We start from the raw sequence: 288,358 nt of genomic DNA, 5'->3' as shown, positions 1-288,358 counted from the left end.
CGGGAACTAGTCAAACATTTTCGCATTTAAAGACTTTCCGGACAGTCAGGTTTGGCGCGCCGCGCGGCCTATATGGCGCGCCGCGCCAGGTGGCAGTTCAGCAAATTTTTTTATTTTATTTTGTATTTTCACGTGGTTTGTTCGCGGGTTGGTTTGGGTTGTTACAACTAGTGACCAATACAAGCCCAAACACAAAACTAATGGGGTGGGATGGGGGTTCACGGCCGATTGGGCCCACTAGGGGTATCCCGGGATCTCCTTGTCCAATACCTTATACTCGTTGTCCGTTTCAAGTGTCGTTTAAATGTACCGAAGGCCGGAACGCTAAACCGATCGTTAAAACGCAACTAATTGTTTAATTTATTAAAATTCCAAATAAATTAAATATTTTTATAAGTTAATAATTATTAAAATAAACCCGAGCGTTTCGTTACTTGAAAGGTAGTTTTTGCAGTTATTCAAACCGTATCATTTTTATCGTATTTCATTATCCGAAATATATTTATCGATTAATATTAACCCATATTAATTCAAATAACCCACCAAGGATCACGTATGCATTTAATACACTTAAACACATAAAAAGTCAAATAATTGTCGTTAAAACAACTAACAGACAGTTAACGAAAGTGACGGAATAAGCAGGGTTGTTACATTACCTACTTGTTATTAAAAATTTCATCCCAAAATTTTAGTGAATGTCCGCTGAAGTATTTCCTTCCGGAAACAGTTGTGGATACTTTTGCTTCATTTGATCTTCATGTTCCCACTTGAACTCTGGTCATCTTCTTGCATTCCACCGAACCTTAATGATAGGAATGTTACTTTGCTTTCAGCGTTTGACCTCACGGTCCATGATCTAGACAGGTTCCTCAATGAAATGAAGCTTTTCATCGATACGCAGTTCCTCTAAAGGAATCACCAAGTTCTCGTCGGCTAGGCACTTCTTCAGGTTGGACGCATGGAAAGTGTCATGTATTCCACTGAGTGCTTGTGGAAACTTCAATCTGTAAGCCACTGGTCCAATTCTTTCAGTTATCTCGAATGGTCCAACATATCTAGGACTCAATTTACCTCATTTTCCAAACCGTACCACACCCTTCCAGGGTGATACTTTAAGCATGACTTTATCGCCAACTTGAAATTCTAAATCTCGTCTTCTAACACCAGCATAACTCTTTTGATGACTCCGAGCCGTTTTCAATCATTCTTGAATATGTACGATCTTTTCTGTTATCTCCTGAATAATCTCAGGACCTGTCAACTGACTATCCCCCAATTCGCTCCAACACATGGGAGATCTACATTAATTCCGTACAACGCTTCGAAAGGTGCAGCTCTAATGCTCGTATGGTAACTATTGTTGTATGAGAATTCAGCTAATGGTAAATACTTATCCCATCTGTTTCCGGAATCAATGACACATGCTCGCAACATGTCCTCAAGAGTTTTGTGACGACCCGGGAATTTCCGACCAAATTTAAACTTGATCTTTATTTGAATTCGACACGATAAGCAAAGTTTGTAATGTCGAGTCACAAAAATTTTGAACTGTTTAATATATTCGTTTGACTTTCGACCATTCCCAACGATTCACGAACAACTATTCGTAAATAGATAACATATATATATTTAAATAAGTGTTTATAATTTGAATTTGAAATATAATTTAGAATATTATATAATATGATTATTAGGATTTATATTGTAAAATAAATAAAAATAAAATGCGATGTAATTGAAACTATATTTAAGGATATATGGGTATATATAAATATGTATATAAATATTACTCGTAAGTATATAAAGTTATAATAAATCTATTTGTTTAAAAATATATAATATATTTTAGTAATTAAATTTGTTATTTTAAAACTGTTTATATATAGAAAGGGAATATAAATGATTTCGAGCTTAATTAGTAAACATCAGTAATACTCGGTTGACATTTCAATAGCGTTCATATAGATTTAATATAAGTTTATGAAGGATTAAAATAAAAGTTGAAATGTAAATCGATTACGAAGATTTTAGATTTGTTAAAAGTATTTTTACCTTTTTAAGTCTAAATATTAGTACTCTGTACATATAAATCGGAACAGAAAATAAATAATTTTCAAACCTTTTTGATCAGGTTTCAAACAGGTAATGAGTGAAATAATTAAATATGTGTAATCTAAAAATTTGGAATTTTTTTAGGGATACTTTTATACATTAACTGTTTAGCAATGGACACGATAACACTCCGGGAGAAAACTGTCTCTAGAATTATCCGGTTGATGAGCTGTATATTACTAACTCCCTTTTCTATTCTACATGTGATTTCAAAAAGTAGATTTATTATTATTAATTAGTTATTATTAATATTATGTAAGTTTACATATATATATGCATTTTACATATGTAGAGGGAGACACCATTACACTAACACTTCGACCACCATCACCCGCCATCAACCTCCACCACCTCTGCAACTGACCACCACAGCTCAACCACCGGAGAAACACCAAGAACCATCATCACTTTTCTCTATCTCTTCCTCTCTCACCTATTCTAAATCATGGACCACATGATTGTGAAATACCATGAATCGCCTCCTTCATTCGAACCACGATACCATCATGAGCACCAAGAACAACCTCTCCTTAACACTTGTCGATTATTTCTGTCTTAGCTACAAACTCTCTACAATCCATCACTCTAAACCGTCACTATTTTCATTTTAACTCATGATCGTAACCGACATAACCATGAACAAATCACCATATTTCATCTCTCTTTCACTCTCTCTCTCTCTAACTAGCTCTCTCTCTCTCTCACCTATCCTTAACCGTAGAGCACCACCATAACAACCGCCACCATTTCTATCTCTATCTCTCTCTCATCCTCTCTTTTAAATTTTGTCTCGGTCAGGAAAATCAACAACCATCATCACCAAGTAAACACTTAAATCACCATAACTACCCACCTTCGATCATCAACATAACCCCTCACTGCTACGCCACTGTTATCCTTTTGTTTATATTCTGTTTAATCGAAAAACCACCTCAATCACCACATAAAATCCCATTGAAGACCTGCTACTGCTGCTACACGTTTAGTTCCTGTGTCGCTGTTGTTATCGTGTAGAAACCACCACCACACTCGACCTCTACTATCATCAAAGCCTAACCGAATCAAACCCATTTATGTTATGTCGCGACTGTTTGCATTTGAGAACATGCAAATGATGAACAACAATATGCAGAAGTTAATCGAAGTCATCCAACCCAAATTTCGGTTATCGATCATGAAAATTTCCTGTTAAACATGTTGGGCTTCACTTTTATAAATTAATGGACATAATGATAAGTGGGATTACACGTAACAATACATCTTGATTCCTTCACTTACCTGGCTCCTTTTATTTTATGTTATTTCTTTTTGGTTACTTCGATGGTGACAGCCAATCAAAAGGAAAATATGGAATGGCTCGTACTAGATTTATTTGACAACCAACCACTTATGCATTTTTTTTATACACGTGGAAAGGTAAACTTTTGAATTAAGATAATCATAAACATTTTTTTTATGATATCCGAACATATATTTATTTTACGTTGCTGTTAAACAAAAGGATGAAATAATAACGATACTCGATGATGGATAAAGATGATGATGGAAAGATGATTTGAGTTTTTGGTTTAAGAAGAAAAGAAAACAGCTTCTTACATATTAAGTTATTAAGCGTACGAGTTATTTCAAGGATGTAGTGATCAGTTCATTGGTTGGGTATGTGTTTGTGCAACGAGAGGTCACGGGTTCGAATCTGGGCTGTGGCATATTTATTATTTTTTAAGGTTCGTGAATTCGAGGTCAACCCTGCATTGTTCAGTTGTTAAATATCGTCATATGTATTTTTACTACAAAATACAGTATGGTGAGTTTCATTTGCTCCCTTTTTAATTGCTTTTGCAATATATATTTTTGGGCTGAGAATAAATGCGCTTTTTTATAAATATTTTATGAAATAGGCACAAGTACTAAAACTAATTCTACGTGGGTTTAAACTAGAAATATACCCTTAGCTTGGTAACATTAAACTACTTGTCTATGTACGGTAGGCGCGAATCCTAAAGATAGATCTATTGGGCCTGACATGTAGTGACCCGAACTTTTCCATGTTTATATATATTAATTGAGATTGATATTTACATGATTAAATGTTTCCAACATGATTAAGCAATCAAACTTGTTAAGACTTGATTAATTGAAATAGGTTTCATATAGACAATTGACCACCCAAGTTGACCGGTGATTCACGAACGTTAAAACTTGTAAAAACTATATGATGACATATATATGGTTATATATATAGTTAACATGATATTATGATAAGTAAACATATCATTAAGTATATTAACAATGAACTACATATGTAAAAACAAGACTACTAACTTAATGATTTTGAAACGAGACATATATGTAACGATTATTGTTGTAACGACATTTAATGTATATATATATCATATTAAGAGATATTCGTACATCATAATATCATGATAATATAATAATTTAACATCTCATTAGATATAATAAACATTGGGTTAACAACATTTAACAAGTTCGTTAACTTAAAGGTTTCAAATCAACATTTACATGTAACGACTAACGATGACTTAACGACTCAGTTAAAATGTATATGCATGTAGTGTTTTAATATGTATTCATACACTTTTGAAAGACTTCAAGACACTTATCAAAATACTTTTACTTAACAAAAATGCTTACAATTACATCCTCGTTCAGTTTCATCAACAATTCTACTCGTATGCACCCGTATTCGTACTCGTACAATACACAGCTTTTAGATGTATGTACTATTGGTATATACACTCCAATGATCAGCTCTTAGTAGACCATGTGAGTCACCTAACACATGTGGGAACCATCATTTGGCAACTAGCATGAAATATCTCATAAAATTACAAAAATATGAGTAATCATTCATGACTTATTTACACGAAAACAAAATTACATATCCTTTATATCTAATCCATACACCAACGACCAAAAACACCTACAAACACTTTCATTCTTCAATTTTCTTCATCTAATTGATCTCTCTCAAGTTCTATCTTCAAGTTCTAAGTGTTCTTCATAAATTCCAAAAGTTCTAGTTTCATAAAATCAAGAATACTTTCAAGTTTGCTAGCTCACTTCCAATCTTGTAAGGTGATCATCCAACCTCAAGAAATCTTTGTTTCTTACAGTAGGTTATCATTCTAATACAAGGTAATAATCATATTCAAACTTTGGTTCAATTTCTATAACTATAACAATCTTATTTCAAGTGATGATCTTACTTGAACTTGTTTTCGTGTCATGATTCTGCTTCAAGAACTTCGAGCCATCCAAGGATCCGTTGAAGCTAGATCCATTTTTCTCTTTTCCAGTAGGTTTATCCAAGGAACTTAAGGTAGTAATGATGTTCATAACATCATTCAATTCATACATATAATGCTATCTTATTCGAAGGTTTAAACTTGTAATCACTAGAACATAGTTTAGTTAATTCTAAACTTGTTCGCAAACAAAAGCTAATCCTTCTAACTTGACTTTTAAAATCAACTAAACACATTTTCTCTATCTATATGATATGCTAACTTAATGATTTAAAACCTGGAAACACGAAAAACACCGTAAAATCGGATTTACGCCGTCGTAGTAACACCGCGGGCTGTTTTGGGTTAGTTAATTAAAAACTATGATAAACTTTGATTTAAAAGTTGTTATTCTGAGAAAATGATTTTTATTATGAACATGAAACTATATCCAAAAATTATGGTTAATCTCAAAGTGGAAGTATGTTTTCTAAAATGGTCATCTAGACGTCGTTCTTTCGACTAAAATGACTACCTTTACAAAAACGACTTGTAACTTATTTTTACGACTATAAACCTATACTTTTCTGTTTAGATTCATAAAATAGAGTTCAATATGAAACCATAACAATTTGATTCACTCAAAACGGATTTAAAATGAAGAAGTTATGGGTAAAACAAGATTGGATAATTTTTCTCATTTTAGCTACGTGAAAATTGGTAACAAATCTATTCCAACCATAACTTAATCAACTTGTATTGTATATTATGTAATCTTGAGATACCATAGACATGTATACAATGTTTCGACCTATCATGTCGACACATCTATATATATTTCGGAACAACCATAGACACTCTATATGTGAATGTTGGAGTTAGCTATACAGGGTTGAGGTTGATTCCAAAATATATATAGTTTGAGTTGTGATCAATACTGAGATACGTATACACTGGGTCGTGGATTGATTCAAGATAATATTTATCGATTTATTTCTGTACATCTAACTGTGGACAACTAGTTGTAGGTTACTAACGAGGACAGCTGACTTAATAAACTTAAAACATCAAAATATATTAAAAGTGTTGTAAATATATTTTGAACATACTTTGATATATATGTATATATTGTTATAGGTTCGTGAATCAACCAGTGGCCAAGTCTTACTTCCCGACGAAGTAAAAATCTGTGAAAGTGAGTTATAGTCCCACTTTTAAAATCTAATATTTTTGGGATGAGAATACATGCAGGTTTTATAAATGATTTACAAAATAGACACAAGTACGTGAAACTACATTCTATGGTTGAATTATCAAAATCGAATATGCCCCTTTTTATTAAGTCTGGTAATCTAAGAATTAGGGAACAGACACCCTAATTGACGCGAATCCTAAAGATAGATCTATCGGGCCCAACAAGCCCCATCCAAAGTACCGGATGCTTTAGTACTTCGAAATTTATATCATATCCGAAGGGTGTCCCGGAATGATGGGGATATTCTTATATATGCATCTTGTTAATGTCGGTTAACAGGTGTTCACCATATGAATGATTTTTATCTCTATGTATGGGATGTGTATTGAAATATGAAATCTTGTGGTCTATTATTATGATTTGATATATATAGGTTAAACCTATAACTCACCAACATTTTTGTTGACGTTTTAAGCATGTTTATTCTCAGGTGATTATTAAGAGCTTCCGCTGTCGCATACTTAAATAAGGATGAGATTTGGAGTCCATGCTTGTATGATATTGTGTAAAAACTGCATTCAAGAAACTTATTTTGTTGTAACATATTTGTATTGTAAACCATTATGTAATGGTCGTGTGTAAACAGGATATTTTAGATTATCATTATTTGATAATCTACGTAAAGCTTTTTAAACCTTTATTGATGAAATAAAGGTTATGGTTTGTTTTAAAATGAATGCAGTCTTTGAAAAACGTCTCATATAGAGGTCAAAACCTCGCAACGAAATCAATTAATATGGAATGTTTTTAATCAATAAGAACGGGACATTTCATGACAAACCCCATCCTGACTATGGGATGCTTTAGTACTTCGAGGTTATTTTAAACACACCTGATCTGGTGTACTTCAGAGGGTAAAACATGAACGTTAAGGCTTGTTACTGGGTGCCTACAACTACTAGAATACTTTTATACACTTGCGAGTGTACATATATTTATAAACGGAAATCTTGTGGTCTATTAATATATTGAAATGATTATTATGATAAACCTATGAACTCACCAACCTTCTAGTTGACAATTTTAAGCACGTTTATTCTTAGGTACGAAAGAAATCTTCCGCTGTGCATTTTGCTCATTTTAAAGATATTACTTGGAGTCGTACATGGCATATTTAAGTCAGTACCTCGCAATGGGACCAGATGTTGATGACTTCGTCCAGGTGGATAAGGACGGGTCTCTACAGTTGGTATCAGAGCAATGGTCTTAGCAAACCATATCAGGCATTAGTGTGTCTAACTGATAGTTGTTTAGATGCATTAGTGAGTCTGGACTTCGCCCGTGTCTGCATGTCAAAAGTTTTGCTTATCATTTCTAGTCGGAAATCATCTGCTTATCATCCTTAGGAAATTACCTGCTTATCATTCTTAGTCTAGACACATCTTACTGCAATGATTGCATGAATAGTGTATAGACAAAATTCATATCTTAGCGTATCTGCTAATTCATATCTTAGCATATCTGTTACTGTAGACTTTGCCTGATAACTTCCTTAGATTCCTCCGTAACTTATGGGTTTTTTTTTACTATTATATATGCATATGTAAATTATGTATTGCATGATACTAATCTACATCCTATAATCTATTTCTTATCGAAAACCCTTCATCTGATCGTACGAGATGAATCCCTCAACCAGTTCGAGTCCCTCAGATTCCGATAGTTATTCCGATAGTTATTTCGACAGCTATTCCGATAAGGATTTCCACTCGAACTCCGAAAGCAGTATAACCAGAATGAATTAACCAATCATTTATCCCCAATTCATCAGATGAGTTCATAGTCAACTTAAACAATGGAGACGCGAAGAAGGTGACCCTTTCCATCCACCAAATTGCCCTCTTGGCGAAGAACTTGAAGCACTTACCGGCGAATCTATTCGAAACACCATTTTCAGCCTCATTCCCAGAGTAGTTTGACACGATTATATTCTATCCACAATTCTAAACCTTATTCATTCGCTCGTTCTGACCGAAAATCATCCCGGAATAATAGAAGAAGTTAGCGAACTTCGCGCTCGAGTAATCAATTTGGAGAATATGGTGCAAAATCTACCAGCTTCAGCAACATCACCGGCACCAACAGTACCATCAATAACAGCACCAGTACCATCAACAATCCATGCCTCATTATCACCATCTGTACTTCGAGTATGATCTTCGTTCTACCTATCGTTCTACCTCATTTATCTTCGTTCGACATGGCAAATATGTAATCTCTAAAGTTTTAGAGATTATTTATTCTAGTTCCAACCAAAAACTAAATGAGTTTAATATTATGGTAACTCATTAAATCCATGATTACATCTGAAGAAAATATATATGTATATATGTTTTCATAAAGATTATAAATAAAAATTCTTTGGTACAAACTGTTAATGGTGAAAATATTTTAACGGGTAGGTAATACCCGAGGAATATTTAGATTTTACATTAATAAGTTACATTGTACGTTCTTCGAATCTGATTCAACAGTCATTTACTATCCTACTTACATCTACAAATATACGTATCTGTTCACTGCAGAATAACCATTTTCATTCAATTTCATATTTGAATTTTGACCTATCAGAATCCAACAAGTGGCATAATGAAGAAAACATTTGACAAAATAAAATTTGTTAGAAACAAACAATTTAACTATGAGAAGAATTTTGTTAAGAATTTACGCTAACGAAATACATGTTAACTGTTCCTAGCTAACTGTTAATTCCGTATTACATTTTAATTATCGCAATTTATTTTATCGCAATTTTAATTCTCGCAATTTTATTTATCGTCATTTAATTTCTATTATTTACTTTACGCATTTTATTTATCGTCATTTAATTTCTGTATTTATTTTACGCACTTTAAATATCAGGACACGTATACAAGGTTTTGACATATCATATCGACGCATATATATATATATATATATATATATATATATATATATATATATATATATATATATATATATATTATTTAGAATAACCATAGACACTCTATATGCAGTAATGATCGAGTTCTCTATACAGGGTTGAGGTTGATTCTATAATAATATATATACTTTGAGTTGTGATCCAGTATGAGACATGTACACGGGTCACGATACGTATTAATTAATTCGAATATTATAATTATAAATTAAACTATATATGAATTATTGGACTGTTAACTTTGGACTATCGACTGTGGACTATCAAGATTGGACAATTAAAAATGAATTAAAATATTGATTATAACATATAAAACTAAACAATTCTTCAAGTTTGCCACTTGATTTCATCTTAAACCTCATTGTATCTCGACGATTACAATCTGCGTTCAAACCTTTCATGATTCTTGAAAACACCACAATCGAGATTATGAACCAACTGCATTTCATCTACGGAAGAAAAGATTGATGCATATTGTTATGCATCTGAAAAACTCTTGAAACCTGAGTAAACGTTTAACACGTATCTGTGCTAATTCCTTTAGTGTTATTATTTGTAACGACCCTGGATTTTCCAACGTTTAATTAATAATAATTATTATTATTAATACTTGTGTTTTAATGAATGTATTGTTTACATACATTTACTTGTTACTGCGATTAACTTTGAATGCCCGAAACGTCTTTGTGACACGTACATAACACGAATAATATTTTTAAGAATATTATTTACATTCATGATTAAGTTTTATTAATCATTTTTAATTAACTAAGGTTATTAGTTAATTACTTGGGCTTTTATTGGATTAACTTGTTAAGTACTTGAACTTGGGCCTTCATTAGTGTTAATGGACTTAAGGAGCCCACCCTACTTCTTTAATGGACTAGTTAGCTCATTTCTTTATCCAAGTAATACTTTCAAACATAACTAGATGACTTAAGTTAGTTTTGTGCACAAAGAATCTAGTTACACACCATTCCCATAAACAACCACCTTGTAACCAACTTTTAAGGATTTAACATGCATGATCTAGTGGTTCTTTCCCTTCCTCCCTTTCCCTTGATGGCTGTTGGCCATAAGCATCATGGGAGTGTTTTTTGTTTCATTTTTTGTATCACTTCTTACTTACATTTCTCTCATTCCAAAACACACACACAAATTACTTACATTTTCTCTCTACTTTTCCTCTCTTTTTCTCTCAAATACTTGTAAGTATTATGAACATTTTCTTCTCTTCTTCTCCTTGCAAAACCGTAACATATACCCTTCATCATCATCATTATTTGTTTGTATAAATTACTTGTTCTTATTGTTGATTAGTTACTTGAACTTTGTTGTTGCTAATTACTTACATGTTTCAAGAATCAAACTTGTTAGTTTGATTCTTCATATCATCTTGTTCTTACAAGACATACAAGACATAAAATTTCTAGTTTATGATCTACACTTAATACTTGTTTCAAAAGATTGTAAGTTCATGTGTTGAAAAGCATACTTGTGATTCATGTTGTAAACTTCAAGTTTACTTTCTTAAAGATCAAACTTTGGTTTGAATCTTTAAAGTATGAACAACCCATGAACTAGTTACTTATTTACTTAGTTTATTACTTCATATTATGCACTTTAAATTCATTTTTGTTGGTTAATATAGGTCAAATGTTACTAGTTAACTTTGATCTCATTAATCTTGAACTAAAGTTAACTTTAAGAGTTCAAGAACATGTAAGTAAGCTTTCTTTAATTATAACTTTGTACACTTATGTTAGATCTAGACTTTTGAGTCTTGAATCTTCAAGATCAAACTAAGAACTATGGTCTACATCTTAAGATATTGATTAGTTAGTTTATTTTCAAGTTTGAAGTTTTACATTTCTTTTATATTCATGTATGTGTTAAATCTAAGACTTTGATGTAACTTTGGTTCATCAAAACACTTGCAACACTTGATTGAGTTGTGCTTCATGTCTTAGACTTGCACTTGGGTTATGATGGTCAAAACTTGGTAAAGATGATGTAAACCCATCAACGAGTTGTACACTTGAAGCTATATGCATCAAGGATGAGAACCGTGATGAACATCAAGCACCAAAACCCACCGGAACCTACTGTTTTTCTGTTTCTAGGTCTGATCAGTAAGACCTGGGCTACTGTAACTATTATTTTCAGATAGTTCTGTTCGAGTAAATAACTTTTCATATAGGACTCATCTTAATCCGAGTTACGGTTTAGGATTTATGGCCCTCCGATCGTCACTATGTCCTTTTAACGTTGTGCAGAAATTTCTGACCTACTCGCACTTAGACTGTTGCCACGGTCAAACGAAGACGCGTTTGCTTCTGTAAATTTTACCACACTTAAAGGACTCATAGATGGAGCCATGGCCACTGGTCTCACCTCTGTTCAGAGTGTGTAGAGACCGTGGTGACTGACCGAATTCAGCCCTTGTTTTAAACTCTTTCCTTGAACAAAACTTACTTTATACCTTTCGTTTGATGATGAATGATGATGACCTTTAAGACCTTATTTACATACTTACAAACCTATTGGGATGATTTACTGACTTAGTGATATTTGACTTAGGTTGAGGACCCGTTTGGACAACCTACATACTTGCTTATTTTCCCGAGTCATACTTTACCGCTACTTTACTGACTTAGCATTCCCTTTTTACTTTAACTTATTTTGGGAACTGAGAATACATGCGGATTTTATGTTTTACATACTAGGCACGAGTACTTAAACTTATATATGTGTGGGTTATACAACGGCATAAACATTCCCTTTAGCTCGGTAACGTTTAATCATTGGTTTTTGAACCGTGAACGCGAATCTTAGATATGGATCCATAGGGTTTGACATCCCCACTCGGGCTAGTCACGCTAACATTTAATGAGTGTTTAATACTTCGTAAACATACGCAGTTGCCAAGTGTACTTTCAGGGGGTGATATATTGTTAAACGTTAAGTTAGTTACCGAGTGCCCACGGTTGAGCATAAACTTAAACATACGGATTTGGATTACTGTTTTGAAACGCTCTTTGTAGCACTGAAATCTCGTGGCCTACCTTACATTACTGTTATACTTAAACTATAGCTCACCAACCTTTATGTTGACGTTTTGAAGCATGTTTTTCTCAGGTGTTTAAGGTTGCTTCCGCTGTTGTACTAGTCTTGCTGTAGACACCCGCTGCTTTAGAGATGTCACTGCATGAACGTTTACTTGCATTTAAACATTATTACCTTTGGAACTATGATTTGTAACAACCTGTGGGTCACATACTATTATCCTTGCTTCTGTTCATTGAAGCATACTTTTGGTTGTAAAACATTCGATGTTGGTTAAAACATCACTTTTATTATGAATGCAAACTCTTTTTGAAATCGCATATAGTACTTAACCTTGTAATGATCCTGTTGTTGATGGTCTGTACATGATGATTTAGTACGGGGCCTCACATTTGGTATCAGAGCATTGGTTGTAGGGAATTAGGTTGCATTAGTGAGTCTAAGACCGACCCGAGTAGGATTCAGTAATAGGACTAATCTACAACTTGCTAGTTTACTTGTTTCTGCGGAACCTGTTACATGCTACTGTGTTATATTACTGCATGATACTGCTTACTACTACTGCATGCCACTGCTCACTTCTACTGCTGTATGAACATACTACATCCTACCGTTTCCTTTTACTGCTATGTAAACTCGCTGTATGCATTTGCTTATTTTCGCTACTGCATGCTACTATCTGCTTCTAGTATGTTACTTCGGTATGATACTGTTACTATTGCCATGCTACGTGCTGTTGTAAACGATCTCGGCTGCTGTAGTTGTTATGCCTGATTTCACTCTTGCTACATGCCTACTATTCGCTATACCGACGTGGAGAAATTATCCTTCCCGGTTCGGATGTTTTCCTGAACCACTTACCCGCTCGTCTAACCCTAAGAACTAGTAGTGTAATCCACCTGTTACTACTGCTCCACCGTTCCAGAGATCGAAACGTTACTTCACGCAATCTAGAAGACTGTTCAGTTGAAACATATCCGGTACGTGAAATGTCCCGTTCTTATTGATTAAAAACGTTCCATATTAATTGATTTCGTCGCGAGGTTTTGACCTCTATATGAGACGTTTTTCAATGACTGCATTCATTTTAAAACAAACCATAACCTTTATTTCATAAATAAAGGTTTAAAAAGCTTTATGTAGATTATCAAATAATGATAATCTAAAATATCCTGTTTACACACGACCATTACATAATGGTTTACAATACAAATATGTTACATCGAAATCAGTTTCTTGAATGCAGTTTTTACACAATATCATACAAACATGGACTCCAAATCTTGTCCTTATTTTAGTATGCAATAGCGGAAGCTCTTAGTATTCACCTGAGAATAAACATGCTTTAAACGTCAACAAAAATGTTGGTGAGTTATACGTTTAACCTATATATATCAAATCGTAACAATAGACCACAAGATTTCATATTTCAATACACATCCCATACATAGAGATAAAAATCATTCATATGGTGAACACCTGGTAACCGACATTAACAAGATGCATATATAAGAATATCCCCATCATTCCGGGACACCCTTCGGATATGATATAAATTTCAAAGTACTAAAGCATCCGGTACTTTGGATGGGGCTTGTTGGGCCCAATAGATCTATCTTTAGGATTCGCGTCAATTAGGGTGTCTGTTCCCTAATTCTTAGATTACCAGACTTAATAAAAAGGGGCATATTCGATTTCGATAATTCAACCATAGAATGTAGTTTCACGTACTTGTGTCTATTTTGTAAATCATTTATAAAACCTGCATGTATTCTCATCCCAAAAATATTAGATTTTAAAAGTGGGACTATAACTCACTTTCACATATTTTTACTTCGTCGGGAAGTAAGACTTGGCCACTGGTTGATTCACGAACCTATAACAATATATACATATATATCAAAGTATGTTCAAAATATATTTACAATACTTTTAATACATTTTGATGTTTTAAGTTTATTAAGTCAGCTGTCCTCGTTAGTAACCTACAACTAGTTGTCCACAGTTAGATGTACAGAAATAAATCGATAAATATTATCTTGAATCAATCCACGACCCAGTGTATACGTATCTCAGTGTTGATCGCAACTCAAACTATATATATATTTTGGAATCAACCTCAACCCTGTATAGCTAACTCCAACATTCACATATAAAGTGTCTATGGTTGTTTCGCAATATATATATAGATGGGTCGACATGATAGGTCGAAACATTGTATACGTGTCTATGGTATCTCAAGATTACATAATATACAATATAAGTTGATTAGGTTATGGTTGGAATAGATTTATTACTAACTTTCACGTAGGTAAAATGAGTAGTTTTTATCAATCTTGTTTTACTCGCAATTTCTTCGTTTCTAATCCGTTTTGAGTGATTCTAGTGGCCACGGTTTCGTATTTAACTTAAATTTATGAATCTAAATAGAAAAATTATAAGTTCATAGTCGGAAATACAAGTTACAAGTCATTTTTGAAAGAGGTAGTCATTTCCGTCGAAAGAAACGACATCTTGATGACCATTTTGAAAAACATACTTTCACTTTGAGTTTAACCATGATTTTTGGATATAGTTTCATGTTCATAAGAAAAATCATTTTTATAGAAGTATAGATTTTAAATCAAATTTCTTCTTAGCTTTTAATTATCCCAACCAAAACAGCCCCCGGTTTTACTACGACGGCGTATATCCAGTTTTATGGTGTTTATCGTGTTTTCGGGTTTTAAATCATTAAGTTAGCATATCATATAGATATAGAACATGTGTTTAGTTTATTTTAAAAGTCTAGTTAGAAGGATTAACTTTTATTTGCGAACAAGTTTAGAATTAACTAAACTATGTTCTAGTGATTACAAGTTTAAACCTTCGAATAAGATAGCTTTATATATATGAATCGAATGATGTTATGAACATCATTACTACCTCAAGTTCCTTGGATAAACCTACTGGAAATGAGAAAAATAGATCTAGCTTCAAAGGATCCTTGGATGGCTTGAAAGTTCTTGAAGCAGAATCATGACACGAAAACAATTTCAAGTAAGATTTCCACTCGAAATAAGATTGTTATAGTTATAGAAATTGAATTAAATTTGAATATGATTATTACCTTGTATTAGAAAGATAACCTACTGTAATTAACAAAGGTTTCTTGATCTTGGATGATTACTTGGAATGGATTTAGAAAACTTGGAAGTAAACTTGCAATCTTGGAAGTATTCTTGATTTTATGAAACTAGAACTTTTGGAATTTATGAAGAACACTTAGAACTTGAAGATAGAACTTGAGAGAGATCAATTAGATGAATAAAATTGAAGAATGAAAGTGTTTGTAGGTGTTTTTAGTCGTTGGTGTATGGATTAGATATAAAGGATATGTAATTTTGTTTTCATGTAAATAAGTAATGAATGATTACTCATATTTTTGTAATTTTATGAGATATTTCATGCTAGTTTCTAAATGATGGTTCCCACATGTGTTAGGTGACTCATATGGGCTGCTAAGATCTGATCATTGGAGTGTATATACTAATAGTACATATATCTAAAAGCTGTGTATTGTACGAGTACGAATACGGGTGCATACGAGTAGAATTGTTGATGAAACTGAACGAGGATGTAATTGTAAGCATTTTTGTTAAGTAGAAGTATTTTGATAAGTGTCTTTAAGTCTTTCAAAAGTGTATGAATACATATTAAAACACTACATGTATATACATTTTAACTGAGTCGTTAAGTCATCGTTAGTCGTTACATGTAAATGTTGTTTTGAAACCTTTAGGTTAACGATCTTGTTGAATGTTGTTAACCCATTGTTTATTATAACAAATGAGATGTTAAATTGTTATATTATCATGATATTATGATATATAATATATCTTAGTATGATATTTATACAGTTAAATGTCGTTACAACGATAATCGTTACATATATGTCTCGTTTCGAAATCATTAAGTTAGTAGTCTTATTTTTACATATGTATTTCATTGTTAATACACTTAATAATATATTTACTTATCATTTAACATAATTAACCAAGTGTATCAATATCTTAATATGATTCATATGTACCTAGTAAGACGTTGTTATAACGATAATCGTTATATATATCGTTTTCGAGTTTCTTAAATTAATAGTCTCATTTTTATGTATATAACTCATTGTTAAAATACCTAATGAGATACATACTTATAATAAAATCATGTTAACTATATATATAACCATATATATGTCATCGTATAGTTTTTACAAGTTTTAACGTTCGTGAATCACCGGTCAACTTGGGTGGTCAATTGTCTATATGAAACCTATTTCAATTAATCAAGTCTTAACAAGTTTGATTGCTTAACATGTTGGAAACACTTAATCATGTAAATAACAATTTCATTTAATATATATATAAACATGGAAAAGTTCGGGTCACTACAGTACCTACCCGTTAAATAAATTTCGTCCCGAAATTTTAAGCAGTTGGAGGTGTTGACGTATCTTCTGGAAATAAATGCGGGTATTTCTTCTTCATTTGATCTTCACGCTCCCAGGTGAACTCGGGTCCTCTACGAGCATTCCATCGAACCTTAACAATCGGTATCTTGTTTTGTTTAAGTATCTTAACCTCACGATCCATTATTTCGACGGGTTCTTCAATGAATTGAAGTTTTTCATTGATTTGGATTTCGTCAAACGGAATAGTGAGATCTTCTTTAGCAAAACATTTCTTCAAATTTGAGACGTAGAAAGTGTTATGTACAGCCGCGAGTTGTTGAGGTAGCTCCAGTTGGTAAGCTACTGGTCCGACACGATCTATAATCTTGAATGGTCCAATGTACCTTGGATTTAGTTTCCCCCGTTTACCAAATCGAACAACGCCTTTCCAAGGTGAAACCTTAAGCATGTCCATTTCTCCAATTTCAAACTCTATATCTTTTCTTTTACTGTCCGCGTAGCTCTTTTGTCGACTCTGGGCGGTTTTCAATCTTTGTTGAATTTGGATGATTTTCTCGGTAGTTTCTTGTATTATCTCCGGACCCGTAATCTGTCTATCCCCCACTTCACTCCAAAAAATCGGAGACCTGCACTTTCTACCATAAAGTGCTTCAAACGGCGCCATCTCAATGCTTGAATGGTAGCTGTTGTTGTAGGAAAATTCTGCTAACGGTAGATGTCGATCCCAACTGTTTCCGAAATCAATAACACAAGCTCGTAGCATGTCTTCAAGCGTTTGTATCGTCCTTTCGCTCTGCCCATCAGTTTGTGGACGATAGGCAGTACTCATGTCTAGACGAGTTCCCAATGCTTGCTGTAATGTCTGCCAGAATCTTGAAATAAATCTGTCATCCCTATCAGAGATAATAGAGATTGGTATTCCATGTCTGGAGACGACTTCCTTCAAATACAGTCGTGCTAACTTCTCCATCTTGTCATCTTCTCTTATTGGCAGGAAGTGTGCTGACTTGATGAGACGATCAACTATTACCCAAATAGTATCATAACCACTTGCAGTCCTTGGCAATTTAGTAATGAAATCCATGGTAATGTTTTCCCATTTCCATTCCGGGATTTCAGGTTGTTGTAGTAGACCTGATGGTTTCTGATGTTCAGCTTTGACCTTAGAACACGTCAAACATTCTCCTACATATTTAGCAATATCGGCTTTCATACCTGGCCACCAAAAATGTTTCTTAAGAACCTTGTACATCTTCCCCGTTCCAGGATGTATTGAGTATCTGATTTTATGAGCTTCTCTAAGTACCATTTCTCTCATATCTCCAAATTTTGGTACCCAAATTCTTTCAGCCCTATACCGGGTTCCGTCTTCCCGAATATTAAGATGCTTCTCCAATCCTTTGGGTATTTCATCCTTTAAATTTCCCTCTTTTAAAACTCCTTGTTGCGCCTCCTTTATTTGAGTAGTAAGGTTAGTGTGAATCATTATATTCATAGATTTTACTCGAATGGGTTCTCTGTCCTTCCTGCTCAAGGCGTCGGCTACCACATTTGCCTTTCCCGGGTGGTAACGAATCTTAAAGTCGTAATCATTCAACAATTCAATCCACCTACGCTGCCTCATATTCAGTTGTTTCTGATTAAATATGTGCTGAAGACTTTTGTGGTCGGTATATATAATACTTTTGACCCCATATAAGTAGTGCCTCTAAGTCTTTAATGCAAAAACAACCGTGCCTAATTCCAAATCATGCGTCGTATAATTTTGTTCGTGAATCTTCAATTGTCTAGACGGATAAGCAATCACCTTCGTTCATTGCATTAATACACAACCGAGACCTTGCTTTGATGCGTAACAATAAATCACAAAATCATCATTCCCTTTAGGCAATGACAATATAGGTGCCGTAGTTAGCTTTTTCTTCAATAACTGAAACGCTTTCTCTTGTTCATCCTTCCATTCAAATTTGTTCCCTTTATGCGTTAATGCAGTCAAGGGTTTTGCTATTCTGGAAAAGTCTTGGATGAACCTTCTGTAGTAACCAGCTAGTCCTAAAAACTGGCGTATGTGTTTCGGAGTTTTCGGGGTTTCCCACTTTTCAACAGTTTCTATCTTTGCCGGATCCACCTTAATACCTTCTTTGTTCACTATGTGACCGAGGAATTGAACTTCTTCCAACCAAAATGCACACTTTGAAAATTTAGCGTACAATTCTTCCTTCCTCAATACTTCTAACACCTTTCTCAAATGTTCACCGTGTTCTTGGTCATTCTTTGAGTAAATAAGTATGTCATCAATGAAAACAATGACAAACTTGTCAAGGTATGGTCCACACACTCGGTTCATAAGGTCCATGAACATAGCTGGTGCATTAGTTAAACCAAACGGCATGACCATAAACTCGTAATGACCGTAACGTGTTCTGAAAGCAGTCTTTGGAATATCATCTTCTTTCACCCGCATTTGATGATACCCGGAACGTAAGTCAATCTTTGAATAAACAGACGAGCCTTGTAGTTGATTAAATAAGTCGTCGATTCTCGGTAGTGGGTAGCGGTTCTTGATGGTAAGTTTGTTCAACTCTCGATAGTCGATACACAACCTGAATGTACCATCTTTCTTCTTGACAAACAAAACAGGAGCTCCCCACGGTGATGTGCTTGGTCGAATGAAACCACGCTCTAAAAGTTCTTGTAATTGGCTTTGTAGTTCTTTCATCTCGCTGGGTGCGAGTCTGTAAGGAGCACGAGCTATTGGTGCAGCTCCTGGTACAAGATCTATTTGAAATTCAATGGATCGATGTGGGGGTAATCCCGGTAATTCTTTCGGAAATACATCGGGAAATTCTTTTGCGACGGGAACATCATTGATGCTCTTTTCTTCAGTTTGTACTTTCTCGACGTGTGCTAGAACAGCATAGCAACCTTTTCTTATTAGTTTTTGTGCCTTCAAATTACTAATAAGATGTAGCTTCGTGTTGCCCTTTTCTCCGTACACCATTAAGGGTTCTCCTTCTTCTCGTACAATGCGAATTGCATTTTTATAACATACGATCTCTGCTTTCACCTTCTTCAGCCAGTCCATGCCAACTATTACATCAAAACTCCCTAACTCTACTGGTATCAAAATAATCTTAAATATTTCGCTACCCAGTTTAATTTTCAATTCCGGCATATATTATCTGCTGAAATTAATTTACCGTTTGCTAATTCAAGTAAAAATTTACTATCCAATGGCGTCAATGGACAACTTAATTTAGCACAAAAATCTCTACTCATATAGCTTCTATCCACACCCGAATCAAATAAACGTAAGCAGATTTATTGTCAATAAGAAACGTACCCGTAACAAGCTCCGGGTCTTCCTGTGCCTCTGCCGCATTAATATTGAAAACTCTTCCGCGGCCTTATCCATTCGTGTTCTCCTGGTTCGGGCAATTTCTAATAATGTGGCCCGATTTTCCACATTTATAACAAACTACATTGGCATAAATTTCTCCCACACTACTTGCTCCGCCATTACTCGTTCCGACACCATTTATTCCTTTCGTTCTGTTAACCCCTGATCCGTAGACCTCACACTTTGCCGCGCTATGACCATTTCTTTTACACTTGTTGCAAAATTTGGTGCAGAACCTCGAGTGATACTTTTCACACCTTTGGCATAGCTGCTTCTGATTGTTGTTGTTGTTGCGGTTGTTATTGTTGTTGGGATGATTGTTGTTGTTGCTGTTGTTGTTGTTGTTGTTGTTGTTGTTGTTGTTATTGTTGGGCCGTTTGTTGTAGTTGCGATTGATGTTGCGATTGTTGGGATAATTGTTGCGATTATTATTGTAATTGCTGTTGTTGTTGTATTGGTGATTCTTATCACCGTTTTCCTCCCACTTTCTTTTGACTTGCTTCACATTGGCCTCTTCAGCCGTCTGTTCTTTAATTCTTTCCTCAATCTGGTTCACTAGTTTGTGAGCCATTCTACATGCCTGTTGTATGGAGGCGGGCTCGTGTGAACTTATATCTTCTTGGATTCTTTCCGGTAATCCTTTCACAAACGCGTCGATCTTCTCTTCCTCATCTTCGAACTCTCCCAGACACAATAGGCACAATTCTGTGAATCGTCTTTCGTACGTGGTAATATCAAATCCTTGGGTTCGTAACCCTCTAAGTTCTGTCTTGAGCTTATTGACCTCGGTTCTGGGACGGTACTTCTCGTTCATCAAGTGCTTGAATGCTGACCACGGTAGTGCGTAAGCATCATCTTGTCCCACTTGCTCTAGATAGGTATTCCACCATGTTAACGCAGAACCCGTGAAGGTATGCGTAGCGTACTTCACTTTTTCCTCTTCAGAACACTTACTTATGGCAAACACCGATTCAACCATCTCGGTCCACCGTTTCAATCCGATCGGTCCTTCGGTTCCATAAAATTCCAAAGGTTTGCAGGCAGTGAATTCTTTGTAGGTGCAACCTACACGATTTCCTGTACTGCTAGATCCAAGGTTATTGTTGGTATGTAGCGCAGCCTGTACTGCGGCTATGCTTGAAGCTAGAAAAGTACGGAATTCCTCTTCATTCATATTCACGGTGTGTCGAGTAGTCGGTGCCATTTCCTTCAAAATAGTCAAATGGAACAAGTTAATCATACAGAATATTAAGAGTAGTTAATAGTATTTCGTAGCATAATATGAACTCATTTATAAAAGCTTTTTCTTCATATTAGCATTTTATAAGTTTAAATTAGGGTAGTACCTACCCGTTAAGTTCATACTTAGTAGCTAATATACAATTCAACTACTACAATTCTATATGAAAAACTGATTATAATAATATTTCGCATTCAAACTTTTATACAATATTTTACAAACTTACAATACCGTTTATTTTACATAAAGCATGAAATATAGCACACAATAACTTTGATACAAGATAGTTGTCAAGATAATTCTAGCTAGTACACAAGTCGTTCAACAAAGGTAATAAAGAAACGTAATTCATACGTCCAGAAACAAGTCATGCATTCTGGTTTTACTAGGACTGCTTCCCATCCTTGGTCTTGTGGAACATAACCGTTATGGCCGTTGATAAGACAGCGTGTTGTAACTTCGTCAAAGGGACGAGGGTTACGTAATGACCAACAGTCTCGTAATAACCTAAAAACCTCATTTCTTACCCCTATTACCGACTCCGTCACTTGTGGGAACGTTTTGTTTAATAGTTGTAGCCCGATGTTCTTTTTCTCACTTTAGTGAGAAGCGAACATTACTAACCCGTAAGCATAGCATGCTTCTTTATGTTGCATGTTAGCCGCTTTTTCTAAATCATGAAGTCATATATTCGGATACATTGAGTCAAAATAATTTCTTAACCCGTTGCGTAAAATAGCATTTGGGTTCCCCGCAATATATGCGTCAAAGTAAACACATCGTAACTTATGGGTTTCCCAATGTGATATCCCCCATCTTTCAAACGAAAGTCTCTTATAAACCAAGACATTCTTGGAACGTTCTTCGAATGTCTTACAAACTGATTTCACCGTAAATAGTTGTGCCGAAGAATTCTGACCGACTCTAGACAACATTTCATCAATCATGTCTCCGGGTAGGTCTCTTAAAATATTGGGTTGTCTATCCATTTTGTGTTTTTATACTGTAAAATAGACAAGAGTTAGATTCATTAAAAAAAAATACTTATTAATACAAGCAATTTTTACATATATCATAAAGCATAAGCACACTATATTACATATATTACACCACACGAATACAACTATCTTATTCTGACTCACTCGTTTCTTCTTCTTCGGTTTTGGTTCATTTTGCCAAGTTTCTAGGGATATATGATGTTCCCCTAATACGAGCTGTAGTTTTCCACAACGGTTTAGAAAAACCTGGTGGTTTAGAGGTTCCCGGGTCATTGTTAGAACTTAAGGGCTTCGGGGGTTGACGATACATATAAAGTTCATCGGGGTTGGAATTAGATTTCTCTATTTTTATGCCCTTTCCCTTATTATTTTCTTTTGCCTTTTTAAATTCAGTTGGGGTAATTTCTATAACATCATCGGAATTCTCGTCGGAATCCGATTCATCGGAGAATTGGTAATCCTCCCAATATTTTGCTTCCTTGGCAGAAACACCATTGACCATAATTAACCTTGGTCGGTTGGTTGAGGATTTTATTTTACTTAACCGTTTTATTATTTCCCCCACCGGTTCTATTTCCTCCTCCGGTTCCTCCTCTTCCGGTTCTGATTCTTCTTCCGGTTCTGATTCTTCTTCCGGTTCTTCTACTGGAACTTGTGAATCAGTCCAATATATATTCGAATCTTCGTTATTATTAGGTGAGTCAATGGGATTTGTGCTAGAGGTAGACATCTATCACACAATATCAAACATGTTAAGAGATTAATATATCACATAATATATACATGTTAATAATATATAGTTTCCAACAAAAATGTTAAGCAATCATTTTTAAAGAAAACACGGTCGAAGTCCAGACTCACTAATGCATCCTAACAAACTCGATAAGACACACTAATGCAAATTTTTTGGTTCTCAAAGACCAACGCTTGGATACCAACTGAAATGTCCCGTTCTTATTGATTAAAAACGTTCCATATTAATTGATTTCGTTGCGAGGTTTTGACCTCTATATGAGACGTTTTTCAAAGACTGCATTCATTTTAAAACAAACCATAACCTTATTTCATAAATAAAGGTTTAAAAAGCTTTACGTAGATTATCAAATAATGATAATCTAAAATATCCTGTTTACACATGACCATTACATAATGGTTTACAATACAAATATGTTACATCGAAATCAGTTTCTTGAATGAAGTTTTTACACAATATCATACAAACATGGACTCCAAATCTTGTCCTTATTTTAGTATGCAACAGTGGAAGCTCTTAGTATTCACCTGAGAATAAACATGCTTTAAACGTCAACAAAAATGTTGGTGAGTTATAGGTTTAACCTATATATATCAAATCGTAACAATAGACCACAAGATTTCATATTTCAATACACATCCCATACATAGAGATAAAAATCATTTATATGGTGAACACCTGGTAACCGACATTAACAAGATGCATATATAAGAATATCCCCATCATTCCGGGACACCCTTCGGATATGATATAAATTTCGAAGTACTAAAGCATCCGGTACTTTGGATGGGGCTTGTTAGGCCCAATAGATCTATCTTTAGGATTCGCGTCAATTAGGTTGCCTGTTCCCTAATTCTTAGATTACCAGACTAAATAAAAAGGGGCATATTCGATTTCGATAATTCAACCATAGAATGTAGTTTCACGTACTTGTGTCTATTTTGTAAATCATTTATAAAACCTGCATGTATTCTCATCCCAAAAATATTAGATTATAAAAGTGGGACTATAACTCACTTTCACAGATTTTTACTTCGTCGGGAAGTAAGACTTGGCCACTGGTTGATTCACGAACCTATAACAATATATACATATATATCAAAGTATGTTCAAAATATATTTACAATACTTTTAATACATTTTGATGTTTTAAGTTTATTAAGTCAGCTGTCCTCGTTAGTAACCTACAACTAGTTGTCCACAGTTAGATGTACAGAAATAAATCGATAAATATTATCTTGAATCAATCCACGACCCAGTGTATACGTATCTCAGTATTGATCACAACTCAAACTATATATATATTTTGGAATCAACCTCAACCCTGTATAGCTAACTCCAACATTCACATATAGAGTGTCTATGGTTGTTCCGCAATATATATATAGATGGGTCGACATGATAGGTCGAAACATTGTATACGTGTCTATGGTATCTCAAGATTACATAATATACAATATAAGTTGATTATGATATGGTTGGAATAGATTTATTACTAACTTTCACGTAGGTAAAATGAGTAGTTTTTATCAATCTTGTTTTACTCGCCATTTCTTCGTTTCTAATCCGTTTTGAGTGATTCCAGTGGCCACGGTTTCGTATTTAACTTAAATTTATGAATCTAAATAGAAAAAGTATAAGTTTATAGTCGAAAATACAAGTTACAAGTCATTTTTGAAAGAGGTAGTCATTTTCGTCGAAAGAAAGACATCTTGATGACCATTTTGAAAAACATACTTTCACTTTGAGTTTAACCATGATTTTTGGATATAGTTTCATGTTCATAAGAAAAATCATTTTTCTAGAAGTATAGATTTTAAATCAAAGTTCTTCTTAGCTTTTAATTATCCCAACCAAAACAGCCCCCGGTTTTACTACGACGACGTATATCCTGTTTTATGGTGTTTATCGTGTTTTCGGGTTTTAAATCATTAAGTTAGCATATCATATAGATATAGAATATGTGTTTAGTTGATTTTAAAAGTCTAGTTAGAAGGATTAACTTTTATTTGGTAACAAGTTTAGAATTAACTAAACTATGTTCTAGTGATTACAAGTTTAAACCTTCGAATAAGATAGCTTTATATGTATGAATCGAATGATGTTATGAACATCATTACTACCTCAAGTTCCTTGGATAAACCTACTGGAAATGAGAAAAATAGATCTAGCTTCAAAGGATCCTTGGATGGCTTGAAAGTTCTTGAAGCAGAATCATGACACGAAAACAATTTCAAGTAAGATTTCCACTCGAAATAAGATTGTTATAGTTATAGAAATTGAATTAAAGTTTGAATATGATTATTACCTTGTATTAGAAATATAACCTACTGTAAGTAACAAAGGTTTCTTGATCTTGGATGATTACTTGGAATGGATTTAGAAAACTTGGAAGTAAACTTGCAATCTTGGAAGTATTCTTGATTTTATGAAACTAGAACTTTTGGAATTTATGAAGAACACTTAGAACTTGAACATAGAACTTGAGAGAGATCAATTAGATGAAGAAAATTGAAGAATGAAAGTGTTTGTAGGTGTTTTTGGTCGTTGGTGTATGGATTAGATATAAAGGATATGTAATTTTGTTTTCATGTAAATAAGTCATGAATGATTACTCATATTTTTGTAATTTTATGAGATATTTCATGCTAGTTGCCAAATGATGGTTCCCACATGTGTTAGGTGACTCACATGGGCTGCTAAGATCTAATCATTGGAGTGTATATACCAATAGTACATACATCTAAAAGATGTGTATTGTACGAGTACTTATACGGGTGCATACGAGTAGATTTGTTGATGAAACTGAACGAGGATATAATTGTAAGCATTTTTGTTAAGTAGAAGTATTTTGATAAGTGTCTTGAAGTCTTTAAAAAGTGTATGAATACATATTAAAACACTACATGTATATACATTTTATCTGAGTCGTTAAGTCATCGTTAGTCGTTACATGTAAATGTTGTTTTGAAACTTTTAGGTTAACGATCTTGTTGAATGTTGTTAACCCATTGTTTATTATAACAAATGAAATATTAAATTGTTATATTATCATGATATTATGATATATAATATATCTTAGTATGATATATATACAGTTAAATGTCGTAACAACGATAATCGTTACATATATGTCTCGTTTCGAAATCATTAAGTTAGTAGTCTTATTTTTACATATGTATTTCATTGTTAATACACTTAATAATATATTTACTTATAATTTAACATAATTAACCAAGTGTATCAATATCTTAATATGATTCATATGTACCTAGTAAGACGTTGTTATAACGATAATCGTTATATATATCGTTTTCGAGTTTCTTAAATTAATAGTCTCATTTTTATGTATATAACTCATTGTTAAAATACCTAATGAGATACATACTTATAATAAAATCATGTTAACTATATATATAACCATATATATGTCATCGTATAGTTTTTACAAGTTTTAACGTTCGTGAATCACCGGTCAACTTGGGTGGTCAATTGTCTATATGAAACCTATTTCAATTAATCAAGTCTTAACAAGTTTGATTGCTTAACATGTTGGAAACACTTAATCATGTAAATAACAATTTCATTTAATATATATATAAATATGGAAAAGTTCGGGTCACTACAGTACGCTTGCATGACCGTCACTTATCTCTTTCATTCTTCACCACTACTCGACGATCTGATGACACTTTTGGACTTAAGTCCCTAACACTCCTAGACATTGGGTAAGTCGGGAGGACATCTCCTTTCACAAGGTCATAGTATCTTCTACTGATGCTCAAACACATCGTATTACTACTTGCTACACGTACAACCCGACGCGAGACCCGGATTGAATATCTAGAAGGAACCCAACAACGTTACCTGAATTCGAACCTTTGAAGAAACTCCGGAACATTTAGGCATTAATGCATGATCTACGGAACCTACGCACCCACATCGAGAAACTGTGAGATTAGTTATGTAGATTCTGGTTTGAGATGGCATAGATGAAGCACCGTTAGATGAAATTGTGTACAATTGGAAGTGATCACATTGCATTGACCATATGGAATGATATTGGAATGAACGTACGATTTAGTACAATATAATGAGGCCAGGCCAGCGTGATTATATTGAAGTAAATCATGCAGAAGTTCCAATGTTACTACATGAGGAATATGAGGTGATCCAGGGAAAATTTTGGCAGGGATCACTTGAGCATACGCATTATAGTCTGTTAAAGGTAGGGTAGGAATAACCATGTAGCCCAACTACTATACAAGAAGGGCTTTGACTGCAGGATTGATAACTCAAAATTGCTATATATATCGACACCCTGGACATTTAAGGAAAAAGTTCCCATATAGGAAAAACTTTAAACTTAGCTGCGGTAAAGAAATCATTATGGAAACTTGCATGGATCCTGATTCTTGTTAGGGTACGTTTTGGCACAACGTTTTATTGTTTCGGAGTTGTTTAATACTAGAATGATAGAAACCTTACATCTAAGAACCTTAGCATTACCATGAATAATAAACCATCAACAACCATGGGAATTAAGTATTCTATAGGACACAAGCAAATGGTAAACTGAGGAAGATAGAGGAATAATTTAAGGTAGTACTTTAAGATTAACAAGTGGGTCATTTGGAGATGACCTCATATTAACCAAACTTGGGAGTTTTAATGTAGTAGTTGAAGAGGATTAGTTACCTACGTACAGGCATATGTTATTTGAGAAGATTGATAAAATTTTCACAGTAGTACAGTAAGATTTAATTTGGGATGAACTTTAAGATTAACCTAATACTCATCGAGCTAGGAAGCTTTGATGAAATAGTTGGAATGAACTGACTTTCAAGGATGAAAGCAGAATTTATTTATAATGGGAAAAATTTATTTGTATACCTCGCATGAATGGTGAAACTATTATGGGGAGAGATGTAGCCCGAAAACTGAACCTTATTAGTTACATGACAACAACCTGAAATCCCACAATGGAAATGGGAAGAAATTCATCATTAACTAGCAGAGACGATAGGCGGTTAGGACATCATCTGGGTTATTATTGACCATCTCGCCAAAACTGCTCACTTTATAGCCATGAAAGAAACCGATACAATGGACAAACTTGCACAACGATACTTAAAGGAAATTGTATCCCGTCACTTCAGCAATTCAAATTCTATATTGAGGATTACCCAAGAATCTCATTTGATACTCATTCTTACGCAACTCTAAATCCTAACATATTACGAGGAATTTCTTATTCGATGATAACCACACCACTATCTTTTTTTTTTACTTCGATATTAGTCATAACAGTTCGAAATTTTCCAAAAATTAATGGGTGGTTCATTCTCATCCTCATACTCTCCCATTCGTATCTCACTTATAAGCAACAACTTCACACTTAAGCGTTTTTGGTCAAAGGACTTATGTCCTACTATAGTCGTCAATCACATTTAAATTCAATGGTTTTTATTAGCTCAAATATCACTCAAAATTTTCAAAAGTTTTTTACTCGATTCTCATCAATCTTTTCCAACTTGTAACCTCCGAAATATGAAAATTTTGTTTGCCAAAATCTTACACACATTATTTTACTGTGCTATCCTCTCAAAGCTTTATAAAAATAAATATATTTTGTTCGCCATTCGCCCAAATTTTGAAATCATATACGTTATATAAAATAAAGTAAAAGATTACTTATCTTTGACAAATACATGTAAAATTTTACTTTCACTTTTACAAATCAAATTTTTCATTCAAAAGATATTATACTTTGAACGGTACGTGTTGTACATAACCCTAATTTACTAAGAACTTCGTTTCTTTTCTTACATTGTCACCATAAACAATTTCTATAAAACTTTCGTTGCTTATTATATAAAACTTTTCGTGTTATTCGTATCCAAGTCATCGTGAAGACTTTACAACCGTTGAAATCGAGAGATTCATGTGTATGTGTCGAAGACACTTCTGCCACGTCATTCAGAGCCTTTGGGCATTCACTGACACTTAAACCATTTAAAAATCATTGCGTTACCCCCAAGAACCTTATTTGCCACGCCTGTTGGAACAATGCTCTTTCTTACATAACTCTATGTCCTGACTTATTTCAAGGGATCCTCATTTAATGGTATTAATACCATCATTATTCTGACTTTAATACTAGTCATAACCTATTTGGCACTTTGCAAATTCAAGAAGCAATTAACTTCTCATCCTCGTGCCTTATCCTTCGTACCACACTTTTAGCAACGGCTTCGCACGTAAATATTTTTGGCCCAAAGACTTGTGTCCCGATAATTACCAAAACTGCATTTATGTCATTAGTTTTCATTACCTATAAACTGGTCACCCAAGGATTCCAAGCTTTTTCACTCAATATTTTCAACTCGTAACCTTTGAAATACGAAAAACTATGTTTATCAAAAAATTTTACACGTTGTTTATTTGTGCAGTCCTCACAAGATTTACAGACAATGAAAGTCCTAGAAACTTTTCGGTCACTTAAACGATTTATAAAATCATATATGTATAAATTTATACTTACTTATTTTGATACTAAGTTATATCTTCAAATTATTTAAAAACCGCTCCTTTACCGAGTTATTCAACTTAAGTCAAATAGTTTTAAGCAAAATGGTACACGTTGTACCTACTTCTAAAGTTACTAGGAACTTCGTTCCGTTTACGTTGTCACAACAAGCGTTCAAAGGTTTGATTTTCAACACTCCCTTGGTTGATTTTATTAAAGGTTTTCGTATTAGACTACACCATGTATGGATCACACTTTTCTCGCTCCCTGTTAGAGATGAAACTTACTATTAAGATCTTTGTTAAAAAATCTTGAGCCACTTTGGATGGAGGTTTTATAAAAATTGTTAGAAAAATCTCTGCACCCATAAAATGTTCTTTTTAAAGTTAGACATGATAAAAACGCGGGCCGATAAATCAGTTTTCCAGGGTACACTCAGTAGTCACCCCATCGTAGGACAGGTACTAGGTGAGTTCCTACTCTCAAAATTTCACGTCTAAACGCAACACCCTCGTAAACATCATCTCTATAAATCAGTATGTTGAGATACAAGAATCATTTTGGAGATTCTTTTCACTCGGAATAAACCATTCTTTAGGACCAAGAGTTCACGTATCTTCTCATCCGCTCATCCCCTTAAGTACACGGATAAATTCAGAACGAACCGCTCGAAGAGTTCACTCTCGTTCAAAGACCACACCTTTCGTGCGACTCTCTTTCGGAAATGTAATATAACATACTTTGAAAACCTATGAAAACTTATTATCCTCTTGGAAGGGGACTGCTTAAAACATCTACGACACTGATGTAGTTACTCTACACATTCCTTTCATGTTGCTCTAGCTAACGTCAACCCTAACTTCAACATGTAACTGAAAGGATGAAGTTACATTACATAACTGTGCTTTCATTTCATCTAAGGATAAGTTCACCTACAGTGTGGTAAGATGGGTGATACCTTTCATTTTTCATTCAGAACGTCCTAAAGACACTATAAATAGTTATGGCTCGCAATTCCGATTGGTCACTTTCAGCTAAAATTTCAACTCATTTGTTCAAATGAAACGTTCTTAAATATCAGGTTCCTTATGCCTATGGCCTCCTTCCGAAATCAAGGGGTTTTTTAAGATCCGTGGCTAACACTATCCAGACATCAAAGCGCATGGTTGTGATCACCATGTTTTCCATTCTACCTGTCAGCTTTATATTACGACATAAACGCTCGATGTGTTAAATGAGTTAGGAAACATTCATGATGCATTTCATGCATCCAGCTCACTGAAGATGCCTGTAAGGTTAAACACACCATCTTTCCTTTGTGGATTTACATTCAGATGACATACTCATGTTAATCAGAAACTAAATCAATTTGTTGACCTCTTAGGACAAGAGGCTTAATTAACGGCATATACCTATTCTCACTTTCATACGCCGAAGTACCTTTCAAGGTAGATAACTTACTTCTGAGCCCATGAGTCTTACGGAACTTTGATACGCCCTTCTTATTCGAATACAGTACCATTGTTTGGTCACTCCTTAAAATTTCGGGATGAAATTTTCTTTAACAGGTGGGTAATGTAACGACCCTGGATTTTCTAACGTTTAATTAATAATTATTATTATTATTACTTGTGTTTTAATGAATGTATTGTTTACATACATTTACTTGTTACCGCGATTAACTTTGAATGCCCGAAACGTCTTTGTGACACGTACATAACACGAATAATATTTTTAAGAATATTATTTACATTCATGATTAAGTTTTATTAATCATTTTTAATTAACTAAGGTTATTAGTTAATTACTTGGGTTTTATTGGATTAACTTGTTAAGTACTTGAACTTGGGCCTTTATTAGTGTTAATGGACTTAAGGAGCCCACCCTACTTCTTTAATGGACTAGTTAGCTCATTTCTTTATGTAAGTAATACTTTCAAACATAACTAGATGACTTAAGTTAGTTTTGTGCACAAACAATCTAGTTACACACCATTCCCATAAACAACCACCTTGTAACCAACTTTTAAGGCTTTAACATGCATGATCTAGTGGTTCTTTCCCTTCCTCACTTTCCCTTGATGGCCGTTGGCCATAAGCATCATGGGAGTGTTTTTGGTTTCATTTTTTGTATCACTTCTTACTTACATTTCTCTCATTCCAAAACACACACACACAAATTACTTACATTTTCTCTCTACTTTTCCTCTCTTTTTCTCTCAACTACTTGTAAGTATTATGAACATTTTCTTCTCTTCTTCTCCTTACAAAACCGTAACATATACCCTTCATCATCATCATTCTTTGTTTGTTTAAATTACTTGTTCTTATTGTTGATTAGTTACTTGAACTTTGTTGTTGCTAATTACTTACATGTTTCAAGAATCAAACTTGTTAGTTTGATTCTTCATATCATCTTGTTCTTACAAGACATACAATACATAAACTTTCTAGTTTATGATCTACACTTAATACTTGTTTTAAAAGATTGTAAGTTCATATGTTGAAAAGCATACTTGTGATTCATGTTGTAAACTTCAAGTTTACTTTCTTAAAGATCAAACTTTGGTTTGAATCTTTAAAGTATGAACAACCCATGAACTAGTTACTTGTTTACTTAGTTTATTACTTCATATTATGCACTTTAAATTCATTTTTGTTGGTTAATATTGGTCAAATGTTACTAGTTAACTTTGATCTCATTAATCTTGAACTAAAGTTAACTTTAAGAGTTCAAGAACATGTAAGTAAACTTTCTTTAATTATAACTTTGTACACTTATGTTAGATCTAGACTTTTGAGTCTTGGATCTTCAAGATCAAACTAAGAACTATGTTCTATATCTTAAGATCTTGATTAGTTAGTTTATTTTCAAGTTTGAAGTTTTACATTTCTTTTATATTCATGTATGTGTTAAATCTAAGACTTTGATGTAACTTTGGTTCATCAAAACACTTGCAACACTTGATTGAGTTGTGCTTCATGTCTTAGACTTGCACTTGGGTTATGATGGTCAAAACTTGGTAAAGATGATGTAAACCCATCAACGAGTTGTACACTTGAAGCTATATGCATCAAGGATGAGAACCGTGATGAACATCAAGCACCAAAACCCACTGGAACCTACTATTTTGCAGTTTCTGGGTCTGATCAGTAAGACATGGGCTACTGTAACTATGATTTTCAGATATCTCTGTTCGATTAAATAACTTTTCATATAGGACTCATCTTAATCCGAGTTACGGTTTAGAATTTATGGCCCTCCGATCGTCAATATGTCCTTTTAACGTTGTGCAGAAATTTCTGACCTACTCGCACTTAAACCGTTGCCACGGTCAAACAAAGACGAGTTTGCTTCTATAAATTTTACCACACTTAAAGGACTCATAGACGGAGCCATGTCCACTGGTCTCACCTCTGTTCAGTGTGTGTAGAGACCATGGTGACTGACCGAAGTCAGCCCTTGTTTTAAACTCTTTCCTTGAACAAAACTTACTTTATACCTTTCGTTTGATGATGAATGATGATGACCTTTAAGACCTTATTTACATACTTACAAACCTATTGGGATGATTTACTGACTTAGTGATATTTGACTTAGGTTGAGGACCCGTTTGGACATGTTTGCTTATTTTCCCGAGTCATACTTTACCGCTACTTGATCATTGTGAGTTATAGCATTCCCTTTTTACTTTAACTTATTTTGGGAACTGAGAATACATGCGGATTTTATGTTTTACATACTAGGCACGAGTACTTAAACTTATATATGTGTGGGTTATACAACGGCATAAACATTCCCTTTAGCTCGGTAACGTTTAATCATTGGTTTTTGAACCGTGAACGCTAATCTTAGATATGGATCCATAGGGTTTGACATCCCCACTCGGGCTAGTCGCGCTAGCATTTAACGAGTGTTTAATACTTCGTAAACATACGCACTTGCCAAGTGTACTTTCAGGGGGTGATATATTATTAAACGTTAAGTTAGTTACCGAGTGCCCACGGTTGAGCATAAACTTAAACATACGGATTTGGATTACTGTTTTGAAACGCTCTTTGTAGCACTGAAATCTCGTGGCCTACCTTACATTACTGTTATACTTAAACTATAGTTCACCAACCTTTGTGTTGACGTTTTTAAGCATGTTTTTCTCATGTGTTTAAGGTTGCTTCCGCTGTTGTACTAGTCTTTCTGTTGACACCCGCTGCTTTAGAGATGTCACTGCATGAACGTTTACTTGCATTCAAACATTATTACCTTTGGAACTATGATTTGTAATGACCTGTGGGTCACATACTATTATCTTTGCTTCTGTTCATTGAAGCATACTTTTGGTTGTAAAATATTCGATGTTGGTTAAAACATCACTTTTATTATGAATGCAAACTCTTTTTGAAATCGCATATAGTACATAACCTTTTAATGATCCTGTTGTTGATGGTCCGTACATGATGATTTAGTACGGGGCCTCACATTATTACCCAAAATAACTTAGTAATTTCTTTCAAAGTAGCAAATTTTGTCACAGCTCCAGCAAGATAACTTCGATTTTTCATTCAAAACAACCTTATTATAACCTTATATGCGTGCTCATTTATTGTTACCAGAAAACCTTTCATATTCCACCATATTACCATCAGCGTTTAATCATCTAAAAACACAAATCTCCTGAAACCACCTCGGATTGATAACCGACGATTCAGATATGATTACATTAAAGGCAGAGGAAACAGAAAAATCGTAGATAGTCTAAACGGTCAAAAGTTTGATAATAAAGAATGGAATGTTGGAAACACTCAATAGAAAATTTAGTATCGAAAAGCGGATTATGCGAAACTATGAAAGAAGCCGTGGACAAATCACAAAGAAAAAGTTTGACTTCAGAGAATCCAGGTAATTCTGTATTCGATGAAATCTTTAGAGAATATCTTGCTCCAAAGTCATGTTAAAATCTTGCGGAAAATTTTCTTTATCAACCTTCGAACTTAGAAATTCCAAAATATCATCATAAAATATCTTCGATATTTCTGAGGATATTTTCATAAATATTCTTGTCCGAAATTATCTACCTCTTCGTGTTTTCTGTATTCCATTATATTGGAAACTTCTGTAAAATCTAAGTATGAATTATGAATGAATTGTGGAGAAGTGTTGGGAATTGAAGCATGAGTTAGTATAATATAATGACACTTGGCCAACGTGATTATATTACAGTAAGTCATGCTGAGTTTCTAATGGAACATGATGATGGTTCACAGATCTTACCGTCATTATGTACCATGTTACATAACTCTTCCATTCTTCTTAACCTCCGAACTTATCAAGAAAATATATTCTTGATAGTTCTATCATCGGTGATTCTGGTAATTTACCAAATCAAATTGTGCTATCACGTTCCTTCCTGCTTAGAACATTATAATCATTCAAAACTCTATATCTACAAATTCTGGACCATTATTCACTTGACTTGAAGTCGGGAAGAGAAAACAAAAACATAGAGCTTCGAAATATAAGGGAGAATATAAAGCCCGATAACAACACATAAATTACAAAACGTGTATATCAATGTTTATCGCAACATAAAGACACGGAAAGATTAAAAACACTATAACCCCACGGGCGAAATAAAAGAAAATAGATTCCTCTGGTGGAAGTTGGAAAAGGAGGATGATTGTTGCGATAGTAAGGATGAGGACAAGGATCAGAACTGGATTAAGCATTTTCAAAATCTTTTAGATGTATGAACTAAGGAAGAAAGTATAGGAATGGTGAGAATAATGGAACGGAAGAGCTTAATTTATAATGGACATATCAGACAGAGTAATCGAGGCAGATCACCGTATTTAAATATAGAGATCTTAATTTCCTAATTAGCCGAAGAATCAAATCTTTTAGATTTCGAAGATTTTCTTTAAATCCCTTGAACTCCGGAATTCAACCCATCTACGTCAAGAGATATGACGAAACTTATTTTTCTCATTTCATTCATTTGTGATAGCTTCACTCGTACCCTTCGAGTAATCAAATTATCTTACCCATATTACTCAACAGTAATAAAACTCTATTTATTAGCTCATATTCGTCACGAAAACATTTTTATCGTTAACCATGACCACCTCACTCAAATTTCGGGACGAAATTTCTTTAACGGGTAGGTACTGTGACGACCCGGAAATTTCTGACCAAATTTAAACTTGATCTTTATTTGAATTCGACACGATAAGCAAAGTCTGTAATGTCGAGTCACAAAAATTTTGAACTGTTTAATATATTCGTTTAACTTTCGACCATTCCCAACGATTCACGAACAACTATTCGTAAATAGATAACATATATATTTAAATAAGTGTTTATAATTTGAATTTGAAATATAAATTAGGATACTATATAATATGATTATTAGGATTTATATTGTAAAATAAATAAAATTAAAATGCGATGTAATTGAAACTATATTTAAGGATATATGGATATATATAAATATTACTCGTAAGTATATAAAGTTATAATAAATCTATTTGTTTAAAAATATATAATATATTTTAGTAATTAAATTTGTTATTTTAAAACTGTTTATATATAGAAAGGGAATATAAATGATTTCGAGCTTAATTAGTAAACATCAGTAATACTCGGTTGACATTTCGATAGCATTCATATAGATTTAATATAAGTTTATGAAGGATTAAAATAAAAGTTGAAATGTAAATCGATTACGAAGATTTTAGATTTTTTAAAAGTATTTTTACCTTTTTAAGTCTAAATTTTAGTACTCCGTACATATAAATCGGAACAGAAAATAAATAATTTTCGAACCTTTTTAATCAGGTTTCAAACAGGTAATGAGTGAAATAATTAAATATGTGTAATCTAAAAATTTGGGATTTTTTTAGGGACACTTTTATACATTAACTGTTTAGCAATGGACACGATAACACTCCGGGAGAAAACTGTCTCTAGAATTATCCGGTTGATGAGCTGTATATTACTAACTCCCTTTTCTATTCTACATGTGATTTCAAAAAGTAGATTTATTATTATTAATTAGTTATTATTAATATTATGTAAGTTTACATATATATATGCATTTTACATATGTAGAGGGAGACACCATTACGCTAACACTTCGGCCACCATCACCCGCCATCAACCTCCACCACCTCTGCCGCTGACCACCACAGCTCAACCACCGGAGAAACACCAAGAACCATCATCACTTTTCTCTATCTCTTCCTGTCTCACCTATTCTAAATCATGGACCACACGATTGTGAAATACCATGAATTGCCTCCTTCATTCGAACCACGATACCATCATGATCACCAAGAACAACCTCTCCTTAACACTTGTTGATTCTTTCTGTCTCAGCTACAAACTCTCGACAATCCATCACTCTAAACCGTCACTTTTTTCGTTTTAACTCATGATCGTAACCCACATAACCATGAACAAATCACCATATTTCATCTCTCTTTCACTCTCTCTCTCTAACTATCTCTCTCTCTCACCTATCCTTAACCGTAGAGCACCACCATAACAACCGCCACCATTTCTATCTCTATCTCTCTCTCATCCTCTCTTTTAAATTTTGTCTCGGTCAGGAAAATCAACAACCATCATCACCAAGTAAACACTTAAATCACCATAACTACCCACCTTCGATCATCAACATAACCCCTCACTGCTACGCCACTGTTATCATTTTGTTTATATTCTGTTTAATCGAAAAACCACCTCAATCACCACATAAAATCCCATTGAAGACCTGCTACTGCTGCTACACGTTTAGTTCCTGTGTCGCTATTTTATCGTGTAGAAACCACCACCACACTCGACCTCTACTATCATCAAAGCCTCACCGAATCAAACCCATTTATGTTATGTCGCGACTTTTTTCATTTGAGAACATGCAAATGTTGAACAACGATATGCAGAAGTCAATCGAAGTCATCCAACCCAAATTTCGGTTATCGATCATGAAAATTTCCTGTTAAACATGTTGGGCTTCACTTTTATATATTAATGGACATAATGATAAGTGGGATTACACGTAACAATACATCTTGATTCCTTCACTTACCTGGCTCCTTTTATTTTATGTTATTTCTTTTTTGTTACTTCGATGGTGACAGCCAATCAAAAGGAAAATATGGAATGGCTCGTACTAGATTTATTTGACAACCAACCACTTATGCATTTTTTTTATACACGTGGAAAGGCAAACTTTTGAATTAAGATAATCATAAACATTTTTTTTATGATATCCGAACATATATTTATTTTACATTGCTGTTAAACAAAAGGATGAAATATTAACGATACTCGATGATGGATAAAGATGATGATGGAAAGATGATTTGAGTTTTTGGTTTAAGAAGAAAAGAAAACAGCTTCTTACATATTAGGTTATTAAGCGTACGAGTTATTTCAAGGATGTAGTGATCGGTTCATTGGTTGGGTATGTGTTTGTGCAACGAGAGGTCACGGGTTCGAATCTGGGCTGTGGCATATTTATTATTTTTGTAAGGTTCGTGAACCCGAGGTCAACCCTGCATTGTTCAGTTGTTAAATATCGTCATATGTATTTTTACTACAAAATACAGTATGGTGAGTTTCATTTGCTCCCTTTTTAATTGCTTTTGCAATATATATTTTTGGGCTGAGAATAAATGCGCTGTTTTATAAATGTTTTACGAAATAGGCACAAGTACTAAAACTAATTCTACGTGGGTTTAAACCAGAAATATACCCTTAGCTTGGTAACATTAAACTACTTGTCTATGTACGGTAGGCGCGAATCCTAAAGATATATCTATTGGGCCTGACAAACCCCATCCTGACTATGGGATGCTTTAGTACTTCGAGGTTATTTTAAACACACCTGATCTGGTGTACTTCAGAGGGTAAAACATGAACGTTAAGGCTTGTTACCGGGTGCCTACAACTCCTAGAATACTTTTATACACTTGCGAGTGTACATATATTTATAAACGGAAATCTTGTGGTCTATTAATATATTGAAATGATTATTATGATAAACCTATGAACTCACCAACCTTTTGGTTGACACTTTTAAGCATGTTTATTCTCAGGTACGAAAGAAATCTTCCGCTGTGCATTTTGCTCATTTTAAAAATATTACTTGGAGTCCTACATGGCATATTTAAGTCAGTACCTTGCAATGGGACCAGATGTTGATGACTTCATCCAGGTGGATAAGGACGGGTCTCTACAAGTTTGAGTAGCTCGTTCACTTTGGCCGTATGTATGGGGGTGATATGTTGTACTCATATCTAGACGAGTCCCCATTACTTTCTGTAATGTCTGCCAGAATCTAGAAGTGAACCTGCTGTCACGATCAGATACAATACATATAGCCACTCCATGCCTAGAAATGACTTCCTTAATGTAAACATGAGCCAACTTTTCCATCTTGTCAGTTTCTATTATCGGTAAGAAGTATGCAGACTTGGTGAGACGATCCACGAAAACCCAATTGGTATCGTAACCTCCCACGGTTTTTGGCAGTTTCGTGATGAAGTCTATTGTGATACATTCACATTTCCACTGGGGAATCTCTGGTTGAGTCAGTAGCCTTGATGGTTTCTGGTGTTCAGCCTTGACCTTAGCGCAATCAAACATTTTCCGAGATAGGTAGCAATGTTAGCTTTCAGATTTGGCCACCAATAAATGCCTTCAGATCTTGGTACATTTTATCTGATCCAGGATGAATTGATTACCTTGTCTTGTGTGCTTCTTCCTACACTAGTTCTCTCAACCCTCCAAACTTCGGTACCCAGATTCGGTTAGCAAAATACCGTGTTCTGTCCTATTTTTTGTCGAATATCTTATCCAACCCTTTGATAAGTTCAACGTCAACATTCTCTTGTTTCACGGCCTCCAGTTGTGCTTCGCGGATCTGTGATGTGAGGTTCGTACGGACAATTACGTTAAGAGCTTTAACCCTGAGAGGTTTCTCCCTCTCTTTTCTGCTTAAAGCATCTGCTACAACATTCCCCTTACCAGGATGGTATTGAAGTTCACAATCATAATCGTTAAGTAATTCCAGCCAATGTTGTTGTCTCATGTTGAGCTGTTTCTGATCAAATATATGCTGTAAACTCTTATGGTCGGTGAATAGAGTAAATTTGGTTTCGTACAGGTAGTGTCTCCACATTTTAAGTGCAAAGACTACAGCTCCTAGTTCAAGGTCGTGCGTCGTGTAGTTCTGCTCGTGGATCTTTAACTGTCACGATCCATAAGCAATAACCTTGTTTCATTGCATAAGCACGCAACCCATTCCTTGACGAGAGGCATCACAATAAATAACAAAGTCTTTATTTCCCCCGGGTAGAGATAATATCGGTGCAGTTGTTAGCTTCTCCTTCAACAACTGGAATGCATTTTCTTGCGGTTCTGACCACTCACACTTCTTGCCTTTATGAGTCAAAGCGGTTAATGGTCGGCTAATCTTAGAGAATCCTTCAATGAATCTCCTGTAGTAACCAGGTAGACCCAGAAATTGTCGGATCTGAGTTGGTGTCTTTGGGGATTCCCAATTCTTAACTGTTTCAATCTTTGCTGGATCAAGTTGTATTCCGTTGGCCCCTACCACATGACCAAGGAATTTTAGCTCCTGTAACCAAAATTCACACTTAGAGAACTTTGCATACAATTTCTCTTCTCTAAGCATAGTCAATATCAAACGTAAATGCTGCTTGTGCTCTTCTTTGTTCTTGGAGTACACCAATATATCATCAATAAACACAATGACAAATTTATCTAGGTATGGCTTACACACACGGTTCATGAGATCCATGAACACTGCCAGTGCGTTCGTCAAACCAACAGCATCACTGTAAACTCATAATGTCCATAGCTTGTTCTAAATGCTGTCTTAGGAACATCAGCTTCTTTGACCCTTAACTGGTGATATCCAGATCTCAGATCAATCTTCGAGTAGCAACTAGATCCCTGTAATTGGTCTAATAAGTCACCAATTCTAGGTAGTAGATACCGATTCTTGATTGTCAACTTGTTCAATTCTCTTTAGTCGATAAATAACCTCATCAAGCCATCCTTCTTCTTAATGAACAAGACCTGAGCTCGGACTATGATCTCCTTGGTTATAAAGTCCATCTGGTTGTGCCAGACACGGATCAAAGTGTTACAACCCTGATGTTCTTCACCATGGGAAGTTCCTATTTGATGTGAGCACCTTGCTCCTCAGTTTGGCATTCATAGCCAACAACTCGTATAGCTTTAGGGGTAAAGTCTAAACGGTGCGCGTGCCACTAGGGTTGCTCCTGGTATTAGATTAATCTAAAATTTGTCTTCTCAATGGGGTGGAACACTAGGTACTCCTTCGGAAGGACCTTAAGGAAAGTTTCTAACGGTTAGGACATCTTTGGGTCCCTTAAATGTTGATTCAACTCTACTCACATGTGCCAGAATTGCGAGACATTCTCATCTCATTTACTTCTAGACCCTTTAGTAATTAATGTAAGATGACAGTGTACTGATCTTTTCTCCATACAAAATCATTGATACGCTGTTGGTGAAAGGAGTTCGAATAGTCTTCTGGTCTCAGCTTCCTCGGTTGTGTCGTCAGATAACTAGTTTGTTCCAACCACGAGGTTAAAACTTCCCAGTTTAATAGTTCTATAGAGTACACGTTGTCTAAGGAAGGTACACGATTATAAACGTTTTAACTAAATTCTCTAGCGTTAAAGCTTCTATCAGCACCGGTGTTGACAGTACATATAAACATTAAGATTGATGAATAAGAACAAACTCATGCCAAATTTCATAGGGAACGATGCTGAACAAGGTGTAATGGCAACTCAAATAAAAATCTAATATTTAATCAAAAAGAGTTGGTGCAAACTTCCAAACGTATGTGTCTCGCGGGAACCAGATGAAGTGTAGTTCACGTTAATGTGTTCAAAGTCGGTCGGCAATGTCTTTAGGTATAAGAGAATTGATTGCTCTTAGGAAAAGTACATTAGAACAGAATGGGGAGAGATATGGTAACAAGTGGTAATTAATAGTAGCAATGGGTGGTGGTAGTGATAATTAGTGATAAGGGGATAAGTAGTGATAAGTTGTGATAAGCAGTGTTGATAGTGGTGATGTGTAAGTTATTAGATAGCATACTCGCATCATAAGTATATACACATGTAAGTTAATGCACCCAATGATGCATAATAGTTATCAGTCGGTAGACTCGTATTCGAAAGTAAAATCGTGAAACTGCGGGTGGCTGAGTGATATGTAAGTTGGAAGTCAAATAGACAATATCTACTACGTATTATGTGGGTTGTTACCAGGAATTCCTCCTCTAAAGATGTATCATAAATGAGTTGTAGTGCACAGTAGCAAGTAGTAAATCGTGGAGGTGCTAGTAGTGTCGAGTAGTACTTAGTAGTGGTAAGTAGTAATGAGTAGTATTTAGTAGTAGCAAGTAGCAAGGGGTAGCATTGAGTAGTAACTAGTAATGACAAGCAGTGACAAGTAGTGATCAGTCGTGACTAGCAGTGGGAGGCGGCGTTGAGTAGTACTTAGCAGCGATAAGCAGTAAGGAGTAATGGTATGAGATGACGAGTATGTCCAAGTAGTATCTTTGTAGTGCCGAGTAGTGATCGGTGGTGACGGACAGTGTCGAGGAGTGACAAGTTTTGACGTGATTACATGTTTCTTATAGGTTATAATAACAATTAATTCACACAGTGTAAATTTCTACTCGTATTTGAGCTTATACGATTTATGTTCTAAATGGTGTTTATCCAAGTATCTTACTTGACTCGCTCCCAATTCCTTATTTTGTGATGTCGGAACTTCCATATGAGTTATCGTAATGTAATCCCGGTCATTACATTACGCTCTCTCATATTTCCATTTGACATTACTCCATAAGTTCAAGATAGCGTAATTAACTCAATTCAATTAAGTGTCACGTGGCGTGTACGTATGCAATTTGAGATATAGTATTTAGTCCAAGTCCATATCGTATGGGTATAAGGTGCATATGTATTGATGTAATGTGTAGCCCTACATGTAGCATTGTGAAGTAAACAGTGCAAGTATGGTGTATAAAAGTCATCCAAGGCACACGGCTATAGACTAGACTCACTAATGCGCCCTACTGTTAGACACACTAATGCATCCTAGTTCCCTATAGCCAAAGCTCTGATACCAACTATAACACCCCGTCAAAATCCATTAACGGAATGTTAACTCTAGTCCCAGTGCTTGGCTTGACTTCTACGTAACAGCAATGTTTTACAGCGGAAGCAATTAATACCTGAGAATAAAACACGCAAAACGGGTCAACAATAATGTTGAGTGAATCTACAGGTTTTAGGTAAACAATACAGTATATTTAAGAAACGATTTTCAGAAAACGTTTATTAGTGAAAGACCACCAAGGTTTAATATTAAAAGTTTACAGACAACGTTTGTGAAGTTTAGTCTGTTTGTGTACATCAATGTCAAGTTCAGTGTCAAGTTCAGTTGTGTATGACATTTCGTGTTTGCAAAACACAAGTTTAAGTGACCAATTACAATGCATGAGACCACAATGGTTTCATGTTTAAAGTTTGTAGACAACACTGTGTCCTAATTTCAAATGTTTATGGACAATATTATGTCAAGTTTTACCTCTCTTGTTTATAATCCATGGTTTTTGAGTAGTGCAAAATAGTATCTAAAAACACTATTCGGAAAAATAGTTCTTTTGCATTTGACCACGAGATTTCAATAAGCACAACCCAAAGTTGCAAAATGCTACATAATCCATGAGCACCTGAATACTAGCATAATGACATCCTTTACCCCATAAAAATGTATACACTTGTTCGAGTGTACAAATAGTTCAAAGTAAATGCACCACAGTTATAGTAGGGTGAGGTTTGTTTAACCTAACGGATCCGTCCATCTAAATTGTACTTACCCGAAGGTAATAAAAGTATTCAAGCTAGGGGCTTTGTGAACAAAAATCAATATTTATAATAAGTACTCGTGTCAAACATAAAAGCATTTGAAAAAAAAAAATATGTGTGAGTAACAGCGTGTATTCTCATCCCTGAAAATGAGTAAAAAGCAGGACTGTAGACTCACCTTAGAAAAGCTCTTAGAGTAAGTTAAACAAAAACAGCTTGTCGGTTTACTGTTGAGTAATGCAACCTAAGTATACGTATATAGGTCGGTCAATATTTGTATCTTATACAATAGTGGTTTCATAGAGTAAGTTATCCAATTGCTCAGACTGATGCGTTTCAAAGTGAAAGTCAACACATAGTTAACTAGTTTATGCAGGTCAAACAAAGTCAACAAAAGTCAAACTTGGTCAAAGTGGTCATCTAAAGTTAACACCTCAGTAGGTTCATGTCAAATGTTGGTCAAATAGTCAAACTTGGTTCATAACGTTCATTACCAATTTCAGTTTCAAGTTTCAACAATTTCTGGCTTTGTCGTCATAAAGCATGTTAAGTAGTGTACAACTAAGGCATGTATGAGAATATGACCATTAGGTATCACTTAAGACATGCAAATGGTCATTATGTATTCTAAATTCAACCAAAAGTTCAAAGTTAAGTCTCAAATACAAAGTATGTACTCGCATTTACAAAACACATTGCACCAATTCAGTTTTCAAAACGCGCATCAGTTTTATTTTGGCCATAACCGGAGCTAGGAACATGCAATTAATGCAAGGTCAGTGGCCATGGTTCAAGGACAAGTCAAATTATCACATATCCAAAAATGATACATTTTTTTAGCCAATTGGTACAGTTTATTCATGCAAGTTGGTCTTTTTGTTTCAGCTCAATTCAGTACTTAGCAAATCTTTGGCCCTATTGAGCATAATACATCAGGTTTCAAGGTTGGATATAAACTAGACTTTTATCACTTAATATACAAAGTTCAATTATCAAGAAGGCCAAGTCTAAAAAACGTCCACAACTCATCCTATAGAGCTATAGGTGCATACGTTACATATTCGGACAGAATACAGGTCATCATTTTGATTTGCATATTACTCAAGCTTCACAAAACCAAATCACACAAGGCCTAGATGAAAAGTTATCTAAAACATATGATCTTTCCAGATATGCAAAGACTTGGTTCATTAACTCATTTCAAATAGCCTTTAACATTTATTTTAAGGTACCGAGCAATTCAGTTTTGTAATGTACGTTCGATTAGGCATAACGGAAGCATTACAACTTCAAATGACATGATATCCTAGTCTAACCTGAGTGTTTTTAAGTTCTCTACCCAATTATGATCAGTGTGTAACACCATTCCATGTCCATTTTTCCAGAATTCGTTTTATTCACAGATTCATCACAAAAACATCATTTAATCATATCTTAAGCATACGGTAACGAAAATACGTGAATCCAAAGCTGAAAATTATTAATTTTTCAAGAGGATTTAAAATATACAATAATATCTAACATTTAGAAAATTTAAGTTTATGTAATCATACAAAACAAATTCGGGATTAACCCTAATCACATCAAACGATCAAATTAACGCTTGCAATCAACGACAACGCATATAGACATGAGCAATTGACAACGTACACTATCAAACTTCATAAAAATCAGATTTTAAAAGTTAGGGTTTATGCAAATATACCTTTGATCAACAAATTATTAATCAACAAATTGTTAACACCAACGCGTAGAGGACGATGTGAATTACAATCTTTGTGTTGAAAGCTTAATCAAAAAATTAATTTTTGATGTGGTTGTGTGTGGGTGAGTAGTCGAAGAAGAGAGGCAGGAGAGGGAGGGATCTGAAATGTCCCGTTCTTATTGATTAAAAACGTTCCATATTAATTGATTTCGTTGCGAGGTTTTGACCTCTATATGAGACCTTTTTTTTTTTAAAGACTGCATTCATTTTTAAAACAAACCATAACCTTTATTTCATAGATAAAGGTTTTAAAAAAAACTTTACGTAGATTATCAAATAATGATAATCTAAAATATCCTGTTTACACACGACCATTACATAATGGTTTACAATACAAATATGTTACAACAAAATAAGTTTCTTGAATGCAGTTTTTACACAATATCATACAAGCATGGACTCCAAATCTCGTCCTTATTTAAGTATGCAACAGCGGAAGCTCTTAATAATCACCTGAGAATAAACATGCTTAAAACGTCAACAAAAATGTTGGTGAGTTATAGGTTTAACCTATATATATCAAATCATAATAATAGACCACAAGATTTCATATTTCAATACACATCCCATACATAGAGATAAAAATCATTCATATGGTGAACACCTGGTAACCGACATTAACAAGATGCATATATAAGAATATCCCCATCATTCCGGGACACCCTTCGGTTATCATATAAATTTCGAAGTACTAAAGCATCCGGTACTTTGGATGGGGCTTGTTGGTCCCGATAGATCTATCTTTAGGATTCGCGTCAATTAGGGTGTCTGTTCCCTAATTCTTAGATTACCAGACTTAATAAAAAGGGGCATATTCGATTTCGATAATTCAACCATAGAATGTAGTTTCACATACTTGTGTCTATTTTGTAAATCATTTATAAAACCTGCATGTATTCTCATCCCAAAAATATTAGATTTTAAAAGTGGGACTATAACTCACTTTCACAGATTTTTATTTCGTCGGGAAGTAAGACTTGGCCACTGGTTGATTCACGAACCTATAACAATATATACATATATATCAAAGTATGTTCAAAATATATTTACAACACTTTTAATATATTTTGATGTTTTAAGTTTATTAAGTCAGCTGTCCTCGTTAGTAACCTACAACTAGTTGTCCACAGTTAGATGTACAGAAATAAATCGATAAATATTATCTTGAATCAATCCACGACCCAGTGTATACGTATCTCAGTATTGATCACAACTCAAACTATATATATTTTGGAATCAACCTCAACCCTGTATAGCTAACTCCAACATTCACATATAGAGTGTCTATGGTTGTTCCGAAATATATATAGATGTGTCGACATGATAGGTCGAAACATTGTATACGTGTCTATGGTATCTCAAGATTACATAATATACAATACAAGTTGATTAAGTTATGGTTGGAATAGATTTGTTACCAATTTTCACGTAGCCTAAATGAGAAAAATTATCCAATCTTGTTTTACCCATAACTTCTTCATTTTAAATCCGTTTTGAGTGAATCAAATTGCTATGGTTTCATATTGAACTCTATTTTATGAATCTAAACAGAAAAAGTATAGGTTTATAGTCGGAAAAATAAGTTACAAGTCATTTTTGTAAAGGTAGTCATTTCAGTCGAAAGAACGACGTCTAGATGACCATTTTAGAAAACATACTTCCACTTTGAGTTTAACCATAATTTTTGGATATAGTTTCATGTTCATAATAAAAATCATTTTCTCAGAATAACAACTTTTAAATCAAAGTTTATCATAGTTTTTAATTAACTAACCCAAAACAGCCTGCGGTGTTACTACGACAGCGTAAATCCGGTTTTACGGCGTTTTTCGTGTTTCCAGGTTTTAAATCATTAAGTTAGCATATCATATAGATATAGAACATGTGTTTAGTTGATTTTAAAAGTCAAGTTAGAAGGATTAACTTTTGTTTGCAAACAAGTTTAGAATTAACTAAACTATGTTCTAGTGATTACAAGTTTAAACCTTCGAATAAGATAGCTTTATATGTATGAATCGAATGATGTTATGAACATCATTACTACCTTAAGTTCCTTAGATAAACCTGCTGGAAAAGAGAAAAATGGATCTAGCTTCAACGGATCCTTGGATGGCTCGAAGTTCTTGAAGCAGAATCATGACACGAAAACAAGTTCAAGTAAGATCATCACTTGAAATAAGATTGTTATAGTTATAGAAATTGAACCAAAGTTTGAATATGATTATTACCTTGTATTAGAATGATAACCTAATGTAAGAAACAAAGATTTCTTGAGGTTGGATGATCACCTTACAAGATTGGAAGTGAGCTAGCAAACTTGAAAGTATTCTTGATTTTATGTAACTAGAACTTGTAAAATATATGAAGAACACTTAGAACTTGAAGATAGAACTTGAGAGAGATCAATTAGATGAAGAAAATTGAAGAATGAAAGTGTTTGTAGGTGTTTTTGGTCATTGGTGTATGGATTAGATATAAAGGATATGTAATTTTGTTTTCATGTAAATAAGTCATGAATGATTACTCATATTTTTATAATTTTATGAGATATTTCATGCTAGTTGCCAAATGATGGTTCCCACATGTGTTAGGTGACTCACATGGGCTGCTAAGAGCTGATCATTGGAGTGTATATACCAATAGTACATACATCTAAAAGCTGTGTATTGTACGAGTACGAATACGGGTGCATACGAGTAGAATTGTTGATGAAACTGAACGAGGATGTAATTGTAAGCATTTTTGTTAAGTAGAAGTATTTTGATAAGTGTCTTGAAGTCTTTCAAAAGTGTATGAATACATATTAAAATACTACATGTATATACATTTTAACTGAGTCGTTAAGTCATCGTTAGTCGTTACATGTAAATGTTGTTTTGAAACCTTTAGGTTAACGATCTTGTTGAATGTTGTTAACCCATTGTTTATTATAACAAATGAGATGTTAAATTATTATATTATCATGATATTATGATATATAATATATCTTAGTATGATGTATATACAGTTAAATGTCGTTACAACGATAATCGTTACATATATGTCTCGTTTCGAAATCATTAAGTTAGTAGTCTTATTTTTACATATGTATTTCATTGTTAATATACTTAATAATATATTTACTTATCATTTAACATAATTAACCAAGTGTATCAATATCTTAATATGATTCATATGTACCTAGTAAGACGTTGTTATAACGATAATCGTTATATATATCGTTTTCGAGTTTCTTAAATTAATAGTCTCATTTTTATGTATATAACTCATTGTTAAAATACCTAATGAGATACATACTTATAATAAAAACATGTTAACTATATATATAACCATATATATGTCATCGTATAGTTTTTACAAGTTTTAACGTTCGTGAATCACCGGTCAACTTGGGTGGTCAATTGTCTATATGAAACATATTTCAATTAATCATGTCTTAACAAGTTTGATTGATTAACATGTTGGAAACATTTAATCATGTAAATATCAATCTCAATTAATATATATAAACATGGAAAAGTTCGGGTCACTACAGTACCTACCCGTTAAATAAATTTCGTCCCGAAATTTTAAGCTGTTGAAGGTGTTGACGAATCTTCTGGAAATAGATGCGGGTATTTCTTCTTCATCTGATCTTTACGCTCCCAGGTGAACTCGGGTCCTCTACGAGCATTCCATCGAACCTTAACAATTGGTATCTTGTTTTGCTTAAGTCTTTTAACCTCACTATCCATTATTTCGACGGGTTCTTCGATGAATTGAAGTTTTTCGTTGATTTGGATTTCATCTAACGGAATAGTGAGATCTTCTTTAGCAAAACATTTCTTCAAATTCGAGACGTGGAAAGTGTTATGTACAGCCGCGAGTTGTTGAGGTAACTCAAGTCGGTAAGCTACTGGTCCGACACGATCAATAATCTTGAATGGTCCAATATACCTTGGATTTAATTTCCCTCGTTTACCAAATCGAACAACGCCTTTCCAAGGTGCAACTTTAAGCATGACCATCTCTCCAATTTCAAATTCTATATCTTTTCTTTTAATGTCAGCGTAGCTCTTTTGTCGACTTTGGGCGGTTTTCAACCGTTGTTGAATTTGGATGATCTTCTCGGTAGTTTCTTGTATAATCTCCGGACCCGTAATCTTTCTATCCCCCACTTCACTCCAACAAATCGGAGACCTGCACTTTCTACCATAAAGTGCTTCAAACGGCACCATCTCAATGCTTGAATGGTAGCTGTTGTTGTAGGAAAATTCTGCTAACGGTAGATGTCGATCCCAACTGTTTCCGAAATCAATAACACATGCTCGTAGCATGTCTTCAAGCGTTTGTATCGTCCTTTCGCTCTGCCCATCAGTTTGTGGATGATAGGCAGTACTCATGTCTAGACGAGTTCCTAATGCTTGCTGTAATGTCTGCCAGAATCTTGAAATTAATCTGCCATCCCTATCAGAGATAATAGAGATTGGTATTCCATGTCTGGAGATGACTTCCTTCAAATACAGTCGTGCTAACTTCTCCATCTTGTCATCTTCTCTTATTGGCAGGAAGTGTGCTGATTTGGTGAGACGATCAACTATTACCCAAATAGTATCAAAACCACTTGCAGTCCTTGGCAATTTAGTGATGAAATCCATGGTAATGTTTTCCCATTTCCATTCCGGGATTTCGGGTTGTTGAAGTAGACCTGATGGATTCTGATGCTCAGCTTTGACCTTAGAACACGTCAAACATTCTCCTACGTATTTAGCAACATCGGCTTTCATACCCGGCCACCAAAAATGTTTCTTGAGATCCTTGTACATCTTCCCCGTTCCAGGATGTATTGAGTATCTGGTTTTATGAGCTTCTCTAAGTACCATTTCTCTCATATCTCCAAATTTTGGTACCCAAATCCTTTCAGCCCTATACCGGGTTCCGTCTTCCCGAATATTAAGATGCTTCTCCGATCCTTTGGGTATTTCATCCTTTAAATTTCCCTCTTTTAAAACTCCTTGTTGCGCCTCCTTTATTTGAGTAGTAAGGTTATTATGAATCATTATATTCATAGATTTTACTCGAATGGGTTCTCTGTCCTTCCTGCTCAAGGCATCGGCTACCACATTTGCCTTCCCCGGGTGGTAACGAATCTCAAAGTCGTAATCATTCAACAATTCAATCCACCTACGCTGCCTCATATTCAGTTGTTTCTGATTAAATATGTGTTGAAGACTTTTGTGGTCGGTATATATAATACTTTTGACCCCATATAAGTAGTGCCTCCAAGTCTTTAATGCAAAAACAACCGCGCCTAATTCCAAATCATGCGTCGTATAATTTTGCTCGTGAATCTTCAATTGTCTAGAGGCATAAGCAATCACCTTCGTTCGTTGCATTAATACACAACCGAGACCTTGCTTTGATGCGTCACAATAAATCACAAAATCATCATTCCCTTCAGGCAATGACAATATAGGTGCCGTAGTTAGCTTTTTCTTCAATAACTGAAACGCCTTCTCTTGTTCATCCTTCCATTCAAATTTCTTCCCTTTATGCGTTAATGCAGTCAAGGGTTTTGCTATTCTGGAAAAGTCTTGGATGAACCTTCTGTAGTAACCAGCTAGTCCTAAAAACTGGCGTATGTGTTTCGGAGTTTTCGGGGTTTCCCACTTTTCAACAGTTTCTATCTTTGCCAGATCCACCTTAATACCTTCTTTGTTCACTATGTGACCGAGGAATTGAACTTCTTCCAACCAAAATGCACACTTTGAAAACTTAGCGTACAATTCTTCCTTCCTCAATACTTCTAACACCTTTCTCAAATGTTCACCGTGTTCTTGGTCATTCTTTGAGTAAATAAGTATGTCATCAATGAAAACAATGACAAACTTGTCAAGGTATGGTCCACACACTCGGTTCATAAGGTCCATGAACACAGCTGGTGCATTAGTTAAACCAAACGGCATGACCATAAACTCGTAATGACCGTAACGTGTTCTGAAAGCAGTCTTTGGAATATCATCTTCTTTCACCCGCATTTGATGATACCCAGAACGTAAGTCAATCTTTGAATAAACAGACGAGCCTTGTAGTTGATCAAATAAGTCGTCGATTCTCGGTATTGGGTAGCGGTTCTTGATGGTAAGTTTGTTCAACTCTCGGTAGTCGATACACAACCTGAATGTACCATCTTTCTTCTTGACAAACAAAACAGGAGCTCCCCACGGTGATGTGCTTGGTCGAATGAAACCACGCTCTAAAAGTTCTTGTAATTGGCTTTGCAGTTCTTTCATCTCGCTGGGTGCGAGTCTGTAAGGAGCACGAGCTATTGGTGCAGCTCCTGGTACAAGATCTATTTGAAATTCAACGGATCGATGTGGGGGTAATCCCGGTAATTCTTTCGGAAATACATCGGGAAATTCTTTTGCGACGGGAACATCATTGATGCTCTTTTCTTCAGTTTGTACTTTCTCGACGTGTGCTAAAACAGCATAGCAACCTTTTCTTATTAGTTTTTGTGCCTTCAAATTACTAATAAGATGTAGCTTCGTGTTGCCCTTTTCTCCGTACACCATTAAGGGTTTTCCTTTTTCTCGTATAATGCGAATTGCATTTTTGTAACAAACGATCTCTGCTTTCACTTCTTTCAACCAGTCCATCCCGATTATCACATCAAAACTCCCTAACTCTACTGGTATCAAATCAATCTTAAATGTTTCGCTAACCAGTTTAATTTCTCGATTCCGACATATATTATCTGCTGAAATTAATTTACCATTTGCTAATTCGAGTAAAAATTTACTATCCAAAGGCGTCAATGGACAACTTAATTTAGCACAAAAATCTCTACTCATATAGCTTCTATCCGCACCCGAATCAAATAAAACGTAAGCAGATTTATTGTCAATAAGAAACGTACCCGTAACAAGCTCCGGGTCTTCTTGTGCCTCTGCCGCATTAATATTGAAAACTCTTCCGCGGCCTTGTCCATTCGTGTTCTCCTGGTTCGGGCAACTTCTAATAATGTGGCTCGGTTTTCCACATTTATAACAAACTACATTGGCATAATTTGCTCCGACACTACTTGCTCCGCCATTACTCGTTCCGGCACCATTTGTTCCTTTCGTTCTATTAACCCCTGGTCCGTAGACCTCACACTTCACCGCGCTATGACCATTTCTTTTACACTTGTTGCAAAATTTGGTGCAGAACCCCGAGTGATACTTTTCACACCTTTGGCATAGCTGCTTCTGATTGTTGTTGTTATTGCGGTTATTATTGTTGTTGGGATGATTGTTGTAGTTGCTGCTGTTGTTGTTGTTGTTGTTGTTGTTGGGCCGTTTGTTGTAGTTGCGATTGATATTGCGATTGTTGGGATAATTGTTGCGATTATTGTTGTAATTGCTGTTGTTGTTCTATTGGTGATTCTTATCACCGTTTTCCTCCCACTTTCTTTTGACTTGCTTCACATTGGCCTCTTCAGCAGTCTGTTCTTTAATTCTTTCTTCAATCTGGTTCACTAGTTTGTGAGCCATTCTACATGCCTGTTGTATGGAGGCGGGCTCGTGTGAACTTATATCTTCTTGGATTCTTTCCGGTAATCCTTTCACAAACGCGTCGATCTTCTCTTCCTCATCTTCGAATGCTCCCGGACACAATAGGCACAATTCTGTGAATCATCTTTCGTACGTGGTAATATCAAATCCTTGGGTTCGTAACCCTCTAAGTTCTGTCTTGAGCTTATTGACCTCGGTTCTGGGACGGTACTTCTCGTTCATCAAGTGCTTGAATGCTGACCACGGTAGTGCGTACGCATCGTCTTGTCCCACTTGCTCTAGATAGGTATTCCACCATGTTAACGCAGAACCTGTGAAGTATGCGTAGCGTACTTCACTTTGTCCTCTTCAGTACACTTACTTATGGCAAACACCGATTCGACCTTCTCGGTCCACCGTTTCAATCCGATCGGTCCTTCGGTTCCATCAAATTCCAAAGGTTTGCAGGCAGTGAATTCTTTGTAGGTGCATCCTACACGATTTCCTGTACTGCTAGATCCAAGGTTATTATTGGTATGTAGCGCAGCCTGTACTGCGGCTATGTTTGAAGCTAGAAAATTACGGAATTCCTCTTCATTCATATTCACCGTGTGTCGAGTAGTCGGTGCCATTTCCTTCAAAATAGTCAAATGGAACAAGTTAATCATACAGAATATTAAGAGTAGTTAATAGTATTTCATAGCATAATATGAACTCATTTATAAAAGCTTTTTCTTCATATTAGCATTTTATAAGTTTAAATTCGGGTAGTACCTACCCGTTAAGTTCATACTTAGTAGCTAATATACAATTCAACTACTACAATTCTATATGAAAAACTGATTATAATAATATTTCGCGTTCAAACTTTTACACAATATTTTACAAACTTACAATACCGCTTATTTTACATATAGCATGAAATATAGCACACAATAAATTTGATGCAAGATGGTTGTGAAGATAATTCTAGCTAGTACACAAGTCGTTCAGCAAAGGCAATAAAGACACGTAATTCATACGTCCAGAAACAAGTCATGCATTCTGGTTTTACTAGGATTACTTCACATCCTTGGTCTTGTGGAACATAACCGTTATGGCCGTTGATAAGACAGCGTGTTGTAACGTTGTCAAAGGGACGAGGGTTACGTAATGTCCAACAGTCCCGTAACAATCTAAAAACCTCATTTTTTACCCCAATTACCGACTCCGTCACTTGTGGGAACGTTTTGTTTAATAGTTGTAGCCCGATGTTGTTGTTCTCACTTTGGTGAGAAGCGAACATTACTAATCCGTAAGCATAACATGCTTCTTTATGTTGCATGTTAGCCGCTTTTTCTAAATCACGAAGTCCAATATTCGGATATATTGAGTCAAAATAATTTCTTAACCCATTGCGTAAAATAGCATTTGGGTTCCCCGCAATATATGCGTCAAAGTAAACACATCGTAACTTATTGGTTCCCCAATGTGATATCCCCCATCTTTCAAACGAAAGTCTCTTATAAACCAAGACATTCTTGGAACGTTCTTCGAATGTCTTACAAACTGATCTCGCCTTAAATAGTTGTGCCGAAGAATTCTGACCGACTCTAGACAAGATTTCATCAATCATGTCTCCGGGTAGGTCTCTTAAAATATTGGGTTGTCTATCCATTTTGTGTTTTTATACTGTAAAATAGACAAGAGTTAGATTCATAAAATAAAAAAAATACTTATTAATACAAGCAATTTTTACATATATCATAAAGCATAAGCACACTATATTACATATATTACACCACACGAATACAACTATCTTATTCCGACTCGCTTGTTTCTTCTTCTTCGGTTTTGGGTCGTTTTGCCAAGTTTCTAGGGATATATGATGTTCCCCTAATACGAGCCGTCGTTATCCACATTGGTTTAGAAAAACCTGGTGGTTTAGAGGTTCCCGGGTCATTGTTACAACTTAAGGACTTCGGGGGTTGAGGATACATATAAAGTTCATCGGGGTTGGAATTAGATTTCTCTATTTTTATGCCCTTTCCCTTATTATTTTCTTTTGTCTTTTTAAATTCAGTTGGGGTAATTTCTATAACATCATCGGAATTCTCGTCGGAATCCGATTCATCGGAGAATTGGTAATCCTCCCAATATTTTGCTTCCTTGGCGGAAACACCATTGACCATAATTAACCTTGGTCGGTTGATTGAGGATTTTCTTTTACTTAACCGTTTTATTATTTCCCCCACCGGTTCTATTTCTTCATCCGGTTCCGATTCTTCTTCCGGTTCCGATTCTTCTTCCGGTTCCGACTCTTCTTCCGGTTCCTCTTCGGGAACTTGTGAATCAGTCCACGAATCATTCCAATTTACATTTGACTCTTCATTATTATTAGGTGAGTCAATGGGACTTGTTCTAGAGGTAGACATCTATCACATAATACCAAACGCGTTAAGAGATTAATATATCACATAATATTCACATGTTAAAAATATATAGTATCCAACAAAATTTGTTAAGCAATCATTTTTCAAGTAAACACGGTCGAAGTCCAGACTCACTAATGCATCCTAACAAACTCGATAAGACACACTAATGCAAAATTCTGGTTCTCTAAGACCAACGCTCGGATACCAACTGAAATGTCCCGTTCTTATTGATTAAAAACGTTCCATATTAATTGATTTCGTTGCGAGGTTTTGACCTCTATATGAGACGTTTTTTTTTTTTAAAGACTGCATTCATTTTTAAAACAAACCATAACCTTTATTTCATAGATAAAGGTTTTAAAAAAAACTTTACGTAGATTATCAAATAATGATAATCTAAAATATCCTGTTTACACACGACCATTACATAATGGTTTACAATACAAATATGTTACAACAAAATAAGTTTCTTGAATGCAGTTTTTACAAAATATCATACAAGCATGGACTCCAAATCTCGTCCTTATTTAAGTATGCGATAGCGGAAGCTCTTAATAATCACCTGAGAATAAACATGCTTAAAACGTCAACAAAAATGTTGGTGAGTTATAGGTTTAACCTATATATATCAAATCATAATAATAGACCACAAGATTTCATATTTCAATACACATCCCATACATAGAGATAAAAATCATTCATATGGTGAACACCTGGTAACCGACATTAACAAGATGCATATATAAGAATATCCCCATCATTCCGGGACACCCTTCGGTTATCATATAAATTTCGAAGTACTAAAGCATCCGGTACTTTGGATGGGGCTTGTTGGTCCCGATAGATCTATCTTTAGGATTCGCGTCAATTAGGGTGTCTGTTCCCTAATTCTTAGATTACCAGACTTAATAAAAAGGGGCATATTCGATTTCGATAATTCAACCATAGAATGTAGTTTCACATACTTGTGTCTATTTTGTAAATCATTTATAAAACCTGCATGTATTCTCATCCCAAAAATATTAGATTTTAAAAGTGGGACTATAACTCACTTTCACAGATTTTTACTTCGTCGGGAAGTAAGACTTGGCCACTGGTTGATTCACGAACCTATAACAATATATACATATATATCAAAGTATGTTCAAAATATATTTACAACACTTTTAATATATTTTGATGTTTTAAGTTTATTAAGTCAGCTGTCCTCGTTAGTAACCTACAACTAGTTGTCCACAGTTAGATGTACAGAAATAAATCGATGAATATTATCTTGAATCAATCCACGACCCAGTGTATACGTATCTCAGTATTGATCACAACTCAAACTATATATATTTTGGAATCAACCTCAACCCTGTATAGCTAACTCCAACATTCACATATAGAGTGTCTATGGTTGTTCCGAAATATATATAGATGTGTCGACATGATAGGTCGAAACATTGTATACGTGTCTATGGTATCTCAAGATTACATAATATACAATACAAGTTGATTAAGTTATGGTTGGAATAGATTTGTTACCAATTTTCACGTAGCCTAAATGAGAAAAATTATCCAATCTTGTTTTACCCATAACTTCTTCATTTTAAATCCGTTTTGAGTGAATCAAATTGCTATGGTTTCATATTGAACTCTATTTTATGAATCTAAACAGAAAAAGTATAGGTTTATAGTCGGAAAAATAAGTTACAAGTCATTTTTGTAAAGGTAGTCATTTCAGTCGAAAGAACGACGTCTAGATGACCATTTTAGAAAACATACTTCCACTTTGAGTTTAACCATAATTTTTGGATATAGTTTCATGTTCATAATAAAAATCATTTTCTCAGAATAACAACTTTTAAATCAAAGTTTATCATAGTTTTTAATTAACTAACCCAAAACAGCCCGCGGTGTTACTACGACGGCGTAAATCAGGTTTTACGGTATTTTTCGTGTTTCCAGGTTTTAAATCATTAAGTTAGCATATCATATAGATATAGAACATGTGTTTAGTTGATTTTAAAAGTCAAGTTAGAAGGATTAACTTTTGTTTGCGAACAAGTTTAGAATTAACTAAACTATGTTCTAGTGATTACAAGTTTAAACCTTCGAATAAGATAGCTTTATATGTATGAATCGAATGATGTTATGAACATCATTACTACCTTAAGTTCCTTGGATAAACCTGCTGGAAAAGAGAAAAATGGATCTAGCTTCAACGGATCCTTGGATGGCTCGAAGTCCTTGAAGCAGAATCATGACACGAAAACAAGTTCAAGTAAGATCATCACTTGAAATAAGATTGTTATAGTTATAGAAATTGAACCAAAGTTTGAATATGATTATTACCTTGTATTAGAATGATAACCTAATGTAAGAAACAAAGATTTCTTGAGGTTGGATGATCACCTTACAAGATTGGAAGTGAGCTAGCAAACTTGAAAGTATTCTTGATTTTATGTAACTAGAACTTGTAAAATATATGAAGAACACTTAGAACTTGAAGATAGAACTTGAGAGAGATTAATTAGATGAAGAAAATTGAAGAATGAAAGTGTTTGTAGGTGTTTTTGGTCGTTGGTGTATGGATTAGATATAAAGGATATGTAATTTTTTTTTCATGTAAATAAGTCATGAATGATTACTCATATTTTTGTAATTTTATGAGATATTTCATGCTAGTTGCCAAATGATGGTTCCCACATGTGTTAGGTGACTCACATGGGCTGCTAAGAGCTGATCATTGGAGTGTATATACCAATAGTACATACATCTAAAAGCTGTGTATTGTACGAGTACGAATAAGGGTGCATACGAGTAGAATTGTTGATGAAACTGAACGAGGATGTAATTGTAAGCATTTTTGTTAAGTAGAAGTATTTTGATAAGTGTCTTGAAGTCTTTCAAAAGTGTATGAATACATATTAAAACACTACATGTATATACATTTTAACTGAGTCGTTAAGTCATCGTTAGTCGTTACATGTAAATGTTGTTTTGAAACCTTTAGGTTAACGATCTTGTTGAATGTTGTTAACCCATTGTTTATTATAACAAATGAGATGTTAAATTATTATATTATCATGATATTATGATATATAATATATCTTAGTATGATGTATATACAGTTAAATGTCGTTACAACGATAATCGTTACATATATGTCTCGTTTCGAAATCATTAAGTTAGTAGTCTTATTTTTACATATGTATTTCATTGTTAATATACTTAATAATATATTTACTTATCATTTAACATAATTAACCAAGTGTATCAATATCTTAATATGATTCATATGTACCTAGTAAGACGTTGTTATAACGATAATCGTTATATATATCGTTTTCGAGTTTCTTAAATTAATAGTCTCATTTTTATGTATATAACTCATTGTTAAAATACCTAATGAGATACATACTTATAATAAAAACATGTTAACTATATATATAACCATATATATGTCATCGTATAGTTTTTACAAGTTTTAACGTTCGTGAATCACCGGTCAACTTGGGTGGTCAATTGTCTATATGAAACATATTTCAATTAATCAAGTCTTAACAAGTTTGATTGATTAACATGTTGGAAACATTTAATCATGTAAATATCAATCTCAATTAATATATATAAACATGGAAAAGTTCGGGTCACTACAGGATCGACTGAGTTTTTAGGTTTGGGAAAGAATACAGTGATTAGGTTAATAGTTATATTATACTTAGGGCCTAACATAGAGACTAGTGACCAATACAAGCCGAAACATAAAATTAATGGGTGGGATGGGGGTTCACGTCCGATTGGGACCACTAGGGGTATTTTGGGCACTCGTTGTCCAATTGCTTGTACTCGTGGTCCGTTTCAAGTGTCATTTAAACGTACCGAAGGCCCGGAACGCTAAACCGATCATTAAAATGCAACCAATTGTTCAATTTATTAAAATCCCAAATAAATTAAATATTTTTATAAGTTAATAATTATTAAAATAATTATTAAAATAAACCCGAGCGTTTCGTTACTCGAAAGGTAGTTTTTGCAGTTATTCAAACCGTATTGTTTTTATCGTATTTCATTATCCGTAATATATTTATCGATTAATATTAACCCATATTAATTCAAATAACCCACCAAGGATCACGTATGCATTTAATACACTTAAACACATAAAAAGTCAAATAATTGCCGTTAAAACAACTAACAGACAGTTAACGGAAGTGACGGAAAATACAGGGCTGTTACACGAAATGCTTTACTAAACCTATAGATTCACTCAACGTTTTCGTTGACCTTTTTGCATGTTTTTATCTCAGGTCTTTAGAGGTAATGCTTCATCTTGCTGAAGTTATCTTGCTTGTTTGCTGCTAGTACTGGAGTGAAGTCCAGCATGTTTTTCGTCATCACTTATTTCAAGAACTATTATTCGCATTGAAAACTATTTTCTTTCTTAATATTTTGAGTTTACATATGTTGGTCATGGATGTCAACTATTTTCATAATTTTTTCTATATTTAATGATTTTACTTTCGAAATTTAATGCGAATACTTTTCGAAAACGTCTCATATAGAGGGTGTGACCGTTAACTGTGGGACCAGAATTAATATGCCGTTAGTGGATTTTGACAAGATATTGCACTACACGACTGCCATCACGGTTGACCGTGGGATCGACCGCAGAGTTTCTGGCAGGTTATTTTGTCTTACACAAGATAAATAATCAACAAATACTAAAATGCAAATTGATTATTCTACATACCTCACGAAACTTGCTAGAATTCAATAAAAGGCTATAGCATTCACTGAATATCTATAAAGACAAACATAATCAACCAAACCCATAACTCTCACTACTTATCCAAAAAATTTCTGCAAACAAAGCTTAATCTCAACATGAGATCCATTGTTGAAAGTAGAGAAGTACTCACACATCATCTATCTATCTATTCTCTTGAAAACCTCTCAAATATCAAGTGGGATGCTTTCCTCAATCTAAGAGGTCCTCTTTACCCTCTTCACATCAAAGAATTCTATGAAAACCTTCAATTTTCACAAAATAATGAGAAAATTTTATTTTCTCTTTATGGAAAGAATTATTCTTTGACTCTTGAAGAATTTGGAAATATCATGGATGTTCCGAATGTAGGACGAACATTCTTCCTAAAACCAGATTCATTTGATGAATTCCCTGAATGGGTAAAGAGAGATAGTGTTCTTGACATATTGTGTAATGGAACACTTCAACCCGAATTCATCAACAACAATGGATTTTATCGCCGTCGTCTTGCTTCAACGTATGATCTTTGGCAACATATCATCACTGTAAATGTTTATGGAAAGGGTGAACTAATTGAACGACTTGATGCAAATGAGATTACGCTTCAATGGTGTCTCTTAAACTCATCCAAAGTAAATGTTGCATATTTCATGGCATCTAGAATGCAACATGCAGGTCAAAACACTCATATGTCTCTTTCGTATGGTCTCCACCTGACCAAACTTTTTGCATATGTTGGGATAACAACTCCCTTTCACCATTCCATTCAAGTCTCTCTATACCCAATATGTAGAGCATCGACCAAATAGGTCCATGAACCTTCTCTTGAAAACCCACCCAACTTTTGTTCCCTCTCTGCACAGGGTTAAAATATGTAACGACCCCGAATCCATTTACCAAAAACGAGGCACATTTTTTTTATAAGTTAGGTCCCAATATACCGTTTATAATACATAATATTTTCAACTCTGTTTTAACCAAAAATGTAATATCGTAACGTTACGTTTAACAACTTAATATAACCCTTGTTACACAAAGAAACATTACGAAGCATTTGTAATAATGACCCAATTACACAAAACACGGCTTAATACTCAATAACCCAACCCGATACCAAGAGCATAATCCCGGGAACTACCAAATCCCCAATCCGCGTTCAAATATCCAAAAGCTAATCCTCCAAGCTTAAGCAACATCTATTAACCCTAGTCTATCAACTAGGAAATTCCGCATCAACAATACCTATAAAAAGGTAAACAACGAGAGGGGTAAGCATAAAGCTTAGTGAGTGCAATAGTTATACATACACATATATAATATACCTACTTGCAATCACTTACTCACATAACGCATACATGCTAGCAATATAATTAGCATACTAACTCCAAGTATAAAGCTAATAACCTCCAATACCGCAACTAGCATAATCAATAGCATATACGCCAAACAATATAATATGCTACACTAAAATACATATACAAACTATATGGTTTGAAAGGACCCATCCTAATCCATCTGGACGAAGTCACCAACAACTGGTTCCATTGCGATGATCGACTCCAAATACTGTCTTTAAAATGAGCAAATGCACAGCGGAATGTTTCTTTTATACCTGAGAATAAACATGCTTTCAAGTGTCAACCAAAAGGGTTGGTGAGTTCATTAGTTTATCATAAATAATCATTTTATAATTTTAATAGACCACAAGATTTCATATTTCCATTTCTCATAAACATACGTCCCATGCATAGAGACAAAAATATCATTCATATAGATTGAACACCTGGTAACCGACATTCACAATATACATATAAGAATATCCCCATCATTCCGGGATCCTCCTTCGAACATGATATATATTTCGAAGTACTAAAGCATCCAATACTTTGGATGGGGCTTGTTGGGCCCGATAGATCTATCTTTAGAGTTCGCGTCAATTAGGGTGTCTGTTCCCTAATTCTTAGATTACCAGACTTAATAAAAAGGGGCATATTCAGTTTCGATCATTCAACCATAGAACGTAATTTCGATTACTTGTCTCTATTTCGTAAAACAGTTATAAAAACAGCGCATGTATTCTCAGTCCCAAAAATATATATTGCAAAAGCATTTAAAAAGGGAGTAATGAAACTCACACATATAAATATTGTAAAACAGTTCATAAAGCATTTGCATGTATTCTCAGCCCAAAAACGTAAAGAGTAAAAAGGGCAAATGAAACTCACCTATTGTATTTTGTAGTAAAAATACATATGACAATACTGAACAATGCAGGGTTGATCTTGGATTCACGAACCTCAAAATAATCGGTTTTTAAAAAGAATGTCATTAGCCGGGCTCGAACCCTCGACCTCTTGCTTAACCCGAAACAACCTAAACCACTCCGCTACCCTTTGATTTCTGTTTTAAACCACGACTTATATCTATATATCCCGTAATTCCAAAATTCGGCCCAGTCTTAAAGTCCAGCAAGAAGATACTACGGCCCAACTAGTGAATAGCCCAACCATTAATTCAACAAGCCCAGTTTCAATTAAACAGAAAAAAATGCTGTAGGTAGGGATTGAACCCACGATCTCTTTGTTAAACATAAATGCTCCTAACCACTGCTACACTATTTCTTTTCTGTTTTAATCCATGATTAAATTCTTATAACCTACACGTCTCTGTTCTTCTTTATACCCATCATGTATCATCATCTCACCTTCGAATCATCATTATCAATTCATCGGGCATCTCCATTTTCAATCATCATCCTTATCATCTAACTTCATGAATCATCTATTATATATCATCGTTTTATCATTCTAATTGCCACCATCATAAACGTAACCATCATTATCATGAAGTCATCACGTATCCATCAAAGTTTTACTTGGAATAAAGTTTCAAATATCAATCCATCTAGGAAGAGTTTCGGTAAAATGGAGAAACAAAGAAATAACAAAATTTCTGTAATGCTGTAGATTGTGCATTGGATGAGGTATCAAGGATTGAGTTTGGGTTGGCGTATTATCATTGGAAAGGGTATCATTAGTTTAAGTTTAAAACACGCGCTTATTTTAGGGGTTAGATAATGAGGTAGAAGACATAAACCTTGATAACTTTACAGCTCATCTGCATTATTTAAAACATCAAGTGGCCTAATGAAAACAATTAACTAATCTCTCCACTAGGCTATAGAATCGATAATATGTCGGAAATCAGGACAAGGTGACAGGCGAAATTCTTCATCATCATATCATTATCAAATATAATCATGTCGACATCATTCCATCACAGTCATCATTCTTCATCGTTAACCTCATCGTCATGATCTTAATTATTTTACGGAATAGAAACAGATAGAGTAGCATAAATAGTATCAATCAAGTGTGGCGTTTGAGTAGGTTTCTGTTGGTTTAAACGAATTGCAGGTGGTGTTTTGTAGTGATCTCAACAAGAAAGATATATGAGAGAGAGGAGGAGAGAGAGAGTAATGGTTTTTCAAGTGGGTTTGAAATGGTGGATCAAGGTTGATAGTGGTTATCATGGTAGTTCTAATGAAGGTGGTTAACAGTGGTAATGGCCAAGGGTGGTGGCGGACATGGTGATGGTTGTGAAGATTGTAGTGGAAATCGAATTAGAAATAGATGGTTATGGTTTAGATGGAAGTGGGTGTTTGATGATAATTGAAGGTGGTTGTCGATGATTAGAAAGAAAGAAGAAGGAGAGGCATCAAGATAATTTGATAGTGGTCATGGTCTCATAACATGTGCAGTATGTATAGGTATTTATCTATAATATAGATAGATAAAGATTCTTAAAGCTAGACATTGATAGAATGTGATAGATAACATAAAGGTGGACACACTTGTAGTAAATGAACAATGAAAGGTGGGGAAAAAAAATCGTACTAGTTGAAGATATAATATAAAGGTAGTGGGTTTTGGTGGGGATGGTTGTTAGATGTAATGATCTATCACTATCTGAATGCATACACACACATACATACATATAACTATAGATTAAGAAAACAGAAAGTGGATATAGTAAGAATCAAGTAGGTTTGTTAGATGGTGTGTTGAGTTTACAAATTAATGATGATCACTTGTTTATTCGAATTCCTTATTCATTACTATCTTGAACGTGAATTAGCATGGAATTGAGTTAACGTAAGCCTAAGATGATTGGTGATGATTGGAGACAGTAGTGGGAAAAATAGTGTGGTTATTTTCAATAAAGAAAAACATAAATAATTTAAAGTCTAGTTTCACATGCATTCAAAATTGCAGTCACTATCCTATCTTATTTAGTAATATAATTTATATGTCAAATATAATATAATAACGATAATATATAAGTAAACATGAAAATCGGCTCCAAATATTTTAATGCATATCTACATAACAATCGAATAGCTAAACGAGTGTTACTATACATAAACATGTTTTAAATACACATTGCAAGTTATTTATTTAGTTCTAACAAATAACATTCCGACTTATTGTATTATTCAAATTCATTCTTTAAAAGGTTTCACTTATATCATAAACGTTTTCAATAATATGAAACTAAATAATTATCTTATCAAAGGCATGTGGCAATCATTGCATTGAAAGTTAGGCAGGAATCACTACTAACCTTCGTCCAGTTATCGTTAATTGACATATTTGTTCTTACTTGTAATTCATTTTACCATTTTCCGAATATTGTTAAAATGGAAAGATTTCCTAAATCAAAGTGGACCTCATAACAGAGACTCGTAATCATAATCACATTGTATCTGATAATTCAATCATTTGATATTATCTTCTAATTCCGTCTATAATTATATTAAATATATATTGAAACAAATACGTTCATGTAAGGTATTATACATCTAATACTTTGTTAACGTTTTCAATTAACAAGTATATATTATAAATACACATCTATATACACATAAATGTTCGTGAATCGCCGAGCATAGTCAAAGGGTAATTGGTTACATGAATATAGATTTCAAAACTTTCGAGACTCAACATTACAGATTTTTGCTTATCGTGTCGGAAACATATAAAGATTAAAGTTTAAATTTGATCAGAAATTTCCAGGTCATCACAGTACCTACCCGTTAAAGAAATTTCGTCCTGAAATTTGATAGAGGTCATCATGGATAACAATAAGAATGTTTTCATGACAAATATGAGTTGATAAATAGAGTTTTATCATCATTGAGTAATATGGAAAAAAAAACTATTTGATTTTTTTTTTTTTTGTGACGAGTACGAGTGAAGTTATCACAAAAGAGTGGAATGAGTAAATGTAGATTCGTTTTAACCGATGACGTAGTTATGATTGGTTTCCGAAATTTAAGGGATTCAAAGAAAATCTTCGTAATAAAATTTGGTTCTTCGGCGATTTAGGAAATCAGGATCTGCTTTAAATACGATCATCTATTTTGATTTGCTCTGTCGGGTATTTTACTATAAATTCACCCCCGTCGTTTCCTTATAACTCACACCTTCTATTCTTCCTCCCTCAACTCATACTTTAAAACATTCATTAATATGCTCCATTCCATTCTGATCCTTGATATACTCCTAACCTTCATATCGGTCATTCTTCTTTTTCATCTACCACCGGAAGAATCTATTCACTTCTACTATTACCTTGGGGTTATAGAAAATTTAATTCTCTCGTGCCTTTACGTGGAAATACGTATTGATATGCACGGTTTGTAATTCATGTGTTGTTGTCGAGCTTTATATTTTCTTTTATATTCAAGAGTTCCATACTTTTGTCTCCTCTTCCCGACTTCAAGTCAAGCGAATAATGGTCCAGAATTTGTAGATATGAATTTTGAAATGAACATAGATAATGTTCTAAGAAGGAAATCGTAATTGCACGATCTTGATTTGTCAAATTATCAGAATTTAAGGTAAACGATAGAACTATCAAGAAGATATATTCTTGATATGTTTGGAGATTAGATAGAATGTAAGAGTCGTGTAACATGGCACATGATGATGGTACTGTGAATCATCGCGTTCCATTAGAAAATCAGCATGAATTACTATAATATAATCACGTTGATCAAGTGTCATTATATTATACTAACTCATGCTTCAGTTCCCAACACTACTTCAAAACATTCATATTTTAAATTCGAAGGTTCGCAGATTATAGAAACTAAAACAGTTTCCTTTTATGATATAATACGGCTAGCACAGAGAGATAATTAATATCGAACGAGAATATTTATGAAGATATCTTCAGAAATATTGAGGATATTAATAAAGAAAGGTACGATGATATCTTAGGATTTTAGAATCAAATTGTGATGACGAAATTCATTCACGATGATTTAGAGTGGTTAAGGAGTAAGGTATTCGCTAAAGATTTCATCAGAAACAGAATCATCAGGATTCTTTGAGGGCGGGTTTAGTCTTTGCGATTTGTCCACGGCTTCCTTCCTAGTTTCGCATAATCCACTTTTCGGCACTAAATTTTCTATTGAGTTTTTCCAACCTTCCATTCCTTTTTATCAAACTTTTGGTCATTTAGACCATCTACAATTTTACTGTTTCCTCTGCATTTAATGCTACCATAACTGAATCGTCGGTTGTCAAGCCGAGGTGGTTTCAAATGAATTGTGTTTTTAGATGATTAAACGCTGATGGTAATATAGGGGAATATAAAAGGTTCTCCGGTAACGATAAAAGGGCACACATATATATCAAGGTTATAATAAGGTTGTTTCGAACGAAAAGTCGAAGTTGACTTGCTGGAGCTGTGACAAAATTGGCTAATTTGGAAAGAGATTGAAAAGTTATTTTCGGTAATAATAATGCTAAAGGAAATTAGCACAGCTACGCGTTAAACGTTTACTCAGTTTCTGAGAGTTTTCAAGTACATAACTGTATGCATCAATCTTTTCTTCCGTAGATGAGATGCAGTTGGTTCATCCTCCCGATTGAGGTGTTTTCAAGAATCACGAAAGGTTTGAACGCATATTGTAATTGTCAATATACAAATGAGGTTTAAGATGAAATCAAGTGGCAAACTTGAAGAATTGTTTAGTTTCATATGTTATAATCAATATTTTAATTCATTTTAATTGTCCACTGTTGGTAGTCCTCAGTTGATTAGTCCACAGTTAGCTGGGAACAGTTAGCTAGGATTTTGTTAGCGTGGATTCTTAACAAAATTTCTCATAGTTAATTTGTTTGTTTCTAACAAATTTTATTCCGTTAAAAGTTTTCTTCATTATGCCACTTGTTGGATTCTGATAGGTTAAAATCCAAATATGAAAATTTGAATGAAAATTGTTATTCTGTGGTGAACGGATTCATTTATCTGTGGATGTAAGTAGGATAGGATGTAAGTAGGATAGGAAATGACTGTTGAATCTGAATTGAAGAATGTACAGTATAACATATTAATGTGAAATCTAAATATTTCTCGGGTATTACCTACCCGTTAAAATATTTTCACCATTAACAGTTTGTATAAAAGAATTTTTAATTACAATCTTTATGAAAATATAGTTACATATATATTTTCTTCAGATGTAATCATGGATTTAATGAGTCAATATGATATTAAAATCATTTGATTTATCGTTAGAACAATAATATATAATCTCTAAAACATTAGAGATTACATAATCGCTATGTCAAATGAGGATAATTGATGTAGAACGTCATGAAAAACGATGATTATGCTCGATGTATAGATTGTGGTGTTGAGGCATGGATTGTTGATGGTACTGGTGCTGTTATTGATGGTACTGTTGGTGCCGGTGATGTTGCTGAAGCTAGTAAATTTTGCACCATATTCTCCAAATTTATTTTTCGAGCGCGAAGTTTGTTGACTTCTTCTATTATTCCGGGGTGATTGTCAGTTGGAACGAGCGAATGAATAAAGTTTGGAATTTTAGATAGAATATAATCATGGCAAGATATTCATGAAATGAGGGTGAAAAGGGTGTTTCGAATTGGTTCGCCGGTGAGTGCTTCAGGTTCATCGCCAAGAGAAATTTGGTTGATGTAAAGTATCGCCTTCTTCTCGTCTCCATTGATTAAATCGACTAGAACTCATCAAATGAATTGGGGATGGCTGTTTAATTGATTCATTCTGGTGACACCGCTTTCGGAGCTTAGGTGAATATCTATGTCGGAATAGCTGTCGGAATAACTATCGGAATAGCTATCGAAATCTGAGGGACTCGAACTGGTTGAGGGATTCATCCCGTACAATCAGATGGAGGATTTTTGATAAGAAATAGATTATAGGATATAGATTAGTAACCTGAAATACATAATTTATATATGCATATATAATACTAAAATCCCATACGTTACGAAGGAATCTACGGAAGCTGTCAGGCAAAGGTAACAATAATAGATATGCTAAGATATGAATTTGTCTATTCACTATTCATGCAATCAATGCAGTAAGATGTGTTTAGACTAAGAATGATAAGCAGGTAATTTTCGACAAAAATGATAAGCAAAACTTTTGACATGCAGACACGGTCGAAGTCCAGACTCAATAATGCATCCTAACGACTATCAGTTAGACACACTAATGCAAGACCCGGTTCGCTAAGACCACCACTCTGATACCAACTGAAAGGACCCGTCCTAATCCATCTGGATAAGGTCACCAACAACTGGTTCCATTGCGATGATCGACTCCAAATACTGTCTTTAAAATGAGCAAATGCACAGCGGAATGTTTCTTTCATACCTGAGAATAAACATGCTTTCAAGTGTCAACCAAAAGGGTTGGTGAGTTCATTAGTTTATCATAAATAATCATTTCATAATTTTAATAGACCACAAGATTTCATATTTCCATTTATCATAAACATACGTCCCATGCATAGAGACAAAAATATCATTCATATAGATTGAACACCTGGTAACCGTCATTCACAATATGCATATAAGAATATCCCCATCATTCCAGGATCCTCCTTTGGACATGATATATATTTTGAAGTACTAAAGCATCCGATACTTTGGATGGGGCTTGTTGGGCCCGATAGATCTATCTTTAGAGTTCGCGTCAATTAGGGTGTATGTTCCCTAATTCTTAGATTACCAGACATAATAAAAAGGGGCATATTCAGTTTCGATCATTCAACCATAGAACGTAATTTCGATTACTTGTCTCTATTTCGTAAAACAGTTATAAAAACAGTGCATGTATTCTCAGTCCCAAAAATATATATTGCAAAAGCATTTAAAAAGAGAGTAATGAAACTCACACATATAAATATTTTAAAACAGTTCATAAAGCATTTGCATGTATTCTCAGCCCAAAAACGTAAGGAGTAAAAAGGGCAAATGAAACTCACCTATTGTATTTTGTAGTAAAAATACATATGATAATACTGAACAATGCAGGGTTGATCTTGGATTCACGAACCTCAAAATAATCGGTTTTTAAAAAGAATGTCATTAGCCGGGCTCGAACCCTCGACCTCTTGCTTAACCCGAAACAACCTAAACCACTCCGCTACCCTTTGATTTCTGTTTTAAACCACGACTTATATCTATATATCCCGTAATTCTAAAATTCGGCCCAGTCTTAAAGTCCAGCAAGAAGATACTACGGCCCAACTAGTGAATAGCCCAACCAGTAATTCAACAAGCCCAGTTTCAATTAAACAGAAAAAAAATGCTGTAGGTAGGGATTGAACCCACGATCTCTTTGTTAAACATAAATGCTCCTAACCACTGCTGCACTATTTCTTTTCTGTTTTAATCCATGATTAAATTCTTATAACCTACACATCTCTGTTCTTCTTTATACCCATCATGTATCATCATCTCACCTTCGAATCATCATTATCAATTCATCGGGCATCTCCATTTTCAATCATCATCCTTATCATCTAACTTCATGAATCATCTATTATATATCATCGTTTTATCATTCTAATCGCCACCATCATAAACGTAACCATCATTATCATGAAGTCATCACGTATCCATCAAAGTTTTACTTGGAATAAAGTTTCAAATATCAATCCATCTAGGAAGAGTTTCGGTAAAATGGAGAAACAAAGAAATAACAAAATTTCTGTAATGCTGTAGATTGTGCATTGGATGAGGTATCGAGGATTGAGTTTGGGTTGGCGTATTATCATTGGAAAGGGTATCATTAGTTTAAGTTTAAAACACGCGCTTATTTTAGGGGTTAGATAATGAGGTAGAAGACATAAACCTTGATAACTTTACAGTTCATCTGCATTATTTAAAACATCAAGTGGCCTAATGAAAACAATTAACTAATCTCTCCACTAGGCTATAGAATCGATAATATGTCGGCAATCAGGACAAGGTGACAGGCGAAATTCTTCATAATCATATCATTATCAAATATAATCATGTCGACATCATTCCATCACAGTCATCATTCTTCATCATTAACCTCATCGTCATGATCTTAATTATTTTACGGAATAGAAACAGATAGAGTAGCATAAATAGTATCAATCAAGTGTGGTGTTTGAGTGGGTTTGCGTTGGTTTAAAAGAATTGCAGGTGGTGTTTTGTAGTGATCTCAACAAGAAAGATATATGAGAGAGAGGATGAGAGAGAGAGTAATGGTTTTTCAAGTGGGTTTGAAATGGTGGATCAAGGTTGATAGTGGTTATCATGGTAGTTCTAATGAAGGTGGTTAACGGTGGTAATGGCCAAGGGTGGCGGCGGACATGGTGATGGTTGTGAAGATTGTAGTGGAAATCGAATTAGAAATATATGGTTATGGTTTAGATGGAAGTGGGTGTTTGATGATAATTGAAGGTGGTTGTCGATGGTTAGAAAGAAAGAAGAAGGAGAGGCATCAAGATAATTTGATAGTGGTCATGGTCTCATAACATGTGCAGTATGTATATGTATTTATCTATAATATAGATAGATAAAGAATCTTAAAGCTAGACATTGATAGAATGTGATAGATAACATAAAGGTGGACACACTTGTAGTAAATGAACAATGAAAGGTGGGAAAAAAATCGTACTAGTTGAAGATATAATATAAAGGTAGTGGGTTTTGGTGGGGATGGTTGTTAGATGTAACGATCTATCACTATCTGAATGCATACACACACATACATACATATAACTATAGATTAAGAAAACAGAAAGTGGATATAATAAGAATCAAGTAGGTTTGTTAGATGGTGTGTTGAGTTTACAAATTAATGATGATCACTTGTTTATTCGAATTCCTTATTCATTACTATCTTGAACGTGAATTAGCATGGAATTGAGTTAACGTAAGCCTAAGATGATTGGTGATGATTGGAGACAGTAGTGGGAAAAATAGTGTGGTTGTTTTCAACAAAGAAAAACATAAATAATTTAAAGTCTAGTTTCACATGCATTCCAAATTGCAGTCACTATCCTATCTTATTTAGTAATATAATTTATATGTCAAATATAATATAATAACGATAATATATAAGTAAACATGAAACTCGGCTCCAAATATTTTAATGCATATCTACATAACAATCGAATAACTAAACGAGTGTTACTATACATAAACATGTTTTAAATACACGTTGCAAGTTATTTATTTAGTTCTAACAAATAACATTCCGACTTATTGTATTATTCAAATTCATTCTTTAAAATGTTTCACTTATATCATAAACGTTTTCAATAATATGAAACTAAATAATTATCTTATCAAAGGCATGTGACAATCATTGCATTGAAAGTTAGGCAGGAATCACAACTAACCTTCGTCCAGTTATCGTTAATTGACATATTTGTTCTTACTTGTAATTCATTTTACCATTTTTCGAATATTGTTAAAATGGAAAGATTTCCTAAATTAAAGTGGACCTCATAACAGAGACTCATAATCATAATCACATTGTATCTGATAATTCAATCATTTGATATTATCTTCTAATTCCGTCTATAATTATATTAAATATATATTGAAACAAATACGTTCATGTAAGGTATTATACATCTAATACTTTGTTAACGTTTTCAATTAACAAGTATATATTATAAATACACATCTATATACACATAAATGTTCGTGAATCGCCGAGCATAGTCAAAGGGTAATTGGTTACATGAATATAGATTTCAAAACTTTCGAGACTCAACATTACAGATTTTTGCTTATCGTGTCGGAAACATATAAAGATTAAAGTTTAAATTTGATCAGAAATTTCCGGGTCATCACATGGTTAACCATACCCACATCATGGTGCTACCGCCTCAGTGGTTAACACCATACGTAATGCTATGACACTACCGGCTCCTTGGTTCACGCCACTATGCATTTGAGCCATACTCTTTTATAGTGCTACCAGCTCATTGGTTCACACTTTGGTGTTACCGGCTCCGTGCTTCACACCTTATTTTATAGTGCTACCGGCTCCTCGGTTCACACTTTGATGTTACCGGCTCAGTGGTTCACATCACAATACACGTACCATGATGCCACCAGCTCCGTGGTTCACATCATAGCACCCTCGCACACACTATGGCACTTCCGGCTCCGTAGATCATGCCATAGCGTACAAATAAATATACTATATACATACATGCATAAATATCCCACTCATCTTGAAATGTCCGCACAAATCATGTATGTAAATCGCCTCCAAACGCAACCGAGTAAACCTTTACCTATAATACACATATAGGTACAATACACATAAATAACAATTCTCTAAAGGAGAACTCAACACTCACATCCCTTAGTCGAGGGATCTCACCTTGCTCGTTTGACCCGCCCATTTATCTCCTAATGAGCTCAATCCGATTACCACTTCGGGTGGTAATTCAAACCCACACTAATAAGTACAAGTTAACCCAATTTTCACTTTACACTAATTAGACCAACCTAGGTCCCGACACTAGATTACTACTTAGGTAGTGATCATTTCAAACACCATATACACCAAAACCCCAATACGAGCAATATTGACCCATATTGCATTTGACCACGTTTGACTTATTGTTAAAATACCATTTTAAACCAAAATCACTTCCCACGTTTACCTTCATTCAAAAATGCCATTTAACACTTAACAAAAGTGTTTAACGTCCATTTGACCAAAACTAGTGTCATCATCAAGTTTGACCCAATTCAAATTCGACCCATTTTGACATAAGTCCCAAAAACGCTCAAAATCACTAACGGCTAGTAATTATACTTCCAAAACACCAATTAACACTTAAATCAAGTATTTACATACTTGATTCACCAAAACATGACTCAAATCTTAGTTTGACACTAAATCAAAGTCAACACCCATTTTTGACCAACTAACATGTTCTTATGAACATCTATACACTAACAGATTTATAATCTAGTGATTTACACCCAAAACCATTACAAAAATTGTCATCAAACCCTAACCCACCAATAATGGGTCAAAACCCATCTACTAACCACAACAAACCCATTTCACAACCATTAAAGGGTTTCTAACAAAATCAAGCTCAAACCCGAATTGGAATATCAAATCAAATAATGAATTTCAGAGTTAGAACTTACCACCACCACCAAAATGTAGCTAGGAACGAGATGAACAACTTTAACACTAGAATTTTGGTGAGATTTCCACTTCTTCTTCCTCAAAACAAGCTCTCTCTCTCTCTCTCTTAAAACTCTACTCTCTCTCTAGAATTCAATTTGGTGTTGTTGGAAGAGTGTTTAATGAGTTTGGGATAAGTTTGCATCAATTTTTAATATCTAAAACCGTGAATGAAGTGAAAAGACCAAAACACCCCAAAAGATACCCCTAAAAACGGTTTATAATTGTCACTTCAGCGAAAATGTCGTGTTTCGCGACACCCTGTCGCGTTTTGCGACCACTCAGACGTGACACAACTCACCCAGACGTGATAAATGGACAGGAGGCAGGTTTTTAAGGCCATCACGTTTCAACCCCCTATGTCGCGTTCCGCGACTCTCCAAAACGCGACAAACACCCCTAAAACGCGACATATTACCAGTTCTTAGGGTTCAGGGACTGAAGTTGATAGATTATGATTCTGATGTAAATTCTGAAAATGTATAAGTGTTAGGTTCACTTTCAGTGGCACTTCCTGATGCACACATTTATGTCACTTTCAGGAACATTTTCTGATGCACAAAATTCAGGATCTTACAAAATAGTGTGATTCATGGAAACATCCTAAAAATTGGTCGAAGGTTATCCCGCCTTGAAGACAAGGACAATGGTCACTCCTCTCATCATGATGACTGAACTTAATTGACATTCATGTAGAAATATTGATAATGCTAAAAACGAACATATATTTCATAGCATTATTCCTTAAGAAAGACAAGCTTTTAGTTGCAATTGTTCTATTTACAAGTGATATTTGTTTAAATAATAAAAGGTGAAGACAAAAGACAGATTCGACGAATTGAAGACGCAAACGACCAAAAAGCTCAAAAGTACAAAATACAATCAAAGAGGTTCCAATTATTGATAAGAAACGTCTCGAAATTACAAGATTACAAGATTCAAAACGCAAAGTACAAAATATAAAATTGTACGCAAGGACGTTCGAAAATCCGGAACCGGGACCGGAGTCAACTCTCAACACTCGACGCAATGGACTAAAAATTACAAGTCAACTATGCACATAAATATAATATAATATTTAAATAATTCTTATAATTATTTAATATATTATATTATTTATAAAACCGTCGGCCGAAGAAAACAACCAAAAATGAGCCTCCCCAGCTGGCCATGCGATCGCATGGCCTGGAAGGCATAAATCCATGCGATCGTATGAGCCCCAGTTCCAGCCCACATGCCTATAAAAATCGAGCTTTGGTGAACCAAAAACATATCCATCTATCCTTCTCTTCTCTCATATATACGTAAAATATATATATATATTTATAATTTATATTTTAATTTTAATTATAATTCTAATAATAAGGGTATGTTAGCGAATATTGTAAGGGTGTAAGTCGAAATTCTGTCCGTGTAACGCTACGCTATTTTTAATCATTGTAAGTTATGTTCAACCTTTTCACATTAATGTCTCGTAGCTAAGTTATTATTATGCTTATTTAATCCAAAGTAATCATGATGTTGGGCTAATTACTAAAATTGGGTAATTGGGCTTTGTACCATAATTGGGGTTTGAACAAAAGAACGACACTTGTGGAAATTAGACTATGAGCTATTAATGGGCTTTATATTTGTTTAACTAAATGATAGTTTGTTAATGTTAATATAAAGATTTACAATTGGGCGTCCCTATAAATTACCATATACACTCGATCGGACACGATGGGCGGGGTATTTATATGTACGAATAATCGTTCATTTAACTGGACACAGGAATGGATTAATAGCCACTAGAATAATTAAAACAGGGGTGAAATTATGTAAAAGGACACTTGGTATAATTGATAACAAAATATTAAAACCTTGGGTTACACTCAGTCGACATCCTGGTGTAATTATTAAACAAAGTATTAAAATCTTGTTACAGTTTAAGTCCCCAATTAGTTGGAATATTTAACTTCGGGTATAAGAATAATTTGACGAGGACACTCGCATTTTATATTTATGACTGATGGACTGTTATGGACAAAAACCAGACGGACATATTAAATAATCCAGGACAAAGGACAATTAACCCATGGGCATAAAACTAAAATCAACACGTCAAACATCATGATTACGGAAGTTTAAATAAGCATAATTCTTTTATTTCATATTTAATTTCCTTTATTTTATTTTTAATTGCACTTCTAATTATCGCACTTTTATTTATTGTTATTTAATTGCACTTTTAATTATCGTCCTTTTTAATTATCGCAAGTTTATTTTATCGCACTTTTATTATTCGCAATTTCATTATCATTATTTATTTTACGCTTTAAATTAAGTCTTTTATTTATTTAATATTTTACATTAGGTTTTAACTGCGACTAAAGTTTTAAAATCGACAAACCGGTCATTAAACGGTAAAAACCCCCCCTTTATAATAATAATATTACTTATATATATGTTTGTATTTTTATAAAAGTAAATTAATATAGCGTTGAGCTTTGTTTAAAAAAGATTCCCTGTGGAACGAACCGGACTTACTAAAAACTACACTACTGTACGATTAGGTACACTGCCTATAAGTGTTGTAGCAAGGTTTAAGTATATCCATTCTATAAATAAATAAATATCTTGTGTAAAATTGTATCGTATTTAATAGTATTTCCTGCAAAAATTTAATAGTATTTTATACCAATCCGCTACCGGGGAGTGTCTTAAAAGCCGGAAGTGCAACGCTATAAAAAAAAAGATTTTTACTTTTAGTACGCTTTTGTAAAAATACGTTTTAAATATTCGAAAATATAAAAAGAAAAAACAAAAATATAAATATTTTTAGGAGTTTGATAAATATTTAAGTTTTATAAAGTTTCTTTATTTCCATTTTTTTTTAGTTTGTAAAAATATAAGTTTTATTTAATTAATAAATATATTTTATATTTTACAGCAAAAACAGGAAAAAAAAAAATTTAATTCGGCCCGAACACTGTAGCAGCCCAGCTTTTGGCCCGAAACCCTAGCCCATGCGATCGCATGGCTGGGAAACTGAGGACTCATGCGATCACATGAGCCCTGCTGACACGCCAACTGTAGCCCTGAATCAGCATTAATTACGGGTATTATTTATTATTATAATTATAAAACCCTATTTAGTTTTAAATTTAATATTAATTAAGTTTAGTTTTATTATTTAATTTATATATTTAGTTTATTTAGTTTAATTAAATTTTAAAATTAATATTTTTATAAAATAAATAATATAAAAATAATATTTTTATAAAAATTGTACTTTTTACAACTTTTTATATATTTTTATATTTTGTCCCCTTTTAATCGTTTTAGCGTAGTATTTGTATTTTTCGCTCATATTTAGTTTTAATTCATAGTTTTTGCCATAATTATTTTTACTTCTAGATTTTTAGGCTTTGCCGTAGAATTCCTTAAGTGCTTTTTCTTTAGACTAAGATTTAGGTACTCTAGAATTTTACGACGCCTTTTTAAGTTTTAGTTTCTTTTTAAGATATTTTCATTTGGGATTTAGTTTTTCCTGTAAGCTTTAATATTTTTAGACGACTTTTACCTATGTATCAATTATCATTCCAATTAGTAATTTCAATTTGCGATTATAATTTTAAGTTAGTTGTAGTAATAAGGTTAGGTTAGTCAAGTCTTTTTTAAGTTTTATAAGTTTCTTTTATTTTTCCGTCACCTTTTATTTTTCAACCATTTTTCTTTTTCGACCTTTTTCGACGAACTCTTTTTCTTTCTTATTTCTCGCTATTCTAGTTTTAGGACATAGATTTTTATTCTACTTCTTATCTACATTTCTTAAAAATACGAAATTTTATTTTGAGTGGTTAAATTGATAGACATCAAAATTTTCTGGTTCGTAGTAATAGTTGGATTTGTACGTGGACCGGGTTATTGGAGCCAAACAGTCCTCAATTATATTGAGACCAAACGAATCCTGCCCCTCTGCTGCATCTTTTGGCTATTCGAAACGTGGGCAAAATCAGAAAAGTCTATTGGTTGGATAACTTATTATAATATTTCTTTCCTTTTTTAAAACTAATAGGATATTCAGTGAATGCACCGAGCAAGACGTTCATCACCTTTTGTACGTTCACCAACTGTAACTAGATCAAGACATTTAGAAAATATAACCGCCGTTGATTTTTCTTTAGAATCGTCATCCAGTAGACCAAGTACTTCAATTCAAATTTCCGATAATCCATTTTTTGAACCCGACCTCACAATTGAGAATCCGGAGAATATTCAGGAACGGTTCGTAGATCCTGAACCATTAAACTTTCCTCCGGAGCCACCAATCATTCAAACAGAGATTATTGAGGAACGAACCATTAAATCAGAATCATCTAGTGATACCGATTCAACAAATTCAATTATGGAGAATCTGGAACCTTTAAGTATGGAAGACCGAATGAGAGCTAGACGCACTGGCCAAGGTCACGCAATTACTCATCCAGACATTAATGCGCCAGATTATGAAATCAAAGGACAAATTCTACACATGGTGACTAATCAATGCCAATTTAGTGGTGCACCGAAGGAAGATCCAAATGAACATCTACGTACCTTTAATAGGATCTGCACACTATTTAAAATCCAAGAAGTGGAGGATGAACAGATATATCTCATGTTATTTCCCTGGACTTTAAAGGGAGAAGCCAAAGATTGGTTGGAATCGTTACCTGAAGGGGCGATTGATACATGGGATGTTTTAGTTGACAAATTTCTTAAACAATTCTTTCCTGCATCTAAAGCCGTAAGACTTCAAGCAGAAATTGTTACCTTTACACAGAAGCCAAATGAAACTCTATATGAGGCGTGGACTAGATATGGAAAGTTGTTAAGAGGATGTCCGCAACATGGTTTAGACACCTGTCAAATAGTACAAATATTCTACCAAGGATGCGACATCACTACAAGGAAAGACATAGATATAGCAGCTGGTGGTTCTATTATGAAGAAAACCGAAACTGATGCTTACAAAATTATTGATAACACTGCTTCCCACTCACATGAGTGGCACCAAGAAAAAGACATCGTTAGATCATCTAAAGCAGCTAGAGCCGATTCTAGCCATGACTTAGATTCCATTTCCGCAAAGATAGATGCTGTGGAGAGACGAATGGAAAAGATGACTAAAGATATTCACTCAATACGAATTAGTTGTGAGCAGTGTGGAGGACCACATTTGACAAAAGATTGTCTCAGTATTGAATTAACAATGGAACAAAGAGAGAATATTTCATACATAAACCAAAGGCCTGGAAATAATTATCAGAATAATTATCAACCGCCAAGACCGATTTACAATCAAAACCAGAATTATAACCGAAATATTCCATACAACAACCAACAAGGTCCTAGCAATCAACAAGTATCCAATAATACTTACAACCAGCAAAGACCTAATTTTCAAAACAAACCACCACAACAAACCGATGATAAAAAGCCGAATTTAGAAGATATGATGAAGAAGCTAGTTGAAACTCAAACGCAATTTTTCACATCTTAAAAACAAACCAATGAACAAAATGCTCAAGCATTTAGAAATCAACAAGCTTCTATTCAAAATTTGGAACAAGAAGTAAGTAACCTAGCAAGGTTAATAGGTGAAAGAAAACCGGGAAGTCTACCTAGTGATACAAACGCTAACCCCCGGAATGAAACAACTAAAGCCATTACCACAAGAAGTGGTACAACACTTAAACCACCTGAAATACCTGTAACTTCTGATGAAGCCATTCCTACTCCACAAGAACCACAACCTGATCAAGATAAGGAAAAAGAACCGGTAGTTGAAAAGGTTAATGAAGATAACACAGTTAAGGCTAAACCTTATGTTAAACCATACCAACCACCACTTCCTTACCCAAGTAAAATGAAGAAAGAGAAACTTGAAGCCGAGCAATCCAAATTCTTGGATATGTTTAAACAGATAAATGTAAATCTTCCTTTCATTGATGTGATTTCAGGAATGCCTAGATATGCTAAATTCTTGAAAGATCTAATCTCAAATAGAAAGAAAATAGAAGAACTCTCGGCTGTTACTATGAATGCTAATTGTTCAGCAGTGTTGTTGAATAAGATACCAGAAAAACTATCTGATCCAGGAAGTTTCACAATTCCATGTTTTCTGGGTAGTCTTAGTTCAATAGAAGCATTGGCAGACTTAGGTGCTAGTATAAATCTAATGCCGTATTCACTATACACTAAACTAGACCTTGGAGAATTGAAACCAACAAGAATAAGCATACAACTAGCCGATAGATCAATAAAATATCCTAGAGGGATAATGAAGAACATGCTAGTTAAAGTTGGTACTTTAGTATTTCCAGTAGATTTTGTTGTTCTGGACATGGAAGAAGATTCTCAAGTTCCTCTCATATTAGGAAGACCATTCTTAAACACGGCTAAAGCAATGATAGACGTGTTCGGTAAGAAACTGACCCTAAGTATAGAGGATGAGAGTGTTACCTTTTCAGTTGATAGAGCAATGCAACAACCACAATCTGCAGATGATACATGTTATTATATTCAAACTATAGATGCACATGCAGAATTATTAGAAGAATTTCCAGAATTACAAGGAACAGGAGAATGTTCTTTAGGAGAAGGTAATGAACCAATTGATGAAGCTGAAATGTTAGCTACACTTATAGCTAATGGATATGAACCAACAACAGAAGAAATTCAAATGCTAAAAGAAGAAGACAGATATCGATACAAATCATCGATAGAAGAACCTCTGAAATTAGAGTTAAAGCCACTTCCAAACCATTTGGAATACGCTTATTTACATGGTGAATCTGAATTACCTGTAATAATATCGTCTTCTCTTACTGAAAATGAGAAATGACAACTCATTTCTGTGTTGAAAGCTCATAAACCAGCCATTGCATGGAAGATTCATGATATTAAAGGAATAAGTCCTTCGTATTGCACACATAAAATCCTTATGGAAGAAGGTCATAAAACGTATGTGCAACGCCAACGAAGACTAAATCCTAATATGCAAGATGTAGTTAAGAAAGAGATTATTAAACTGCTAGATGCAGGTTTAATTTATCCAATCTCTGATAGTCCATGGGTAAGCCCAGTTCAATGCGTACCTAAGAAGGGTGGCATGACTGTCATTACAAATGAGAAAAATGAGCTTATTCCTACTAGGACTGTAACAGGATGGCGTGTGTGTATTGATTATAGAAAATTAAATGACGCCACCAGAAAAGATCACTTTCCCTTACCTTTCATAGATCAAATGTAGGAAAGATTAGCCGAAAATAGTTACTATTGTTTTCTAGATGGATTTTCCGGATATTTTCAAATTCCAATAGCACCCGAAGATCAAGAGAAAACCACATTCACGTGCCCTTATGGTACTTTTTCTTACAAACGCATGCCATTTGGACTTTGCAACGCCCCTGCAACCTTTCAAAGGTGTATGATGGCGATTTTTCACGACATGATAGAGGAATGCATGAAAGTTTTCATGGATGACTTTTCAGTCTTCGGTGATACATTTAAATCATGTCTAGTTAATCTGGAACGAATGCTAATTAGATGCGAAAAATCAAATCTAGTACTTAATTGGGAGAAATGCCATTTCATGGTTAAAGAAGGCATCGTTCTTGGACATAAAATTTCAAAAGAAGGAATTGAAGTGGATAGAGCTAAAGTAGATGTAATTGCTAAACTTCCACATCCTACCAATGTTAGAGGAGTTAGGAGTTTTCTAGGGCATGCCGATTTTTATCGACGTTTCATAAAAGATTTTTCTAAAATTGCCACTCCTATGAATAAACTCCTAGAAAAGGATGCTCCATTCATCTTTTCAGATGAGTGTATCAAATCTTTTAATATTCTTAAAGAAAAACTCACTAATGCGCCGATCATGATAACACCAAATTGGAATCTACCATTTGAACTAATGTGCGATGCAAGTGATTTTGCAATGGGAGCCGTTTTAGGACAAAGGATTGAAAAACGATTTCAACCTATATATTATGCTAGTAAGACGTTACAAGGAGCACAAACGAACTATACAACTACTGAAAAAGAACTCCTTGCTATTGTCTTTGCTTTTGACAAATTTCGATCATATCTCGTTCTAGCAAAAACGGTGGTCTATACCGACCATTCTGCTCTTAGATACCTATTTTCAAAACAAGATGCTAAACCAAGATTAATCCGTTGGATCTTACTCTTACAAGAGTTTGATATTGAAATCCGAGATAAAAGAGGAGCAGAAAATCTCGCCGCTGATCATCTTTCTCGTCTTGAAAATCCCGAATTAGAAGTTCTAAATGAATCGGCCATACAAGACAACTTTCCTGATGAATATCTATTGAAGATAGATTATAAAGAAATCCCATGGTTTGCAGACTATGCAAACTATTTAGTATGTGGATTCCTTGAAAAAGGATTATCGTACCAAAGACGAAAGAAATTCTTTAGTGATATAAAACACTATTTTTGGGAAGATCCACATCTGTTTAAAAGTTGTCCCGATGGAATAATACGCCGATGTGTATTTAGAGATGAAGCTAGTAAAATTTTAAACCATTGTCACACAGGACCAACAGGAGGGCATTATGGGCCTCAACTAACAGCAAGAAAAGTTTATGATGCTGGATTATATTGGCCTACAATTTACAAAGACGCACACCTTCTTTGCAAATCCTGTGATGCTTATCAAAGGGCCGGAAAAATAATTCAACGTGATGAAATGCCACAAAATGTCATCCAAGTATGTGAAGTATTTGACATTTGGGGTATTGACTTTGTGGGTCCATTTCCAAAATCTCATAATAATCTATATATACTCGTAGCCATTGATTATGTATCTAAATGGGCGGAAGCACAAGCTCTCCCAACTAACGATGCACGAGTTGTAGTTAACTTTTTAAAACATCTTTTTGCAAGGTTGGGAACACCGAAAGCTTTAATAAGTGATCGGGGTACTCATTTCTGTAATAATAAACTTGAGAAAGTTCTTAAAAGATATGGAGTAACTCATAAAATCTCCACCGCATATCATCCACAAATAAGTAGACAAGTTGAAAATACCAACCGAGCTTTAAAACGTATTCTAGAGAAAACCGTAGGATCAAATCCGAAGGAATGGTCCATTAAATTGGAGGATGCACTCTGGGCTTTTAGAACAGCCTACAAAACTCCAATTGGAACCACACCTTTTAGACTTGTTTATGGAAAAGCATGTCATCTTCCAGTAGAAATTGAACATAAAGCATTTTGGGCTTTGAAGACATGTAATCTTGATTTACATGAAGCCGGACGTCTACGATTAAGTCAACTAAACGAATTAGAAGAATTAAGACATGAAGCATACGAAAATTCGTTAATCTATAAAGAAAGAACGAAGAAATGGCATGACAAAAGAATCAGAAGTTCAAAAGAATTTAAAGAAGGAGACAGAGTTCTTCTTTTCAATTCACGATTCAAGCTATTTCCAGGAAAATTGAAATCAAGATGGTCTGGACCATTCATAGTCAAAAGAGTTTTCCCATACAGAACGATAGAATTAATAAATTCAAATGGGATGGAATTTAAAGTTAATGGTCACAGAGTTAAACATTACATACATGGTCCGATGGAAGTCGACAACGAAGTTAATCACAATTTCGACACCACAGCTAACTAAGTGTGGGGAGAATCAAGTCTTTAAAGGATAATATGTATTTCTGTTAGAGTTAGATTGTCTGTTTTTGTGTAGTTCTCGAAAATGGAACCCGAATGGTCTTTCCCTAGCAGACCCTAAAGAACTAGTCTTCTCCCCCCATTCTGAATTTTTATTTTTTTTAGGTTTTTACGAAATGAAGACTGCTTGTGAACTACACCATGGTCTAATGCTACACGCTTTGATCACTAAACGTAATAATGACATACTACCGAGTGAATTAGTATCAGTAATCAGAGAAAGAATGGACGGAGTTAGAAAAGAATCCAGATGCGAAGATAATAAGTTACAATTTGGTAAAGGAAAATCAAAATCCGCAGCGAAAAGAAGAGCACGACACCTAGAAAGATGTCACAAATGCGGAAAATGGTCACATGGAGGTAAATGTTCAAATAATCAAACCTATTCAAATACCGAATTTGTTACTTTATGCAGAGACGGACCATTCATATGTTTAGAAGAAAAGACACTGAATGCTCGAGGTTACGCCTATGTAGCTATGGAAAACCAATTAAACCGACTATCTTATGAATGGGATAGATCATATAACTAAGAAATATATTCCACAGGTATGTCTGTACAGTTTTTATTTTTTTTTATTTTTAACCTTTTGATAATAAACGCTAATTTGTTCGCTAAAAAGTATTAAATTGGTATTGAATAAAATTAGGTTTGGCGACCGAAATTATTGATATCATTCAAAAATTTATTACATCACTGCGAAATTTAACGTTTATTCTTAAGGTATAAATATCTTTAAACAATCAACCCAAAATATTTCAAAAATTCGTCATGAGTTAAATTAGGTCTTGGAACCGAAATTAGTTTACCGAAAAGAGGGGCGCATATTTTTGATAATATTTGATTGATTAAAGTGGGATAAAAAGACAAAAAGATTTTTAATTTTATTTTTACCAAGTTTTTAAAATTAATATTTGAACCCTTTATAAATATTGTAAACTTACTAAAATCAATATTTTTAAAATTGTAAATATTTGAAAAAATTAATATAAGTTTGGTGTGAATTTATAATATGAATTTTTAAATTAAGATTGGTGTGAACTTTTAATTTTTAAAATATGAATTTTTAATTTTATGCATTTCAAATTTTAAGTTTGGTGTGAATTTTTAATATTAATTTTGAATTTTATATTTAAGTTGTGTGAATTTAAAAACAAAAATTTACTTTATCTCATTAAGTTAAAAATATGATTTTTAAAATTCGTCGTAAGTTGAAGACTAGGTCTTTGAACCGAAATTGCTTTACCCGAGGGAGGGACGAGAACTTTTATTATCATTATTTTTAATCTTATTGAATTAAAGTATGCCAAAAACATTAAAAAACCCAAAAATCTTTACTTTTAAAAACCGCGCTTTGATTTGACAAATTTTAAAATTTTGTCGAGAGACAGACTAGGACAACGATCCGAAACGCCCTCGCTCCTAAAGGAAACCAAATTTTTAAAAATTTAAATAATTATAAGTTTTATAAAGTAAAAGGTTTTATAAAAAAAAAAAAAAAAAAAAAAAAAAAAAAAAAAAAACTGAAAACACTGTACCCGGACCCCCATGCGATCGCATGGGTTTTACACTTCAACTCCATGCGATCGCATGGAGCTGAAATCCAGGCCTGATACAAAGACAGTCGACTGGTCTGTCTTTCTCCACAAACACACACACATTCACGAACCAACTCCAAAAATTCACCAATTTTCGCCATTTTTCCACCGTAATTCATCAAATTTCTTGCTCTAATCATGCCTAGATTCCCATTCTTCAGCAAATTGGTAAAAATTACACCCCTAAACTCTATAAATTCCTAGTTTTTGTGATAATTACCAATTTTTTACCTAATGCAATTTTGTTAATTTCTAGTGTAATTAGTGTTAAATTGTTAGTATTTTATGCATGTATAACCTAGATTGATGCTATTTAACATGATTTGAAGCCAAAAACTTCAAAATTTTTAGAAATCTAGGGTTTGTGTTCTTGAGCAATTTGGGGCTTTTTGATATAAACAGGTTATGGCCGATTTTTGTCATGAATTATTGCTAAATTGAGTAGTGTAACATGTTTAGATAGTTAAATGATCCAAACAATGATCCTAAACATGATTTTTGGAGATTAAAGTGGACTTTTTAAGTCCAAAATTCATGAACTTGATTAATTTGATATATTTGCCATTTGAGACTTTTTTAATTATTAATAATGAATATTTTGACATGTTATTTGAGTTAAATGCTTATGAATTTTGTATACATTTTCATATGTGCTTATTTGAAAAGTGTAGAATTGTGAAAAATTGTGAAAATGTGTATAAGTTTAATTTTGATTTAACATGTTATAGTGATTGTTTTAAGTTGTTATTTTGCTAACACTAATGCATATTTGGATGCACAATTTTTGTGTTTAATGTGTTTCACAGAGAGCCGACACTGGAGGTTCAGGAGCATCATCATCTAGACGACCAGCACCAGCACAAGAACCACAGCCAGAAATGCAACACGAACAAGAACCACAACATGAACAACAATAGCCTGATCAGCACATACCTTATTATGATCCGGTACAGTTTGTTGATGAATTCATAGTATTCCCAATGAGGCCGCCAGTAGAATTCCCAACGATTCCTGAGCACACTCTACATCCTAATCTGAGATTTGATAGAAGATGGAGAGATTACGAGACATATCAAAGGAACAAATTCAAATTGGTAACAAAAAATGTAGAGGTGCCAAGGGTAATTGATTGGGCCCCTTTGGAAACGGTCCATCTAGCTGACCGTGTTAGACAGCTTTTAGTTCAAAGGTATGGCAGTTCTTCTTTTACAGATTGGGAACGTCTTTTCACCATTCGTAGACCTGTATATAAGGAATGGTGTGTTGAGTTGATGAGTACTGTATCACTTGATACAAATATAGTTAGGATAGATGATAGAAGATTTCTTAGGTTTATCCTTGGCGGTAGGATGTACAGAATGTCCATGCTGGACATGGCCAGGGCCTTACAGATATATACTCCTGGTGAGTTGCTATTACCCGATTGTACAAACTTGATTCATTATGGTGAACGGGTAGATAGTAACTTTGACGCTGACGCCATTTGGAGGCGTATGTCACATTTTGATGTTTTTACACGAGCATGAGGACACTCCTATACACATATTGACAGAGCTGAGCTTCGTATTATTCATAGATTTTTGGCTAACTCGATTACACAAAGAGGTCATAATAAAGAAAAAATTACCTTATATGATTTATTCTACCTAAAGTGTATTCGGGATCCTAGAAGCTTTGTCAATATCCCTTACTGTGTTGCTTTTTATTTATCTAAAATGGTAGAGGGAATGCAGGACGGGAGTATAATAGGAGGAGGTATTTTTGTTACTCTCATTGGAGAGTATTTAGGTGTTGATAGGAACCAAGGGGGTCCATTACAGATTTGTAGAGAACAGGTTGAGCCCTTAGGATTGAAAGTTTATGTGGGTGCTAAGGTATTGAAAAGTAGACGTAACCAGGCAGTACCCTATGAGGGATCTCATCCTCAGGTAGAGAGAGGCTCAGACGAGGAAATGGAGGAGGCGGAAGACATTAGGGATGTCTTTCAAGATGCTATTCTTGACGTCCACGTTCGTATAGATGAGGAAGCAATGACGAACGCGGCAAGACATAGTATGTATGAGCAGTGGAACTCCGAGCGAGTATACGAGGATTATAGGCGACGCCAACACGATAGCTGGTTAGTTCATCAGCACCAAATCATGAGCCAGCTATCATATCAGGTACCAAATAACTATGTACCTACTCGACCTGCTCATTTTCCGCCACATAGCCCCGATATCCGACCACCCTTTAACCGATATGACTATGACCAAGCCTATCAGAACACCTATAACCAACAATGGAACCCACCCGATGAGATGAACTGGAACCCCTATCCAGACTGATTTAGTTCCATTTGGTTATTTTTATGATTTTTATGTTTTTATCTTTTGACTTTTTCATGTTTAAACTTATGTTATTGGATATATTTGTGTAATTTTTATTATTTTATTATTATTGTGTACTAATATTTCATATTTAGAATTTGAAAGTGGGATATTAAGTCCCATTTCAAATTGCCATGCATGATTATATTTGTATGTATGTATATTGTCGATTGTACAAAACAGGGTAAAACAGCGCATTTTCAAAGACTGGCATTAAGTTCAGCAAAAGCTACTAATTTTGACGACAAGATGACAAATAAATGTGATGTAACAACAGACGAAATGAACAAATGATATGCACCGTTTATCATTCAGCAAACAAACGCCAATATGTTTGGAAACTTTGGTAAAATTTAATCATTTCTACGCTAATCACCCTCAATAATTTAAATTGTACTGATTTCTTGCAAATGAGGACATTGCAAGATCTAAAGTGTGGGAAGGGGTTAAATTCTTTCGGATTTTTAAAATTTTTTATCTTTATACACTTGGTTACCATTAAAAATACTAGTAACGTAGTAGTTGTATTAGAATCTAGTGCTCTCTGATAATAAAGAACAGCCCTAGTCTTATATACTGACTACCCAATTCTAGTAAAATTTTTCAAAATTTTCAATTAAATGAACTCAAAATCATGTTTATACATATTTATGAACGATAAAACTAGGTGTTAACACCGAAATTATTGTAACCTCGGAAAGGACATAAATTGAGAAACAAACCAAAATGTTGAAATTCAATTAAAATGGAATAGAGGACGATAAAAAAGGAAAATAAAAGCCAAGTGTGGGAAAATTTACCAAGTTATCTTAAACATATGTCACATATATCTGTAACAAATAACTGAAAATACTTTTGCTTTGGACTAAACTAAACCATTTTACCCGATGAGAGAAAAGAAGAGATGGATCTACACGATGAATCAATTCCATCATTAAAAGGAAGTAAAGTCTTCCGAAAAAGACACGCGCTTCTTGATTTAGGTCAAGAAGTTGTCGTCTAGACCAGCTGTAGGTTGACGAAAAATCTAGAAAAGTCATCTCTAAAATCAGCAGGAAATCCACGGACCTCAGCATAAAACAGGGTCGCCAAGTGGTGAGATTTATCCTAACCATGAGAAGGATTTATCTCGTACAATGGGGGGCACCATGCAAATTAGCTGGATAAGACTAATGAATCAGACCCCCAGAAAGGATAATCTACTTAAAAGATTAAAAATCAGCTTTTAAGCCTGATATTACTCAATCCTTGAGATTGACCTTAAAGATTGAGAATTCAAACTCATGGAATTCAATGATATCTAAACTCGAGCTTGAACGAGAAAATATTTTGATCAAATTAAAACCGATTTGTTTTCTGAAAACCCATTTTCAATGCGTTCATTACCATTGAACGTAAAATCCTAGGAATTCACCTGGAATTCATTAGGTCACCTGAACCAAATCGGGTGTCAACCGTAAGAACGGTGGTTGCATAGTGGTCAAAGACAGGACCTTGTGCCAGACCGAAAAATCATAAGGGTGAGCTTTACTATTGCTCCTACCAAGGATAGTAATTGCATCCGACACGTTATAGACCATAATTAAAAGCATGTCAGGGGACATTGCCTTAACAGTTGCTTGTTCAACGCTTTCCTTTACAACCGGACGGTAGTTTATCGAAAGGTAATATACGGGACAAGTAAACTGGACGTGTTGCTTTCCAAATACAAGGTTAGCAAGTGGGTGACACAAAACCGCAAGTTTTGAGCTAAAATTTTCAAATCTGAAACCCACCAAACCCACAAAAATATTTTGCAAACACCGGTGAAGGGTTATTCCGGAAAACTTATCTAGGGTAAAAGCTAGATTGAATTTTCAAAAGATCAAATATTTTCATAAAGATCCAATTTCTTTAAGGATCTACATTTTCATAGTCATGTGGGACTGTAAACCGCCTTTCAAATGTGCACTTTGCTTTGGAAACCGAAAGTAAATCGGCTATTTGATTGCAAGTGTCGTTGACCTAAACCCGAGGCAACTGTGGATGACACACCCACCTTTAACCATGGTTCTATCGTTACTGTCATTGTTTATACCGCAGTATAGAAATCACTGATGTACAAAGTGTGAAGAATAAAGAAGTGATTCTAGTATTTCAAGACGATATAGCTTGAGGACAAGCAACGCTCAAGTGTGGGAATATTTGATAATGCTAAAAACGAACATATATTTCATAGCATTATTCCTTAAGAAAGACAAGCTTTTAGTTGCAATTGTTCTATTTACAAGTGATATTCGTTTAAATAATAAAAGGTGAAGACCAAAGACAGATTCGACGAATTGAAGACGCAAACGACCAAAAAGCTCAAAAGTACAAAATACAATCAAAGAGGTTCCAATTATTGATAAGAAACGTCTCGAAATTACAAGAGTACAAGATTCAAAACGCAAAGTACAAAATATAAAATTGTACGCAAGGACGTTCGAAAATCCGGAACCGGGACCGGAGTCAACTCTCAACGCTCGACGCAATGGACTAAAAATTACAAGTCAACTATGCACATAAATATAATATAATATTTAAATAATTCTTATAATTATTTAATATATTATATTATTTATAAAACCGTCGGCAGAAGAAAACAACCAAAAATGAGCCTCCCCAGCTGGCCATGCGATCGCATGTCCTGGAAGGCATAAATCCATGCGATCGCATGAGCCCCAGTTCCAGCCCACATGCCTATAAAAATCGAGCTTTGGTGAACCAAAAACATATCCATCTATCCTTCTCTTCTCTCATATATACGTAAAATATATATATATATATATTTATAATTTATATTTTAATTTTAATTATAATTCTAAAAATAAGGGTATGTTAGCGAATATTGTAAGGGTGTAAGTCGAAATTCTGTCCGTGTAACGCTACGCTATTTTTAATCATTGTAAGTTATGTTCAACCTTTTTACATTAATGTCTCGTAGCTAAGTTATTATTATGCTTATTTAATCCAAAGTAATCATGATGTTGGGCTAATTACTAAAATTGGGTAATTGGGCTTTGTACCATAATTGGGGTTTGAACAAAAGAACGACACTTGTGGAAATTAGACTATGAGCTATTAATGGGCTTTATATTTGTTTAACTAAATGATAGTTTGTTAATGTTAATATAAAGATTTACAATTGGGCGTCCCTATAAATTACCATATACACTCGATCGGACACGATGGGCGGGGTATTTATATGTACGAATAATCGTTCATTTAACCGGACACGGGAATGGATTAATAGCCACTAGAATAATTAAAACAGGGGTGAAATTATGTAAAAGGACACTTGGTATAATTGATAACAAAATATTAAAACCTTGGGTTACACTCAGTCGACATCCTGGTGTAATTATTAAACAAAGTATTAAAATCTTGTTACAGTTTAAGTCCCCAATTAGTTGGAATATTTAACTTCGGGTATAAGAATAATTTGACGAGGACACTCGCATTTTATATTTATGACTGATGGACTGTTATGAATAAAAACCAGACGGACATATTAAATAATCCAGGACAAAGGACAATTAACCCATGGGCATAAAACTAAAATCAACACGTCAAACATCATGATTACGGAAGTTTAAATAAGCATAATTCTTTTATTTCATATTTAATTTCCTTTATTTTATATTTAATTGCACTTCTAATTATCGCACTTTTATTTATTGTTATTTAATTGCACTTTTAATTATTGTCCTTTTTAATTATCGCAAGTTTATTTTATCGCACTTTTATTATTCGCAATTTCATTATCGTTATTTATTTTACGCTTTAAATTAAGTCTTTTATTTATTTAATATTTTACATTAGGTTTTAACTGCTACTAAAGTTTTAAAATCGACAAACCGGTCATTAAACGGTAAAAACCCCCCCTTTATAATAATAATATTACTTATATATATGTTTGTATTTTTATAAAAGTAAATTAATATAGCGTTGAGCTTTGTTTAAAAAAGATTCCCTGTGGAACGAACCGGACTTACTAAAAACTACACTACTGTACGATTAGGTACACTGCCTATAAGTGTTGTAGCAAGGTTTAAGTATATCCATTCTATAAATAAATAAATATCTTGTGTAAAATTGTATCGTATTTAATAGTATTTCCTGCAAAAATTTAATAGTATTTTATACCACTCCGCTACCGCATCAAATATCACTTGAGAAATGTACTACATGAATTATCTATTGTTGTTATTTCTTGAATAAAAGGTTGTTGTGTGTGCTTGTTATGCTTTCAATAATTATTTTCCACCATGCACAATTTAAGGTGGAGCTTTGCTCTCAGGGTGAGCATAGTTCTAGGGGGACCTAACCTTTTTGCTTCGACAAAAGGGGGAGAAATATGGATACAAGTAATGTTAACACTTGCGCATTTATATGTCTGGTTGAACCACAAACACCTTTGTTGGTTGAATGTTGGTTAATGGACTAACTGACAAAGTTAAGTATGATGCTTAACTAAAGAATATGTTTTGATGATGACACATACATATGCATAAGTGATGATCGACATCTTAACATAATACACACAAGTTCACTAATTCATACTTGATCTTGCAAATGACCAAATCAAACAAAACTTAGAATGAAAATAAAGATCATTAATGTTACATGGTCAAAAGGACGATCGATCGTATATCTAACCGTAGAAGCCCAGACTAAATCTGCAACGCAGTTTTGTGAAAATAAGTTGCACGGTCGTCACCACGGTCAACCGCAGTGCGACCATAGATTTCACTTTCACCATTTTGACCAAATTTAGTTTGACTACTTCCCGACATCTATAATTCATGAAACATTTCTTAACACGCTTAAAATAGATGCCTCCTCCATACTCAACTGATTTTTGGTCATAAAAACACTAATCTTGGTTAACCACGCTTAATTACACCTTAATGACAATTTAACCATGATTAAGCATAACACATAAGTGTTAATCAATAACTTGTGATCTTAAAACTTGTCTAGACATTCTTAGGATGATCACCAAGTACCAACACACATAAGCTACTATCACTAGAACACTAATTACAATTAAAGATTACTTAGTGACAAATTAAGGCTAAATGAAGAACAGCATTTTGTAACTAGTAAAGACTTATAATCCTAAAATATACTTAGATACATTTAGGATGGTCACCAAATCCCAACTAGAGATTGCTCTTTCCTTGTACATGTGTTGGACATTAATGTGTGCTTACACACTAATCATGCAATGTGTTATATTGCAAGTAAGCTTGTTAAAGCTTAAACCATATTGTTGTGCAAATATCTATATGATTGATATTAGAATAATTATCTCTTACTATATGTGAGTATTACTTACTACTTGCTAATATGTTTGGTACTCATTAATTTGCCAACTTGTTAACATCCTCTTAAACTTGCCATGTGTTATTAGTTATAACACTAGGATTTAAATAACTAGTTTACTTCACGGAATTAAGTGTAACATAGTTCACAAATAATAATGGTCAATAATCTAGTTTGTCTTGACTAGTAACACACATTGTGTAACATGTCCAAGTACAACTTACACTTAATGTTTAACTTAGAAAAACATTATTCAATTAATATCTACTTAATCTTAAAATGAATATGATTTGTGATTAATTGAACCTAGAAAGTTAATGACATGTTGACTAGTCTTTAGGATTGAACCAAATGCATTAATGAAGCTAACTAAGTCTTGACCAAATTGTGATTACCTCAAATGACAATCAAGACACTTCTTCAGGAATGTTGGGTTTACCACATTTGGAGTGTTATGTCATTTTCATAAAATAAGATCAAATCCCACACACTTAATACATGTAGTACTTGTATAGGATATTGGGTTCTTTTATAGGTGCTAAATGAAGTAAAGATTCCAAAATATGATGTTCAAATCTGATTCAAACGGCTATACAACGGATACAAATTTTGGACACAGGCGTGCACAGTCGAACTACGATCGACCGTGAGAGTGACCGTCTGGCAACGGCTAGTTTTTGAAGCTGACCCTCCTGCACATTTCAAAGGCATATTTCCAAAGATCACAAGGACTTTAATTGCTACTCAAATGTGATCAAGCAAGAGAAGATTCTATGATCTTATAGATATAGAATTTGGTTGTTGTATACTTACTAATCAAATTTGTTTATCTTCAGTGTAATGTATGTCCTAGTATTGTCTTAGAATCATCATTACAATTTGTATAAGTCTTGTAACTTCAATTAGTAGAAGCATAGGCTAGCTTAGTAATATACTTCCTTAAAGGGACTTAGGAAGTTGATTAATCTTATTTGGAGATTAATACTTGTCCAAGGTGAAGACAAGTTGATCTAGGTTGGAGTTGATCTTTCAAAGGGATAGAAAGATTAATTTTGTTGTCTACCAAAGAAGTTGAAGACTTGTAAATCGGATCTCCACTGGGTTTGGAGAAAAGTGCTTAGTGAAGCAAGAAATCCCGATTAGTGTTCTCGGGGAGTGGATTAAGGTGGATTAGTTAACATCCACCCAAACCACTATAAATCCTTGTGATCATTTTGAACATAAACACCACATACATCAAGTTTGAGTTGAATTGGTTGATCATAGTTAATCAAGTTTAGTGATCAATCGAAAAATTTTTAAAAATGTATTAAGTAACTATTCACCCCCTCCCCCTTAGTTACTTACACACTCCTAGCTATTACAACGCCAGAAGTTCACCTCTAGACGGTATATGACTCTTAAATAGCTACCAAAGAGCAAAATGCTTAAGACCGTAACTCGCTAATTAATCCCGAAGAATTAATAATCACATAAGTATTTTTTGAAGTGTGGAAGAAGTGTGTTGAAAATGAGAAATGTGGAGGAGTATTTATAGAGTTGGAAATCTTCAAAATTGCACCCCAAGTCTCTCCTGTCATTTTCAGTTCATCACTTGAGTTTGTGTGTCGGGATACCGACACTTTGTGGAGTCTTGGGCTAAAAACACAACTAAAAATGGAATCTATGAAATACCCGATGGTATCACATAATAAAGCATTAGTCCCGACCCAATCTTTTCTCTTGGCTCTCGGTCCTGGTAAAGAGGTTGTCGATCTCGACAGGGGCCTCTCGGTCCAGGTATGTGGTCTCGACCGAATCATCAAGCCTCGGTCCCAACACTGATGGCGTATGTCGGTCCCGAGGGCCTTCTTGCTCCCATCGGTTGGTACAAGGGTATCGGTGCCAACACCAAAGGTAGGTGTCAGTCCCCGTATCATTTTTGTGGCTATCGGCCAGATTTTATCCGTGATTCGTATTCTGGAGGGCTTTTTCGATCGTTCACTGTTTTGGCTCTGTTTTCTTCGTTATTACTCTGTTTTCTTCGATTCGTGCACCATTGGATTCACTTTTACGGGATTTAAAAAATAAGCCAATAAAGGGTAATTTTTAGGCATTTTATTCTATATCGTATTTTAAACGGCGATATAACGCGGTTAAAAACATGACTTTTGGCGCGTTATCAATTGTATAATTATATAAAATGGAAAAGTTGTAGTTTACTTGTTTGTGTAAAGGGTTTCACCCGATGAATCTTTTTAAATAGAATAAAGAATCGTTACAATGATGAATAAAATGGCTATAGACAACGCCTTATAGCCTCATAAACAGCCTAGCTAATACATAATTACTAGTTAAAACAAAAGTTATAATTTACATTAAAAATGAAAATATGGCAATATCTCTCAACTTTAAAACATATTGTTTGAAATATTTGATAGCTCATAGAAATAATGGATAAATATTTTGGCATAAGCATAATGTGTCTACAATATAGATATAGGAGATAGTTCTTATATCGATTTACTTGAATCAGGTCCAGCCCAAAAATCAACCTCGTTAGTGTGATCCGGTTGCTAACTCTAGTATAACATTTAGGTGGACAACCTTTAGCTATTAAGTATTTAGAGGGATATGTCTCTATATTTATTTTTTAGTGTTTTAGTTTGGCCTACTTAGCTAATATATATCATGTATTGTTTATCTATTATCAAGGAAACTAGTCATTTTTATGGTATTAAGGAGAATATGAAATGTCTCTATATTTATTTTGTAGTCTTTTGAATTGGCCACATTAACATATATATATATATATATATATATATATATATATATATATATATATATATATATATATATATATATATATATCATGTAGAGTTGTATTCCCTTGAAATCAAAAATTTGCTTGAAATTCAATGGACCAATCAGAGCGCGACATGTGGCGCGACAATCACATGTGATTGGAAAAAAAATTAAATTTTTTTTATATAAATTTAAAAAAAAAAATATTCGAAATTTTTTTTTTTATGAAGATTTTTTTTTATGAATTTTTTTTTTAAAATTTAGCATGTCAAATCCAATCACATGTGATTGTAAAACCCAATCACATGTGATTGTGGAACTCAATCACATGTGATTTTGCATATCAAATCCAATCACACGTGGTTAAAAAAAATTACAATTTTTTTAAAAAAATTTCAACCGGAAACATACTTTAATTCGGTGATTTGATCAAGTTTGTTAGCGTTTCGTGATCGTATCTTCAAAATTTTAGACTTTAATTCGGTGATTTGATCAAGTTTTGATCAAAAACTTGGTGTTTGAAGGTTTTAGCATAAATTTAGTGAAATTCGTCATTATTCGTCATTTTACTGAATTTTTTTTTTTCCAATCACATGTGATTGGATTTGACATGAGATAATCACATGTGATTGGGTTTTACAATCACATGTGATTGGCATGCACAATCACATGTGATTTACTGTATGTCAAATTTAATCACATGTGATTGAAAAAAAAAAATTGAAAAAAAAAATTTCGAAAAAAAAATTTGAAATTTAATTTTTTTCAAAAAAAAAAAAAATTTTTGAATTTTTTTTTCCAATCACATGTGATTATCGCGCCACGTGTCGCAATCTGATTGGTCCCTTGAATCTCAACTTAAAAATTGTTTTCATTTGAATATTCCTTATATCATGTATTGTTTATCTATTTGAAGAAAGAAAGTATAGTTATTTCATATTCCCCTTTAATATAATGCTCACGTAGTCATGTTGTAATGTGGACCCTCACTATCAGACATGGTATTACAACGTTCAAATCATTCAGATTCTCAATAGGAGTCCAATCACCTTTTACGCGAGATGTGAAAGAAAACAAACCCCAAAAAGAAGAAAATGATTGTGAAGAGGCGACGCTCATGACTCAAAAGTCTTAATAATCGATATTGTATTATTTTCCTTGAATCATACGTACACAATACATACCCATATATAGGGGTAAACCCTAATAATGTAAAGTGGACTAGGCCCAAACAACAGTACACATGGGCTAACATAGTAGGCTAACATCTCCCCCGTAGTTGAAGCGGGAGTATGTCGGACGCTCAAACTGAATTATAACTTGTCAAATAAAGTATATGGGAGACCGTTGGTAAAGATTTCGGCAAACCGATATCATAACGGAACATGTAAAACCCGAACCTGTCCCTGAGCAACCAAATCTCGAACAAAGTAAATGTCGATCTAAATATGTTTGGTCCGCTAACGTTGAATTGGATTAGAGGAGAGATAGACAGAGCTGACATTATCATAGATATGGGAGTTCTCGTAGAAGATTACATATCCAACAAGTCTCGGCAACTGCATTAGAAACCCCAAGATATTCTGGCTCTGCATTGGAACGGGATGGGGTGAGTTGCCGCTTTGAAGACCATGATAGTAGGTTTTGGCCAGAAAAAGCACAGTAACCAAAGGTAGAGTTCTTGGTGGTATGGAAACTAGCCCATTCAGAGCCAGAGTAGGCAACCAATGTGGTAGGAGAAGATGCATAGAGTTGTAACACAATGTCAATAGTCTCCTGAACATAGCGAAGAATTCGTTTGAGAGCTTGCAAGTGTTGCTCTTGAGGGTCGTGCATGAAAAGAAAAACCTGCTGAACAACATACTAGATGTTCGGACGGGTAACTGTAATGCACCTGCAAGGTTGCGGTAGAGAGTCAGGTCCTGCACAGATGGGCCGTGAGTGGTAAGCTTGGAGCCTGGCTCTACAGGAGTCCTGCACGGATGACAGGAGGTCATATCGTCCTGCTCAAGAATCTCTTTTTCATACTGTTTCTGAGAAAAGAACATTCCGGAGGCAGTACGAGTGGCAGAGATGCCAAGAAAGTAGTTTAGCTGGCCTAAATAAGTCATAGCGAATTCCTTATGTAAGGAAGTAATGATCTAGTGAAGTAAGCCAATAGAGGATGCAGTCAACACAATATCATCAACATACAAAAGTAGGTAGGCAATATTAAAAATCCATGTCGATATATAAATAGAGAAGTGTCACAATGGCTATGGTGGAAGCCAAGTTATTGAGCATATCCTGTAAACCAATGAAACTATGCACGGGGAGCCTGTTTTAGGCAATATAAAGATTTATGCAATAAAACCATTATAAGAAAATGGGGTTGTCGAAAATGAAATGAACGTGGAAGTTGTGAGCAGATTTGATCGGAATTTGTAGGAGTTTGTTTACATGAAAGACAACAGTATAATCAAATGTGAGAAACTAATATAATCAAATGTGAAAAACTTGTGACATTTTTGAAGACAGTTAACTTAACATGTGTGTGATCATAGGAGACATGTTAGATATGATGCCATAGGTAAGTTTGTAAGTACAAAATCATATGAAATCTGATACTACGTATACAAGTTTATAAATAGAATACCATTGTAAACATCAACTCATCAAGTAGTTATTGCCTGAACGGTACCCCAACTACTCTGAGTTTCTAGAGGTCACTAATTCGATACCTGGCAATGCCCATATCGCTAGCTTGATTTACTATGGTTTTTCCATTGCAGTTTCTCCCTAACGCATGTGTGGCATATGATCATGAAAGTGGTTAATTTTTCTCTGGGTGATGCTGATATCGTTGGTAAAAAAAAGAATATCATAGTAAACATATGAGATATGATGCGAGATGTAAATGAGTAAGTATGAAATTTGATACCAAATATAAGTTAATAAATAGAAAATCATAGTGAAATCTAATACCAAGTAGGTATATATATATATATATATATATATATATATATATATATATATATATATATTTATATATATATATATATATGTGTGGGTGTGGGTGTAAACAACTTCAATGCACAACATGTCATAACACACATAGAAAAATATTTTTTAGTGAATGTTAATATGATTCTGCACACCAAATTTAAATTTGTTATGCATACAAATTTCTAAATATAACATAGATTGTGAACAATGAATATGATATGAGCTTCTGGCAATGTAAATCTTACGTTTTTACTCCGCTCCAATACTCCACGGTTTGCTCTAATACTTAGATGTCGAAGTTTAGTATTATTGAACTTACTTTTATAACTGTCTTCGAAAGTATCACAAGTTTTTCACATTTGATTATATTAATTTTTCACATTTGATTATACTATTGTCTTTCATGTAAACAAACTACTACAAATTCATATTAACATGTGTGTGATCATAGGAGACATGTTAGATATGATGCCATAGGTAAGTTTGTAAGTACAAAATCATATGAAGCATGTGAAATCTGATACTAAATATACAAGTTTATAAATAGAATATCATTGTAAACATCAACTCATCAAGTAGTCATTGCCTAAACGGTACCCTAACTACTCTGAGTTTCTAGAGGTCACTAGTTCGATCCCTGGCAATGCCCATATCGTTAGCTCGATATACTGGGGGTTTTCCATTGCGGTTTCCCCCTAACGCATGTGTGGCATATGATCGTGATGGTGGTTAATTGTTCTCTGTGTGATGTCGATATCGTTGGTTAAAAAAAGAATATCATAGTAAACATATGATATATGATGCCAGAAGTGCATGAGTAAGTATGAAATTTGATACCAAATATAGGTTAATTAACAAACCAAATAGAAGATCGTAGTGAAAATTAATACCAAATAGGTATTTAAAGCATTATATATATGGGAGATTTGGATTTTGATATATATATATATATATATATATATATATATATATATATATATATATATATGTGTGTGTGTGTGTGTGTGTGTGTGTGTGTGTGTACAACTTCAATGCACTACATGTCATAACATCCATAGAAAAATATTTTTAGTGAATGTTAATATGATTCTACACACCAAATTTAAATTTGTTATGCATACAAAATTCTGAATATAACATAGATTGTGAACAATGAATATGATACAAGCTTATGATAATGTAAACCTTATGTTTTTACCCTTAACTTTTCCTATGGTTTAATTTTTCAAGTTTATGAAATATATAGCTAATAAAGTTGGAAAAATGTATGATATAATCGAACGTTCATAAGCCTATACTGGCTTGATTGGTCGGAGTGGGAGAAAATATTGCGACTGCGAGGTCCCATTGTGCAGAGGTTATTGTAAAGCATGGTATGTCTTGAATAAAGATATCTCAAGAAGTTTACTTAGTGAAGCTAATCCGAGGTCAAGAAAGCAGGAAAACGAGGCTTCCACTTCTGGTGTTTATAAGCTCAAAGACAACATTGATGACTTGGATTATGGAGACACAATTCAAAGTTTGTTTATGGATCCTCGAGACAGAAGAGATGGCGGTTCATCAGCACTTAGGATAGGAACTATGTTCACGGAGGCTTTCACGGCTTTCGATGAGATGATGACACGTTTAGCCGATGAGGGCATACCGGGTGATGGATCTTCTAATGTGTTATCCTACAAAATAGAGAATCAGTCTGGCAAAAATACCTTGAAAGAGACGGTTAATGGAAAATTGAAAAGGGCGAGACCTAGAGGTTGATTGTTGAGGTCGTCTTGTGTAATTCATTTCATTTGGTTCTTACTTTATTCTTGTAGTTTTCTGTTTTGTTTGGTTAGTTTGTTTGTAAGGTTTCCGAGATGTTTGGGTGAGCTTCGGCTATAGATAGTGTTCGAGATGGTTGCTTTATAGGTGCTAGCTATCCCGTTTCCCCTGTATTTTTGTAATTCTTGTTGTGGTCATTTTCCTTTGAAAAATGACCTCGGTTATATATAAGTTTTCTTTTTTTGCGCAAAAAAAAAAAAAAAAAAACTAATAAAGTGAATGACTATACATTTATATGTACGATATATAATGATATAATTTGACAATAGTAAGTCATAAAGCTAACTTAGACAGCATCTTAATTAGGTTTTACAGGTGAGGTTAATTCTTCTAATTACTCTAATTATATCTGTAGGGCCGGATATACGGGTGTGTAAGGTGTACGGTCGCACATGGGCCATTATCTATAAGGGCTCCAAAACAATTTCCTAATATTACATACCTAGCCTCATTTTTACATACTTAGGTCCATTATTTAATTAACAGTTTATAATTTAAAAAAATTAAATACATAATCAGTTCGAATACTTAGTAATCCAATACTCCGCTCCAATACTCCACGGTTTGCTCTAATACTTAGATGTCGAAGCTTAGTCTTATTGAACTTACTATTATAACTGTCTTCAAAAATATCACAAGTTTTTCACATTTGATTATATTAGTTTTTCACATTTGATTATACTATTGTCTTTCATGTAAACACACTACTACAAATTCATATTAACATGTGTGTGATCATAAGAGACATGTTAGATATGATGCCATAGGTAAGTTTGTAAGTACAAACTCATATGAAGCATGTGAAATATGATACGAAATATAAAAGTTTAGAAATATAATATCATTGTAAACATCAACTCATCAAGTAGTCATTCCTTGAACGGTATCCCAACTACTCTGTGATTCTAGAGGTCACTAGTTTGATCCCTAACAATGCCTATATCGCTAGCTCGATATACTTGGGGTTTTCCATTGCGGTTTCCCCTTAACGCATGCGTGGTATATGATCGTGCAGGTGGTTAATTTTTCTCTGGGTAATGCCGATATCGTTGGTAAAAAAAAAGAATATCATAGTAAACATATGAGATAAGATACCAGAGGTAAATGAGTAAGTATGAAATTTGATACCAATTATAAGTTTATAAATAGAAGATCCTAGTGAAATCTAATACCAAGTTGGTATTTAAAGCATTATATATATGGGAGATTTGGATTTTGATATATATATGTAAAAAAACTTCAATGCACTACATGTCATAACATACACAGAAAAATTTTATTTTTAGTGAATGTTAATATGATTATGCACACTAAATTTAAATTTGTTATGCATACAAATTTCTGAATATAACATAGATTGTGAACAATGAATATGATACATGTAGTGACCCGTCCTAATCCATCTGGACGAAGTCTTCAACAGTTGGTCCCATTGCGAGGTTCTGACCTCTATATGCCATGAACGACTCCCTGTAATATGAGCAAATGCACAGTGGAAGATTTCTTTCATACCTGAGAATAAACATGCTTTAAAGTGTCAACTAAAAAGTTGATGAGTTCATAAGTTTATCATAAAACAATAAAATTCATCATTTTGATAGACCACAAAATTTAAATCCTGCATGGTACAAATGGGCCCGAATCCTATACCCACCTGTAATGTACATGCTATATCTTTTAAATACAGTACATCTTTCTCGTGTACGAAACCATTTTCATAAATCATAGTAACCGTACACATATCTTGTGCACAAAAATAACATACACATAACTTGTGTATAAAATCATTCTCTCGATATATAACATTCACATCAACTGGTGGCAATTATCATGTCCACATAATTCAATGGTGGCAATTATCATGTCCACATAATTCAATGGTGGCAATTATCATGTCCACATAATTCAATAATAATCCGCAGAAATTCTCTATGCATAATAATTCATTCGAGGAATGTTTTGCTTGTGTCTATCTCGTCAAACATTTACAAAAGCATTTCATATATTCGCAGTTCAAAGTATATTTCAAAAGCATTTAATAAAGTAGTTGTAAAAACAGCGCATGTATTCTCAGTCCCAAAAATGTAAAGAGTAAAAGGGAATCAAATAACTCACCATACTGTATTTTGTAGTAAAAATACATATGACGACATTGAACAACTGAACAATGCAGGGTTGGTCTCGGATTCACGAACCTATATCATTTATATATATATTAACACATATTATGGTAATTGAACAAATTTATGTATTATTCTTAGTGATATAATTATTATATTTAATAATTTATAGGTTTCATTAATAATTTAGTTAGATATATTTACTTTATTTACTTTTGATAAAATATATTTTTATATAATTAATATTTATTTGTTATGAAAATAATAATAATGATAATAATAATAATAATAATAATGATAGTCTCAATCATAATAATAGTACTAATAATATCCTTAATGATAATGCTAATAACAATACTTAATGATTTTTCTAGTACTAATAGTGATAATACTATAATTTATTTTATTGTTACTAATAAAAATCATGTTACTAGTCTTAGTAATAATATTAAGTAATTTTAATTGTAATAACAACAACAACAACAATAATAATAATGATAATAATAAAAATAAAAATAAAAATAAAAATAAAAACTAAAACGATAATAACAAGACTACCTCAATGTATCTAGGCTTTAAAAACAAATAAATGTCGCTGCCTGAGCTCGAACCCGAAACCACTCGTTTAAACACCCATACCACTAACCATTGCTCTGCTTATCATTTTCTATTATAATACGATTTAAATTGTTTTATCCCTTATTTCAGTTTTCTTCTTTCTAAACCCAACTACATAACCCATTCTAATGGTGATCCATTATATCATCATCATTATTATAGAACATAAATCCGCTTATCACCAAAAAATAACGATCTTAACATCATCTAACCATCATTTTATCATCTTTAAATCATCATCATCATTAATTTATTATCATCAATTCATTATCACTTGTTATCATTTTATGTATTTTCACCATTCCTTAACATATCATCATCGTTATGTTATCTTGTCCTCACCATCATTCTTAATCTTAATCGTCACCTTGAACACTTCAATGTATTATCTTTTTCTTTCGATATCCTAGTATCGTTATCCTTTAAGTCATAACCTCATCATCCTTCTCTATCATTTGTCATCAACACTTCGAAAAAAAATATATAATAAAACGCAGCCATCGTGATATCATCTCGTGTAGTTGTTGTTTTCACTAGTCATCATCATTGTCCTCACTTCATAAACTCTCGGTCCACCAAAGTAGAAAAAAAAATATACCACGAAAAATAATGGTGGTCCATAACATGTTTTTGGCATTACCTATCCTAATTATTTTAATTAAGTGCAAAAATTATTTTTCATTATTCAATCAATAAAACGAATCCTATGGCTCAACAAATAGGTGCTGTACTCAATTTTTATTACCTCAATCCTTTTAATTTTCAAGTGGATTTATTTGTTGTAGAGTTGGCTGCCACCATGTAAAAGAAAAAGGGAAACATGCAATCATCCCAAGTTATCATTGTCATTCCTCATTTTGTCAACCACTTCCATCATCCTTGACTTCCTTAAATGCTTCTTCATAACCGAAAATGAACCAGAATATGAGTAGCAGGTGGTTTGTTTGCTTAACTAGCTGTCGTCTAAAGAAAAGAGAAAGAAAGAAATAGTGGGTTCGAATATAAATAGAAAAACACGCATAGCATCGGAAAAATAAAATGTGGTTGATGAAGGTGTTTGATGGTGGTTTTCGAGTAACAGAGAGAGAGAGAGAGAGAGAGAGAGAGAGGGATAGTTATGGTGGCTGTAGGGTGTGTGTTTTTGTGGTGTGTTCGAACAGGAAAATAAAACAAAATATATATATATATATATATATATATATATATATATATATATATATATATATATATATATATATATAAAACGCAGGTGTAGTCGCGACCAATCATGGTTATGGAAATAGTTTAAGTGGGTTTGATGGTTGTAACGCGTGATGGGTTCCTGGGTTCGGTTTATGGCTAACGATAGCAAACAGGACACGATGGAGGTTTGTATGGTGATAACCGTATAAGTGATAGTCAATTAGAAGTATATTTGATGGGTCACGGAAGTAGTGATATTTTAAGTTGAAGTGGGTTCAAAGGTGAAGTTAGGGTGATCATGGGTGGTGAATATGGCGTTCGATAGTATTTGGTAAAGGTGGTTCGATCATAGCAGTTGAAGATGGTTTTTGAGTGATCCCTAATGGTGAGTTGAGGTTGTAGGTGGAGCTCACGGTTTGAAGGTGGTGAGAGTGGAAGTGTAGTTGAATGAAGATGGGATGATGAAGGAGAAAAGGTGGTAATGTAGTTTTGAGCTGTCTTCGAATGTATATAAACGGAAACAAGGGTCATAATAGGATATGTGTTTTATATTTCCTGACTTGATGTATGTGTAAATATATATGTCATTAAATTTTGTAAAGACTTAGAATGTGATCCACAAGTTACGCCATAATTCAATATGATTAATTATAATAAGTGGTTGTTGTCATATAATCACGGGCAAACAGAAATATGGGAAAAATAACATATCGGATTGTGATATGTAACCGAATTTGTTTGCTTTCAAAGAAAAATAATAAATAAACAAAGGGTAGATTGACTTGGGGTGGGGTTGAGGTGGTTCTTATTACATGTAATAATAGTTGTATATCTATATAATTTATGAATATAATAATAATAATAATAATAATAATAATAATAATAATAATAATAATAATAGTAATAATAATAATAATAATTTATCATAAAGTAAATGAAACGTGTTCCTAAATATAACTAGCCATCTTTATATTTGTTTTAAAGTCTATCGACATGATATTTTAATTTAGGGATATATCATATTCATTGCTAAACAGTTAACGTATAAAAGTGTTCCTAAAAATCTCAAATTTTTAAATTAACTATATTTATTTATTTTGGTTATTATGATATAAAATTCGAGCATTAACTATTAAATAAAAATTACATTAATTAATCACTCCCAACTCCAAGTAAAATATGAAAAGTTTTAAAATTAAACAAATAATTTCTAAATACATTTTTAATAAGCCTATAATCTATATAACTCATTTTTGGATCACCGTTTATTTTAAAATAATATAAGTTCCTTTTAATTCGTTTACTATCAATTGAATGACAAATGAGCGTCTCCGCTGTTTACTAAATAACATCGAAATTACTTTTATATATATATAACATACTTTATATATTCACCTTTATAATAAATTTTATTATATCTTATATTAATTTACATATTTATTTATAACAAATTGTATATAATAGTTTATTAATATTCTTATGCATAATTATTTATATTTACTTATTTATATATATTTATCTATTTACAAAAAATGGTTCGTGATTCGTCGGGAATGGTCGAAGTCAAATGCATTCATGGAAAATAGTTCAAACATTTTGAGACTCGGTTTAATAGACTTTGCTTATCGTGTCGAAATCATATAAAGATTCAGGTTTAAATTTGGTCGGAAATTCTCGGGTCGTCACAGTACCTACCCGTTAAAGAAATTTCGTCTCGAAATTTGAGTGAGGTGGTCATGGCTAACAACAAAAATGTTTTCATGACAAATATGAGTTGATAAATTGAGTTTTATCATCATTGAGTAATATGGATAAAAATAATTCGATTATACGAAGCGTACGAGGGAAGCTATCCCAAAAGAGTGAAATGAATAAATGAAGTCTTGTTTTAACTTTTGACGTTGTCTTGGTTGAATTTAAAGAAAAATCTTCGAAATCTAAAAGATTTGATTTTTCGGCGAATAAGGAAATTACGATCTCTATAATTAATGTGAAAATCTGCCTTGATTTCTTTGTCTGGTATTTTCACTATAAATGAACTTCTTCCGTTCCATTATTTTCACCATTCCTATACTTTCTTCCTCTATTCCTACTTCTAAAATATTGTGAAAATGCTCCATCCAGTTCTGATTCTTGATATTTTCCTATCTATCGTATCTGTCATCCTTCTTTTCAATCTTTCACAAAAAAATCTGTTTACTTATACTATTGCCTTGGGGTGATACTATTCTTAATTATACCGTGTCTTTATATTGCTATTCGTATTAATATCCACGGTTTGTAACTTCTGTGTTGTTATTTGGTTTTATATCTTCTCTTATATTTTGGAGCTCTTTGCTTTTTTTATTCTCCTTTCGACCTCTAGTAAAGCGAGTAATAGTCTAGAACTCATAAGTACGGAGTTTCAAATGAACTTAACGTTCTAAACAAGAAGGAACGTAATGGCACGATTTGATTTGTCGAATTATCAGAATCATTGAGAATAGTACTATCAAGAATATATTTTTCTTGATTTGTTCAGAAGTTAATCAGAATGAAAGAGTTATGTATCATGGCACGTGATGACGTTAGAGTCTGTGAATCATCACGTTTCATTAGAAACTCAGCATGACTTACTGTAATATAATCACGTTGATCAAGTGTCATTATATTATACTAACTCATGCATCAGTCCCCAACATTACTTCAATAACATTCATATTTTAAGCTCGAAAGTTTACAGAATATAGAAACTAGCAGTTTCTATATGATGTAACACTGATATCATGAAGAGATTAATGATTTTAGATAAGAATAGTTATGAAAATATCTTCAGAAATATGGAGGATATTTATAATGAAAGATACGATGATATCTTGGAATTTCTAATATCGATGGATGATGAAGAAGATTTATCCGTAAGGGTTTAGATTCGGAAGCAAGGTATTCGCTAAAGATTTCATCAGAAACAGAATCATTTGGATTCTTTGAAGTCAAACTTATTCTTTGTGACTTGTCCACGGCTTCCTTCATAGTTTCGCATAATACGCTTTTCGGTACTAAATTTTCTATTGAGTGTTTCCAATACTCTATTCTTCATCATCAAACTTTCGACAGTTAAGGTCGTGTACAGTTTGTGCTGCTGTATTCAGCTTTTTCAGAATTTGTGGTATTGATTTGTAGGCTGGGTACTGTTCAAAATTTTAGATTTGAAGATCATGATTTTAAGATGTACATGTTATATATATATATATATATATATATATATATATATATATATATATATATATATATATATATATATATATATATATGTATATATACATATAACTGTTGTTGTAAAATTGTTGCGAGATTCAAAATAATTATTGCTGATTTCCGGTATTTGGTATGGCAATACTCGTTACAAGATACAGATGAGTATATGATAGGGTTTCAATGAATATAATGATTTTCAGAAAATCAAAGATCAACGGAGTTGCTGGTACATCTTCTGATAATGTCGTGGAATATAAAAGGTTTCCCGGTAACAATAAAAGAGCACGCATATATATATCAAAGTTATAATAAGGTTGTTTCGAACGAAAAATCGAAGTTGACTTGCTGGAGCTGTGACAAAATTGGCTAATTTGGAAAGAGATTGCAAAGTTATTTTTGGTGATAACAACGCCAAAGGAGCTAGCACATATACGTGTTAAACGTTTACTCAGGTTCCGAGTGTTTTCAGGTGCATAACCATATGCATAAATCTTTTCTCCCGTAGTTGAAGTGCGGTTGGTTCATCATCTCGATTGAGGTGTTTTCAAGAATCATGAAAGGTTTGAACGCATATTGTAATCGTCAAGATACAAACGAGGTTTAAGATGAAAATCAAGTGGCAAACTTGAAGAATTGTTTAGTTTCATATGTTATAATGAGTATTTTAATTTATTTTAATTGTCCAATGTTGGTAGTCCTCAGTTGATAGTCCACAGTTAGCAATTCAATAATTCATATATAGTTTAATATATAATATTCGAATTAATTAATACATATCGTGACCCGTGTACATGTCTCAGACTTGATCACAACTCAAAGTATATATATTATTGTAAAATCAACCTCAACCCTGTATAGAGAACTCGATCATTACTGCATATAGAGTGTCTATGGTTATTCCAAATAATATATATATATGCGTCGATATGATATGTCAAAACCTTGTATACGTGTCCCGATATTTAAAGTCTGTAAAATAAATAACAGAAATTAAATGACGATAAATTAAATGCGTAAAGTAAATAACAGAAATTAAATGACGATAAATAAAATTGCGATAATTAAATTGCGATAAATAAACTGCGATAAATAAAATGTAATCAGTTGGCTAGGAACAGTTAGCTAGGGACAGTTAGAGTGGATTCTTAACAAAATTCCTCATAGTTAATTTGTTTGTTTCAAACAAATTTTATTTTCTCAATTTTTTTTTCATTATGCCACTTGTTGGATTCTGATAAATCAAAATCCAAATATGAAATTGGATGAATATGGTTATTCTGTGGTGAACGGATTTGTATATCGGTGGATGTAAGTAGGATAGTAAACGACTGTTGAATCAGCTTCGAAGAATGTACAGTGTAACTTATTAATGTGAAATCTTAAATATTCCTTGGGTATTACCTACCCGTTAAAATATTTTCACCATTTACAGTTTGTACGAAAGAATTTTTAATTACAATCTTTATGAAGATATACTTACATATATATTTTCTTCATATGTAATCATGGATTTAATGAGTTAATATGATATTAATCTCATTTGATTTACCATTAGAACTAGAATACATAATCTCTAAAGCATTAGAGATTACATAATCGCCATGTAGAACGAAGATAAATGATGTAGAACGATACGTAGAACGATGATTATGCTCGTGGTACAGAATGTGATATTGAGGCAAGGATTGTTGATGATACAGGTGCTGTTACTGATGGTACTGTTGGTGTCGGTGATGTTGCTGAAGCTGGTAAGTTTTGCACAATGTTCTCCAAATTGATTACTCGAGCGCGAAACTCGTTGACTTCTTCGATTACTCCGGGATGATTGTCGGTCAGAACGAGCAGATGAATAAGGTTTAGAATCTGAGTTATGATATAGTCGTGGCGAGATATTCGGGAAATGAGGGTGAAAATAGTGTTACAAACAGGTTCGCCGGTAAGTGCTTCAGGTTCTTCGCTAAAAGGTGAATTCGGTTAGTGGAAGGGATCGCCTTCTGCGCGTCTCCATCGATTAAGTCGACTACGAATCCATCAGATGAATTAGGGATGGCTGACTGGTTGCTCCATTCCGGTTACACTGCTTTCGAAGTTCGAGTGGAAATCCATATCGGAATAGCTGTCAGAATAACTATCGGAATAGCTATCAGAATCTGAGGGACTCGAACTGGTTGAGGGATTCATCTCGTACGATCAGATGAAGGATTTTCGATAAGAAATAGATTATAGGATGTAGATTAGTACCCTGCAATACATAATTTACATATGCATATATAATACTAAAATCCCATAAGTTACAGAGAAATCTACGGAAGTTGTCAGGCAAAGTCTATAGTAACAGATACGCTAAGATATGAATTGTCAGATACGCTAAGATATGAATTTTGTCTATACACTATTCATGCAGTCATTGCAGTAAGATGTGTCTAGACTAAGAATGATAAGCAGGTAATTTCCTAAGGATGATAAACAGATGATTTCCGACTAGAAATGATAAGCAAAACTTTTAACGTGCAGACACGGTCGAAGTCCAGACTCACTAATGCATCCTAATGACTATCAGTTGGACATACTAATGCAAGACTTGGTTCGCTAAGACCATCGCTCTGATACCACCTGTAGTGACCCGTCCTAATCCATCCGGACGAAGTCTTCAACAGTTGGTCCCATTGCTAGGTTCTGACCTCTATATGCCATGAACGACTCCCTGTAATATGAGCAAATGCACAGCGGAAGATTTCTTTCATACCTGAGAATAAACATGCTTTAAAGTGTCAACTAAAAAGTTGGTGAGTTCATAAGTTTATCATAAAACAATAAAATTCATCATTTTGATAGACCACAAAATTTAAATCCTGCATGGTACAAATGGGCCCGAATACTATACCCACCTGTAATGTACATGCTATATCTTTTAAATACAGTACATCTTTCTCGTGTACGAAACCATTTTCATAAATCATAGTAACCGTACACATATCTTGTGCACAAAAATAACATACACATAACCTGTGTATAAAATCATTCTCTCGATATATAACATTCACATCAACTGCTGGCAATTATCATGTCCACATAATTCAATGGTGGCAATTATCATGTCCACATAATTCAATGGTGGCAATTATCATGTCCACATAATTCAATAATAATCCGCAGAACTTCTGTCTGCATAATAATTCATTCGAGGAATGTTTTGCTTGTGTCTATCTCGTCAAACATTTACAAAAGCATTTCATGTATTCGCAGTTCAAAATATATTTCAAAAGCATTTAATAAAGTAGTTGTAAAAATAGCGCATGTATTCTCAGTCCCAAAAATGTAAAGAGTAAAAGGGAATCAAATGAACTCACCATACTGTATTTTGTAGTAAAAATACATATGACGACATTGAACAACTGAACAATGCAGGGTTGGTCTCGGATTCACGAACCTATATCATTTATATATATATTAACACATATAATGGTAATTGAACAAATTTATGTATTATTCTTAGTGATATAATTATTATATTTAATAATTTATAGGTTTCATTAATAATTTAGTTAGATATATTTACTTTATTTACTTTAGATAAAATATATTTTTATATAATTAATATTTATATGTTATGAAAATAATAATAATAATAATAATAATAATAATAATAATAATAATAATAATAATAATAATAATAATAATAATAATAATAATAATAATAATAATAATAGTCTCAATCATAATAATAGTACTAATAATATCCTTAATGATAATGCTAATAACAATACTTAATGATTTTTCTAGTACTAATAGTGATAATACTATAATTTATTTTATTGTTACTAATAAAAATCATGTTACTAGTCTTAGTAATAATATTAAGTAATTTTAATTGTAATAACAATAACAACAACAACAATAATAATAATGATAATAATAAAAATAAAAATAAAAATAAAAATAAAAATAAAAACTAAAACTATAATAACAAGACTACCTCAATGTATCTAGGCTTTAAAAACAAATAAATGTCGCTGCCTGAGCTCGAACCCGAAACCACTCGCTTAAACACACATACCACTAACCATTGCTCTGCTTATCATTTTCTATTATAATAAGATTTTAAATTGTTTTATCCCTTATTTCAGTTTTCTTCTTTCTAAACCCAACTACATAACCCATTCTAATGGTGATCCATTATATCATCATCATTATTATAGAACATAAATCCGCTTATCACCAAAAAATAACGATCATAACATCATCTAACCATCATTTTATCATCTTTAAATCATCATCATCATTAATTTATTATCATCAATTCATTATCACTTGTTATCATTTTATGTATTTTCACCATTCCTTAACATATCATCATCGTTATGTTATCTTGTCCTCACCATCATTCTTAATCTTAATCGTCACCTTGAACACTTCACTGTATTATCTTTTTCTTTCGATATCCTAGTATCGTTATCCTTTAAGTCATAACCTCATCATCCTTCTCTATCATTTGTCATCAACACTTCGAAAAAAAAAATATAATAAAACGCAGCCATCGTGATATCATCTCGTGTAGTTGTTGTTTTCACTAGTCATCATCATTGTCCTCAATTCATAAACTCTCGGTCCACCAAAGTAGAAAAAAAAATATACCACGAAAAATAATGGTGGTCCATAACATGTTTTTGGCATTACCTATCCTAATTATTTTAATTAAGTGCAAAAATTCTTTTTCATTATTCAATCAATAAAACGAATCCTATGGCTCAACAAATAGGTGATGTACTCAATTTTTATTACCTCAATCCTTTTAATTTTCAAGTGGATTTATTTGTTGTAGAGTTGTCTGCCACCATGTAAAAGAAAAAGGGAAACATGCAATCATCCCAAGTTATCATTGTCATTCCTCATTTTGGCAACCACTTCCATCATCCTTGACTTCCTTAAATGCTTCTTCATAACCGAAAATGAACCAGAATATGAGTAGCAGGTGGTTTGTTTGCTTAACTAGCTGTCGTCCAAAGAAAATAGAGAAAGAAAGAAATAGTGGGTTCGAATATAAATAGAAAAATACGCATAGCATCGGCAAAATAAAATGTGGTTGATGAAGGTGTTTGATGGTGGTTTTCGAGTAACAGTAAGAGAGAGAGAGAGAGAGAGATAGTTATGGTGGCTGTAGGGTGTGTGTTTTTGTGGTGTGTTCGAACAGGAAAACAAAACAAAACAAATATATATATATATATATATATATATATATATATATATATATATATATATATATATATATATATATATAAAACGCAGGTGTAGTCGCGACCAATCATGGTTATGGAAATAGTTTAAGTGGGTTTGATGGTTGTAACCCGTGATGGGTTCCTGGGTTTGGTTTATGGCTAACGATAGCAAACAGGACATGATGGAGGTTTGTATGGTGATAACCATATAAGTGATAGTCGATTAGAAGTATATTTGATGGGTCACGGAAGTAGTGATATTTTAAGTTGAAGTGGGTTCAAAGGTGAAGTTAGGGTGATCATGGGTGGTGAATATGGCGTTCGATAGTATTTGGTAAAGGTGGTTCGATCATAGAAGTTGAAGATGGTTTTTGAGTGATCCCTAATGGTGAGTTGAGGTTGTAGGTGGAGCTCACGGTTTGAAGGTGGTGAGAGTGGAAGTGTAGTTGAATGAAGATGGGATGATGAAGGAGAAAAGGTGGTAATGTAGTTTTGAGCTGTCTTCGAATGTATATAAACGGAAACAAGGGTCATAATAGGATATGTGTTTTATATTTCCTGACTTGATGTATGTGTAAATATATATGTCATTAAATTTTGTAAAGACTTAGAATGTGATCCACAAGTTACGCCATAATTCAATATGATTAATTATAATAAGTGGCTGTTGTCATATAATCACGGGCAAACAGAAATATGGGAAAAATAACATATCGGATTGTGATATGTAACCGAATTTGTTTGCTTTCAAAGAAAAATAATAAATAAACAAAGGGTAGATTGACTTGGGATGGGGTTAAGGTGGTTCTTATTACATGTAATAATAGTTGTATATCTATATAATTTATGAATATAATAATAATAATAATAATAATTTATCATAAAGTAAATGAAACGTGTTCCTAAATATAACTAGCCATCTTTATATTTGTTTTAAAGTCTATCGACATGATATTTTAATTTAGGGATATATCATATCCATTGCTAAACAGTTAACGTATAAAAGTGTTCCTAAAAATCTTAAAATTTTAAATTAACTATATTTATTTATTTTGGTTATTATGATATAAAATTCGAGCATTAACTATTAAATAAAAATTACATTAATTAATCACTCCCAACTCCAAGTAAAATATGAAAAGTTTTAAAATTAAACAAATAATTTCTAAATACATTTTTAATAAGCCTATAAACTATATAACTCATTTTTGGATCACCGTTTATTTTAAAATAATATAAGTTCCTTTTAATTCGTTTACTACCAATTGAATGACAAATGAGTGTCTCCGCTGTTTACTAAAAAACATTGAAATTACTTTTATATATATATAACATACTTTATATATTCACCTTTATAATAAATTTTATTATATCTTATATTAATTTACATATTTATTTATAACAAATTGTATATAATAGTTTATTAATATTCTTATGCATAATTATTTATATTTACTTATTTATATATATTTATCTATTTACAAAAAATGGTTCATGATTCGTCGAGAATGGTCGAAGTCAAATGCATTCATGGAAAATAGTTCAAACATTTTGAGACTCGGTTTAATAGACTTTGCTTATCGTGTCGAAATCATATAAAGATTCAGGTTTAAATTTGGTCGAAAATTCTCGGGTCGTCACAATACAAGCTTCTGGCAATGTAAACCCTATGTTTTTACCTTAACTTTTCCTATGCTTTAATTATTCAAGATTCAGAAATATATAGGTAATAAAGTTGGTAAAACGTATGATAGAATCGAACATTCATAAGCCTACACTGGTTTTGATTAGTCGGAGTGGAAGAAGTTATAGCGACTGCGAGGTCCCATCGTGTGGAGGTTATTTTAAATCTTGGTATGTCCTGAATAAACATGTCTCAAGAAGTTTACTTGGTGAAGCTAATCCGAGGTCAAGAAAGCAGGCAAACGAGGCTTCCATTTCGGGTGTTTATAAGCTCAAAGACAACATTGATGACTTGGATTATGGAGACACAATTCAAAGCTTGTTTATGGGTCCTCGAGATTGAATAGATGTCGGTTCATCAGCACTCGGGATAGGAACTATGTTCGTAGAGGCTTTCGCGGCTTTCGATGAGATGATGACACGTTTAGCCGATGAGGGCATACCAGGTGATGGATCCGCTAATGTGTTATCCTACAAAATAAAGAATCGGTCTCGCAAAAATACTTTGAAAGAGACGGTTAATGGCAATTTGAAAAGGACAGGACCTAGAGGTTGATTGTTAAGGTCGTCTTGTGTAATTCGTTTCATTTGGTTCTTACTTTATTCATGTAGTTTTCGGTTTTGTTTGGTTAGTTTTTTTATAACGTTTTCGAGATGTTAGGGAGCCTTGGCTAAAGATAGTGTTCGAGATGGTTGCTTTATAGGTGCGAGCTTTCCCGTTTCCCCAGTATTTTTGTAATTCTTGTTGTGGTCGTTTTCCTTTGAAAAACGACCTCGGTTATATATAAGTTTTCATTTTTTGCGCCAAAAGAAAAAACTAATAAAGTGAATGACTATACATTTATATGTAGTTTATATAATGATATAATTTGACAATAGTAGGTCATAAAGCTAACTTAGACACCATCTTAATTCGGTTTTACAGCTGAGGTTAATTCTTCTAATTACTCTGATTATATCTGCAAGGCCGGATATACGGGTGTGCAAGGTGTGCGGTCGCAAATGGGACAATATCTATAAGAGCTCCCAAAAAATTTCCTAATATTACATACCTAGGGTATCTCACGGGAATCCTAAGCAAAAGGGATCATACCATCACCGGAGTTGAACATTACACTAGCAGGTATAAAGGGGCACCTGACACACTATCATGCAGACTCCCACCGCAATCTACCGAGATTTAGAAACTCGATCTTTGAGTTCCATACGCCCGATGTCACCCGTCTCTCCACAATAATGACCCGAAGTCATACCTACCCGACAAAATTTACGGTTTATTGTCTTATCGAAAGTACCTAGCGATCACACGCTACCCGAAATTCCCACAAGGCCAACCGATATAGCCTAACGAAGCCCTTCATCTAACACTAAGGAGATACTCGGGAACACCAAGTCTTACACCCTTCTACATATCGGTACAACCACATCTACATGGGATATCCTGTTAGGAATGTTACCCTATAATCCACAACACACTTACGCAACCGTTGTCATATGGCTCCCACTCCCGTGAGTTTAATGACTCGAAGACTCCTCGATTCGCCAATTCCAAGGCGTCTCACAACTAGAATCCTTACACGATCCTCTAACCACACACTCTACCGAGTGTAACCCCAAACTACAATCATTAGACTTGTCGCATTCCATTACAGAATTCAAGTCCTTGACACACACACGCGCAGACATTAATCGGCCATCCTAATTATGATGGGTAACTACAACCAATGATAATCTCAATAGTGTACCCACTACTTTGGGTGACTACGCACACACCAAACTCGTTAGTTGCTCACTCACCTTAGCTAACCGAACCCACCGTAACACCTTCTCGACTCACAAAGAACCCGATGTGACAACAAGAACATTACCCGAGACCACTATATATTAGGAACCAATAAAAGATTCCTAACTCGTCCCGATTCTACCCTAACCATGCCACGTTTCCTCTGCTCGGTACTTGTCATGTCATGCTTGGTGTCAAGATACACTTTCGTAATAATGGTGATCAGTCACTATTACAATTGCGTACCTTACCATTTCCACATGGTCACACAAAGTACTTTACCCGGACTGACGCAACATTCACACAAAACAACAACCGATAACTCCTAGTACCTGAATGACCAAAGTCCTTACCGTGAACTTAATCACTCAAAACCGCCAAACATCCGAATCTCTCCAATAGATTCTTCTCTAGGACACCGCACCAATAGATACATGTATATATACACCTATATACAATATAATAATAAATATACACAAGTACACCGCAACAACAAGTCAACCTGCAACCTAGGTGATTATCGCTAAAACAACGTCCAAGTTCGCCTACTTACATTAGGCACTAGCAACCTAAGGCACTAATTTACACACGAAATAAGGCCCCACATAATCCCACATCGGACAAGCACAAGTCCTAGTTAGTCACTGTGACGACCCGGAAATTTCCGACTAAATTTAAACTTAATCTTTATATGATTTCGATATGATAAGCAAAGTATGTAATGTTGAGTCTAGAAAATTTTGGAACGATGTTTATATATTCATTTAACTTCGACCATTCCCGACGATTCACGAACAATTGTTTGTAAATAAATATGTATATATATACATATATATAAATATAATAAATTAAAATAATAAAATACAAATTGAACATTAAGATTAAGAATGTAAAATAATAATAAAGTAATTATTAAAGTAAAACTATATATAAATATTTATGATTTCTACAAATGACTATTATGATATACATACCGGAATATATATATATAATTAAATATTATATATGAAATAATTAATAAATTGTAATATTAAAATATTAAAGGTAATTACAAGTTATAATATAAGTTGTTATTATTATTACTTTCATTAGTATTATTAACATAAATATTAATATTAACATCAGTACTATTAATATTATTATAGGAAATATGATACATGTAATTTATTTTATTATTGTTATTGTATCATTATTTTGATTAACATCCAATTAATTATCATGACTATTAATTAGACTATGAATATTATTAATGTTATCATTTTAATTATTATGATTAAAAGATATTATTAGTAGTATCATTATAAGTATTATTTGGTATTATTATTATTGTTAATATTACTAGTATTTATATTATTATTATTATTGTTAGTTTCATTAGTGTAATTAAATATTAATGTTTATTATTATGTTTCTCTATATACAGATACATATATAAACTTCAGATTATATATATATATAAGTAAATACATATATTCAGTTAAGTAAATATATAAATACGTATACCGGTTTATACAAATACGTATTATTGCTTACAGAATCCAAACCAATTTTAAATCACTGTCATCTCTGTTCAATTTGTCTGCATAATTGGTATATAAGTTCACTGAATTACAAATTCTGTTATAAATCAAAATCAAGATTTGTATTTTTCTCTTGTATCGATCCTTTCTTTTCTTATTCGTGATTCCTTTGTCGACTGCTATCTTCACAATAATACAAGACGTAATAATTTTCCTGTCTCAGCAATTATCATTCACTTGTACCATATAATATCCTCTGCTACAATTTGAGAATTAAAAACAGATATGGAGAGAAAAATCAAACCAAACATCACGACCTCACGATCGCCAAACCATTGCTACACCCGCTACTGTTTGGCTTGTTTTTCGATCGGTTGTTATTTCAGTTGTAAGCACAACCACGACCACCTTCATTAACCCGTGTTCATCAAACCACAACCATAACAGGTTGTCACCTTTGATCACCATGAAACCATAACCTTCATTGTTTCTTCAATCAACTATATATCACCTTTCTTGTTGGTTTGCTTGAACCAATAATCATACACCATCTCGCCACTTTTCTTCAATCACCAACACGACACCACGACATCAACCCATTTTTTTGTTGTTGTTAACCACCAACGAACCATTTTGGATTTGTTTCTGTTTCTACTCGAGTTGCAACCCAAAACCCAAATCATGTTACTCAATCAACCCCATGAAAACAGGCTGCTTTAATTACGCTTATTTATTCGATCAAAACTCCAACGAACCAGGTTACTACTACTCATTTTTGAGTTTTGAAACCGGAGACAAACAACCACCATTTTCATTTAATTAACCACCTTAACAATCATTGAAAAACTCACTAAACCGCCACCACCTTGCTACTGCAGTTTATTGCAGCAGCTATACGTACGTTCCTATTTCTATTTAACTTTGAAACCACCTTTCAATCACCACATGATTCGATATATATGATACTATTTCTGCTTTGGAACAGCTCGACCACGAACACAATATTCTTATGTTTGTTTGCTGTTGTTCTTCGACGAAGTAAAGCAAACCACAACCACCATCATCCACTCATTTCAAAACTATTAATTTTCTTGTTGTTACACGCTGCTACTACACTTATTCGGTTTCCACTGGTTTGCTCCTGTCTTACCACGAAAATGATGAGGATATGTGTTAATGAATGAAAGATGTTTATGATATAATGACCATCACTTTTATATACAAGTTGTCCATTTGAATGTATTAAAGTACATTTTAAAAATGCATTATGAAAAGTTTAAGAAACATGTTGTGAATGTGGGTCAATCTCTAGCATCATGGCTTATGAAAAAGGGGGTCAATAAATGGGACGTTTCTTTTGTCTTCATAATGAAGTGAAGCACTATTATTAAAGGAACAAAAATCTGTTTAATTAAATAAGTTAATGGAGAATGACATATTGATGATGTTACATATTATAGCAAGATTTAAGAGACTAGATTGAGGATTAAAGTTGTGATGGTTACTCTATCCAATTGCATCAAGGATTGAAAACCAAGAAGGCCGTAGGTTTTTATTTGACTGTCGAGCTATTTTTTTTTCTCGCTATTCAGGCCGAGTGGTTTTTTATGATATGGTGGGCTGTGTACCATTTTGTTATTGGTCGTATACTTCTTGGGATCATTGGACTGAGATCCAATTTATATTGGACCAAATAATGATGAGTATAACGAGCCATGATGTCAATGGGGTTTTGGGTTGAGAAAGCAACCAATATTACGGTTTAAATAGGATTTGGGTCTGAGATTAAATCAGGGAAACATAAATGGTTCAATGGTTTATGTGGGTGTCGGAGTAGCGAGAGGTCGCGGGTTCGAGCCCGGGCAAGGGCATTTTTTTTTTGGAAACTTAATCTTTGAGGTAATTTTCTATTATTATAAGTATTATTATTAATTGTTGTTTTTTTTTATTGTTAAGTTAATTATTATTATTACTATCATTTATATTATTATCACTATTATTATTATTATTATTATTATTATTATTATTATTAGTATTATTTTCAAATCTAACAATTATTATTATTATTGTATTATTATAATTATGATAAACAAAATATATTTATATATAAGATATATTTATATCATAAGTATACTAATATTAGATTTTTAATATAGTAACTGATATACTATTAATTATACTAATATAACATTTATTAAAGAATATATATATCATATAATTATTATAAGGATTAATATAATTATATATAAGGACATTCATTCATATATATTATAAGATATATATATATATATATATATATATATATATATATATATATATATATATATATATATATATATATATATATATATATATATATATATATATATATATATATATATATATATATATATATAAACTTAGTTGATTAATATTACAATGTGTTAATATATATACATGATATAGGTTCGTGAATCCCAGGCCAAAACCATGCATTGTTCATTGTCGTCATATGTATTTTTACTACAAAATACAATATGTGAGTTTCGTTTGCTCCCTTTTACTCTTTATATTTTTGGGACTGAGAATACATGCGCTGTTTTTACAGCTGCTTTATTAAATGCTTTTGAAATATATTTTGAACTGCGAATACATGAAATGCTTTTATAAATGTTTGACGAGATAGACACAAGCAAAACATTCCTCGAATGAATTATTATGCAGACAGAAGTTCTGCGGATTATTATTGAATTATGTGGACATGATAATTGCCACCATTGAATTATGTGGACATGATAATTGCCACCATTGAATTATGTGGACATGATAATTGCCACCAATTGATATGAATGTTATGTATCGAGAGAATGATTTTATACACAAGTTATGTGTATGTTATTTTTGTGCACGAGATATGTGTACGGTTACTAAGATTTAGGAAACATGGTTTCGTACACGAGAAAGGTGTACTATATTTAAAAGATATCGCATGTACATTACAGGTGGGTATAGGATTCGGGCCCATTTGTACAATGCAGGATTTAAATCTTGTGGTCTATCAAAATGATTGATTTTATTGTTTTATGATAAACTTATGAACTCACCAACCTTTTGGTTGACACTTTAAAACATGTTTATTCTCAGGTATGAAAGAAATCTTCCGCTGTGCATTTGCTCATATTACATGGAGTCGTTCATGGAATATAGAGGTCAGAACCTCGTAATGGGACCAACTGTCGAAGACTTCGTCCAGATGGATTAGGACGGGTCCTTTCAGCTGGTATCAGAGCAGTGGTCTTAGCGAACCAGGTCTGCATTAGTGTGTATACCAGATAAGTCGTTAGGATGCATTAGTGAGTCTGGACTTCGACCGTGTCTGCATGTCAAAAGTTTTGCTTATCATTAGTGTCAAAAATTATTTGCTTATCATCCTTAAAGTCTAGACACGTCTTACTACCTCTATTGCATAGACAGTGTATAGATAAATTCATATCTTAGCGTATCTGTTATTGTTACCTTTGCCTGACAGCTTCCGTAGATTCCTCCGTAACTTATGGGATTTTAGTATTATATATGCATATGTAAATTATGTATTGCATGGTACTAATCAATATCATATAATCTATTTCTTATCGAAAATCCTTCATCTGATCGTACGAGATGAATCCCTCAACCAGTTCGAGTCCCTCAGATTTCGATAGCTATTCCGATAGTTATTCCGACAGCTATTCCGACATGGATATTCACCTAAGCTCCGAAAGTGGTGTCACCAGAATGAATCAATCAATCAGCCATCCCCAATTCATCTGATGAGTTCGTAGTCGACTTAATCAACGGAAACGAGAAGAAGGCAATTCCTTTCCACCAACCAAATTTCCCTCTTGGCAAAGAACCTGAAGCACTTACCGGTGAACCAGTCCGAAATATCATTTTCACCCTCATTTCTTGAAAATCTCGTCATGATTACATAATATCTCAGATTCTAAACCTTATTCATCAGCTCGTTTCGACCGACAATCATCCCAGAATAATAGAATAAGTCAACGAACTTCGCGCCCGAGTGTAGCCTTAGAAAATATGGTGCAAAACATACCAGCTTCGGCAACATCACCTGCACCAACAGTACTTCAGTAGCAGCACCCGTACCATCAACAATATATGCCTCAACATCTCATTCTGTACCTCGAGTATAATCATCGTTCTACATGACGTTCTGCATCATTTATCTTCGTTCAACATGGCGAATATGTAATCTCTAATGTTTTAGAGATTATATATTCTTGTTCTAACGTAAATTAAATGAGTTTAATATCATATTAACTCATTAAATCCATGATTACATCTGAAGAAAATATATATGTATATATGTTTTCATAAAGATTGTAAAAAAAAAAAAAAATTAAAATTCTTTCGTACAAACTGATAATGGTGAAAATATTTTAACGGGTAGGTAATACCCGAGGAGTATTCAGATTTCACAGTAATAAGTTACACTGTACATTCTTCGAAGCTGATTTAACAGTCGTTTACTATCCTACTTACGTCCACCGATATACAAATCCGTTCACCGCAGAATAAACAGTTTCATTCAATTTCATATTTAGATTTTGATTTATTAAAAATCAAGTGGCATAATGAAGGAAACATTTGACAAAAAAAAAATTTGTTAGAAACAAACAAATTAACTATGAGAAATTTTGTTAAGAATCCACGCTAACTGTTCCTAGTTAATTGTTCCCAGCTAACCGATTACACTTTATTTATCGCAATTTAATTATTGCAATTTACATTCTCGCAATTTTATTTATCAACATTTATTTTCTATTATTTATTTTACGCACTTTAAATATCGGGACACGTATACAAGGTTTTGACATATCATATCGATGCATCTATATATATTATTTGGAATCACCATAGACACTCTATATGCAGTAATGATCGAGTTCTCTCTACAGTGTTGAGGTTGATTCTATAATAATATATATACTTTGAGTTGTGATCGAGTCTGAGACATGTACACGAGTCACGATACGTATTAATTAATTCAAATATTATATATTAAACTATATATGAATTATTGGACTGTCAACTGTGGACTATCGACTGTGGACTAAAAACATTGGACAATTAAAATGAATTAAAATATTGATTATAACCTATGAAACTAAACAATTCTTCAAGTTGCCACTTGATTTCATCTTAAACCCCATTTGTATCTTGACGATTACAATCTGCAATCAAACCTTTCATGATTCTTGAAAACACCTCAATACATAGGATGAATCAACCGCACTTCATCTACAGAAGGAAAGATTTATGCATATAGTTATGCACATGAGAAACTCTCGGCAACTGAGTAAAAGTTTAACACGTAGCCGCGTCAGATCCTTTGGCATTTATTAGCAAAAATAACTTTGCGACCCCTTTTCAAAGTAACCAATTTTGTCACAGCTCCAGCAAGTCAACTTCGACTTTTCATTCGAAGTAGCCTTACTATAATCCTAATATATACGATTACCCTTTTGATACCGGAGAATTCTTTTATATTCCACCATATTACCAGCAGACGTACGAGCAACCTCGTTGCTTTTTGGCTTAAATCTCTCTGACAAATCATTATATTTATTCATTGAAACCCTATTATATACTCATCCGCATCTTGTAACGAGAACTGCCATACCAATTATCGGGAATCAGCAATCAGTACTTTGAAAACTCACAGCATATCTACATCAACAGTTATATGTATGACATTTATCTCTTAGAATTATGATCTCTCATTCTGAAATTCTGAAAAGCGCTCAGTCACAAATTAATACTCTGAATGTTGAAAAAGCTGAATGAAGCAGTAGAAACCATAGATAACCGTAAACGACCTTAATCATCAGAAGTTTGATGATAAAGAATAGTATGTTGGAAAAGTTCAGAAAAGTTGGAACTGGAAAACGGATTGAGCTAACCACGAAGGAGACCAAGGATAAATACAAGGACCATACCATATATTCAAAGAATCCAGGTAATTCTGGATCTGATGAAATCTTCAACGAATATCTTGCTCCGTACTCATGTTAAAATCTTGCGGAAAATTTTTCTTCATCAACCTTCGAACTTGGAAATTCTAAAATATCATCATAAATATCTTTGATATTTCTGAGGATATTTTAATAAATATTCTCGTCTAAAATTATATACCTCTTCGTGCTTCCTGTGTTTCATTATATTGAAAACTTTTGTAAAATTTAAGTTTAATTTATGAATGAATTCTGGAGAAATGTAAAGAAATTGATGCATGAATTAGTATAATATAATGACACTTGATCAACGTAATTATATTACAGTAAGTCATGCTGAGTTTCTAATGAAATGTGATGATTCACAGATCATAACGTCATCATGTGCCATGTTACATAACTGTTTCATTATGCTTAACTTCTGAACATATCAAGAAAGTATATTCTTGATAGTTCTATTCTCAGTGATTCTGGTAATTTAACCAATCAAGATCGTACTATTACAATTCCTCTCTTAGAATGTTAGCTATGATTATTTTGAATTTCATATTTATTAATTCTGGACCATTATTTGCTTGACTTAAAGTCGGGAAGAGAAAACAAAGGTATGGAACTCCAAAATAATAAGGAAATTAAGGGAGTAGGTTTATAGTGAAATATCCGACAGAGCAAACGAGACAGATTATCGCATTTTATCGAAGAGATCCTAACTTCCGTAATTACGGAAAAATCAAATCTTATATAGATTTTGAAGATTATCTCTAAATCCCTTAATTTCCGGAAATCAACCATGACTACGTCACCAGTCAAGACAAATCAGCTTTTACTCATCTCAATCTTTTGTAATAGCTTCACTAGTACTCTTCACATAAACAAATTGTTTTATCCATGTTACTCAATGATGATAAAACTCTATTTATCAACTCATATTCGTCATGAAAACATTTTTATTGTTAGCCATGACCACCTCACTCAAATTTCGAGACGAAATTTCTTTAACGGGTAGGTACTGTGACGACCCGGAAATTTCTGACTAAATTTAAACTTAATCTTTATATGATTTCGATATGATAAGCAAAGTATGTAATGTTGAGTCTAGAAAATTTTGGAACGATGTTTATATATTCATTTAACTTCGACCATTCCCGATGATTCACGAACAATTGTTTGTAAATAAATATGTATATATATACATATATATAAATATAATAAATTAAAATAATAAAATACAAATTGAACATTAAGATTAAGAATGTAAAATAATAATAAAGTAATTATTAAAGTAAAACTATATATAAATATTTATGATTTCTACAAATGACTATTATGATATACATACCGGAATATATATATAATTAAATATTATATATGAAATAATTAATAAATTGTAATATTAAAATATTAAAGGTAATTACAAGTTATAATATAAGTTGTTATTATTATTACTTTCATTAGTATTATTAACATAAATATTAATATTAACATTAGTACTATTAATATTATTATAGGAAATATGATACATGTAATTTATTTTATTATTGTTATTGTATCATTATTTTGATTAACATCCAATTAATTATCATGACTATTAATTAGACTATGAATATTATTAATGTTATCATTTTAATTATTATGATTAAAAGATATTATTAGTAGTATCATTATAAGTATTATTTGGTATTATTATTATTGTTAATATTACTAGTATTTATATTATTATTATTATTGTTAGTTTCATTAGTGTAATTAAATATTAATGTTTATTATTATGTTTCTCTATATACAGATACATATATAAACTTCAGATTATATATATATAAGTAAATACATATATTCAGTTAAGTAAATATATAAATACGTATACCGGTTTATACAAATACGTATTATTGCTTACAGAATCCAAACCAATTTTAAATCACTGTCATCTCTGTTCAATTTGTCTGCATAATTGGTATATAAGTTCACTGAATTACAAATTCTGTTATAAATCAAAATCAAGATTTGTATTTTTCTCTTGTATTGATCCTTTCTTTTCTTATTCGATTTCCACTGGTTTGCTCCTGTCTTACCACGAAAATGATAAGGATATGTGTTAATGAATGAAAGATGTTTATGATATAATGACCATCACTTTTATATACAAGTTGTCCATTTGAATGTATTAAAGTACATTTTAAAAACGCATTATGAAAAGTTTAAGACACATGTTGTGAATGTGGGTCAATCTCTAGCATCATGGCTTATGAAAAAGGGGGTCAATAAATGGGACGTTTCTTTTGTCTTCATAATGAAGTGAAGCACTATTATTAAAGGAACAAAAATCTGTTTAATTAAATAAGTTAATGGAGAATGACATATTGATGATGTTACATATTATAGCAAGATTTAAGAGACTAGATTGAGGATTAAAGTTGTGATGGTTACTCTATCCAATTGCATCAAGGATTGAAAACCAAGAAGGCCGTATGTTTTTATTTGACTGCCGAGCTATTTTTTTTTCTCGCTATTCAGGCCGAGTGGTTTTTTATGATATGGTGGGCTGTGTACCATTTTGTTATTGGTCGTATACTTCTTAGGATCATTGGACTGAGATCCAATTTATATTGGACCAAATAATGATGAGCATAACGAGCCATGATGTCAATGGGGTTTTGGGTTGAGAAAGCAACCAATATTACGGTTTAAATAGGATTTGGGTCTGAGATTAAATCAGGGAAACAGAAATGGCTCAATGGTTTATGTGGGTGTCGGAGTAGTGAGAGGTCGCGGGTTCGTGCCCGGGCAAGGGCATTTTTTTTTTGGAAACTTAATCTTTGAGGTAGTTTTCTATTATTATTAGTATTATTATTAATTGTTCTTTTTTTTTATTGTTAAGTTAATTATTATTATTACTATCATTTATATTATTATCACTATTATTATTATTATTATTATTATTATTAGTATTATTTTCAAATCTAACAATTATTATTATTATTGTATTATTATAATTATGATAAACAAAAGATATTTAAATATAAGATATATTTATATCATAAGTATACTAATATTAGATTTTTAATATAGTAACTGATATACTATTAATTATACTAATATAACATTTATTAAAGAATATATATATCATATAATTATTATAGCAAATTATAAGGATTAATATAATTATATATAAGGACATTCATTCATATATATTATAAGATATATATATATATATATATATATATATATATATATATATATATATATATATATATATATATATATATATATATATATATATATATATATAAACTTAGTTTATTAATATTACAATGTGTTAATATATATACATGATATAGGTTCGTGAATCCGAGGCCAAAACCATGCATTGTTCATTGTCGTCATATGTATTTTTACTACAAAATACAATATGTGAGTTTCATTTGCTCCCTTTTACTCTTTATATTTTTGGGACTGAGAATACATGCGCTGTTTTTACAGCTGCTTTATTAAATGCTTTTGAAATATATTTTGAACTGCGAATACATGAAATGCTTTTATAAATGTTTGACGATATAGACACAAGCAAAACATTCTTCGAATGAATTATTATGCAGACAGAAGTTCTGCGGATTATTATTGAATTATGTGGACATGATAATTGCCACCATTGAATTATGTGGACATGATAATTGCCACCATTGAATTATGTGGACATGATAATTGCCACCATTGAATTATGTGGACATGATAATTGCCACCAATTGATATGAATGTTATGTATCGAGAGAATGATTTTATACACAGGTTAGGTGTATGTTATTTTTGTGCATGAGATATGTGTACGGTTACTAAGATTTAGGAAACATGGTTTCATACACGAGAAAGGTGTACTATATTTAAAAGATATCGCATGTACATTACAGGTGGGTATAGGATTCGGGCCCATTTGTACCATGCAGGATTTAAATCTTGTGGTCTATCAAAATGATTAATTTTATTGTTTTATGATAAACTTATGAACTCACCAACCTTTTGGTTGACACTTTAAAACATGTTTATTCTCAGGTATGAAAGAAATCTTCCGCTGTGCATTTGCTCATATTACATGGAGTCGTTCATGGCATATAGAGGTCAGAACCTCGTAATGGGACCAACTGTTAAAGACTTCGTCCAGATGGATTAGGACGGGTCCTTTCAGTCACCTATTCTATGGCACTAACAAATCTCAATCCGACCCGTCCTTCTACAAGTCCGCAAATAATTCATAACCGCCAATAAGTCTAAGACTAGGCACCTATTCCAAGGTCACCTAATTCCCTTAGACTATGCTCTGATACTGAAATGTCCCGTTCTTATTGATTAAAAACGTTCCATATTAATTGATTTCGTTGCGAGGGCTTGACCTCTATATGAGACGTTTTTCAAAGACTGCATTCATTTTAAAACAAACCATAACCTTTATTTCATCAATAAAGGTTTAAAAAGCTTTACGTAGATTATCAAATAATGATAATCTAAAATATCCTGTTTACACACGACTATTACATAATGGTTTACAATACAAATATGTTACAACGAAATAAGTTTCTTGAATGCAGTTTTTACACAATATCATACAAGCATGGACTCGAAATCTTGTCCTTATTTAAGTATGCGACAGCGAAAGCTCTTAATAATCACCTGAGAATAAACATGCTTAAAACGTCAACAAAAATTGTTGGTGAGTTATAGGTTTAACCTATATATATCAAATCGTAACAATAGACCACAAGATTTCATATTTCAATATGCATCCCATACATAGAGATAAAAATCATTCATATGGTGAACACCTGGTAACCGACATTAACAAGATGCATATATAAGAATATCCCCATCATTCCGGGACACCCTTCGGATATGATATAAATGTCGAAGTACTAAAGCATCCGGTACTTTGGATGGGGTTTGTTAGGCCCAATAGATCTATCTTTAGGATTCGCGTCAATTAGGATGTATGTTCCCTAATTCTTAGATTACCAGACTTAATAAAAAGGGGCATATTCGATTTCGATAATTCAACCATAGAATGTAGTTTCACGTACTTGTGTCTATTTTGTAAATTATTTATAAAACCTGCATGTATTCTCATCCCAAAAATATTAGATTTTAAAAGTGGGACTATAACTCACTTTCACAGATTTTTACTTCGTCGGGAAGTAAGACTTAGCCACTGGTCGATTCACGAACCTATAACAAATATGTACATATATATCAAAGTATGTTCAAAATATATTTACAACACTTTTAATACATTTTGATGTTTTAAGTTCATTAAGTCAGCTGTCCTCGTTAATAACCTACAACTAGTTGTCCACAGTTAGATGTACGGAAATAAATCGATATATATTATCTTGAATCAATCCACGACCCAGTGTATACATATCTCAGTATTGATCATAACTCAAACTATATATATTTTGAAATCAACCTCAACCCTGTATAGCTAACTCCAACATTCACATATAGAGTGTCTATGGTTGTTCCGAAATATATATAGATGTGTCGACATGATAGGTCGAAACATTGTATACGTGTCTATGGTATCTCAAGATTACATAATATACAATACAAGTTGATTAAGTTATGGTTGGAATAGATTTGTTACCAATTTTCACGTAGCTAAAATGAGTAGTTTTTACCAATTTTGTTTTGCTCGCCATTTCTTCGTTTCTAATCCGTTTTGAGTGATTTAAGCGGCCAAGGTTTCGTATTTAACTTGACTTTATGAAATTAAACAGAAAAGGTATAGGTTTATAGTTAGAAATACAAGTTACAAGTCATTTTTGAAAGAGGTAGTCATTTCCGTCGAAAGAACGACATCTTGATGACTGTTTTGAAAAACATACTTTCACTTTGAGTTTAACCATGATTTTTGGATATGGTTTCATGTTCATAAGAAAAATCATTTTCCCAGAAGTATAGATTTTAAATCAAAGTTTTTCATAGTTTTTAATTATCCAAACCAAAACAGCCCCCGGTTGTAACTACGACGGCGTAAATCCGGTTTTATGGTGTTTATCTTGTTTCCGGGTTTTAAATCATTAAGTTAGCATATCATATAGATATAGATCATGTGTATAGTTGATTTTAAAAGTGTAGTTAGAAGGATTAACTTTATTTGCGAACAAGTTTAGAATTAACTAAACTATGTTCTAGTGATTACTAGTTTACCACTTCGAATATGATAGCTTTTTATGTATGAATCGAATGATGTTATGAACATCATTACTACCTTAAGTTCCTTGGATAAACCTACTAGAAAAGAGAAAAATGGATTTAGCTTCAACGGATCCTTGGATGGCTCGAAGTTCTTGAAGCAGAATCATGACACGAAAACAAGTTCAAGTAAGATCATCACTTGAAATAAGATCATTATAGTTATAGAAATTGAACCAAAGTTTGAATATGATTATTACCTTATATTAGAATGATAACCTACTGTAATAAACAAAGATTTCTTGAGGTTGGATGATCACCTTACAAGATTGGAAGTGAACTAGCAAACTTGAAAGTATTCTTGATTTTATTTAACTAGAACTTGTAGAATTTATGAAGAACACTTAGAACTTGAAGATAGAACTTGAGAGAGATCAACTAGATGAAGAAAATTAAAGAATGAAAGTGTTTGTAGGTGTTTTTGGTCGTTGGTGTATGGATTAGATATAAAGGATATGTAATTTTGTTTTCATGTAAATAAGTCATGAATGATTACTCACATTTTTGTAATTTTATGAGATATTTCATGCTAGTTGCTAAATGATGGTTCTCACATGTGTTAGGTGACTCACATGGGCTGCTAAGAGCTGATCATTGGAGTGTATATACCAATAGTACATACATCTAAAAGCTGTGTATTGTACGAGTACGAATACGGGTGCATACGAGTAGAATTGTTGATGAAACTGAACGAGGATGTAATTGTAAGAATTTTTGTTAAGTAGAAGTATTTTGATAAGTGTCTTGAAGTCTTTCAAAAGTGTATGAATACATATTAAAACACTACATGTATATACATTTTAACTGAGTCGTTAAGTGAAAGGACCCGTTCATATACATTATAAACGATTCACAATAGTTGATTACATCGCGAGGTATTTGACCTCTATATGATACATTTTACAAACATTGCATTCGTTTTTAAAAGACAAACTTTCTTTACAACGAAAGTTGACGGCATGCACACCATTTCATAATACATCCAACTATAATTGGCTTAATAATAATCTTGATGAACTCAATAACTCGAATGCAACGTCTTTCAAAATATGCCATGAATGACTCCAAGTAATATCCTTAAAATGAGCTAATGCACAGCAGAAGATTTCTTTAATACCTGAGAATAAACATGCTTTAAAGTGTCAACTAAAAGGTTGGTGAGTTCATAGGTTTATCATAACAATCATTTCCATATATTAATAGACCACAAGATTTCCGTTTATAAATATATGTACACTTGCAAGTGTATAAAAGTATTCTATAAGTTGTAGGCACCCGGTAACAAGCCTTAACGTTCATGTTTTACCCTCTGAAGTACACCAGATCAGGTGTGTTTAAAATAACCTCGAAGTACTAAAGCATCCCATAGTCAGGATGGGGTTTGTCAGGCCCAATAGATCTATCTTTAGGATTCGCGCCTACCGTACATAGACAAGTAGTTTAATGTTTCCAAGCTAAGGGTATATTTCTGGTTTAAACCCACGTAGAATTAGTTTTAGTACTTGTGCCTATTTCGTAAAACATTTATAAAAACAGCGCATGTATTCTCAGTCCCAAAAATATATATAAAAGGGAGCAAATAAAACTCACAATACTGTATTTCGTAGTAAAAATACATATAACGTCATTTAACAAGTGCAAGGTTGGCCTCGGATTCACGAACGTATCAATATTGAGATTCAATATTGCAGGAAAGTACTTAGACGCAACGGAGATGATAAACACTAGATTGACCTCACGAGCATACCCATGAACCATACCCATCACCTCCATAGCTATAACCCATAATTTTCTTAGCTTCGACTCATTCAAAAAAACTATTTTGAAATCACTCGGACAGCACTCCGTCGTAATATTTTATATATACTAATAATATCTTGAAATAATACAGAGCAAATATATATATATATATATATATATATATATATATATATATATATATATATATATATATAAATCGATTGAGAGAGTTTAGAGAAATATATTTTCAAGTTTCTATAAAATAATGAAACCTATTGAATTCTATTTATAATAAATTTTTGAATTATTAAAGTGAATTATTAAAGTATGAATTATTAAAGTGAATTATTAAAGTATGAATTATTAAAGTGAATTATTAAAGTATGAATTATTAAAGTGAATTATTAAAGTTAAAGTAAAGTAAAAGTAAAAGTAAAGTAAAGGTAAAGTTAAAGTATAGTAAAAGTATAAAAACTATGTATGTATAATACGCTTATAAATATATATAATATTAATTTAAATCATTATATATATTTAATGAAATAAAATATAAATATCGTTATATTTATTATACTGGTTAAGTAATGAGTTGTCAAAAGTGATTCTAGATATTTATAAAAGTTATATACGTTTTAATAATAAAGTTCTTTTTTAAACTGAAAACGTCTTTGTACGTTTAAAAATAGATTAATAGAATATTGTGGAAACCAATTCTCCACTAACTTTTGTCTAACTTTCGTAAATGACACTTTTTGTTTTTATTTATAAATAGCTTTACAAATTATTCTGAATATCGTTAAGAGGAATAGATTTTCTCAAATCATAGTGGACCTCTCAACAGAGACTTGTAATCATAATTCAATGTTTCTGATAATTCAATCATTTAATATATTTTTTTTAATTTCATCAAAAATCATATTAAAACAAATACGTTCGTGTAAAGTATTATACGTTTAATACTTTATTAATATTCTCAAGTTATAATATATATATATATATATATATATATATATATATATATATATATATATATATATATATATATATATATATATATATACATATACATATGTATTTATATATAACGGTTCATGAATCGTCGGAATTTAGTCGAGGTTATAATGAATGTATGAACACAGTTTAAAATTCTTGAGATTTAACTTAACAAACTTTGCTTATCGTGTCGGAATAATATAAAGATTAAAGTTTAAATTTGGTCGGAAATTTCCGTGTCGTCACAGTACCTACCCGTTAAAGAAATTTCGTCCCCGAAATTTGATAGAGGTCGTCATGACTAACAATGAGAATGTTATTATAACGATTATAGAGTTTTATCATGTTCAAGAAGAATGGATAAAATAATTCTATTACTCGAAGCATGTGAGTGAAGTTATCGTAAATGAATGAAATAAGATAATAGTGATTCGTTGTATCTTTTAATGTCATCACGATTGATCTCCGAAAAGAAAATCTTTGTAATCTATATTGGATTTGATTATTCGGCGATTAAGGAAATTATGATCCTCTTCGAATTAATGCGATAATCTATTTTGATTTCTCTGTCGGATATTTCACTATAATCCACCTCATTTGTTTTCTTACAACTCACACCTTCTCAACTCATATTTTAAAGTATTTGTCAATATGCTTCATCCAGTGCTGATTCTTGATATACTCCTCACTTTCATATCTGTCGCTCTTCTTTTTCATCTGCCTCCGGAAGAATCTATTTACTTCTACTATACTCTTGGTTTTATAGTGTTTTTAGTTCTCCCGTGTCTTAATATTGCTATATGCATTGATATATACGGTTTGTGATTTCTGGGTTGTTGTTGGGTTTTATATCTTCCCTTATATTTCAAAGTCCTTGCTTCTTCTATAATCATTGTTATCCACAGTTAATGCTCTCTTCTATTTGCCATGATTTATACTCCCATTTCTAGTTCGGAGCTTTGTCCTTTCGTTTCTTCTTCTTGCGATTAAGCACCGCTTGTAATGGTCCAGAATTCGCAGATATAAATTTCGGAATGAACATTGTTAATGTTCTAGGAAGGAAATTGTAATGACACGATCTTGACTTGTCAAATTACCAGAATACCTCAGAAAAGGCCGAATCATCAAGAAATATTTTCTTGATATTTAGAGATCAAAGAGAATACAAGAGTCGTGTAACATAGCACATGATGACGTTATGATCTGTGAATCATCATGTTTCATTTAGAAACTCAGCATGAATTACTGTAATATAATCACGTTGATCAAGTGTCATTATATTATACTAACTCATGCTTCAGCTCCCAACACTTCTTCAAGAATATTCCTATTTTAAACTCGAATGTTTCAGAATTTAGAAACTAAAATAGTTTCTTTTATGATATAATACAGATAGCGCGAAGAGGTAAATGATTTCAGATAAGAATAATTAGAAAAATATCTTCAGAAGTATGGATGATATTTATAATGAAAGATACGATGATATCTTAGAATGTCTAATATAGAGGATGATGAAGGATATTATCCGCAGGGATTTAGAGTCAGGAGCAAGGTATTCGTTAATGACTTCAGCAAGTACTGAATCATTTGGATTCTTTGAAGGCAGGTTCAGCCTTTGTGATTTATCCACAGCCTCCTTCATACTTTGCTCAATCCGTTTTCTAGTTCCAAAGCTTCTCTTTTTCTGAGCTTTGCTAATATACTATCCTTTATCATCCAACTTTTTACTGTTAAGGTCGTTTACAGTTTTTGCTGCTTCATCAGCATTTTTCAAAATTTTGAGAACTGGTTCGTAGTTTAGGGTGTTTTTCAGAAATTTCTCATTCAAAGAATGTAAGTCTTGGAGGTAGACGTTGTGTGTATATGTAATTGTTGATGTAGACATGCTGCGTGGTTTCAAAATACTGATTGCTGATTCTCAATAATTGGTATGGAAATTCTTGTTATAAGGTACGGATGCGTATATGATAGGGTTTCGATAATTATAATGATTTTTTTTTTGAAAGTCAAAGATCAGTGAAGTTGTTGGTAAGTTTATTGCTAATGTGGTGAATATAAACGATTCCCCGGTAACGTTGGTGAAAGGGCAACGTATCTATTGAGGTTATAATAAGACTGTTTTGATTGAGAAGTCAAAGTTGACTTGCTGGAGATGTGACAAAACTGTCTATTTTGAAACGGAATTGAAAAGTTATTTTAGCTAGTAAATGCCAAAGGGTCTAACACGGATACGTGTCGAACTATGACTTGGGTTTTGAGAGTTTTTCAGGTGTATAACTGTGGGTAACATGTGGTTGGATCATCATCTCGATTGTTCCTTAGTTGAAGTGTCTTCAGGAATTTCGAAGGGTTTGAGCACATATTGTAATCGTTAATACATATGATGTTCTAACACAGTTTTGAAGTCAAAGTATAGCTTTGAAAGATATAGGAATCTAAGAGTGATGATACTGGTTATATTTCGAATTGAATTATGCGATTTCAAAATCAGAATATGTAATTGAATTTGAATGAGTATGATTGTTTTGATTTATATGAACGAATGGATATTGTTGTGAAAGTAGGGAGTATAGTTGATGATTGCTGAATCAGTTTCAAAAAATGTAATATATTAATTGTGAATTTATATATCTCTCGGGTATTACCTACCCGTTAAAAAATTATCACAATTAATATTTTGTACAAAAGAAGTTTATTACAGTCTTTATGAAAATATATGTGTATATTTTCTTTAGATGTAATATAGATTTAATGAGTTAATATTAAATTAAACTCATTTGTTTTATGGTTGGAACTAGAATTGAGTAATCCCTAAAACTTTATAAATTGCATAACTATTTCTTCAATAATATTGAAATTATGAATCATTACTTTGTTATTTGTTGGTTTTCGTGAAATTCTTGTGAACTTCGGAAGGTACGAATGATGTTATTTGAAAAGTTTCGAGTACATCGATGATGAAAGTGTAAAATCAAACATATATTCGAATAATACACTTGATTAATTATGAATTGGATTTTTATTGAATTGAGACAGAGATTGTAATTAACGATGGTTAAGTTGCGGACGAAGGACGTACATCATTGCATATTTGTAATATGAATTAACTGAGTAGTTAAGATTCACACATAATAGCTTAGTACGGGAAGATTTATTATGGTTTAAAAATTTATACTTATAAAATATACATATAAATCTTTCGATTGGAAATGAGTTAATACTTCATAACTTGTTGATACAATATATTTGTTGTTGATTCGTAATGATGTCCACAATGATTCTTGAACTGACAGAGTTTGTGATGTTAAGGTGCTGTTGATTCTGACGATACTGACGGCACTGACTGTGTTGATGATGCTACGGTCCTGTTGATGCTGTTGGTAAAATAATTCTAGCTTGTAAATCGTACACCATTTTCGATCAAAGTTTCTACTCTACCATCTCCGTTCACTCATCCGATTTACGATCAGAATTAAATAATCTCTAAGATTTTGGAGATTACATAACTGCCGCAGAGATATCTCTTCAATGAAGTTTATGAATTAATACTTCATCGTTTGTTGTTGTTGATATTCCTGGATATTTACAGGGCGTATGACGTTGATGTTTGAGATACAAATTGTGATGTTGCGGTATGGGATGTGTATGTTGTTGTTGGTGGTGGTGATGGTACTGTTGGTGTTGCTGATGGTGGTACTGTTTATGCTGCTGGTGCTGCTGCTGGTGTTTGTAACCTTTGCACCATATTCTCCAAAGCCACTACCCGAGCGCGAAGCTCGTTGACTTCTTCTATTACACCGGGGTGATTGTCGGTTCGGACGAGCGGATAAATAAAATCTAGAATTTGGTGTAGTATGTAATCGTGACGAGATACTCTAGAAATAAGAGAGAAAATGGTGTTTCGGATAGGTTCGCCGATAAGTGCTTCAGGTTCTTCGCCAAGAGGACAATGTGGTGGATGGAAGGGATCACCTTCTTCTTGTCTCCAATGATTAAGGAGGCTACGAACCCATCCCCAATTCATCCAGAATAGATGATGACTAATTGGTTGATCCATTCCGGTCACACTGCTTTCGGAACTTGAGTGGGATTCCATTTCGGAATCCGAGAGACTTGAACTAATGACAAATTCCATTTCGTATGATTGAATAAAGAATATTTCGATATGAAATGATTTTTCAGCTATCGGGTGGTATTCTAATTATATAGAGCAAAAGGTTTCGTAGATTACGGAGGAATTTACGGAATATGTCAGACAAAGTTTACAGTAATAGATACGCTAAGATATAAATTTTGTCTATAGACTATTCATGCAATCATTGCAATAAGATGTGTCTAGACTAAGAATGATAAGCAGGTAATTTCCGACAAAAATGATGAGCAAAACTTTTGACATGCAGACACGGTTGAAGTCCAGACTCACTAATGCATCCTAACGACTATCAGTTAGACACACTAATGCAGACCTGGTTCACTAAGACCACCGCTCTGATACCAACTGAAAGGAACCGTTCATATACATTATAAACGATTCACAATAGTTGATTACATCGCGAGGTATTTAACCTCTATATGATACATTTTACAAACATTGCATTCGTTTTTAAAAGACAAACTTTCTTTACAACGAAAGTTGACGACATGCACACCATCTCATAATACATCCAACTATAATTGGCTTAATAATAATCTTGATGAACTCAATAACTCGAATGCAACGTCTTTCAAAATATGCCATGAATGACTCCAAGTAATATCCTTAAAATGAGCTAATGCACAGCGGAAGATTTCTTTAATACCTGAGAATAAACATGCTTTAAAGTGTCAACCAAAAGGTTGGTGAGTTCATAAGTTTATCATAACAATCATTTCAATATATTAATAGACCACAAGATTTCCGTTTATAAATATATTGTAACACCCTAGGCAAATCCCACATCGCCCACAGACATGAGTGATCATGGGATTATAAGGTAATACTCACGCTTAAATGACACAACGCGTTTTGGGACCACAGGCAGAGCAGATGTGTGAGTACGCTGCAGTTAAGCGTGCTCGGGCGAGAGCACTACCAGGATGGGTGACCTCCTGGGAAAGTGCTTCTCGTGTGTGGTCGCCAAGAAAAAGCCGTGCGCCTACGGGCAAAGCGGACAATATTGTGGTCATGTTAAGCTGGGGTGTTACAGAATGGTATCAGAGCCACTCATGTGATGTTGGGGGTGGTGGGGTAAACCTCATCGAGGACGATGAGTCCCTGAGGGGGGTGAATGTAACACCCTAGGCAAATCCCACATCGCCCACAGACATGAGTGATCATGAGATTATAAGGTAATACTCACGCTTAAATGACACAACGCGTTTTGGGACCACATGCAGAGCAGATGTGTGAGTACGCTGCAGTTAAGCGTGCTCGGGCGAGAGCACTACCAGGATGGGTGACCTCCTGGTAAAGTGCTTCTCGTGTGTGGTCGCCAAGAAAAAGCCGTGCGCCTACGGGCAAAGCGGACAATATTGTGGTAATGTTAAGCTGGGGTGTTACATATATGTACACTCGCAAGTGTATAAAAGTATTCTATAAGTTGTAGGCACCCGGTAACAAGCCTTAACGTTCATGTTTTACCCTCTGAAGTACACCAGATCAGGTGTGTTTAAAATAACCTCGAAGTACTAAAGCATCCCATAGTCAGGATGGGGTTTGTCAGGCCCAATAGATCTATCTTTAGGATTCGCGCCTACCGTACATAGACAATTAGTTTAATGTTACCAAGCTAAGGGTATATTTATGGTTTAAACCCACGTAGAATTAGTTTTAGTACTTGTGCCTATTTCGTAAAACATTTATAAAAACAGCGCATGTATTCTCAGTCCCAAAAATATATATAAAAGGGAGCAAATGAAACTCACAATACTGTATTTCGTAGTAAAAATACATATAACGTCATTTAACAAGTGCAAGGTTGGCCTCGGATTCACGAACGTATCAATATTGAGATTCAATATTGCAGGAAAGTACTTAGACGCAACGGAGATGATAAACACTAGATTGACCTCACGAGCATACCCATGAACCATACCCATCACCTCCATAGCTATAACCCATAATTTTCTTAGCTTCGACTCATTCAAAAAAACTATTTTGAAATCACTCGGACAGCACTCCGTCGTAATATTTTATATATACTAATAATATCTTGAAATAATACAGAGCAAATATATATATATATATATATATATATATATATATATATATATATATATATATATATATATATATATATATATATATATAAAAATCGATTGAGAGAGTTTAGAGAAATATATTTTCAAGTTTCTATGAAATAATGAAACCTATTGAATTCTATTTATAATAGATTTTTGAATTATTAAAGTGAATTATTAAAGTATGAATTATTAAAGTGAATTATTAAAGTATGAATTATTAAAGTGAATTATTAAAGTTAAAGTAAAGTAAAAGTAAAAGTAAAGTAAAGGTAAAGTTAAAGTATAGTAAAAGTATAAAAACTATGTATGTATAATACGCGTATAAATATATAATATTAATTTAAATCGTTATATATATTTAATGAAATAAAATATAAATATCGTTATATTTATTATACTGGTTAAGTAATGAGTTGTCAAAAGTGATTCTAGATATTTATAAAAGTTATATACATTTTAATAATAAAGTTCTTTTTTAAACTGAAAACGTCTTTGTACGTTTGAAAATAGATTAATAGAATATTATGGAAACCAATTCTCCACTAACTTTTGTCTAACTTTCGTAAATGACACTTTTTGTTTTTATTTATAAATAGCTTTACAAATTTTTCTGAATATCGTTAAGAGGAATAGATTTTCTCAAATCATAGTGGACCTCTCAACAGAGACTTGTAATCATAATTCAATGTTTCTGATAATTCAATCATTTAATATATTTTTTTTTTAATTTCGTCAAAAATCATATTGAAACAAATACGTTCGTGTAAAGTATTATACGTTTAATACTTTATTAATATTCTCAAGTTATATATATATATATACATATATATATATATACATATATATATATATACATATATATATATATACATATATATATATACATATATATATATATATACATATATATATATATATACATATATATATATATATACATATATATATATATACATATATATATATACATATATATATATATATATATATATATATATATATATATATATATATATATATATATAACGGTTCATGAATCGTCGGAATTTGTTCGAGGTTATAATGAATGTATGAACACAGTTTAAAATTCTTGAGATTTAACTTAACAAACTTTGCTTATCGTGTCGGAATAATATAAAGATTAAAGTTTAAATTTGGTCGGAAATTTCCGGGTCGTCACATTAAGTCATCGTTAGTCGTTACATGTAAGTGTTGTTTTGGAACCTTTAGGTTAACAATCTTGTTAAATGTTGTTAACCCAATGTTTATAATATCAAATGAGATTTTAAATTATTATATTATCATGCTAATATCTCTTAATATGATATATATACATTAAATGTCGTTACAACGATAATCGTTACATATATGTCTCATTTCAAAATCATTAAGTTAGTAGTCTTGCTTTTACATATGTAGTTCATTGTTAATATACTTAATGATATGTTTACTTATCATAATATCTTGTTAACTATATATATATATATATCCATATATATGTCATCATATAGTTTTTACAAGTTTTAACGTTCGTGAATCACCGGTCAACTTGGGTGGTCAATTGTCTATATGAAACCTATTTCAATTAATCAAGTCTTAACAAGTTTGATTGCTTAACATGTTGGAAACACTTAATCATGTAAATAAACATTTCATTTAATATATATAAACATGGAAAAGTTCGGGTCACTACAGTACCTACCCGTTAAATAAATTTCGTCCCGAAATTTTAAGCAGTTGGAGGTGTTGACGTATCTTCTGGAAATAAGTGCGGGTATTTCTTCTTCATCTGATCTTCTCATTCCCAGGTGAAGTCGGGTCCTCTACGAGCATTCCATCAAACCTTAACAATTGGTATCTTGTTTTGTTTAAGTCTTTTAACCTCACGATCCATTATTTCGACGGGTTCTTCGATGAATTGAAGTTTTTTGTTGATTTGGATTTCGTCTAATGGAATAGTGAGATCTTCTTTAGCAAAACATTTCTTCAAATTCGAGACGTGGAAAGTGTTATGTACAACCGTGAGTTGTTGAGGTAACTCAAGTCGGTAAGCTACTGGTCCGACACGATCAATAATCTTGAATGGTTCAATATACCTTGGATTTAATTTACCTCGTTTACCAAATCGAACAACGCCTTTCCAAGGTGCAACCTTAAGCATGACCATCTCTCCAATTTCAAATTCTATATCTTTTCTTTTAATGTCGGCGTAGCTCTTTTGTCGACTTTGGGCGGTTTTCAACCGTTGTTGAATTTGGATGATCTTCTCGGTAGTTTCTTGTATTATCTCCGAACCCGTAATCTGTCTATCCCCCACTTCACTGCAACAAATTGGAGACCTGCACTTTCTACCATAAAGTGCTTCAAATGGCGCCATCTCAATGCTTGAATGGTAGCTGTTGTTGTAGGAAAATTCTGCTAACGGTAGATGTCGATCCCAACTGTTTTCGAAATCAATAACACATGCTCGTAGCATGTCTTCAAGCGTTTGTATCGTCCTTTCGCTTTGCCCATCAGTTTGTGGATGATAGGCAGTACTCACGTCTAGAGGAGTTCCTAATGCTTGCTGTAATGTCTGCCAGAATCTTGAAATAAATCTGCCATCCTTATCAGAGATAATAGAGATTGGTATTCCATGTCTGGAGATGACTTCCTTCAAATACAATCGTGCTAACTTCTCCATCTTGTCATCTTCTCTTATTGGCATGAAGTGTGCTGATTTGGTGAGACGATCAACTATTACCCAAATAGTATCAAAACCACTTGCAGTCCTTGGCAATTTAGTGATGAAATCCATGGTAATGTTTTCCCATTTCCATTCCCGGATTTCGGGTTGTTGAAGTAGACCTGATGGTTTCTGATGCTCCGCTTTGACCTTAGAACACGTCAAACATTCCCCTACGTATTTAGCAACATCGGCTTTCATACCTGGCCACCAAAAATGTTTCTTGAGATCCTTGTACATCTTCCCCGTTCCAGGATGTATTGAGTATCTGGTTTTATGAGCTTCTCTAATTACCATTTCTCTCATATCTATAAATTTTGGTACCCAAATCCTTTCAGCCCTATACCGGGTTCCATCTTCCCGAATATTAAGATGCTTCTCCGATCCTTTGGGTATTTCATTCTTTAAATTTCTCTCTTTTAAAACTCCTTGTTGCGCCTCCTTTATTTGAGTAGTAAGGTTATTGTGAATCATTATATTCATAGATTTTACTTGAATGGGTTCTCTGTCCTTTCTACTCAAGGCGTCGGCTACCAGATTTGCCTTCCCCGGGTGGTAACGAATCTCAAAGTCGTAATCATTCAACAATTCAATCCACCTACACTGCCTCATATTCAGTTGTTTCTGATTAAATATGTGTTGAAGACTTTTGTGGTCGGTATATATAATACTTTTGACCCCATATAAGTAGTGCCTCCAAGTTTTTAATGCAAAAACAACCGCGCCTAATTCCAAATCATGCATCGTATAATTTTGTTCGTGAATCTTCAATTGTCTAGACGCATAAGCAATCACCTTCATTCGTTGCATTAATACACAACCGAGACCTTGCTTTGATTCGTCACAATAAATCACAAAATCATCATTCCCTTCAGGCAATGACAATATAGGTGCCGTAGTTAGCTTTTTCTTCAATAACTGGAACGATTTCTCTTGTTCATCCTTCCATTCAAATTTCTTCCCTTTATGCGTTAATGCAGTTAAGGGTTTTGCTATTCTGGAAAAGTCTTGGATGAACCTTCTGTAGTAACCAGCTAGTCCTAAAAACTGGCGTATGTGTTTTGGAGTTTTCGGGATTTCCCACTTTTCAACAGTTTCTATCTTTGCCGGATCCACCTTAATACCTTCTTTGTTCACTATGTGACCGAGGAATTGAACTTCTTTCAACCAAAATGCACACTTTGAAAACTTAGCGTACAATTCTTCCTTCCTCAATACTTCTAACACCTTTTTCAAATGTTCACCGTGTTCTTGGTCATTCTTTGAGTAAATAAGTATGTCATCAATGAAAACAATGACAAACTTGTCAAGGTATGGTCCACACACTCGGTTCATAAGGTCCATGAACACAGCTGGTGCATTAGTTAAACCAAACGGCATGACCATAAACTCGTAATGACCGTAACGTGTTCTGAAAGCAGTCTTTGGAATATCATCTTCTTTCACCCGCATTTGATGATACCCGGAACGTAAGTCAATCTTTGAATAAACAGACGAGCCTTGTAGTTGATCAAATAAGTCGTCGATTCTCGGTAGTGGGTAGCGGTTCTTGATGGTAAGTTTGTTCAACTCTTGGTAGTCGATACACAACTTGAATGTACCATCTTTCTTCTTGAGATACAAAACAGGAGCTCCCCACGGTGATGTGCTTGGTCGAATGAAACCACGCTCTAAAAGTTCTTGTAATTGGCTTTGCAGTTCTTTCATCTCGCTGGGTGCGAGTCTGTAAGAAGCACGAGCTATTGGTGCAGCTCCTGGTACAAGATCTATTTGAAATTCAACAGATCGATGTGGGGGTAATCCCGGTAATTCTTTAGGAAATACATCGGGAAATTCTTTTGCGACGAGAACATCATTGATGCTCTTTTCTTCAGTTTGTACTTTCTCGACGTGTACTAGAACAGCATAGCAACCTTTTCTTATTAGTTTTTATGCCTTCAAATTACTAATAAGATGTAGCTTCGTGTTGCCCTTTTCTCCGTACACCATTAAGGGTTTTCCTTTTTCTCGTATAATGCAAATTGCATTTTTGTAACAAACGATCCTTGCTTTCACTTCTTTCAACCAGTCCATACCGATTATCACATCAAAACTCCCTAACTCTACTGGTATCAAGTCAATCTTAAATGTTTCGCTAACCAGTTTAATTTCTCGATTTCGACATATATTATCTGCTGAAATTAATTTACCATTTGCTAATTCGAGTAAAAATTTACTATCCAAAGGCGTCAATGGACAACTTAATTTAGCACAAAAATCTCTACTCATATAGCTTCTATCCGCACCCGAATCAAATAAAACGTTAGAAGAATTATTGTCAATAAGAAACGTACCCGTAACAAGCTCCGGGTCTTCCTGTGCCTCTGCCACATTAATATTAAAAACTCTTCCACGGCCTTGTCCATTCGTGTTCTCCTGGTTCGGGCAATTTCTAATAATGTGGCCCGGTTTTCCACATTTATAACAAACTACATTGGCATAACTTGCTCCGACACTACTTGCTCCGCCATTACTCGTTCCGACACCATTTGTTCCTTTCGTTCTGTTAACCCCTGGTTCGTAGACCTTACACTTCGCCGCGCTATGACCATTTCTTTTACACTTGTTGTAAAATTTGGTGCAGAACCCTGAGTGATACTTTTCACACCTTTGGCATAGTTGCTTCTGATTGTTGTTGTTGTTGCGGTTATTATTGCTGTTGGGATGATTGTTGTAGTTGCTGTTGCTGCTGTTGTTGTTGTTGTTGTTGTTGTTGTTGTTGTTGTTGTTGTTGTTGGGCCGTTTGTTGTAGTTGCGATTGATGTTGCGATTGTTGGGATAGTTGTTGCGATTATTGTTGTAATTGCTGTTGTTGTTGTATTGGTGATTCTTATCATCGTTTTCCTCCCACTTTCTTTTGACTTGCTTCACATTGGCCTCTTCAGCAGTCTGTTCTTTAATTCTTTCTTCAATTTGGTTCACTAGCTTGTGAGCCATTCTACATGCCTGTTGTATGGAGGCGGGCTCGTGTGAACTTATATCTTCTTGGATTCTTTCCGGTAATCCTTTCACAAACGCGTCGATCTTCTCTTCCTCATCTTCGAACGCTCCCGGACACAATAGGCACAATTCTGTGAATCATCTTTCGTACGTGGTAATATCAAATCCTTGGGTTCGTAACCCTCTAAGTTCTGTCTTGAGCTTATTGACCTCGGTTCTGGGACGGTACTTCTCGCTCATCAAGTGCTTGAATGCTGACCACGGTAGTGCATAAGCATCATCTTGTCCCACTTACTCTAGATAGGTATTCCACCATGTTAACGCATAATCTGTGAAAGTATGCGTATCGTACTTCACTTTGTCCTCTTCAGTACACTTACTTATGGCAAAAACCGATTCGACCTTCTCGGTCCACCGTTTCAATCCGATCGGTCCTTTGGTTCCATCAAATTCCAAAGGTTTGCAGGCAGTGAATTCTTTGTAGGTGCATCCTACACGATTTCCTGTACTGCTAGATCTAAGGTTATTATTGGTATGTAGCGCAGCCTGTACTGCGGCTATGTTTGAAGCAAGAAAGGAACGAAATTCCTCTTCGCTCATATTCAAGGTGTGTCGAGTAGTTGGTGCCATTTCCTTCAAAATAGTCAAATGAAACAAGTTAATCATACAAAATATTAAGAGTAGTCAATAGTATCTCGTAGCATAATATGAACGCATTTATAAAAGCTTTTTCTTCATATTAGCGTTTTATAAGTTTAAATTCGGGTAGTACCTACCCGTTAAGTTCATACTTGTAGCTAATATACAATTCAACTACTACAATTCTATATGAAAAACTGATTATAATAATATTTCGCGTTCAAACTTTTACACAATATTTTACAAACTTACAATACCGCTTATTTTACATATAGCATGAAATATAGCACACAATAAATTTGATACAAGATGGTTGTGAAGATAATTCTAGCTAGTACACAAGTCGTTCAGCAAAGGCAATAAAGACACGTAATTCATACGTCCAGAAACAAGTCATGCATTCTGGTTTTACTAGGACTACTTCCCATCCTTGGTCTTGTGGAACATAACCGTTATGGCCGTTGATAAGATAGCGTGTTGTAACGTCGTCAAAGGGACGAGGGTTACGTAATGTCCAACAGTCCTGTAACAATCTAAAAATCTCATTTCTTACCCCAATTACCGACTCCGTCACTTGTGGGAACGTTTTGTTTAATAGTTGTAGCCCGATGTTCTTGTTCTCACTTTGGTGAGAAGCGAACATTACTAACCCGTAAGCAGAACATGCTTCTTTATGTTGCATGTTAGCCGCTTTTTCTAAATCACGAAGTCCTATATTCGGATATATTGAGTCAAAATAATTTCTTAACCCGTTGCGTAAAATAGCATTTGGGTTCCCCGCAATATATGCGTCAAAGTAAACACATCGTAACTTATGGATTTCCCAATGTGATATCCCCCATCTTTCGAACGAAAGCCTTTTATAAACCAAGGCATTCTTGGAACGTTCTTCGAATGTCTTATAAATTGATCTCACCTTAAATAGTTGTGCCGAGGAATTCTGACCGACTCTAGACAAGATTTCATCAATCATGTCTCCGGGTAGGTCTCTTAAAATATTGGGTTGTCTATCCATTTTGTGTTTTTATACTGTAAAATAGACAAGAGTTAGATTCATAAAAAAAATACTTATTAATACAAGCAATTTTTACATATATCATAAAGCATAAGCACACTATATTACATATATTACACCACACGAATACAACTATCTTATTCCGACTCGCTCGTTTCTTCTTCTTCGGTTTTGGTTCGTTTTGCCAAGTTTCTAAGGATATATGATGTTCCCCTAATATGAGCCGTCGTTTTTCACATTGGTTTAGAAAAATCTCGTAGTTTAGAGGTTCCCGGGTTATTGTCACAACTTAAGAAATACGGGTGTTGACGATACATATAAAGTTCATCGGGTTTGGAATCAAATTTCTCTATTTTTATGCCCTTTCCCTTATTGTTCTCTTTTACCTTATTAAATTGTGTTGGGGTAATTTCTATAACATCATCGAAATCCTTGTTGGGATCCGATTCATCGGAGAATTGGTAATCCTCCCAATACTTTGCTTCCTTGGCGGAAACACCATTGACCATAATTAACTTTGGTCGGTTGGTTGAGAATTTTCTTCTACTTAACCGTTTTATTATTTCCCCCACTGGTTCTATTTCTTCTTTCGGTTCCGATTCTTCTTCCGGTTCCGATTCTTCTTCCGGTTCCGACTCTTCTTCCGGTTCCTCTTCGGGAACTTGTGAATCAGTCCACGAATCATTCCAATTTACATTTGACTCTTCATTATTATTAGGTGAGTCAATGGGACTTGTTCTAGAGGTAGACATCTATCACATAATATCAAACGCATTAAGAGATTAATATATCACATAATATTCACATGTTAAAAATATGTAGTTTCCAACAAAATTTGTTAAGCAATCATTTTTCAAGTAAACACGGTCGAAGTCCAGACTCACTAATGCATCCTAACAAACTCGATAAGACACACTAATTAAAAATTCTGGTTCTCTAAGACCAACGCTCGGATACCAACTGAAATGTCCCGTTCTTATTGATTAAAAACGTTCCATATTAATTGATTTCGTTGCGAGGTTTTGACCTCTATATGAGACGTTTTTCAAAGACTGCATTCATTTTAAAACAAACCATAACCTTTATTTCATCAATAAAGGTTTAAAAAGCTCTACGTAGATTATCAAATAATTATAATCTAAAATATCCTGTTTACACACGACTATTACATAATGGTTTACAATACAAATATGTTACAACGAAATAAGTTTCTTGAATGCAGTTTTTACACAATATCATACAAGCATGGACTCCAAATCTTGTCCTTATTTAAGTATGCGACAGCGGAAGCTCTTAATAATTACCTGAGAATAAACATGCTTAAAACGTCAAAAAAAATTGTTGGTGAGTTATAGGTTTAACCTATATATATCAAATCGTAACAATAGACCACAAGATTTCATATTTCAATATACATCCCATACATAGAGATAAAAATCATTCATATGGTGAACACCTGGTAACCGACATTAACAAGATGCATATATAAGAATATCCCCATCATTCCGGGACACCCTTCGGATATGATATAAATTTCAAAGTACTAAAGCATCTGGTACTTTGGATGGGGTTTGTTAGGCCCAATAGATCTATCTTTAGGATTCGCGTCAATTAGGGTGTCTGTTCCCTAATTCTTAGATTACCAAACTTAATAAAAAGGGGCATTTTCGATTTCGATAATTCAACCATAGAATGTAGTTTCACGTACTTGTGTCTATTTTGTAAATTATTTATAAAACCTGCATGTATTCTCATCTCAAAAATATTAGATTTTAAAAGTGGGACTATAACTCACTTTCACAGATTTTTACTTCGTCGGGAAGTAAGACTTGGCCACTGGTCGATTCACGAACCTATAACAAATAAGTACATATATATCAAAGTATGTTCAAAATATATTTACAAAACTTTTAATACATTTTGATGTTTTAAGTTCATTAAGTCAGCTGTCCTCGTTAGTAACCTACAACTAGTTGTCCACAGTTAGATGTATAGAAATAAATCAATATATATTATCTTGAATCAATCCACGACCCAGTGTATACATATCTCAGTATTGATCACAACTCAAACTATATATATTTTGGAATCAACCTCAACCCTGTATAGCTAACTCCAACATTAACTAGTTGTCCACAGTTAGATGTACAGAAATAAATCGATATATATTATCTTGAATCAATCCACGACCCAGTGTATATATATCTCAGTATTGATCACAACTCAAACTATATATATTTTGGAATCAACCTCAACCCTGTATAGCTAACTCCAACATTCACATATAGAGTGTCTATGGTTGTTCCGAAATATATATAGATGTGTCGACATGATAGGTCGAAACATTGTATATGTGTCTATGGTATCTCAAGATAACATAATATACAATACAAGTTGATTAAGTTATGGTTGGAATAGATTTGTTACCAATTTTCACGTTGCTAAAATGAGTAGTTTTTACCAATTTTGTTTTGCTCGTTATTTCTTCGTTTCTAATCCGTTTTGAGTGATTTAAGCGGCCACGGTTTCGTATTAAACTTGAATTTATGAAACTAAACAGAAAATGTATAGGTTTATAGTCAGAAATACAAGTTACAATCCATTTTTGAAAGAGGTAGTCATTTCCGTCGAAAGAACGACATCTTGATGACTATTTTGAAAAACATACTTTCACTTTGAGTTTTACCATGATTTTTGGATATGGTTTCATGTTCATAAGAAAAATAATTTTCCCAGAAGTATAGCTTTTAAATCAAAGTTTTTCATAGTTTTTAATTATCCAAACCAAAACAGCCCCCGGTTGTAACTACGACGGCGTAAATCTGATTTTATAGTGTTTATCGTGTTTCCGGATTTTAAATCATTAAGTTAGCATATCATATAGATATAGATCATGTGTATAGTTTATTTTAAAAGTGTAGTTAGAAGGATTAACATTATTTGCGAACAAGTTTAGAATTAACTAAACTATGTTCTAGTGATTACTAGTTTACCACTTCGAATATGATAGCTTTTTATGTATGAATCGAATGATATTATGAACATCATTACTACCTTAAGTTCCTTGGATAAACCTACTGGAAAAGAGAAAAATGGATTTAGCTTCAACGGATCCTTGGATGGCTCGAAGTTCTTGAAGCAGAATCATGACACGAAAACAAGTTCAAGTAAGATCATCACTTGAAATAAGATCGTTATAGTTATAGAAATTGAACCACAGTTGGAATATGATTATTACCTTGAATTAGAATGATAAGCTACTGTAAGAAACAAAGATTTTTTGAGGTTGGATGATCACCTTACAAGATTGGAAGTGAGCTAGCAAACTTGAAAGTATTCTTGATTTTATGTAACTAGAACTTGTAGAATTTATGAAGAACACTTAGAACTTGAAGATAGAACTTGAGAGAGATCAATTAGATGAAGAAAATTGAAGAATGAAAGTGTTTGTAGGTGTTTTTGGTCGTTGGTGTATGGATTAGATATAAAGGATATGTAATTTTATTTTCATGTAAATAAGTCATGAATGATTACTCATATTTTTGTAATTTTATGAGATATTTCATGCTAGTTGCCAAATGATGGTTCCCACATGTGTTAGGTGACTCACATGGGTTGCTAAGAGCTGATCATTGGAGTGTATATACCAATAGTACATACATCTAAAAGCTGTGTATTGTACAAGTACGAATACGGGTGCATACGAGTAGAATTGTTGATGAAACTGAACGAGGATGTAATTGTAAGCATTTTTGTTAAGTAGAAGTATTTTGATAAGTGTCTTGAAGTCTTTCAAAAGTGTATGAATACATATTAAAACACTACATGTATATACATTTTAACTGAGTCGTTAAGTCATCGTTTGTCGTTACATGTAAGTGTTATTTTGGAACCTTTAGGTTAACGATCTTGTTAAATGTTGTTAACCCAATGTTTATAATATCAAATGAGATTTTAAATTATTATATTATCATGCTAATATCTCTTAATATGATATATATACATTAAATGTCGTTACAACGATAATCGTTACATATATGTCTCGTTTCAAAATCATTAAGTTAGTAGTCTTGCTTTTACATATGTAGTTCATTGTTAATATACTTAATGATATGTTTACTTATCATAATATCTTGTTAACTATATATATATATATATCCATATTTATGTCATCATATAGTTTTTACAAGTTTTAACGTTCGTGAATCACCGGTCAACTTGGATGGTCAATTGTCTATATGAAACCTATTTCAATTAATCAAGTCTTAACAAGTTTGATTGCTTAACATGTTGGAAACACTTAATCATGTAAATAACAATTTCATTTAATATATATAAACATGGAAAAGTTCGGGTCACTACAGATACCACCTGTAACGACCCCGAATCCATTTACCAAAAATGAGGCACATTTTTTTTTATAAGTTAGGTCCCAATATACCGTTTAAAATACATAACATTTTCAACTCTGTTTTAACCAAAAACCTAAAATCATAACGTTACGTTTAACAACTTAATATAACCCTTGGTACACAAAGACATATTACAAAGCATTTGTAATAATGACCCAATTACATAAAACACGGGTTAATACTCAATAATCCAACCCGATACCAAGAGCATAATTCCAGGGACTACCAAATCCCCAATCCGCGTCCGAATATCCAAAAGCTAATCCTCCAAGCTTAAGAAACATCTATCAACCCTAGTCTATCAACTAGGAAACTCCGCATCAAAAATACCTATAAAAAGGTAAACAACGAGATGGGTAAGCATAAAGCTTAGTGAGTGCAATAGTTATACATACACATATATAATATACCTACTTGCAATCACTTACTCACATACCGCATACATGCTAGCAATATAATTAGCATACTAACTTCAAGTATAAAGCTAATAATCTCCAATACTGCAACTAGCATAACCAATAGCATATACGCCAAACAATATAATATGCTACACTACAATACATACACAAACTATATGGTTAACCATACCCACGTCATGGTGCTACCGGCTCCATGGTTCACACCATACGTTATGCTATGACGCTACCGACTCCTTTGTTCATGCCACTACGCATTTGAGTCATACTCTTTTATAGTGCTACCGGCTCCTTGGTTCACACTTTGGTGTTACCGGCTCCATGGTTCACACCTCATTTTATAGTGCTACCGGATCTTTGGTTCACACTTTGATGTTACCAGCTCCGTGGTTCACAACACAATACACGTACCATGATGCCACCGGCTCCGTGGTTCACAGCATAGCACCCTCGCACACACTATGGCACTTTCGGCTCCGTGAATCATGCCAAAGCATACAAATAAATATACTATATACATACATGCATAAATATCCCACTCACCTTGAAATGTCTGCACAAGTCATGTATGTAAATCGCCTCCAAACGCAACCAAGCAAACCTTTACCTATAATACACATATAGGTACAATACACATAAATAACAATTCTATAAAAGAAAACTCAACACTCACATCCCTTAGTCGAGGGATCTCAACTTGCTCGTTTGACCCGCTCATTTATCTCCTAATGAGCTCAATCCGATTACCACTTCGGGTGGTAATTCAAACCCAGAATAATAAGTACAAGTTAACCCAATTTGCACTTTACACCAATTAGACCAACCTAGGTCCCGACACTAGATTACTACTTAGGTAGTGATCATTTCAAACACCATATACACCAAAACCCCAATACGAGCAATATTGACCCATATTGCATTTGACCACGTTTGACTTATTGTTAAAATACTATTTTAACCCAAAATCACTTCCCACGTTTACTTTCATTCAAAAACTCCATTTAACAATTAACAAAGTGTTTAACGTCCATTTGACAAAAACTAGTGTTATCATCAAGTTTGACCCAATTCAAAATCGACCCATTTTGACATAAGTCCGGAAAATGCCCAAAATCACTAACGGCTAGTGATTATAATTCCAAAACATCAATTAACACTTAAATCAAATATTTACATACTTGATTCACCAAAACTTGACTCAAATTTTAGTTTGACACTAAATCAAAGTCAACACCCATTTTCGACCAACTAACATGTTCTTATGAACATATATACACTAACACATTTATAATCTAGTGATATACACCCAAAACCATGACCAAAATAGTCATCAAACCCTAACCCACCAATAACGGGTCAAAACCCATCTAATAACCACAACAAACCCATTTCACAATCATTAAAAGGTTTCTACCAAAATCAAGCCCAAACCCTAATTGTAATATGAAAATCAAATAATGAATTTCGGAGTTAGAACTTACCACCACTACCAAAATGTAGCTAGGAACGAGATGAACAACTTTAACACTAGCACTTTGGTGAGATTTCCACTTCTTCTTCCTCAAAATAAGCTCTCTTTCTCACTCTCTCTCTCTCTCTCTCTCTCTCTCTCTCTCTCTCTCTCTTAAAACTCTCATCTCTCTCTAGAATTCAATTTGGTGTTGTTGAAAGAGTGTTTAATGAGTTGGGGATAAGTTTGCATCAGTTTTTAAGATCTAAAACCCTCCATGAAGTGAAAAGACCAAAACACCCCAAAAGATACCCCTAAAAACGGGTTATAATTGTCACTTCAGCGAAAATGTTGCGTTTCGCGACCACTCAGATGCAACACAACTCACCCAGACGCTATGGTTTTTCAGGCCATCGCGTTTCAACCCCGTATGTCGCGTTCCGTGACGCTCCAAAACGCGACAAACACCCCTAAAACGCGACATATTACCAGTTCTTAGAGTTCAGGGACTGAAGTTGACAGATTCTGATTCTGATGTAAATTCTGAAAATGCATAAGTGTTAGGTTCACTTTCAGTGGCACTTCCTGATGCACACATTTACTGACACTTTCAGGAACATTTTCTGATGCACAAAATTCAGGATCTTACAACTCTCCCCCACTTAAACTGGATTACGTCCTCGTGATCCCGTCACTTAACCAATCGGCCCACACTCTATGGTCCTCCGACACACATCCAAACTCGATGTTCACAAAAATTTCCATTAACCTGAATATCTCACCACACGCTAATAATCACTAGCGTGCGTTACCGCAACCAGCAGTATCTAGTACGCTTGACGTCCAAAATATACACTTAGGAAATACGGAAAATACCATATATTCCTTCAAATTCTCTCGACTATAACTCCCAAAAAACTACATCCATAACCATATCACCTAACATGATCAACTAAGTCCACTACGCCGTGAATCAAGTCTTGCATTAATCCAAATCGAGAAGGATTTATGCCGCGTTAAACCTCCGTACTTACAACGGTCCACAAATGCACCACTCAATGATCGCACATCCGCTTATGTGCAAACATTTGTTTTCCACCCTATAAAATCCGTGATTCTCAATTTTACAAGTCGTTTCCAACGGGGCAATCGACACACTCCTCCAACGAGTACTACTTACAGTCACCACAACCGGGTTATTCCTTCAATGAAGAAATTTAGATATCACCAAATAATCACACTGGGAACACAAACTTTCCCATCAATCTATCCGCACAGGACCATCAGTCTCTAGATTAATCCAAGACGATATTAATACACCACGAGTTAGACGAAACATCAACACTCGACACGGGATTTCTCCCCTAAACCCTACAACACAACCATACCCTACGGCTTCCTAGTACTAGCATGGAAACTATTCGTGTACTAGAATCCCGTCAACAGTGAATTATCATCATAACAATTCGCGATTTGCCACATGACCCACAAATATATTCACCTATGCAGGGTGAATCCTCCTACCTAGACCGTCCGTTAAGGATAGCCTCGACATTTAGATGTAACTAACATGTCACATCACTAGGGAACACACCTCGTAAACAGACAACATCCACGTGTCTCGATGTGAGACAATCAGAACCGGCACTCTCGTTTTCACAATCATTCATAAATTGGAATAATCCACTGAAAATTTCCACGAACACGTTTCTCGACAGGGGATAGTATCCTTCGCGTTATCAAACTTGTACTCATTCAATAATACTATCTGAGTTTCACGACAACCCAGATCTTCACTATGAGAGCAACTGCAACGACAACTTCATTCTCTAACTTCCATGATCTCAAACTTCACACTTGGTCTCATACCGCACTTGGTATTGCACGACCACCTTACGCTTCACTTGATCCCGTCATTAAAACTCTACACATAGCATTTTGGAATCGTAACTCACAATCATAACACACGATCTCGAGTCGACATTAACAACTCGTCAATCTTCCCCGTTAGGAACTCCAAATCCCTATTGATGCATAACATTGTACACCTCGATACTTCACTAAATTTAACACCACCTGAGTTTCCTCGGGCCCCACTTAGGGCTCAGCTCCACATTCTCACTGATAAGATGATAACACCCCGCGGAATTGTCATTCCACGACACACATGACCACCCTAATCGTTGGTCATATATTTCAAAATTGCCGCAAATTCACTTTAGGCTCTCAGAGTCGTCATACACATTCACTCGAAATGTCATACACGGGACGACATCGCGCCTTCATACCACAAATCACAATCAATTGCCTTAATCGTTCGCAAAGCAAAATCCATCAAAGTCCTACATACGTCTCTATGCCTAAGCATATGCACTCCGATTAATCAGTCGTGCATCTCAGTCGAGATCACTCGACCTTCCACCTAAGAAACCTTTATCAATAATTTCTCACTCTCATGGAGAGAAGTGATCAATCCGACACAATAAGTGCATTGACCACAATATCAATACTTCATCAAAATCTTTGACCTAACCAAACATTAATTCCGTCAACGGCGCACCGGTCATCTTTACCCGTCTATCACTTAAGAGCAACAAGATTCGCTCATTCGTCACTTCATAAGAAGTATTTTATCGCATTGTTGTTAAGCTTCGAATTTCGCAACGATATATATAACGATTAAAGGATGTAACCTCACCTAACCCCTCATACGATCGCATGAGAAAGTGAGGGAGGACTCATGCGATCGCATGAGTTCCCTTTCTAGCGCATTATTCTTCAATCATACTGCCGACACAATTTTATGTATATATATATATATATATATATATATATATATATATATATATATATATATATATATTATTTAATATATAATATATTTAATCTTTAGAATTAATTAAATATTATATTATATTCTCGTGCATAGTTGATTTGAAATTTTTACTCCGATGTGTTGTACGTTGACCCTCGACTTAAGTACCGGTCCTGGTCTTTCGAACGCATTTTCGTATGCTTAGAAAACGGGTACTTTACGTTTCGTGTAATGTACCTTTATCAATAGCAAGACTCAAATCAATGAAAAATTATCCCACTCAAAGTGTAACTTATTCATTTGAGTGTTTTGGTCATTTGCTTCTATAAATTGACGTTTCGTTATTTACCAATATATATTATAATAATACTATTTTAAATCCAAAACGTTTTACGACCAAGTTAATATTATATTTTATCACTTTGTAAAATAATGATATTATCATTTAAAAATATAAACTTATATATTTTAGAAATATTTATTTGCTAATATAATATTTATTTATTCAAAAACTAATTATATTTCAAAGTTTAATATATTTAAAATCGTTTAAATGTTAGATATTATTATATCACCTTACGTTTTACGCTATAGTACATAATTTGATATGATTCATTTATGCGCCAACATTTAATTTAACTTCTCAAACGTTTTAATTAACATATCTATAAATCAATCGAATCAATAAACAAGTGTTACTATCGATTACTTAACTTATCGATATTCATTTTCTAAGTTATCTAGATTCCCCAATTTTACTTTTACATTAAATAATATGAAAGTTAAATAGTTTATCTTATCAAATGTCACGAGGCAATTATTGTAAGGCATGTATTGAAAATCAACAGGAATTTCCACCAATCTGTCTAGCTCTCGCTACTTGACACTTTGTCCTTACTCGAAGATCACTTTACGATTTATTCCGAATACCGTTAAAAAGAAAAGGTTTCCTAAATCAAAGTGGACCTCTCAACAGAGACTCGTAATCATATCACAATATATCTGATAATTTAATCATTTGATATTATCTTTTAATTTCATCGATAGATATATTAAACATATATTGAAACAAATACGTTCATGTAAAGTATTATACATCGAATACTTTGTTAACATTTTCAAGTTATAATATATACATATATATATACATATATAATCATATCCATTTATATAATGGTTCGTGAATCGTCGGAATTTGGTCGAGGTAAAATGAATGTATGAACATAGTTTAAAATTTTTGAGATTTTAACATTACAGACTTTGCTTATCGTGTCGGAAACATATAAAGATCAAGTTTAAATTTGGTCAGAAATTTCTGGATTTTCACAGTACCTACCCATTAAAGAAATTTCGTCCCGGAATTTGATTCTGATGGTCATGGCTGACAATAAGTATATTTTCATGACTCATACGAATTGAAAATTAGAGTTTTATCATCATTGAGTAGTATGGATAAAACAATTCGTTTATATGAAGAGTACGAGTGAAGCTATCGCAAAAGAGTGAAATAAGATATAAAGTTTCGTCATATCTTTTGACGTAGGTAGGGTTGATTTCCGGAGTTCAAGGGATTTAAAGAAAATCTTCGTAATAAGATTTGCTTCTTCAGTAATTAAGGAAGTTAAGATCTCTTTGAATTAAATGCGGTAATCTGTCTCGATTTCTATGTCTGATATTCCACTATAAATCTACTCCCTTTGGTTTCTTAATTCCACAGCTCACACCTTCTATTCTTTCTTCCTCAGTTCATAATTCCAAAAGATTCTGGAAATGCTTCATCCAGTTCTGATTCTTGATATACTACTAACTTTCATATCTGTCATTCTTCTTTTTCATCCAAAGGATTTTATTCACTTTTACTATTACCTTGAGGTTATAGTGTTTTTCATTCTGTCGTGTCTTTACGTTGCAATACGTATTGATATACACGATTTGTAATTTATGTGTTGTTGTCGGCTTTATATTTTCCTTTTAAGAGTTCCATACTTTTGTCTCCTCTACCCGTTAAAAAAAATTTCACAAGTAATGTTTTGTACTAGAGAATTTTTTTTATTACAGTCTTCATGAAAATATATTTATATTTCCTTCAGGTGTAATACAAATTTAATGAGTTAATATTTAATTAAACTCATTTGATTTTCGGCTGGAACTAGAAATGAATAATCTCTAACATTAGAGATTACATAATCTTCACAGAGTATTTCACTATTGTGATCAATATTTCATTATTTATTCTTATTGATATTTCCTCAGTGAATCATGTTGATGCTCATAGAACTCTTGCTAACTTCACAAGGTACGAATGATGTTCTTTAGAAAGTTTCGAGTATATAGAAAGTGTAAAATCAAACATGTAATTGAATAATGCACTTAGTTTATTATGAAACGGAATTCATTGAGTTAAGTTAATGATGGTTAGGTTGTTAAGGAAGGATGTACATCATAGCGTATTAGTAATATGAATTAACCGAGTAGTACCTACCAGTTAAGATTCACACGTAATAGCTTTGTACAAAAAGATTTATTATGATCTCAAAATTTATATAAATATATGATATACATATAAATTCTTCAGAGGGAATGAGTTAATACTTCATAAATCATTGATACAATATACTCGTTGTTGATTAGTAATGATGTTCGTGGTGATTATGGATCTGGTGGAGCTAGTGATGTTGTAGGTGCTGCTGGTGCTGACGATGCTGACAGAACTGGTGGTGCTGGTAATGCTGACGGTACTGTTGATGCTGCTTGTATAGAAAATCTAGCTTGTAAATCGTACACCATTCCGATCTAGGTTCCTACTCTTCCTTCTATCATTTCGGTCCACTCATCTGATTTATGGTTAAGGGTAGAATAGATAATCTCTAAGAGTTTAGAGATTACATAATCATCGCAGATTATTTCTCCAATGAAGTTATGAATTAATTCTTCATCGGTTATTGTTGTTGATACTCCTTAGTATCTATGGTGCGTATGACGTTGATGCTCGAGGTACAGATTATGATGTTGAAGTGTGGGATGCGGAAGTTGGTGGTGGTAATGGTACTGTTGGTGTTGACGATGGTGGTACTGCTGATGCCGGTGATGCTGCTGATGTTCGTGGTATTGAGGCTTGCGATGTAGATGTTGTTGGTGGTGGTGCTGATGGTGATGGTGCTGATGTTGGTGGTGCTTGTGGTGCTTGTGATGCTTGCAAGTTGTGCATCATATTCTCTAAAGCCACCACTCTAGCACGAAGCTCGTTAACTTCTTCTATTACACCGGAATGATCGGTGGTTTGGACGAGCGGGTGAATAAGATCTAGAATTTAAAATAGTATATAATCGTGACGAGATACTCTGGAAATGAGAGAGAAAATGGTGCTTCGGACAGGTTTGCCAGTAAGTGCTTCAGGTTCTTCGCCAAGAGGGCAATGTGGTGGATGGAAGGGATTACCTTCTTCTTGTCTCCTAAGATTAAGTAGGCTACGAACCCATCTCCAATTCATACAGAATAGATGATGGCTAATTGGTTGATCCATTTCGATTACACTGCTTTCGGAGCTCGAGTGAAAATCCATATCGGAATAGTTGTTGGAATTTAAGGAATTTGAACTAGATACGTGATCCATCTAGTATAATCAGGGAATGATTTTTGATATGAAATATATTATAGAATTTAGATTGGTACTCTTCAATATATAATTTACATATGTATATATAATACCAAAATTTCATAAATCACGGAGGAATTAACGGAATATGTCAGGCAAAGTTTACAGTAATATATACGATAAGATATGAATTAGCAGATACGCTAAGATATGAATTTTTGTCTATACACTATTCATGCAATTAATGCAGTAAGATGTGTCTAGACTAAGAATGATAAGCATGTAATTTTCGACGAGAAATGTTAAGCAAAACTTTTTGATATGCAACTAAGGTCGAAGTCCAGACTTACTAATGCATCTTAATAACTATCCGTTAGACACACTAATGCAAGACCTGCTTCGTTAAGACCACCGCTCTGATACCACATGAGATGACCCGTCCTAATCCATAAGGACGAATACAATAACATATGATTACATTACGAGGTATTTGACCTCTATATGATACATTTTACAAACATTGCATTCATTTTAAAAGACAAACTTTCATTACATCAAAAGTTGATAGGCATGCATACCATTTCATAATATCCAACTATAAATGACCTAATCTGTCATTTACTTAATCATAATCTTTAATGAACTTAACGACTTGAATGCAACGTCTTTGAAATATGCCATGAATGACTTCAAGTAATATCTTTAAAATGAGCAAATGCACAGCGAAAGATTTCTTTCAATCCTGAGAATAAACATGCTTTAAAGTGTCAACCAAAAGGTTGGTGAGTTAATTAGTTTATCATCAATATTCATTTCCATCATTTTTAATAGACCACAAGATTTCATATTTTCATTTCTCATAAACATCATGCATGTATATAGCCATCTGCATAAAAATCATTCATATGGATTGAACACCTGGTAACCGACATTAACCATAATTCATAGAACATCCCCACAGACATCGACGTCTGTATAATAATAATCTCGAAGTACTAAAGCCATTCATAGACATGAATGGGGGTTGTTAGGCCCAATAGATCTATCTTTAGGATTCGTGTCAATTAGGGGCCATTTCCCTAATTCTTAGGTTACCAGACTTGAAGGGCGATATTCGATTTCGATAATCCACCCATAGAATGTAATTTTCGAGTACTTGTGTCTATTTCGTCAAACATTTATAAAACAGCGCATGTATTCTCAGTCCCAATAATATATATTGCAAAAGCATTTAAAAGGGGAGCAAATGAAACTCACAATACTGTATTTCGTAGTTAAAATACTTATGACATCATTGAACAAGTGCAAGGTTGGCCTCGGATTCACGAACCTATATTAATTATATATATTTTTATGTTGGTCAATATCTGTCTAACAATTTAGGTCAAACCGTAGTGTATCACAATCCTAATGCTCGAGACTAAAATGCAAAAGTCAACATAAGTTAACTTGATCCAAAATGACTTTCAAAATCTGTACATTATTATTACAGTATATAACTTAAATATAGTCGTTTTATATATTTAAAATTATTTAACAGATTTTATTAGAGTAAATAATACAAGTCATTTATTAATAAATAAAAATTTATATTAAAATCTATATATGATAGAAATATACTTTTATGTATCTTAACTAGAAAAATTTATAAAGTTCACTTAATATCATATAATATAGTGGTATGTATTATTAATGTAATTATATTACGTGTGGTAAAAATATCTTTGTATCACATATTTATTTGATAAAATAATATTGATAATAATAATAATAATGAACAAAAGTTGCATTATTTTGTAATAATAATAATATTAATTATTTTAATAATAGTAATGATAATAATAATAACAATAATAATAATAACATTATTTATGTTTATTAATGATATTAATAATTTTTAATAATAAATAATATTATTATAAGCATATTAATGATAATAACAGTGATAATAATATTATTGTTATTAATAATACTAATATTATTCATAAAATGATAATTTTAATTAATATATTTTCTAACAATGATAATCTTAATAATAACAATACTTTTTAATATTATCGATAATAATAATAATAATTTTATTAATAATACTAAAATGATAATAATAATGAAATTTTATAATAACAATCGATATTTCTATTAAAAATGATAATTTTAGTAAAAGTGATAGTTTTAATATAAGTGATACTTTTAATCATAATGCTAATTATAAAAATAATGAAAACGATATGTTTCTCTTAAGCAATATCTTACAATATTTTAAATTTCATCATGATACTCATACTCATTATTTCTTAATCGATTTGTTTAATAGCTTTTAGTCCTCTTTTATATTGCATTCATAATAATAATAACAATCATAAAAATTAGATGATACTAATATTATTTTTTTTAATGATAATGATATTATTAATAATAAATATTATAATAATATTAATGATACTAATAATAGTTATTATAATGATAATAATAATAAAAATAATAATGATAATATTAAGAATAATAATAATAAAAATAATAATTATTAAGTAGTAATAATAACGATGATAATAACGACGATAGTACTAATAATAATCATTTTCAATAATAATACAAAAATTAGTGATAATTCAGTTGATGATATCTTCTAATCTGTTCATCGAAACCTTACACTTTCTAAATGAAAAGTTATTAATTTTTCGCCACCTTTCCAACGACATGCATATCATATACCTTATCCCAGTAGCATATGTATTAAATTCATGTTTCATCATAAACTATCTAACGACAATATTAAGCGTACAAGCATGCATAATCCTATATACTCGAGCACTACTCAGGGATACACTATTAATATATAAAAGATAAGATATGAATGCTCACGTATCAATATTGTGATTCAATATTGTAGGAAAGGTACGTAGACGCAACGGAGATGATAAACACTAGTTTGACCTTACGAGCACACCCTTGAACCATACCCATAAATTCCTTAGCTCTGCCCCGCTCGTAAAACCCGTTTTGAAATAACTCGCTCATGACCTCGTCGTAGTATTTTATGTATATTAATACTAATAATTATAATACTAATACTAATAATAAAATTAATAATAATAATAATAATAATCTTAATAATAATAATAATAATAATAATAATAATAATAATAATAATAATAATCATAATAATAATAATAATAATAATAATAATAATAATAATAATAATAATAATAATAATAATAATAATAATAATAATAATAATAATATATAATATATATATGTGTGTAGTGAGATCGAGAGATGGATAAAAAATGAATCAGAAATCGAAATTTGTTCAACCTTTAAAGGATGTAACCTCACCTAACCCCTCATGCGATCGCATGAGAAAGTGAGGGAGGACTCATGTGATCGCATGAGTTCCCTTTCCAGTGCATTATTCTTCAATCATACTGCCGACATAATTTTATGTATATATATATATATATATATATATATATATATATATATATATATATATTATTTAATATATAATATATTTAATCTTTAGAATTAATTAATTAAATATTATATTATATTCTCATGCATAGTTGATTTGTAATTTTTACTCTGATGTGTTGTACGTTGACCCTCGACTTAAGTACCGGTTCCGATTTTTTGAATGCATTTTCGTATGCTTAGAAAACTGGTACTTTACGTTTCGTGTAATGTACCTTTATCAATAACAAGACTCAAATCAATGAAAAATTATCCCACTCAAAGTGTAACTTATTCATTTGAGTGTTTTGGTCATTTGCTTCTATAAATCGACGTCTCGTTATTTACCAATATATATTATAATAATACTATTTTAAATCCAAAACGTTTTACGACCAAGTTAATATTATATTTTATCACTTTGTAAAATAATGATATTATCATTTAAAAATAGAAACTTATATATTTTAGAAATATTTATTTGCTAATATAATATTTAGTTTTTCAAAAACTAATTATATTTCAAAGTTTAATATATTTAAAATCGTTTAAATGTTAGATATTATTATATCACCTTACGTTTTACGCTCTAGTACATAATTTGATATGATTCATTTATGCGCCAACATTTAATTTAACTTTTCAAACGTTCTAATTAACATATCTATAAATCAATCGAATCAATAAACAAGTGTTACTATCGATTACTTAACTTATCGATATTCATTTTCTAAGTTATCTATATTCCCCAATTTTACTTTTACATTAAATAATATGAAAGTTAAATAGTCTATCTTATCAAAAGTCACGAGGCAATTATTGTAAAGCATGTATTGGAAATCAACAGTAATTTCTACCAATCTGTCTAGCTCTCGCTACTTGACACTTTGTCCTTACTCGAAGATCACTTTACCATTTATTCCGAATACCATTAAAAAGGAAAGGTTTCCTAAATCAAAGTGGACCTCTCAACAGAGACTCGTAATCATATCACAATGTATCTGATAATTTAATCATTTGATGTTATCTTTTAATTTCGTTGATAGATATATTAAACATATATTGAAACAAATACGTTCATGTAAAGTATTATACATCCAATACTTTGTTAACATTTTCAAGTTATAATATATACATATACATATACATATACATACATACATATATATATATATATATATATATATATATATATATATATATATATATATATATATATATACACATATACATATATAATCATATCCATTTATATAATGGTTCGTGAATCGTCGGAATTTGGTCGAGGTTAAATGAATGTATGAACATAGTTTAAAATTTTTGAGATTTTAACATTACAGACTTTGCTTATTGTGTCGGAAACATATAAAGATCAAGTTTAAATTTGGTCAGAAATTTTCGGGTTGTCACAGAAACCGTTAGTCTTAAGGTTCTATGAACCACTTTAATTGAATTATCGATATTGTAAACTCTATCTATCAACTAACACATTTTCCAAGTACTAATTTTCTAATCCACTATAATGGCATCCCAAATATCCAGTTTGACAGGCTGAGGCTTCCAGGTAGAGTTCATGACTGTAAAATTTATAAGTATTGCATGAGTGAAATAGTTTAGTTGCATGTATAACTTAATAATCTAATTAATTATAAAACCATATGCACAATATATATGTAAAATGATGTGAAACTTTTTTCTTTTATCTAATATTATATTTTTAATCATTATTCAATTACAAGTAGAATAAATATTAAATTTAATAATTGTATGTATAAATTCGCGGGTAAATTAAGAAAAGTTTCATGTATTCACGGGTCCGGTTTTACCCTTGACGTGTAGTATTCACAATTTTTGAATCGATCAAATCAAATGGCATCACCAACTCTAATGGATTTATTTTACCTGGATTCATTGCTTTCTTTTATGGGTTAAAGCTACTCAAGGGCCATATACTTTTTATTTTGTCCCGATGTAGTCCATATACCAAAAATAAAATACTATAATAGGCTATAAACTTTAAAAAAAATGTGTTAATTTAAACAGTTGACCTGATAAATAAGGTTGATCGATTTTGTAGGTTGATCTTAAAAAAAAGTATATTTTTTTGTTCCAATGTAAGCTTTATACAAAAAAAAATGTACTAATGTAGTTCACATACATTCAAAAAGTGTGTCGATGTAGGTCACATATTTTCAAAAAGTGTATCGATGTAAACAGAAGGTGACATGTTTAGCCGGTAACATGTTACCTTTTGTTTACATCGATACAGTTTTTCAAAATTTATGGCCTATAAAGTATTTTTTTTATTGTATATGGACTACATCGGGACAAAACAAAAAGTATATGGCCCTTGAGTAGCCTTAACCCTTCTTTTATATCATTGTTGGTTAATTTTTAAACTATTACAATGTGTACCGCCTAAGTAAGTCTTGGTTTCATGTTCGTTCAGACTTATTAATAAATTATTTGTGTGCGATTATACCCTTTTTATTCTTCAAAAATCATAACTCCAAGAGTCCCGCGAATTCGCGGATCTTTAACTAGTTTCATCTTATTATCCATCTTCATTTTGTTAGAAATAATTTTACAATCTAATACTATCTTATAAATGGCTAATATGATGACATCATTAAACAACCTATTTCCTTCTTTAAAAAAAATCAAAATTAAAAAGAAAAAATTAGAAGCCATGATAATGACGTCATTAGTCTTAAGATTAAATTATAATTTACTTTAATAAAATAAAATTAATAGGGTTGTGTTTCATGGTGAGATTTTGTTTTTTAATAGCATTTTTTTTAAACATCAAATTTCATATTCTTTTGTGTTGTAAAAAATACAGGTGGCTAAAGAATATATAAATAGTCATCATCAAAGTGCATAGAAGGTGTTCGATAAAATGTCTAACAGATATGGAGTCATGGTATGCCTTTCAATTACACATATTTTTTAACTAGGAATCGGCATGGAAGGTGTTTTGTTAATCCATCTATAAGAATTTTTTTTGAGGATGATATAAATACATATTACGGACTTAGATATATATATATATATATATATATATATATATATATATATATATATATATATATATATATATATATATATATATATATATATATATATATATATATATAATGTTGTTGATTTTTGTATTTGGGTATTATTGCATAGTTATTTAGAAGATGTCTGATTATTGCACATTTACAGGTTTAGATGTTTGGTCCTTTATGTGCTTAGCAGTATTTCAAAAAAGTAATTAAGTTGCTCAAGTTGTTTACTAAATAGAAGATTTGTTAAAATTAAAGTTGGTATTCTTAATGAGCTTCTTAGTTTTTCTTGATATTGTTACACATTGATCTATACATTTACGAGTCCACCATTAGTTTAAACTATGTTTTGTACATCTTAACCCAGTTGGCTTAGTGATTAGTATGCAGGTGATCCAATATCAGACTATCTAAACCTAAACCAACCATTTGCTATTTTGCTGCCATTGCTTGTGCTTCAAAGGTACGTCTCTTGATCCACGTAGTAGTAACTCAATAAACAATACATAGTGTTGTGCTATTATGTGGGATTTTTTGACATAATTACATCAGCCCTTCATTAAGAAGAGTATTAGTATAGAACTAAAATGTACTACTGTCCGAAAATTGTGAACCTGTATCCATTCTTTTCTATTTCATTTTAATTTTGTCCATTTTATTTCTTTCACTTTATCTTATTCTTCCATATTTTCAAGTTTGAATTTTTGGTGCAGGAAGATTCAATGATGGTTCCTACAGTCCGGTATTGAGATCGATTTTGTAATAAAAGGTTTGAAAGAATAACTTGGTTTTCAATAAAGAGGGTTGTTAAATATGAGGTAGTGAGATTGATTGTGCAAGTAGCTATTCAGATAGTGAAATATTTTGATACTCAGGAAAGAATTGTGAGCATGGAAATAAAAGTGGAAGGTTATAAAGAGTCTTTCATTTAAAATTATCACTTGCTTAAGTCGTTTGGTGTTTTCAATTTCATCTGAATCTAAGTTCTTAAAGTAACTATAGTTCTTTGTTAACAAATTGATCTATTTTAAAAAAAAGATATATATGTAAGAAATTTTGTTATTTTATAAGCATATCAATATCAATTATTTGATAAAATTCAAAATGAATAGTTAAAACTTATTAACACGTTGAAGTAATGTTTGAAATAAGTTTTGATGGTAGTCTTTTAGCTACTTATTAAATATGTTTCTTATAATTCAAACAAATTCTAATGATGCAGGTTCATAAGAGGTGGATATATGACAATGCGAAGCCACTACAATACGACACAGATGGCAAATTCTATTCGTATGATTCTCCTGATCACAATGATTTCTAAATGTTTTGTTGTATTATCGTTGTTTAGCTTTATTATCGTTGTTATTGTGTTTAATCTTTGGTTTAAAAAAAAACTGTAACCGTGATTTTGTTTTAATAAAAGTGACGTTTAAAAAAAATTAGTGATTTATATTTGTAATAATAATAATAATAATAATAATAATAATAATAATAATAATAATAATAATAATAATAATAATAGTAATAATAATAATAATAATAATAATAATAATAATAATAATAATAATAATAATAATAATAATAATATAAAAATGAAAAACTAAATTAAAATTAACTCATCACATAACCATCACACTCACCACTACAAACTCCATCACGCCCTCACGCTCATCACATTTGCCAACTCAGCACTATACCCTACAAAAATCCTCATCACTTCATCACCACTAAATAAGGTCTTATAGTATCTGTAAATTAACAAAGTATCTGTAAATTAACAAAACCATTTAGACAACGTTTTCCAAACATAATAACTTCTTCAGTTATTGACTTTAATACAATACAACGCCAAAAAGATTAATAAATCAATAATCTAAAAACGATCACTTTAGATAAAAATAATAAACAAATCGAGCCTTTTGCTACTTGAAACACTACAACTCTGGGCCAACTTCATCATCATCTTCAAGCGTATCAGATGAGTCTCTATTGCGAGACCAACAATCATTTCTTAGCAAAAGGCTGAAGCTACCCAAAGACGTGGTCTTAGAGGTGGCAAATTACACATACATGGGTTAATTTAGGTTATACTGATCGACTCTAAAGGCCTAACTGGTAGACTTGGAAAACTTATATATAGATGGGTCACCTCTAATCTTAGTTTACCCGTTTTGAAATGTTAGTATGTTACCCAACGTCACAACCATTCCAACCCTCCCTTTTGCCACCCCAAACCAGCCTAAACATAACTCGTGTATCATACCACTTATAAACTTTCCATGAAACGACACAAGTCTAATTCAAGGTAGCATTTGCATAAATGACGTTAAGTATTCCGGAAAAAAAGAAAATGAAGAAATTATGTAAACACAAGAAAGAACACAGAATCAACTAATTAATCACAACCACAAACACTTGAAAATAACCACAACTTGTATTCATCAACTAGATGAATACAGAAAATCCTGAAAACAATAATCCAAACTTCTGGATTTAAAGAATACAAAGAGATGATAATAATCTGTTTTTTGTGACAGAGAACAATGAAACATTTTACTCAAAAACTGAACAAGAAACCCTAAACATGGGAATTTATACAGCTAGACTAAACCGACTTTGACTTGTTGACCAGCCATATATTTATATATTCAGTCCCTCATAAATGGATAGAATGAACCCAACTATGTCCAGTCTTTGTGTAATGACAATTTCACCCCCATACTAGGTATGTTGACTACTTTTGTATCACACTCTGTGCACAAAGGGTTCAAACCTTCAAACTCTGAATAAGATAACATCAACAAGTAGCATCAACAATAACAAAACTCAGCTCAATCACCAATCATCATCTCCAGCAGGTAATGATCCTGCACATTCTAATCACACACTAAGTAAAAGAAGAAAATAAAGAATTAGATTGATATAAAGACATGATATTTTGAACACCCCTCCTCAATCTAATTCCCAAACCAATTTTTAAACCCTAGCATATCACACATATTATTATGATGATATGCACTTAAACCTTTTGTAAACACATCTGCAGAATTCTCATTAGAATTAACTTTAACTGTTTTAAGAACACCATTACAAATCTTTTCTCTTACAAAGTGTAGATTAGTCTCAAAATGCTTAGTTTTTTCATGAAAAACAGGATTAGCTATAATCTTTATTGCAGCTGTATTATCAATATGAATAGGAACAGGTAAACAAGTCTTAACACCAAAATCTTTTAGTAATTTCAAAACCCAAATGACTTCACAAGAAGCATCTGCAAGAGCTCTATATTCAGCCTCTGCAGATGATCTTGAAATTGTTGGTTGTTTCTTACTTTTCCAAGTAAGTAAAGAACCATTTAGAAACACACAATAAACTGTAACAGATTTTCTGACCATAACTCTTTTTCCCCAATCAGAATCAACAAAGCATGAAATACTAGCAGTTTGATTCTTATCAATACAAACACCCTTGCCAGGAGCAGACTTTAAATATCTTAGAACTCTTAAAGCACATTTTAAGTGAGAACATTTTGGATTATGCATAAACTGACTAAGAACATGAACATCATAAGAAATGTCAGGTCTGGTCAAGGTTAGATATATCAACTTTCCTAACAATCTTTGATATTCAGTTATGTTTTTTTTAAAGGTGTATCATTTTTATCTTCACATACCAAATAAGAAGTGTTAGGTTCTATAGGTGTATGTATAGGTTTACAATCTAACAACCCAAATTCAGCCAACAGATCTAAGGTGTATTTCCTTTGTGATAAACATATAGAACTTTCAGACCTCATAACTTCAATACCTAAGAAGTACTTCAAAATACCAAGATCTTTAATTTGAAATTTAGTTTTCAGAAAAGACTTGAACATTTCTATTTCAGCATTATCATTTCCTGTAACAACAATGTCATCAACATATGCAAGCACATCAATAAACAAACCCTCAGAAGATTTTACAAACAAAGAATAATCATTTAAACTTTGGAAAAAACCATTTTCAATTAAGGCTGAAGTTAGCTTTTCATTCCATTTTCTAGGTGCATGTTTTAAACCATATAAAGACCTCTTCAATTTACAAACCTTATTAGCATACTTTTCATAATATCCTAAGGGTATGGTCATATAAACATCTTCATCAAGATCTCCATACAAATAAGCATTGTTAACATCAAGTTGATATAAAGGCCAATCATTCTGAATAGCAAAATTAATCATGCATCTTACAGTAACCATCTTGACAACAGGTGAGAAAGTCTCATCAAAATCTATACCTTCTCTTTGATTGTAACCTTTAGCAACCAACCTAGCTTTAAACCTATCAACTTCACCATTTGACTTATACTTAATTTTATATACCCACTTACATCCAATAGGTTTCCTATCTTTGGGAAGATCAGTGATTTCCCAAGTACCATTTCTGTGGAGAGCTTCCATCTCCACATTCATGGCATCAACCCATTGTTTAGACTTACAAGCCTCCCAATAAGTAGAAGGTTCAGACAATTTATTCATATTAGAAATAAAGCACAACCAATTTTTATCAAGTTTAGAATAATTAATATACTTATCAATACCATACTTGACTTTACCATCTAACACAAAATCATTATACTTCTTTAGAATAGAAGTATTCCTAGTAGACTTCTTTACAGAGTGCTGAAAAGAGTATGAAGAACCACCTTCTTCAACATTTGTGCCCTCAGGTTTGGAAGTGTCAACATTAGATGTTGCTGTAGGACTTGTTGACCTGGCTTGAGCATCAACACCTTCTAAAATGGAAGGGTTTAATGAACTATCAACAGGCATTTGGCCACTACTACCATCATCTATGTTGTCATCATCTTTCCCTTCATCATTGGGAATTTTAGATGACTGAATGTCTTGATTTATTTCATCAAAAAAATTTAACTGAGTTAAGGTTTTATCAACAGTATCTTTTGAAACCAACTCTTCCTTTTTAAGTTTAAAAGGAAATACATTTTCATAAAATTTTGCATCTCTTGACACAAACAACACTTTACTTTCCAAACTATAAAGTGTAATTCCTGGATTCTGATTCTGCCCAGTCGTGCACCGCGCGGGGTTATGGCGCGGCGCGCCATATATCGCTAGCAGACCCCTTTTGTTATTTTAGAGTTTTTAAAAGGGCATTTCGGTCTTTTCGCGTTTGAGCCAGATTTGAGGACTTAACCTCCTCCACCCATTTCACTTATTCATTTCTTTTTCCTTTCCTTTTCATATTTCTCTCAAGAACTCAAACACCCATTTGATTCTAAGGGATTTTTGGAAAGGAAGAAGCGGATTTTGATCTTTGGCGTAGTAGACAAGTTTGTTCTCCTCGTTCTTAGCTACACGGTGATACTAGTGGTAAGCTCTAACTCCGAATTTCGTTTTCGTGTTCATCATTCAAATTTGGGGCTTTTGATTTTATGATTCATAGATGGAACCCATTTAGTTGTTAATTAAAGATTAACACCAAGATTCGGGTTTATAAGTGTTAAAAGGCGGGTTTTGGGTTGGTTAATGATTTAAAAATGTTTAAGACTTGAGAATGGTGTATAATCACTAGTATTAGTGATTATTGATGTATTGGAGACCTTTAGGGTTCTTGTGGTTGACTAATTTTGACTAGAGTCAAAGTTAGGGTTTGTTGATGATTATGACCCGAATGTCGATTCGATGAGGTTTATAAACTTAAAATGGATTAAGTTGAAGTATAAAATCGAGTTAAATATGTTTTGGTGTCAAAACTTGTAATTGGTGAGATTTTGACTTTATGGGTCAAAATTAGGGTTTATGGGCGATTTTGAGAACGATAAGTGTTTAACACTTGTGTTCGGGTTTAATTGGCATATTAGGACCATTATCACTTGTGTTAGTGATTATTGGTTAGTTTGGGCACGGTTTGTGCTTGGAAGTGCAATTGGGTCGAAATTGCACTAAGTGTCGAATTGGGTTGGTTTGTAAATCCATCCTAATTGTGTTGTGGTATTTATGATAATGGAATAGGTACATTCCTTCGGCGAGTTGCGGATTATTTCAGAAGCGTTCATCAAGGCGACAAGGTGAGTGTTAATATCCTATGTGCATTTGTATGTGTAGGATGGGTGCGGGTCGGGTGAAGTGGTTCTCGGTTATAGAGCTCACTTCACATATAGGTGGTTTTGATGGACTTGTGTATAAGTCCAATTGGCATGGTTGTGCGTTTTGGTTGGCCTCCTCTTGGCGAGGTGTACACTTGTGTGTATGTTATCATATGTATTGTGATGTGGTTTTGGATAACCCCGATGTGGTGGATTTTATAATCCCGTGACTGTGGGTTTCGGTATTGGAGAAGTGAATCGCTTGTAGTTCGGATTCATGATGACGCGTGTAGTTCGGTCATCTTATTGAGGTAGTAATCTCTTGTGGTTTCGAATTACTAAGGTTCGTGTAGTTCGGCCAACCTCGATGTTGTCTTTGAAGATGGTAATCTTGTGTGGTTTCGGATTACTAAGGCTCGTGTAGTTCGGCCAATCTTCATGGTGGAGTTTTGGTATTCGGTAATGGGTTAAGGGGTTAACCTTATTCGTTTATATATTGTTCTATGTATATAAATGTATCGTTGTGTTGTAGCTAACCCTCCGGGTGTAGCTTATTTCCCGTCATTCACATCGTTGTTGGTGAACTTATACTTTGTTGATATCTTTAGCTTGTTGCTTAGAGATCGTACGGTATACTTAGTGTAGTTGCCTTATACATGGATGCTTCGGTATGCGGTATTGATATTTATGTGGCGTGTCCATTTTATATATATGTATGTAGTATGTTATCACTCACTAAGCGTTAGCTTACCCTCTCGTTGTTTACATTTTTTATAGATTTGCTTGGATGCGGTGGCTCGGGTAAGCGTGGGAACTAGTGGACTAGCGTAGTTGCTTTAGAAGGCTTGCTTTTGGATTTGATTAGGATTGGGTAGCGTATCCCCAATCGCCATGCTCGGCTTTGTTTTGTGTTAAAAATTATGTGGTTGAAAACTTGGATTTTGTACGAAAGTCGTAAAACGGCCGATGTGGGCCCGGTCTCGTAAAACTTATTATTATGAATGGAACGTGTTAGTTTTTCATATATGAATATGTTGTGAAAAGTGTTTTGTCTAAATACGTCGGGAAGTGGTCAAACATTTTCACGTTTCAAGACTTTTTGGACAGACCAGATCGGCGCGCCGCGCGGGGTACTGGCGCGCCGCGCCAGTTGCTGAACAAACAAAATTTTTTTTTGTGATACTTTAAGCGGTTTCGAACGTGGTTTGGTTTGGGTTGTTACAAGTGGTATCAGAGCATGGTCTAAGGGATTTAGGTGACTTGAGATAGGTGCCTAGACTTAGACTTTTGTGTGTGCTTAATTTGTTGCCGGACTTGTAGGATTACGGGTTGAAATGGGTTTAGTTAGTGCCTTGTTTATAGGTTGACTAACGTTTATATTAGTAATGCGGATATTATTAATATATGATTGTGTTGTGATGATAATTCTCGCGTGTGTTTATATCGCGTAGAATTTCGTTTGTGTTTGTTTATAGCATCGAGCGAGACGGTCGTTGTACTAACAAGTCGATACGGCGTGTGTGCGTAATAAGGACTTGCAAACCTTATTACGGGTGCAAATCGTGTCTAACAAGTGATGTACGATGAGTGTTTAGCAAGATGAGACGGTGTTGCGTGTGTGGTTTTATACGTTCGTGATCTAATCGCTTTGCATTCCTTAGAATGGCGACGGGAAGTGGGATCGAGACGAACAATGCTGAGATTAACGCTAGAGTTGCGGCCGCCGTTGTGGAGCAAATGAGTGCGTTTCGAGAAGAAATGGATAGGAAGTATTCCGAACTTCAAAGTAGTGGTGAAATAGAGCGTTGTCTTAAGAGCTTCATGAGGACTAAACCCCCGATGTATGACGGGAAACCGGATCCTTTGATAAGCACAACTTAGATCTCGGATGTCGAAGGGTGTTTTCGTACTATTGAATGCCCTCCCGAGAAGAGGACAAGACTCGCTACTAGTTTGTTGCGGGGTAGGGCAAAGGATTGGTTGGATGGTAAGATTGATCTTGTAGGTGGTGAACCGTTTATGGCGTTATCGTGGGACGAGTTTAAAAGGGAATTCTTTGAGGAGTTCCGGACTTCGACCGACTTGTCAGAATTGCATAATGAGTTGCGAAATTTGCAACAGGGTTCTATGGATTTGAATACTCTCAAGATGACCTTTATGGCGAAGGCTAGTTTTTTCCCAGAGTATTTGGGGAATGATCATTTGTTGATGCAAGATTTTTATCGGACCTTGAATGACGACTTGAAGAGTAAAATTAGCCGGGGTCAAGCGAAATCATTTGCGGAATTACTTGACTTGGCTAGAGATTTCGAGTCGTATTCACGATCGAAGAGGTGTGAACCTTCAAGTGAGAGAAGGGTTGTTTCGTATGGTGCTCCAAGTAAGAGGACTAAGGGTCCGAGAGTGAGCACGGGTGGTACGCGGACGAGTATATTGGATTCTAGTGCGCCTAGATGTTACAATCGTGGCGTGAGGGGTCACAAGTCTTAGGAATGTTCGGTACCAAAGAGTGATGGCATGGTGTGATTCAATTGCCAAGAAGAAGGACATCGTAAGTCGGAATGTCCCAAGTTAGCGGGGACGGGTGCGGCAAGGAGACGTTAAGGTACGTTTCATTTTAATAAATATGTCCTTTGATTATTTATTATGCGCCGTTGAGTTTGAGTTTATTAAATGCATTGTGTTGTGCATGTTGTTGTTATGGGTGACGTTCCTAATGAAAGTACCCTATGGTGACGTTTGATTGTCGGGCGAACGGCATAAGACTTGGTGCAACCAAGCATTCCTTAGTATTTGGGAAATGTTTCTACCAAGAAATGGAAATGGGTTTTGGTGTTCTGTTGTTAAGCACGTGTTCGCTTGTGTGTTGAAGTTGATGAACCATGAGGTTCGGCGGGTGGGATGAAACCCTTGAAATCAAGTGTTTTGGATCTCGATGTATGTTGGTAAAGGAGTCTACGTGATGCGACATTAGGTGCCTCTTTTATACCTACTAGCGTGGTGTTCGAATCCGATTATGTTGTGGTTACATTGTACTTAGGGTACCGAAGTGAAACCCTTAAGTACATGAGTGACTAGGTGGAATTTGACAAACTAAAGCAATTGGATGATTGCGAGGGTATGGTTTGTGTAATCGTGGTACACTTTTCGTTCGAAGTGTTTAAGGATTGATTGAAATCCTTCGTGTGCTCAAGGTTGGAGCAAGATGTGGAGATGGGTCGTGTGAACCCAATTGTTGGTAAAGTCTACCTTTGGTAGCATTGTACGGTTGTACAAGATGCCGTTATAGAACGTAGTACCAAGAGGGGAAGTTACACTCCCGCACGAGGAAGTTCTAGTGTGAGATTTTGGATGACGTTTTTAGTAGATCCGAAAATTGTGTTGGGACCTAGTTTTGGTCGATTTGTGGTAGAGAACAATTTCAGTTAGATTGTACTTATGGTTTGGATTTAAATTATCACCGAGGTGGTAATGTGGTAAATCTCGTTGAGAGATAATGGACGTGTTGGGCGAGCAGGGTGAAATCCCTCGGTTAAGGGATGTGTGTATCGGATTCTCTTTTAGAGAACTATTGTTGGGTACCTATGTTTGATATAGGCGGTTCTTGCTCGATTGTGTGAATGGTTAGTGGTATCCGTTAGGATTCACTATGGTGTAGCAGAGCCCGATGTTACGCTACTCGTTGTTCGAGGCCAAAAGGGCGTTGATTGATAAAGCATGACCTTCGGGGTCCGCTGACTTCATCATGGTAGTACGTGATTGGTGGAGCATGACTTTCGGGGTCCGCTGACTTCATCATGAGCGTGGTGTTATATCGGTGAAGCATGACTTTCGGAGTCCGCTGACTTCATCCGGTGTTGAAATTGGTGAAGCATGACCTTCGGGGTCCGCTGACTTCATCATGGTAGTGGATCGCGTGTGGTTTCGGATTCACGATGATGCATGTAGTTTCGGTCATCTTATTGCGGAAGTGAGTCGCGTGTAGTTCGGATTCACAAATGACTCGTGTGGTTTCGGTCATTGTATTGAGGAGTGAGTCTCGTGTAGTTCGAATTCACAAATGACTCGTGTAGTTCGGTCATTCCTCTAGGATAGTGACTCTCGTGTAGTTCGGATTCACTAAGGCGCGTGTAGTTCGGCCAATCCCGATTGTTGTTGAGGTGAAGGTAGTGAGTCGCGTGTGGTTTCGGATTCACTAAGGCGCGTGTAGTTTTCGGCCAGCCTTCGTGTTGTGTGATCTATTGGTTGTTTTATACACCAATTGTGGGGTCGTAAGGACCATGTGTGATCTATCGGTTGTTTTATACACCGATGGTTGGGTCGTGAGGGCCATGATGTTTGATCTATTGGTCATTTGATACGCCAATGGTGGGGTCGCGAGGACCATGTTGTATGTTTAGTGATGCGATAGCCGTGTTTCGCTCACATGTTGTTACGGGTGTGATAATAGTCGATTTTGTACACCTTGGGATCTAGCGTTGCCATAATTGTTTTGGGCGCTATCGGTTTTAACCGTTGAATTATGATGTTACGGTAGTTGCGTATTGGTCGCATTGCGCACTACAAGGGATGTTTAGTGTTAAGGGTAATCCGTAAGGATTCGCTTCTTTTCGGTCTTCGTCAGTTTAGATGGTTGACCTTATTTTGATGTGCGGTGGTTACTTGCGATGTACTTGGTATGGTATGCTAGGGGTTGATATCTCGGTTCGAGACTGGTTGAGTATTTCCCGGTGTGAGGGATTGAGCATGGTTTTAGTGCTCGGGATTACGGGTTTGATAAATCGCGGGTGACGATTTTAGTTGTTAGAGGCGATTTGTTGGGAAGAATTGTCTAGGAAAGTTCGGATTGGGACTTATGATTGAGGACCATTGAGTAGGTCCGGATTGGTTAAGTGGTTAAGATCACGAGGACGTGATCGATTTTAAGTGGGGGAGAGTTGTAAGACCTGGATTCTGATTCTGCCCAGTCGCGCGCCGCGCGGGGTTATGGCGCGCCGCGCTATATGTCTCTGGCAGACCCCTTTTGTTATTTTAGAGTTTTTAAAAGGGCATTTCGGTCTTTTTGCGTTTGAAGCAGATTTGAGGACTTAACCTCCTCCACCCATTTCACTTATTCATTTCTTTTTCCTTTTCTTTTCATATTTCTCTCAAGAACTCAAACACCCATTTGATTCTAAGGGATTTTTGGAAAGGAAGAAGCGGGTTTTGATCTTTGGCGTAGTAGACAAGTTTGTTCTCCTCGTTCTTAGCTATGCGGTGATACTAGTGTTAAGCTCTAACTCTGAATTTCGTTTTCGTGTTCATCATTCAAATTTGGGGCTTTTTGATTTTATGATTCATAGATGGAACCCATTTAGTTGTTAATTGAAGATTAACACCAAGATTCGGGTTTATAAGTGTTAAAAGGCGGGTTTTGGGTTGGTTAATGATTTAACCATGTTTAAGACTTGAGAATGGTGTATAATCACTAGTATTAGTGATTATTGATGTATTGGAGACCTTTAGGGTTCTTGTGGTTGACTAATTTTGACTAGAGTCAAAGTTAGGGTTTGTTGATGATTATGACCCGAATGTCGATTCGATGAGGTTTATAAACTTAAAATAGATTAAGTTGAAGTATAAAATCGAGTTAAATATGTTTTGGTGTCAAAACTTGTAATTGGTGAGATTTTGACTTTATGGGTCAAAATTAGGGTTTATGGGCGATTTTGAGAACGATAAGTGTTTAACACTTGTGTTCGGGTTTAATTGGCATATTAGGACTATTATCACTTGTGTTAGTGATTATTGGTTAGTTTGGGCACGGTTTGTGCTTGGAAGTGCAATTGGGTCGAAATTACACTAAGTGTCGAATTGGGTTGGTTTGTAAATCCATCCTAATTGTGTTGTGGCATTTATGATAATGGAATAGGTACATTCCTTCGGCGAGTTGCGGATTATTTCGGAAGCGTTCATCAAGGCGACAAGGTGAGTGTTAATATCCTATGTGCATATGTATGTGTAGGATGGATGAGGGTCGGGTGAAGTGGTTCTCGGTTATAGAGCTCACTTCACATATAGGTGGTTTTGATGGACTTGTGTATAGGTCCAATTGGCACGGTTGTGTATTTTGGTTGACCTCCTCTTGGCAAGGTGTACACTTGTGTGTACGTTATCACATGTATTGTGATGTGGTTTTGGATAACCCCGATGTGGTGGATTTTATAATCCCGTGACTGTGGGTTTTGGTATTGGAGAAGTGAATCGCGTGTAGTTCGGATTCATGATGACGCGTGTAGTTCGGTCGTCTTATTGAGGTTGTAATCTCGTGTGGTTTCGGATTACTAAGGCTCGTGTAGTTCGGCCAACCTCGATGTTGTCTTTGAAGATGGTAATCTCGTGTGGTTTAGGATTAATAAGGCTCGTGTAGTTCGGCCAATCTTCATGGTTGAGTTTTGGTATTCGGTAATGGGTTAAGGGGTTAACCTTATTCGTTTATATATTGTTCTATGTATATAAATGTATCGTTGTGTTGTAGCTAACCCTCCGGGTGTAGCTTATTTGGCGTCGTTCACATCGTTGTTGGTGAACTTATACTTTGTTGATATCTTTAGCTTGTTGCTTAGAGATCGTACGGTATACTTAGTGTAGTTTCCTTATACATGGATGTTTCGGTATGCGGTATTGATATTTGTGTGGCGTGTCCATTATATATATATATATATATATATATATATATATATATATATATATATATATATATATATATATATATATATATTTAGTATGTTATCACTCACTAAGCGTTAGCTTACCCTCTCGTTGTTTACATTTTTATAGATTTGCTTGGATGCGGTGGCTCGGGTAAGCGTGGGAACTAGTGGACTCGCGTAGTTGCTTTAGAAGGCTTGCTTTTGGATTTGATTAGGATTGGGTAGCGTATCCCCAATCTCCATGCTCGGCTTTATTTTTTGTTAAAAATCATGTGGTTGAAAACTTGAATTTTGTACGAAAGTCGTAAAACGGCCGATGTGGGCCCGGTCTCGTAAAACTTATTTTTATGAATGGAACGTGTTAGTTTTTCATATATGAATATGTTGTGAAAAGCGTTTTGTCTAAATACGTCAGGAAGTGGTCAAACATTTTCACGTTTCAAGACTTTTTGGACAGACTAGATCAGCGCGCCGCACGGGGTACTTGCCCGCCGCGCCAGTTGCTGAACAAACAAATTTTTTATTTTTTTTGTGATACTTTAAGCGGTTTCGAACGTGGTTTGGTTTGGGTTGTTACATAAAGTTTATAACCTTTTTAACTGAAGAATAACCCAAGAAAACACATTTTTCAGACCTTTGAGAAAACTTGTCTGAATTATTCAAAATACTGGAAAAAAACAAGACAGCCAAAAATCCTCAAATGAGAAAGATTAGGCACTCTATTATAGATTAATTCAAATGGACATTTTCCATTCAAAACAGAAGAAGGGGTCCTGTTTATCAAATAAGCAGCAGTAAGTATGCATTCATTCCAAAACTTAAGAGGAATCCCCCCTTGAAACATAAGAGCTCTTGCAACATTAAGCAAATGCCTATGTTTCCTTTCAACCACTCCATTCTGTTGTGGTGTGTAAACACAAGAAGTTTGATGTAAAATCCCATGACTTTGAGTAAAATCTGTAATATTTGAATTCAAAAATTCTGTTCCATTATCAGATCTTATACACTTAATAGTTTTATTAAATTGATTTTTAATCATAAAGAACAGAGATTTTATGCAATCAAAAACTTCATCTTTAGATTTTAACAAATAAACCCAAACACCTCTTGTGTAATCATCCACAACAGTTAAAAAATACATATAACCTCTATGACTTTGAACTCTATATGGTCTCCAAACATCTAAGCGAAATAATTCACCTAGAAATTTTGTTTTATGTTCACTTAAAGGAAAAGGTTCCCTTGTTTGCTTAGCGTTATGACACACATTACAAGGATCAACAGACTTGTTGTCTTTTATTTGTAAATTCTTTTTTAAACACATTAGAGCTTGCTCAGCAGGATGACCAAGCCTGCAGTGCCACACTTCTTTAGACGCACTAGTTACATTACTAATATTGGAACTCCCAATATTATTTTGTTCATTTCCAGTTAAATAGTAAAGACCACCATGTTGTTTACCAGTTAACAAAATTTCATTAGATAACAAACACAGAATATTGCATGCAGCATCATCAAAATTAACACATAACTTATTATCTTTAACCAGACAGTAAACAGATAATAAACTAACACAATAATCAGGAACAACAAGAACATCTTGCAAAACAATATTTTCTGTGATCATAAAATTTCCTATTTTACTAACTTTTGCTTTAGTAACATTAGGATGACCCACAGTAAGATTTAAATCACTAACATCAATATAAGAGACAAAGTTTTTATTAGTGTTAGTCATGTGTTGATTAGCTCCCGAATCAACAATCCATCCATAATGGTCATTATTAACATTTTCATTTGACAAATTTAATTTATAAAATGAATTAAAATTTGTATTAAAGAAACCATTATAGTTAACAAAATTACCTGAATGATTTGAAACAGATTTGGTTCCAGATTTCTCATCAACTAAGCTAAGCAACTTCATGACCTGTTCTGTGCTTAAAGACATTGAAGAACCAGAGGTAGTATTTTGACTTTCAATACTAGTTTTACTTGAATTACCCTTTATCCCATTATTAGAGCCAAATCCTTTTCTTTTTAAGTTTGGAGGGTAACCAATAATTTCAAAACACTTATCAACAGTATGATTTGTCATTCCACACTTGGTACATTTTAAATTTCCACTTCTAGTTGGATAACCAACAACTTCAAAACACTTATCAACAGTATGATTATCTCTGCCACACTTTGAACAACTTGGTTTAGTACTGTTTTGATTAGGTTTTGACTTAAAGTTATTAGAATAGAAAGCAGAAGATTCTCTAGAGTGTTTTTTGTCATTAAAGTGAATACCTCTATGTGATTCTTCCCTAGATATTATAGAGAAAGCAGTCTTAACAGTTGGTAATGGATCTCTTGTTAACAAATTACTTCTAATTGACTGATAAGAATTATCAAGACCCATGAGAAATTGCATCAATTTTATCAAATTGGTATGATCATTATATTCTTTTGATGCTGTGAGGGCACAAGCAGGTAATTGAACAAGTGTATCAAATTGTTTCCAGAGAGAATTAAGTTTATGATAATATTCAGAAACAGATGTTCCACTTTGAGATATAGAATTAATTCTTTGATACAGATTAAACATCACAGAACCATCAACTTTATCATATGTTTGTTTTAGTTCATTCCAAACTTCAGAAGCAATCTTAGAATACACTTGACCACAATACAGTTCATCTGACATGGTGAAAGGACCCGTCCTTATCCACCTGGACGAAGTCATCAACATTTGGTCCCATTGCGATGATCGACTCCAAGTAATGTCCTTAAAATGAGCTAATGCACAGTGGAAGACTTAATTCGTACCTGAGAATAAACATGCTTAAAAGTGTCAACCAAAAGGTTGGTGAGTTCATAGGTTTATCATAACAATCATTTCAATATCTTAATAGACCACAAGATTTCATAATCATAAATATTTTAATAAAGATACTCTAAGTGGTTGAGCACTTGGTAACCATACTTAACATTTAATCAACGTCGCATATTCCCTTTACTATGAAATCTCACTACACCGTACCAAGTGTAGTCACCTAAACGAAGTACTGTGCAACCGTTGAATACTGGTCGTTCAGTCCGGTTGGGGTTGTCAGGCCCGATAGATCTATCAACAGGATTCGCGTTTACAATACCCATGTAAATATTAGTTACCAAGCTACAGGGAAATATGCCAGTGGTACAACTCAACGTAGAATATATTTTAAGTACTTGTGTCTATTTTGTAAACATTTATAAAAGCAGCGCATGTATTCTCAGCAAAAAAATATATATTGCAAAAGCAATTAAAAGGGGAGCAAATGAAACTCACCATACTGTATTTTGTAGTAAAAATACATATGACGACATTTAACAAGTGTAGGGTTGACCTTGGATTCACGAACCTATATCATTTGTATATATATATTAATATACATAATCGTAATTGAATAAGTTTACATATTAAAAATTTACTAATTATATCGTTTTTATATTAATATTATATATATACGTTTCATATATTTATTTTGTATATAAAAATATTAATTTTGTTATGTTATATGTATTAAATATATTTTTATATATATATATTTTGTTTGTTAAAACAGTAATTTGATAATTGGTAAAAAAAATATAGTTATAATAATAGTGATAATAATAGTAATTAATATTAAAAATAGTAATGTTGATAGTAATATTCATAAAAATAATAATAATGATAATAAAAATCATACTTATAAAAATAATGATATTTCTAATAATAATAATAATAATAATAATAATAATAATAATAATAATAATAATAATAATAATAATAATAATAATAATAATAATAATAATAATACTTGTTTTAATACTAATAATACTAATAATAAAGATAATATAGATAATAATGATAATAATAATATATAATAATAATAATAATAATAATAATAATAATAATAATAATAATAATAATAATAATAATAATAATAATAATAATAATAATAATACAAGTAATACTACCTTTAAAGCTTGTCCTAAAACAAATGCCCTAGACCGGGCTCGAACCCGCGACCTCTCGTTAACCCGAACATCCTTAACGAATCATAATCATATTCTATGATCATCATCGTCCCAAAATCATCTTGAATTCATGATGATCATCCTTTTATGAAATCATTCTCGTTTATTATTATTACGCCATCAAATCTTAACCCTATTCGTTATCATGATCATAACCTAATCATTTAACATCCTCATTGTTTTCTTAATCTCACATTCATTATAATAACAATGATCATCTAATACAGCATCCCGTGTTAACCTTCATCAATTGTCATCGTTGTTAGATTAGAGTTTTAAACAAAGAACATGCAAAGCCCAACGATGTGATTTGATCTTGGCCCAACCATTCATGATTAATTATACGGCCCAAATGGAGAGTCCTCTTAACTAATAGTCCAATTCGTAATTCAGTTTAATAACCGGCTGTTTTCCTTAACAATTAAAAAGGGTTTCTAGTTGCCTACCCTACCACGAAGCAATAGACAAATTTCATGTTAACAAATTCAAAGTCCCACCCGTCTTTCTTTATATTCTTTATTGGTTTTGTGGGCTACTAGCTTGATGGCTGTCGGCCACAAGGAAAGGAAAATATCACGTATAGCAGAAGTGGAAACAGAAATGAAACAGAAACATATAAATATAGCTGTAGCAGGAATGAAGGTGATGATGGGGTTGTGATCTTGGTCGATTGAAACAGAAAACAGTCACAACAGTAGGTGTACAAACGGGTTTGAGTTTTATGGTGATCGAAACAGTAAAAAGAATGAATTGGGTGGTTGTTTGCGGTGCAAAAAATTAAATGATGGGACGAAAAACAGAAAGGAAACAGATATATTCGGTTGTGAGGTGTTCCCGAAAGGAAGAAAAAAATTAAGGAACGATGATAGTGGTGGTTTATGATTGTTATGGTGGTGTTTTCGGTTGACTGGAACAGAAAAATAGAAGTATGTAACAGGTTTGTTTTGGTGTTCGAATAGAAACAGGAAACGAGTAGCAAAACAGATAGTGGTTGTGTGGTTGTTTAACGTGAAACAGAAAGACAGAAATATGTAGCAAGAAGGTGATTCATGATGGAAACAGAAAACGCAACAGTAGCAGTATAACGGTTGTTCTTCGAGCAAGAATAATAGAGAGAGATATTGAGAGAGAGAGAGAGAGAAAGAGATGGTTCTCGGTGGTGGTTAATGGTGAAGATAGTTATCGAGAAGAAAGTTCACGAGAGTGGTGGGTTTGTGGATGGTGAATAACGGTGTTTAGTGGTGATGACATGGTTTGATTTGACCATGGATCACAAGTATGATGGTGGTGGAAGGTTTCGTATAACAAACAGTAAATAACAGATGCAATATATGATGGTGAGTTCGATGGTTGTAACAATAAACAGAAAACACAAGCTGCTACAGTAGCAGCAGTTAATGATATGGAAAATATTATCGAGCAAGAAGAGGCAGCACTGAATCAACCATAGGTGATGGACTAGTGTGATCCTTGAGTTGAACCGAAGCAATTATAGAGATGTTGATATTTGTGGCGTGCAGGTTGCTCTTTGTTGTCGATGGAGGTGAGGCTGGATAACTAACAAGAAGTATGATCAAAGGTGGTGTTGGTGATGTTCTAATGGTTTAACAAAGAAGAGAGGGAAAGGGATATAGAGAGTTCTTGGTGTTGTTTAATGGTCACGGATAATAAAAGTGGTGAGGTTTATGACATAAGCAGAAGACAAACGAACTGGATTTTTCAAGTATAAGTTTAAAAAGTCGCCTAGTATATGTGTATATAGTTGTTTGACGATGATGAATGATGGGTTACAGAGGTACACAAAAATAAAGTGAAGGTAGTGAATATGGGTGGTGATGAAGGATTTGAGCTATGTGTTGTGAGAAAAAAAAATATATGTATCACATATATACATATACATATATGAATATATAAAGTGATACTTGTAAAGAGATTAAATCAACCAATAGTAACCAATTGTAATTATTCGTACAGTAATTAATCAAACTAATTGCAATATTCGGATGAATGATTGAGTTTGTGGGAAAGAAACAAAAATATATAATTGAACGTGACTAAAGCAAATAGCAAAACAGCATCATATTTGTACTCTTATCGTCGACATCAATTCATGGATAATATTTCGTGGTTCATTGCTAAACAGTTTACAAATAAAGGTCTTCGGAAAAATCTCATATATATATATTTATTTACATATTTATTTATACACACTTGTTCGTGAATCGTCGGGCATAGTCAAGGGTTAAATGGATATATGAAATAGTTCAAAATTTTCGAGAATCAACATTACAGACTTTGCTTATCGTGTCAGAAACATATAAAGATCAAGTTTAAATTTGGTCGGAAATTCCCGGGTCGTCACAGTACCTACCCGTTAAAGAAATTTCGTCCCGAAATTTGAGTGAGGTGGTCATAGCTAACAATAAAATGTTTTCATGACGAAGATGAGTTGCAAAAATAGAGTTTTATTACTACAGGGTAATATGAATAAAAGAATTCGTTTATATGAGGAGTACGAGTGAAGTTATCACTAAAGAGTGAAATGAGAAATTAAAGTTTTGCCATAACTTTTGACGCATACGTTGTTGGATTTAGAAAATAAGGTGCATCTTAACTTTTGACGTAGAGGGCTGAATTCCGGAATTCAAGGAATTTTAAAGAAAATCTTCGTAATCTATATAAGATCTGATTCTTCGGTGAAAAAGGAAATTAAGATCTCTATAATTAAATACGGTGATCTGCCTCGATTACTCTGTCTGATATTTCCATTATAAATTAAGCTTCTCCCGTTCCCATGCTTTTCACTTCTCCCATTTTCTATACTTTAATTCATATTTCCAAATCATCAGTCAATATGCTTCATCCAGTTTTAATTCTGGATATATTCCTGACTTTCATATCTGTCATTCTCCTTTTTCATCTACCACCAGAGGAATCTGTCTACTTCTACTATGCTCTTGGGTTTATAGTGTTTTTAGTTCTCCCGAGTCTTTATATTGTTATTCGTTTTAATATCCACGGTTTGTGATTTCTGTGTTGTTGTCGGGTTTTATATCTTCCCTTATGTTTCGGAGCTCTTTGCCTTTTTCTTCTCTTCTCGACCTCTAATAAAGTGAGTAACAATCCAGAATTCGTAAGTATAGAGTTTCGAATGAACTTAATGTTCTAATCAAGAAAGAACGTAATAGCACGATTTGATTTGTCAAATTACCAGAATCATTGAGAATAGAATTATCAAGAATATATTTTCTTGATATGTTCATAGGTTAATTAGAATGAAAGAGTTATGTAACATGACACGTGATAATGGTATGATCTACTATGAACCATCATCACGTTTCATTAGAAACTCAGCATGACTTTCTGTAATATAATCACGTTGGCCAAGCGCATTATATTATACTAACTCATGCTTCAGTTCCCAACACTTCTCCACAATTCATTCATAATTTATACTTAGACTTTACAGAAGTTTCCAATATAATGGAATAAAGAGGTAGATAATTTTGGACAAGAATAGTTATGAAAATATCCTCAGAAATATCGAAGATATTTATGATGATATTTTGGAATTTCTAAGTTCGAAGGTTGATGAAGAAAAATTTTCTGTAAGATTTTAACATGGGTACGGAGCAAGATATTCTCTATAGGTTTTATCGGATACAGAATTATCTGGATTCTTTGAATATAGGGTTTGGTCCATGTATTTTTTTCTTGGTCTCCTTCATGGTTACCTCAATCCATTTTTTAGTACCAAATTTCCTATCGAGTGTTCCCCACACCCCATTCTTTATCATCATACTTTTGACCGTTTAGACTATCTACAATTTTTCTATTTCCTCTGCATTTAATGCTACGATATCTGAATCATCGGTTATCATTCCGAAGTGGTTTCAAGAGAATTGTATTTTTAGATGATTAAACGCTGATGGTAACATGGTAGAATATGAAAGGTTCCCCGGTAACAATAAAAGAGTACGCAGATATATCAAGATTATATTAAGGTTGTTTCGAACGAAAAGTCGAAGTTTACTTGTTGGAGCTGTGACAAAATTGGCTAATTTGAAAAAGAATTGCAAAGTTATTTTGGGTAATAATAACGCTAAAGGAATTAACACATCTACGTGTTAAAACGTTTACTCAGTTTCCGAGACTTTTTCAGGTGCACAACTATATGCATAAATCTTTCCTTCCGTAGATGAAGTGTGGTTGGTTCATCCTATCGATTGAAGTGTTTTCAAGAATCATGAATGGTTTGAACGCGGATTGTAATCGTTAAGATACAATTGAGGTTTAAGATGAAATCAAGTGGCAAACTTGAAGAATTGTTTAGTTCCATATGTTATAATCAATATTTTAATTCATTTTAATTGTCCAATGTTGATAGTCCTCAGTCGATAGTCCACAGTTAGCAATTCAGTAATTCATATATAATTATATATATAATATTCGAATTAATACATATCGTGACCCGTGTACCTGTCTCAAACTCGATCACAACTCAAAGTATATATATTATTGTAGAATCAACCTCAACCCTGTATAGAGAACTCGATCATTACTGCATATAGAGTGTCTATGGTGATTCCAAATAATATATATAGATGCGTCGATATGATATGTCAAAACCTTGTATACGTGTCCCGATATTTAAAGTGCGTAAAATAAATAACAGAAATTAAATGACGATAAATAAAATTGCGAGAATGTAAATTGTAATAATTAAATTGCGATAAATAAATTGCGATAAAATAAAATATAATACAGAATTAACAGTTAGCTAGGAACAGTTAGCTAGGAACAGTTAGCGTGGATTCTTAACAAAATTTCTCATAGTTAATTTGTTTGTTTCTAACAAATTTTATTTTGTTCAATGTTTTCTTCATTATGCTACTTGTTGGATTCTGATAAATCAAAATCCAAATATGAATTTGAATAAAAATGGTTATCCTACGGTGAACAGATACATATATCTGAGGATGTAAGTAGGATAGTAAATGACTGTTGAATCAGATTCGAAGAATGTACAATGTAACTTATTAATGTGAAATCTAAATATTCCTCGGGTATTACCTACCCGTTAAAATATTTTCACCATTAACAGTTTGTACGAAAGAATTTTTAATTACAATCTTTATGAAAATATACTTACATATATATTTTCTTCAGATGTAATCATGGATTTAATGAGTTAATGTGATATTAAACTCATTTGATTTACTGTTAGAACAAGAATATATAATCTCTAAAGCATTAGAGATTACATAATCGTCATATAGAACGAAGATAAATGATATAGAACGTCATGTAGAACGATGATTATGCTCGAGATATAGGATGAGATGTTGAGGCATGGATTGTTGATGGTACTGGTGTTTTTACTGGTGGTACTGTTGGTGCCGGTGATGTTGCTGAAGCTGGTACATTTTGCACCATATTCTCCAGAGCCACTACTCGAGCGCAAAGCTCATTGACTTCTTCTATTACGCCGGGATGATTGTCGGTTCGGACGAACGGATGAATGAGGTTTAGAATTTTAGATAGAATATAATCATAGTGAGATATTCAGGAAATGAGAGAGAAAATAGTATTACGAACAGGTTCGCCAGTAAGTGCTTCAGGTTAGTAAATTCGGTTGGTGGAAGGGATCGCCTTCTTCGCGTCTCCATTGATTAAGTCGACTACGAACCCATCAGATAAATTGGGGATGACTGATTGGTTGATTCATTCTGGTGACGCCGCTTCCGGAGCTTAGGTGAACATCCCTGTCGGAATAGCTATCGAAATCTGAGGGACTCGAACTGGTTGAGGGATCCATCTCGTACGAGCAGATGAAAGATTTTCGATAAGAAATAGATTATAGGATGTAGATTAGTACCCTGCAATACATAATTTACATATGCATATATAATACTAAAATCCCATAAGTTACGGAAGAATCTACGGAAGCTGTCAGGCAAAGGTAACAATAACAGATACGCTTAGATATAAATTTATCTATACACTGTCCATGCAATAGAGGCAGTAAGACGTGTCTAGACTTTATGGATGATAAGCAAATAATTTTCAACACTAAATGATAAGCAAAACTTTTGACACACGGACACGGTCAAAGTCCAGACTCACTAATGCATCCTAACGACTATCAGTTAGACACACTAATGTAAGACCTGGTTCGCTAAGACCATCGCTCTGATACCAACTGAAAGGACCCGTCCTTATTCACCTGAATGAAGTCATCAACATTTGGTCCCATTGCGATGATCGACTCCAAGTAATGTGCTTAAAATGAGCTAATGCACAGTGGAAGACTTAATTCGTACCTGAGAATAAACATGCTTAAAAGTGTCAACCAAAAGGTTGGTGAGTTCATAGGTTTATCATAACAATCATTTCAATATCTTAATAGACCACAAGATTTCATAATCATAAATATTTTAATAAAGATATTCTAAGTGGTTGAGCACTTGGTAACCATACTTAACATTTAATCAACGTCGCATATTCCCTTTACTATGAAATCTTACTACACCGTACCAAGTGTAGTCACCTAAACGAAGTACTGTGCAACCGTTGAATACTGGTCGTCCAGTCCGGTTGGGGTTGTCAGGCCCGATAGATGTATCAACAGGATTCGCGTTTACAATACCCATGTAAATATTAGTTACCAAGCTACAGGGAAATATGCCAGTGGTACAACTCAACGTAGAATATATTTTAAGTACTTGTGTCTATTTTGTAAACATTTATAAAAGCAGCGCATGTATTCTCAGCCCAAAAACATATATTGCAAAAGCAATTAAAAGGGGAGCAAATGAAACTCACCATACTGTATTTTGTAGTAAAAATACATATGACGACATTTAACAAGTGTAGGGTTGACCTTGGATTCACGAACCTATATCATTTGTATATATATATTAATATACATAATCGTAATTGAATAAGTTTACATATTAAAAATTTACTAATTATATCGTTTTTATATTAATATTATATATATACGTTTCATATATTTATTTTGTATATAAAAATATTAATTTTGTTATGTTATATGTATTAAATATATTTTTATATATATATCTTTTGTTTGTTAAAACAGTAATTTGATCATTGTTAAAAAAATATAGTTATTATAATAGTGATAATAATAGTAATTAATATTAAAAATAGTAATGTTGATAGTAATATTCATAAAAATAATAATAATGATAATAAAAATCATACTTATAAAAATAATGATATTTCTAATAATAATAATAATAATAATAATAATAATAATAATAATAATAATAATAATAATAATAATAATAATAATAATAATGATAATAATAATAATAATAATACTTGTTTTAATACTAATAATACTAATAATAAATTTTTAAACAAAGAACATGCAAAGCCCAATGATGTGATTTGATCTTGGCCCAACCATTCATGATTAATTATACGGCCCAAATGGAGAGTCCTCTTAACTAATAGTCCAATTCGTAATTCAGTTTAATCACCGGCTGTTTTCCTTAACAATTAAAAAGGGTTTCTAGTTGCCTACCCTACCACGAAGCAATAGACAAATTTCATGTTAATAAATTCAAAGTCCCACCCGTCTTTCTTTATATTCTTTATTGGTTTTGTGGGCTACTAGCTTGATGGCTGTCGGCCACAAGGAAAGGAAAATATCACGTATAGCAGAAGTGGAAACAGAAACGAAACAGAAACATATAAATATAGCTGTAGCAGGAATGAAGGTGATGATGGGGTTGTGATCTTGGTCGATTGAAACAGAAAATAGTCGCAACAGTAGGTGTACAAACGGGTTTGAGTTTTATGGTGATCGAAACAGTAAAAGAATGAATTGGGTGGTTGTTTGCTGTGCAACGAATTAAATGATGGGACGAAAAATAGAAAGGAACCAGATATATTCGGTTGTGAGGTGTTCCCAAAAGGAAGAAAAAAAAATAAGGAACGATGATAGTGGTGGTTTATGATTGTTATGGTGGTGTTTTCAGTTGACTGGAACAGAAAAATAGAAGTATGTAACAGGTTTGTTTTGGTGTTCGAATAGAAACAGGAAACGAGTAACAAAACAGATAGTGGTTGTGTGGTTGTTTATCGTGAAACAGAAAGACAGAAATATGTAGCAAAAAGGTGATTCATGATGGAAACAGAAAACGCAACAGTAGCAGTATAACGGTTGTTCTTCGAGCAAGAATAATAGAGAGAGATATTGAGAGAGAGAGAGAGAAAGAGATGGTTCTCGGTGGTGGTTAATGGTGAAGATAGTTATCGAGAAGAAAGTTCACGAGAGTGGTGGGTTTGTGGATGGTGAACAACGGTGTTTAGTGCTGATGACATGGTTTAATTTGAGCATGGATCATAAGTATGATGGTGGTGGAAGGTTTCGTACAACAAACAGTAAACAACAGATGCAATATATGATGGTGAGTTCGATGGTTGTAACAATAAACAGAAAACACAAGCTGCTACAGTAGCAGCAGTTAATGATATGGAAAATATTATCGAGCAAGAAGAGGCAGCACTGAATCAACCATAGGTGATGGACTAGTGTGATCCTTGAGTTGAACCGGAGCAATTATAGAGATGTTGATATTTGTGGAGTGCAGGTTGCTCTTTGTTGTCGATGGAGGTGAGCCTGGATAACTAACAAGAAGTATGATCAAAGGTGGTGTTGGTGATGTTCTAATGGTTTAACAAAGAAGAGAGGGAAAGGGATATAGAGAGTTCTTGGTGTTGTTTAATGGTCACGGATAATAAAAGTGGTGAGGTTTATGACATAAGCAGAAGACAAAGGAACTGGATTTTTCAAGTATAAGTTTAAAAAGTCGCCTAGTATATGTGTATATAGTTGTTTGACGATGATGAATGATGGGTTGCAGAGGTACACAAAAATAAAGTAAAGGTAGTGAATATGGGTGGTGATGAAGGATTTGAGCTATGTGTTGTGAGAAAAAAAAATATATGTATCACATATATACATATACATATATGAATATATAAAGTGATACTTGTAAAGAGATTAAATCAACCAATAGTAACCAATTGTAATTATTCGTACAGTAATTAATCAAACTAATTGCAATATTCGGATGAATGATTGAGTTTGTAGGAAAGAAACAAAAATATATAATTGAACGTGACTAAAGCAAATAGCAAAACAGCATCATATTTGTACTCTTATCGTCGACATCAATTCATGGATAATATTTCGTGGTTCATTGCTAAACATTTCACAAATAAAGGTCTTCGGAAAAATCTCATATATATATATATTTATTTACATATTTACTTATACACACTTGTTCGTGAATCGTCGGGCATAGTCAAGGGTTAAATGGATATATGAAATAGTTCAAAATTTTTGAGAATCAACATTACAGACTTTGCTTATCGTGTCGGAAACATATAAAGATTAAGTTTAAATTTGGTCGGAAATTCCCGGGTCGTCACACATGGATCCAAGAATCCATGAAAGTACAACTGCTTTACACCTTTCCCATTGATTAATTAAAACAGGATCATCTGTAGGTTTTGCAAAAGTGCCATTTATAAATCCAATTTTATTTTTAGTTTGAAGTGCAAGTTCCATTGCACAAGCCCAAGACTTATAGTTTTCTGTTCCTTTCAATTTGATTGTAATTAAAGGTGTACTACTTATATCACTGGGATGAAGATACAGATGATCTCCAAAATCCAGTTTACTTATTTGTGTTACACTTGTATTTGGATCAATAATAGTATCACCCATTATAACAGATTAGAACAAAAAAAAACAAATAAACAAACAAGCAACAAACGTCACAAAATATAACAAAATTAATCAATCCTCTCAAGATCCAACCAAAGCTTGATCAGGTTTCCGTTGATTTCAAAGAATCAAGGTCAAGAGTTGGGCTATGGTGATCTTTTCAAGAATCAATTAATTGTTTATACGAATAAATGATTAGATAAAGAAGAAAAGATTGAAACTCCCCTAGATCTTTATCAATTGCAGCGGAAGACAGTAACAGAAGCGAAGAACAACAAGAATACCCAAATTAGGGTTTTCAAAACCCTAATTTATCAGAAAGTCGATTTCTCCAAAAATCCTTCGAAGAAACGAATAATACACGATCAGAATTACCAATCGAACAATCAAACACCAGTAATCCCCTCTGATACCATGAAGAAATTATGTAAACACAAGAAAGAACACAGAATCAACTAATTAATCACAACCACAAACACTTGAAAATAACCACAACTTGTATTCATCAACTAGATGAATACAGAAAATACTGAAAACAATAATCCAAACTTCTGGATTTAAAGAATACAAAGAGATGATAATAATCTATTTTTTTGAGAGAGAACAATGAAATAATCGATCAAAAACTGAACAAGAAACCATAAACATGGGTATTTATACTGCTAGACTAAACCGACTTTGACTTGTTGACTAGCTATATATTTATATATTCAGTCCCTCGGAAATGGATAGAATGAACCCAACTATGTCCATTCTTTATGTAATGACAATTTCACCCCCATACTAGGTATGTTGACTACTTTTGTATCACACTCTGTGCACAAAGGGATCAACCTTCAAACTCTGAATAAGATAACATCAACAAGTAGCAGCAACAATAACAAAACTCAGCTCAATCACCAATCATCATCTCCAGCAGGTAATGATCCTGCACATTCTAATCAAACACTAAGTAAAAGAAGAAAATAAAGAATTATATTGATATAAAGACATGATATTTTGAACAGAAAATACCTTTGAAGTTGCATCCAGAAGATCATTATAGTTCAAATTCCCATCTGGCGTAGCGGTAGTAACAACAGGTCCCATCGAATCGAAATCAAATGAGGCAACCATCAAAAGATCAACCAACAGAATTATGTAGTACTAAGCAATACTTACATGAACAACATAACATAAAGTGTAGGGTTTATATTTTGAAATAAGCATAAGGTAACTATACAACTTCTTTTTCATTATTCAAGAATTAAGAAGGAAGTGTATTGCTTCATGTGTATACAAGGCGCTCCACAACAATGTTGGCTTTTCATCTGGACTATTAGTCGGATCAGTTGAAATGCTATTTGTTGTATCTGATGCGTTTACCAAGAAAAGACTGTTGATTACTGCACGCAGAGATCTTTTTACCTTCAAGGGCATCATCACATACAACTGAAATGTATAAAACAAACCTGGAAATGAAGGTACGTTAGCAGAGGAACCTAAACATATTATTCTATCAATAAAACCATCAGCCATAAATGGGCAAGTTGGGTAACATGCCTTAAAATGAGTGTAACATCCTGATTTTTATATGATATTAATTTATTATTAATATTATTACATGTTAACTTGACAAAGTTAAGAAAAGGACCATATTTGCTGAAAAGGGGACCTAGTGTGCAAACTAATAGTTGGGTAGGGCTGGGGTAAATAGTAATTTTGGCATAAGATAAGTCTAGTAAAACTGCCCAAACACCCTAGTATCTTCAATTATGCAGAAATTTTAGAGTGAGAATGAGGGTGCTCTTGTGGGTGGCGAATTTGGAGGAATCAAGCAAAAACCTTCTTGTTTTTCACATACAAGTTGTTATATGAGTTTAATCCATTCTTTTAACACTTGTTAGACACATTAGAACTCTAGATTCTTCATCCTTTCTTCTTCAATTTGTGAAATTGGAGGTTTTGAAACCCTAAGTTAAGGTATGAACTTTTATGCTTCTAAATTCGAAATTATGTATCTAGATGATATTTTAATTGTTAGGAATCAAGGTTTTGGTTCCTTTAAAACCCTAATTCTAAAATTAAGGTTAGGGTTGTGGATTTGGGGTTTATTTGAAATAATGAACTATTTTAATGAAATTAGTAGTTTTAACTAGTAAATTGTAAGTGGTTTAGTTTGGGTCAAAATCTAAGTCTTCACTTTTAGAAAAAATTGATGATTATGTTAAGAAAGTTTATGTGCAAGTTAAAGGCTTGTATGATATTGGTAATGAGAAATGAAAACTTGCAATTTGTAAGTCTTGTGTTCATGTCTAGAAGATGTCAAAATGGGTTTTATGAGTTTTAAGGATAAACCCTAGTTGTAATTGGTCTTGGTTGACCAAATTGGAGTATATTGTGTTTTGAATGTGAAATTGAATGACTCAAGTTGTAAGACTTGTGTTCTTGTCTAAATGGTGTCAAAATGATTATGGGTCACTAGAGTAAATCCTAGTGAATGTTGGTCTTGAAGACTATGTATGAGTAGATTGTGATATTTGTGTATATATATGCTTATTATTAGGTGAAATTATGCTTGATGACGGATACGTTGACTTTTTGACTGGAAGTGTTTGATAAATGGTTGTTGAATAGTTGTTAGAAACTTGTTTGTTGCGTAAATTACTCAGATTCGAGGTAAGTACAATGTATGTTTAGTTGTTAATAAGATTTGTATTGGTATGCGATTGTTTATATTGTGGATGATATGAGGTGCTTGGTTCACGTTGGATAATGCACCAAGCGGGATCTTGGTTCACGTTGGAGAACGCATCGGGATCCATAGTGGTATGAGGTGCTTGGTTCACGTTGGAGAATGCATCAAGCGGGATCTCAGTTCACATTGGAGAACGCATCGGGATCCATAGTGGTAGGGTTCTCGATTCGCATTGGAGAACGCATCGGGAACCATATGTGATTATGAAATTGTATTACTTGATTGTTACGTGATATGTGAATAATTGTTTATCTTTATGAATGTTGTTAACATGTATGCACATATTGTATTCACTAAGCGTTTCGCTTACTCCATTGTTGTTTAACCCTTTTTATAGGTTCCGGTTTGGATAAGAAAGTGTATGATGGACGATTAGCTATTTAATGTTATAATGTGCTTTTGGATGACTTGCTTATGGATTAGTTGTGGATGCTAGATGCCATTGGTAGGTGCTTTGGGTGGGATAGTGATATCTCAAGAATCATGCTTTGATCTTTTGGTTGTCGTTTTGTCATTTGGGTCAAAATAACCACATCTTGTTTAAGTGGGTCGAATTTTCCACCTAATGTTGTAACGAGCCGGTCTATTATAGAGTATTGTAATTATGATATAAACTTGTTAAAAGTGTTGGTTTACATACATTTGAAATGAAATATGGTTTGGTGTTAAAATGGGTGGAAAATGGGCCAAGGTCCAAAAATGTTTATATTCCTTGTTTTGATCAGAACATGATCCCATAGTGGGATAGTTGAGATCCCATAGTGGGATCTAAAAAAAATTGTCGTTTTAGAAAATGAGTCGAGGTCGTTTCAGGTGGTATCAGAGCGTGGTTTAAGAGATCTAGGTGATTTCTTGTAGAAGTAGGATTGCCTAGACTTAAACCGTAGAGATTGTGTGCTATGTGTAAATATGTGGGGCCTAAATATGTGATTGATGATTAGATCCGATATGATGAGACTAGTGCCTATTGCAATAGGTAGACGATTGACATGCCATGTTAGTATATTATGCTAGATGTGTAGTACATGTCTTGTGTGTTGTTTGTCGGATACGTGTACTTGATTTGCCATGTTAAAAGGTGTTAAACAGATTATCGGGTAGTATTTGTGGATATGCATACTTGAATTGTCTTGATAATATTTGTTAGATTATTTATTAGATGGTAATTTGCGGAAGTCTCTATATTAGTGTTCGGTACGGGAAACTTCTGGAGCATTTGTAGAAATCTCTATATTAGTGTTTGGTACGGGACACTTCTGGAGCAAAACACTTATGAAAGGTCTTGTGTGTCATTGGTTGTGGGTGATTTAGAAGTTCCTAATTCTATATTCATTATGTGTGGTGTTGAAAGTGTGAATTTGTGTGACTTAGGTATTGTCGTTGGTCATGTAAAGTACTTCTTATGTCGTGTGAAGGTAATAAAGTACATGCTTGTAATAGTGCATGATCACCATTATTACAATCGTGTATTTTGTCACGCGAGCATGACATATTGAGTACCGAACGGAGGAACGTGACATAATTAGAAGGGGTTAGTGACGAGTAGGATGTCATGTAGTGATTCTTAGATTATGTTGACTTTGAGATACATGTATAGAAGCATGTATATTAGATTAAGTCGACTGACATTGGGTGTGGGAACAATTTTGGAGTCATGTGATGGTTCCTAGATTGGGTGATGTGCTCGTTGTTACATCGGGTGCATTGTAGATCGAGAAGAGTTACGGTAAATATATATACACCTAGGGCGAGTAGGTAGACTCGTGAGATTGGTGAGTTCATAGCCACCCCAAGTAGTGGGTGCGTGATCGAGATTGTATGATTGTTGTCTTGTACCGTAACTAGGATGATCGACACGGGTGTGTAGTGAAGACTTGGATCCCGTAATGGGATGTAACAAGTCTTATGATTTTAGTACGGGTTATGACTGATGTTATGCTAGGTGTATACGAAATAGTTATATTTTTATTGCGAAATACTATTAAATACGATACAATTTTACACAAGTTATTTATTTATTTATAGAGTGGATATACCAAAACCTTGCTACAACACTTATAGGCAGTGTACCTAATCGTACAGTAGTGTAGTTTTTAGTAAGACCATTTCGTCCACAGGGAACTAGCCAAGTTTAACGCTATATTATTAAAACTAAATTTGTATATATATATATATATATATATATATATATATATATATATATATATATATATAAATATAAGTATATTATTATTATAAAAGGGGGTTTTAACGTTTAATGACCGGTTTGTCAAATCTATGTCTTAAGTCGCAGTTAAAACCTAATGTAAAACATTAAAAATAAATATAACTTAATTTAAAGCATAAAGTAAATGACGATAATTAAAATGCGATAAATTAGTCTGTGACAAATAAAATGACGGTAAATAAAATTGCGATAATTAAAAAGTATGATAATTAAAAGTGCGATAAATAAAATGACAGTAAATAAAAGTGCGATGAGATATAAAATAAAGGAATTATGCTTATTTAAACTTCCATAATCATGATGTTCGACGTGTTGATTTTAATTTATTACCATGGGTTAATTGTCCTTTGTCCTGGATTATTCGATATGTCCATCTGGTTTTGTCCATAACAGTCCATCAGTCATAAATATAAAGTGCGAGTGTCCTCGTCAAATTATCCTTATGCCCGAAGTCAAATATTTCAACTAATTGGGGACTTAAACTGTAATAAGGGTTTAATACTTTATTATCAATTACACCAAGTGTCCTTGTATGTAATTCACCCCTGTTTTAATGAGTCCATTAACTATTAATCCATTCCCGTGTCCGGTTAAATGAACGATTATTAGTACTTATAAATATCTCGTCCATCGTGTCCGATCGAGTGTATATAGTTATTTATAGGTACGTCCAATTGTAAATCTTTATATTAAATTAACGAACTATCATTCAATTAAACAAATATAAAGCTCATTAATAGCACATAGTCTAATTTCCACAAGTGTCGGTCTTTTGTCCAAACCCCAATTATGGTCCAAACCCCAATTACCCCGTCTTTAATATTTAGCCCAACATCACGATTACTTCGGCTTAAATAAGCATAATAATAACTTAGCTACGAGACATTAATTTTAAAAGGTTGAACATAACTTACAATGATTAATAATAGCGTAGCGTTACACGGACAGAATTTCGACTTACAACCTTACAACATTCGCTAACATAACCTTATTATTATTAATCTTAAATTTAAATTAAAATTATAATATATATATATATATATATATATATATATATATATATATATATATATATATATATATATATATATATATATATACCGAGAGATAGAGTGGATAGAAAAAGGTGTATTTTTAGTACAGAATTCGTCGCCTTTTATAGATGTGGCCAGCATTTCAGGGCCATGCGATCGCATGGCTTTGATGCCTGATTCCCATGCGATCGCATGGATGGCTGTTCCAGCTCACACTCCTTTGTACACTAGTTTGCCGACGTTTTTAATATATAATATAATATATATATATAATTTTAAGAATTAATTATGTATTATATTATATTCATGTGCATAGTTGACTTGTAATTTTTAGTCCGTTGCGTCGCGTGTTGAGAGTTGACTCTGGTCCCGGTTCCGGATTTTTGAACGTCCTTTCGTACTATTTAATATCTTGTAATTTGCGTTTTGCGGCTCATACTCTTGTAACTTTTAGACCTTTTTTTATCAATAAATTGAACCTCTTGGATTGTACTTTGTACTTTTTAGCTTTTTAGTCGTTTGCGTCTTCAAATCTTCGAATCTGTCTTTTGTCTTCACCTTTTATTATTTAAACGAATATCACTTGTAATTAGAACAATTGCAACTAAAAGCTTGTCTTTCTTGAGGGATAATTCTATGAAATATATGTTCATTTTTAGCATTATCAAATATTTCCACACTTGAGCATTGCTTGTCCTCAAGTAATATAGTCTTGAAATAAAAACATACTTGAATCACTTCTTTATTCTTCAAACTTTGTACATCAGTGATTTCTATACGGCGGTAAACAATGGTAGTAACATTGTGGTTACAGTCCCACATGACTATGAAAATTTAGATCCTTTAAGGAAATTGGATCTTTATGAAAATATTTGATCTTTTTGAAAATTCAATCTAGCTTTTATCCTAGATAAGTTTTCCGGAATAACCCTTCACCGGTGTTTGCAAAATATTTTTGTGGGTTTTGTGGGTTTCAAATTTGAAAATTTTAGCTCAAAACTTATGGTTTTGTGTCACCCAGTTGCTAACATTGTATTGGGAAAGTAACACGTCCAGTATACTTGCTCCGTATATTACCTTTCGGTAAACTACCGTCCGGTTGTAAAGGAAAGCGTTGAACAAGCAACTATTAAGGCAATGTCCCGTGACATGCTTTTGATTATGGTCTATATTGTGTCGGATACAATTACTATCCTTGGTAGGAGCAATAGTAAAGATCGCCCTATAGTTTTTCGTTCTGGCACAAGGTCCTGTCTTCGACCATGCTATGCAACCACCGTTCTTACGGTTGACACCCGTTTTAGTTCAGGTGACCTAATGAATTCCAGGTGAATTCCTAGGATTTTACGTTCAATGGTAATGAACGCATTGAAAATGGGTTTTCAGAAAACAAATCGGTTTGTAATTTGATCAAAATATTTTCTCGTTAAAGCTCGAGTTTAGATATCATTGAATTCCATGATTTTGGATTCTCAATCTTTAAGGTCAATCTCAAGGATTGAGTAATATCAGTCTTAAAAGCTGATTTTGATCTTTAAGGAGATTATCCTTTCTAGGGATCTGATTCATTAGTCTTATAAGCTAATTTTCATGGTGCCCCTCATTGTACGAGACAGATCCTCTCATGGTTAGGATAAGTCTGACCACTTGGATCCCTGTTTGATGCTGAGGTCCGTGGATTTCCAGCTGATTTTCGAGAAAACTTTTCAAGGTTTTTTGTAGACTCTACAACTGGTCTGGACGACAACTTCCTGACCTAAATCAAGAAGCACGTGTATTTTTCTCTCTAAAGACTTTACTTCCTTTTAAATTTCATTTATATTACAATAAACTGGGTAAAACTGATTAATATCGTTCAAAACAAAAGTATCTTTAATTATTTGTAAAAAAAATATGTGATATATGTTCTAAATAACTTGGTAAATTTTTCCCACACTTGGCTTTTATTTTCCTTTCTTTGCCTTTTTATTTTCCTCTATTCCATTTTAAATGAATTCTAACATTTTGGGTTGTTTCTCAATTTATGTCCTTTACGAGGTAACAATAATTTCGGTGTTAACACCTAGTTTTATCGTTCATAAATATGTATAAACATGATTTTGAGTTCATTTTTTTTTTTTTTTTCGAAAATTTTGAAAAATTTTACTAGAATTGGGTAGTCAGTATATAAGACTAGGGATGTTCTTTATTATCAGAGAGCACTAGATTCTAATACAACTACTGCGTTACTAGTATTTTTAATGGTAACCAAGTGTATAAGTCAAAAAATTTTAAAACCGAAAGAATTTAACCCCTTCCCACACTTAAGATCTTGCAATGCCCTCATTTGCAAGAAATCAGCACAAATTAAATTATTGAGGGTGATTAGCGTAGAAAAATGATTAAATTTTACCAAAGTTTCCAAACATATTGGCGTTTGTTTGTTGAATGATAAATGGTGCACATCATTTGTTCATTCCGTCTTGTTGTTACATCACATTTGTTTTTCGTTTTGTCGTCAAAATTAGTAGCTTTTGCTGAACTTAATGACAGTCTTTGAAAGTTCGTTGTTTTACCCTGTTGTCTACAATTGACAATATACATATATACAAATAATAACATGCATGGTAATTTGAAATGGGACTTAACATCCCACTTTCAAATTATAAATATGAAATATTAGTACATAATAATAAAAATATTAAACATTACATTAAAAGTATCACAATATTATATGTTTTAAACATAAGTAAATAAAAATAATAAAAGATAAAAATCACCAACGGGAACTGTATCAATCTGGATAGGGGTTCCATTTCATGTCGTCGGTCGGGTTCCACAGTTGGTTATAGGTGTACGATAGGCCTGGTTAGGGTCGTAGAGAGTAAATGGTGGTCGCATATCGGGCTGGTGTGGCGGATAGTAAGCAGGTCGGGTCGGTACATAGTTATTTGGTACCAGAGGTGATAACTGGCTCATGATCTGATGCTGATGATAGTGCCATCTATCATACTGTCGTTGCCTGGAATGATCGTACACATTCTCGTCGTGCCACTGCTCGTACTGACTATGTATAGCCTCGTTTGTCATTTCTACCTCATCTATACGCTGGTAAACGTCAGTAACAGCCTCCCTAATGACATCCCTAATGTCATCCGCTTCCTCCATTTCCTCATCTGAAACTCTCTCTACCTGTGAATGACGACCCTCATATGGTACTGCCTGATTGTGTCTGCTCTTTAATACCTTTACACCCTGATAGACCCGCAATCCTAAAGTCTCAACCTGTTCCCTACATACCATCAGTGGACCCCCTTGATCCCTATCTACACCCAAATACTCTCCAATGAGAGTAACAAAAATACTCCCTCCTATTATTCCCCCGTCCTGTATTCCTTCCACCATTTTGGACAGATAAAAACCAACACAGTAGGGAATATTAACAAAGCTTCTAGTGTTTCGAATACACTTTAGGTAAAATAAATTGTGTAAAGTCATTTTCTCTTTGTTGTTACCTCTTTGTGTAATCGAATTAGCTAAAAATCTATGTATAATAGGAAGCTCGGCTTTGTTAATATCTAAATAGGAGTGTCTTTCTCCCAATGTAAAAACATTATAATTTGACATACGCCTCCAGACGGCGTCCGCGTTAAAATTCCTATCTACCCTTTCACCATGATAAATCAAATTTGTACAATCAGGTAGTAGTAATTCACCAGGAGTGTAAATCTATAAAGCCATGGCCATGTCCAGCATGGACATCCTATACATCCTACGGCCAAGTAAAAATCTAAGAAAATTCCTATCGTCTAACCTAACTACATCCGCATCAAGTGATATAGTACTCATAAGCTCCACACACCACTCTTTATATACAGGCCTACGAATGGTGAATAAACATTCCCAATCGGGAAAAGAAGAGTTACCATACCTTTGGATTAGATGCTGCCTAATTGAGTTAGCTAGTTGGACCCTTTCCAAAGGCTCCCAATCGAATACCCTCGATACTTCTACATTTTTCGTTACCAGTTTAAATTTGTTACTTTGGTACGTCGGGTAATCTCTCCAACTTCGATCAAATCTCAAAATGGGATACAAAACCTCTTCATGAATCGTTGGGTGTTCTATTATTGGATGAATCGGAAATTGTACGTAGGAATTATCATATTCTTGTTGTGGATCATAATATGGTATGTGTTGATCAGGTTGTTGTTGTGGTTCATGTGGTTGTTCTTGTTCAGGTTCTGGTTCATATTGTGGCTCATATTGCATTTCTGGCTGTGGTTCGTTTTCAGGTTGTCTGGATGATGATGATGCATTGCCAGATTCGGTATATTTCTGCAAAACACATTAAACACAAAATTTGTGCATCCAAATATGCATTAGTGTTAGCAAAATAACAAATTAAAACAATTACAATAACATGTTTAATCCATATTAAACTCATGCTCATTTTCATATTTTTATCAATTCTACACTTTTTCAAACAAGCATATATGAAAATGTTTACAAAGTTCATAAGCATTCAACTCAAATAACATGTCAAAATAATCATTACTAGCTATTAAACAAGTTTCAAATGGCATTAATATCAAATTAATCAAGTTCATGAATTTTAGACTTGAAAAGTCCACTTTAATTCTCAAAAATCATGTTTAGGATCAAAGTTTGGATCATTTAGCAACCTAAACATGTTACACTACTTAATTTAGCAATAATTCATGACAAAATTCGGCCATAACCTGTTTATATCAAAAAGCTCCAAATTGCTCAAGAACACAAACCCTAGATTTCTAAAAATTTTGAAGTTTTTGGCTTTAAATCATGTTAAATAGCATCAATCTAGGTTATACATGCATAATATATTAACAATTTAACTCTAATTACACTAGAAATTAACAAAATCAAATTAGGACAAATATTTGTAATTATCACAAAAATTATAAAATTTATGAGTTTAGGGGTGAAATCTTTACCTTTCTGCTTCCCCATCTGAGAAAAGACATGATTGTAGCAGATTATTGCAAGTAATTTGGTTGATTTTGGTTAAAAATTGGTGATTTTTGGTGATAATGTGTGTGTATGCTCGTATATGTGTGTGTTGATGTTATGAGACAGAAGCAGCTCGTGTATGTTTTTGTTCCTGACCAGTTTTCTGGCCTCATGCGATCGCATGAAGTTACAGGGTAAATCCCATGCGATCGCATGGGTCCCTGCTCTTTTTTTATATAAAAACCTTATACTTTTAAAACAAATAATTTTTTAAAAATTAAATTTTTTTTTCTTTTTAGGATGAGGGCGTTTTGGATCTTAGTCCTAGTTCGTCCCTCGATAAAATATTAAAATTTATCACTTTAAAGCGATTGTTTTAAAAGCAAAGATTTTTGGGTTTTTTTTTATGTTTTTGGCATACTTTAATTCAATAAGATTAAAAATAATGATAATAAAATTTCTCGTCCCGCCCTCGGGTAAATCAATTTCGGTTCAACGACCTAGTCTTCAACTCACGACGAATTTTAAATATCAAAATTTTAACTTAATGAAATAAAGTAAGTTTTTGTTTTTAAATTCACACCAAACTTAAATTTAAAATGCATAAAATTAAAAATTCATATAAATATCATTAATATTTTTATAAATTAATTTTACAAACTTATATTAAAAATATTAATTTTTAAAATATTTAAAAACTTAAATATATTGATTTTAAAAATTTACAATATAAATATAATATTAATTTAAAAACAAGGTAAAAATTAAAATTAAAAATCTTTTTAGTCTTTTATCCCACTTTAATCAATCAAATATTAACAAAAATATACGTCCATCTTTTTGGGTAAAGTAATTTCGGCTATTTTACCTAGTTTTACTCCTGACGAATTTCTGAAATATTTTGGATTGATTGATTAAAGATATTTATACCTTAAGAATAAACGGTAAATTTCGCAGTGATGTAATAAATTTTTGTATGATATCAATAATTTCGGTTTCGCATACCTAATTTTATTGAATACCAATTTAATACTTTATAACGAACGATTCAGCGTTTATTATCAAAAGGTTAAAAGCAATAAATAAAAATAAAAACTGTACATACTTACCTGTGAGATAGAATTCTCAAAGACCTGCTTTAGCCGACTCATAGGAGAGTCGTGTGATTTGGTTTTCCATAGCTACGTAAGCGTAACCTCGATTCTTTAATAACTTTTCTTCTAAACATATGAACGGTCCTTCTCTGCATAGAGTAACAAATTCGGTATTTGAATATGTTTGATTCTTTGAACATTTACCTTCGTGTGACTATTTTCCACATTTATGACATCTTTCAAGGTGTCGTGCTATTCTTTTTGTTGCAGATTTTGATTTTCCTTTACCAAAATATGTTTTATGATGATCTTTCCTGAGTTCTTTCCTCACTTCGTCCATTTTACCTCTTATGAATGATACCAGTTCACTCGGAAAGATGTTATTATTACGTTTAGTAATCATAGCGTGTAGTAGTAGACCATGGTTCAGGTCAAAGGAATTCTTCATCTCGTAAAACCTAAAAGAAATAAAAATTCAGAATGGAGGGAGAAGACTAGTTCTTTAGGGTCTGCTAGGGAAATACCATGCGGATTCCATTCTCGAAAATTACACGAAAACAGAATATCTAACTCTAACAGAAATATATATTACCCTAAAAAGATTCGAACCTTCCCACACTTAGTTAGCTGTGGTGTCGAAATTGTGATTAACTTCATCTTCAACTTCCATTGGATTATCTATGTAATGTTTAACTCTGTGACCATTAACCTTAAATTCAATCCCATTTGAATTTATTAATTCTACTGTTCCGTATGGGAAAACTCTTTTGACTATGAATGGTCCAGACCATCTTGATTTCAATTTTCCAGAAAATAGCTTGAATCGTGAATTGAAAAGAAGAACTCGGTCTCCTTCTTTAAATTCTTTTGAACTTCTGATTCTTTTATCATGTCATTTCTTCATTCTTTCCTTATAGAATAACGAATTTTCGTATGCTTCATTTCTTAATTCTTCTAATTCGTTTAGTTGACTTAACCATAAACGTCCGACTTCATGTAAATCAAGATTACATGTCTTCAAAGCCCAAAATGCTTTGTGCTCAATTTCTACTGGAAGGTGACATGCTTTTCCGTAAACGATTTTAAAAGGTTTGGTTTCAATTGGAGTTTTGTAGGCTGTTCTAAAAGCCCAGAGTGCATCCTCCAATTTCATGGACCATTCCTTCGAATTTGATCCTACGGTTTTCTCTAGAATACGTTTTAATGCTCGGTTGGTATTTTTAACTTGTCCACTTGTTTGTGGATGATAAACGGTTGAGATTTTATGAGTTACTCCATATCTTTTGAGAACTTTCTCAAGTTGATTGTTACAAAAATGAGTACCCCGATCACTTATTAAAGCTTTCGGTGTTTCGAACCTTGCAAAAAGATGTTTTAAAAAATTGACTACAACTCGTGCATCGTTAGTTGGGAGAGCTTGTGCTTCCGCCCATTTAGATACATAATCAATGGCAACGAGAATGTAGAGATTATTATGAGATTTTGGAAATTAACCCATAAAGTCAATACCCCAAACGTCAAATACTTCACATACTTGAATGACATTTTGTGGCATTTCATCACGTTGACTTATTTTTTCGGCCCTTTGACAAGCATCACAGGATTTACAAAGAAGGTGTGCGTCTTTGAAAATTGTAGGCCAATAGAATCCAGCATCGTAAACTTTTCTTGCTGTAAGTTGAGGCCCATAATGCCCTCCTGTTGGTCCTGTGTGACAATGGTTTAAGATTTGACTCGCTTCATCTCCGAATATACATCAGCGTATTATTCCATCGGGATAACTTTCAAACAAATGTGGATCTTCTCAGAAATAGTGTTTTATATCACTAAATAATTTCTTTCATTTTTGGTACGACAACCCTTTTTCAAGGAATCCACATACTAAGTAGTTTGCATAGTCTTCAAACCATGGAATTTCATTATAATCTATCTTCAAAAGATATTCATCAGGAAAGTTGTCTTGTATGGCCGATTCATTTAGAACTTCTAATTCAGGATTTTCAAGACGGGAAAGATGATCAGCGGCGAGATTTTCTGCTCCGTTTTTGTCTCGGATTTCAATATCAAATTCTTGTAAGAGTAAGATCCAACGGATTAATCCTGGTTTGGCATCTTGTTTCGAAAATAGGTATGTAAGAGCAGAATGGTCAGTATAGACCACCGTTTTAGCTAAAACGAGATATGAACGAAATTTTTCAAAAGCAAAGACAATAGCAAGGAGTTCTTTTTTAGTAGTTATGTAATTCGTGTAACATCCCGTGATTTTCCGTTAAATTTATTTTAACACCGTCTTTTTTTTTTATATAATATCTTTCGTTATTCAAATTTGTATCTTTCGTTAACTAACGTTCATAATATTCTCGTTATCTAATTATAAAGTCATCCGTTACTCGAACGTTTTTAAAATATTCGTTGGGTTAATTCCCGCACCCGCTTTGAAACTCGAGGGACCGAGATTGCCAAATGGGCAAACTAGTTGACTAGGTCAACTAGTCAACCCACTTACCACATCCATTCATTTCATCTCCACCTCCCACCTTCATCCTCCTCTTTCTCTCTACTTCCCATTTTTGAACTCAAAACCCTCAAACATAAAATCATCATCTAAATCCGATTGGAGAAGCAAACATCAAAACAAATTACATTTTCGTGATCCTCTCTTCATCCTCTACATTTTGATACCAATATCATCAAGTTTGGGTAACATTTCTAAAACTCTAGATTTCTCTAAATTCGTGTTTTTGACTTGAAATGTTGTTAATTAGTGTCTATGGCTCATTGTGATGTCGTGTATGTAATTTGTATGCTCGATTCGTTGTTTTTGGTGTAACTAGTTCAATATGAAAATTACTTGCTAAATCCTTGATTTTGGATGATCAAATGTTGTTAGATTGTTAAAGTGCATGTTTTAAAAGTGTTACTAGTATCATTAGCTTCGTTTTGATGTATAGGTTGATTAAGGAAACTCCAAGAACATGATTAATGATTTTGTGAACTTGGATTAGGGTTTGATGAGCTTTACATGAACTTTTGATGCGTCAAATGCTATGAGATATTGTTGTTAAGTGTTTTGTTGCAATGTGTGTTTGATTACCTTCGAAACGGCATAACATACATGTAAATTGGTTGCCCGAATCATAAAATGCGTTTTAGAACTTGAAACTTTGATTATGAACGTTTAATGCGGTTTTTGGTTGTTGTTAGTGATGAATTGCTTGATGAAATGTGCTTAGTTGTTTACCTTGTCAAATTACCTTTCTAATGATATAGGTTATGCGTTTTAAGTGTTTTCGGTGCATGAAATGTGTTATATTGTATTTTGGTTCGTGACTTGGACCATTTTTCTGCAAACTGCATGATTCCCAGGTATTGCGCGCCGCGCATTTACCCGCGCGCCGCGCAAAATCAGAGATCCCAGATGTTTGCCTTCTTGGTTGAGTTCTGACCAGAAATTGCACTTGGGTGCGCGCCGCGCAACCCAGTGCGCGCCGCGCAACCCAGTGCGCGCCGCGCAAAAGCCCCAGGCCACTCTCTTTTGTTTTTAAATGTCACAAAAATGTTTCCGCTTAACTAAAACTCCGTTTAACATGAAACTTGACTATTAGGCTCTTATCTGACTTCTCGTCTTGGGAAAATTGTCGGATACCCGACCCGACCCCGTTGACTTTGACTTTGACCAAGTTTGACTTTTAGTCAAACTTAACCAAACGATTATACAATCGTTCTAACATACTTAACTACTTGTATCGTGCATGAAACTTGACAAATTGATTCACATGCTATATTAATCGAGTCGTAACGAGCCATAGGACTAATTGAACATCTTTGACCGTTTGTGCTTACCGATATTGATATAACCTATATGTTTAGGTCAAGACTAGCTTTGTCTTTGCACGCGTTTACTTGTTGAAGTACTTTATTAACTCTCGCGCTCAAGGTGAGATCATAGTCCCACCTTTTCAACAACTTTTATACTTTTAAATCGTGGGCTGAGAAAACATATACTTTGTTACATCTTGTACTACTTACTTTTATGTTTTGAACACAAGTGTGAAAACAAACATTCCACGTGCGAGTTAGAACAAAAATGCCTCAATTCGATTATCATTAGTTACACTTGCAGGGTGTAAGCGAGAACTTATATTGTGTGGCCATACGGGTTTAACAAACCCTCATTCGGACGGTTCGCTACCGTTATGCGGATGAAATATATTTTTGTGTTTTAGTGTGGGTTCTAGCACTGTGTGATGGGGTAACGTTGGTTAAGTTTTGATAATTGAGTGCTCGCGTATAACAACACTTTTGGAATGCAAATGATTTGGATAATCTACGTTATGGAAATACAAAATCTTGTGGTTCAAAAACAACGTTTAATACTTACTAAACCTATGATTTCACCAACGTTTTCGTTGACAGATTCTTCTATGTTTTCTCAGGTTTTGAATGCTTAGTGATACATGCTTCCGCACTCTTTTGATACTTGCTTGGATGTCGAGTATACATGCATTTTGGAGCATCTTTTGAACTTATTTAAACTGTGTCGCATAGTTTTCATTTGTACTTATAACGTTGTAACTTAACTTGTGGTCAATTATCTTTGTAAACTTTGAAACAATCTTTACACTTGAATGGATGCGACATATTTTGGGTCAAACGTCTGTTTTAAAGACTTATGACCAGGTAATGGGACCTACGTAGTCGACGCCGTCACTTGACGATTTGTCGGGGTCGCTACAAGTGGTATCAGAGCCTTGGTTGTAGGGATTTAGAGTTCATTTGTGTCCACCCCGAGTCATAGGGTACATAGGTGAATCTAGACTACAACCGGCATATAGACTGAAGTAGGAATTACTTGACTATTTGTGCATTTATACTCGAACTCTTCTATCATATCTAACTCGTATTCGATCTTGATCTTACGTTGATAAATTTTGTTGACGCGCCACCTTGACTTTATGAGGTAATGTTAAATGCACATGAGAATCAGGGTAATATAATTTCCGGGATTATATTACGGTGATTCATATGGACATTCCGACATTATGACATAAAGAATTTAAGGCGAGTCAAGGAAAATTTTCTCTACATCATCATTCCCTATCATGATTAGTATTATTGAGAATACTAATCAACGATATTCTTGTGTCTTGAAGGAACAATGCCTCCCCATCGCGGGCCACGTAATGAAACTTCCGAACAAGCTTTTCAATGCATGATAGCCACCGCCATAGGTGCGGCTATGGCTAGTATCTCCTCCGACATCAATAACAACCACAACCACAACAACCATGGAGCCGGTAATTCAAACGAGGGTTGCTCCTACAAAACTTTCATGGGGTGCAAACCTCACACCTTCGATGGGACCGGAGGGCCGGTTGTGCTCACCCGATGGTTTGAGCAAACAGAAGCCGTTTTTAGCATAAGCGGTTGTCGGGACCAAGACAAAGTCAAATATTCCACCCACACTTTTGCCGGTATCACCCTCACATGGTGGAATACGTATGTGCTGTCGGTGGGTATCGATGAAGCTCACACTCTCTCATGGGTCGACTTAAAGAAAAAGATGATCCCCGAATACTTCCCGCGCGAAGAGACCCGTAAGCTCGAACACGAACTAAGAACTTTAAAAGCGGTCGGGAATGACCTAAAGGCATATAATCAACGATTTTCTGAGCTATCCTTGATGTGCCCAAACCTCGTGACCCCCGAACCTCTAAGGGTTGAACTTTACATGGATGGTCTTCCCAAGAGCATCAAACAAGGAGTAATGTCATCCAAACCCAGTAATCACCAAGAGGCCCTGAATATGGCCCGTCAATTGATCGAAACGGTAGACGAGATTGAAGTACCGGCACCTAAAGCCGAGGATGAGTCGGGTGACAACAAAAGAAAATGGGAAGCCCCCCAATCGAGTAACTACAACAACAACTTTTCCAAGGAACCTCTCACCCCCGTCGGCAAGAAAAGTTATGCCGGGACACGACCTTTTTGCAACAAATGCCACAAGCATCATTTTGGTGAATGTGGCAAGCTAATTTGCCATCGGTGCCAAGGTAGTGGTCATATTGCCAAGTATTGTGGAAGTACCGCCCCCGTCACTCAAAAGGGGCCCGACGCACCAAAGCCGAGTATTTGCTACAAATGTGGCCAATCGGGTCATTTTAGGAATGAATGCCCAAAGAATAAAGCAAAAAACCAACGCGCGCCGTTGAACTTTCAACATCGACACCTAGGATGCCCGAGACGATGATGGACTAGTCACGGGTACGTTTCTTCACAACAAACCGTATATTTCATACTTATTCGATTCGAGTACCGTTAGACGTTTTATAACCAAGGATTTGACTCGTGCTCTTTATATTCCACCTCTTTCCCCCAGATACTACTTAGACGATTTAAGTGACCGACGGAAAATATTGTGTGCCTATAAATTTTATCGGAGGATATGCGTTAAGAAATTGGACTCGACACCTATAGAACTAAGGAACTCAAAACCTATTCATTAAGGAGAAATTGTTGCCCTACATTTATGTATAGATTATTATGAACTAAGTAACTTTCGGTTGGAAACCAATACTCTCTTCCTCGTATCCATTACCTCATGATTATTTGCGTGGATCCCGTGTATTCCAAATCGACCTCCGTTCTGGTTATCATCAATTGGGGGTTAAGGGAGACGATGTCTCCTAAGCCATTTTCCGAGCTCGCAACGTTAGTTGTAAATCCCTCTTAGTACCGTTTGATTTATTTAGGACTCCGTCCGTATTCATGAACCTCCTAAACCACGTATGCAACTTATTTAGACAAATCTGTTATCATATTTATAGATGACATCTTAACTTATTCAAGTAAAGAAGGCAAACGAACAACATCATCATCTTACGCTCGAACTTTGAGAAAAGAGCAACTCTATACCAAATTCTCCGAGTGAGAATTTCTGTTAAACGAAGTCAAATTTTCTAGACCATGATGTTAATGGTCAAGGCATTACAATCAATCTCCAAATCAAGCCACACGTAATCATGAAACTCTCTCAACTCAGACTTGTATTCGTAAAATCTTAGATCTCTCCTGTTATCACCGAAGATTCATTTCTGACTTTTCTCGTGTTACCCGACTTTTAAACTCGTTAACTCACTAAGGGAAAACTTTAAACCTCTTCATGACTGAGCCTTGAACGTGATTCTTCACACAAACCTTCCTAGCTAAATTCGTATAGCACTAGATGGAACTCAAACATGGAAATATTTCTACTTGAACGCCGAAAGGCATACTCTCTCAACTCAAAATTAACGTAACTAAAATTCGTTATTTTGCACGAAGAATTCGAATACTAAACTGTAGATCCGATCAACTTTCTCGTCATCACGTACCACACACATACCTCTGTTATTTCACCATTACTGTCTGATATTACTGGGATTTAAGATAACACACAATCCAACGATACTTCACTCTTCTTTGACTTAACGTCCTTGTGTTTCTGATAATCGGCCAACTATTATTCAACCCCGAACTATACAATTACGTGTACTATCTTGTTTCTCTTCCAGACTTCAATTTTCGACAACTACAGGCGCGTTATGGCAACCTCGAGATGTAAGCTCATCCTATTCTCGGTCCTCATTTCACTCCTATCTTTATCGCTCGCATTTCCGTTTAAGGAAACTCCTTGTAACATTTCTCCATGGATAGAGAAACTCCTCACATTACATTAGTATTCGCCACGAGGGTGAATAGTCCTAACGAACATTTTTTTTGTGAACCCTAACTGAATTGTTCAAACATATCTTAAGAGATTCTATTCCAACACGGTGTATCCTTGTCAATTATCCCGTATCGAAATACTCGTTTCACTTCTAGTTTTACAAGAAACCTTGGAGACCCGCTTAGACATGAGTACCGCGTACCACCCACAAACAGACGAACCGAACAAACGAACGATTTACGTCTTCGAAAGACATGTTTCAAACTTGCATGGTCGCTTTTAGTAGATCCCTCTTACAACAGTAGTTACCACTCGTGTGTTCACACGCACTTTCCGAAACCCTATATGACCGCTAATGTCATACCCCTATTCGTTGGACCAAAGCATGTGGCAAACAAAACACCGAATCTTAACTCATCCAAGAAACAACAATTGAGATAATCCAAGTCCGAGAAGGGCCCGAGACGACCCGTAGTCGCCCAAAAGAGTTATACCAAACTTAGATGAAAACCTCACAAATCCCAGTGTGTAACCGCGTAATATTGAGAAACCGCACCTTGGAAAGGTGTAATTCATTTTGGGAAATCGAGGAAGGTTATATCCGCAATATTGAACCTTTTGAAACCTTGGGGCGTATTGGAGCCGCTTCCTACCATTTAGAACGGCCGACTCAATTAAGTTTCCGTTTACCCTACATTTCGTGTAACAAACTTAGAAACGTGTCCTGCGGAACAGGAACGTGCAATCCTTCTAGATGCACCAACTATTGATGACAAACTCCTCCTCATAGGAAAAACCGGCTGAACTTGTGGATCGTAAAACCAAGCCCTAATACAACGTAACACCCCGACTATCCGGATTCGTGGAATGTCTAAGAAAGTACCTTCAATCATTCGTAGAGTTACTACACTAGGTCTCGAGTAAGAGACATCGACTATTACTTCCAACTAAATTTTGGGACGAAATTTCTTTTGAGGTGTGGATAATGTAACATCCCGTGATTTTCCGTTAAATTTATTTTAACACCGTCTTTTTTTTATATAATATCTTTCGTTATTCAAATTTGTATCTTTCGTTAACTAACGTTCATAATATTCTCGTTATCTAATTATAAAGTCATCCGTTACTCGAACGTTTTTAAAATATTCGTTGGGTTAATTCCCGCACCCGCTTTGAAACTCGAGGGACCGAGATTGCCAAATGGGCAAACTAGTTGACTAGGTCAACTAGTCAACCCACTTACCACATCCATTCATTTCATCTCCACCTCCCACCTTCATCCTCCTCTTTCTCTCTACTTCCCATTTTTGAACTCAAAACCCTCAAACATAAAATCATCATCTAAATCCGATTGGAGAAGCAAACATCAAAACAAATTACATTTTCGTGATCCTCTCTTCATCCTCTACATTTTGATACCAATATCATCAAGTTTGGGTAACATTTCTAAAACTCTAGATTTCTCTAAATTCGTGTTTTTGACTTGAAATGTTGTTAATTAGTGTCTATGGCTCATTGTGATGTCGTGTATGTAATTTGTATGCTCGATTCGTTGTTTTTGGTGTAACTAGTTCAATATGAAAATTACTTGCTAAATCCTTGATTTTGGATGATCAAATGTTGTTAGATTGTTAAAGTGTATGTTTTAAAAGTGTTACTAGTATCATTAGCTTCGTTTTGATGTATAGGTTGATTAAGGAAACTCCAAGAACATGATTAATGATTTTGTGAACTTGGATTAGGGTTTGATGAGCTTTACATGAACTTTTGATGCGTCAAATGCTATGAGATATTGTTGTTAAGTGTTTTGTTGCAATGTGTGTTTGATTACCTTCGAAACGGCATAACATACATGTAAATTGGTTGCCCGAATCATAAAATGCATTTTAGAACTTGAAACTTTGATTATGAACGTTTAATGCGGTTTTTGGTTGTTGTTAGTGATGAATTGCTTGATGAAATGTGCTTAGTTGTTTGCCTTGTCAAATTACCTTTCTAATGATATAGGTTATGCGTTTTAAGTGTTTTCGGTGCATGAAATGTGTTATATTGTATTTTGGTTCGTGACTTGGACCATTTTTCTGCAAACTGCATGATTCCCAGGTATTGCGCGCCGCGCATTTACCCGCGCGCCGCGCAGAATCAGAGATCCCAGATGTTTGCCTTCTTGGTTGAGTTCTGACCAGAAATTGCACTTGGGTGCGCGCCGCGCAAAAGCCCCAGGCCACTCTCTTTTGTTTTTAAATGTCACAAAAATGTTTCCGCTTAACTAAAACTCCGTTTAACATGAAACTTGACTATTAGGCTCTTATATGACTTCTCGTCTTGGGAAAATTGTCGGATACCTGACCCGACCCCGTTGACTTTGACTTTGACCAAGTTTGACTTTTAGTCAAACTTAACCAAACGATTATACAATCGTTCTAACATACTTAACTACTTGTATCGTGCATGAAACTTGACAAATTGATTCACATGCTATATTAATCGAGTCGTAACGAGCCATAGGACTAATTGAACATCTTTGACCGTTTGTGCTTACCGATATTGATATAACCTATATGTTTAGGTCAAGACTAGCTTTGTCTTTGCACGCGTTTACTTGTTGAAGTACTTTATTAACTCTCGCGCTCAAGGTGAGATCATAGTCCCACCTTTTCAACAACTTTTATACTTTTAAATCGTGGGCTGAGAAAACATATACTTTGTTACATCTTGTACTACTTACTTTTATGTTTTGAACACAAGTGTGAAAACAAACATTCCACGTGCGAGTTAGAACAAAAATGCCTCAATTCGATTATCATTAGTTACACTTGCAGGGTGTAAGCGAGAACTTATATTGTGTGGCTATACGGGTTTAACAAACCCTCATTCGGACGGTTCGCTACCGTTATGCGGATGAAATATATTTTTGTGTTTTAGTGTGGGTTCTAGCACTGTGTGATGGGGTAACGTTGGTTAAGTTTTGATAATTTAGTGCTCGCGTATAACAACACTTTTGGAATGCAAATGATTTGGATAATCTACGTTATGGAAATACAAAATCTTGTGGTTCAAAAACAACGTTTAATACTTACTAAACCTATGATTTCACCAACGTTTTCGTTGACAGATTCTTCTATGTTTTCTCAGGTTTTGAATGCTTAGTGATACATGCTTCCGCACTCTTTTGATACTTGCTTGGATGTCGAGTATACATGCATTTTGGAGCATCTTTTGAACTTATTTAAACTGTGTCGCATAGTTTTCATTTGTACTTATAACGTTGTAACTTAACTTGTGGTCAATTATCTTTGTAAACTTTGAAACAATCTTTACACTTGAATGGATGCGACATATTTTGGGTCAAACGTCTGTTTTAAAGACTTATGACCAGGTAATGGGACCTACGTAGTCGACGCTGTCACTTGACGATTTGTCGGGGTCGCTACAATTCGTTTGTGCTCCTTGTAACATCTTACTAGCGTAATAAATAGATTGAAATCGTTTTTCAATCCTTTGTCCTAAAACGGCTCCCATTGCAAAATCACTTGCATCGCACATGAGTTCAAATGGTAGATTCCAATTTGGAGTTATCATGATCGGCGCATTTGTGAGTTTTTCTTTAAGAATATTAAAAGATTTGATGCATTCATCTGAAAAGATGAATGGAGCATCCTTTTCTAGGAGTTTATTCATAGGAGTGGCAATTTTAGAAAAATCTTTTATGAAACGTCGGTAAAAACCGGCATGCCCTAAAAAACTCCTAACTCCTCTAACATTGGTGGGATGTGAAAGTTTAGCAATTACATCTACTTTAGCTCTATCCACTTCAATTCCTTCCTTTAAAATTTTATGACCAAGAACGATGCCTTCTTTAACCATGAAATGGCATTTCTCCCAATTAAGAACTAGATTTGATTGTTCGCATCTAATAAGCATTCGTTCAAGATTAACTAGACATGATTCAAATGTATCACGGAAGACTAAAAAGTCATCCAAGAATACTTCCATGCATTCTTCTATCATGTCGTGAAAAATCGCCATCATGCATCTTTGAAAGGTTGCAGGGGCATTGCAGAGTCCAGATGGCATGCTTTTGTAAGCAAAAGTACCATAAGGGCATGTAAATGTGGTTTTCTCTTAGTCCTCGGGTGCTATTGGAATTTGAAAATATCCGGAAAAACCGTCAAGAAAACAATAGTAACTATTCCCGGCTAATCTTTCCAACATTTGATCAATGAAAGGTAAGGGAAAGTAATCTTTTCTGATGGCGTCATTTAATTTTCTTTAATCAATACAAACACGCCATCCTGTTACAGTCCTAGTTGGAATAAGCTCATTTTTTCATTTTTGATAACAGTCATGCCACCCTTCTTAGGCACGCATTGAACTGGGCTTACCCATGGACTATCAGAAACTGGATAAATTAAACCTGCATCTAGCAGTTTAATAATTTCTTTCTTAACAACATCTTACATATTAGCATTTAGTCTTCGTTGGTGTTGCACATACGTTTTATGACCTTCTTCCATAAGGATTTTATGTGTGCAATACGAAGGACTTATTCCTTTAATGTCATGAATCTTCCATGCAATAGCTGGTTTGTGAGCTTTTAGCACAGAAATGAGTTGAGATTTTTCATTTTTAGTAAGAGAAAATGATATTATTACAGGTAATTCAGACTCACCATGTAAATAAGCATATTTCAAATGGTTTGGAAGTGGCTTTAACTCTAATGTCGGTGGCTCTTCTATCGATGATTTATATCGATATCTGTCTTCCTCTATTAACATTTAAAGTTCTTCTGTTGTTGGTTCATATCCATTACCCATAAGTGCAGCTAACATTTCAGCTTCATTAATTGGTTCAGTTCCTTCTTCTAAAGAACATTCTCATGTTCCTTATAATTCTGAAAATTCTTCTAACAATTCTGCATGTGAATCTATAGTTGGAATATAATAACATGTATCATCTGCAGATTGCGGTTGTTGCATGGCTCTATTAACAGAAAAGGTAACATTCTCGTCCTCTATACTTAGGGTCAGTTTCTTACCAAACACGTCTATTATTGCTTTAGCCGTGTTTAAGAATGGTCTTCCTAATATGAGAGGAACTCGAGAATCTTCTTCCATATCCAGAATAACAAAGTCTACTAGAAATACTAAAGTAGCAACTTTAACTAGCATGTTCTCCATTATCCCTCTAGGATATTTTACTGATCGATTGGCTAGTTGTATGCTTATTCGTGTTGGTTTCAATTCTCCAAGGTCTAGTTTAGCATATAATGAATACGGCATTAAATTTATACTAGCACCTAAGTCTGCCAATGCTTCTATTGAACTAAGACTACCCAGAAAACATGGAATTGTGAAACTTCCTGGATCTGATAATTTTTCTGGTATCTTATTCAACAGCACGGCAGAACAATTTGCATTCATAGTAACAGCCGAGAGTTCTTCCATTTTTTTCTATTTGTGATTAGATCTTTCAAGAATTTAGCATATCTAGGCATTCCTGAAATCACATCAATGAAAGGAAGATTGACATTTATTTGTTTAAACATATCCAAGAATTTGGATTGCTCGGCTTCAACTCTTTCTTTTCTCATTTTACTCGTTTAAGGAAGTGGTGGTTGGTATGGTTTAACATAAGGTTTTGCCTTAACTGTGTTATCTTCATTAACCTTTTCAACTACCGGTTCTTTTTCCTTATCTTGCTCAGGTTGTTGTTCTTGTGGAGTAGGAATAGAGTCATCTGAAATTACAGGTATTTCAGGTGGTTTAAGTGTGATACCACTTTTTGTGGTAATGGCTTTAGCTGTTTCATTCCGGGGGTTAGCATTTGTATCGCTAGGTAGACTTCCTGGTTTTCTTTCACCTATCAACCTTGCTAGGTTGCTTACTTCTTGTTCCAGATTTTGAATAGAAGCTTGTTGATTTCTAAATGCTTGAGCATTTTGTTCATTAGTTTGTTTCTGAGATGTGAAAAATTGCGTTTGAGATTCAACTAGCTTCGACATCATGTCTTCTAAATTTGGCTTTTTATCATTGGTTTGTGGTGGTTTATTTTGAAAGATAGGTCTTTGCTAATTGTAAGTATTATTAGATACTTGTTGATTGCTAGGACCTTGTTGGTTGTTGTATGGAACATTTCGGTTATAATTCTGATTTTGATTGTAGATTGGTCTTGGCGGTTGATAATTATTCTGATAATTATTTCTAGGCCTTTGGTTCATGTATGAAACATTTTCTCTTTGTTCCATTATTTGTTCAATACTGAGACAATCTTTTGTCAAATATGATCCTCCACACTGCTCACAACTAATTCGTTTTGAGTGAATATCTTTAGTCATCTTTTCCTTCGTCTCTCGACAGCATCTATCTTTGCAGACATGGAATCAAAGCCATGGCTAGAATCGGCTCTAGCTGCTTTAGATGATCTAACGATATCTTTTCTTGATGCCACTCATGTGAGTGGGAAGCAGTGTTATCAATAATTTTGTAATTGCAGTTTTCTTCATAATGGAACCACCAACTGCTATGTCGATGTCTTTTCGTGTAGTGATGTCGCATCCTTGGTAGAATATTTGTACTATTTGATAAGTGTCTAAACCATGTTGCGGACATCCTCTTAACAATTTTCCAAATCTTATCCACGCCTCATATAGAGTTTCATTTGGCTTTTGTGTGAACGTAACAATTTCTCCTTAAAGTCTCACGGCTTTAGATGACGGAAAGAATTGTTTAAGAAATTTTTCAACTAAAACATCCCATGTATCAATCGCCCCTTCAGGTAACGATTCTAACCAATCTTTGGCTTCTCCCTTTAAAGTCCAGGGAAATAACATGAGATAGATTTGTTCAGCCTCTACTTCTCTGATTTTGAATAGAGTACAGATCCTATTAAAGGTTCGAAGATGTTCATTTGGATCTTCCTTCGGCGCACCACTAAATTGGCATTGATTAGTTACCATGTGTAGGATTTGTCCTTTGATTTCATTATCTGGCACATTAATGTCTGGTTGAGTAATTGCGTGACCTTGGCCAGTGCGTTTAGTTCTCATTCAGTCTTCCATACTTAGAGGTTCCAGATTTTCCATGATTGAATTTGTTGAATCTGTATCACTAGAGGATTCTGACTTAATGGTTTTTTCCTCGACAATCTCTGGATGAGTAATTTGTGGTTCAGGAGGAATGATTAGTGGTTCAGGATCTCTGAATTGTCCATGAATATCCTCCGGATTCTCAATTGTGAGGTCGGGGTTCAAAAAATGGATTATGGAAAATTTGAATTGGAGTACTTGGTCGACTAGATGACGATTCTAAAGAAAAATCAACGGCGACAATATTGGCTAGATGTCTTGATCGAGTTACAGGTGGTGAACGTATGAAAGGTGGTGAACGTTTTGCTTGGTGCATTCACTGAATATCCTATTAGTTATAAAAATAAAAATTATATAAGCTATCAAATTAATTGACTTTTCTGATTTTGCCCACGTTTCGAATAGCCAATAGATGCAGTAGGTAGCCAGGACCCTTTAAATCGGAAGCCCACAACTCGCCAGTAACAAATCCAACTATTACAACGAACCAGAAAATTTTGGATGTCTATCAATTTAACCGCTTAAAATAATTTTTCGTTTTGAAATTTTGAAATAAAAATCTATGTCCTAAAAACTAGAGCGTCGAGAAATAAGAAAGAAAAAGAGCGCGTCGAAAAACGTCGAAAAATAAAAGGTCGAAAAATAAGCGTCGAAAAAATAAAAGTCGAAAAATAAAAAAATAATAAAATGCAGCGTTGAAACTTAAAAGTCTAAAAACTAAATATTAAAAGTTACGTCTAAAGGAATTAAAGCTTAAAAGGAATTCTATATCCAAAACGGCAATAACTTAATTAGTCACTAAAACTTAAAACGGCGTCGCAAAATTCTAAAGCACCTAAATCTTAGTCTAAAGAAAAAGCACTTAAGGAATTTTACGGCATAGCCTAAAAATCTAGAAATAAAAATAACTAAGGCAAATACTAAATTTAAAACTAATTACGAACGATAGATATATAAATTACAAATTAAACTAATAAAAAGATACAAAGTATAAAAATAAAACTTAAATTATAAAAATACAATTTTTATAAAAATATTATTTTTATATTATTTATTTTATAAAATTATTAATTTTTATATATTAATAAAACTAATTATAACTTAAAAATACAAAATAAATAAAACTAAAACTAATTAATATAATAATTAACCCTAATTAGGGTTTAATAATAATAATTATTATTAATTACAACCCTAATTCGATTCAGCTGATGAACCAGGCCTGTCAAATCAGCTCATGCGATCGCATGAGCTGGGTGTTATAATACCATGCGGTCGCATGGCTTCGGATATCAGGCCACTTGTTGGGCTGCTACAGTGTAGCCCGTTTACTTTTACTTATATTTTTTTTTTCTGTTTTTAATTTATTTTTATAAAATAAATAAAAACTTCATTTTTTTAAAAACTAAAATAGAAATAGAAAAACTTTATATTTTAAACAAACTCTTAAAAATATATATATTTCGTTTTTCTTTTAATATTTTTGTTTTTTTTTATATTTAAAACGTATTTTTACAAAAAAGAAAATAAAACTTAATAAAAATCTTTTTTTTATATAGCGTTTCGCTTTCGGCATTTAAGAAGTCCTCCGGCAGCGGTGCCAAAAATACTTGATGTTATGCGAGGTGTATACGAAATAGTTATATTTTTATTGCGAAATACTATTAAATACGATACAATTTTACACAAGTTATTTATTTATTTATAGAGTGGATATACCTAAACCTTGCTACAACACTTATAGGCAGTGTACCTAATCGTACAGTAGTGTAATTTTTAGTAAGTCCAGTTCGTCCACAGTGAACTAGCCAAGTTTAACGCTATATTATTAAAACTAAATTTGTATATAAATATATATATATATATATATATATATATATATATATATATATATATATATATATATATATATATATATATATATAAATATAAGTAGTATTATTATTATAAAAGGGGGTTTTTACCGTTTAATGACCGGTTTGTCGAATTTATGTCTTAAGTCGAAGTTAAAACCTAATGTAAAACATTAAAAATAAATATAACTTAATTTAAAGCGTAAAGTAAATGACGATAATTAAAATGCGATAAATTAAAGTGTGACAAATAAAATGACGGTAAATAAAATTGCGATAATTAAAAAGTATGATAATTAAAAGTGCGATAAATAAAATGACAGTAAATAAAAGTGCGACGAGATATAAAATAAAGGAATTATGCTTATTTAAACTTCCATAATCATGATGTTCGACGTGTTGATTTTAATTTATTACCATGGGTTAATTGTCCTTTGTCCTGGATTATTCGATATGTCCATCTGGTTTTGTCCATAACAGTCCATCAGTCATAAATATAAAGTGCGAGTGTCCTCGTCAAATTATCCTTATGCCCGAAGTCAAATATTTCAACTAATTGGGGACTTAAACTGTAATAAGGGTTTAATACTTTATTATCAATTACACCAAGTGTCCTTGTATGTAATCCACCCCTGTTTTAATGAGTCCATTAACTATTAATCCATTCCCGTGTCCGGTTAAATGAACGATTATTAGTACTTATAAATATCCCGCCCATCGTGTCCGATCGAGTGTATATAGTTATTTATAGATACGCCCAATTGTAAATATTTATATTAAATTAACGAACTATCATTTAATTAAACAAATATAAAGCTCATTAATAGCCCATAGTCTAATTTCAACAAGTGTAGGTCTTTTGTCCAAACCCCAATTATGGTCCAAAGCCCAATTACCTCATCTTTAATATTTAGACCAACATCACGATTACTTCGGCTTAAATAAGCATAATAATAACTTAGCTTCGAGACATTAATTTAAAAAGGTTGAACATAACTTACAATGTTTAATAATAGCGTAGCGTTACGCGGACAGAATTTTGACTTACACCCTTACAACATTCGCTAACATAACCTTATTATTATTAATCTTAAATAAAAATTAAAATTAAAATTATAATATATATATATATATATATATATATATATATATATATATATATATATATATATATATATATATATATATATATATATATATATATCGAGAGATAGAGTGGATAGAAAAAGGTGTATTTTTCGTGCAGAATTCGTTGCCTTTTATAGATGTGGCCAGCATTTCAGGGTCATGCTATCGCATGGCTTTGATGCCTGATTCCCATGCGATCGCAAGGAGGGCTGTTCCATCTCACACTCCTTTGTACACTAGTTTGCCGACGTTTTTAATATATATATATATATATATATATATATATATATATATATATATATATATATATAATTTTAAGAATTAATTATATATTATATTATATTCATGTGCATAGTTGACTTGTAATTTTTAGTCCGTTGCGTCGCGTGTTGAGAGTTGACTCTGGTCCCGGTTCAGGATTTTCGAACGTCCTTTCGTACTATTTAATATCTTGTACTTTGCGTTTTGCGGCTCGTACTCTTGTAAATTTTAGACATTTCTTATCAATAAATTGAACCTCTTGGATTGTACTTTATACTTTTTAGCTTTTTGGTCGTTTGCGTCTTCAAATCGTCGAATCTGTCTTTTATCTTCATCTTTTATTATTTAAACGAATATCACTTGTAAATAGAACAATTGCAACTAAAATCTTGTCTTTCTTGAGGGATAATGCTATGAAATATATGTTCGTTTTTAGCATTATCAATGACCCAGTGGAGTGTGTGGTTAGAGAATCATGTTGTGATTCTATTTGCGAGTCATCTTTTGGTGTTGGTATGTCAGAGAGTCTTCGAGTCGCTAAAATCATGAGAGTGAGACATTTATGTTGATGATTCGTGTTAGTGTGTTTGTGGGACTGTAGGGTAAGTTCCTTATGGAATTTCCCCTATATTGGTAGTTGTTTCGATGTGTGGAGAAGTAAAAGTCTTGGTGTTTCCAAACGATTCTTTAGTGTGTTGTGAAGCACTTAGCTATGCTATATTGTCTAACTTAGGTGGATTCGTGAAGGGTGTGAGTTTGCTAGAATGATTGTAAGTTATAAATAGTAAGGTTTGTAAGGTAAGTATGACTTCGGGGTCATTAGGTTGCGTATTGGGTGACATCGGGTGTATGGACCCCTAGTGATCGAGTCTTTAAACCTCGATAGAGGGTAAGGGGAGTCGGCAGGAGACTGCGTCGGTACCCTTTTATACCTGCTAGTGTGATTTTTGCCTCCGATGATGATAAAGTCGTGTTGTCCTTATAGAACCGGTGAGAGACCCTTGGGGGTAGTGGTGGATGATCGTGTTGTACGACGGATTTTTAACAATTCGACAATTGTGAGAGTCGAAGTTTTAGAACGTTGTAGTAAACACTATGTATGAAGTGAAGAAGGATAATCTAAGATCCTTCGTATGCTCAAAGTTGGAGCGAAATTTGATGGCGTGTGTACGATGAGTTTGGGAGACTCGTGAATCTCGTCTCATTAATGAAATTGGGTGTTTGGAGTTTCCCGGTGGGGCTAGGTGTAGTGACCCGAACTTTTCCATGTTTATATATATTAATTGAGATTGATATTTACATGATTAAATGTTTCCAACATGTTAAGCAATCAAACTTGTTAAGACTTGATTAATTGAAATATGTTTCATATAGACAATTGACCACCCAAGTTGATCGGTGATTCACGAACGTTAAAACTTGTAAAAACTATATGATGACATATATATGGATATATATATATAGTTAACATGATACTATGATAAGAAAACATATCATAAAGTATATTAACAATGAACTACATATGTAAAAACAAGACTACTAACTTAATGATTTTTTGAACGAGACATATATGTAACGATTATCGTTGTAAAGACATTTAATGTACATATATCATATTAAGAGATATTCATACATGATAATATCATGATAATATAATAATTTAAAATCTCATTTGATATTATAAACATTGGGTTAACAACATTTAACAAGATCGTTAACCTAAAGGTTTCAAAACAACACTTACATGTAACGACTAACGATGACTTAACGACTCAGTTAAAATGTATATACATGTAGTGTTTTAATATGTATTTATACACTTTTGAAAGACTTCAATACACTTATCAAAATACTTCTACTTAACAAAAATGCTTACAATTACATCCTCGTTCAGTTTCCTCAACAATTCTACTCGTATGCACCCGTATTCGTACTCGTACAATACACAGCTTTTAGATGTATGTACTATTGGTATATACACTCCAATGATCAGCTCTTATCAGCCCATGTGAGTCACCTAACACATGTGGGAACCATCATTTGGCAACTAGCATGAAATATCTCATAAAATTACAAAAATATGAGTAATCATTCATGACTTATTTACATGAAAACAAAATTACATATCCTTTATATCTAATCCATACACCAACGACCAAAAACACCTACAAACACTTTCATTCTTCAATTTTCTTCATCTAATTGATCTCTCTCAAGTTCTATCTTCATGTTCTAATTGTTCTTCATAAATTCCAAAAGTTCTAGTTTCATAAAATCAAGAATACTTTCAAGTTTGCTAGCTCACTTCCAATCTTGTAAGGTGATCATCCAACCTCAAGAAATCTTTGTTTATTACAGTAGGTTATCATTCTAATACAAGGTAATAATCATATTCAAACTTTGGTTCAATTTCTATAACTATAACAATCTTATTTCAAGTGATGATCTTACTTGAACTTGTTTTCGTGTCATGATTCTGCTTCAAGAACTTCGAGCCATCCAAGGATCCATTGAAGCTAGATCCATTTTTCCTCTTTTCCAGTAGGTTTATCCAAGGAAATTAAGGTAGTAATGATGTTCATAACATCATTCGATTCATACATATAAAGCTATCTTATTCGAAGGTTTAAACTTGTAATCACTAGAACATAGTTTAGTTAATTCTAAACTTGTTCGCAAACAAAAGTTAATCCTTCTAACTTGACTTTTAAAATCAACTAAACACATGTTCTATATCTATATGATATGCTAACTTAATGATTTAAAACCTGGAAACACGAAAAACACCGTAAAACCGGACTTACGCCGTCGTAGTAACACTGCGGGCTGTTTTGGGTTAGTTAATTAAAAACTATGATAAACTTTGATTTAAAAGTTGTTATTCTGAGAAAATGATTTTTATTATGAACATGAAACTATATCCAAAAATTATGGTTAAACTCAAAGTGGAAGTATGTTTTCTAAAATGGTCATCTAGACGTCGTTCTTTCGACTGAAATGACTACCTTTACAAAAACGACTTGTAACTTATTTTTCCGACTATAAACCTATACTTTTTCTTTTTAGATTCATAAAATAGAGTTCAATATGAAATCATAGCAATTTGATTCACTCAAAACGGATTTAAAATGAAGAAGTTATGGGTAAAACAAGATTGGATAATTTTTCTCATTTTAGCTACGTGAAAATTGGTAACAAATCTATTCCAACCATAACTTAATCAACTTGTATTGTATATTATGTAATCTTGAGATACCATAGACACGTATACAATGTTTCGACCTATCATGTCGACACATCTATATATATTTCGGAACAACCATAGACACTCTATATGTGAATGTTGGAGTTAGCTATACAGGGTTGAGGTTGATTCCAAAATATATATAGTTTGAGTTGTGATCAATACTGAGATACGTATACACTGGGTCGTGGATTGATTCAAGATAATATTTATCGATTTATTTCTGTACATCTAACTGTGGACAACTAGTTATAGGTTACTAACGAGGACAGCTGACTTAATAAACTTAAAACATCAAAATATATTAAAAGTGTTGTAAATATATTTTGAACATACTTTAATATATATGTATATATTGTTATAGGTTCGTGAATCAACAGTGGCCAAGTCTTACTTCCCGACGAAGTAAAAATCTGTGAAAGTGAGTTATAGTCCCACTTTTAAAATCTAATATTTTTGGGATGAGAATACATGCAGGTTTTATAAATGATTTACAAAATAGACACAAGTACGTGAAACTACATTCTATGGTTGAATTATCGAAATCGAATATGCCCCTTTTTATTAAGTCTGGTAATCTAAGAATTAGGGAACAGACACCCTAATTGACGCGAATCCTAAAGATAGATCTATTGGGCCTAACAAACCCCATCCAAAGTACCGGATGCTTTAGTACTTCGAAATTTATATCATATCCGAAGGGTGTCCCGGAATGATGGGGATATTCTTATATATGCATCTTGTTATTGTCGGTTACCAGGTGTTCACCATATGAATGATTTTTATCTCTATGTATGGGATGTGTATTGAAATATGAAATCTTGTGGTCTATTGTTACGATTTGATATATATAGGTTAAACCTATAACTCACCAACATTTTTATTGACGTTTAAAGCATGTTTATTCTCAGGTGAATATTAAGAGCTTCCGCTGTTGCATACTAAAATAAGGACAAGATTTGGAGTCCATGTTTGTATGATATTGTGTAAAAACTGCATTCAAGAAACTGATTTCGATGTAACATATTTGTATTGTAAACCATTATGTAATGGTCGTGTGTAAACAGGATATTTTAGATTATCATTATTTGATAATCTACGTAAAGCTTTTTAAACCTTTATTATGAAATAAAGGTTATGGTTTGTTTTAAAAATGAATGCAGTCTTTGAAAAACGTCTCATATAGAGGTCAAAACCTCGCAACGAAATCAATTAATATGGAACGTTTTTAATCAATAAGAACGGGACATTTCAGTTGGTATCCGAGCGTTGGTCTTAGAGAACCAGAAAATTTGCATTAGTGTGTCTTATCGAGTTTGTTAGGATGCATTAGTGAGTCTGGACTTCGACCGTGTTTTCTTTAAAAATGATTGCTTAACATTTTTGTTGGAAACTATATATTTTTAACATATGAATATTATGTGATATATTAATCTCTTAACGTGTTTGATATTATGTGATAGATGTCTACCTCTAGAACAAGTCCCATTGACTCACCTAATAATAATGAAGAGTCAAATGTAAATTGGAATGATTTGTGGACTGATTCACAAGTTCCCGAAGAGGAACCGGAAGAAGAGTCGGAACCGGAAGAAGAATCGGAACCGGAAGAAGAATCGGAAATAGAACCGGTGGGGGAAATAATAAAACGGTTAAGTAAAAGAAAATCCTCAACCAACCGACCAAAGTTAATTATGGTCAATGGTGTTTCCGCCAAGGAAGCAAAATATTGGGAGGATTACCAATTCTCCGATGAATCGGATTCCGACGAGAATTCCGATGATGTTATAGAAATTACCCCAACTGAATTTAAAAAGGCAAAAGAAAATAATAAGGGAAAGGGCATAAAAATAGAGAAATCTAATTCCAACCCCGATGAACTTTATATGTATCGTCAACCCCCGAAGTCCTTAAGTTGTAACAATGACCCGGGAACCTCTAAACCACCAGGTTTTTCTAAACCAATGTGGACAACGACGGCTCATATTAGGGGAACATCATATATCCCTAGAAACTTGGCAAAACGAACCAAAACCGAAGAAGAAGAAACGAGCGAGTCGGAATAAGATAGTTGTATTCGTGTGGTGTAATATATGTAATATAGTGTTCTTATGCTTTATGATATATGTAAAAATTGCTTGTATTAATAAGTATTTTTTTTTATGAAACTAACTCTTGTCTATTTTATAGTTTAAAAATACAAAATGGATAGACAACCCAATATTTTAAGAGACCTACCTGGAGACATGATTGATGAAATCTTGTCTAGAGTCGGCCAGAATTCTTCGGCACAACTATTTAAGGCGAGATCAGTTTGTAAGACATTCGAAGAACGTTCCAAGAATGTCTTGGTTTATAAGAGACTTTCGTTTGAAAGATGGGGGATATCACATTGGGAAACCCATAAGTTACGATGTGTTTACTTTGACGCATATATTGCGGGGACCCAAATGCTATTTTACGCAACGGGTTAAGAAATTATTTTGACTCAATATATCCGAATATTGGACTTCGTGATTTAGAAAAAGCGGCTAACATGCAACATAAAGAAGCATGTTATGCTTACGGATTAGTAATGTTCGCTTCTCACCAAAGTGAGAACAAGAACATCGGGCTACAACTATTAAACAAAACGTTTCCACAAGTGACGGAGTCGGTAATTGGGGTAAGAAATGAGGTTTTTAGATTATTACGGGACAGTTGGACATTACGTAACCCTCGTCCCTTTGATGATGTTACAACACGCTGTCTTATCAACGGCCATAACGGTTATGTTGCACAAGACCAAGGATGGGAAGTAGTCCTAGTAAAACCAGAATGCATGACTTGTTTCTGGACGTATGAATTACGTGTCTTTATTGCCTTTGCCGAACGACTTGTGTACTAGCTAGAATTGTCTTCACAACTATCTTGTATCAAAGTTATTGTGTGCTATATTTCATGCTTTATGTAAAATAAGCGGTATTGTAAGTTTGTAAAATATTGTATAAAAGTTTGAACGCGAAATATTATTACAATCAGTTTTTCATATAGAATTGTAGTAGTTGAATTATATATTAGCTACTAAGTATGAACTTAACGGGTAGGTACTACCCGAATTTAAACTTATAAAACGCTAATATGAAGAAAAAGCTTTTATAAATGAGTTCATATTATGCTACGAAATACTATTAACTACTCTTAATATTCTGTATGATTAACTTGTTCCATTTAACTATTTTGAAGGAAATGGCACCGACTACTCGACACACCGTGAATATGAATGAAGAGGAATTCCGTACTTTTCTAGCTTCAAACATAGCCGCAGTACAGGCTGCGCTACATACCAACAATAACCTTGGATCTAGCAGTACAGGAAATCGTGTAGGATGCACCTACAAAGAATTCACTGCCTGCAAACCTTTGGAATTTGATGGAACCGAAGGACCGATCGGATTGAAATGGTGGACCGAGAAGGTTGAATCGGTGTTTGCCATAAGTAAGTGTACTGAAGAGGACAAAGTGAAGTACGCTACGCATACCTTCACAGGTTCTGCGTTAACATGGTGGAATACCTATCTAGAGCAAGTGGGACAAGATGATGCGTACGCACTACCGTGGTCAGCATTCAAGCACTTGATGAACGAGAAGTACCGTCCCAGAACCGAGGTCAATAAGCTCAAGACAGAACTTAGAGGGTTACGAACCCAAGGATTTGATATTACCACGTACGAAAGACGATTCACAGAATTGTGCCTATTGTGTCCGGGAGCATTCGAAGATGAGGAAGAGAAGATCGACGCGTTTGTGAAAGGATTACCGGAAAGAATCCAAGAAGATATAAGTTCACACGAGCCCGCCTCCATACAACAGGCATGTAGAATGGCTCACAAACTAGTGAACCAGATTGAAGAAAGAATTAAAGAACAGACTGCTGAAGAGGCCAATGTGAAGCAAGTCAAAAGAAAGTGGGAGGAAAACGGTGATAAGAATCACCAATACAACAACAACAGCAATTACAACAATAATCGCAACAATTATCCCAACAATCGCAACATCAATCGCAACTACAACAAACGGCCCAACAACAACAACAACAACAACAACAACAACAGCAACTACAACAATCATCCCAACAACAATAATAACCGCAACAACAACAACAATCAGAAGCAGCTATGCCAAAGGTGTGAAAAGAATCACTCGGGGTTCTGCACCAAATTTTGCAACAAGTGTAAAAGAAATGGTCATAGCGCGGCGAAGTGTGAGGTCTACGGACCAGGGGTTAATAGAACGAAAGGAACAAATGGTGTCGGAAAGAGTAATGACGGAGCAAGTAGTGTCGGAGCAAGTTATGCCAATGTAGTTTGTTATAAATGTGGAAAACCAGGCCACATTATTAGAAATTGCCCGAACCAGGAGAACACGAATGGACAAGGCCGTGGAAGAGTTTTCAATATTAATGCGGTAGAGGCACAGGAAGACCCGGAGCTTGTTACGGGTACGTTTCTTATTGACAATAAATCTGCTTACGTTTTATTTGATTCGGGTGCGGATAGAAGCTATATGAGTAGAGATTTTTGTGCTAAATTAAGTTGTCCATTGACGCCTTTGGATAGTAAATTTTTACTCGAATTAGCAAATGGTAAATTAATTTCAGCAGATAATATATGTCGGAATCGAGAAATTAAACTGGTTAGCGAAACATTTAAGATTGATTTGATACCAGTAGAGTTAGGGAGTTTTGATGTGATAATCGGTATGGACTGGTTGAAAGAAGTGAAAGCGGAGATCGTTTGTTACAAAAATGCAATTCGCATTATACGAGAAAAAGGAAAACCCTTAATGGTGTACGGAGAAAAGGGCAACACGAAGCTACATCTTATTAGTAATTTGAAGGCACAAAAACTAATAAGAAAAGGTTGCTATGCTGTTCTAGCACACGTCGAGAAAGTACAAACTGAAGAAAAGAGCATCAATGATGTTCCCATTGCAAAAGAATTTCCCGATGTATTTCCGAAAGAATTACCGGGATTACCCCCACATCGATCCGTTGAATTTCAAATAGATCTTGTACCAGGAGCTACACCAATAGCTCGTGCTCCTTACAGACTCGCACCCAGCGAGATGAAAGAACTGCAAAGCCAATTACAAGAACTTTTAGAGCGTGGTTTCATTCGACCAAGCACATCACCGTGGGGAGCTCCTGTTTTGTTTGTCAAGAAGAAAGATGGTACATTCAGGTTGTGTATCGACTACCGAGAGTTGAACAAACTTACCATCAAGAACCGCTACCCACTACCGAGAATCGACGACTTATTTGATCAACTACAAGGCTCGTCTGTTTATTCAAAGATTGACTTACGTTCCGGGTATCATCAAATGCGGGTGAAAGAAGATGATATTCCAAAGACTGCTTTCAGAACACGTTACGGTCATTACGAGTTTATGGTCATGCCGTTTGGTTTAACTAATGCACCAGCTGTGTTCATGGACCTTATGAACCGAGTGTGTGGACCATACCTTGACAAGTTTGTCATTGTTTTCATTGATGACATACTTATTTACTCAAAGAATGACCAAGAACACGGTGAACATTTGAGAAAGGTGTTAGAAGTATTGAGGAAGGAAGAATTGTACGCTAAGTTTTCAAAGTGTGCATTTTGGTTGGAAGAAGTTCAATTCCTCGGTCACATAGTGAACAAAGAAGGTATTAAGGTGGATCCGGCAAAGATAGAAACTGTTGAAAAGTGGGAAACCCCGAAAACTCCGAAACACATACGCCAGTTTTTAGGACTAGCTGGTTACTACAGAAGGTTCATCCAAGACTTTTCTAGAATAGCAAAACCCTTGACTGAATTAACGCATAAAGGGAAGAAATTTGAATGGAATGATGAACAAGAGAAAGCGTTTCAGTTATTGAAGAAAAAGCTAACTACGGCACCTATATTGTCATTGCCTGAAGGGAATGATGATTTTGTGATTTATTGTGATGCATCAAAGCAAGGTCTAGGTTGTGTATTAATGCAACGAACGAAGGTGATTGCTTATGCGTCTAGACAATTGAAGATTCACGAACAAAATTATACGACGCATGATTTGGAATTAGGCGCGGTTGTTTTTGCATTAAAGACTTGGAGGCACTACTTATATGGGGTCAAAAGTATTATATATACCGACCACAAAAGTCTTCAACACATATTTAATCAGAAACAACTGAATATGAGGCAGCGTAGGTGGATTGAATTATTGAATGATTACGACTTTGAGATTCGTTACCACCCAGGGAAGGCAAATGTGGTAGCCGATGCCTTGAGCAGGAAGGACAGAGAACCCATTCGAGTAAAATCTATGAATATAATGATTCATAATAACATTACTACTCAAATAAAGGAGGCGCAACAAGGAGTTTTAAAAGAGGGAAATTTAAAGGATGAAATACCCAAAGGATCGGAGAAGCATCTTAATATTCGGGAAGACGGAACCCTGTATAGGGCTGAAAGGATTTGGGTACCAAAATTTGGAGATATGAGAGAAATGGTACTTAGAGAAGCTCATAAAACCAGATACTCAATACATCCTGGAACGGGGAAGATGTACAAGGATCTCAAGAAACATTTTTGGTGGCCGGGTATGAAAGCCGATGTTGCTAAATACGTAGGAGAATGTTTGACGTGTTCTAAGGTCAAAGCTGAGCATCAGAAACCATCAGGTCTACTTCAACAACCCGAAATCCCGGAATGGAAATGGGAAAACATTACCATGGATTTCATCACTAAATTGCCAAGGACTGCAAGTGGTTTTGATACTATTTGGGTAATAGTTGATCGTCTCACCAAATCAGCACACTTCCTACCAATAAGAGAAGATGACAAGATGGAGAAGTTAGCACGACTGTATTTGAAGGAAGTCGTCTCCAGACATGGAATACCAATCTCTATTATCTCTGATAGGGATGGCAGATTTATTTCAAGATTCTGGCAGACATTACAGCAAGCATTAGGAACTCGTCTAGACATGAGTACTGCCTATCATCCACAAACTGATGGGCAGAGCGAAAGGACGATACAAACGCTTGAAGACATGCTACGAGCATGTGTTATTGATTTCGGAAACAGTTGGGATCGACATCTACCGTTAGCAGAATTTTCCTACAACAACAGCTACCATTCAAGCATTGAGATGGCGCCGTTTGAAGCACTTTATGGTAGAAAGTGCAGGTCTCCGATTTGTTGGAGTGAAGTGGGGGATAGACAGATTACGGGTCCGGAGATTATACAAGAAACTACCGAGAAGATCATCCAAATTCAACAACGGTTGAAAACCGCCCAATGTCGACAAAAGAGCTACGCTGACATTAAAAGAAAAGATATAGAATTTGAAATTGGAGAGATGGTCATGCTTAAAGTTGCACCTTGGAAAGGCGTTGTTCGATTTGGTAAACGAGGGAAATTAAATCCAAGGTATATTGGACCATTCAAGATTATTGATCGTGTCGGACCAGTAGCTTACCGACTAGAGTTACCTCAACAACTCGCGGCTGTACATAACACTTTCCACGTCTCGAATTTAAAGAAATGTTTTGCTAAAGAAGATCTCACTATTCCGTTAGATGAAATCCAAATCAACGAAAAACTTCAATTCATCGAAGAACCCGTCGAAATAATGGATCGTGAGGTTAAAAGACTTAAGCAAAACAAGATACCAATTGTTAAGGTTCGATGGAATGCTCGTAGAGGACCCGAGTTCACCTGGGAGCGTGAAGATCAGATGAAGAAGAAATACCCGCATCTAATTCCAGAAGATTCGTCAACACCTTCAACAGCTTAAAATTTCGGGACGAAATTTATTTAACGGGTAGGTACTGTAGTGACCCGAACTTTTCCATGTTTATATATATTAATTGAGATTGATATTTACATGATTAAATGTTTCCAACATGTTAAGCAATCAAACTTGTTAAGACTTGATTAATTGAAATATGTTTCATATAGACAATTGACCACCCAAGTTGATCGGTGATTCACGAACGTTAAAACTTGTAAAAACTATATGATGACATATATATGGATATATATATATATAGTTAACATGATACTATGATAAGAAAACATATCATAAAGTATATTAACAATGAACTACATATGTAAAAACAAGACTACTAACTTAATGATTTTTAAACGAGACATATATGTAACGATTATCGTTGTAAAGACATTTAATGTATATATATCATATTAAGAGATATTCATACATGATAATATCATGATAATATAATAATTTAAAATCTCATTTGATATTATAAACATTGGGTTAACAACATTTAACAAGATCGTTAACCTAAAGGTTTCAAAACAACACTTACATGTAACGACTAACGATGACTTAACGACTCAGTTAAAATGTATATACATGTAGTGTTTTAATATGTATTTATACACTTTTGAAAGACTTCAATACACTTATCAAAATACTTCTACTTAACAAAAATACTTACAATTACATCCTCGTTCAGTTTCATCAACAATTCTACTCGTATGCACCCGTATTCGTACTCGTACAATACACAGGTTTTAAATGTATGTACTATTGGTATATACACTCCAATGATCAGCTCTTAGCAGCCCATGTGAGTCACCTAACACATGTGGGAACCATCATTTGGCAACTAGCATGAAATATCTCATAAAATTACAAAAATATGAGTAATCATTCATGACTTATTTATATGAAAACAAAATTACATATCCTTTATATCTAATCCATACACCAACGACCAAAAACACCTACAAACACTTTCATTCTTCAATTTTCTTCATCTAATTGATCTCTCTCAAGTTCTATCTTCAAGTTCTAATTGTTCTTCATAAATTCCAAAAGTTCTAGTTTCATAAAATCAAGAATACTTTCAAGTTTGCTAGCTCACTTCCAATCTTGTAAGGTGATCATCCAACCTCAAGAAATCTTTGTTTCTTACAGTAGGTTATCATTCTAATACAAGGTAATAATCATATTCAAACTTTGGTTCAATTTCTATAACTATAACAATCTTATTTCAAGTGATGATCTTACTTGAACTTGTTTTCGTGTCATGATTCTGCTTCAAGAACTTCGAGCCATCCAATGATCCATTGAAGCTAGATCCATTTTTTCTCTTTTCCAGTAGGTTTATCCAAGGAAATTAAGGTAGTAATGATGTTCATAACATCATTCGATTCATACATATAAAGCTATCTTATTCGAAGGTTTAAACTTGTAATCACTAGAACATAGTTTAGTTAATTCTAAACTTGTTCGCAAACAAAAGTTAATCCTTCTAACTTGACTTTTAAAATCAACTAAACACATGTTCTATATCTATATGATATGCTAACTTAATGATTTAAAACCTGGAAACACGAAAAACACCGTAAAACCGGATTTACGCCGTCGTAGTAACACCGCGGGCTGTTTTGGGTTAGTTAATTAAAAACTATGATAAACTTTGATTTAAAAGTTGTTATTCTGAGAAAATGATTTTTATTATGAACATGAAACTATATCCAAAAATTATGGTTAAACTCAAAGTGGAAGTATGTTTTCTAAAATGGTCATCTAGACGTCGTTCTTTCGACTGAAATGACTACCTTTACAAAAACGACTTGTAACTTATTTTTCCGACTATAAACCTATACTTTTTCTTCTTAGATTCATAAAATAGAGTTCAATATGAAATTATAGCAATTTGATTCACTCAAAACGGATTTAAAATGAAGAAGTTATGGGTAAAACAAAATTGGATAATTTTTCTCATTTTAGCTACGTGAAAATTGGTAACAAATCTATTCCAACCATAATTTAATCAACTTGTATTGTATATTATGTAATCTTGAGATACCATAGACACGTATACAATGTTTCGACCTATCATGTCGACACATCTATATATATTTCGGAACAACCATAGACACTCTATATGTGAATGTTGGAGTTAGCTATACAGGGTTGAGGTTGATTCCAAAATATATATAGTTTGAGTTGTGATCAATACTGAGATACGTATACACTGGGTCGTGGATTGATTCAAGATAATATTTATCGATTTATTTCTGTACATCTAACTGTGGACAACTAGTTATAGGTTACTAACGAGGACAGCTGACTTAATAAACTTAAAACATCAAAATATATTAAAAGTGTTGTAAATATATTTTGAACATACTTTAATATATATGTATATATTGTTATAGGTTCGTGAATCAACAGTGGCCAAGTCTTACTTCCCGACGAAGTAAAAATCTGTGAAAGTGAGTTATAGTCCCACTTTTAAAATCTAATATTTTTGGGATGAGAATACATGCAGGTTTTATAAATGATTTACAAAATAGACACAAGTACGTGAAACTACATTCTATGGTTGAATTATCGAAATCGAATATGCCCCTTTTTATTAAGTCTGGTAATCTAAGAATTAGGGAACAGACACCCTAATTGACGCGAATCCTAAAGATAGATCTATTGGGCCTAACAAACCCATCCAAAGTACCGGATGCTTTAGTACTTCGAAATTTATATCATATCCGAAGGGTGTCCCGGAATGATGGGGATATTCTTTTATATGCATCTTGTTATTGTCGGTTACCAGGTGTTCACCATATGAATGATTTTTATCTCTATGTATGGGATGTGTATTGAAATATGAAATCTTGTGGTCTATTGTTACGATTTGATATATATAGGTTAAACCTATAACTCACCAACATTTTTGTTGACGTTTAAAGCATGTTTATTCTCAGGTGAATATTAAGAGCTTCCGCTGTTGCATACTAAAATAAGGACAAGATTTGGAGTCCATGTTTGTATGATATTGTGTAAAAACTGCATTCAAGAAACTGATTTCGATGTAACATATTTGTATTGTAAACCATTATGTAATGGTCGTGTGTAAACAGGATATTTTAGATTATCATTATTTGATAATCTACGTAAAGCTTTTTAAACCTTTATTATGAAATAAAGGTTATGGTTTGTTTTAAAAATGAATGCAGTCTTTGAAAAACGTCTCATATAGAGGTCAAAACCTCGCAACGAAATCAATTAATATGGAACGTTTTTAATCAATAAGAACGGGACATTTCACTAGGACCTAACGGTCTTATAAGTCGAGGAAGATGTTAAGGTGTTGATAATGCGGGCGATGCATTCATGATGCCGAAGTGATCACTCTTTCCCGTGAGAGTGAGCAAATGTATGCAAGCAGTTGGATGGTTAAGTGAATGAAAGGTTGAGTGGTTTCGATTGCATTGTTGAATTGGTAAAGCAAGGTGGCTAATGCCTAGGTCCAGAGGTGTAGGTAGAATTTTGAAGAAGTTTACGTTGTGGATAACAGAGAGGCAGAGTGAGAGGTGCACCATACACGTCATGTAGGCGTAATGTCATTGTTTGAATGACTCCAAAGGGTGATTGTGTACGTCGGCTATAATAGCTTGAAGTGAATTCTTGAGAATTCAAAGGCTATGACCAACGATGAGAGCGGTCATGCATGTTGGAGAGTGATCAATTGTCAAGGTGTTATCATCTTGGCGATGTGAATGTGAAGTAGAGTTCTAAGTGGGGGAGTTTATACCACCGCACGAAAAAGCTCAGATAGTGATACCGGAAGATGTGTTGAAAAGAACCATTCCAGACCTCAATGAGGATTCTAACTCCTACCGAGGTAGGGTAACGGGGCATTGGTAACGGACTCGAGGTCAGGTGATTCGACCGCTGAGTTATGGTTCGAGAGTGCCATGAGTGGAGTCTATGATGATGTGTTTCGAATGAAGTGTCAGTTTCCATATGAAGGGTGACTGGGTGTCACTAGTATGGGATAGGAGGCCAGTGATGACCTCTGGGAATTCCTAAGTGATTGTTTAAGTGTATCTTGAAGGGTGTTTTTGAAACATTAATCGGGATGGCGTAAATTTCGGTTGGTGTTTGCGAGTGATTCTGAGATTGTGTCGTGATGATTGTCGCATTTCCCTTGTTCGGGGAATGTGTTTATAGGAATCATTAGTGGATTACTCCACTATGCGAACGATGGAATAGAGGAGTTCTTGTTCCAACTATCTCATATAGAGACACACAGTTGTTTGCTTGGGTACGTAGGTGTGGTCCCTGGTATTGTGAGAGGTATCATGAGACCTGAGATTTGGTTGGAATGTCAGGGTCATCCTTACAGACGATCAAGGCAAGAAGCTCATCCGGTGTTGGTGAGAAATTGGTGAGATGTGTGATGAAGTGTGACGGTTAACGAGGTGAGAACTAGTTGATGGCGGAATTCTAGTACAATAATAGTTTCCATGCTAGTTCTAGAAAGCCGTCTGGCGTAAGGCATTGCTAAGAATAGAGAAGAAACCTCGTGTAATGGGGTGGTGAATTGTCGAGAGTGTGGTGCATTGACATTGCCCTGGAATGATTCAAGGACGAGATATCGTCGTGATTAGGTTGAATGGACTACTAGTGCTCTGAGAATGATAGTAATGGTGACATTTGAGATTTCACCACAAAATGGATTAGTTCGAATGTCGTCGAGGTAGACAAATTTTACTCAAGCGGATGTGCGACCGATTGAGTTGTGCTAGTGTGAGCCGTCGAGGTACTGAGTATTATCGCGACATAAATCCTTCTCGATTTGGATTAATGTAAGACTTGGTTCACGTCGGGGTGAACCTGGTAGATCGCGATTGATGAGTTAGTCACGGACGTGGTTCGTTGAGGGTTGTAATATGAGAGAAATTGTAGGGATACATGGTGTTTTCTGTGTTTTCTAAGAGTACATATTGGTCGTTGGGTGTATAATACCACTTATTGTTGTTGATGCATTTTATGTAAGTCCCTAGACATCTAATCCACGTCCATGGCAGGTACTTCAGTTTACAGGTTACCATGATCGCTCGTTGTTATCCTATCTGTGTTTGTATGTGGTTACAGGTACTGCAGGAACGCGATAAGGATGTCTGACTATCTTAGACTTAGTCAGACGTACGAGTGAAGCCTCACTACTATGGATGACAGGCTCATACGCACAGTTGAGCTAAGCTGAGTCACAATTATAACCCAAGTGAACTGACACGAGTAAGTAGTTAACCGCATGGCTGAGCATCCACACTCGTACGAGTGAGCCTGACTCGCACTGTTAACTTACAGCTGCTAGTATTTAAGTGTTATGTTCTTCATTTTAGAGTAAGCCTCTCATTACATACACACTCTGCTCAGATCTGGTAAACCCTAGTCCGATTCTCTCTCAACCCAAATCCTTTAAACAAGGTGAATAACAGCTCTAGGTGTTAATCTAATCACAATCACTTGTGGTTTGACTTAATTAATCCCAAAAAGCTCACATATTTACTAGTAGTGGTTTGATTCACTATTCCGCCTTTGTGTGAGTTAAACCTGTTGATTTCGAAGTTCCTAGTCATGTTTCATCATTGGTATCAGAGCACAAAGCTCACATCGTTTTCACTGGCAAGTCGAAGAATCTATTACAGAATTGGTTGAAAGATATCGTCATTTGCTAGCTGAATTGCACAAGCATGATGTGACTATTAAGGAGAAAGATAAAGTAACTTGTCTAGCTGGAGCATTACCGTTGGAATGGAATGGTTTCGTATTAACTATGAAAACCAGTGGAGAACTTGCTACTGCTACAGTGAACTCATTTATTGCAAGACTTCAAGAAGAAGAGTTAGAACTGTTAAACAAAGTTAAGAGGTCTAAACAAGTTCAAGACACCAAAATGTATTGTCCAAATGGCTATACACCTCCTAAATCAGCTCATGCACCATTTCAAACTGCCTTTGCTACGAACAATCAGAATATGTATGGTTTGAATGTCAGCAGTACACCTATTTAACAACCTTCGTATCCACCACATGTTTCACCATGTTCACATAACACTCAGCCATAGCCTACTTCAAATACAACCGAATCATTTACACCATCTGCTACAGAAGTGTTATCTGCACTCAAGATTGAGAACATAAGAAAAGTGGGAAAGGAGAAGATTAATGAAGACATAGAATTGTTGTCTAATCTTGTGAACTCTTATGATAATTATCTTGATGGTCGTGTGGGTAATATTCATCTAACAACAGAAGATTATCAACAACTTGATAAAGAAGAAGCAGAGAGGATGGATATAATGTGGGGTATGGCAAATCTGGTGAGAAGAGCTAAAGATTATGAAGAGAGAACTGGGAAACCGATCAGTCTGACCAAAGATACAAAACTGGGTTTTGATATGAATATTGTTACCTGTTACAATTGTGGAGAATTAGGTCATTTTTCAAGGCAGTGTACTAAACAGAAGAAGCAGGGTAATCACAATCCGTTCAGAAATCAGAACTATAATCGTGTTAGTTCCCAAACTCAATCAACAAAGCATGAAATCTACATTTCTGACAAGGGAAGTGATGTAGAAACTGCAGAAAATCCTAACAAAGCTCTAGTTGTCATTCATGGAGACGATGATGATTGGTCAATTAAATTGAATGTGAATGATCAACAGAAAGCCAACATGGCAAAGATCATTGAAGCTGACTCAAAATGTATCTCTGATCAAACATAATTGAGAAGATAATTGCTCGAACTGAAAGAGCTGAAGAGATATCTCGAACCATTAGAAAGGATAAAGTTTAGAAAAAGGTGAAAGATAAATTCAAGAAAGCACGTGATTCTGTTCCTCGAACACTTGAATCAGGAAGCATTTCACCTACTTCATCAGAGGACTACTATTTCAACAGTTGGAAGAATAAGTATGATGATACCTCAATGTTTGAAGACAGTCTAGAAGCTGATCAAAGTGAAGAAACATTGGTTGATGCTGATAAAGAACTAGACGAATGGGGTAGAATGATTGCTGTAGAATTGGAGATGTTAGTTCTCATGGGTGAAGGTTCAGATCTAGATAGTCTAAGTTTAGAAGTTAATGAATCAGATATGAAGTCAGATTCAGAAGCAGAAAGTCCTAAGGTTTATACTGATTTTGAGATGTTGAACGAGCAAGCAGTGAATCTACTCAGAAAGTGTTTATTAGAAAGTGATCGAGAGAAAGTGTCTGGTTGACAAGAGCTAAGGATATCTGGGATAAACTCGAAGAGATACATTTGGGAAAAGGTTTTGCGAATGATGATACGTCAGTGTTTCTTACAGATTCTTCGGAATTCGAAGATGAATTCGATGATGGGAAGAAGACAAACTATTTTGCTTTCATGGCGGATACTTCCTCATCAAATAGCGCTCAAGAGGTAACTTCTAATTTTTTCTCGAATTCAAACACTGAATGTACTAAATGTGCCGAATATAAGATAACTGTAGATAAATTGAACAAAACATATGATGAGATGCGTGACAAATATCATGCCAACCTTGTGACCAAAAGATTGAAAATGATTTGAAAGAAGAAATTAAAGTTTATAAAAAAACATATTCATGATCTTAAATGTTATAACTTTGATATAAATCAAGCTTTAATCAAACGTGTTGACACGATAAATGAATTGAAAAAGGAAAATGAGTGTGTCAAAGCTGATTTAGAAGCTATGTCAATCAAAATGAAATGTTGGGCAAGTGCATCTCAATGGAATGCACTTATGGTTGAACTTAATGATCAAAAGGGTAAAGGCATTGGATATAAGTCCGTATCTCCTCCTTTTCAAAACAAATACGTTAATGCAAATGTAGTTGATGGATAACCAGAAGATTGTGTTCCACCTAGTTATGAGGATTATGCTGAAAGAAACAAGAAGTCTAACTCAACTGAGAACATGACTTCAGACAAAACTACTGAAGGTGCTTTAGATCATGATGAAGATAAGAAAAACAGTCTAGGAGATAATGTTGTTAGACGAAGGGTGATAACACCAAGAGGTCCAGTACCAAAGGGTCCTGTTAAAATTTTGAAAAATCCTAAATTTGCTAGAAGACATGTTCCTCCTGTTACCCCTAAGCCTGTTCCAAGAGAGAAATCAAATGATTTTTCTGTGTTCGTAAGAGCACTAGACTCCTCATCTTCAAATTCTAATAATGTGTATCTATTTAGAGGACATATGGAGTTTAGATAATGTTTTAACTGTGCTGTTTTTGGACACAATGCTGCTTATTGTCCTAGAAGATTCCGTTTCCCAAGACATAAAGTTGATTTTTCACATGATGATTTTAGATCATCTCATGTTCATCGAACAGGTTCACCTGTAAATGATGAATTTCGTGATAAAAGATTTAAGACAAATGTTTTCTATGGAGATTCCAAGAGAAAGAACTTCAATAGGTCTGTTTCTCCCGTGAAAGGAAAAATTCCAAAGAGAAGTTTTGAGGTAAATGTTGTCGGATCTAGTGAGCAACGTAGACCTTTTGAACCAAAGTTGAGGTCTCCATCTCAAAAAGAGAGTTGCAGACAGTATTTTTTTAGAATCAGACTGAAATGTTCCGTTCATATTGATTATAAACATTCCATATTAATTGATTTCGTTGCGAGGTTTTGACCTCTATATGAGACGTTTTTCAAAGATTGCATTCATTTTTAAAACAACCATAACCTTTATTTTATCTATAAAGGTTTAAAAAGCATTACGTAGATTATCAAATAATGATAATCTAAAATATACCGTTTACACACGACCATTACATAATGGTTTACAATAAGAATATATTACATCAAAAATAAGTTTCTTGAATGCATTTTTTACATAATATCATACAAGCATGGACTCCAAATCTTGTCCTTATTTTAGTATGCAACAGCGGAAGCTCTTAATAATCACCTGAGAATAAACATGCTTAAAACGTCAACAAAAATATTGGTGAGTTATAGGTTTAACCTATATATTATCAAATCATAATAATAGACCATAAGATTTCATATTTCAATATACATCCCATGATAAAAACAAATTCGAAGTACTAAAGCATCCGGTACTTTGGATGGGGTTCGTTAGGCCAATAGATCTATCTTTAGGATTCGCGTCAATTAGTAGATCGGTTTACTAATTCTTAGGCTACCAAGCAAAAGGGGCATATTCGGCTTCGATCATTCACCCATATAATGTAGTTTCAATTACTTGTCTCTATTTCATAAAACATTTATAAAACTGCATGTATTCTCATCCCAAAATATTAGATTTTAAAAGTAGGACTATAACTCACTTTCACAGATTTTTACTTCGTCGGGAAGTAAGACTTGGCCACTGGTCGATTCATGAACCTATAATAAATATGTACATATATATCAAAGTATGTTCAAAATATATTTACAACATTTTTAATACGTTTTAATGTTTTAAGTTTATTAAGTCAGTTGTCCTCGTTAGTAACCTACAACTAGTTGTCCATAGTTAGATGTACGGAAAATAAATTGATATATATTATCTTGACCCAATCCACGACCCAGTGTATACATGTCTCAGGCTAGATTACAACTCAAAGTATATATATTTTTGGAATCAACCTCAACCCTGTATTGCTAACTCCAACATTACTGCATATAGAGTGTTTATGGTTGTTCCAAATAATATATATAGATGGGTCGATATGATATGTCAAAACATTTGCATACGTGTCTATGGTATCCCAAGATTACATAATATATTAGAATGCATGTATAATACAATATAAGTTAGCTAGGATATGATTAATATAGATTTGTTACAATATTTCCCGTAGCTACAACAATCAAAAAAATATCCAATCTTGTTTTACCCATAACTTCTTCGTTTTAAATCCGTTTTGAGTGAATCAAATTGCTATGGTTTCATATTGAACTCTATTTTATGAATATAAATAGAAAAATTATAGGTTTATTGTTGGAAATATAAGTTACAAGTCATTTTTGTAAGAGGTAGTCATTTCAGTCGAAAGAACGACGTCTTGATGACCATTTTGAAAAACATACTTCCACTTTGAGTTTAACCATGATTTTTGGATATAGTTTCATGTTCATAATAAAAATCATTTTCCCAAAAGAACAATTTTAAACCAAAGTTTATCATAGGTTTTAATTATCAAACCCAAAACAGCCCGCGGTGTTACTACGACGGCGTATGTCCGGTTTTACGGTATTTTTCGTGTTTCCAGGTTTTAAATAATTAAGTTAGTATATCATATAGATATAGAACATGTGTTTAGTTGATTTTAAAAGTCATGTTAGAAGGATTAACTTTTGTTTGCGAACAAGTTTAGAATTAACTAAACTATGTTCTAGTGATTTCAAGTTTAAACCTTCGAATAAGGTAGTTTTATATATATGAATCGAATGATGTTATGAACATCATTACTACCTCAGATTTTGTGGATAAACCTACTGGAAATGAGAAAAATAGATCTAGCTTTAAAGGATCCTTGGATGGCTTGAGAGTTCTTGAAACAGAATCATGACACGAAAACAAGTTCAAGTAAGATTTCCACTCGAAATAAGATTGTTATAGTTATAGAAATTGAATCAAAGTTTGAATATGAGTATTACCTTATATTAGAAAGATATCTTACTATAAATAAGAAATATTTCTTGAGGTTGGATGATCACTTTACAAGATTGGAAGTAAGCTAGCAAACTTGGAAGTATTATTGATTTTATGAAACTAGAACTTATAGATTTTATGAAGAACACTTAGAACTTGAAGATAGAACTTGAGAGAGATCAATTAGATGAAGAAAATTGAAGAATGAAAGTGTTTATAGGTGTTTTTGGTCGTTGGTATATGGATTAGATATAAAGGATGTGTAATTTTGTTTACATGTAAATAAGTCATGAATGATTACTAATATTTTTGTAATTTTATGAGATATTTCATGCTAGTTGCCAAATGATGGTTCCCACATGTGTTAGGTGACTCACATAGGCTGCTAAGAGCTGATCATTGGAGTGTATATACCAATAGTACATACATCTAAAAGTTGTGTATTGTACGAGTACGAATACAGGTGCATACGAGTAGAATTGTTGATGAAACTGAACGAGGATGTAATTGTAAGCATTTTTGTTAAGTAGAAGTATTTTGATAAGTGTCTTGAAGTTTTTCAAAAGTGTATGAATACATATTAAAACACTACATGTATATACATTTTAACTGAGTCGTTAAGTCATCGTTAGTCGTTACATGTAAATGTTGTTTTGAAACCTTTAGGTTAACGATCTTGTTAAATGTTGTTAACCCATTGTTTATAATATCTAAAGAGATGTTAAATTATTATATTATCATGATATTATGATATATTAATATATCTTAGTATGATATATATACAGTTAAATGTTGTTACAACGATAATCGTTACCTATATGTCTCGTTTCGAAATCATTAAGTTAGTAGTCTTGTTTTTACATATGTAGTGTAGTGACCTGAACTTTTCCATGTTTATATATATTAAATTAAATTTATATTTACATGATTAAGTGTTTCCAACATGTTAAGCAATCAAACTTGTTAAGACTTGATTAATTGAAATAGGTTTCATATAGACAATTGACCACCCAAGTTGACCGGTGATTCACGAACGTTAAAACTTGTAAAAACTATATGATGACATATATATGATTATATATATAGTTAACATGATATTATGATAAGTAAGTATCTTTTAACAATGAGTTATATACATAAAATTGTGTTTATTGAATTAAGAAACTCGAAACGATATATATAACGATTATCGTTATAACAACGTCTTACTAATTACATATGAATCATATTAAGATATTGTTACACTATGTTTAATCATGATACATGATAAGTAAACATGTCATTATGTATATTAACAATGAACTACATATGTAAAAACAAGACTACTAACTTAAGGATTTCGAAACGAGATATATATGTAACGATTATCGTTGTAACGACATTTAAATGTATATATATCATATAAAGATATATTAATATATCATAATATCATGATAATATAATTATTTAAATCTCATTATATATAATATACAATGGGTTAACAACATTTAACAAGATCGTTAACTTAAAGGTTTCAAATCAACATTTACATGTAACGACTAACGATGACTTAACGACTCAGTTAAAATGTATATACATGTAGTGTTTTAATATGTATTTATAAACTTTTAAAAGACTTCAAGACACTTATCAAAATACTTCTACTTAACAAAAATACTTACAATTACATCCTCGTTCAGTTTCATCAACAATTCTACTCGTATGCACCCGTATTCGTACTCGTACAATACACAACTTTTAGATGTATGTACTATTGGTATATACACTCCAATGATTAGCTCTTAGCAGACCATGTGAGTCTCCTAATATATGTGGGAACCATTATTTAGCAACTAGCATGAAATATCTCATAAAATTACAAAAATATGAGTAATCATTCATGACTTATTTACATGAAAACAAAATTACACATCATTTATATCTAATCCATATAACAACGACCAAAAACACCTTTTAAATGTTTTCATTCTTCAATTTTCTTCATCTAAGTGATCTCTCGCAAGTTCTATCTTCAAGTTCTAAGTGTTCTTCATAAATTCTATAAGTTCTAGTTTCATAAAATCGAGAATACTTCCAAGTTTGCTAGCTTACTTCCAATCTTGTAAAGTGATCATCCAACTTCAAGAAATCTTTTTTATTTACAGTAAGATATCTTTCTATTACAAGGTAATACTCATATTCAAACTTTGATTCAATTTCTATAACTATAACAATCTTATTTCGAGTGGAAATCTTACTTGAACTTGTTTTCGTGTCATGATTCTGCTTCAAGAACTTTCAAGCCATCCAAGGATCCTTTGAAGTTAGATCTATTTTTTTCATTTCCAGTAGGTTTATCCACAAAACCTGAGGTAGTAATTATGTTCATAACATCATTCAATTCATATATATATAAAACTACCTTATTCGAAGGTTTAAACTTGAAATCACTAGAACATAGTTTAGTTAATTCTAAACTTGTTCGCAAACAAAAGTTAATCCTTCTAACTTGACTTTTAAAATCAACTAAACACATGTTCTATATCTATATTATATGCTAACTTAATGATTTAAAATCGGAAAACACGAAAAACACTGTAAAACCGAATATACTCCGTTGCAGTAACACCGCGGGCTGTTTTGGGTTAGTTAATTAAAAACTATGATAAATTTTGATTTAAAAGTTGTTCTTCTGGGAAAATGATTTTTCTTATGAACATGAAACTATATCCAAAAATCATGGTTAAACTCAAAGTTGAAGTATGTTTTCCAAAATGGTCATCTAGACGTCGTTCTTTCGACTGAAATGACTACCTTTACAAAAATGACTTGTAACCTGTAATTCTGACTATAAACTTATACTTTTTCTGTATAGATTCATAAACTTAAGTTCAATATGAAACCATAGCAATTGGATTCACTCAAAACGGATTTAAAACGAAGAAGTTATGGGTAAAGCAAGATTGGTTATTTTTGCTTGTTGTATCTACGTGAAAATTGGTAACAAATCTATATTAATCATATTCTAGCTAACTTATATTGTATTATACATGTATTCTAATATATTATGTAATCTTGGGATACCATAGACACGTATGCAAATGTTTTGACATATCATATCGACCCATCTATATATATTATTTGGAACAACCATAGACACTCTATATGCAGTAATGTTGGAGTTAGCTATACAGGGTTGAGGTTGATTCCAAAAATATATATAGTTTGAGTTGTGATCTAGCCTGAGACGTGAAATGTCCCATTCTTATTGATTAAAAACGTTCCATATTAATTGATTTCGTTGCGAGGTTTTGACCTCTATATGAGACGTTTTTCAAAGACTGCATTCATTTTTAAAACAAACCATAACCTTTATTTCATAAATAAAGGTTTAAAAAGCTTTACGTAGACTATCAAATAATGATAATCTAAAATATCCTGTTTACACACGACCATTACATAATGGTTTACAATACAAATATGTTACATCGAAATCAGTTTCTTGAATGCAGTTTTTACACAATATCATACAAACATGGACTCCAAATCTTGTCCTTATTTTAGTATGCAACAGCGGAAGCTCTTAGTATTCACCTGAGAATAAACATGCTTTAAACGTCAACAAAAATGTTGGTGAGTTATAGGTTTAACCTATATATATCAAATCGTAACAATAGACCACAAGATTTCATATTTCAATACACATCCCATACATAGAGATAAAAATCATTCATATGGTGAACACCTGGTAACCGGCATTAACAAGATGCATATATATAAGAATATCCCCATCATTCCGGGACACCCTTCGGATATGATATAAATTTCGAAGTACTAAAGCATCCGGTACTTTGGATGGGGTTTGTTAGGCCCAATAGATCTATCTTTAGGATTCGCATTAATTAGGGTGTCTGTTCCCTAATTCTTAGATTACCAGACTTAATAAAAAGGGGCATATTCGATTTCGATAATTCAACCATAGAATGTAGTTTCACGTACTTGTGTCTATTTTGTAAATCATTTATAAAACTTGCATGTATTCTCATCCTAAAAATATTAGATTTTAAAAGTGGGACTATAACTCACTTTCACAGATTTTTACTTCGTCGGGAAGTAAGACTTGGCCACTGGTTGATTCACGAACCTATAACAATATATACATATATATCAAAGTATGTTTAAAATATATTTACAACACTTTTAATATATTTTGATGTTTTAAGTTTATTAAGTCAGCTGTCCTCGTTAGTAACCTACAACTAGTTGTCCACAGTTAGATGTACAGAAATAAATCGATAGATATTATCTTGAATCAATCCACGACCCAGTGTATACGTATCTCAGTATTGATCACAACTCAAACTATATATATTTTGGAATCAACCTCAACCCTGTATAGCTAACTCCAACATTCACATATAGAGTGTCTATGGTTGTTCCGTAATATATATAGATGTGTCGACATGATAGGTCGAAACATTGTATACGTGTCTATGGTATCTCAAGATTACATAATATACAATACAAGTTGATTAAGTTATGGTTGGAATAGATTTGTTACCAATTTTCACGTAGCTAAAATGAGAAAAATTATCCAATCTTGTTTTACCCATAACTTCTTCATTTTAAATCCGTTTTGAGTGAATCAAATTGCTATGGTTTCATATTGAACTCTATTTTATGAATCTAAACAGAAAAGTGTATGTTTATAGACGGAAAAATAAGTTACAAGTCATTTTTGTAAAGGTAGTCATTTCAGTCGAAAGAACGACGTCTCGATGACCATTTTAGAAAACATACTTCCACTTTGAGTTTAACCATAATTTTTGGATATAGTTTCATGTTCATAATAAAAATCATTTTCTCAGAATAACAACTTTTAAATCAAAGTTTATCATAGTTTTTAATTAACTAACCCAAAACAGCCCGCGGTGTTACTACGACGGCGTAAATCCGGTTTTACGGTGTTTTTCGTGTTTCCAGGTTTTAAATCATTAAGTTAGCATATCATATAGATATAGAACATGTGTGTAGTTAATTTTAAAAGTCAAGTTAGAAGGATTAACTTTTGTTTGCGAACAAGTTTAGAATTAACTAAACTATGTTCTAGTGATTACGAGTTTAAACCTTCGAATAAGATAGTTTTATATATATGAATCGAATGATGTTATGAACATCATTATTACCTCAAGTTTAGTAGGTAAACCTACTGGAAGTGACAAGAAATGATCTAGCTTCAAAGGATCTTGGATGGCTTGAAAGTTCTTGAAGTAGGATCATGGCACAAAAACAAGTTCAAGTAAGATTTTTACTCGAATTAAGATAGTTTATAGTTATAGAAATTGAATCAAAGTTTGAATATGAATATTACCTTGAATAAGAAAGATAACCTACTGTATATAACAAAGGTTTCTTGATCTTAGATGATTACTTGGAATGGATTAGAAAGCTTGGAAGTAAATTAGTAAACTTGAAGGGATTTTTGAAGTGTTCTTGAAGTGTTCTTCCTATGATGATTATAGCTTGATTCTTGAAGTGATTTTTGATGAAGATGATGATTAACTACTGGAAAAATACGTTCATAATAGTGTGGGTGTGTTGAGAGAGAATTAGAAAGAGAATTGGAAGTGAAATGGAGTGAATGATGAGTGGTAATTGGTGAGTGGTGAGTGGGGTTAAAAGGAGTTCTAGTTAGTTGACTAGCTCATGGTAGAAGTTAAAATTGATTAGTCATACAGGACATAATCAAGAGTGGAATCCCATGCTAGTTCCTATTGGTATATACTCATAGTAAGTACGTTTTGAAGCTGTGTATAATACGGGTAAGAATACGACTAGAATTCTTGATGAAAGAAAAGAATGGAAAAGTAACTGTAACCATTTTCGTTAAGCATGAGTGTTTTGATATATGTCTTGAAGTCTTCCAAAAGTATTTTAATACATCTAAATACACTACATGTATATACATTTTAACTGATTCGTTAAGTCATCGTTAGTCATTACATGTAAGTGTTGTTTTGAAACCTTTAAGTTAATGATCTCAATTAATGTTGTTAACCCATTGTTTATTATATCTAATGAGATGTTAAATTATTATATTATCATGATATTATGATATATTAATATATCTTAATATGATATATATACATTTAAATGTCGTTACAACGATAATCGTTACATATATGTCTCGTTTCGAAATCCTTAAGTTAGTAGTCTTGTTTATAATGTATATAACTCATTGTTAATATACTTATGGAGATACTTACTTATCATAATCTCATGTTAACCATATGTATATCCATATATATATCGTCATGTCGTTTTTACAAGTTTTAACGTTCGTGAATCGCCGGTCAACTTGGGTGGTCAATTGTCTATATGAAACATATTTCAATTAATCAAGTCTTAACAAGTTTGATTGCTTAACATGTTGGAAAAATTTAATCATGTAAATATCAATCTCAATTAATATATATAAACATGGAAAAGTTAGGGTCACTACAGTACCTACCCGTTAAATAAATTTCGTCCCGAAATTTTAAGCTGTTGAAGGTGTTGACGAATCTTCTGAAAATAGATGCGGGTATTTCTTCTTCATCTGATCTTCATGCTCCCAGGTGAACTCGGGTCCTCTACGAGCATTCCATCGAACCTTAACAATTGATATCTTGTTTTGCTTAAGTCTTTTAACCTCACGATCCATTATTTCGACGGGTTCTTCCATGAATTGGAGTTTTTCGTTAATTTGGATTTCATCTAACGGAATAGTGAGATCTTCTTTAGCAAAACATTTCTTCAAATTCGAGATGTGGAAAGTGTTATGTACAGCCGCGAGTTGTTGAGGTAACTCAAGTCGGTAAGCTACTGGTCCGACACGATCAATAATCTTGAATGGTCCAATATACCTTGGATTTAATTTCCCTCGTTTACTAAATCGAACAACGCCTTTCCAAGGTGCAACTTTAAGCATGACCATCTCTCCAATTTCAAATTCTATATCTTTTCTTTTAATGTCAGCGTAGCTCTTTTGTCGACTTTGGGCGGTTTTCAACCGTTGTTGAATTTGGATGATCTTCTCGGTAGTTTCTTGTATAATCTCCGGACCCGTAATCTGTCTATCCCCCACTTCACTCCAACAAATCGGAGACCTGCACTTTCTACCATAAAGTGCTTCAAACGGCGCCATCTCAATGCTTGAATGGTAGCTGTTGTTGTAGGAAAATTCTGCTAATGGTAGATGTCGATCCCAACTATTTCCGAAATCAATAACACATGCTCGTAGTATGTCTTCAAGCGTTTGTATCGTCCTTTCACTCTGCCCATCAGTTTGTGGATGATAGGCAGTACTCATGTCTAGACGAGTTCCTAATGCTTGCTGTAATGTCTGCCAGAATCTTGAAATAAATCTGCCATCCCTATCAGAGATAATAGAGATTGGTATTCCATGTCTGGAGACGACTTCCTTCAAATACAGTCGTGCTAACTTCTCCATCTTGTCATCTTCTCTTATTGGCAGGAAATGTGCTGATTTAGTGAGACGATCAACTATTATCCAAATAGTATCAAAACCACTTGCAGTCCTTGGTAATTTAGTGATGAAATCCATGGTAATGTTTTCCCATTTCCATTCCGGGATTTCGGGTTGTTGAAGTAGACCTGATGGTTTCTGATGCTCAGCTTTGACCTTAGAACACGTCAAACATTCTCCTACGTATTTAGCAACATCGGCTTTCATACCCGGCCACCAAAAATATTTCCTGAGATCCTTGTACATCTTCCCCGTTCCAGGATGTATTGAGTATCTGGTTTTATGAGCTTCTCTAAGTACCATTTCTCTCATATCTCCAAATTTTGGTACCCAAATCCTTTCAGCCCTATACCGGGTTCCGTCTTCCTGAATATTAAGATGTTTCTCCGATCCTTTGGGTATTTCATCCTTTAAATTTCCCTCTTTTAAAACTCCTTGTTGCGCCTCCTTTATTTGAGTAGTAAGGTTATTATGAATCATTATATTCATAGATTTTACTCGAATGGGTTCTCTGTCCTTCCTGCTCAAGGCATCGGCTACCACATTTGCCTTCCCCGGGTGGTAACGAATCTCAAAGTCATAATCATTCAATAATTCAATCCACCTACGCTGCCTCATATTCAGTTGTTTCTGATTAAATATGTGTTGAAGACTTTTGTGGTCGGTATATATAATACTTTTGACCCCATATAAGTAGTGCCTCCAAGTCTTTAATGCAAAAACAACCGCGCCTAATTCCAAATCATGCGTCGTATAATTTTGTTCGTGAATCTTCAATTGTCTAGACGCATAAGCAATCACCTTCGTTCGTTGCATTAATACACAACCGATACCTTTCTTTGATGCGTCACAATAAATCACAAAATCATCATTCCCTTCAGGCAATGACAATATAGGTGCCGTAGTTAGCTTTTTCTTCAATAACTGAAACGCTTTCTCTTGTTCATCATTCCATTCAAATTTCTTCCCTTTATGCGTTAATGCAGTCAAGGGTTTTGCTATTCTAGAAAAGTCTTGGATGAACCTTCTGTAGTAACCAGCTAGTCCTAAAAACTGGCGTATGTGTTTCGGAGTTTTCGGGGTTTCCCACTTTTCAACAGTTTCTATCTTTGCCGGATCCACCTTAATACCTTCTTTGTTCACTATGTGACCGAGGAATTGAACTTCTTCCAACCAAAATGCACACTTTGAAAACTTAGCGTACAATTCTTCCTTCCTCAATACTTCTAACACCTTTCTCAAATGTTCACCGTGTTCTTGGTCATTCTTTGAGTAAATAAGTATGTCATCAATGAAAACAATGACAAACTTGTCAAGGTATGGTCCACACACTCGGTTCATAAGGTCCATGAACATAGCTGGTGCATTAGTTAAACCAAACGGCATGACCATAAACTCGTAATGACCGTAACGTGTTCTGAAAGCGGTCTTTGGAATATCATCTTCTTTCACCCGCATTTGATGATACCCGGAACGTAAGTCAATCTTTGAATAAACAGACGAGCCTTGTAGTTGATCAAATAAGTCATCGATTCTCGGTAGTGGGTAGCGGTTCTTGATGGTAAGTTTGTTCAACTCTCGGTAGTCGATACACAACCTGAATGTACCATCTTTCTTCTTAACAAACAAAACAGGAGCTCCCTACGGTGATGTGCTTGGTCGAATGAAACCACGCTCTAAAAGTTCTTGTAATTGGCTTTGCAGTTCTTTCATCTCGCTGGGTGCGAGTCTGTAAGGAGCATGAGCTATTGGTGCAGCTCCTGGTACAAGATCTATTTGAAATTCAACGGATCGCTGTTGGGGTAATCCCGGTAATTCTTTCGGAAATACATCGGGAAATTCTTTTGCAATGGGAACATCATTGATGCTCTTTTCTTCAGTTTGTACTTTCTCGACGTGTGCTAGAACAGCATAGCAACCTTTTCTTATTAGTTTTTTGTGCCTTCAAATTACTAATAATATGTAGCTTCGTGTTGCCCTTTTCTCCGTACACCATTAAGGGTTTTCCTTTTTCTCGTATAATGAGAATTGCATTTTTGTAACAAACGATCTCTGCTTCCACTTCTTTCAACCAGTCCATACCGATTATCACATCAAAACTCCCTAACTCTACTGGTATCAAATCAATCTTAAATGTTTCGCTAACCAGTTTAATTTCTCGATTCCGACATATATTATCTGCTGAAATTAATTTACCATTTGCTAATTCGAGTAAAAATTTACTATCCAAAGGCGTCAATGGACAACTTAATTTAGCACAAAAATCTCTACTCATATAGCTTCTATCCACACCCGAATCAAATAAAACGTAAGCAGATTTATTGTCAATAAGAAACGTACCCATAACAAGCTCCGGGTCTTCCTGTGCCTCTGCCGCATTAATATTGAAAACTCTTCCGCGGCCTTGTCCATTCGTGTTCTCCTGGTTCGGGAAATTTCTAATAATGTGGCCCGATTTTCCACATTTATAACAAACTACATTGGCATAACTTGCTCTGACACTACTTGCTCCGCCATTACTCGTTCCGACACCATTTGTTCCTTTCGTTCTATTAACCCCTGGTCCGTAGACCTCACACTTCGCCGCGCTATGACCATTTCTTTTACACTTGTTGCAAAATTTGGTGCAGAACCCCGAGTGATACTTTTCACACTTTTGGCATAGCTGCTTCTGATTGTTGTTGTTGCGGTTATTATTGTTGTTGGGATGATTGTTGTACTTGCTGTTGTTGTTGTTGTTGTTGTTGTTGTTGGGCCGTTTGTTGTAGTTGCGATTGATGTTGCGATTGTTGGGATAATTGTTGCGATTATTGTTGTAATTGCTGTTGTTGTATTGGTGATTCTTATCACCGTTTTCCTCCCACTTTCTTTTGACTTGCTTCACATTGGCCTCTTCAGCAGTCTGTTCTTTAATTATTTCTTCAATCTGGTTCACTAGTTTGTGAGCCATTCTACATGCCTGTTGTATGGAGGCGGGCTCGTGTGAACTTATATCTTCTTGGATTCTTTCCGGTAATCCTTTCACAAACGCGTCGATCTTCTCTTCCTCATCTTCGAATGCTCCCGGACACAATAGGCACAATTCTGTGAATCGTCTTTCGTATGTGGTAATATCAAATCCTTGGGTTCGTAACCCTCTAAGTTCTGTCTTGAGCTTATTGACCTCGGTTCTGGGACGGTACTTCTCGTTCATCAAGTGCTTGAATGCTGACCACGGTAGTGCGTACGCATCATCTTGTCCCACTTGCTCTAGATAGGTATTCCACCATGTTAACGCAGAACCTGTGAAGGTATGCGTAGTGTACTTCACTTTGTCCTCTTCAGTACACTTACTTATGGCAAACACCGATTCGACCTTCTCGGTCCACCGTTTCAATCCAATCGGTCCTTCGGTTCCATCAAATTCCAAAGGTTTGCAGGCAGTGAATTCTTTGTAGGTGCATCCTACACGATTTCCTGTAATGCCAGATCCAAGGTTATTGTTGGTATGTAGCGCAGCCTGTACTGCGGCTATGTTTGAAGCTAGAAAGGTACGGAATTCATCTTCATTCATATTCACGGTGTGTCGAGTAGTCGGTGCCATTTCCTTCAAAATAGTCAAATGGGACAAGTTAATCATACAGAATATTAAGAGTAGTTAATAGTATTTCGTAGCATAATATGAACTCATTTATAAAAGCTTTTTCTTCATATTAGCGTTTTATAAGTTTAAATTCGGGTAGTACCTACCCGTTAAGTTCAAACTTAGTAGCTAATATACAATTCAACTACTACAATTCTATATGAAAAACTGATTTTAATAATATTTCGCGTTCAAACTTTTATACAATATTTTACAAACTTACAATACCGCTTATTTTACATAAAGCATGAAATATAGCACACAATAACTTTGATACAAGATAGTTGTGAAGATAATTCTAGCTAGTACACAAGTCGTTCAGCAAAGGCAATAAAGACACGTAATTCATACGTCCAGAAACAAGTCATGCATTCTGGTTTTACTAGGACTGCTTCCCATCCTTGGTCTTGTGGAACATAAGCGTTATGGCCGTTGATAAGACAGCGTGTTGCAACGTCGTCAAAGGGACGAGGGTTACGTTGAAATGTCCCGTTCTTATTGATTAAAAACGTTCCATATTAATTGATTTCGTTGCGAGGTTTTGACCTCTATATGAGACGTTTTTCAAAGACTGCATTCATTTTAAAACAAACCATAACCTTTATTTCATCAATAAAGGTTTAAAATGCTTTATGTAGATTATCAAATAATGATAATCTAAAATATCCTGTTTACACATGACCATTACATAATGGTTTACAATACAAATATGTTACAACAAAATAAGTTTCTTGAATGCAGTTTTTACACAATATCATACAAGCATGGACTCCAAATCTCGTCCTTATTTAAGTATGCAACAGCGGAAGCTCTTAATAATCACCTGAGAATAGACATGCTTAAAACGTCAACAAAAATGTTGGTGAGTTATAGGTTTAACCTATATATATCAAATCGTAACAATAGACCACAAGATTTCATATTTCAATACACATCCCATACATAGAGATAAAAATCATTCATATGGTGAACACCTGGTAACCGACATTAACAAGATGCATATATAAGAATATCCCCATCATTCCGGGACACCCTTCGGATATGATATAAATTTCGAAGTACTAAAGCATCCGGTACTTTGGATGGGGTTTGTTAGGCCCAATAGATCTATCTTTAGGATTCGCGTCAATTAGGGTGTCTGTTCCCTAATTCTTAGATTACCAGACTTAATAAAAAGGGGCATATTCGATTTCGATAATTCAACCATAGAATGTAGTTTCACGTACTTGTGTCTATTTTGTAAATCATTTATAAAACCTGCATGTATTCTCATCCCAAAAATATTAGATTTTAAAAGTGGGACTATAACTCACTTTCACAGATTTTTACTTCGTCGGGAAGTAAGACTTGGCCACTGGTTGATTCACGAACCTATAACAATATATACATATATATCAAAGTATGTTCAAAATATATTTACAACACTTTTAATATATTTTGATGTTTTAAGTTTATTAAGTCAGCTGTCCACGTTAGTAACCTACAACTAGTTGTCCATAGTTAGATATACAGAAATAAATCGATAAATATTATCTTGAATCAATCCACGACCCAGTGTATACGTATCTCAGTATTGATCACAACTCAAACTATACATATTTTGGAATCAACCTCAACCCTGTATAGCTAACTCCAACATTCACATATAGAGTGTCTATGGTTGTTCCGAAATATATATAGATGTGTCGACATGATAGGTCGAAACATTGTATACGTGTCTATGGTATCTCAAGATTACATAATATACAATACAAGTTGATTAAGTTATGGTTGGAATATATTTGTTACCAATTTTCACGTAGCTAAAATGAGAAAAATTATCCAATCTTGTTTTACCCATAACTTCTTCATTTTAAATCCGTTTTGAGTGAATCAAATTGCTATGGTTTCATATTGAACTCTATTTTATGAATCTAAACAGAAAAAGTATAGGTTTATAGTCGGAAAAATAAGTTACAAGTCGTTTTTGTAAAGGTAGTCATTTCAGTCGAAAGAACGACGTCTAGATGACCATTTTAGAAAACATACTTCCACTTTGAGTTTAACTATAATTTTTGGATATAGTTTCATGTTCATAATAAAAATCATTTTCTCAGAATAACAACTTTTAAATCAAAGTTTATCATAGTTTTTAATTAACTAACCCAAAACAGCCCGCAGTGTTACTACGACGGCGTAAATCCGGTTTTACGGTGTTTTTCGTGTTTCCAGGTTTTAAATCATTAAGTTAGCATATCATATAGATATAGAACATGTGTTTAGTTAATTTTAAAAGTCAAGTTAGAAGGATTAACTTTTGTTTGCGAACAAGTTTAGAATTAACTAAACTATGTTCTAGTGATTACGAGTTTAAACCTTCGAATAAGATAGTTTTATATATATGAATCGAATGATGTTATGAACATCATTACTACCTCAAGTTTAGTAGGTAAACCTACTGGAAATGACAAGAAATGATCTAGCTTCAAAGGATCTTGGATGGCTTGAAAGTTCTTGAAGTAGGATCATGACACAAAAACAAGTTCAAGTAAGATTTTTACTCGAATTAAGATAGTTTATAGTTATAGAAATTGAATCAAAGTTTGAATATGAATATTACCTTGAATAAGAAAGATAACCTACTGTATATAACAAAGGTTTCTTGATCTTAGATGATTACTTGGAATGGATTAGAAAGCTTGGAAGTAAATTAGTAAACTTGAAGGGATTTTTGAAGTGTTCTTGAAGTGTTCTTCCTATGATGATTATAGCTTGATTCTTGAAGTGATTTTTGATGAAGATGATGATTAATTACTGGAAAAATACGTTCATAATAGTGTGGGTGTGTTGAGAGAGAATTAGAAAGAGAATTGGAAGTGAAATGGAGTGAATGATGAGTGGTAATTGGTGAGTGGTGAGTGGGGTTAAAAGGAGTTCTAGTTAGTTGACTAGCTCATGGTAGAAGTTAAAATTGATTAGTCATACATGACATAATCAAGAGTGGAATCCCATGCTAGTTCCTATTGGTATATACCCATAGTAAGTACGTTTTGAAGCTGTGTATAATACGGGTAAAAATACGACTAGAATTCTTGATGAAAGAAAAGAATGTGAAAGTAACTTTAACCATTTTCGTTAAGTATGAGTGTTTTGATATATGTCTTGAAGTCTTCCAAAAGTATTTTAATACATCTAAATACACTACATGTATATACATTTTAACTGAGTCGTTAAGTCATCGTTAGTCGTTACATGTAAGTGTTGTTTTGAAACCTTTAAGTTAACGATCTCAATTAATGTTGTTAACCCATTATTTATTATATCTAATGAGATGTTAAATTATTATATTATCATGATATTATGATATATTAATATATCTTAATATGATATATATATACATTTCAATGTTGTTACAACGATAATCGTTACATATATGTCTCGTTTCGAAATCCTTAAGTTAGTAGTCTTGTTTATATGTATATACCTCATTGTTAATATACTTATGGAGATACTTACTTATCATAATCTCATTTTAACCATATGTATATCCATATATTTATCGTCATGTCGTTTTTACAAGTTTTAACGTTCGTGAATCGCCGGTCAACTTGGGTGGTCAATTGTCTATATGAAACATATTTCAATTAATCAAGTCTTAACAAGTTTGATTGCTTAACATGTTGGAAACATTTAATCATGTAAATATCAATCTCAATTAATATATATAAACATGGAAAAGTTCGGGTCACTACAGTACCTACCCGTTAAATAAATTTCGTCCCGAAATTTTAAGCTGTTGAAGGTGTTGACGAATCTTCTGGAAATAGATGCGGGTATTTCTTCTTCATCTGATCTTCACGCTCCCAGGTGAACTCGGGTCCTCTACGAGCATTCCATCGAACCTTAACAATTGGTATCTTGTTTTGCTTAAGTCTTTTAACCTCACGATCCATTATTTCGACGGGTTCTTCGATGAATTGAAGTTTTTCGTTGATTTGGATTTCATCTAACGGAATAGTGAGATCTTCTTTAGCAAAACATTTCTTCAAATTCGAGACGTGGAAAGTGTTATGTACAGCCGCGAGTTGTTGAGGTAACTCAAGTCGGTAAGCTACTGGTCCGACACGATCAATAATCTTGAATGGTCCAATATACCTTGGATTTAATTTCCCTCGTTTACCAAATCGAACAACGCCTTTCCAAGGTGCAACTTTAAGCATGACCATCTCTCCAATTTCAAATTCTATATCTTTTCTTTTAATGTCAGCGTAGCTCTTTTGTCGACTTTGGGCGGTTTTCAACCGTTGTTGAATTTGGATGATCTTCTCGGTAGTTTCTTGTATAATCTCCGGACCCGTAATCTGTCTATCCCCCACTTCACTCCAACAAATCGGAGACCTGCACTTTCTACCATAAAGTGCTTCAAACGGTGCCATCTCAATGCTTGAATGGTAGCTGTTGTTGTAGGAAAATTCTGCTAACGGTAGATGTCGATCCCAACTGTTTCCGAAATCAATAACACATGCTCGTAGCATGTCTTCAAGCGTTTGTATCGTCCTTTCGCTCTGCCCATCAGTTTGTGGATGATAGGCAGTACTCATGTCTAGACGAGTTCCTAATGCTTGCTGTAATGTCTGCCAGAATCTTGAAATAAATCTGCCATCCCTATCAGAGATAATAGAGATTGGTATTCCATGTCTGGAGACGACTTCCTTCAAATACAGTCGTGCTAACTTCTACATCTTGTCATCTTCTCTTATTGGTAGGAAGTGTGCGGATTTGGTGAGACGATCAACTATTACCCAAATAGTATCAAAACCACTTGCAGTCCTTGGCAATTTAGTGATGAAATCCATGGTAATGTTTTCCCATTTCCATTCCGGGATTTCGGGTTGTTGAAGTAGACCTGATGGCTTCTGATGCTCAGCTTTGACCTTAGAACACGTCAAACATTCTCCTACGTATTTAGCAACATCGGCTTTCATACCCGGCCACCAAAAATGTTTCTTGAGATCCTTGTACATCTTCCCCGTTCCAGGATGTATTGAGTATCTGGTTTTATGTGCTTCTCTAAGTACCATTTCTCTCATATCTCCAAATTTTGGTACCCAAATCCTTTCAGCCCTATACCGGGTTCCGTCTTCCCGAATATTAAGATGCTTCTCCGATCCTTTGGGTATTTCATCCTTTAAATTTCCCTCTTTTAAAACTCCTTGTTGTGCCTCCTTTATTTGAGTAGTAATGTTATTATGAATCATTATATTCATAGATTTCACTCGAATGGGTTCTCTGTCCTTCCTGCTCAAGGCATCGGCTACCACATTTGCCTTCCCCGGGTGGTAACGAATCTCAAAGTCGTAATCATTCAATAATTCAATCCACCTACGCTGCCTCATATTCAGTTGTTTCTGATTAAATATGTGTTGAAGACTTTTGTGGTCGGTATATATAATACTTTTGACCCCATATAAGTAGTGCCTCCAAGTCTTTAATGCAAAAACAACCGCGCCTAATTCCAAATCATGCGTCGTATAATTTTGTTCGTGAATCTTCAATTGTCTAGACGCATAAGCAATCACCTTCGTTCGTTGCATTAATACACAACCAAGACCTTGCTTTGATGCGTCACAATAAATCACAAAATCATCATTCCCTTCAGGCAATGACAATATAGGTGCCGTAGTTAGCTTTTTCTTCAATAACTGAAACGCTTTCTCTTGTTCATCATTCCATTCAAATTTCTTCCCTTTATGCGTTAATGCAGTCAAGGGTTTTGCTATTCTGGAAAAGTCTTGGATGAACCTTCTGTAGTAACCAGCTAGTCCTAAAAATTGGCGTATGTGTTTCGGAGTTTTCGGGGTTTCCCACTTTTCAACAGTTTCTATCTTTGCCGGATCCACCTTAATACCTTCTTTGTTCACTATGTGACCGAGGAATTGAACTTCTTCCAACCAAAATGCACACTTTGAAAACTTAGCATACAATTCTTCCTTCCTCAATACTTCTAACACTTTTCTCAAATGTTCACCGTGTTCTTGGTCATTCTTTGAGTAAATAAGTATGTCATCAATGAAAACAATGACAAACTTGTCAAGGTATGGTCCACACACTCGGTTCATAAGGTCCATGAACACAGCTGGTGCATTAGTTAAACCAAACGGCATGACCATAAACTCGTAATGACCGTAACGTGTTCTGAAAGCAGTCTTTGGAATATCATCTTCTTTCACCCGCATTTGATGATACCCGGAACGTAAGTCAATCTTTGAATAAACAGACGAGCCTTGTAGTTGATCAAATAAGTCGTCAATTCTCGGTAGTGGGTAGCGGTTCTTGATGGTAAGTTTGTTCAACTCTCGGTAGTCGATACACAACCTGAATGTACCATCTTTCTTCTTGACAAACAAAACACTAGCTCCCCACGGTGATGTGCTTGGTCGAATGAAACCACGCTCTAAAAGTTCTTGTAATTGGCTTTGCAGTTCTTTCATCTCGCTGGGTGCGAGTCTGTAAGGAGCACGAGCTATTGGTGCAGCTCCTGGTACAAGATCTATTTGAAATTCAACGGATCGATGTGGGGGTAATCCCGGTAATTCTTTCGGAAATACATCGGGAAATTCTTTTGCGACGGGAACATCATTGATGCTCTTTTCTTCAGTTTGTACTTTCTCGATGTGTGCTAGAACAGCATAGCAACCTTTTCTTATTAGTTTTTGTGCCTTCAAATTACTAATAAGATGTAGCTTCGTGTTGCCCTTTTCTCCGTACACCATTAAGGGTTTTCCTTTTTCTCGTATAATGCGAATTGCATTTTTGTAACAAACGATCTCTGCTTTCACTTCTTTCAACCAGTCCATACCGATTATCACATCAAAACTCCCTAACTCTACTGGTATCAAATCAATCTTAAATGTTTCGCTAACCAGTTTAATTTCTCGATTCCGACATATATTATCTGCTGAAATTAATTTACCATTTGCTAATTCGAGTAAAAATTTACTATCCAAAGGCGTCAATGGACAACTTAATTTAGCACAAAAATCTCTACTCATATAGCTTCTATCCGCACCCGAATCAAATAAAACGTAAGCAGATTTATTGTCAATAAGAAACGTACCCGTAACAAGCTCCGGGTCTTCCTGTGCCTCTGCCGCATTAATATTGAAAACTCTTCCGCGGCCTTGTCCATTCGTGTTCTCCTGGTTCGGGCAATTTCTAATAATGTGGCCCGGTTTTCCACATTTATAACAAACTACATTGGCATAACTTGCTCCGACACTACTTGCTCCGCCATTACTTGTTCCGACACCATTTGTTCCTTTCGTTCTGTTAACCCCTGGTCCGTAGACATCACACTTCGCCGCGCTATGACCATTTCTTTTACACTTGTTGCAAAATTTGGTGCAGAACCCCGAGTGATACTTTTCACACCTTTGGCATAGCTGCTTCTGATTGTTGTTGTTGTTGCGGTTATTATTGTTGTTAAGATGATTGTTGTGGTTGCTGTTGTTGTTGTTGTTGTTGTTGGGCCGTTTGTTGTAGTTGCGATTGATGTTGCGATTGTTAGGATAGTTGTTGCGATTATTGTTATAATTGCTGTTGTTATTGTATTGGTGATTCTTATCACCGTTTTCCTCCCACTTTCTTTTGACTTGCTTCACATTGGCCTCTTCAGCAGTCTGTTCTTTAATTCTTTCTTCAATCTGGTTCACTAGTTTGTGAGCCATTCTACATGCCTGTTGTATGGAGGCGGGCTCGTGTGAACTTATATCTTCTTGGATTCTTTCTGGTAATCCTTTCACAAACGCGTCGATCTTCTCTTCCTCATCTTCGAATGCTCCCGGACACAATAGGCACAATTCTGTGAATCGTCTTTCATACGTGGTAATATCAAATCCTTGGGTTCGTAACCCTCTAAGTTCTGTCTTGAGCTTATTGACCTCGGTTCTGGGACGGTACTTTTCGTTCATCAAGTGCTTGAATGCTGACCACGGTAGTGCGTACGCATCGTCTTGTCCCACTTGCTCTAGATAGGTATTCCACCATGTTAACGCAGAACCTGTTAAGGTATGCGTAGCGTACTTCACTTTGTCCTCTTCAGTACACTTACTTATGGCAAACACCGATTCGACCTTCTCGGTCCACCGTTTCAATCCTATCGGTCCTTCGGTTCCATCAAATTCCAAAGGTTTGCAGGCAGTGAATTCTTTGTAGGTGCATCCTACACGATTTCCTGTACTGCTAGATCCAAGGTTATTATTGGTATGTAGCGCAGCCTGTACTGCTGCTATGTTTGAAGCTAGAAAAGTACGGAATTCCTCTTCATTCATATTCACGGTGTGTCGAGTAGTCGGTGCCATTTCCTTCAAAATAGTTAAATGGAACAAGTTAATCATACAGAATATTAAGAGTAGTTAATAGTATTTCGTAGCATAATATGAACTCATTTATAAAAGCTTTTTCTTCATATTAGCGTTTTATAAGTTTAAATTCGGGTAGTACCTACCCGTTAAGTTCATACTTAGTAGCTAATATACAATTCAACTACTACAATTCTATATGAAAAACTGATTATAATAATATTTCGCGTTCAAACTTTTACAAAATATTTTACAAACTTACAATACCGCTTATTTTACATATAGCATGAAATATAGCACACAATAAATTTGATACAAGATGGTTGTGAAGATAATTCTAGCTAGTACACAAGTCGTTCAGCAAAGGCAATAAAGACACGTAATTCATACGTCCAGAAACAAGTCATGCATTCTGGTTTTACTAGGATTACTTCCCATCCTTGGTCTTGTGGAACATAACCGTTATGGCCATTGATAAGACAGCGTGTTGTAACATCGTCAAAGGGACGAGGGTTACGTAATGTCCAACAGTCCCGTAACAATCTGAAAACCTCATTTCTTACCCCAATTACCGACTCCGTCACTTGTGGGAACGTTTTGTTTAATAGTTGTAGGCCGATGTTCTTGTTCTCACTTTGGTGAGAAGCGAACATTACTAATCCGTAAGCATAACATGCTTCTTTATGTTGCATGTTAGCCGCTTTTTCTAAATCACGAAGTCCAATATTCGGATATATTGAGTCAAAATAATTTCTTAACCCATTGCGTAAAATAGCATTTGGGTTCCCTGCAATATATGCGTCAAAGTAAACACATCGTAACTTATGGATTTCCCAATGTGATATCCCCCATCTTTCGAACGAAAGCCTTTTATAAACCAAGGCATTCTTGGAACGTTCTTCGAATGTCTTACAAACTGATCTCGCCTTAAATAGTTGTGCCGAAGAATTCTGACCGACTCTAGACAAGATTTCATCAATCATGTCTCCGGGTAGGTCTCTTAAAATATTGGGTTGTCTATCCATTTTGTGTTTTTATACTGTAAAATAGACAAGAGTTAGATTCATAAAAAAATACTTATTAATACAAGCAATTTTTACATATATCATAAAGCATAAGCACACTATATTACATATATTACACCACACGAATACAACTATCTTATTCCGACTCGCTTGTTTCTTCTTCTTCGGTTTTGGTTCGTTTTGCCAAGTTTCTAGGGATATATGATGTTCCCCTAATACTAGCTGTTATTTTCCACATTGGTTTAGAAAAAACTGGTGGTTTAGAGGTTCCCGAGTCATTGTTACAACTTAAGGACTTCGGGGGTTGACGATACATATAAAGTTCATCGGGGTTGGAATTAGATTTCTCTATTTTTATGCCCTTTCCCTTATTATTTTCTTTTGCCTTTTTAAATTCAGTTGGGGTAATTTCTATAACATCATCGGAATTCTCGTCAGAATCCGATTCATCGGAGAATTGGTAATCCTCCCAGTATTTTGCTTCCTTGGCGGAAACACCATTGACCATAATTAACCTTGGTCGGTTGGTTGAGGATTTTCTTTTACTTAACCGTTTTATTATTTCCCCCACCGGTTCTATTTCTTCATCCGGTTCCGATTCTTCTTCCGGTTCCGATTCTTCTTCCGGTTCCGACTCTTCTTCCGGTTCCTCTTCGGGAACTTGTGAATCAGTCCACGAATCATTCCAATTTACATTTGACTCTTCATTATTATTAGGTGAGTCAATGGGACTTGTTCTAGAGGTAGACATCTATCACATAATATCAAACGCGTTAAGAGATTAATATATCACATAATATTCACATGTTAAAAATATATAGTTTCCAACATAATTTGTTAAGCAATCATTTTTCAAGTAAACACGGTCGAAGTCTGATGTGCAGCGGGGTAGTATATAAAATAGTTATTAATTTTAGCAGAAAACACTATTAAATACGATACAATTTTACACAAGATATTTATTTATTTATAGAATGGATATACTTAAACCTTGCTACAACACTTATAGGCAGTGTACCTAATCGTACAGTAGTGTAGTTTTTAGTAAGTCCGGTTCGTTCCACAGGGAAATCTTTAAACAAAGCTCAACGCTATATTAGTTTACTTTTATAAAAATACAAATATATATATAAGTAATATTATTATTATAAAGGGGGGTTTTTACCGTTTAATGACCGGTTTGTCGATTTTAAGACTTTAGTCGCAGTTAAAACCTAATGTAAAATATAAAATAAATACAAGACTTAAATTAAAGCGTAAAGTAAATAACGATAATGAAATTGCGAATAATAAAAATGCGATAAAATAAAATTGCGATAATTAAAAAGTACGATAATTAAAAGTGCGATTAAATAACAATAAATAAAAGTGCGATAATTAGAAGTGCAATTAAATATAAAATAAAGGAAATTAAATATGAAATAAAAGAATTATGCTTATTTAAACTTCCGTAATCATGATGTTTGACGTGTTGATTTTAGTTTTATACCCATGGGTTAATTGTCCTTTGTCCTGGATTATTCAATATGTCCATCTGGTTTTTGTCCATAACAGTCCATCAGTCATAAATATAAAGTGCGAGTGTCCTCGTCAAATTATTATTATACCCGAAGTTAAATATTCCAACTAATTGGGGATTCGAATTGTAACAAGGTTTTAATACTTTGTTTAATGAATACACCAGGTTATCGACTGCGTGTAAACCAAGGTTTTACTACTTTGTTAACAATTACACCAATTACCCTTGAATGTAATTTCACCCCTGTTTTAATTATTCTAGTGGCTATTAATCCATTCCCGTGTCCGGTTAAATGAACGATTATTCGTACATATAAATACCCCGCCCATCGTGTCCGATTGAGTGTATATGGTAATTTATAGGGACGCCCAATTGTAAATCTTTATATTAACATTAACAAACTTTCATTTAGTTAAACAAATATAAAGCCCATTAATAGCCCATAGTCTAATTTCCACAAGTGTCGTTCTTTTGTCCAAACCCCAATTATGGTACAAAGCCCAATTACCCAATTTTAGTAATTAGCCCAACATCATGATTACTTCGTTTTAAATAAGCATAATAATAACTTAGCTACGAGACATTAATGTAAAAAGGTTGAACATAACTTACAATGATTAAAAATAGCGTAGCGTTACACGGACAGAATTTCGACTTACACCCTTACAACATTCGCTGACATACCCTTATTATTAGGATTTAAAATTAAAATTAAAATTAAAATATAAATTATATATATATATTACGTATATATTGAGAGAGAGATTGAAATAGAATATGAAATTTGATCAGAATTCGGTTTGCTTTATAGCCAGAAGTGAAATTTGGGGCTCCGCGACTCGCGGCAAAAGCCTCTCCAAACTCCGCGAGTCGCGGAGATAGAAATTACAGCTCAGTCCTTGGAGTTTTCTCTGCCGACGGTTTTTAATATATATATATAATATATATATAATTAATATAATTAATTATATATTATATTATATTTATATACATAGTTAACTTGTAATTTTTAGTCCGTTGCGTCGAGCGTTAAGAGTTGACTCTGGTCCCGGTTCCGGATTTTCGAACGTCCTCGCGTACAATTTTATATTTTGTACTTTGCGTTTTGAATCTTGTACTCTTGTAATTTCGAGACGTTTCTTATCAATAATTGGAACCTTTTTGATTGTCTTTTGTTCTTTTGAGCTTTTTGGTCGTTTGCGTCTTCAATTCGTCGAATCTGTCTTTTGTCTTCACCTTTTATTATTTAAACGAATATCTCTTGTAAATAGAACAATTGCAACTAAAAGCTTGTCTTTCTTGAGGAATAATGCTATGAAATATATGTTCGTTTTTAGCATTATCAAATATTCCCACACTTGAGCGTTGCTTGTCCTCAAGCAATATTGTCTTGAAATACTAGAATCACTTCTTTATTCTTCACACTTTGTACATCAGTGATTTCTATACGACGGTATAAACAATGGTAGTAACGATATGGTTTACAGTCCCACATGACTATAAAAATTTAGATCCATTAAGGAAATTGGATCTTTATGAAAACATTTGATCTTTTGAAATCTAGTTTTTTTTCCTAGATAAGTTTTCTGGGATAACCCTTTACCGGTGTTTGCAAAGTATTTTTGTGGGTTTGGTGGGTTTCAGATTTGAAAATTTTAGCTCAAACTTGCGGTTTTGTGTCACCCACTTGCTAACCTTGTATTTGGAAAGCAACACGTCCAGTTTACTTGTCCCGTATATTACCTTTCGGCAAACTACCGTCCGGTTGTAAAGGAAAGCGTTGAACAAGCAACTGTTTAAGGCAATGTCCCGTGACATGCTTTTGATTATGGTCTATAACGTGTCGGACGAAATTACTATCCTTGGTAGGAGCAATAGTAAAGCTCACCCTTATAATTTTTTCGGTCTGGCACAAGGTCCTGTCTTTGACCATTATGCAACCACCGTTCTTACGGTTGACACCCGATTTAGTTCAGGTGACCTAATGAATTCCAGATGAATTCCTAAGATTTTACATTCAATGGTAATGAACGCATTGAAAATAGGGTTTTCAGAAAACAAATCGGTTTATAATTTTGATCAAAATATTTTCTCGTTTAAGCTCGAGTTTAGATATCATCGAATTCCATGAGTTTGAATTCTCAATCTTTAAGGTCAATCTCTAGGATTGAATAATATCAGTCTTAAAAGCTGATTTTTAATCTTTAAGGAGATTATCCTTTCTGGGGATCTGATTCATTAGTCTTATCCAGCTAATTTGCATGGTGCCCCCCCATTGTACGAGATAAATCCTTCTCATGGTTAGGATAAATCTGACCACTTGGCGACCCTGTTTAATGCTGAGGTCCGTGGATTTCCTGCTGATTTTAGAGATGACTTTTCTAGATTTTTCGTCAACCTACAGCTGGTCTGAACGACAACTTCATGACCTAAATCAAGAAGCGCGTTTCTTTTTCGGAAGACTTTACTTCCTTTTAATGATGGAATTGATTCATCGTGTAGATCCATCTCTTCTTTTCTTTCATCGGGTAAAACAGTTTAGTTTAGTCCAAAGCAAAAGTATTTTCAGTTATTTGTTATAGATATATGTGACATATGTTTAAAATAATTTGGTAAATTTTCCCACACTTGGCTTTTTATTTTTCTTTTTATCGTCCTCTATTCCATTTTAAATAAATTTTAACATTTTAGTTTGTTTCTCAATTTATGTCCTTTCCGAGGTAACAATAATTTCGGTGTTAAAACCTAGTTTTATCGTTCATAAATATGTATAAACATGATTTTAAATTCATTTAATTGAAAAATTTTACTAGAATTGGGTAGTCAGTATATAAGACTAGGGCTGTTCTTTTTTATCAGAGAGCACTAGATTCTAATACAACTACTGCTTTACTAGTATTTTTAATGGTAACCAAGTGTTTAATATAAAAATTTTAAAATCCGAAAGAATTTAACCCTTTCCCACACTTAAGATCTTGCAATGCCCTCATTTGCAAGAAATCAGTAACAATTTAAATTATTGAGGGTGATTTGTGTGAAAATGATTAAATTTTTACCAAAGTTTCCAAATATATTGGCGTTTGTTTGCTGAATGATAAATGGTGCACATCATTTGTTCATTCCGTCTTGTTGTTATTTCACATATATTTTGCATCTTGTCATCAAAATTAGTTGCTTTTGCTGAACTTAATGCCAGTCTTTGAAAATGCGTTGTTTTACCCTGTTGTGTACATAAGATAAACTGCAAACATATATACATATTTTTGAAGTTTGGTTTATTACCCCACATTCAAAAATTATTAAAATCTAAGAATAAAAGTTAGATAATTATAAAAATGATTACAATATTAACAAAAATATTAAATGTATCAATAATTACAAATTACAAAATAATAAAAAAAATAATAAGTAAACTAAGGATGATATTGGTACCAATAGGGGTTCCAGGCATAACCATAAGTGCTATAGAATGCTTCGGCAGGGTCATACGTAGGATATGGTGGCTGCATCTCTATCGACCAAGGAGGGAAGACGGGTTTCGGTGTAGGAATATAGTTTCTACCTATGTGTTGGCAATGAGCTATGATCTGGTTCTGATGAACTTGCCAATCTTCAAATGCTCTCTGTCTAGCATTTTCGTATTCCTGAGAAGCTATAAACCTATGCATTTCTTGCATCTCATTCCCCCCTCCTACATTACCTTGTTGTTGGTTTCTCTCCACCTGTGGATGTCTACCATGGTATCGTACTGCGGCGTTATTTCGCCGCTTCAAAACTTTCGCACCATGGTATACATTTAAACCTATAGTGTCGCGGGGTTCCGGCTCTTCTAGTAATAATCCCCCCCGACTTATATCCACACCGAGATATTCACCAATCAAAGTAATAAAAATACCACCTCCTATTATGCTATGTTGGCGCATCCCCCGAACCATAGCTGATAAATAATAACCCACACAATATGGTATACTTACAGCGCTCTGTGGGTCTCGAATACACATATGGTAAAACAAATCTTGTTCATTTACCTTTTCTTTGTTTTTACCCCTTTGTGTAATCGAATTAGCTAAAAACCTATGTATTACTCTTAATTCGGCTCTATCTATATCCAAATAAGAGTAGTTTCCCCCTTTGAAACGGTGATGGCTTGTCATTTGACTCCACACACCGTGTGTATCAAAATTTTCATCTATCTTTCTACCGTTTAGTATCAATCCTCTACAATCGGCAGATGCTAACTCCTCAGGCGTATATATACGTAAAGCCTGAGCCATGTCCAGTAAAGACATGTGGCGCATCGAACCGCCTAACAAAAATCTAATAAAAGAACGATCGGTTAAACTAGCTACCCGATCATTCAACTCTATACTACATAACAACTCTTCACACCATACTTTATATACAGGTCTGCGTATGGTGAATAAACATATCCAGTCATTAAAAGAAGAATTACCATACCTCTGTACAAGTAATTCCCTAATTGGCCCGGCCAATTCTACAGCTTCTAAGGGTCCCCATTCTATGACCCTCGGTACCTCAACAACCTTAGAGTGAAGAGTATGCAAACCCCGTTGATATTTTGGATAATCTATCCAAAGTCTGTCAAATCGCAGGTTCGGGTGCAACTCTTCCAAATGCATATCGGAAAAGGTCATGACTGGATGAGGTACATCCTGCTTATAGTAGTTATCTACCTCCTGTTGTTCCAAATTCTCGGCAGGAGCATTGCGGGCTTGGGATGAAGATTCACCCCTTTCATTCTGTAAAACACATCAAACACAAATTTTGTGCATCCAAATATGCATTAGTGTCAGCAAAATCATCAATCAAAATAATTACAATGACATTATCAATTTATATCAAACTTAAGCTCATTTTCATATTTTTATCAAATCTACACTTTTTCAAATAAGCATATACGAAAATGTTCGCCAAGTTCATAAGCATTCAACTCAAATAACATGTCAAAATAATCATTACTAGCAATCAAACAAGTCTCAAATGGCATTATCTTTCAAAAATCAAGTTCATGAATTTTGGACTTGAAAAAGTCCACTTTAATTCTCAAAATCATGTTTAGGCTCAAAGTTTGGATCATTTAACTACCTAGACATGTTACACTACTTAATTTAGCAACAATTCATGACAAAAATCGGCCATAACCTGTTTATATCAAAAAGCCCCAAATTTGCTCAAGAACACAAACCCTAGATTATTCAAAATTTGAAGTTTAAGGCTTCTAATCATGTTAAACAGCATCAATCTAGGTTATACAAGCATAATACATAAACAATTTAAGTCTAATTACACTAAAAAGCATCAAAATCAAATTGGGGAAAAAATAGCTCAAGAACACCTAATTTCGAATTAATGGTGTTTAGGTGTAGAAATTTACCGTTTTTCTTGAGTAATTCTTAGATAGCATCCTTCTCAACATGATTTTAGCAAAAAATTTGGTGATTTAACGGTTAAAAATTTGGATTTTTGGGGTGTTTTTGGGTGGTTTTTCGTGGGTTTTTCGCAGTGTTTTCGAGTTGTTTTTGTGTGTGGGAGCTGATCAGTTCGTGCAGCTCTTTTATTTTTTTTTCTGGGTTTTGGTCCCTCCGCGAGTCGCGGGGATTTACCCTCCAAACTCCGCGACTCGCGGAGTTTGGTATATTTTTTTTTTTTTTTTTTATATAATCTTTAACTTATTAAAACAATTTAGTAATTAATTTTAAAATTTTGTTTCCCTTGTTATTTAGGACGAGGTCGTTTCGGATCGATGTCCTAGTCCGTCCTTCGACAAAATTTTAAAATTTGTCTTTTTGTAGCGATTGTTTTAAAAGCTAAGATTTTTGGGTTTTTTCAATGTTTTTGGCATACTTTAAATTAATAAGATTAAAAATAATGATAATAAAAGTTCTCGTCCCTCCCTTGGGTAAAGAAATTTCGGTTCAAAGACCTAGTCTTCAACTTACGACGAATTTTAAAAATCATATTCTTAACTTAATGAGATAAAGTAAATTTTTGTTTTTTAAATTCACACAACATAAATATAAAATTCAAAATTAATATTAAAAATTCACACCAAACTCAAAATTTAAAATGCATAAAATTAAAAATTAATATTTTAAAAATTAAAAATTCACACCAAACTTAATTTAAAAATTTATAAATTCATATCAAACTTATATTAATTTTTCAAATATTTACAATTTTAAATATATTGTTTTTACAAAGTTACAATATTAATTTAAGATTTAAATATTAATTTTAAAAACATGGTAAAAAATAAAATTAAAAATCTTTTTGTCTTTTTATCCCACTTTAATCAATCAAATATTATCAAAAATATGCGCCCCTCTTTTCGGTAAAGTAATTTCGGTTCCAAGACCTAATTTAACTCATGACGAATTTTTGAAATATTTTGGGTTGATTGATTAAAGATATTTATACCTTAAGAATAAACGTTAAATTTCGCAGTGATGTAATAAATTTTTGAATGATATCAATAATTTCGGTCGCCAAACCTAATTTTATTCAATACCAATTTAATACTTTTTAGCGAACAAATTAGCGTTTATTATCAAAAGGTTAAAAATAAAAATAAAAATAAAAACTGTACAGACATACCTGTGAAATAGATTTCTTAGTTATATGATCTATCCCATTCATAAGATAGTCGGTTTAATTGGTTTTCCATGGCTCCAAAGGCGTAACCTCGAGCATTCAGTGTCTTTTCTTCTAAACATATGAACGGTCCGTCTCTGCATAAAGTAACAAATTCGGTATTTGAATAGGTTTGATTATTTGAACATTTACCTCCATGTGACCATTTTCCGCATTTGTGACATCGTTCTAGGTGTCGTGCTCTTCTTTTCGCTGCGGATTTTGATTTTCCTTTACCAAATTGTAACTTATTATCTTCGCATCTGGATCCTTTTCTAACTCCGTCCATTCTTTCTCTGATTACTGATACTAATTCGCTCGGTAGTATGTCATTATTTCTTTTAGTGATCAAAGCGTGTAGCATTAGACCATGGTTTAGTTCACAGGCAGTCTTCATATCGTAAAAACCTAAAAAAAATAAAAATTCAGAATGGGGGGAGAAGACTAGTTCTTTAGGGTCTGCTAGGGAAAGACCATACGTGTTCCATTTTCGAGAACTACACGAAAACAGACAATCTAACTCTAACAGAAATACATATTATCCTTTAAAGACTTGATTCTCCCCACACTTAGTTAGCTGTGGTGTCGAAATTGTGATTAACTTCGTTGTCGACTTCCATCGGACCATGTATGTAATGTTTAACTCTGTGACCATTAACTTTAAATTCTATCCCATTTGAATTTATTAATTCTATCGTTCCGTATGGGAAAACTCTTTTGACTATGAATGGTCCAGACCATCTTGATTTCAATTTTCCAGGAAATAGCTTGAATCGTGAATTGAAAAGAAGAACTCTGTCTCCTTCTTTGAATTCTTTTGAACTTCTGATTCTTTTATCAAGCCATTTCTTCGTTCTTTCTTTATAGATTAACGAATTTTCGTATGCTTCATGTCTTAATTCTTCTAATTCGTTTAGTTGACTTAATCGTAGACGTCCGGCTTCTTGTAAATCAAGATTACATGTCTTCAAAGCCCAAAATGCTTTGTGTTCAATTTCTACTGGAAGATGACATGCTTTTCCATAAACAAGTCTAAAAGGTGTGGTTCCAATTGGAGTTTTGTAGGCTGTTCTAAAAGCCCAGAGTGCATCCTCCAATTTAATGGACCATTTCTTCGGATTTGATCCTACGGTTTTCTCTAGAATACGTTTTAAAGCTCGGTTGGTATTTTCAACTTGTCCACTTGTTTGTGGATGATATGCGGTGGAGATTTTATGAGTTACTCCATATCTTTTAAGAACCTTCTCAAGTTGATTATTACAGAAATGAGTACCCCGATCACTTATTAAAGCTTTCGGTGTTCCAAACCTTGCAAAAAGACGTTTTAAAAAGTTGACTACAACTCGTGCATCGTTAGTTGGGAGAGCTTGTGCTTCCGCCCATTTAGATACATAATCAATGGCTACGAGTATATATAGATTATTATGAGATTTTGGAAATGGACCCATAAAGTCAATACCCTAAATGTCAAATACTTCACATACTTGGATGACATTTTGTGGCATTTCATCACGTTGACTTATTTTTCCGGTCCTTTGACATGCATCACAGGATTTACAAAGAAGGTGTGCGTCTTTGTAAATTGTAGGCCAATAGAATCCAGCTTCATAAACTTTTCTTGCTGTTAGTTGAGGCCCATAATGCCCTCATGTTGGTCCTGTGTGACAATGGTTTAATATTTTACTAGCTTCATCTTCAAATACACATCGGCGTATTATTCCATCGGGACAACTTTTAAACAGATGTGGATCTTCCCAGAAATAGTGTTTTATATCACTGAAGAATTTCTTTCGTCTTTGGTACGATAATCCTTTTTCAAGGAATCCACAAACTAAGTAGTTTGCATAGTCTGCAAACCATGGGATTTCTTTATAATCTATCTTCAATAGATATTCATCAGGAAAGTTGTCTTGTATGGCCGATTCATTTAGAACTTCTAATTCGGGATTTTCAAGACGAGAAAGATGATCAGCGGCGAGATTTTCTGCTCCTCTTTTATCTCGGATTTCAATATCAAACTCTTGTAAGAGTAAGATCCAACGGATTAATCTTGGTTTAGCATCTTGTTTTGAAAATAGGTATCTAAGAGCAGAATGGTCGGTATAGACCACCGTTTTTGCTAGAACGAGATATGATCGAAATTTGTCAAAAGCAAAGACAATAGCAAGGAGTTCTTTTTCAGTAGTTGTATAGTTCGTTTGTGCTCCTTGTAATGTCTTACTAGCATAATATATAGGTTGAAATCGTTTTTCAATCCTTTGTCCTAAAACGGCTCCCATTGCAAAATCACTTGCATCGCACATTAGTTCAAATGGTAGATTCCAATTTGGTGTTATCATGATCGGTGCATTAGTGAGTTTTTCTTTAAGAATATTAAAAGATTTGATACACTTATCTGAAAAGATGAATGGCGCATCCTTTTCTAGGAGTTTATTCATAGGAGTGGCAATTTTAGAAAAATCTTTTATGAAACGTCGGTAAAAACCGGCATGCCCTAGAAAACTCCTAACTCCTCTAACATTGGTGGGATGTGGAAGTTTAGCAATTACATCTACTTTAGCTCTATCCACTTCAATTCCTTCTTTTGAAATTTTATGTCCAAGAACGATGCCTTCTTTAACCATGAAATGGCATTTCTCCCAATTAAGTACTAGATTTGATTTTTCGCATCTAATTAGCATTCGTTCTAGATTAACTAGACATGATTTAAATGTATCACCGAAGACTGAAAAGTCATCCATGAATACTTCCATGCATTCTTCTATCATGTCGTGAAAAATCGCCATCATGCACCTTTGAAAGGTTGCAGGGGCGTTACAAAGTCCAAATGGCATGCGTTTGTAAGCAAAAGTACCATAAGGGCACGTGAATGTGGTTTTCTCTTGGTCTTCGGGTGCTATTGGAATTTGAAAATATCTGGAAAATCCATCTAGAAAACAATAGTAACTATTTCCGGCTAATCTTTCCAACATTTGATCTATGAAAGGTAAGGGAAAGTGATCTTTTCTGGTGGCGTCATTTAATTTTCTATAATCAATACATACACGCCATCCTGTTACAGTCCTAGTAGGAATAAGCTCATTTTTCTCATTTATAATGACAGTCATACCACCCTTCTTAGGCACGCATTGAACTGGGCTTACCCATGGACTATCAGAAATTGGATATATCAAACCTGCATCTAGCAGTTTAATAATCTCTTTCTTAACTACATCTTGCATATTAGGATTTAGTCTTCGTTGGCGTTGCACATACGTTTTATGACCTTCTTCCATAAGGATTTTATGTGTGCAATACGAAGGACTTATTCCTTTAATATCATGAATCTTCCATGCAATGGCTGGTTTATGAGCTTTCAACACAGAAATGAGTTGTGATTTCTCATTTTCAGTAAGAGAAGACGATATTATTACAGGTAATTCAGATTCACCATGTAAATAAGCGTATTCCAAATGGTTTGGAAGTGGCTTTAACTCTAATTTCGGAGGTTCTTCTATCGATGATTTATATCGATATCTGTCTTCTTCTTTTAGCATTTGAATTTCTTCTGTTGTTGGTTCATATCCATTAGCTATAAGTGTAGCTAACATTTCAGCTTCATCAATTGGTTCATTACCTTCTCCTAAAGAACATTCTCCTGTTCCTTGTAATTCTGGAAATTCTTCTAATAATTCTGCATGTGCATCTATAGTTTGAATATAATAACATGTATCATCTGCAGATTGTGGCTGTTGCATTGCTCTATCAACTGAAAAGGTAACACTCTCATCCTCTATACTTAGGGTCAGTTTCTTACCGAACACGTCTATCATTGCTTTAGCCGTGTTTAAGAATGGTCTTCCTAATATGAGAGGAACTTGAGAATCTTCTTCCATGTCCAAAACAACAAAATCTACTGGAAATACTAAAGTACCAACTTTAACTAGCATGTTCTCCATTATCCCTCTAGGATATTTTATTGATCGGTCGGCTAGTTGTATGCTTATTCTGGTTGGTTTCAATTCTCCAAGGTCTAGTTTAGCGTATAGTGAATACGGCATTAGATTTATACTAGCACCTAAGTCTGCCAATGCTTCTATTGAACTAAGACTACCCAGAAAACATGGAATTGTGAAACTTCCTGGATCAGATAATTTTTCTGGTATCTTATTCAACAGCACTGCTGAACAATTAGCATTCATAGTACCAGCCGAAAGTTCTTCCATTTTCTTTCTATTCGTGATCAGATCTTTCAAGAATTTAGCATATCTAGGCATTCCTGAAATCACATCAATGAAAGGAAGATTTACATTTATCTGTTTAAACATATCCAAAAATTTGGATTGCTCTGCTTCAAGTTTTTCTTTCTTCATTTTACTCGGATAAGGAAGTAGTGGTTGGTATGGTTTAACATAAGGTTTATCCTTAACTGTGTTATTTTCATTAACCTTTTCAACTACCGGTTCTTTTTCCTTATCTTTATCAGGTTGTGGTTCTTGTGGAGTAGGAATAGTTTCATCAGAAGTTACAGGTATTTCAGGTGATTTAAGTGTTGTACCACTTCTTGTGGTAATAGCTTTAGCTGTTTCATTCCGGGGGTTAGCATTTGTATCGCTAGGTAGACTTCCCGGTTTTCTTTCACCTATTAACCTTGCTAGGTTACTTACTTCTTGTTCCAGATTTTGAATAGAAGCTTGTTGATTTCTAAATGCTTGAGCATTTTGTTCATTGGTTTGTTTCTGAGATGTGAAAAACTGCGTTTGAGTTTCAACTAGCTTCGTCATCATATCTTCTAAATTCGGCTTTTTATCATCGGTTTGTTGTGGTGGTTTGTTTTGAAAATTAGGTCTTTGCTGATTGTAAGTATTATTGGATACTTGTTGATTACTAGGAACTTGTTGGTTGTTGTATGGAATATTTCGGTTATAATTCTGGTTTTGATTGTAAATTGGTCTTGGCGGTTGATAATTATTCTGATAATTATTTCCAGGCCTTTGGTTTATGTATGAAATATTCTCTCTTTGTTCCATTGTTAATTCAATACTGAGACAATCTTTTGTCAAATGTGGTCCTCCACACTGCTCACAACTAATTCGTATTGAGTGAATATCCTTAGTCATCTTTTCCATTCGTCTCTCGAAAGCATCTATCTTTGCGGAAATGGAATCTAAGTCATGGCTAGAATCGGCTCTAGCTGCTTTAGATGATCTAACGATATCTTTTTCTTGGTGCCACTCATGTGAGTGGGAAGCAGTGTTATCAATAATTTTGTAAGCATCAGTTTCGGTTTTCTTCATAATAGAACCACCAGCTGCTATATCTATGTCTTTCCTTGTAGTGATGTCGCATCCTTGGTAGAATATTTGTACTATTTGATAGGTGTCTAAACCATGTTGCGGACATCCTCTTAATAACTTTCCATATCTTGTCCACGCCTCATATAGAGTTTCATTTGGCTTTTGTGTGAACGTAACAATTTCTGCTTGAAGTCTTACGGCTTTAGATGCAGGAAAGAATTGTTTAAGAAATTTGTCAATTAAAACGTCCCATGTATCAATCGCCCCTTCAGGTAACGATTCCAACCAATCTTTGGCTTCTCCCTTTAAAGTCCAGGGAAATAACATGAGATATATCTGTTCATCCTCCACTTCTCGTATTTTAAATAGTGTGCAGATCCTATTAAAGGTACGTAGATGTTCATTTGGATCTTCCTTCGGCGCACCACTAAATTGGCATTGATTAGTCACCATGTGTAGAATTTGTCCTTTGATTTCATAATCTGGCGCATTTATGTCTGGATGAGTAATTGCGTGACCTTGGCCAGTGCGTTTAGCTCTCATTCGGTCTTCCATACTTAAAGGTTCCAGATTCTCCATAATTGAATTCGTTGAATCGGTATCAATAGATGATTCTGATTTAATGATTCGTTCCTCAACAATCTCTGTTTGAATGATTGGTGGCTCCGGAGGAAAGTTTAATGGTTCAGGATCTATGAACCGTTCCTGAATATTTTCCGGATTCTCAATTGTGAGGTTGGGTTCAAAAAATGGATTATCGGAAATTTGAACTGAAGTACTTGGTTGACTGGATGACGATTCTAAAGAAAAATCAACGGCGGTTATATTCGCTAAATGTCTTGATCTAGTTACAGGTGGTGAACGTACAAAAGGTGATGAACGTCTTGCTCGGTGCATTCACTGAATATCCTATTAGTTTTAAAAAAAGAAAGAAAAATTATAATAAGTTATCCAATTAATAGACTTTTCTGATTTTGCCCACGTTTCGAATAGCCAAAAGATGCAGCAGAGGGGCAGGATTCGTTTGGTCTCAATATAATTGAGGACTGTTTGGCTCCAATAACCCGGTCCACGTACAAATCCAACTATTACTACGAACCAGAAAATTTTGATGTCTATCAATTTAACCACTCAAAATAAATTTTCGTAATTTTAAGAAATTTAGATAAGAAGTAGAAAAAATTCTAAGTCCTAAAACTAGAATAGCGAGAAATAAGAAAGAAAAAGAGTTCGTCGCAAAAGGTCGAAAAAGAAAAAAAATGGTTGAAAAATAAAAGGTGACGGAAAAAAAAATAAAAGAAACTTATAAAAACTTAACTAATTTAACCTTATTACTACAACTAACTTAAAATTATAATCGCAAATTGATATTACTAATTGGAATGATAATTGATACATAGTAAAAGGTCTAAAAATCTTAAAGCTTACAGGAAAAACTAAATTCCAAATGGAAATAACTTAAAAAGAAACTAAAACTTAAAAAGGCGTCGCAAAATTCTAAAGCACCTAAATCTTAGTCTAAAGAAAAAGCACTTAAGGAATTCTACGGCAAAGCCTAAAAATCTAGGAGTAAAAATAACTATAGCAAAAACTAAGTTTAAAATTAAATATGAGCTAAAAATACAAAAATTACGCTTCAACGATTAAAAAGGGACAAAATATAAAAATATACAAAAAGTTGTAAAAAGTACAATTTTTATAAAAATATTATTTTTATATTATTTATTTTATAAAACTACTAATTTTACAATTTAATAAAACTAATTTAACTAAAATATATAAATAAAAAGTAAAAGTAAAATTAAAACTAATAATAATAATAATAATAATTAGGTTTAAATAATAATAATAATTAAAAATAACCCGTAATTAATGCAGAATTAGGGCTTCTGTGCGCGTGTCAGATGATCTCCGCGAGTCGCGGCAATTAAAGAAGAAAACCCCGCGAGTCGCGGGGTTCAGAAATTCTGTTGACAGCTTTCAATTTTTACGCGTTTTTCTTTATTTTATTTTTTTTTATTTTATGTTTTCTGTTTTTTAAATAAATAAAAGATTTTAAAATAAAACTTATATTTTTATAAACTAAAATAGAAATAAAGAAACTTATAAAACTTAAATATTTAACAAAATCTTAAAAATACTTATATTTTTGTTTTTCTTTTTATATTTTTAAAACGTATTTTTACAAAAACGAATTTTAATAAAAGTAAACTAAAAAATCTTTTTTTTTTATTATTAGCGTTGCGCTTCCGGCTTTTAAGATAGATTCCCCGGCAGCGGCGCCAAAAATACTTGATGTGCAGCGGGGTAGTATATAAAATAGTTATTAATTTTAGCAGAAAACACTATTAAATACGATACAATTTTACACAAGATATTTATTTATTTATAGAATGGATATACTTAAACCTTGCTACAACACTTATAGGCAGTGTACCTAATCGTACAGTAGTGTAGTTTTTAGTAAGTCAGGTTCGTTCCACAGGGAAATCTTTAAACAAAGCTCAACGCTATATTAGTTTACTTTTATAAAAATACAAATATATATATAAGTAATATTATTATTATAAAGGGGGGTTTTTACCGTTTAATGACCGGTTTGTCGATTTTAAGACTTTAGTCGCAGTTAAAACCTAATGTAAAATATAAAATAAATACAAGACTTAAATTAAAGCGTAAAGTAAATAACGATAATGAAATTGCGAATAATAAAAATGCGATAAAATAAAATTGCGATAATTAAAAAGTACGATAATTAAAAGTGCGATTAAATAACAATAAATAAAAGTGCGATAATTAGAAGTGCAATTAAATATAAAATAAAGGAAATTAAATATGAAATAAAAGAATTATGCTTATTTAAACTTCCGTAATCATGATGTTTGACGTGTTGATTTTAGTTTTATACCCATGGGTTAATTGTCCTTTGTCCTGGATTATTCAATATGTCCATCTGGTTTTTGTCCATAACAGTCCATCAGTCATAAATATAAAGTGCGAGTGTCCTCGTCAAATTATTATTATACCCGAAGTTAAATATTCCAACTAATTGGGGATTCGAATTGTAACAAGGTTTTAATACTTTGTTTAATGAATACACCAGGTTATCGACTGCGTGTAAACCAAGGTTTTACTACTTTGTTAACAATTACACCAATTACCCTTGAATGTAATTTCACCCCTGTTTTAATTATTCTAGTGGCTATTAATCCATTCCCGTGTCCGGTTAAATGAACGATTATTCGTACATATAAATACCCCGCCCATCGTGTCCGATTGAGTGTATATGGTAATTTATAGGGACGCCCAATTGTAAATCTTTATATTAACATTAACAAACTTTCATTTAGTTAAACAAATATAAAGCCCATTAATAGCCCATAGTCTAATTTCCACAAGTGTCGTTCTTTTGTCCAAACCCCAATTATGGTACAAAGCCCAATTACCCAATTTTAGTAATTAGCCCAACATCATGATTACTTCGTTTTAAATAAGCATAATAATAACTTAGCTACGAGACATTAATGTAAAAAGGTTGAACATAACTTACAATGATTAAAAATAGCGTAGCGTTACACGGACAGAATTTCGACTTACACCCTTACAACATTCGCTGACATACCCTTATTATTAGGATTTAAAATTAAAATTAAAATTAAAATATAAATTATATATATATATTACGTATATATTGAGAGAGAGATTGAAATAGAATATGAAATTTGATCAGAATTCGGTTTGCTTTATAGCCAGAAGTGAAATTTGGGGCTCCGCGACTCGCGGCAAAAGCCTCTCCAAACTCCGCGAGTCGCGGAGATAGAAATTACAGCTCAGTCCTTGGAGTTTTCTCTGCCGACGGTTTTTAATATATATATATAATATATATATAATTAATATAATTAATTATATATTATATTATATTTATATACATAGTTAACTTGTAATTTTTAGTCCGTTGCGTCGAGCGTTAAGAGTTGACTCTGGTCCCGGTTCCGGATTTTCGAACGTCCTCGCGTACAATTTTATATTTTGTACTTTGCGTTTTGAATCTTGTACCCTTGTAATTTCGAGACGTTTCTTATCAATAATTGGAACCTTTTTGATTGTCTTTTGTTCTTTTGAGCTTTTTGGTCGTTTGCGTCTTCAATTCGTCGAATCTCTCTTTTGTCTTCACCTTTTATTATTTAAACGAATATCTCTTGTAAATAGAACAATTGCAACTAAAAGCTTGTCTTTCTTGAGGAATAATGCTATGAAATATATGTTCGTTTTTAGCATTATCAAAGTCCAGACTCACTAATACATCCTAACAAACTCGATAAGACACACTAATGCAAAATTCTGGTTCTCTAAGACCAACGCTCGGATACCAACTGAAATGTCCCGTTCTTATTGATTAAAAACGTTCCATATTAATTGATTTCGTTGCGAGGTTTTGACCTCTATATGAGACGTTTTTCAAAGACTGCATTCATTTTAAAACAAACCATAACCTTTATTTCATCAATAAAGGTTTAAAAAGCTTTATGTAGATTATCAAATAATGATAATCTAAAATATCCTGTTTACACACGACCATTACATAATGGTTTACAATACAAATATGTTACAACAAAATAAGTTTCTTGAATGCAGTTTTTACACAATATCATACAAGCATGGACTCCAAATCTCGTCCTTATTTAAGTATGCAACAGCGGAAGCTCTTAATAATCACCTGAGAATAGACATGCTTAAAACGTCAACAAAAATGTTGGTGAGTTATAGGTTTAACCTATATATATCAAATCGTAACAATAGACCACAAGATTTCATATTTCAATACACATCCCATACATAGAGATAAAAATCATTCATATGGTGAACACCTGGTAACCGACATTAACAAGATGCATATATAAGAATATCCCCATCATTCCGGGACACCCTTCGGATATGATATAAATTTCGAAGTACTAAAGCATCCGGTACTTTGGATGGGGTTTGTTAGGCCCAATAGATCTATCTTTAGGATTCGCGTCAATTAGGGTGTCTGTTCCCTAATTCTTAGATTACCAGACTTAATAAAAAGGGGCATATTCGATTTCGATAATTCAACCATAGAATGTAGTTTCACGTACTTGTGTCTATTTTGTAAATCATTTATAAAACCTGCATGTATTCTCATCCCAAAAATATTAGATTTTAAAAGTGGGACTATAACTCACTTTCACAGATTTTTACTTCGTCGGGAAGTAAGACTTGGCCACTGGTTGATTCACGAACCTATAACAATATATACATATATATCAAAGTATGTTCAAAATATATTTACAACACTTTTAATATATTTTGATGTTTTAAGTTTATTAAGTCAGCTGTCCTCGTTAGTAACCTACAACTAGTTGTCCACAGTTAGATATACAGAAATAAATCGATAAATATTATGTTGAATCAATCCACGACCCAGTGTATACGTATCTCAGTATTGATCACAACTCAAACTATACATATTTTGGAATCAACCTCAACCCTGTATAGCTAACTCCAACATTCACATATATAGTGTCTATGGTTGTTCCGAAATATATATAGATGTGTCGACATGATAGGTCGAAACATTGTATACGTGTCTATGGTATCTCAAGATTACATAATATACAATACAAGTTGATTAAGTTATGGTTGGAATATATTTGTTACCAATTTTCACGTAGCTAAAATGAGAAAAATTATCCAATCTTGTTTTACCCATAACTTCTTCATTTTAAATCCGTTTTGAGTGAATCAAATTGCTATGGTTTCATATTGAACTCTATTTTATGAATCTAAACAGAAAAAGTATAGGTTTATAGTCGGAAAAATAAGTTACAAGTCGTTTTTGTAAAGGTAGTCATTTCAGTCGAAAGAACGACGTCTACATGACCATTTTAGAAAACATACTTCCACTTTGAGTTTAACTATAATTTTTGGATATAGTTTCATGTTCATAATAAAAATCATTTTCTCAGAATAACAACTTTTAAATCAAAGTTTATCATAGTTTTTAATTAACTAACCCAAAACAGCCCGCGGTGTTACTACGACGGCGTAAATCCGGTTTTACGGTGTTTTTCGTGTTTCCAGGTTTTAAATCATTAAGTTAGCATATCATATAGATATAGAACATGTGTTTAGTTAATTTTAAAAGTCAAGTTAGAAGGATTAACTTTTGTTTGCGAACAAGTTTAGAATTAACTAAACTATGTTCTAGTGATTACGAGTTTAAACCTTCGAATAAGATAGTTTTATATATATGAATCGAATGATGTTATGAACATCATTACTACCTCAAGTTTAGTAGGTAAACCTACTGGAAATGACAAGAAATGATCGAGCTTCAAAGGATCTTGGATGGCTTGAAAGTTCTTGAAGTAGGATCATGACACAAAAACAAGTTCAAGTAAGATTTTTACTCGAATTAAGATAGTTTATAGTTATAGAAATTGAATCAAAGTTTGAATATGAATATTACCTTGAATAAGAAAGATAACCTACTGTATATAACAAAGGTTTCTTGATCTTAGATGATTACTTGGAATGGATTAGAAAGCTTGGAAGTAAATTAGTAAACTTGAAGGGATTTTTGAAGTGTTCTTGAAGTGTTCTTCCTATGATGATTATAGCTTGATTCTTGAAGTGATTTTTGATGAAGATGATGATTAATTACTGGAAAAATACGTTCATAATAGTGTGGGTGTGTTGAGAGAGAATTAGAAAGAGAATTGGAAGTGAAATGGAGTGAATGATGAGTGGTAATTGGTGAGTGGTGAGTGGGGTTAAAAGGAGTTCTAGTTAGTTGACTAGCTCATGGTAGAAGTTAAAATTGATTAGTCATACATGACATAATCAAGAGTGGAATCCCATGCTAGTTCCTATTGGTATATACCCATAGTAAGTACGTTTTGAAGCTGTGTATAATACGGGTAAAAATACGACTAGAATTCTTGATGAAAGAAAAGAATGTGAAAATAACTTTAACCATTTTCGTTAAGTATGAGTGTTTTGATATATGTCTTGAAGTCTTCCAAAAGTATTTTAATACATCTAAATACACTACATGTATATACATTTTAACTGAGTCGTTAAGTCATCGTTAGTCGTTACATGTAAGTGATGTTTTGAAACCTTTAAGTTAACGATCTCAATTAATGCTGTTAACCCATTATTTATTATATCTAATGAGATGTTAAATTATTATATTATCATGATATTATGATATATTAATATATCTTAATATGATATATATATACATTTCAATGTTGTTACAACGATAATCGTTACATATATGTCTCGTTTCGAAATCCTTAAGTTAGTAGTCTTGTTTATATGTATATAACTCATTGTTAATATACTTATGGAGATACTTACTTATCATAATCTCATGTTAACCATATGTATATCCATATATTTATCGTCATGTCGTTTTTACAAGTTTTAACGTTCGTGAATCGCCGGTCAACTTGGGTGGTCAATTGTCTATATGAAACATATTTCAATTAATCAAGTCTTAACAAGTTTGATTGCTTAACATGTTGGAAACATTTAATCATGTAAATATCAATCTCAATTAATATATATAAACATGGAAAAGTTCGGGTCACTACATACGTAATGACCAACAGTCTCGTAATAACCTAAAAACCTCATTTCTTACCCCAATTACCGACTCCGTCACTTGTGGGAACGTTTTGTTTAATAGTTGTAGCCCGATGTTCTTGTTCTCACTTTGGTGAGAAGCGAACATTACTAACCCGTAAGCATAACATGCTTCTTTATGTTGCATGTTAGCCGCTTTTTCTAAATCACGAAGTCCTATATTCGGATATACTGAGTCAAAATAATTTCTTAACCCGTTGCGTAAAATAGCATTTGGGTTCCCCGCAATATATGCGTCAAGGTAAACACATCGTAACTTATGGATTTCCCAATGTGATATCCCCCATCTTTCGAACGAAAGCCTTTTATAAACCAAGGCATTCTTGGAACGTTCTTCGAATGTCTTACACACTGATCTCGCCTTAAATAGTTGTGCCGAGGAATTCTGACCGACTCTAGACAAGATTTTATCAATCATGTCTCCGGGTAGGTCTCTTAAAATATTGGGTTGTCTATCCATTTTGTGTTTTTATACTGTAAAATAGACAAGAGTTAGATTCATAAAAAAATACTTATTAATACAAGCAATTTTTACATATATCATAAAGCATAAGCACACTATATTACATATATTACACCACACGAATACAACTATCTTATTCCGACTGGCTCGTTTCTTCTTGTTCGGTTTTGGTTCGTTTTGCCAAGTTTCTAGGGATATATGATGTTCCCCTAATACGAGCCGTCGTTGTCCACATTGGTTTAGAAAAACCTGGTGGTTTAGAGGTTCCCGGGTCATTGTTACAACTTAAGGACTTCGAGGGTTGACAATACATATAAAGTTCATCGGGGTTGGAATTAGATTTCTCTATTTTATGCCCTTTCCCTTATTATTTTCTTTTGCCTTTTTAAATTCAGTTGGGGTAATTTCTATAACATCATTGGAATTCTCGTCGGAATCCGATTCATCGGAGAATTGGTAATCCTCCCAATATTTTGCTTCCTTGGCGGAAACACCATTGACCATAATTAACCTTGGTCGGTTGGTTGAGGATTCTCTTTTACTTAACCATTTTATTATTTCCCCCACCGGTTCTATTTCTTCTTCCGGTTTCGATTCTTCTTCCGGTTCCGATTCTTCTTCCGGTTCCGACTCTTCTTCCGGTTCCTCTTCGGGAACTTGTGAATCAGTCCACGAATCATTCCAATTTACATTTGACTCTTCATTATTATTAGGTGAGTCAATGGGACTTGTTCTAGAGGTAGACATCTATCACATAATATCAAACACGTTAAGAGATTAATATATCACATAATATTCATATGTTAAAAATATATAGTTTCCAACAAAAATGTTAAGCAATCATTTTTAAAGAAAACACGGTCGAAGTCCAGACTCACTAATGCATCCTAACAAACTCGATAAGACACACTAATGCAAATTTTCTGGTTCTCTAAGACCAACGCTCGGATACCAACTGAAATGTCCCGTTCTTATTGATTAAAAACGTTCCATATTAATTGATTTCGTTGCGAGGTTTTGACCTCTATATGAGACGTTTTTCAAAGACTGCATTCATTTTTAAAACAAACCATAACCTTTATTTCATAAATAAAGGTTTAAAAAGCTTTACGTAGATTATCAAATAATGATAATCTAAAATATCCTGTTTACACACGACCATTACATAATGGTTTACAATACAAATATGTTACATCGAAATCAGTTTCTTGAATGCAGTTTTTACACAATATCATACAAACATGGACTCCAAATCTTGTCCTTATTTTAGTATGCAACAGCGGAAGCTCTTAGTATTCACCTGAGAATAAACATGCTTTAAACGTCAACAAAAATGTTGGTGAGTTATAGGTTTAACCTATATATATCAAATCGTAACAATAGACCACAAGATTTCATATTTCAATACACATCCCATACATAGAGATAAAAATCATTCATATGGTGAACACCTGGTAACCGACATTAACAAGATGCATATATATAAGAATATCCCCATCATTCCGGGACACCCTTCGGATATGATATAAATTTCGAAGTACTAAAGCATCCGGTACTTTGGATGGGGTTTGTTAGGCCCAATAGATCTATCTTTAGGATTCGCGTCAATTAGGGTGTCTATTCCCTAATTCTTAGATTACCAGACTTAATAAAAAGGGGCATATTCGATTTCGATAATTCAACCATAGAATGTAGTTTCACGTACTTGTGTCTATTTTGTAAATCATTTATAAAACTTGCATGTATTCTCATCCCAAAAATATTAGATTTTAAAAGTGGGACTATAACTCACTTTCACAGATTTTTACTTCGTCGGGAAGTAAGACTTGGCCACTGGTTGATTCACGAACCTATAACAATATATACATATATATCAAAGTATGTTTAAAATATATTTACAACACTTTTAATATATTTTGATGTTTTAAGTTTATTAAGTCAGCTGTCCTCGTTAGTAACCTACAACTAGTTGTCCACAGTTAGATGTACAGAAATAAATCGATAAATATTATCTTGAATCAATCCAAGACCCAGTGTATACGTATCTCAGTATTGATCACAACTCAAACTATATATATTTTGAAATCAACCTCAACCCTGTATAGCTAACTCCAACATTCACATATAGAGTGTCTATGGTTGTTCCGAAATATATATAGATGTGTCGACATGATAGGTCGAAACATTGTATACGTGTCTATGGTATCTCAAGATTACATAATATACAATACAAGTTGATTAAGTTAT

This window comes from Rutidosis leptorrhynchoides, chromosome 8, assembly GCF_046630445.1.
Source record: "Rutidosis leptorrhynchoides isolate AG116_Rl617_1_P2 chromosome 8, CSIRO_AGI_Rlap_v1, whole genome shotgun sequence".
NCBI classification, from domain to species: domain Eukaryota; kingdom Viridiplantae; phylum Streptophyta; class Magnoliopsida; order Asterales; family Asteraceae; genus Rutidosis; species Rutidosis leptorrhynchoides.
This window is presented reverse-complemented; position numbering follows the sequence as displayed.